General features: G+C 53.1%; 2 protein-coding genes across 2 annotated transcripts; both read right to left on the minus strand.

Moving 5' to 3' along the window:
- Positions 1-67,363: 67,363 nt before the first annotated feature.
- Positions 67,364-148,217, minus strand: MYO18B (myosin XVIIIB). Its single transcript, XM_054219740.1, has 43 exons — positions 148,117-148,217; positions 146,858-146,944; positions 145,953-146,108; positions 144,571-145,314; positions 144,249-144,315; positions 143,942-144,054; positions 143,554-143,730; positions 142,423-142,621; positions 141,477-141,619; positions 140,292-140,392; positions 139,661-139,724; positions 137,525-137,669; positions 128,776-128,946; positions 127,888-127,978; positions 124,880-125,072; positions 123,428-123,508; positions 122,871-123,018; positions 122,579-122,738; positions 121,227-121,410; positions 120,320-120,512; positions 119,636-119,745; positions 116,187-116,252; positions 114,145-114,273; positions 113,706-113,849; positions 112,400-112,489; positions 110,737-110,856; positions 110,504-110,612; positions 109,623-109,747; positions 108,469-108,623; positions 107,150-107,273; positions 105,771-105,971; positions 105,551-105,661; positions 103,476-103,580; positions 100,260-100,406; positions 95,824-95,937; positions 95,307-95,423; positions 94,491-94,574; positions 92,801-92,938; positions 91,757-91,942; positions 80,374-80,507; positions 78,393-78,554; positions 69,053-70,350; positions 67,364-68,214 (listed from the first exon to the last, which is right to left on the minus strand). Exons 2-42 carry the CDS (start codon positions 146,894-146,896, stop codon positions 69,054-69,056), a joined length of 7,137 nt encoding a protein of 2,378 aa, XP_054075715.1. The 5' UTR covers positions 146,897-146,944; positions 148,117-148,217; the 3' UTR covers positions 67,364-68,214; position 69,053.
- A 7,113-nt stretch (positions 148,218-155,330) lies between these two features.
- Positions 155,331-228,077, minus strand: GRK3 (G protein-coupled receptor kinase 3). The gene is made up of 21 exons (XM_054219542.1): positions 227,758-228,077; positions 210,388-210,464; positions 190,275-190,348; positions 185,636-185,737; positions 184,361-184,435; positions 182,761-182,822; positions 181,688-181,739; positions 180,927-181,018; positions 178,050-178,149; positions 171,261-171,339; positions 169,895-170,025; positions 168,968-169,062; positions 167,012-167,119; positions 164,236-164,302; positions 163,908-164,008; positions 162,659-162,725; positions 162,106-162,201; positions 159,574-159,736; positions 158,789-158,925; positions 157,722-157,835; positions 155,331-157,186 (listed from the first exon to the last, which is right to left on the minus strand). The coding sequence occupies exons 1-21, from the start codon at positions 227,868-227,870 to the stop codon at positions 157,025-157,027; spliced, it is 2,067 nt and encodes a 688-aa protein (XP_054075517.1). The 5' UTR covers positions 227,871-228,077; the 3' UTR covers positions 155,331-157,024.
- Between the last annotated feature and the right edge of the window lie 13,395 nt (positions 228,078-241,472).

The following is a 241,472-nucleotide window of genomic DNA, read 5'->3' on the forward strand; positions in this document are numbered from 1 at the left end:
TTCCAGCCCCCTCAGCTCCCCTGGGAGGGTTTGAAGCCCCCAAAACGTGGGGTCCCTGCCCTCGGCATGGGCAAGCGCCCGGCTGGGCTCGGGGGGTCTGCGAGCCCCCGGCTCCGGGGCTGCCCGGGCACGTGCTCCCCTTCGCCACTGCAAATGACGGCTCCGACCTGCTCCAAAAAGCGGTTCGAGCTGCGGTGACATGGCCACAGGGGCAGCTGGGACACATGCCCGCCACCGCGCCAGGTCCCTGTGGGACGGGCCACCGGAGTGGCAGCCAGGGTTTCTTTCCCGAGCAGACTCCAACAAAGCACGATAAACCTCTGGCTCACCCTGGGCACTTCATTGCAATTAGCGGTACCCATACTTTAAGCAAAAGCACAACGCTGACGTTACACTTAACTTGTTTTTTTTGCATTTCAGATTCTACTAATTAAGGTAAGACCGGATGGAAAAGGAAGAAAGGAGCTTTTGGATGTGAAACTGGAAACAAAGCGACACTGCCGAGTGATTGCTGCGGGGGAGTGCGGTTCCCCGTGCGTCCAACTGCCGTTTACATCACCCTGTGATTTTAATGCCTTTAAACTTGAGTTTCTGACGCCTCAGCATCAGTTTTGGTGCCGGTGAGCGCCGTGCTGGGCATGCTGCGGCGCAGCATCGCTCCGGCACGGCAGTGGGTTTACAAGGTTTCCGCTGGTCCAGGCGGCTTCGGCTCCTCAGCCCTAAGCACAGAACGGTAATCTCGTTGCAGCTAATTGCCTGGGCGGCGGGGCTGAGCTGGGCAGAGGATGGGGAAGCGGGCGACCGTCGGTGAGCTCGCCTGGCTTTGCTCCAGGCTGGGGGAGCCCCTGCTCCTCCTGCCCCGTGTTGGGCACACAAACGCCGCCATCAGCCACTCTTCATAGAGTCACAGAATCACGGAATTGTCTCGGTCGGAAGGGACCTTTCAGATCACCCAATCCAACCATCAGCCTATCAGTGACAAAAACCACCACTACCCCACGTCCCTCAGCACCGCGTCTGCCCGGCTTTTAAATCCCTCCAGGGATGACGATTCCACCACTGCCCTGGGCAGCCTGGTCTGATGCTTGACGACCCTTTCAGTGAAGAAATTTTTCCTAATATCTAATCTAAACCTCCCCTGGTGCAACTTGAGGCTGTTTCCTCTTGTCCCATCGCCTGTTCCTTGGGAGCAGAGACCGACCCCCCCCGGCTGCCCCCACCTTTCAGGGGGTTGTAGGGAGCGAGAAGGTCTCCCCTCAACCCCCTTTTCTCCAGGCTGAACACCCCCAGCTCCCTCAGCCGCTCCTCACCAGACTTGTGCTCCAGACCCCTCACCAGCTCCGTCACCCTTCCCTGGACCCGCTCCAGCCCCTCAGTGTCTTTCCTGTAGTGAGATGTCTCCCCCCTGCCCTGCCCAAGTATTTCGCACGGAGGTTTCCTGACGGAGAAGAAAGTTGTAGGGGACCTTAGACCCTCCTCGGCAGTGACGCCGCAGAGCATGGCTGCTTGTGATGCTGCTCATGATCCCCGGCCGTGCTGCGGCTCCCCCGGCGTGTTTGTGCCATCCAGCTATTGCCTCTCATTACACACTGAAGTGCGGATCCCGGGAATCACTCGGGTACCCGCGCTGCCTTCTGCAGAGGTGCACGCTCCTGCGGAGGTGACTTGCATGCACAACGCTCAGCTCCTGCGTTATTCAGATATGCAGGATCTGGGGCTTTACAGGACTCGGGCTCCTACACTGTAAGGTGTGAGCACCCACCCGGGTGGACCAGGGACCCCGGCACTGTCACCTCCATATGTGCCATGGAGAAAAGGGACGCACAGCACCACTGGGGTGGCAGAGTCTGGCCTTGCATGCCCCAGTGGTCCCTGCCAGCTCCCTTTATAACCAGGCAGTTATTCTTCTTGCTGCAGCTCGTGCAGGGATAAGCAGCCGTCACTGCTCCAAATGGTGGCTCTGCAGCAAACGCAGCCAGGGGTCGCCCCAAACGCACCGTGGGACGGGGGATATCCCTGGCCATTAACAGGGTGGCCAGTGCCTGCAGGGCAGGAGGGATGGGCACGAACAGCCTGCGCAGAGGGAAACAAGCAGCCTGTTGGAAGTTGACTTTGCTCCGTCTTCTGGGGAGTCAGAGGGGTTTCTGGCAAGAACTGAAGGGAACAGAACGGCAAAAGGCAATGGCTGGGAGAGTTAGCCTGAAGGATGGAGTTTCCAAAATCTGCTTGTCCAAGGCTGGAGATGTATTTTTGTCCAGGTCTGTGCAGGGAGGGCACTGCGGGAGCGCGGGAGCCTTCGCGGGGGCTGCAGGCAGGCTCCCCTCTCCCCTCGCTGAGTGGCTCCTGCTCCTCCGTCCCAGAGAGCCCATGTATGGGCTCTTCCTCAGCCCTGGCTCCCTGGGACAGCCGGGGACGTGCCCGTCCTCACCCCAAGCCGCTGCGTCCTGCTGTCAGCTGGCCAAGCCATGGACCAGCTGCAGGCAAGCCTGTCCCGGCTACTGGGGGCTTCCTGGCCTCTTCCATTATATTCCCCATGACTTAAAAAATTAATTCTTTAATTAGCAGTGGTTCAGCAAATTCATTAGCCGATTCCCTTAGCACATTAGGAGACATTTCACACATGTCGTCTGCAACCACCGACTTGTGTCAGCTCTGAATAATCTCCCCGGTTCCCCCTGGGGAGGCTGGGTGCCTCGGTGTCCCCTCACCCACTGCTGGTGGGGCACCCCGTGAGCCCCCACACCCTCTGCTCGTTTCTGAGTGTCTCTTCTTCCCTCTCCATCCCAGCCCCGGGCTGAGCCTGGCCTCCTTGGGCATCCTGCCACGGGGTGATGATGGGCATCCTGCCATGGGGTGATGATGGGCATCCTGCCATGGGGTGATGGGGGAAAATCGGTCCCCAAGGCAGTGCCAGCGCCAGCTCTCCTTCCCTGACAAGTTTTGCATGTCTCTCACATGCTTTAGGTTTCCTCTCCCAGCCCAAGCCCGGGATGGGCGGCCGGCGGCTGCTCTCCCACTGCCGCTGGTCTGGCCGCGGCTCAACTCATCGGTTTTAGTGCTCTGCAGCAAAACGGTTTCTCGCTTACAGGAGAAGATGGGGCTGTCAGACAAGGAGGAGGCGGCACAGCCCCGGGAGGGGAGGGGAGGGGACTCGCTGGCTGGTGGGACACAGTGGGACACGGTGGGACACTGGCTGACAGTGGGACAGTCAGAGTACTCCTACAGGAACTCGAGTCCTTAAAATCGCTGTGTTACCAGAAACAGCAAAACAGCATCCCCGGGTTATTTGTCATGTGAACTCTAATTCTTAACGGATGTTGCCGTTAAACCATATTTTATGCTTTCAGAAAGTTGACTAATTTCTTATTAGATCCTTTGCCAGGATGCATTTAAACGATTCTGTCCTTAACAAAGCATGAAATAAAACACTCTGTATAGCGACTCTGTAATGAGCTACTTAACATGCTTTAGTTTGTAAAGGGCAAATGTGTATTTCAGGGAAGCGAAGGCAGCCAGGCTGGAGCGGGGAGATGGAGGCACAGGGGGGCCCCGGCATCGGTGATTAATAAGGGCATATTCCATGATACCAGAAAGAGAAGTGATTAATGAGCTTAACTCCAGATTGCATCGCCACCCCCAAACCGGCGCTGTGCTCCAGCATGTCGCGGAGGTGCCAGCCCCGCTGCTGCCTCCCCGGAGCTACCAGACCCCTGTCCCACCCCACGCCTGTTGGTGCGGCACCGGGATCCCCCCGTGGCCCCAGCACAGCCCTGTGCCTGCTCCCCCCCAGGTCGATGGATCTCCTCCACTCGCTCCTGTCCGTCTTGGGAAGGGAATCACCAGCTCTTCCCTGTCGGGGGGCAGAGACCCCCACATACGGAGGGGGTGTCGTTGCCCACAGAGGGGCATTCCCCCACCCACAGCCTCTCCGGGATGAGCGAGGCTTTAGGAAAAGCAAAGAGCAGGTGAAGCAGGCCGGAATATCCTCATCCGTAAGGAAGGATTGCAGTAGGTTTCCATATTTGATATTAGGATAAGGGTGGACTTTGGTAGGAAAGAAACTTTCCATGCCCATCTGAACGCAAACAGCTGTCCTCCCATCTCCAAGGACTATGGGGTAATCACGGCGAGAGGTGAGGTTTGAAATGGCCCAGGCACCTTTGGTGCGTTTCTATCCAGGAGCCAGCCCAGGAGCACGGGGGTTTGTGGCTCGCACTCGTGGCTGGAAGGCATGCAGCCCCTCTGCCCTCCCAGACGCGCAGCGATGCAGCCTGGCCGGCTAATGCCAGCGGAGTGTATAACGAAACCACCAGAGGTTTATCGTAATGGCAGGGACTGCCTGACAAAAGCAGGGAATGTTGTCAGCATGGGACGATTTCCCGGGGTGCTCTCATAGCCGGGCTCTCACTCTCTGCTGCCCGCTCCCAGCACGGGACGAGGCTGTTTAACACCACCCAGCGCTGCAGGATGCCCATGCTCCCCGCCACTGCCCTGGCCCCATGGGATGCTCCACTGGGGACCAGGGCAGGCGGAGCAGGATGCTTCCCAGCTGCCAAAATCCATCCTGTTCTGCACAAGCGATGGATTTGGAGACACTGAGCTGGTGGAACAGAAATGATTGCTTTTGACCTTGATCTAATCTGCTAAACCAGCTCCGGAGGAAGTAAATGCTATCAAGATGTACAAGGGGTTTATCTTGTATCTTGATCGGGAGCGCTCCGCAGGTGGTTGGAGACTGGAAAGGCTTCTCTAAATCCAGGAAAGCCTCTGCAAGCGGCCCCCGCAGCCCCTGCTCCCCCCCGGGCACGGCGCGGCACTCGGGCCACTGCGCTCTGCAGAGCGGCGCTGGCACAGGCGGCTGCTCCCGCGAGATGGGACACAAACGTCCGGGACAATTTGGAGCACAAGTGACCTTAATGCATAACGACAGCTCATCTTCAGGTCTATTCTGGGATCTGCCTAGATACCGGTGTGTAAGCACCGAGGAAGGAAGCTCAGCTCCAGGGAGGGCGTCTCCAACCAGCTTGCACTCCCCCAGGATTTATACTTAGCCGCCGTCGGAAGCGCTTGCTCCTCTGCAGGGCAGGGGTGGCCGAGCACGCCGTGCTGCGCGTGGGAGCGTGTGGGCCGCGCGCCGGCCGGGGCTGGCAGCGGGCGCATGGCCCCGGTGCCCGGGGATGGGGCGATGGCAGGGTGCTCTCCGGGGGCAGCGGGGCAGGAAGGGCGCAGGCAGGGCAGGCAGGGCAGGCAGGGCAGGGGCTGCCAAAGCATCTCCCCTCGCCCAGCCCCAGCACTGACCTGGGCGCTTGCAGGGCACCAGCCACCCGCCCAAGCAGCGTCAGCCACTCACGGAGGCGCTGAATGCAGACTTATACATATATAAACGCGTACAAATGCCTCTTTGAAACTTGCTATCATGAGAAAAATTAACGACCTCCAAGGCCAACGTAACTGGGGTCTGTGCTCTGCTACCCATGCAATCCTGCCCGCACAAAGAGCAGTTACTTGCTCCGACAATATCTTCTCAGGTGCAAACAGCCTGTTTTTTACCCTTTAGGGTAGTTTTACCTCGCTCTTCTGAAGAATTTTGTTTTCCCGCTACTCAGAAATAAATCTGCTTATTGCCCATCGCGCGGCGACAGATTTCGGGTGGTGGCCTGGAATTTGCCGCGACGGCCCAGGCGCATTAACGGAGCGAACTGCCATGTATTAAGCAAAGCAGTGAATGAGATTGCGAGGCCAGGCGGACGAAAGAAAACTAATTAAGTGTGAGCCCAGGCTCTCCCCTTTGCCACAGTTTCCTACGCTATCAGCTCTTGCTCTCTGTGAAAGCGAAATAGGCTTTTCGGCGGTCCCTCGCAGAAAGCAGTGTGGCTGTGTTTTTGTGTTTCGCGCAGGAGGGACAGGGTGCGTTCCGGCAGTTTTTCACTGCCCGGTGTCTGCAGTGCCAGCGTCCCCGCGTCCCCGCCGAGGGGGTCCCGGCTGCGCTCCTGGGCGTGGGGCACCCCCAGACTCTGCCTTTGATCCAGCGCAGCCTGGTGGCAAGATGAAGGTTTCAGCTTCTGGATCTTGAATCAGCAGACAAAACCCACGCTGAAACCCGCCGGGCTGTCAGACCTTCCCTGCGGCCCCGCCGGTGCCTGTGCTTCCCCCCCCTGCAGCAGGGAGCCCCTGGCAATCAAGGGACTTTCAATTAAGGGCACAGCGAATTGCTTGTTCCAGCCCCGAAGGCCTTTGCGCAGCAGCAGGGGATGGCAAGCACAGCGTTCAAAGCGCCGGGAGAAGCTGGCAGCAAAATGCCTTGCCCACACCACTGTGGTCCCTGCCCACGCTCCAGCTCCTGGGGACCCCCAGTGTCACCTGGAACGGGTCATCTGGGAACCCCCGTGGGGCTGCACTGGGTCGGAAGGGCTGGCGTTGGGATGGTGGCACACCGGGGTCCGGTGGGACCTCGGCTGTGGGATACCTGTATCCCAAAGGGATGCGCTCAGCGCAGGGCAGAAGCCGCTGCCCGTTAACTCAGCTCCTGGGGATGGTGCCCGGGGCAGCAGCCGCCTCCTCAGAAACAACCCCGGCGACTGCGATCTCTGCAACCACAGCCCCCGCCCGCAGGAAAATCAGCCGCTCTCACCACAGCCACCCTGCCGGCAGAGCAGAAGGTGTCTGGGCAGCTCCTGGAGCACGCTGAGTCCCCATGTCCCTTCCCAGGACCACGCTGCACAGCCATGTCATTCCCATGGGAGGCTCAGCCCTGGGGTCCCACCAGGCAGGGACCCACTCGCTGCGGCCTCCCCAGCCCCAAAGCTTCATCCCCATGAGAGAGGGTCCCCCGGGACCCCTGCAGCCCCATCCAGGGAGACAGGACCGTGTCCTGCGGCCGCAGCCGGCGATGGCAGAGGCGCGTGTGCTGCTCCAGAGGTGCCGTGGCTGGAGAGAGCCCATCAAATCTGATTGCCTCCGATATCTCAGCCAGAGGGGCTTAAAGGAATTAGGGAACTGCAAATGCTTGATAAAAGGATGCTGAAATAATCATAAAGCACTCATTTTGCTGCTGTGCTGCTGAAAGAGCTAAACCATGAGTAGCTGTATAGCCGGGTTCCCATTACTAATGCCGATGCTATCGCTGCCTCGCTGGGAGCGCACGTTCCCAGGCTGCCGGAGGATGGTGGCTTGATTGCTCAAGTTCAGTAGTTACCATCCTGAAGGTTTTAGCGATCTGATTATACCAAAAACCCTGAGAAGCTTATATGGATGCTATTAATGGCGGCGTTCAGCCCCCGTGCTCTGCCTGTGTGACGGGGTTTAGGCGGATTGACGGTGTGCTGGGATCAGCTAATCCTGCCCGGAGCGGCTTCTGCCGCAGACGTCTCACCCGAGTGCTGGGATTGATCCTGCACCTCCCTTCCCGCACCCCAGCCTCTGCACCCCCCCCGGCCCCGTGCCAGTTCAGGGGATGCTCTGCTTGGGGGATGCCTTGCCCTGGGGGTGCTCTCCCTGGGGAGGTGCCCTGCTCCGGGGTGCCCTCCCCGGGGGATGCCCTGCCTGGGGGGATGCCCTCCCCTGGGGGTGCTCTGCTCAGGGGGTGCTCTGCTCGGGGTGAGGGGATGTCCTGCCCTGGGGGTGCCCTCCCTGGGAGTTGTCCTGCCTGAGGGGTGCCATGCCCTGGGGGGGTGCCCTGCTCATGGGGTGCCCTGCCCTGGGGATGCTCTGCTTGGGGGATGCCCTGCTTGGGGGGTGCCCTGTCCAGGGGATGCTCTGCCTGGGGGGGTGCCCTGCTCGGGGGGTGCCCTGCCCTGGGGATGCTCTGCTTGGGGAGGTGCCCTGCTCAGGGGATGCCCTGTTCGGGGGGTGCCCTGCTCTCGGGAACAAGCCCCATTTAAGGGGTCCATGGGAGCAGCTGGCCCTGCTCTGCCATAAAGCCAGGCCCAGGTGGATCGGCTCGGCTTGGGCATAGGGCTGCCCAGGGGCAGGGCTGCAGGCTCAGCCAGGATTTCTCTAAGTCAGGGGATGCTGCTGAGATTTGCTGTGCCGTGCCACTCTGGGGTGGGCTGCCTGCAGCACAGCCCCCCCCTTACCCTGGCTAGGCACTGCCGGAGGGATGTGCCGGCTGCCCCGGAGCCGGGAGGCATTGCAGTGCCTGCCACGGGGATGACTGTGAAGACCGCGAGTTCTCATGTGTCTTGATGTCAGGTGAGGGGGGTGGCTGACGAGGGGGCTCTCTATGGGGTGGGTGCCTGGGAATGGCACGTGGCACTGCCCTGGTATGGAGAACTCAGGGACGCTTTCTGCTGGCAGAACTACTCCACCAAATGCAATAAGCTTTCCTTTAAAAAGATGCTGCCTTGATTTATTTGCAGAGTATAGTTCAATCTTTTCTTGTGTTCTCTGCCTTGAATGAGGTCCTCTGACGGGTGAGATGGATGGCGCAGTGGGGACTGAGGCAGCGAGGAGAGGGGACTGAGCAGAGCGATGAACCCCGGCAGATGGTTCATCTCAGCCTTGTCGCAGGCTCCATCGGCAGGTGAAACGGGGCGATCAATAGCCGTAATGAGCATAACTGCCTCCGCGCCCGCCGGCACCGCTCGGGCGATGTGAAGGATGTGCTCTGGAGTGGAGGGAGCTGAGCTCGGGCAGGTCTCCCGGAGCCATGCCTTCCCTCGGGATGACCCGGGCTTGGGTCTTGCCTCCCCCCTCGCCCCAGGGCTCCCTGCAATACAGCCGCCCACCAAGGCTGCCCCCATGGATGCACCGATTCTGCCATTAACGAAGGAGCCCGGCAGCCTCCTCTGTGGCCAGGGCTACTGGGATGCCGCAGCCACTTTAATTAATCCAAATCTGCCTTCCCAAAGATAGAGGCTTCTTCCTCAAAGCTCTGCGTGTGCACAGAGAGGTAATCTAGAGCCCGTGGCGGCATGCGAGCAGGAGAAGGAGCAGGCTGAACCCCCGGAATCACCAATTACTGCCAGGACGATGAAGGAGAGCCAGTGGGTGCTGCCATTTACCGCAACGGGAAGAACCGGATCACACATCCATGGGATAAATGTTGCCCTCCAACCCAGCCCTCTGCACACCACAGCAGCTCAGGACGGCGTGCTAATTAAATCAGGAATTGCTAATTAAATCCAAAACGTCCTTCTGCGAGTTCATACAGGGCTGATCCAGATCTTGGATAAGAGAGGGGTGCGGAGGCTGGTCTCTGGCACAAACCCGCGCCGATGAAGGGCTGCGGGGGGTGGGAAGGGACAGCGAGGGCCCTGCAGACACTGTGTTCTCCCGGGACCTCCGTCCCACCCCGATCTCCAGCACGTGCCGTATGAACTTCACCATCAGGGAGGAAAAAAAGAGAGAGGGTTTGAGTGTGAATCGGAGAGATGAAAAATAGCAGGTTGGGTCCGTCAAAACACTCCGGTGTGATGGATTGGAAATGCTTTGGTTTGGTTTCAGATTTTAAAAGATTTTTGCCTTAAATCTTGAAGAGTAGAAAAACCTGAATCAAAACAGCTTTTCGTTTTCAAAATGTCAAAACAGACTGATAGAGCCTAGATAGCCGCGTGTCTCCAAACAGGAGATTTGAAACCTGCTCTTTCCTGCGGTTACAATTTCAGCGAATTAAGTTTTTTTTCCAATGGACAAAAAAAAGTTTTCCTCAAGAGCATCCTGACAGTCCAACCTGTAAGCAAATAAAATAGTAGCAATCTGATCATCGGTGAGTCATCCGTGTGGGAGCGCAGACAAACGCAGCCGGAGCGGTATCTGCCCATCGCATCGGGCGTTTCTGAGCCGCTTTCCTGCGGAAAGGCTATTTTGTGCCACCTGCAGCCGACGAGGCAGGAGCTCACGGATGGCTTTCATCCAAACATTTGTATTGCAGGCAGAGGAAAATGGAAAATAATTCTCCTACGGTTTGGTGCCCAGCGTGGCACAAGGGATGCGGGAGCGGTGCCCATCCTCAGGTCCTTCTGCTCTGTGAGGATGACAGACCAGCAGTCAGGGAGCCCCAAGACTCCAGCGCTCTGTCCGACTCACTGGGAGGACGTGGATGTTGCATATTCAAGGGCATTAAGAGTGTTCTGAGCAATTCCCGGTGCTTGTGCGAAGCAGGTGGCTCTTAAAAATCAGCGCTGGGGTGCAGTGGGGTGTGCAGGGCTCCACAGCTGGCTGCGGTGGATGGAGCTGGCCAGCCTGTCTTCACCAGCTGTCCCAAAGAGCAATTAATAGGCAGGTAATTTGGAAGAAGAGGGGTGGCCAGGCTTTGCTTGGGAGCAGACTGCAGCAGAGGTCAAGGAGCTTCAGGACCCGTCTGTGTTCCTGTGGGTGTCTGGACGTCCCTCCTGTGCAGTCCCCAAGAGCCGCATCTTCAGCATCTTTCCTTGCTGGTTTGGTCCTGCCTTGGCACTTGGGGCTGAGCTGGGCTCGAGCCAGGCACCCGACTGGTTATTGGGGCCACTAGGGTGGGATGGGGTCAGGGCGCTTTTCCTGCTGTTTTCATGAGTTTCCTGATGCTAGAAACTCCCGGGGCCCTGGGGAGTTTCCCAACTGCTTTAAAATGCTGTTAAATTGGCCATGTGCAGGGGTTTATTTATGCTCACAGGACTGTGGTCTGAATATTTCATTTTAAAATTTACATCTGTGTCGCTAGCAATGCTCAAATAAGGTTGCCATGGAAACCCCTCATTACCCGCACAGATGCTGGCAGCGGTGCCCAGCCCCAGGACCCGTGGCCGGGAAGGACTGGGCTCTCCTCCCCGACACCCGCCCGGCCGCGGCTCCTCCACCCAGCGGGAAACATGCCTTTGTCAGTAAAGCAAGCAAGAGGAAAGGCATTTTATCGGCAACTGGTGCCTGTGGTCAGAGCGGGGTTGGCAAGATGCTCAGGGACCTGCTGCGTTGGCAGGGGACAACAGGCTGGGACACGGTCCTGGGTGGCAGCAGAATCCCATGTCCACGCTCGGCCCCAGTTCTGGGCCGAGATAGGTGGAAAAACTCCGAGGACTGGCTGTGGGTGATGGGGTTTCTGGTCATGGGTGGGATTGGCGGGTTTGGGCTCCGCGGCAGGGTTGGCTTGCAGGCGGGGGGGATATTTCCACAACGAAATGCTCTGTAAAAACCCGCTTTAGCAGCGAATCCGTACTGCTTGTGCCTGACTCGCTTCGCTGGGGAGCAAGGACACCGCCAGGAATATGGGAATTAAACTTGCAGACCTCTCCCCCTCCGCACTCCGGAGAAGCTCGTAACTGCTCTAATGATCCACAGCGGCCTGACGGATGCCTGGAAATTACACACTTCTCCAAGCTACAAGGAAAATGGATTTTCTTCCCCAGTGCTGCTTCGCGGAGCTGGAATCAATGAGACTTTGACTCTCAGGCATTTGTTTCGGCAACACCAGCTCGGTGTGGGCACCTGCAGCTCCTGTGGCTTCGGAGGAACCTGCCGATGCTTTCCCATGCTCCAGGAGTCCTGGATGCTCCATGCCTGTGTGTCCCCATGTCCCCATGATGCCCCAGCCCCACTGTGCCTTGAGCATCAGCACCCTGGTACCCCTCTCCCACCGGCAGCATCCCTGGCATGGAGCATCCCTGGCAGAGCTGTCCCAAGGTCCCCAGGGATGTACCATCCCGCAATGGGAAATGCCCAGCTCCTTCCCAAAGGGATGCAAGTGCCCACGAGCCAGGTCGCTGCTCGGCTGCGGGAGGAGCAGCAGCAGCAGCTAACGAGGAAGAGGAATTAAAGAGGCTCATCCAATTACGGAGGAATCAAGAGATTTGCAGCGTGGAAACGATACGACCTGTCGTGTGCTGACTCGTCCCGGCTCGGTACCACCGCCACTGCCTCCCCAGCTGATGGGTGTGATTAATTATCCTGATATTTCAGCAGAGATAGACAAGATGGTGGGCACCACGGAGCAGGGGAGCAGAGCCATTAGAGATAGCGGCACTTCTTTGATGCAGACGTTAATTTAAGTTCACTGCAGTTTTTTATAATTTCAGAATGTAAGAAAGAAATGGACTCTGTCTTGTTATGGGCAAATAGGCCTGTCTGAAGTGAATTATCAGGGTGGTTTCAAGGAGTAATTCAATTTTTTGAAAGCTGAGCCTCGCTAGGTGCAAATAGAAAGTTTCCTGTGGAGTTTTCTAGTCTTCCTGGTAAATCCCCAGTGCCAAATCGGCCAGATGCACCCCCAGGCTGGTCCCAGCCAGGGACAAACACAGACACCCCGGGGACGGGGAGACCTGCCGTGCCCCTGTTCCCTCTCGTCCTCTGCTGTTGTGTCCCCCTTGATGTCCTTGCTCGGGGGGGGGGTTGTCACAAGGATGAAGGAGCAAAGGCAAATCGATCCTGTGGCTCTCCTGGGCTCTGCGGCTGGGATGCTCATTCCTCAGTGCCCGCCTAGGGAGAGGAAATGGAGTATTTTGGCAGTTTTTCAGGATACAAATTGAACAAGGGGAAGAGAAGCTCCTTCTTTCTCAACCAATCATCCAGCCTAGTCGTCTATATCAGGGTATAAAATTAAATGGGTTCCTAAAGAGAGAGTATATTTAGATACAAAAAGCCCATTCTAGTCAGCTATCTGAGACTAAAATAATTAATCTCCCATCACTGTTAAAATGCAATGGAGCAGATCTTGAGAAGCAAGTGCTGTGATTAACTCTTTGGGAGCAGGTCAGCCCCGGGAAACGCAGCTCGTGCTGCGCTCTGGGCCATGATGCCACAGGAGCTCCTGCCCTGGCTGGGCTGGGCTTGGCTTTCTCCCTTCCACACCATGCCAGCGCCTCTCGATGCTTGTGCTGCACGAGCCAACACGTTGGCAGGGCTGCTCTGCCCTGACACTGCCTCTTGGATGATGGAGGGGATGCAGGATCCATGGCAGGGATGCAGGAGCTGCAGCAGGGATACAGGAGCCCTGGCAAGGATGTAGCATCATCAGCAGGGATGCAGCAGCCCTGGCAGAGATGCAAGAGCTGCAGCAGGGATGCAGCAGCCCTGGCAGGGATGCAAGAGCTGCAGCAGGGATGCAACAGCCCTGGCAGGGACGCAGGAGCTGCAGCAGGGATACAGGAGCCCCAGCAGGGATGCAGGAGCTGCAGCAGGGATACAGGAGCACCGGCAGGGATGCAGGAGCTGCAGCAGAGATGCAGCAGCCCCGGCAGGGATGCAGGAGATGCAGCAGGGATGCAGGAGCTGCAGCAGGGATACAGGAGCCCCGGCAGGGATGCAGGAGCTGCAGCAGGGATACAGGAGCGCTGGCAGGGACGCATGAGCTGCAGCAGAGATGCAGCAGCCCTGGCAGGGACGCAGGAGCTGCAGCAGGGACTCAGGAGCCCCGGCAGGGATGCAGGAGCTGCAGCAGGGATGCAGGAGCCCCGGCAGGGACTCAGGAGCCCTGGCAGGGATGCAGCAGACCCAGCAGGACTCCAGTCCAGGCTTCAGCAGCTCTGCTATAAGGCAGGACGTTGCTTGCAGGGAGCGAGCCAGGAGTCTGCAGCCCTGACCACAGTGCCATGGTGATCCCTACTGCCTGGGACCCCCCCTGGGCTGCTGACAGGCTGGGGAGGTCGGTGTGACGTGGCCAGAAGGGCTTTCCCCCTGAGAGCTCCTCTCCCCGAGGCACTGATGTCCCCAGGCGCCGGGAGTGTCCCTTGCCGCGCCAGCCAGGGGCTCTGCGGGAGCACCGCGGGCTCTGAACGGGTCTCTGTCCTGAGCACCCATCCTGCTGGGCTGCAACCCAGCAGGGCACCGCGCTCGTGTCCCTGCCGTCACTACCTTGGCCAAGACAGGGGCCAGGCAAGGGCATCCCGCCACGCACACCAGACCGCACCAGCTGTCATCCACGGGGTTTAGTTAAAACTCCCTGCATCTGAGGATGGCTGGGAAACAATTGCGAGATACACAGTTGTAAAACGTCTGGAGAGACAAAGTTTAGTCTAATTATAACAGATGACTATTTCTCTGCCTGGCTATAAATCATTCATGCTCTCACTTCCAGGCAGTCACATCCATGGATTATCTGACTATTCAAAACCTCCTCCTGTTTTTCTACCTGTCTGGAGTGTGTTCACGGCTTGGTTTGATTTGATTTCCACTCCAGAACTGGAAACAGGAGATGACAATATAACGTTAGAGATCCAGGTGACCGGCACAGCCCTGTTCTCGCACTGCAGCATCACTGCCCTGCGCTCCTCGGGCTGGGGGAGCTGCAAGATTCAATTTCTGCCCGAGTTAACAGCGCAGCTTCTGCATCGACTGGAAGGCATGGGGTAGAGCTCAGCTGCCTTTTGCCAAATCTGCTTGGCAAGGCTTTATATTTCTTTCACAAGATGTAACAGGAATCACAGAGTGGCTCCAGTCCAAGCTCCCGACAGAAGAACAGATAGAGGCAGCCTCCTCAGGGTCAGATCGCTGCTTTTCCCCCCGTAGCAGCAGGGGAGGACGCAGCCAGCACCGCTACTGCCTGTGGCTCCCGTCCTCCTGTGGGTGTTTCCAGGGCTACCCCAAAAGCATGGGGTTTTGTGGGTTTTTTTTTGGAGTACCCCAAAAGATGCCCTGGGGCATCTCAGGGTGGGATCCAAAGCCCACCAGGTCCTGGCCATCTTCCCGGGGTGCGGAGGTGCCTCAGAGCAATGAGGGGGGCGCAGGTGAAGCCTGGCACAGCGGTACAGGAGATTTTCTGCTCTCCCCGCCGGAGGAACTGGGCTTTTCCCACCACGGGGACGCAGCGCCCAGCACCATGCACTGGGGAGAGGCGGGCAGAGCCAGCAGAGCTGGAGACGCTGAGGGTGAGGGATGGGGGACCGGGCTGGGGTTTCCTTGTACCCCATGCTGTGCCTTCACCCCCCCAGCCCCCGTGCACGGCCCGTTTCTCCCTCCCCAGCAACAAAGTGGGCTTTCAGCTCTGCCTGCTCGGTCAGTTTGTCTGGCCAGGCGTCGGGGTCAGTACGTCCCACCGACGGTTGCAGCCCGTATCTCCCCGAAGGAGCTGCCCTGGGAGGGGGGGACACGACTTTTTTCCAAGCGCTGTTTTTCTTTGCATTTTCTCCCCTCGTGGAGGCCAGGCAGAAGCCTGCCCGCCTGCTGCCTGCCGCGGCGTAGTGCCCTTGAAAAGACCCCTGTTGTACTCCTCTGAAATTATGTAGCTCTGGCATCTAATGATTCCTGACAGATTGCGAACAGTCCCGCTGCTAGCAATCAGGAAGGCAGGAGAAGTGTTGGGTTACTGATGTTTGTGGTTATTACAGTTATTGGACTCCATCGATTACGGGGACGGTCTGCGCGACGGAGGCTGTTAGTAACTAGGGCAAAGCCCGGCGCATCCCGTTCCCGTGCCGGCTGCCAGCCCCGCACACCCCGGCAAAGCAGAATGATCCCAGCTTAAAAACACGCGGCCGAGGGACAGGGCACATTCTGCTCCAAAATGCTATTTAACAGCCCGGAACAGTGCCAGGCAGTCGTGATGCAGTTTGTCAGCCAGTCACCTCCTCCGTTACTTAGGTTTTTTTCCCCCCTCTAAAGAAAGTAATGAACTGCATTTCGGCTGCCGGATCCTCATTATGTCAAAACAATTTCGGGTTTGGCAGCACGGCAGGTCCCCGTGTCACAGCCCGCTGCTCAGCTCCGTACGCAGCGCCTGGCACGGCACCGCACGTCCAGCCTCGCCGTGCTGCGGGATGCACCGACGCCCTGGCTCGCATTTTTAGAAATAAGCCTGGTTTTAGACAAGACTTGGATGAAGAAATACAAAATTCAACGCTTTAATTTTTATTTTTATTTTTTTTTTAATTTTTTCTCAATAAAATCAGAGTTGTTCTGCTGGGGGCAGAGCAGCAGCTTCACCACCCTGTCCTGCCCTGCCCCGGACCCCGCTATGGGTACCCAACCCACCCCGGGTCCATCATTGCAGGGCAGCCGGGCTGCTGCTACTGCCTCTCTCAGCCCTCGTTTCCTTTTCGGAGCCACTGTTTTCTATATAATTAATTGTCAGCTGTATCAGTCATTGGTGATTTGTGTTTTAAAGATGGCCTGGCAGAACTAATTCCATTTCTGCACTGTGTCGTGCTGGATGATGATAACCTATGTACGGCTTCTCCCACAGAGCCTAATGATGAGCCACTGCACTTTATTTTAATTAATACAGATAGCAAATATATTTTCATTAGCCATCGGGATGACAGGAGAGAAGCACGGTCCTCCTGCATGGCGAGCAGCAGCGGCACCTTCATTCCCGGGGCAGGGTGCAGCCCCCGGTCCCCTCCGTGGTCCCCCGCTCAGCTCCAGCCACCTCCGCATCCCTCCATGTGCACCTGTATGGCATCAGCTGGGCAGGCACAGGGAAAAGAGTTTCCTACCAGCCCGGTGTCGGTGGGATGACCCATGGGACCCTGGAAAAAGCTGCTTTAGCTGTTTTGCCCCGTGGCAGCAGCCCCCAGGGCTGGGGGTGATGGGGGGGGAACGCAGAGCCTGCAGGGCAAGAGCTCTCTGCAGGGCCAGGCAGCGTGCTCCCAGACAAAGCCTCCCTCCTCCCTCCAGTGCGCAAGGACGTGCAATTATAACACACGTTCCTAATTTCTGAAATTTAGAACAATTAAGCCGGCTCCCTGGTATTTCTGACGAAAGCAGCCCCTTGTTCCCCGAGGAAGTAACAGCCTTCCTTGACCTCTGCTCTATTATTCCATTTGATTGATCTTAATTATATCAGAAAAGATAATGATAGTCTTTGTGGGGGTGCAAGTACATTGGGAACAAGATGACAGCCTCTTTGTTGAGAGCGCACGAGGGCTGCTGGGGTGGCGATGGCGGGCACGGCCGCTGCGCCCAGCTAACGAGCCTGACGAGGCACCCGGCCCTCCGCTCCCAGGGCACCACCAACGCCCAGGAAACTCCCGTCTTCCCCCAAAACGGAGAAGCAGAAGGCTAAAAGGGTATCGTAAACAAGCAAAGAGGACTTGGTCCTCCGCCTGGACCCGTCTCTGCCTCTCCCGTCGTGCCTCGCAGCAGATGCTCGCTGCAGGAAACTCCCCGCTGCGCTCCTGTGCCACCCCCGCCAGGGCATCCTGCTCTGCCTGGAGATGCCACCCTGTCCCCAGCGCCCACGCAGAGGCTCCAGCTGGCTCCCACCAGGCTTGGGGCACTCTCACCTCTCCCTCCCCATCCAGGGTGAGACCTGCTGTGTCCCCTCTGGGGGGTTCCCTGCCCCTCTGCACGTATAGGGATGCTGAAGGAGGGCACGGAAACACATCTCCCTTTTAAGCAACTTGGCAACATCTGCTTTGCCCACCCCCAAGAATTCCTTAAATAGAAAAATCAGAAAACACTAATATGTAAACGACCGCCTGTGTTGTTCATTAATCACAGCTGGATTCAGTTAAACGAGAAAGCCCTTAAATGCCGGCCCTTGAGGATCATCCTACCACGAGCCCTGTCTCGGGGGGGTGCCTTGGGAAACAGGGTGTGCCGGGTGCGGGGCTGCACCCGGCTGAGCAGCGGGAGCATTGCGGGGGGCCTCCTCTTCGGTTTGCAGCTTTTCTGCTCCCATCAAAGAGGCTCTGGCAGCGTGTGACACCCCAGCCACCGCTCTGCTCCGGCTCGGGGAGGAGCGGCACTCGACAAGCCTCTCCAGAAGAGCTTTGATATTCGAATCGGTGTGCGGAGCCGGGGGGGGGGGGGCTTTGTCAGATGTTCCTCATATATATTCTTGTAAAACCTGTGTGTCACATCGCTGGTGCCTGCGTGTGCTTCCTGGTGATACTATTATTTTTGACACACCCCGCTGATTGGGAAACGCGGTGAGAAAGTACCTGACTCTGTTCTTCCCGGTAGGTAACGAATCAGAAAATTATAAAAAACAGTGTGTTGTCCAGCTTGGATAAGTTTTTTTTCCTACTGCTTCTATTCTTTATGTTCCTACAGGGTAGTCGTAATTTTAAATGTACTTTTGATAGCAGTGTAATATGATTAAAATAGGCACGTCTGAGAAATAAATCTGTTTTTTAAGGATTGCCTTCTTGACGTGCAGTATTAAATGCTCAGGGAAGGACCAGCTGCTGCTGAAGGGGACCTGGGCTGTCCCCGTGTGGGGATGGTCCCCCAGGTCCCGCTGAGAGCTGGCAGGGAGGGATGCCAAGGCTCTGCCCCTCGCAAACCACCCCATGGCTCTCCCTGGGCATTGTTCCACCCCAAAATGACGGTCACATCCTGCGCCTGTTGCTGCGGGTGCTCGGGAGGAGCCCGCAAGGTGCCGTGTAGTCCATAGCAGCATTTTGGGAGCAGCATTTCGGGAGCAGCATCTGGAGTCGGGAGGCTGTCGGTTAGATCTGTTTGCTCACGAGAAACACATCAGCCGACTTCATGGGAGCAGGGAGAGCAGCAGCAGGTTCAGCATAAACTTGTAATGTGTATTTTCCATCAGTGACTATTCCAGACTGTAGCTGGGAATTGTGCTGGGGGGGCTCAGGGAGGAATTTTTCAGAGGCGAATGCCTTTTTCAGAGTTGACTCCCTCTCTGGGGTCCTAGTCCTGAATGTAAGCAGCCTGTTGCCTTTGCTATGCGTTCAGGCTTCTTGTTTTGATCAAAGATGCAATGCTGTATAATTAAAGACTTTTCTTGCGAGGCCAGTTCGATGCGTGCGGAGCAGAAACGTGGAAAATTACAGCCCTTGCCCATGGAAGCCAGCGCAGATCATCTGAGTCACTGGAGAAGCCGTTATTTGCCATGACTCAATTCAATTTGTGCGGCTGGGTGACAACGTACCAATGAGCGATAGCGAGTTGCGGTGGCCCTGCATTGCATCCTGCCAGCGGAGCCGGCCGCTCCGCACCGCGCAGCATCTCCCCAGCCCCTTCCACCACCAGCTGGTCCCCCGGAGCTGCCTGCAGCCCAGCATCACCCTCTTCTCATCGGTGTGCCCGCCTTTCTGCTGGTTTTATATATTTTTTTTTTTTTTTTTTTTGCAAGGGGCTGGCTTCTCATGGCATGCATAGCCAGCCAAACAGGCACTCCAGCAGGTTCCTGAGGCTGGGATATTTTTCCCGGATCCAGATGTGGTGCCTGAGCCTGCAGGAAAGGCTGGGTCGCCGACGGGCAGAATGAGCTGTTGGTTCTGCCATGGCTTGGCTCCCGGGCGCTCACCGTTGCTGAGGGCAATGGAGCAGCAGCGATGCCGTTGTCGGAGCAGGCAGGGTGCCCGCACGCCTTTGCCAGCGGTGCTGAGCCTGTGCCACGCGCTGCCCGGTCCTTTGCCGTGCGGCTAACACCTCAAAACGGCTCTGCCCGCGGTGACGGCTGGTGGGCACATGGAGCCTCAAAACTCTTCTCTATGCGAGTTTGAGGTATAGGCAAGACTAGCGAAAGCCAGCAGAAGATGGGCGCAGATGTTGACATCTGGCAGAGACCTTCTTGCTCCACCAGACGGGTCCTAGCGAGGAGACAGATCTGGGGCTGCTGGAGAGCAAGCTGGTGGGCTACCGGTGGTGCAGCCTCTTTCACTCCAGGTAAGCCCCAGCTAGAGGAACGGAAAACGCTTTCAAATGTCAGGTGTTGTAGAAGACACTTTGCAGCGTTAAAACGAAAAAGATTTTCCCCTGGGGCAGCAGGCTGATCGTCGTCCCCCCCCCTCCAGCGGCTGTCAGGAGGGCGTCCGGCTGCAGCTGCAAGGGCTCTTGTTTTGCTGCACCCTTCCCTCCCCACCTTTCCTAATGAATTCCAAGAAAGACTCAATGCATCCCTAAATGGGAACACAGCCTGTGTCCTTCACAGTCATCTACACAACAAAGACAGCCATTTCACCGCTGGCAGGCATGGGCTCCTCTGTGTACTGGAAACAAAAGCTGAAAAGAAGCCTTTATATTTTTTGATTAGGTAGCTTGAAAAGTTTGCTTTTAATTGAAATTGCCGCACTGATTTCATCTGAGTGTCAGCTCTAAAGCCCCTTACGGGAGAGCAGTCCCCGCTCCTGACAGAGGCGATGGCTGCCCGCGTCCCGCACCGCCTCTCGCAGATGTGGTCCAAGGGGCTCAGGAGAAGCAGGCATCTTTGTGCCTTCAGGATGCTGCGCTGGCTTGGGAGACCAAAAGCTGTTTTCTCTCTTTATGCAAGGAGCTATTGCCCAGCGAACACCAAAATGCTCGGCTCCCCCCAGGACAGCAGCGGTGGTACCAGGCTGGGACCAAGGCAGGGGACGTGGGCCATGGACCATCCCCTGAACCCGAGAAAACCCCTGAGCCCTGCACCCATCAGCGCAGGAACGGCCCCAGCCAGTGCCAGCTGCATCCCCAAAGCCACAACCATCCACCAACACCACCCGACCCCAGGGGCACCCCCAGACCTCTCTGTGCCCCCCATGACACGCTGGCGCTGGTGCTGCTCCAAGCAGTTGAGGGGGTGTGCGGAGAAACTACGTTTAATTTTTTTTTTTTTTTTTTTAAGAAAATGAATGAGGAGAAAAGATTATTGGGGAAATTTTCTTTTGGGGAAATTCTGGCACAAAGACAAATTGAAATATTTCAACGCAGGCTGGGGACTGAGTCTTGGATAAAAATAAAGCGGGAGGCGGCAGCACCTTCCCAATGACATTAGCTCCATTCATCTCCCCCATGACGCTGCAGCCGTTCCGCTGGCAGCGTACAAAGGCATTAGAAGTTACATTTTCCTTCACTATTTCTCAAATATATTTATGCTGGGAGATGTTTGTGGAGGTACATTGTGTGCCTCGGGCAGAGGATTAATTCCAAACTGTCACCTCGCTTTTTGATGGGTTTGTAAATTCTGCTGTGTTGATTTGTACTCTCAGTAAATTGATAAAATCCTCTTTCCAAAACCTAATACACCATTTAGAGCTCACCAGGGTTTTAGACCTCATTGGCTCACATATTTATGTAAATATAGTGTCCAACAGCAACTTAAAAACTGCTGCATGAATAATCTGGATGGATGATAAGGGGTGAAAGGAACCAAGTTGTCTGATGGAGGCTGTGTGCTCCCTAAAGAGAATTTTCCACATCTCGGGGTGCCGGGTTTTGGGGTGGCTTTGCAGGCGGGTGATGCTTTGGGCAGCGTTGCCCCAGGATCCGTCCCCTCTGATGGAATTGGGAATAGTCTGGTGCCTCTAAGGATGCTCTCGGGGCTGGAATGCATCATTGCATCCCTCCCCAGGCACCCCGGGTACCAGGCTGGCACAGCCACGCGCCCCCTCACCCCGCTAACAGCAAAGCAACGCTTGGATCGTGTTTTTAACGTTGTTAGCACCATCTACCTTTCTTATTTTAAATCCTTCCCTCGTTTGCATCCCGCGCAATGGGGGAAAGGACGGCTGATGTGTCCAGGCGGACATCTGCTCTGTGTTTGCAGAGCTCCTCGCTGTGGGCGGCGATGCTGCTGGTGTGCTGGGAGCACTGGGAGGCCGTTAGGGCTCACGCAGGAGTAGTCTTCCAATTTAGGGACTTGGTATCTTTGCAAATGGAAGTTTAGGACTGTCCGGGATTGCCTGAGTTTTGCTGAAATTGCATTTAAATCATCACCAGCAAATGTGAGCCGCAGGGCTGCGGGGAGGTGGCGCAGAGGGTACCAGAAGTGATGTCCCCCGGTATTGTCCCCCAGCCACCCATCGACCCAAGATGAAGGATCTCTTCCACAAAATGTTGACATGCCCCATTAATCCACCCGAAAAAAAGTCAGATGGAGATTCTCTCTTGAATTTTAAATATTTTCAGCCGTCCTGACTAGCTCTGAAACCACCACGAATTGACCAGTTTCCAGAACGTTCCCTCACTTCCCCTACGTTATTCCTGTTTCATTCGTGCTTGGATGCTTGGACTAATTTAATCTCTTCCCCAGTTTCTTGCTTTGCTCACAGAACTGCACCGAGCTCAACGAGAGCCCGGGGGAGACCCCTCCAGCCGGCTCCACCATCCCCTCTCCTTCCCTACCCGGAGGGGACCCGCAGCAGAACTGCTCCCACTGGTGCCTGCCTGCCTACTCCTGCCTGCTCCTGCCCTCTCCTGCCCTCTCCAGCCCGCTCCTGCCGGCTCCTGCCTGCTCCTGGACCACGTTTGCTGTCCCTTCTCCAGGGTTGCCCCTGCAGAACCGCCTCTCCCGAGCACGACTCCCAGCACCTCGGATCCCTGCTTTGGCACGTAACACACAAGTGTGCAAGACGGTGAGACAGACAGAGACGTGAAAATCCTTCTTGCCGAGCAGATTAAGCTGCTCTGGGATCAGCCCCACAGATACTCCTTCTGTCACACTAGAATTTTTTGGATGCCTTTGCAGTTGGCACCAAATTTTCCATTCCAGACTAAAGCTTTGCATTTGGAATCGCACCTCCAGAGCTGGGTTTGGTGGCCAAGCTGCTCATACGTTCCCTCCCCGCCGCCGGGAGCTTGGCTTTCAGTTGTATGAAGTTTCCTTGTACCTTCCCGCTGCAGCCATCTGTCCTGGGCTGCTAATGCCCTTTTCCTTTCTGCACCCCTCGCTCCTGCCAGAGGGGACGCGGAGCCAAGCCCTGCCCTTGGCGGGGGGGTCACTCGGGATCTCCACCTTCTACTGGAGGCAATGGGATCCTGGGAAAAGGGAGAAAGGTCTGGACAAATCTCTGCTTGTCCCTGCACAGCGCAGACCTGGGGAATCCAGGCAGACCTTCCTTGGTTTGGCAGCAGGAAAGATCCAGGTTCAGCCGGCACCGGGGTCCCTTTTGGTCAGCTGTTTTTCTGGCATCTCCCCGGGGAAAGGAAAAGGAGGAAAAAGAAGGGGAAAAAAACCCCAACGGTGGTTAAATCAGGGCTGTGCGTTCTGCTCACACTGGGAGCAGGTCACCTCAGCTGCACCACAGCAAATAGAAGAAGGAACGGGGAGGGGGTGAAGCAGCTTCTCAGCATCCCGGGAACAAAGTCCACCCTGAGCAAGGGCAGGTCCCCAGGTGGGGGATGGCGTTACCTCTATGTGCCCACAGCCCTGACCCCCCCAGCCACTGCGGGGACAGCGCGCTGCAGCGGAGGGTCCCCCATGCCACGGGGTTGTCACCCCCCTCAGCACCCTTGCACCCACCAGCCTGGGACGGCTGCTCACACGGGGGGACCAGGGGGGCAAATTCAGGCTCCCCCTGCTCGCTGCCCCCCCCAGGCTCTGGCTGCAGACAGGGCTTGGGCCACTCAGCCGGGTCCCTGCTTTTACAAATCAGTGCGACTCCAGCGGCTTTAACGGCGTGACGCTAACTCACTGCAACACGCTTCAAAGGGCTCGTTATTCCGCATCCATGTCATCTAAGAAAGACGTTGGGCCAGAAATAGTGTCTTCTCGAAAGCGCAGGAGGAGTGCTGCCTTTCTGCGCCAGCTGCACCCCCCCCAACTTTTAAATTTCCCGATTTCCTTGTTAATAACCCACACCTCTGTTTCTCAGGGGTCCTGGGGCTACCAGGGCACACTGAGCTGCATCGGGACAGAGGCACCGGCTGCGACTGCCCAAGCATCACCCCAACCATAGAGACCACGGCCACAGATTCGGGTTGAAGATAAGCAACGCTTGCACTTGCTTATCAAGCCTATGCCATAGGCTCTGCTAGAAATCCACAACGCTTGGCTCTCCGCTGTGAAAACTGAGCCTCCTTTCCTCCAGCTGTTTCCCAGCTTTGCCTCTTCCACCCCAGGCTCTGGTAGGCTCCCCCAGCCCCCAAGCCCGGTAGATCTCTGATTTCTAAAATCCTTACGGATGAAGCCCGGGAGATAACCGAGCTGAGTGACAAGGGGGTCGCTGTGACTATCACAAGTTCATTTATTCCTCTTCTTCTTCTTCCCAGCGGTGCAGTTGCTGCAGCAGTTGCCACGGGGGATGGCAGCGGGTGAGCAGAGCAGCTCCGGTCTCTTCAGGAGAGCCACTGAAAGGTACGGGCTCAGGGCTGGAGTGCAGAAGATCCCTGAGGAGCGTCCGTCTGTCCTGGGATCTTCTCTCCTGCCCGGGCAGGGCTGCAGCAGGCAGATCTTCACCTGAGCAGGACGCGGATAGAGCCGACCAGCCCCACGGGGCTGGGCAAGAACATCCTTAACAACTTGTGTTAAGGATCCATAACAACAAGCTGGGAAACCAAACAGACAGACAGACAGGCAGACAGGCAGCTGGCATCCTGTCCTCTGAAATGAAGGACGCCTTCCCTTAGCACCTCAGTGGAAAAAGGCTGCTCTCTGCAAAGCATTTCTCCTTCACGTCATACTGGCTCGTGCAGACTGGGGTACCCGGACTCCCAGTTGGACCCTGGGCTGCAGCAAGAGCAGCTGAGGCACCTGTATCACGCGGGTCTCCTCTGTGCATCCGATCCAGGCATCTCTCACACGCACATCAACATGAAAAATGATCTCGTGAAACAGGTCCTTTTGGGAAGGGCTCTGGAAAGCCATGGAAGACAGTTAGGAGCAGCAGCTGAACTGCAGGAACCTGAGCCAGGGTGACACCAAACCCACCCTCACCCCACCGCAGCCTCCCCAGAGCCTTCCTGACACCCTGCGTTTTGCTCTCCATCTCGGTGTGGCAGCAGCGTGCGGCACAGACCCATGCCCAGAGCCTCACAGCGCTGCTGCACGGCCCGGCCGGAGACATCCCAGGCTTCTGTCGGGATCACAGAGCCCCAGCTCCGCAGCATCCGGTGTTTTTACCTTAGGACATGTTAAAGGTGGTTCTGTCTCTCTTTGAATCGCATCGTTCGCCCAACACCTCTTCCCTTTGTGTCAGCAGCGGGAACACCGAGCCCCCTGCAAGGCAGGTGCTGCCGGGGGGGGGGAGCAGGGGGGCTCCCTGCCCTTCTGTGCCTCTTCGGCAGCAGTCTGATGGCGTTTTCTTGTGGCTGGTTTGGCCGCGTGTGTGTGACCTCCCTCTGGAAGCAGCAGTGGAAAAGCGGCTTCACCGGGCTTTGCCTGCGCCCTCCCCAAGGGACGTGGGTCCTGGCCCAGCACGGCCAACACGACGCACTTTTTGTTTGCAGCCCTGCCTGCTCTGACACCCCCGGTACAGTTAAACCCCCCTGGGACACACGCTCCTCCCCACCACTGCCCCTGAGGCCATGGCTGAAGGGATGGCAGGTCTCCATCCCCATTGCCATGGGTGCTGGCACCGGTGGCACCCCGGGGTTTCTGCTCCCGAGCAACAGTCTGCTGGAAACATCACTAACATCGCTCGGCTAATGAAGGGGAATGGCCAGGTGCCACCAATGGCCCCCGGTGTTGCCCAATGCACTGTGTTCGGTACCGGCGTGGTTCACCCCGGCACTTGCTCTGCTGAAGCCCTGAGGGGGGCCTGGGGGCCGGGCGCTGCTCGGGGTGCCCAGACGGGCAGGGTGATCCCCCTGCAGACCTGCTGGGTCCCTCGTCGCGAAGCGGGGACACAATCCTGCCTTACTGAGCACCCTGTGCCTGCCAAGTCAAGCGGTTAAAGACACAGAGCTATCTCACCGCTGAATTCAGCAATTTCATACCCCTGACAAGAGTGTAAATCCATCCTGATGGACTGGAAAATTGGAAAGCCAGTGCTCATGCTGTATTTTCTATAGACATCTATCTAAACTCCCGAAAGATACATTTATTGGCAGGCTCCAGTTCCAGCCATGTAACTGCACGTTATGCTAATTAAAATATAGCCTGTGTTTTGTAACAGGATTTCCTTGGAGCGTATTTTACTGCTCAGTAACCACTTTCAAATCTTTGAAAAATAAAATCGCATCAAGTAAATAACTTTTGGATTGCTCACGGAAGGTTAGTCTTTTTTTTTTTCCCAAAGCCCACTGGAACTGGCTGTACTCATTGCAGCGACAGAGGATGTAAAATACACTGACTTCTGAAGCAGCTTGTAGTCTAGATCAAAAGCTGCGTGTTATTTAGTCATACAGAGCCCATTTCATTTAAAAAAAAAAAAAACAACAAAAAACACAACTGTTTGTACAAAATGGGATGACAAAGCGCTCAGCTCTGACCCCGAATACCCGCAGGAATAACCCTGCCCACTGGCAGGACGTGCCATTCCCACACCAGTCACTTCTAACGCCCACGCTGCTGCCCTGCCACACCTCGGCGCGTGGTGCCCCCCCATCTCTGACTTACTACCTATTCATTTCAGAACCCAGCAGAAGCTGACTCGAAGCTACGAGGGATGGATTATACGCCGAACACGTTCTGTGCTTCCCTTTTTACACGGTCTGCTTTTTTAAGACCTCTGTGTGGCACGCTGGATGCCAAGTGAGCACGTTTACTGCCTCTTCAGCCCCAGACACTCGCGTCAAATTCCTCGCTGACAGAGAAGTTAAAAATGTATAGAAGGAAGCATTTGTGACGCTGTAACATCCACAAAACATACACTTTAAATAGCATCTTTTTATGCTCATAATGGCAAAAATGCAGGAGAAGGAGAGGGCTAAGAGGTATTATTTTCATTTTATTGCTCCTGATCCAGACTTTCCTCATTCTTTCTGCCAAGAGGAGAGGAGGAAGAGGAGACATTTATTATGGCCTCTGATACCTCCCCATCAGACAAATTCCATTCCCCATTATCTCCGGCCGCGCAGCCCGCTGGCAGCCCGACTGTGTGCTATTATTGTTGCTCGAGCCGATACCGCTCGGGGTGCTGCGACTGCAGCGAGAGCGCACTGCTCACTTGTTGCAGCCCTCGCTGAGTTCACCCTCTGTTTTCCATCCTGCCGGACACACCTGATTTTCTGGAAAAATTCTCCCGTGGTGCTGCGCTCACCGCCAAGCCGGGTGAACCTCTGTGGCTCGCTATTCCGCCGTGACAACTAGCCTGGAGATGTCCCGACGCCTTGAAGAAAAGACGGGGGAGGGCAGGTGTCGGGGCGACGGAGGAGCCCGGTGCTCAGCACCCCCCCGGGCTGCATTTCTGCTCGCAGCACCGCAGCCTCGAGGATTTGTTGGTCTCATCACAACCTCTAGTGGACGCAGGTCCGCATCGCCACCACCTCACCCAGCGGGGTCTGTTTAGGAACCCTGGATCTCCCGGGGGTCCGGCCGTCCCCAGCCACCGGGCTTTGCCCAGCGCGGGCAGAAAACGGGCAGCACAGGCAGCGCTGCCCAAATCCTCTGCCTGCAGATGCCAGCCTGGACACCGCCTGCCCGCACACCCCGTGTTCGCATGCTGCATTCAACACGATGCTAAATAAATATCTATGGCGATGACCACGCCGCTGCCCGGAGCCTCCTGGACCAAACCCTGGTGAAGGGACGTGCCACTGCTGCCTGCTCCGTGCTGGTGGGTGGGTGGAAGCGGATGCCGAGAGGAGAGGCTTTCACACCTCCTCTCCATTGATCTAAATGGCTTTACAAGTGCAAAGCACCAAAAAGCCACCAGCTGAGCAACTGATCAGTGTTAAGTCATGTGAAATTAGTTGTTTCTTGAAAGAACGAACCGAACAAGTGGGCAGATGGAGCACAGCAAACCGTCTCTCTGCAGGGTCTGATCCTGCTCCCCCTCACAGTTTGAGAACAGCAGGGTTTGCTAATCTGGGCCCTGGCTGTGACCTCCTGCAAACAGACTGACAAACCTCCCCCCGGGAACAGGGAGAGCTGCCACGTCGCCGCCGGCTCCAGGGCTGCCTGTGCAGGAGTTTGGGATTTTACAGCAATAATTCACCAAACCTTGTAAAGGGTCAACTATTTATCAGCTCCCTCTCTGCCGAGGAAAGAGGAGTTCAGTACGCTGTGTTCTTCTACCCTGAGATTTATGACAGATCGTGCTTGCCACAAGGGCCAAATCCTGTTCCTGAGGAGCTGAGCTGCCTGCTGGTGCTCCCAACAGGTGCTTGGGACTGGGGCAGCCCTCCTGCCTCCAGGACATGAGGCAGCGGCTGAGCTGTAAGCCCCGTACTGGGCCCTGCACTCGCTCGGTTTGCTTGCCCAGCTCCCCCAGACCCCCCCATGTCAGCACGGGGACTATCGCTGTGCACACACATCTCCCGCAGCAGCTCACCAGCGGCCTGGACAAGACCGTTTGTGTAACACGATGGAGAAGAGGGTCTTTCTGTTTGTTCTGATGCTGAAACAGGATGCCAACAATTCTGGATAGAGACTCCAGATCCGATTCCTTCATGTGTACGTGCATATCCATACACAAAACACAGACCCATGCAGGTGAAAGAAGAAATACCACAATCTACACCCATTTCTGTTTTGTTATCCATAAAGGATAGATTCTGTAATATAATCTCTGTATGGAGAGCCAGGCTTAAAACCAAAAAGTCAAAATCTTTCAATGCAATCTCAACACAAGAACAGAAACCGAAGCCGGGCAGACAGCACTGCACAGCACTCCTGACACCAGGAGCTGTTAATCTTTGCTAAAAACACACCATCGGCCCTGGAGGTCAGCATCCCAGGCCCTGCACAAACACTGCAGCACAGGCAAACGCTGGCCTCTCCCGTTCTCCCTCTGACCAATCCGCATTGGTAACCACAGCCAGCAGCTCACCAAAACCCACTGCCTTGTCCCCGCAGCCTTCCAGTTATGAGAAACCAGGAGCAGGCACCAGTTCCACGATCTTTAAGCACCACGCTAGTTTGCAACGACTTTGTCAAGTCACCCGCAACCGGGTCCCGATGCCTATTCTTAGGTCTGTCATCGCGGCGGTGGGGAAGGGAGAGGGAGCGGATTTGCGTGGAAACGTGAAACACGTGGAATGAACATGCAGCCCCTGGCAAAACACTCGCCGCCCTCCTGCCACCCCAAAGCCCGTGGGATGGGAACACCGGCGGCGACCTGGCACCGGGGGCTGGGGACACCGGGGGCTGGGGACACGGAGGGGGGGAAGGGACATGGGGCTGCTCTCCCTGCGGGAGGGAGGCGGAGGGTCCGGCACGGCTCCCCGGGGGGACGCGGCCGCCGTTAGCCCTCGGGTCCCCGTTAGGACGCGGCTCCCGGGAGCGGCGCCGGCCGGAGCGGCCCCGGCGGCGGCGGGAGCTGTCCGCCCCGCGGTGCTGAGCCGCCGCCGTCCTGCCGGGCCCCGCCGCCGCTCCCGGCGCCGCTCCCGCTCCCGGTGCCCGTGCCGGCGCCGTCCTTTCCCAGCAATGCCAGAAGTTTCAGCCCGGCCCGAGGAGCAGCAGAAGCGCGGGGTCCCCGGTCGGGGGTGACACGGCCGATTCCAGCAGCCCCTCCCGAGCCGGCTGCCCCCTCCCCGCTCCGACTCCCCCCTCCCCGGTCACGGCTGCATCCACACCTCCCCCCACCCCGGCCCCGGCCGGTGCTCCCTCCCCGGCAGCGCTCGCACCCCCCCCGGCCGGGATGCGCAGGGCCCCGGCGGTGTCGGCGGCCGTGCCCGGGGAGCCCCGCTCCTCTCCGCGCCGCAGCCCCGGCCCGCTCCGCCCCGCTCCGCCCCGCTTACCTGGGCGCGGGGCCGCGGGGCTGCCCAGCAGCAGGGCGAGCAGGCAGAGCCCGCGGGGCCCCGGCATGGTGCGGCGGCGGCGGCGGGCGCGGCGGAGCCTCCGCGCTGCTGCCAGCCGAGCCGAGCCGAGCCGAGCCGAGCGGGGCCGGGCCGGGGGCGGGGGCTGGGGCTGCCGCCGGAGCCGGAGCCGGCGCGGCGGAGGGCGGAGAGGAGCGGCGCGGCTGGGCGCGGAGCGGGCGCGGAGAGGAGCGGAGCGAGCGGCGGGGGAGGGCGCCGGCGGCCGCCCCGGCCCCCGCGCAGCGCCGTGAGCTGCGGCCCCGCCCGCGGCTCCCCCGGCTTCCCCCCCCCCACGGATCGCCCCAGCCCCACCGACCCGTTGTTCTTCTCCATCTCGGGGCTCCCGCGGCCCCTACGACTTCCCTCAGCCTCCCCAGAACCCGGCTCCCCCCGGCTCCAGGAGCCCCAGTGACCCCCAGCCTGGGCAGCGCTCCCCACTGCAGGCCACTGCCCAGCCTGTGCCCAGTCTCTTGTATCGTCTCACTGCCCCTTGTCCCCACACCCGCCATAGCACCCCAAGCCCCTCTTAGCATCCCAAACTCACCCTCAGCACCCCAAGCCCCTCTCGGCATTCCAGCTCCCCCTGCCTCAGCACCCCAAACCCCTCTCGGCATCCAAAGCCCCCCTCGGCATCCAAAGCCCCTCTCAGCACCCCAAGCCCCTCTGGCCTCCATGCTCCAGCCCAGCCTTCCCTCCCCTCGGGCTCCCCAAATGCAGGCTGTGAATAGGGTAATGGTGCTACTGGGGGGCTGATACAGGCCCCATGCCCCACCTTGGGATCATGGAGGCACCAGGCTCTGGTCCTGCTGCTGGAGCCAGAGAAGCCGGGCTGGGATGGAGCTGCAAGCTGCGACCTAACCAGCCATGGTGGGGTGATAGGCGCTGGGCACATGAGAGTTCACAATTTGTGGAGGCTGAGCAGGGCCCCCCCCCATAACATGTGGCTGGCACCATGGCCATGGGTGGCCATTAGAGTCTCCTCAGCCCTGCAGCAAAAGAAGCAGCACACAAGCAATCCCCGCTCAGCACCCCAGCCCCAGTCCTGGAGCTCCACAACCCCCTCGCCTATGGGTAGGACCAGGGGCCTGATGGCTCCCAGGAGCTCCCTGCCCGGTCTGGTCCTGCCCGTCCCCCCTGCCCAGGCCACCGCAGCTGCAGTAAGCTGAGAGCTTCCAACAGGCCCTCCTGAGCCCGTCAGAGCACATGGTGTAATTACACTGCCTTTGATAAGAACAGGAACGGAGGCTTCATTCTTTTGAAATCCCAAATCCTACCCTGAAATGTTTACTGTAAGTCACCTCCTGGGGAGAGTTGCCTGGTCCTCCCAGCCACTCTGCCTGTCAAGTCAAATAGCCAGAACAATGTCACGAAGCACGACACGAGTGTCAAACACCACAAGACGGAGGCCGGCCTTTCCCTCAAATAGCCAGTTTGTTGATGCTGCCATCTGAGAAGTCCCTGCTACCTTTGAGACAGCAATTACACTGATTTGGTTACCTCAGCAACAATAATCACATACTGGTATCACTACAAATGCCACCACGCAGAACACATCAAGTCAAGAAACCGTCCAAACACGGGGACTGATCCTGCTGCCTTTTTCCCTGCTGGGCTCTGCAGACTTCCTCCACCCGACACCGGTGCAAGCAGGAGAAGCAGCAGCCGGGGGATTTTGAGGAGCGTGAAGCAGGCTGTGCAGGCAGCCGGGTCATTTGCATTCCCTGTGTCACTCCTAGCTGCTGCCAGCTGGGAGCAGTTGGGCAGCAGGCGAGAGAAGGACAAAATAAGAAAGGGAGAGAAATCACCGAGAGGTGCAGTATATTATTTAACACCGTCATTTTCATATACAAAGTGGGATTCGCTTGCTCAGAGGTTTAATTTGGTCTAACAAAGCTATCTGCGGCAGAGCGAGCGCAGCCTGCTCTGGTCCCTCCTCTGCTCCATCCCCGGCTTCCCTCCCAACCTGCCGTTATTAAAGATAAAAGTTGTCTCTCATTTAGCAGTTTTCCTTGAGTGGTTTTTATTGTGTTCATCTGCATTGTAGTAAACTCCTAAGATAGCCAGATAATAACACCAGTGCCATGGTAACAGGCAGGAAAAAAGAACAAGTGCTGTATTTGTAATGCAGAAATGCTCACTAAGTGGCAAAAGTTGTTAGTGATGGAGAGGGAACGGTTAAGCTCAAGCCTCGGCTCATCAGCCGGGATTAGGGAATGCAACATCCCACGAGCCTGGGACACGACGCCTGGTACCCGGGGCCTGGCATGGTGTTTGCCGTTGCTCTGCCGAGAGCCAGCAGGGCTCTTGGGGTGCATTTCCCGATTCCCCATGGCCCCTGCGCCCAAGGAGGTGTCAGCGGCTGCTGGGGACGGCGCTGCTCAGTGAGCCCGGGGGTCTCGCAGAGGTGCTGGGGTCCCCCTGTGCCTCCAGCAGCTTCGCTGGGGTCTTGGGCAAGCTGGGAGGCAGTGGGGAGGAGGGAGCACATCGAGGGGGATGCACTGCAGGATGCGCTCCCCATAGCTGGTGTGTAACAGGGTGATTTGAATAATTTTCCTCCTGCAGCCTCCCCGCACAGCCAGCGCCGAGGCCTAATGGCCTGTGAAATTTCAGGCTGAGAAACAAGGGCGATGTGCACGGCAGGCGAGCCGGCAGCCTCAGCCCTCCTCACGGCACCGTGCTCTGGCTGCCCCCGCCGAAACATCAGGGTCCTCCTGCCTGCAGCCGGGACACGCCGCCCTCAGCCCCCTCCAGCCGGACCGGCTCCCTCAGTACCGTGCATCACCGTGCGTCGCCGCACATCGCCGTGCATCGCTGTGCATCAGTGTGCATCACCGTGCGTTGCCGCACATCACCGTGCATCGCCGTGCATCACTGCACATCACCATGCATCGCCGTGCATCGCCAGGAGCGCAGTCCGGCTGCGTACAGGGAGCGCTGCCGACAGGAGCGGGCGAGACGGTGGCTGCGGGAGCAGGCAGGACAGGCAGCCACAGGGGTGCACGTAAGAAAAGGAGAAATTGTTATTGCTCCTCCAGCAGCGCTTGAGGGAGCGCGTCAGGGATGGAGATGTTTGCGTGGTCAGAAAGCTGGGCTATTCGAAAGGAAATAGAGAAGCGTCTCCTGAGGCCACTTTAGTGGGCATTGCTCTAATTAGCATCATGTACATCGGCAGTTACCTCAGACCTTTGATTAACAGTGAAGAAAATCAATAAGCACACTAAAAATTCAGATAACTTTCACAGCTAATTTTAATTTCACATTTTAATCTTGTATTAACGTCAATCTTAATTACCATAATTAAGTCAGATGTGACTTAGCGAGAGAAGCTTGAAGATAAGACATTACAAGAAAGACGGTGCCTTTCTGGTGAGCAGACAAGCGCAGCTCACCACGGTTTGGGCTGCGGCTGATGCTGGCGTCGCGTCGGGCTGCGGCGGCCACGTGCCGGTGAGCCGGGGGCTCCCGTGGGGGAGCAGGGGGTGCCACGCTTCCCCATCCCTCCCGTTGTCCCCAGCCTCGCCGGATTCCCCACTCGGGGTCTGTCCCCTGCAATGCCAGCGAGAACCTGAAGCCCCTCAGACCTGCTTTGCCCCTCTTTCAGGGTCCCCGTGTCTCCAGCCGCTTCGCAGCTGCCCCCCTCTCCTTGGTGCACAGGAGCACAGGCAGGTGTCAGCCCCGCCGTGCCGGCCATGCCTGCGCTCCACTTGTCACAGCTGGTGAGATCTATGGGATCCAAACCGCCTGGAAAATCAATCTCTCATTTATTTTCATGATGGTGATGCAGCAGCCCAGCGCTGCTGCATTTGCTCTGCAGTTACACCTATCGATCGCCATACGCTCTCAGCTCCCTGCGCTTCGCGGGGCAGGAGTGGCGCTGGACGGGGTCTCCATCCAGCCTGGCATCGCCCAAGGAGCGCTCGGACACATCTGCCTTGCGGGAAACATCCCACAGCCTGGCAGCACCTGGGACCGACGCCTGCAGCCACCGGAGCCCACCAGCACCTCCCAGGCGGCCGCTGCCACGTCGGTGGGCAGAGACTGGGCTGGCACTTGGCACAGCACGGGCACAGCCGCCGAGAGGGGTCGTTCACCGTGCAGAAACCTGCGAGTGCAAGAGCAAGGACGACACAAGACACTGTCTGTGTGTCCGCACACCCAGGGATGGCTGCCTCCATCCGGGCAGGGGGGGTGCAGGGGTTTCACCCATGGTGTTTGCTGTGCTGCCAGCAAGGAAGCCACCATCGTTGCAGGTTTTACTCTTCCCCCACCATAACATGAACCTCCCCGAGTGCCCAGCCTGCAGAAGCGCTGACAAGCTGCCTCCCCTGGTCAGCTGAGAGGCTGGCAACCCTTGGCTGCACCTGGTGATTTTATGGACCGTGACACATCCCTGGGTCCTCGTCCCCAGCCCTGAGGGTGTCCCCTGCAGGGACAGCCAGGTCCTCCCTGCGCCCAGGCCGGAGCATCACTGCTGGCTGCCGGTCAGCGGTGCCGGGCGGGTGGGGATGCAGCAGCTGCGGCCCAGCAGGGATGCAGAGAGCAAACCTGCAGCAGCCATGCTCCAGCAGCATGTCCCAGGCGTGGGTGGCCACGGTGGTACCTCCAGTGCTGCAGGAAGGAGCTTTCCCAGTCTGGGCACAGCAGTTTCTCCTGATGAGCTGAGACCTCCACCCTGAGCTACCAGAAACCTGGTTGAAGAGCATCTCATGGCTTAAAAGCGAGTTGGGTGCCGGTCCCTTTCCCCAGTGCCTGTGTAAAGAGGGCAGAGGCTCAGAGCAGAGATGCCATCGGTCAGCAGCAAGGTGGGTTTCCCCTGGTGCTTGTGGGGTGCAGGGCAGCCCCGGGTGGGAGAGGGGGACAGAGGTGCTGGGAGGACAGACCCCAACCAGGGTACCTCTGGGGCTCCTGGCTCCAGACCTGCACCAAGCTGCCCCACAGCTCGCCAAGGCTCCTGTTTAGGGCCCAGCCCAGTGCAGCTGCTCCGTGGTGTGAAGGGGGGAGTCCTGTGAGGGGGGCACAGGGGCAGGCGTGTGGTGCCAGGCTCCTGCCCCCCTACCCCCAGGCTCTTGGGGCAGATACAGGGCCAGCCTCCTGCCTGTAGCTTTCTTGCAAGCTTCCCCCCGTGCCTCCTCTGCGGTGCCCAGAGGAGCTTCAATGGCAGGAGGAAGCAGAAAAATAACCTCGTCTTTAGATTTGGAAGCTGAGGTCTCCTGCAGCGAAGCTGAATGGTGGCTCTGAGGAGCGGTCTCCAGGCTGCGCTGGCTGGGGGGCATCGCTGGTGAGTGGCAATATTGTCCCAGGGCAGAAAAGGCCTTTGTCCCTCTGAGATGGCAGAGCCACTCCAGCCTTTGGCTTTGGGAGCGGGCTGCCTCCCTGCTCTGCCTTACAAACGCCAGCGCTGAATGGGGGGTTTGAGGCCAAAGGCAGGCTCGGTTCCAGCCCCTTTGAGCGAGTGCCCGCGGGCACAGCTGGGGGCCCTTTCAGGAGGGAAGTCCTTGTTCCTTGTCAACAGGAGAAGACTTTGCACGGCTCAAAAATAGGCTTTCTATTGCCCATTGGGGTTTGGAGGGAGCTGAGGGAAACAAACCCGCTGCGGGGATGGCAGGCAGCGGCGTCCCCGCAGAGCGGGAGGGAAGGGACCCCGCGGGCACCCTGCCTGGGGTGCTGGGTGACCTGGCCCCGGGGCTGCTCCTCGGCCGAGCAGGGGGGCTGTGACCCACAGCACCCCCTCTGCACCCCACCTCAGCATCCCTCCGCGATGCAATGCCCCTGCGTGGGCCATCGGTCGCGGCACAGCTTTGCAGGGACGAGTCCCCACGGCACATCCCAGGGAGCCATCCCGTCATCGGAGCAAGGGCTTTCATCGCGCAGCAGGGATGAAGCCTGGGAGCACCTACCTGCGCCCGTGGCACCTTAATTCCCCAGCCATAAAACAGGACATTGTTTTATCCTCTATGCATAATTCATGTCTCAATTAACCAAAGCTCCTCACGGCAGCACCCAGAGAGGCTCCCACCAGCTTCAGGCACTGCAGCTCTTCCAACCCCCTCCCATCCATGGATAACAGGCTCTTTACCAAGGCAATATTGCTGTTCTAATTGCCATATCCATAGCTCACTGCTGCGCTGTGCTGGCCAAAAGTTTTTTAAAGACTTTTCAGTTGTGATTTTCAGTTTTGTTTTGTTCTGGCAGGATTTGCATCAGGCAAAGCAGGCAGGGGGAGTTGGTGCCTGACCTCCATGTCCGAGCTCCGTGGCCAGCCCATACAGCCAGCCCATCATGTCCACAAGTGCCCGGAGAAAACTGCCTTCTGCACACTGCCAGCTGCCAAAAAATACCTGCTCTGTTGAGGCTTTCCTACCTGGGCCTCCCTTCCCCGTATGCCTTTCAGCATTGGTATTCGCGCCAGGACACTGCTGGTATTTACTCACTACGTCCCATACAAATTGCAAGTTACTCTGCATCAGATACTGTTACTGATACGAAAAACCGAATTTGTAAATTCATGAGCGCACAGAGTTATGTTGCCCTCGCTAGCAATTTTTCCTTGACGAATAAAAAGAAATTTCGTTAGAGCTTCTTTTTTTTTTTTTTTAAGTCAGGCAAAGCGCAGCGTGACTTTAGTGCTATCCTACCAGCATCTAGAAAAAGTGGTTTCTTTGCCTCTGCATTATTGTGCGCTTACCATAACCTATTAATTGCCTCTGGGAAGATGTTCTGCAGTTCTCACACCAGTGTCTCCTCATGCTTTTTGGAGTCCCTGGGTGCTCAGCACCTGGAGGTGAGCAGGAATGTCCCAGGGAGGGCTGGAGGTGTCTGTGGGACAGGCTGGGCGCAGACCTTGGCCCTCAGCGCTGACCACACATAAATATTTTTAATCCAGCTGGTCCAAGCAATTTCCCCACAGGAGGCGATGCAATCAGCATCTCTCAGTGATGCTGATTGTGAATAACCCCTGAGACGCTGGAGAGGCTGGAGAGAGCCAGCGAGCCCTGCCATGGCACCAATGCAGCACAGACTGGTGATGGGTAAAGAGAAAGGGACAGTGAAATAAGGGAAAGAGGGGAAAAGAAAGAAAGAACAGATTACTATTAACACCAGTAACCATGGCATTATGAAAACCAGATTTTGTCAAACAGCTGATTGCAATCTTTGAAGAGATTATGCATTTGATGGAAGAAGGTATCTGAATTGCTGTTATAGGTTGTTGTAATGTATTTGATGTGGTATCAAGCAGTATTCTCATGAAAAGCAGCATGATGCAGTATCAGTGCAGTGCATCTTAAGTGGGCTAAGAACCAGCTCATTGACAGATCCCGGAGAACAGCGATGAGGAGTCGTCTTCAAATGGAGGAATTATTAATGAGCCCGTTAAGAACTGGTGCTTAGCTCTGTCACCGCTTCACGTTCTCACTTATGATCTGCAGGTAAATATGAAATCACTAGTCATTAGATTTACAAGCGGGAGATTAGCAGGCTGGTTAACTTGTGCGGAGACGTGCGGTCTTACGGCGCAACCCGGATCACAGCGCGGGATGAATTATTAAACCAGATGTAGTCTAGCCAGTCAAAAGCTGATTTCTGTGCCATGAAACAGAGGGCCTTGGGGCGGGGGAAGCTGTGCTCTCGGCAGCGGTGGAACGGACTCGGAGATTTGAGGGACTGGAGGGTCCCTCTGCAGTGGGAAAAGCGGTTGGCATCACCCAGGTCAGAGAAAGCCCCTGTTGTGAGGGCAGCTCCTGCAGCTGGAGCAAGGAGCAGGGCTTTACTTAACCCAGGCATTGCAGAGGGGCGGCGGCAGCCCTCCCGCATGGCAAATTCCTGATGGGCTCTGTGCCTCGGCCAGCAGCGCGGCCACGGGCCAGCAGGGACATACCGTGCTTTGGGCATCACCCAGGGTGCCAGCACCCATGGACCGGGTGGCAGAGGGAGCAGGACAAGGGCAGTGAGTGGTTGTGCCTTGCCAGGAAGGCAGCAGTCCCCCCCCAAGCCCACCCGCGGGCACTCTGCGGTGCCCCGGGGCTGGTTTTCTCTGCAGGGGCTGGTTGCTCTTTTTGTGGGGGAAAAGGGGATTTGTTCTAAAGCTCTTCTAATGAAAAAAGAAAATCCATACTGTGCTGCTTTGCTCTGACCCGTCTTCCAAGCTGTGATGCTTTAATTGATTAGCTTGTAAGAGCTTGGCAGCAGAGCCCGTGCTTTGTTGGTAGCGTTTCTGCAGCTCCCGCAGGTGGAAAGCCATTAACTGCCTCCGGACTTGTCCCTCCGCCCGCAAAGTGCCTTTGGGCGGGTGATTTTCAGTGGTTTTAAGAGAAACGCCCCTAAGACACGCAGTCCCTGCGACTGTGGCTGGGTCAGCTCTTGCACTCTGCCTCGAGCGGGGAGGTCCGTGGGGGTCCCCTGCCCTTTGCCACCCCCACCCAGGGTGCGGGCACGCGTCCCGTCCTGTGGCACCGGCTGCGAGGTTACGCGGGTACAGGCCTATTCATTCCCAGGGATCTTAGCAAAAAATAATAACGTTTCGCTTGCACAGAGCTATTATCGAGGCTTGCTCTAACTTCACACTGCTGAGTGTGTCAGTATGATGAGGGGTTGGTAATAAACCTACCAGCAGTCACTAAGTGCTGCTATATAAATGCGTCCTCTGAAATAACAGTACTTTGGCTCCCAGCACCTGCTCAGAGTCCTGTGCACAGGGATTTGCCGAGGCCGGAAGGTCCAGTGTTGGTTCCCGGTGCTTCATACAGCTGGTTATGGGATCCGGCAGCTCTTCCCTCAGCGCCAGCCCTGTGGTTCTGTGCTCCAGGATCCGTCCGTGGCTCTGTGCTCCCGGATCCATCCACGGCTCTGTGCAGGGCTTTGCTCTGAGTGATTCGGAAGGGTGGGCGGCGAGCCCGGCTCTGCCATACCGCCAGCTCCGGCACCGTGCCACGGCAGCCGGCGTGCGAAGGCATGGGGACCCCAGCCCCGTGGTCCTTCCCTGTTTGCGGAGGCATCAGCGCCTGGGGGACTCCGTGGGGATCCAGGCACGACTCGGAAAGGGAGGTTGGGGAGGAGGGAGGAGCAGGCAGAGTGGAAACAACATGTGTGGGGCCCTGGCAGGGCTTCAGCATCGCAGTGTGTGTGTGTGCGCGAGTGCATTCGCACGGTGGGAGATGTAGCGCAAGCTGAAATGAGATTAGCTAATGTACTGCAAACACAAACCATCTAGTAAGGAAATCTCTCTCGCCAACAAATGCAAATCTTTCTGCCTAGTTTGCTGTGTAATGGTGCCCATTAACCCCCCTGCCCTGCCTGCTGGGGAGGGGAGGGGCGGCAGGGGGCTTTTGATAAATGCTTGTGCAGCGAATAGCCCCTCGTCTGAAAGCCCCCGGCGTTATTCCCTGTGGCTCCGGCATGTCGCAAGCGGCGCCTGTGCCCCTCCGAAAGGACCGGCTCTCGCCACCTCTTCGTGGCACACGCTCCACAGGGCCAAGGAGCTGCCAGCCACGGTCCTGCCCATCTGCCGCCTGCAGCCCGTACCCGGGGGCTAGTGCCCGCACGGACGGATGGGAGCAGGCGCTGCTTTGCTAGCCACGTCGAGCGGGGCTGAGATGCCACGCAGGATGGCAGCCATCCGTCCAGGAGGGAGAGCCGAAGGGCACTTGGGCCGGTGTGCAGCCACCGATAACCAGTTACGTCCCCCAGTGCCTCCGTTACAATCAGCACGAAGCCGCGTGTGTTCAGATGACGCTCTTGGCCGGGTGTTGAGATGCTTGGCAGAGAGAAGCAGTTGTCATGGAAGGGGCTTTGGCGGGCTGCAGGCTTGCTTTTAACCCTCGGTACGTACAAGCCCCAGAGCAGAAAGGTCTCTTGAGACACGTAGCTGCACTTGTACCGTTGATGACGGTGACAACTGCAACAGAAGAGATTATTTTTCCTTCTCTCCCTTATATGCACGTGTCCCGCAAGAGGACAAGCTCTTTGCAGAGAGCAGAGCAAGGGCTCCGTGCCGGTGTTAAACTCCTCTGTGCCTACATCGCTCCTCCTGGGAAGAGAGCAGTCGTTGCCCCGAAGCTGTATACTTGCAGGAGCAGCTGGATTCCTCCTGGCTTAACTTCAGGGCTCCCTCCTTGGCCCACCCTGTGGCCAAGTCTCTCCAGCCAGCTCAGAGAAACCACGCGCGGGGTTTCTGTGCGTGGCCTTGCTGTAGACACCCCACTCCCGGGGCTGTCACTGCTGCCTGGGGCACCCGGCGATCGACACTGCCTCCGCCGCAGGTCGCGCTCTGCCGTCCTCAAACCTCACGTAGCTGCGGGAGGAAAACGCTTCCACCTCGGAGGCAGCTCCGGGTGACGGCTGCCCAAAACCCAGCGCTGCTCTTGCTGGCTGCATCGCACCTGGAAAGGGCTCGGGGCTCTCCAGGGGTGTCTGCAGCAGCACCGCTCATAAAACCCTGCAGCTCTACTCACGTGCAGCTTTATTACAGACGTATTTCAAGGCAAAGGGTCAGGGAAACGCCGCAGAGGAAGGATGCTAGCTGGGCACACGTCCACTGCCCACTCGCTGTGAGTCACCTCGTCTCATCAGACACGGACTGAGGCACCTCCCCGGGGTGGCTCCAGCTGAGGTTTCCAATCAGGCGAAGCCAGCCCCGGTACGGCAGCGAGAGCTGGGGGTCCCAGAGCCCCCGAGCGAGCGGCAGGATGGAGATGAGGGTGTGAGGGCACGGGCAGGCCCTGCGAAGGGACAGTCCCCAGCAGTGGCATCCCTCCCCGCCAAGGAAGACAAGCGCAGCGGTGCAGCAGGGATCACAGCTCCGGCCGCCTGCCAGCTCAGCAAGTTTAGTTGCCCATCAGGGAAACACAACGGCACTAAGTGACATTTTCAAGTCGTTCTGCGATGCGTTGCCCAAAGAGCTCGGCACCGCCGCGCAGCTCCTACCCTCCCGCGGGTGGTAAAACGCTGCGGAAGCCCTTTTGCAGTTGCAGCTAATTGCCGTGCAAAGCAACGAGCCTGCTGTGACTGTCAGCGGAATGACACGAGTGCATTCGATGGCAGCTCAGCTCTTTTTGGCCCCTGGGGAGATGTCCTGCCCTGGCCTCTCGCCCCGAGATTGCACCAAAGCACGTAGCTGCGGCTTGGGCAGGGCTGGGGACGGGCTGTGCGCTGGCGAGAGGCTGGGAGAGCGGGGAAGGAGCGGTGTCTGCGGGTTAAAGGGAGGTCACGTTATTGCAGACATGATGGCTGGGCTCCCTGGAGCAGCCATAGGGTTAATAGAATAAACCAGTGAAATTTGTAAAACTTTCCCGAGCACCCAAGAGAGGTTTTTTGCTTTGTGTTCACCAGCAGAAGCAAATACTGTTCCTCTTTCCCCTGCCCTGGCTGTTAGGATGGCTTAGTGAGGAGTATTTTTGACTCCCAAGAGGTTTTTATACCCCTGGGCAAAGCTCCGTGGGGTAAGGCATGCTGCATGCAGCCCGGGCTCCCCGCACGCTCGCTGCCTCCCGAGCCCGGCGTGTCCTGGTGTTGGCGATGCCCCTTCATATAAAATACCCACAGCGTTTGTTGTACGCTTTTATACTGTTACCAGCTGGGACTGAAGAGGTGAAGCTGAGGATACATCTCTGGAAACCTTAATGTCATCCCACATGGACCTGTCTTAGTATCCTCGCACAGGAATCGTGGGAAGTGGAATTCGGGGGGAATAACTGGCTGCAGCAGCTTCAGCTGCAAAAAGATTGTCCTGGGGCTGCGTCTGCCCTCGGGCTTCAGCCAAGCTTGGGGCAGCTGCCCTTGAAGTGGGGAATGGTGTTGCTTTTACCAGTGCGGTCAATGGTGGTGCTCTTACTGGTGCTGGGAACGGTGATGCTCTTACCAGTGCGGTGAATGGGGATGCTCTTACCAGTGCTGGGAATGGTGATGCTCTTAGTGCTGGGAATGGTGACGCTGTTACTGGTGTGGTGAATGGGGATGCTCTTACCGGTGCTGGGAATGGTGACGCTCTTACCAGTGCGGTGAATGGGGATGCTCTTACCAGTGCTGGGAATGGTGACGCTCTTACCAGTGCGGTGAATGGGGATGCTCTTACCAGTGCTGGGAATGGTGACGCTCTTACCAGTGCGGTGAATGGGGATGCTCTTACCAGCGCTGGGAATGGTGACGCTCTTACCAGTGTGGTGAATGGGGATGCTCTTACTGGTGCTGGGCATGCTGGTGCTGTTACCAGTGCGGTGAATGGGGATGCTCTTACCGGTGCTGGGAATGGTGATGCTGTTACCAGTGTGGTGAATGGGGATGCTCTTACCGGTGCTGGGAATGGTGATGCTGTTACCAGTGTGGTGAATGGGGATGCTCTTACTGGTGCTGCTGCTTGGCCAGGGCACAGCTTTCTCTCCAGCACTGGGGTGTCCCCAGCCGCTTTTCTTCCCTGTGTTTCAGGTAACAGCACCCACTGACTGTGCAGAACCAGCTCTGCTCTGGGGCAACCCAGCAGTGGATGTCTATCCCAAATATCTCCAGGAACAACGGCATCCTGCTGATACCATTTTGGCATCCCCACCTCTCCTCCAAAGCACAGCTCTCATTTTCAGGATACCACCCCAAGCTTTCCCTCTCCCTGCAGGTGTGTTTGTCCCCCTGTGAGCCCGGTGTGGTCACAGGGGGACACGGCTCCAGCCCCACACGCCTTGTGGGGGGCAGAGCACAGGGGCATGGCTGGAGGGACGTGGTCCACACGGCCCAGCTGAGTGCAACGAGTTAACAACATTGTGGGGGATTTAAAATGTAAGAAAGCCTCCTGACAGCCCACATGTAGGTCTAATAATTTACTATAACAGCTTTTATAGCAGACCGTAAAAATCTAAAATAAGGCTGGGAATTGTCAGAGAAACCCACATGGAGATGAATTTCTGCATAACCACCATTTTTTTAGGCTCCAGCGCCTTCCTCTGGAAAACCGCGGTCCCCAGGTCCCTGGGGCATGCTGGGGACCAGCCCTGCCAAGGGCTTCCCCGCAGGAGAGTCCTTTCGCTTGTGCGAGAGCAGTTTCACATCAGCGCTGCTGCCCAAACCCCGAGATGTTCAATGGGCTTCCTCGGTCCTGGTGATGGGTGGTTGATTGATGGGGTTACTGACGGGGCTGGACCAGGAGATCTCAGGTGATCCTGTCCAACCTGAACGATTCCGTGGTCCGAAAGGTCCCCACTTCGAGTCTGGAGGCTGAAGAGCAGCTCCTCAGCATTTCCTTGAGCACCAGCATCCTGGGGATGGGATTTTCCAGACCCAAGCTCTCCAGTCCCTTCTGTACAGCACAGGGAGAATATCGTTTGTCCCTGGAGGGTGACATTAAACACAGAGGTAATTCTGCCTCTGAAAGCTAACCCCGAGCAGTAGTTACTGCAATTACTCTGAGTGCCACCAGATGATACTCGGTAATTACGTGGCTCTTTCATCTGGGGATCTCTGGGCACTTACTGATCAATTAATTAAACTTTGCAGCAGGCTTTCGCCAGAGTGCAGGATGCTGGCGGATCAATAATCCCTCTCCTGAGACGCGTCCGGCCCTGAACAGTGTGGCCACGCCAGCGCAGGGCTCGATCCCAGAGCCGGAGGGCAGGAGAGGGATGGGGATCCAGGGGAGCTGGAGTGCCTGGGGTCCGGGGGAGCTGGGGTGCCCAGGGTCCCGAAAGAAGGTGGAGGATGAGGTCATAAAAAGCTCATGGGTGAGAAGTACCCGAGAAAGCAGTTTGAGTCCCTGGCTTTTCTCGCAGGAAGGAAAGAAAAAGTTGGGAATTTAATTGGCTTTTTTGTTCGTTTGCAACGAACTTTCGTTTGCAGTTTTTTTAAGCGTTTGCAGCCCGCTAGACGAGCTGCAGGTTGGACCATCCCCAGCTCATCGCTGAAAATTGCCAGTTGCAGGTGGAGAAACATGTCCCCCGCCGCAGAAGCCCCCACGGCTCAGCCGAGCTGCTCTCATTCCCCTCCCGCTATGGCCGAAGTTGCATCACTTCTCAGCCTGGCATCCTTTTCCTGGCTGCCCTCAGCGGCGGCGTCCTCTCCCCTGCCATACCTGGATAGCAGAGCCGTGGCGCGGTGCCTTCCCACCGAGCCCGTGGCTCCCAGCCCCTCTTCCCAGCACCGGTGGGGAACGGTGACATGGGATATGGAGGGAAGGGATGCAGAGCCATGTCGGGGGGACTGGGCTGGAAGCGGGACAGGTTTTGCTCGCCCTGGTACGGCGCCCTGTGCACTTGGCTGTCCTTCCTTCCAGGCAACCTTTCAGCCCAGATGGAGAGCGCCATAAGGAGTTTTGTTTCCTTCCCAAAACACGCGGCACGTTCTCTGCCTGTCTAACAAGGTGTCTGCGCAGGGCTGCGTGAGGAGGTGCAAGGCGCGGTTGGCTCTGCAGGAATCATTCATGCTCCTTCCCCCAGACTGGGGAGCGATGGGGAGATCTCTGCCCCCGCGTGCCTCCTGTCCAGCTGGAGCAGAGCCACGCGTCTTGCGCTCGAGGACGTTTGGTGGATGCATGACATGCTGTGCCCAGAAGGCAGCGTGCATCTGCCCCGCAGCAGACGTGGTGCCAGCGCTGCGCAGAGCATGTAGGGGGGTAACTCAGCTACACCAGCGATAGCCGCGGGGCTGACGCAGACGTGCATGGTGAAGGGTTGTGGGGAAATGCAGCGGAATACTGTGTCCAGCTTTGGAGACCTCAGCGCAGGAAGGACATGGAGCTGTTGGAGCGGGGCCAGAGAAGGCCACAGAGATGCTGGGAGGGCTGGAGCCCCTCTGCTGTGGGGACAGGCTGAGAGAGCTGGGGGGGTTCAGCCTGGAGAAGAGAAGGCTCCGGGGAGACCTTCCAGGCCCTAAAGGGGCTCCAGGAAAGCTGGGGAGGGACTCTGGAGCAGGGAGGGGAGCCATGGGATGAGGGGTAACGGCTTCAAACTGAAAGAGGGGAGATTTAGATGAGATCTGAGGAAGAAATTCTTTGCTGTGAGGGGGGTGAGCCCCTGGCCCAGGTGGCCCAGAGAAGCTGTGGCTGCCCCATCCCTGGAGGGGTTCAAGGCCAGGTTGGACGGGGCTTGGAGCAACCTGGTCTGATGGGAGGTGTCCCTGCCCAGGGCAGGGGGTGGCACTGGATGAGCTTTAGGGTCCCTTCCAACCCAAACCATTCTGTGATTCTATGCAAGGGCAGCTGGGCCAGGCTGTGACTGCCCCAGATCCCCTGCAGGGTGGCCACCACCTGGCCACCTGCTCCTTGCCACCGTCACAGCACAGAGGAGGTTTTGGTGCTGAGAAGCAGTTCCAGGACACAGCCCAGCTGGAGATGATCGTTTCCACCTGGGGCTTGTTACCAAGAGCCATTCAAAAGGGCTGGGGCTGCCCTTCCCAAGGAGGCTGCTGGCGTGGAGGGGGCTGAGGATGGCAGGGGCTGAGGATGGCTGGACTGACGCTGTGCAAATGGTGCGTAGCTGTGTGCTCGCAGGGCTGGCTTGCGAGAGTATTTCTCGCTAACAGCAGATAGCCCAGCTCAGGGCTCGATAACCTGCGTGCGCTTCCGATAGTGCCGAAGCCCAGCTTCCCTGCTCAGGGCAGGGTGGGGAGTGAAGGAGAGCTTCACCAGCAGAGCCGGGCTTCCCAACCCTGTTTTGCAGCAATGCCCTCACCTGCTGGCTGGAGTCCTGCTCCCTTGGCGGATGAGGGAGGGAATGCAGCACGCTGGGCTCCCCAGGGACGGCGTGGCAGGGTGGGAGCCCTGGCCGTGTCCCGTGCGTGAGGGCTGAGCATGGATGGGGAAACACCCTGGGGCAAACTCAGGCTGCTCCCTCTGCTATAACCAGTCCTCGGGGCAATGTGGGACCGTCCCCAGCGAGTGCTCGGCTTCCCACGGGGACATCGTGGGCTTATGCCAGGCTGGGGGTGCCCCAGGGCCGGGTTCTGCATGGGGTGCTCTCCTGCCCACCCCTGAGCCATGGGGTTTCAGTTAGGTCCTGTCTCCCTGAGGCGATCCCTCCCCATAGGCAAGTCTGCAAACGGCTTGTTATAAAACACAGCTGCAAATGTCTTAAACCTTTCTTTTATTTCTAAAAATAGCCCTGCTCGGCCCTTGGGAGGTTCAGCTCTTACAGCTCCCATCTTCTCCCCGCGGTGGGTGTGACAGGAGCTGGAGGATCGGCTGCCACCTGCCCGTGTCCTGGCTGTTCCCTGCTGCTCTCACCAGCCCAAGGAGGACAAGGCAGCGCCTTTCCAAGGTCAGATTTATCCCATGGGAGAAGCGCGTGCTTTTGGGAGGAGGGTGGTTTCTGATCCCAACGACCTGCCTGTCCCATCCCTGTGCAAAAGGACTGATTTGAGACCCGGCGAAAGGCTAGTGAAGGCTCAGGACAGAAGCAGCACTGTGCTGTTTAAGCCCCCTGCCACAAAGGCGCAGTTTTGCACCAACATCTTCAATATATTTGTTGCTTTTGCTGCGCCAGAGCCCCTGTGCTGCCCCGGCCTTGGTCAGGGCTCAGCGACGATTGCACACACGGTCCCAGGTGAACGCAAAGCACGCGATGAATGACTGCCCAGAGTCATTCATCTTTCCGCCTGCGTGCTGAGATCGTCCCCGAGCGTATCCCTGCGTGCCCCGCTGTGGGTGCTGCTGTCTTGGCAAAAGCCTGAGGGATTGGGATGGGGAAGAGCGTCTGAGCCCAGTGGGAGCAGGCATGGGGAGGGGGTGGCTGCGGGGACACTGGGGCGAGCTGGTGCCGGTGGAGGGATGGAGGGAGAAGCCCCCAGTCAGGATTTCTCCAGCGCTTAAAAGCCGACTTCACGTCCTCTGCCATGAAACACAGCCATGATTTTTGCTTTACAAGTGTGATTGCCTATAACAGCATGAAATTACAGCCAGAACTGATCAGCCTGGCAGCAGATAAGGGAAGCTGTCAAGTGTGGCAGTGTGTTATTACACAGGGGGATCGGGAGGAGGGAGGATGGCAGCACCCAGACAAGCTGGGTCCAGGATGAGTCACCTCTCCGGGCTATCCCAGAGGGATGGTGGTTGTGCTCCCGGGGGCTCCACTCACTGCTGCAGGATTAGACCTGGCAGTGATGGAGATGAAGGGGTGGGCAGAGAGAATTAGGTAAGATGGGCGTTCAGAGAGGCTCAAATTGGGAATAAACATGTGGTGTGCCCAGTCCAAAGCATACTCAGTCTCTCATTTGGGGAGGTCCAGCTCTGCATGCCCTGATTGTAATGATTTTGTTTTAATTAGCATTGTCCCCTCGGCAGTGCTGGTGCATGCCCTTGTCCCAGGCTGAAAGATGCTTCCATGCGACCTCCTCTCAGGCTCTCAAGCTCTCGTTTTGAGCAAGTAATGAATTACTTGCTCAGCAACTCAGGCCCTCAGATGAGCCATAGAGCTGCTGGGGGCTCTGCATGGGGGTGTGAGGCGGGGGGCAATCACAGAAATGCCCCTTCCAGCCCCACGGCGTTGGGACCTGCGCCTCTGATTGTGGCTGTGGCCTGTAACTAGGGATAGTTACAAATTGATCTGGCTTCTGCTGACATCCACTGGGAAAACTGTGGGTCTGGGGATGAAGTCATCGCGGTTTCAAGTAAAGTGCTAATTCTGCAAGAGTTAGATGTAATCACCATTTCCATAATTACCTGGGGAGGGGGAGCTGTGAGCCTGCCGTGTAAAGCTACGCATGGAGGCACAGTTCCAACGCAGGGGAACCCAGAATAGCCGAGCTTGAACACGTGCGTGTATGGATGTATATATACTGTATGTGTGAGCACAGAGACACCTGCGAGTGTCCCCATCACGTATGAACTTGTGCGATGTGTCCTGACTGCGCACAGGGATCATCCTGTGTTGCGCTGGCTGCACGTGATGGTGTGATGGGGCAATTATCGGGCATGATGACACCCAGCCCTGAGTCACAGAGACTTTCCCCAGCCACATGCGTGGCTTCTTGGGTCTGAGGAGGTTGAGAAGACGAGCTGTATAAGCCTTCACACCTGGAGCCAAGGGCTTGAGCGTGTGACACCGATAATGTAACGCCTGTAACCATGGGCAGTGATGTTTCTCTTATGGTTCTCCAAAAATTAAGACTTTTTGTAAATCCTTTGCATTTGCTTCCTTTTCTGTACATGTGGTGGCAGATTTGTGCAGTGCACATGCCCCTACTTAGTGCCGTCTCTGCTCTGTGTCTGCAAAGCCCGCCGTGATCATCAAAAGCTGCCCTGGGCGTGCGAGCCCAGGTAGGGTGTCTCCAACACCCTCAAAGAGTCTTTCTGCCCAAGGCAGGGGCTGCCTCTTGGATTAGCTCCAAGGTCTTGTTCCCTTTCTTCCCAGAGCCGATAAAAGCCCCGATGGCAGGAGAAGGCTGAAGGGGACGTCAGTGCATGGGGGTCACTGCCCCAAACACCTTCAGCTCTGGGCAGGCACAGAGTGGGGTCTGTCCCCACTTCCAGCTCCTGCTGGGCCCTCTCCTGCTCTCCCTCTTGGAGCGCCTCTCCTGTGCAAAGGCCGCTGTGTGCCCCAGCACCTTGAGGAACATCTCGGTGGCCATTGCAAAGCCTGACTGTCAGCAAAACAGGCTGCGCAGGACCCCCGAACCTCCTCGAGGAACGCGCTGGCTTGGCATGGTCCATTGCTCTGCCCTGCAGCCGGTTCTTTGGGCTGGTCCTGCCATCATCGTCTGCTGGACTGGGACGTGCCCAGGGTCTTGTTCTCCAGTCCCGCTGTACCAGTGCGAATACTGGTGAGCTGATCTAAGCTCTGCTCCCTGCATGCCGGGGCACTGCTGATGATGCGAGGGCTGGAGGAGGTCAGGGATGCGGTTTCTCATGCGATGCCAGCCGTGCCGCATAGCAGCTTAACCGGCTTTTCCAAGCAAAGGATGGCACCGGGAGGGGGGGCAGGAGTTCCCCGTGCCCTGGACAAGGCGGCTCCTCCACTCTGCAAAACTCAGCACTCGTTGAACAAATCTCCTCGGGGATCGCTGAGCCTGTGCTTTAAGGGTGTTACGGGGCGATGCTTGTGTGCCGTCACAGATTGCTATTTATACATGAACTCGCAATGCTGTGTGGTCCCTGTGGCCGTTGTCTTCAGGGTGCGGTGCCAGGCTCCACACCGGGGAGCCGTGTTGCTACCAGTGCTGCTCTGTGCAAGCTCCCTCTCGGCTCGCAGCTCCTTAAAAAAACCAGTCATTCCTGGCATTTTCTCACTTTCATAAGCTCTTTTCCACTCCGAAAAAAAGGTCTCAATTTACTCATCGCTGCTCTAATTCCATTTGCAAACTGTGGGTGTTGATCAGAGGTGGGTTAGCGAGCCCCAGGAAGGATTCCTGGCGGAACGAACAGTGGTTTCCAGCAGAACTGCCTGTGTGTGCTGGGCGGGATTGATTTCATGGTGCAGAAGCCACCATCAGGCAGCCCCTGCCCGTCCTCCTGTGGTGCAAAGCACTGTGGAAAATGCACTTATTCGCATATTAGACCGATTCCCTGCAGTTCAAGCCTACCGGGTATTTCTGGTCCCTTCCCATCTTGCCATCTGCTTTCATCCCCTTTCATCCCACTGCCCTCGCGCCTCCCCGTTTGCGAGCTGCTCCGCTTCCCTTCCCCCGGTGTTTTTCAAAAGAGAAAATAAACAAGCGGAGGGATGGCACGGGGCTGGGGGATCATTTACCGAGAGACTGCACTGTGTCAGCCTGACCTTTTCAGTATTCAGCCTTTAACGGCCCTGGCAGAGGCTGCTCTTCGCTGCACGCGGTTTTCCCCGCGCCGCAGCGCTGGCACTGCCAGAAAGGGGGGCACGGTTGGAAAGGTGGCCCATTCCTGGGGGCCGGGTTGATGGTCTCTGCTCAGAAAGTCTTGAGCATCGTGGAACAGCAGCAGACGCCTTTCTGGGACCGACTGTACCGTTGGTGGGAGGAGGCACCGTGCTGCACCCCAAATGGCAGAGGCGGGGGGCTCGGGGGGGCTCAGTGCGATGCTGCTCTGGGCCCTGTGAAGCAGCCGGTGCTTCTGCCTTCGCCTTCAGACACTGACGGATCCCCGTGACTGATGGCTGAGTCTTTCACCCTGAACCATGCTGATAGCTTAAAAAAAAAAAAAAAACCACCCCATTGATGGATAGTCTCATTAAAGAGGGGTGCGCTGCGAGGGAGAGGAGCCGATGACTTATTGCCTTTGCTTTAGGTTTTGCTGGCAGCGCGAGGCACGGTTCATTCCTTCTTCCCCAAAGCTGGGGGAAATAGCGGGTGTATTCAACCCCCCCCTCAACACTGGTGTCTTGCTCCCGTGGGGTCCCCGGGGCGGCAGGAGGAGATGGCAGGCAGGGGCTGGGGTGTCACGCAGGGCTGAGCTGCCTCTTGCGGGCAGGTCGCTGTCTCCCGATGGCTGAGCACGGCATTTCATTTCCAGCTCTGCCCAGCAGGAGCTGGTGAGATGATCCGAAGCAGGATGATCCCGGCTGATCCATGACCCTGCTCACGAGGCAAGTGAAAGGTCTTGACTTAGGGCAGCGGCAAGTGGGAAAACACAAGCCAGTGCTGCCCTCCCGGCCTCCCGCGATGCAGAACAGCTTCAGCGCATGCAGGTGGCATCGGCGCTGGGCTCGGGGGCTATATATCCACTCACCAGCTGGCCACACAACATGTGCTGGCGGTGGCTGCTGCTGCAGACCCACCTGCCACAAGTGTCTGGGCTGCACGGGGGCTGTCACGGGGCTGGATGCGCCCACGGCCGGGGACGTCACAGGGCTGGAAGCATGTCTGCAGCCGGGGATGTCACAGGGCTGGAAACGTGCCTGCAGCCAGGGATGACACCTTGTTGTGCTGGAGAGCCATCTCCGTGCTCGAACACTCATGGTTATTTCATACCCATGTGCTCACAGCGTGGATATCTGACAAGGTGATGATCCAACCCATGAGTGGGAGGTATTTTGATTTTTCTTTCTGGGATCGTGTCTATTTTCTTGGCGCGCTTCAAGAATTTCTGTGGCAGGGTGCAGAGGATGAGCAGGCTGTCCCCAGGGGTGCCTGGGTGCAGGTTTTGGCAGGGGATTTGGGCTACGGAGACTCAGTGTGAGCAGCCCCTGAGCAGAGATTGACTCTGCCCTTCATCACTGCCAGGCGCTTGCCTGCCTGTCTCCGGGATGCTCTGGGGCTCTTGACCTTGGCGGACCAGAGACATCATTTTGATTTACGCAAGTTTGCTTCGTCTCGAAATAAAAAGTTACAGGGAAAGTGAGATCTTGAGCAGGGAAAGGCTCTTGGCCATATTAGGAAGAAGATTTTTCAGTCTCCCGCTGGCTGTGGCATCGAGGACTGCATTAGTATTGACCTCAGGTATGGCGAGCAGCAGAAATTTCCTAACTCAGCACAAGGCCATGCTCGACTCTAAATCTCGCCTAACGCCGCGTGCGTCGATAACACCTGCCTTGCAGGAGTGTTTAGGGGCTTGATTAATCAATGTCTGCAAAAACACATTCGTACCCAGAGATGAACGATGCTCCGTCAGTGTGAAGCGCTATTATGGCTGTTAATTGTGCATTGTGCACAAACGTGGCATCTGTAATCATCTTGTGCAAAACAAATGTTCTGCTGAGCAGGATGCCGGCTCCTCGGCTCTGATCTCGGGGTGGGTGGCGAGAGGGGCTGCCCCTGAGCTGGGCTGGGGAAAATAAAGCTCCCCTGGCCCCTCAGCTCGGTCAGCAGGCTTTGGGCATGGGGGAAAGCAGCAGCAAGGGAGGTTCCCTGGGAGGGTTATTGCAGCAGCATGGCAGAAGAATGGCTGGAGCACACCAGCGCCGGTGCAGAGTATCCATGACTGGTTTTTAGCTGCATTTCCCAGTTTTCCGCAGCCGCGAGGTCCGTACGCTGCAGTTTTGCCCTGGCACAGCAACTCGGCCCCGTGCTGGGCTTCAGTCAGAAAGAACAGGAGGCGGGTTGTAAAGTCTCGTGCTGCTTGAGGGAATGAATTATCCAGGAAAAATGCAGTTCCCGAACTGCTTCGGCTCCGAGATGCTTTTTCTGCAAGTGAACAGAGCCAAAGCGAATGTGAAATCAGCGCCGTCTTCCCCCGGGAGTTCTTCCTCTTTAGGCTTCACTTGGTGTTGTAAAGATCCAATCAATCTCAGGAGGCTCCCGATACTTATTAATTAATGCAATGATTGGGTGATTTGGCCGTCATTGCAGCTGTCTTTCACAGGGAGAAAGAAAAGCATATTCTTTTCTTATTTTTTTCCTAATGCCTGGCTTTCTGACGGCATGCCGCTCTGCCGCCGCAGAACACAATGTAAAAGCAGGGTGACTCACAGTCAAGGATTTGTATTCAATATCGGTTCAGATTACATTAGCTTTGCCTAATGCCTTAGCAATAAAGTGCCTCTTCATTGTATAGCTGCAATTTATTTCGGCTCCTGGGTTGGTACGGAACAAACATCAGTCATGCTGCAACACGTGTGCCCTGCGCCGGGAGCGAGCGGTGGATGCTCGCGGGGCTGGGAGGCGGTGGAGGATGCAGGCTGCGCTCTGGATGCCTCCCATCCCGCTCCCGGCAGGATCCGTGCTGCCTGCTGCCCGGCTCGCTCTGGTGGCAGACGGGCTCTTTAAGAAGAGCAGGTTTTTAAAGGCATCACTTGGAAGCCAGGAGGGAGATGGCTGTGGAGGAGACTGGCCAGGCAGGGTCACATTGGGGATGCACTGGTGGCCGGACCCCTCGTTATCCATTTGTACAGCAGTAAAACCTGCCCGGGGCTGCAGGCCGGCTATTTCGAACAGGAGGCCAGCCGAAAGCGGTGGCCCATTCCCCAGGCGTGGTGTGTTACTCAAGCTCAACCCTGGTGCTGGGCACTTCTCTCCAGCAGCAGCAGTTTCTTTAATCCCCTTGTGACACGCCGTGGGTCCTGGAGCAGCGTTTCAGCCCCTGCGGCCCCCGGAGCCCCATGCTCCCCGGGATGCACAGGCTGCAGCGAACGAGGGCTTTTGCTGGGGTTTGAAGCCATAGAATCATAGGGTTGGAAGGGACCTCTGGAGATCATCTAGTCCAACCCCCGTGCCAGAGCAGGGTCATCTGAGTCCCCAGAGCCCCGCTCGGTGGCGTGGGCTGCGCAGGAGAGCAGCAGGTCCCCGAGCCGATGGCGCTCGGGTCACATCCCTGCCTCTAGTGCTGTTTTCTCCCCTCCGGCCAGCCTGGCCTCGGCTCGAGGTGCCTTTCCCACTTCTGCTTCTCCCCTGTCTCAAGTGCCTTTGCAGAATAAAAGGCATGCAGGAGGGAAAAAAGAAAAAAAGCAGCAGAGACTGCTGAAAGTACAGTTAATTCTGGGTTTCTGCACCGGCTGCAGATGCTTGGCGAAGGTTTCTTGTGCTGGGGCTTTGGCAGCTCAGCACTGCCGGCAGAGCCGAGAGCAAGGGCGAGGGGACAGCCAGGCTCGCTTTTTTTAGTGGGCATGCAGAGGTCCAGGGAAATGGAGCGTTTTCCTTTGATGCCCTTGTGGGACCCAACCATGATTCATGTGGGCAGCAGTGAGTAAGAGTCTTATCTTTATTTTCTTGATGACTTCTTGATGCTGGTGTGGAATACCTCCGAGGAGGAGCAGGTCCACGGAGACCTTCCTGGAGCACTTCCACAAGGACCTGGCTCTGGTGAGGGGAGGGCTGAGCAAGTCACCCGTGATTTGTGAACCTCCCCGCGCGGGGCGGGTGTCCCCAGCCTGCCTGACGCAGAGGCACTGGTCTTGTCGAAGGAGGAAACTGGCCTCTGTCTCCCTCAAAGAAACTCCCAGAGATCTTCCTTATTGCTGAAGAAACACCCCTCTGCGCATCCTCCCGTGTTGTGGTAGGTGTTGCGTGGTCTCATCTTGTTTGCTTGTCACCCAGCCGGCAAGCAGGAGTGATGCCACTTGCACAAACGCAAGCAGCAAGCCGTGAGTAATCCCAGTTGAGTTCTCTGCGGGCGTCCCCTGACCTGGAAATCAGCCCCGGCTGCCGTCTGGTGAATGCCCACAAACGACAAAGCCACCCCCAGAATGGGGAGCCCAGCGCTGAGCACTCCCCAAAGCGGTCACACAAAATCCCACACAATATGGGGATGGCTCTGGGGGTGGGCTGGGCTGGATGGCCCTGGGATGAGGTCTGTAAGGCCTGTGCTAAGGTGAGTGACGTGGGCTGTTAATTGGGCTATGCAGCCCTAACACCGCGATGCTCGCACTAACGGTGTCCCTGGGGTTGGATCCCTAGACGAACCGCTGGTGTCGGCAGGCAGGGAACAGAGGTGTCCTGCTCGCAACGTCGCGCTCAGCTGCTAATGACGCTGCAGCTGACGGCAGACATCGTTAGGGATGACATGTAATTGCTGAGAACACCTCGGGCTTGCAGCCCTGTGATTGCCAGCAAGGCTGGATTAATGCCAGCGCCGGGCGCTGCGGCGGCAGCCGGCGCATGCCCAGGCTGGGATGGGGATGCTTTTCACTGGTCTGCCAAGCCGGAGCCAGGGGGGATGCATTCTCGCCCCCACATGCATCTCTGCCTTCCCTCGGAGGGGGTTTTGGCCACCCCTCGCACGCTGACGTGTGCCGGTGGGGCAGCGGGGCCAGCAGCCGTGGGGAGAGCCACAAGGACCGAGCGGGGCAGGGAGCTCCCCGGTGCTTCCCGGGCTGCCTTTCCTGATGGGGACGGGAGTGGGGACCCCTGAGCAGCAGCATCGCCCTGATCTCCCTGCGAAACGTAGCGTTACTCCCGCTAAAGAGCTTAAACCATGGAGGCCGATGCTAAACCTATTAGCAATGGCAGCAGCGCCCGGGAGCCCAGCAGCTTGTTCCCGGAGGTGCCGGTGCTGAGGGTGCTTCTGCGGGATGAAGAAACACCTCGAGCTCTCGGACGCGGTTGCTTCCCTGCAAGGGTTGGATGCCGCTGGAAAGCCAGTGTCCCATCGGAGCAGGGGGATCTGGGTTACTTGGTAAAATTAACTGCCATCCAAGAAAAAAAAATACATTTTAATACAATTCGAGGCGACGCTGCAATCTAGAGACAGAAAATATAGGCCGTGCTCACAAACTGGGAGGCTGCGTCCCAGAAAACATCCAATGTGACAATAATTTGGAGGCTGGAGGGGAAAAAAGCAACTCAACAGGCACTTTTAGGGCTGCGCCTTGTGATACACTTATAACGCACACACTGTGCTGGAGTCACCAGCCTCGGCGTGTGGCCGGGGGGGGGTTACCATGGTCCTGCCACGCGTGTGGGACCAAGGGGAATATTCCAGGCAGGTCTGGGAGCTGTGGTTAACTGAAGAGGGGTTTGGGCAAACGGGAGAGGGTGGATAAAAGAGGTAGGAAAATTCTTTGAGGTCTGGAAAAATGCCTCTGAAAGGCGAGGGGGGAGCGCGGTCCGCGTGGTTTAGCAAAAAGAGGATCCAGAGGTGCCTCGAATCCACCGTGCAAAAACCTTCCCCGGGATAAAGCGGGCTCTGAAAGGGCCCTTTAATCTACAGGGAAAGCATAACAAGAACTAATGACTGGGAGCCGGAGCCAGACATATTTAAATTAGAACAAAGGACACATTTCTAAGAGTGAGGGTAATTAAGCACTGGAACAAATTATCAAGGGGACGTGGTGCTTTCTCCATCTCTTGAAGTTTTCAAATTAAGACGGGATGGTTTTTTTCCAAGAAGAAGCTTCACGGGAACACAAATGACTGGGCTCCGTCCAGCAGCAACTGGAGGAATTTAACTGCCCATGCTCGAACGTCAGCCCAGACCTCGCAAAATCCCTCTGGCCTTAAAATCACCGTAACCACGTTTGGATGAGGCTGGTGGAAGCTTTAAGGCTTCAAGGTTCAAGTCACCGCCGTGGGCTGGGGGGCAGGAGGTGTTTCCCTGCACTGTCCCCGTCCCCAGTGAAGCCGGGGCTGCTGGTCCCGCCTGTGTCCCTGCTTTTACACCAGCCACCCATGGGCCGTTTTCCTTTGCCTTTTGTAAAATGGTGCTGCCCTGTACAAAATCCGAAGTTAGAGAGTGGTCTGGATGCAGCCCCAGGGTCTCCCTGGGATTTTGGGCTGAGCTGGGCGGGGAAGTCAATCACCGCCACTCCGTAGAGCTGCGGTCCTGTAATTACTCCGTGGTTAAATAAAAATATAATTCCTTCAACACCTCCGCACTCCCGCTTTATTATTGCAGGGGAGCCCACACAAGGAATTAATGTTTAAATAATGGCTTTCCTCCCCAGGAGCAGACTCCAAAATAGGCAGGAATATATTAATGCTCTGCTCCTGCGTATGGGAAAGAGCGGCTCCGTGCTGTGGGGCTGGGCTGGGCTGCGGCGGCTGCGGGGCAGCATTCACCAGGACTTCCCCGGTGACCTGTATCTCCGTGTCTTCTGCCCCTTCTGGACACGGCCGAGGGGTCCCACGGGGTGGGTGCAGCCTTTTAAACCCCGGCCCGGGCTTCCTCGGCGCCATGCCAGCTCATGCCGGCTTGGAAACAGCCCGGTATTTTTTACAATTCAGATGTAAGTTTTCTGACTGGAGGAGCGCAGAGAATTTCAGCCGCTGGCTGCACTGATTTTCAAAGTTGTTCATCTTTTTATATCAGCACGCGCCAGCTGAGCGTGCCTTGTGAAGAATAGTCTCTCCCTGCAAAGGGCTACGCCGTTTCCAACCTCTTTATTAAAGCGAGCACAATTCTGTGCAATAGCAGAGATGAAGAAAAGCCCCTGATAAGCAGGACTAGCCGTTTCCCCGAGTTTCCAATCTCCTTGGTTACAGTAACTCCACACAACACGCGCTACGAATGTGGTTTGGGAGACGAGGCTGTTAGCGGCAGCTCCTCAGCTAGAGAGTTTGAATCCCAGATTCGAGAGATCCAGGATTTGAGAGATTCCCCATCTCCCTGCCTCGTACCACTGCGCGGGGACCTCGGGGAATTGGTGATGGCGCTGGAAGGATGCTCTGCAGAGGAAGGCATCGTCCGGGTGCTCACGCTCGTTTTGGGGAGGTCGCTGAGCACCGCAGTCGGAGCGGAGACGGTGGAACCTGTGCAATCCCAATTATCGCCAGCTGCCGTTGCAGGGGTCAGTTTTTGGTCAAACTCATCCATGTCAGGGAAGAGGATCGCTTTGGACAAACGCAGCGCTCCCTGCGTGTCTCTGCAGAGTCTGCTCTTCTCTGGCCACGGCAGGAAAGCTGCGATGGGCCATGGGCTCAGCCCTTCCCACGGGGGTGGGAGCCGCGTTTTCCCCAGCATGGGGCAGGAACTGCACGTCCGGCAGCAGCACCGTGTCCGTGCGGTGCCACTGGAGTCACTCCCGCAGAGCCCCTGCACCCAAATGTGTGAGGATTTGGTCTGAATTGACCTCATCCATCCTTGCTGCTCCTCAAGCTTTGCCCAGAGACCACGGGTCTCCAGTGCTGGCTCGGCTGCATCCCTGTGCCATGCACAGGCTGCAGGCAGTACTTGCCATAGGAGGCGATATTTTGGAATCTGTTTGTTTAATGTCTCTTAAAGGTGATTTTGTTTATTTTTACCATTGGAAGTACTACAGCAAAGCCCAGCCTAAAGCCAAGGCCAGGAGATAGTGTGGGAGAGGGATCCGATGAGTGTGTGAAGCCAGAAAGGCTGGGCTGCGGCTGTAGTGCAGGACATCGCTCAGCTGCATCTCTCAGTTTTCCCCCAGCACAACCTGCTCTGGTTTCCAGGAGCCACACACACACCCCTTACCCCTGGGCTGGGGCAGGGAGAGGACCTGCGGCCTCCCACTTGGCACACATTGGGAGGGATTTCGGTGACGAAGCCCAAAGCTGGTGGCTCCTTCCCAGCATCTTTACTGCTGGGCAGGGATTTAGACTAAGCCCAGCAGCAGAAGGAGCCAAAAGCTGCCCTGTAACAAGTTTTCCGAGGCCTCGAGAGCAGCAGGAGGACCTGGACCTGCAAAGTCAAAGTGGTCACCCCTGCCCAGCTGCCGCTAATGCTCCTAATCTGCCTGAAATCCCTGGGGATTTGCTCGCCCTGCCAAGGGGAACAGCCTGTGTCGTGCCCTGTGTGGGCTGGGGGGAGCCCGGCCAGAGGGTTACTGGTCCCCCTAGCCCCACTCTGTGCGTGCCGGCCATCGGTCACCGTTACAGCGCCGTGGCACCGCGGAGCCATCGCGCTGCAGGGAGGGCAGGAGGCCACGGCTGCCGGGGGATGGCTCTGCGTGTTTCTCAGTTAATCTCTATAAAAGTGAAAGCCAGGACTTCTCCTCCTCCTGCCCGCCTGCTCTCTTGCTGCATTAATTTGGCAGTGATAGCACAGGTTATGGAATCGGCTCTGGGATGTGGAAGTGCAGTCCCAGCGGCTCCCGCAGCACCTGCACAGGGATCCCTCCGGAGCCGGGATCTCTTGGACCCCTGGGACCGTCCCCATGACCGTGCCCGTCCCTGTGACCATGCCTGTCCCACAGCCGTGCCCTGGCAGGGAGAGACCCCGCTCTGGGAGGCTCAGCACAGCCCAAGGAGCAGACGGGGCGTTTTCCAGGTAGGAGCATTAGAGGAGGCAGCAAAGTCCTGTGCAGGGTGTCCAGGGCTTCTGCTATCAGGCAGCTGAAGGAAGAAGAAGAGGTTTCTGGCAGGAAACCCCCCGGTAGCATCACTGCAGGGACAGGCAGAAGCAGTTCCTCCAGCGTTAATGGCCTCGTCCTTGACGAGGAGCCGGGTGCTATTAATAGGCAGCAGCGTTCACCGTGGATGCACCAGCCTCGCTGGCTCCATCCTCCTGCCCCACTGCCGGAGAACATCCCCTCCATGCCCCACATTTCCACTTGCCACACTAATTATAATCACCGCATAATTCCTGAGCAACCTCCCCGCTGTGCTGTATTATTCATCGGCAAGCAGACAGGCTCACGCAGCCCCGACAAGCTGCTCCGAGGTATTAACAAGACAAAGGATTAATTGGCTGCTGGGAGCTGCCGAACAGAGGATGCGCAGCCGGTTATACCTGGCGTGGGACTACAACCCACCGGGCACAGGGCTCAGTTTGCCTCAGCCCTCGTCCAGCATCTCCCGGGAAGCACAGGAGGGTGCTGCACCCAGCTCCGGGGAGGTGGAGGTTTTGTGCTGCTGTCGAGGAGACACAGCTCCAGGACGGCATTGTTGTGCTGATGCTCCATAAGGAAATGCTTTCTCAGGTCCTGCATCCCCCCCGAGGCTCTGCAGGGCTGGGCATGGCCCCGCTGCCCCATCCAACAGCTCCTTGCCCCTTTTTCACGGTTCCTCGCTGCAGCCACGGCAGCACCTTCCAGCTGGGTAATGAGTGGAGATCCCAGGGCTCCCCAGTCCCTTCCTAAAAACACCCCCTATAAGAGCGAATCATGCCAGGCTGGTGCAAAGTGTGAAACAGAAGGTGCTTAGATGCCCTTCTCCCTCTCCAGTCCAGCGCTGGGTGCAGGGTCCACCCTGGGACTGCCCCGGGACCCCGGACCCTGGTGACCGGCAGCCCCCTTCGTTAGCCAGGTTCATCACACAGCTGATCCGAGCGGCTTAAACAGAAGCAGGGGCTATTTCCCGCGTTGCCCCTGCGTCCGTGATGTGCCCACGGTGTCCGGTGCAGCTGGTGGCGGCTCGGCGGTGTCACGCAGGGCACGGCAGCCCCGCGAGCGTGCGGGGGATGACCGTCATGCCAAGAGAGGCACCGCCAACCTGTGACAGCCATTAGTAATGCGATCCACTAGCTGGTCAGAGCCTTCTGTAGCTATGGTAATGAACTAACATAATTCACAATTATAATGTCAAATTTAAACCGAGGGCTTGTGCAAAAAGATAAAAATATCTCTTTGCTCATGGGATCTCAGTATTATTTGCTTAGCTATATTGGAAGCTAAATGCACTCACTAACATCAAGCGATCGCTCTGAGATTAAACACTTTTCCTCCGTTTATGCACGTTTCACCCTTTTATAGTTTTATTAAAATGCTGGCTGCGCTTCCAATTAAGTGAATCCCTTTTGCAATTGTAAGCACATTTCATCTGAATAAATAATTGAATTTGCAGGGTGTTTGGGGCTCAAAAAAAACCCGCAATTGGCAACATCAATGCAAAGATGCTTGAAGGGTGCGGGGCTGGGAGCCCCCCCTGCGCCGCCTTCGTGGCAGGGGGGGAGCCGGGCATTGCTGCTGCCGGGGCTGCTGGCCACCAGCTCGCCACCCGGCTTCTTGGTCAGTGGGCAACAAGGTCAGAGCAAAGCCTTCGAGATCTTTACTGGATGCACCTTTATACGTCTGGTCTGTCCCACCAGCTCTGCCAGCCGCCCTCCAAACTGGGGAGCCCCGGGGTGGGGGGTGGGTGGGAGGGAACCTCGTCGGCACAGCCCGCAGCCCCCCTGCCTCCCCCGCTTCATCATCGGCCATCTATCACGGTAACTCCACTCGACACCTTTCATCTGAGGATCCCAAAGCCCTCAAAGCAAATATTAATTAATTATCAAAGCGGCACAGCTTGTGCTCCGTGAAACTCGCCGTCATCGTTTCGCTGAATTCCACACGAAAAAAAAAGATGATAATAATAACCTCTCTGTTTTCTGCCATTTCTTAACCTCCAAATGTTGCTTTCTTGGCGCTTTCCGTCAAGCACACGTTCACGTTTTCAGCGCGGAGCCCCGTCTCCCTGGATCCCTGCCCGCGCTCCCCAGGTCCCCACGCTCGGATGAGCCCCTGCGGACCCGATGCCGGTGCCCCCTATGCCTGGGGCACCCCGACCTGCCCCAGGAGCCACGGGAGCAAACCCTCCTCCTCCTCCTCGCCAGTACCGACAGGAGCCCCGGAGGGGGCTGTCGGTCTGTCCTGCACCCGGCTGTTTTTCGTACAGCGCTGTGCGTGCGGGTTCCCTGCGAAATCCCGCTTTTGCTGGGAAACTTTGTCAAAGCAGGACAGTTTTATCCTCTAGGATGGCAGCTGACAAAGGTCGTGCTGTTCGAAAGTAATTAAAACGGACAGGTAGCAAACACCCTGACCTTAAAAAAAATAACAGGCCAAGACTTTGAGCTATTTTTTTAACACGTCGGCAAAAATCGGCAGCAGCGCGATTGCTGCCGCTCACAACCCCGGGATTACAGCCATCCCCGGGGGGGCCCATTTCCCAAGGCACGGCCGTTGTGCCTGGGCCCCTCCAACCAGCAGGTGAGAACATTAATATGCATTTTGAAAAGCGTTTTCAGCATCAACAGTTCGCCCCAGTTTGGGATTTTGCAGTCGTTCCTGGCAGTGATGTCTGGGTGGGTTGAATTTGTATTGCCAATGCTGGAGCTCTGCAACAGGAATGCAAATGAACCTCAGACTAGTGATTTCCTTCTGATGTTGTTTTTTTTTTTATTTCCTTTAAAACCCTCCCTCTACCCCAGGTCCCCCAATGCCAGCACGTCACTCTGGAAAGGCTCCTATTGTAGAAACTTTTCTCCCCAGCTGGTTCACGATGTGCTGCAGGAGCACGAGGACCTTTCACTGTAATTAAGCTCTCGCTGTTCTTTCGGGACTTCAATTCAAAGAAATTCATCACTTTTAAGGCAGATGAGCAGCTTGACTGTAAGTCATGGAGAAACAAGCCTTTTCTTCCAGATCCATGGCCAAGGTGTGGAGATCAGCATCCCCGGGGCCCTGGTTTGGGTGCCTCCCCCCAGCAAGGTGCTCAGCATCGCCCACCTCCTCCAGCCCACGGTCCCAGCGGTGTCCCTGCTCCCTCTCCATCACCCGGAGGAGGGACCGTCGCCCGCTCTCAGTCCTCCCGTGACATAAATTTCTTAGCCCGATAGAAATTATTAGAAACCATCACTACCTGTCCAGCGGAACGTAATTGTATCAGGTTCATTTTGCAGCAACTTAGCTTAACGTCAGCGAGCGTGTGGTAGAAATCCTCTCTCTAGATACATGGGGGAAAGACCTGCATGGAACAACGCGCAGAAAAAAAAAAACCCAACCAAAAAACGAACCAAAAATTAATTATAAAAATTCTCACAGTTCCAACGAAAGTCCCTTTAGGGAGAAATGGAAAATAGAATGATAATAATGGAAAATAGAATGATAATTGTACTGTTTTTTCCTAGTGCACTAATCATGTGATGATGTATCAAACTCCTTTATAATGCATATATATATATGTAAAGTACATAATATATATAATAAATAATATAAATATATGATATATGATATATGCATTTATATATAATATAATGCATATAATACACATTCTAGACCTTTTGAGTTGAGAGAGAGAGCAGGAGCCACACAAGAGGGACACAAGTGTCCAGAGCGGAGAGCCCTGCTCCTGCTCACGACCCACCGGAGCCCGAAACACACTTTGGGGGTCACTGAAACACACCTTTGGCTCTTAATTTGTTCTCTGCAGTCCTCTCACGTCCTCTGTTAATTTGCTATTTGGATATCAGCTTCAAACCCAGGAGCTCCGGCGGGGACAAGCGCCAGCCCAAGCCCAGCCCAGCCTCAGCCCAAAGACCCGGTCCTCGTCCCGACTTTGGGGAATTGTCCCCCTGGATCGCTGCCCACTCTGCGTGCACGAGGTGACGGCACGTGCCTGCAAGGTGGAGTTAAATATTCACCAGATTAGTTGGCGCACTCTCGGCTCCGCCGGGATTGCCAGGAGCCTCGTCGGAGCACGGCACGCAGCGGTCACCAGCGCGGCAGGAGGGGGCAGGCTTGCTGGTGCGGATGTAGGAAACCTAGCGGGACTTCCAAAGGGATCAAATTCAGCCTGGTAAAACAACCCCCCAAATCTGACAGATGGCCTTGAATGGGCAGTCACTCAGCCCTGAGCTGGGGAGAAAAGCGGGCAGCGGGGAGCCGGGCAGGGGGCACAAACCCTGCTGCCGTCCTGCAGCTCGAGGTGACGCCTCCCGGCAGGGACTGTCACTGAGGAGCGCAGGCACATGGGCAGCCTTCCTCCCTGCTGGTCCCCACGCCGGGTCAGGGGTAGGGGGTGGCATTGCTGGTCCCGATCCTGGTGGAGACCCAGGGCTGGGGGTGAGCCTCAGTGGTCCTGCACCATCCCTGCTCTCCATCCGTGTGGGGAGGAGGGAGGTTGGCCAAGGCTTTGTCAAGTCCAAGCTATTTTCCTTTCCCGGCCAGCTCTGCCATGTCAGCAGGGACTGGGCTCACCTCTTTGCACAGCAAATTCCCCAGCCCAAGCCCATTTGAAGGTCAGCAGTAAATCCCTGTGGTGGAGGTGGGCTGAGCTGCTGGGACACGAGCCCCTGCAGCACAAGACCAGCCACAATGGCAAACGTTGAGGAAGAGCAAGAGGAGGCTCCCACGCCTGGTGAACCTCCCGCAGGAAGAATAATTTCAATTATATCTCCCTTTTGGAAGGGACACATTTAAGTGGCAGAGAGGCTCCATGCGTGGCAGCGATCGGGTATTAACTCCCTGCGTCCAATGGGCGTGAAATTGAATCCTGTCACACGCGGGGTGGGAGCCGAGCGCTGCCCGGCCCTGCCTGCGCAGGCAGGGGGGAGGCTCCTCGCTCCCCCCCTCTGGCTGCCAGAGCCACCAGCCCACAGGAGAAACCCCAGTGGCTCTGGCAGGTCCCATCCCCAGGAGGGACACGGTGGGGACGTGCACGGCCCCCTGCTTGCCATCCCACTGAGCAGAGCTACGAATCAAAGCGGAACGTTTCCAGCCACAGGCGCTGGGAAAAAGGGCTTATTTGGTTTTTGGGGCTTACATACCCAGCTAATAAACTTAGGAGTATACTAAATGGAGTTCCCTGGCTTCCCTGAGAGCATTGGAGGGGACCACAGAGCATCTCCCCAACACCTAGCTCCTGCAAAGGCATCCGGGGGGATGATGGGGAGCCCAGGGGGTCACCAGCCCCGGTCCCCCCGGCAGCGGGGACCGTGCATGGCCTGGCCTGGTGACGTGCACTGGGCAGCACGCAAGCTTGCCTTCTCCGGGGGGTTGAGTATCCATCGGTTACGGATGTGACGTGCCAAAGAAAGTGTCCACCAGCAGGAGAAGAGTCGGGTCCGGGCCCCACAAACGCTGCACCCAGCGGCAGGACGGCTTTGGGCACTCTCGATCCTGACTGATGAGCATCTTGGAATGCAAGGAGCTCTTTACAGAGATCGTTTCTCTGATGAAGGCTCTCCGAAGGCACATCCATTGGAAGAGAAGAGCATGCTTTAATTATGCTAATTGGAAACTTGGCAGCCTCGGTTGCTCGGTGCTCGTCCATCTGATGTGGAGACACTTCCCCTTACCCGTGTCTGCCTTTCTCGGAGAGGTTCAGAGGCAGCCGGCTGCTGCGGGAACAGGGCTGCGGGGGGCCTGGGGGTGCACTCGGGTGAAGGATGACCACCGGCTGTGGGGCTCTGGGCTGGCAACGTTTGCATCTCGGCAACGAAACTCACCCCACAGGCACAGCGGCTTTCCCAAAGTCGTGCTTTCCTTCCCGCGGGGACCATCCGTCACAGCAGCAAACGGCAAGGCTCTGGCGCTGAAAGCAGGTAAATGTGGCTACAATACAGGGGCGAAGAGAATAACTCTTGTCCTCCTACTCCAGGCTATAAACCGCCGCGGTCCTAAATTTGACGGACCTGGCCATCGGTTACTTGTCTCCTGTGCTTTCGGCAGCGGGCAGGGAACAGGCGTTTTTACACCCCGCACCGGACGCGCAGAGTATTTATTGCCGGCCAACACTGATGGATGGCTCATTCTCGCCGCCCATGAGCATTGCTCTCCTCCTGCTCCGGCTGCTTCAAGGGCAAACAATTCTCTGGACTCAGCCGGAAAAGCTCCAGCCCAAGCACCATTTTTTCCCCTGGTTTGTTGTTAAAGGATGTGCAAAGCCATTTCAAGTGACAGAGCAATTTCCTTTGTGTCCTGCAAAGCAAAAAGGGAAATAAAGAAGTCGGTGTATTACACACAAATCTGCTTTTCTTTTGCAAGTTTAACTAGTAACAGCTTAATGTTCAGCAAACCCACCGCTGTCGTGATTCCAAATCAAAGGCTCAGTGTCAAAGGAATCATTTTGCTACGGCCACCAAATACTGAGCAATTTTTGTAGCGTTTTTGAGATGCGATTAAAAAATGAAATGCAAAGTGACACCTCGGCCAGCCGGCGTTTGGAGGTCAGGCTTCAGAGGCCGAAGGTGGTGACGATGCTCAGCAGGGCTGGGCTCCTGGCAGGGGCGCTGGGTGCCCTTCAGGGTGTCCCTCCCTCCCTCTCCAACGGTGTCCCTCTCCGATGGTGCCGCCGGCCGGCTCCGCAATGGGTGAGCCGGGGTGTCCTTACCTGCAGACCCCACACCCTCAGGGGTGCTGCAGGGAGGGAGCAGAGAGGCGACCAAGCTGCAATGCTCTTCCTGCCCATCCGTCTGCCTTCACCCCCGGATCCGCGTCCTGCTCGCTGTCTTACAGCCCGGTACCCATCTCCCATCCCTCCCACGGCCGGGACCCGCTCTGCCTCCCCTGCTGCCTGTGCCGCCGGAGCCGCCTGCCCAGGGCCGCGGGATCCCGGCGTTCCCACCCCGTCAGTGCTGCCACCGTGCTAGAGTTTAATCAGATTATATCACCTTGCCCAGCTCGTTCGGACAACTAATGAATCCTAGCAATGGCACACGCGTATGGAAATTCCTCGCAGTGAGCGGCTCCGTGGCTGCTTTCCCCCATGCTGTGCACTGGACCCCGTGTGCCACGTCCCCCCGCTGCAGCCCCTGCCCTGGCCACCCCACCACCACCCACCGTGGCCTTGGCAGGGGGTCCCCAGCCTTCACCCACACCCGTGAGCATCCGCCGCCGCAGTGATTCGTTTGCATTTGCGCTGCATCTTTTTTTTTCCAGCCGTTTTATTTCTCTGGAGGCTCCAAGAGCATCGCCCGACTCCGGAGCCGCTGGTCCCAGTCTGTGCAATTGCTGGCGAGGCCAGCACTCGGGATCAGATTCAATATGCCATCAGCGCTTGATGTAATTAAACATTTTTTTTTTCAGCACACACAAGAGCTCGTTAGAGCTGCAGCAGTGTCCAGGTGCTGGTGGTTTCCTCCTCGACCCGTGTTTGAAGCTGGGTCTTGCTGATGGCCCCCAGCACAACCAGCACCAATCCTGCTCCACCAGCGTCCCACACCACGGCGGGAGTCCTGCAGAACCTCCTGCCCTTCCCACAGTGTCCCCCCGCCAAGCTCGGGGTTTAGGGGGGACCAGGGCAGGTTCAGCATCACTAAGGACAAGAAATTCCGTGGGGAAAAAGTTCCCGTTCCCGCCCAGCTCGGCCGGTGCCGCTTTGTAAGATTTCTCCCTGAACTGTTTGTTCGAATGTATTATTAAAATATTCCAGACAAGTTGGAAGGACAGACCATGAAGATATCTTTTCCAAACGGCACAATCTGTGATTTTTCTTTTTTCATCTGAAAGCACAGAAGGGAGTACAGGATTTTTCGTAAAGTCTTTTTTTTTTTTTTTTTCCCTTTGAGTTCTCCACTTTATGCAGAGAGAACCGGGGAGAAGATGCCTTTCACTTAATTTGTGAAATTGCAGGCACCGCCGTGACAGCACAGCACGCTGCTGTTTGCCAGTTTCAAGGAGGGGGGGAAAGAAAGAAAGAAAGAAAAAGCTTTTTAAAGCCCCGAGCCATACACAGACTTTCTTATTGGGGTTGCACCGGGATCTGGGAGAACCAAACGTGCTCACAGAAAGCATCGCTAACAGCCAGCTCCGCAGGGCCCCTGCGAACGCGGTGGTGAAAGCTGCCCCCTCGCTTCCCAAAGCCAAGTGTGTGTCCGGATAAATATCTGAAATAAATCATCTGTGTTGTACGTGCAATGACACCCGCGGGGAAGGTTTGGGTGAAGCAAGTCCCCGCGGCGGGGCCACGCTGGGGTTTGGCGTGCGGTGCTTTTCTCGCTGTTGAGGTCTGAATCCCACCCCAGGAGGTGCCCGTCTCTGCCCGAAGGAGCACGAAATCCATCCCGGGAGCAAGACTCGCCGCAAAGAGCAAAGCAAGGGGTGTCCCAGCCCCGTGGCGATGCATGGCCCCGGGGCCACCCGCCCACCCTGGTCCTCCTCAAATGCCGCGTCACCTCCCCAGCACCATCACGGTGCTGGTGCAGGCAGGACACCACCGAGGATGCCCAACGGCAGCTTTGCCGGCCAGGATGGGGCAGGATCCCCCCACCCACCAAACGCACGTACCCGGCTGCGCTGCGCAGCCAGGCGTGTGCCGGGACGGTGGCGCCCAGACACGTAACACCTACAAAATGCATTGATCGTTTTGTTTCCAGAAATACCCGAATCACTAGAAAAAAAACAATTTAAAGCTAATTAGAGGTAATTTCTTCATTCGCTGTCTTCTCCCATCTTGTAAAAAGGAGATGTGGAAACGAGGGGAATGTCACCTTGCGCAGAGCTGCCTCCCGCCTGCCAGGCTGCCGGCAGCGCGGCGCTGGCTGGGAGCGAGGAATTGCTGGGAATTGCTGACAGCCTCCGGGCGGCCGAGCAAACTGCTGATGTGAACCCACATCCGGAGGTTTTTGCATTCATCTGTGACAAGGAAAATGCCTCTTGCTGCAAGGCTTTGGTTTAAATTAGAAATGGATGGGCAGAATCCAAAAGGCAAAAAAAACCCCCACAACCCAAAACGCGGAAAACTGCCCAGTTTGCCTTTTCCAGCTGCTGCTGCATTTGCGGCTGCTCCGGGGGGTCCAACGAGGTTGATGTGAATGTCCCAGTTGAGAAAATTACTTGGAAATCTCTCATGGAACAGAGAGATCTGTTCTTGTACCTGTATAATTTTGCCACAAACCTCTGATAAATCAGTAAGTTTGGAGCTCTTCTAGGAAAGAGGGTTGAAGCTGAAAAAAGAGCTTTTTGTGAGTGCCGAGAGATGAGGAGGCTGGAGGGTCCCGGGCGAGAAGCCCCCAGCCGGGTAGGGGGGCACTCGGCTCTGCACCGCGCTGCTTCCACGGACCTGCGCTCGCTGCGGGGAAAGGAAAGACAAGAAGAGGCTCGTGTCAAAGAAGCAAATATTTTATTGTGTAAAAACCAAGCAGCCATCAGACTACAGCCTCCCATTGCCACACGGGCCGCGGCGCTGCGCAAGGGGGATGTTCCCACGTGTCCCAAACAGGCAGGAGCCACGAAAGCACATACGGATCTGCCTTCAAATATCGACAGAATTATAGAAGCTTCAGAGAAAGTCTCAGCCTCTGGAAACTAAATAAAAATAAAAGCACATGAAGGGAGAGGTTCTGCAAATGTGTGGCTCGGTTTGACTGACCCTCCGGCTCCGCTGTCGCTGGGTGTCACGCCGAGACCCGAAAGCATCCTTCGGCCACTCAGCTGATTTTTGGGCAGCGCTAGGTGGGGTGAGACACGTGGGATACACCTTCGGGGTTAAAAAGGTGTGATGTTCCTCCAGCTCTTTACAGCGTGGCCTCCTCCCGGTCAGCGTGGCGCATTATCAGGCATCTATGGCAGCCGCTGGGTTTTTAATTACAGCACCAACTCCTGAGTCAAACGACGGCAGGAGAACAAGAAAGTCTCTCATTCCCCGCGGCTGGCCCTGAGCAAAGCTGCGGCGACGGGAAACGAGGCAGGAGCATAAAGAAACCAGGGTATGTTTAAAAACAAAACAAAACAAAAAAAGTCTCGTCATCTGTAAAACCGTCCCGAGACTTTCGAGGAGCCGCTTTCAGTCGCTGTTTAAATTACGGGTTTCCTATCAGGAGTTCTTCCAAAGGAGCGGGGGAGCGGATTGCCCGGTGGCGGCCCCTCTCCCGCTGCAGCGCCCAGGCCAGTTGCTGCAGTTCATTGAAACAAAGTCTGGAGAAAGTGGGACGTTTCATTATGCAAATTGTGCTTCCTGGAAAGAAATGTTTTATTAACACGCGCTCCCTTCTTGTGTCGGCTTAGTCAATTTGGTCACAGCTTGACACCCAATAAGTTAGTCTAAAGGCAATGGTTTTCCAAAATGTTTTTCTAATCTATTTTAAACGCTTAATTACAGTTGTGGCGCATTCATTAGGGACTTTGCTTTCAAACCTGGATTGCGGTAATAAATCCTAATTCTCGACGTGTCAGTCGCAATACAGAAACTGGAGCCAAGTGGTTGTCAGAGGCAGTTGCTAACTGGGGGAAGCACACCCCTGATCCCGGTGGGACCCCCTTCCTCGGGAGAGGGGTGACCTCCAGCATCCAGCCAAAGCCAATTTCAAATTAAGCGAAATAAGCAGGAGCACCAGGATGAGCGCTCAGCAGGGCTCGGGAGGATGTGGCTGTTGGGTGGCATGATAGGAGCTGGGGGACACGATTTTTGGGAAACCTGGAGGCCAGGAGACCTGGGAGCTGGTGTCCTGCCCAGCTCTGGGGCTGTCCCCATTGCCCACCCCCCTGCAGCTCCGAAGGGAGCAGGGAGAGGGCAAGTGGGGTGCCATCCCTGGTGCCACACGTCCCATGGGACATCCCTGGCACCATCCCGGCTGCTGGAGAGCCGGGAGCACAGGCAGGCATCGGGGATGGAGCCGGGCCAGTGCCTCCCCTGCCCTGGGCTGCTCCAGGGGGAGCGTGGGCCACCTGCTATCCCGGGCCACCCCATCCCCACACACCCCGTGGCATGGGCACAGGCAGCAGCTCGGGGCCAGCACCGCAAACCTGCCAGCGCTGCTCGGAGCTCGTGCCGGTGAGCGGCTCAGCACGGTTACCTTAGTCTTTTCCCAGATACTTCTTCATGATGCTGCTGACATCGTCTTCCTTCCCTTCTGCCTCCGCCCGGCGGCTTGTCCCGCTGCTCTGGGAGCCGGCTTTGCCGCTGCAGCCCTCCCCGTCCCCCCGCTGGGGCTGCGGCCGGCGCTTGATGCTGTCAGCACTCCGGGAGGAGAGGAGGGAGCTAGAGGATGAGGAGGAGTCGGAGAGGTCCCCGAGGTCCTCCCGGGAGGCCATGCTGCGTTTGGCCGTGCCCTTCGTCTCGGAGGACGCCGAGCCGCCTGCTACGGCCTCATCCTGGAAGCGGACGGTGAGGGGCCGGTGGCCGTCCTTTCTGTCCCTCCCAGGCTTGGCCAGGCTGCTGGTGGAGCGGGATTTGCGGATGGCCGGGAGGAAGTCGTCGAAGTCGACGTTGGTTCTCCTCTCGTAGTTGAGGGTGGGTATTCGCCAGCTGAAGGGGTCGCTGCCCTTCCCCTCACCCGGCCCGTCGCTGGATGCTGAGCTCAGGACCCCCCCTGAGCCCCATCCCACCTCCGCGTCTTCCAGCGACGGCTCCAGGAAGCTTCTCCAGGAGCTGGGCTGCAGCGTGCCCAGGACCTCCATGCCCACAGCCGGAGAGCTCGGCTGGCGGCCGGAGCCGCCGAGGCTTTGCAGGAGGGAGTCGTAGGAGCCAAACTTTGAGGCTCGTTTGAGTGCCGGTGAGCGTGGCGGCTCGGCCGGCTCTGTGGCCATGCTCCGCAGGCTGGAGGAGCGTGCCAGGCCGGTGCCTGCTCCTTCGCCTTCCCCCAGCTGATCCCCCTCCAGCTTCCCCGGGGAATCCTCTGCCGCTGGCAAAGCCCTGCAGCGCCGCAGGGCCGCGGCGCCCGTGGTGCGGTAAATGGGGAGGGGAGAGGTGTCGCCCAGCGCCGGCCGCCCTTGATCCCGCTCCGCTCCCCGCTGCCGCCGCAGCTCCTCCACGTACTCAGAGAGGGCGGCCGACGAGCTGGGCACCGTCCCTGCTGCCGGAGAGAGCCCTCTCCTCCTCGGCACCGTCGGAGACAGCGGGCTGGGGAACCTCCCATCCGGGGCAGGGGAGCCCCCTCGCCGCAGCACTGATGGGGATGTCTCTCCTATCCTGTCCGCAGGCTTTTTAGGGCTCTCCAGCTCTTCGTCTGCCCGAGTTTTTCCGTATTCCCGTCGTCTAGCACCGAGCAAGGGACTCGCCGTCCTCCCCATATCAGCAGCATCGACGGACCTGGCAGGGCTGCGGGAAGAAGCCGGCCGGCTCGCTGCTGGTTCCTTGGTGTCTCTGCTCACCCTGAAGAAGAGATATTGGCGTTAGTCTAAGCTGCGCCATCTCCAGCATCCGTAATGTCACTCAGCAAGGGCAAGCGGCTGAGCAGCGAAAAGCCCGTGTTTACGTAGCAGTCTCAGAATAAACTCCCGCTGCTGCACCTAGCAGTTGGGCAATGCCCAAAGATTTTATCTTAACTCACTCTAAGTCAGCCAACCTGACGAAATCCCCGGCACAGAGTGCGTGACGTGCCTGCCTTTAGCTCTGCCAAACCAACGCATACCTCCAAACGTCCTTTTGTCTTGACAGATTAGGGCAACATGTAGGATTTCTTTTATTGCTGTCAAAGCCAAAGATTATTCGCTAAAATTTTAGGAAGCCAGCTCACAGAGCACCACCGAATGCATCTTAATGTTACCGTGGGGCACGTTTCACCCAGGCTGCTGCCAGGGAGGACAAACAATTGTGAACTGCAAGAGCCAAATGGCCGGGGCTGAGCAGGAGCAGCAGGTCCTAAAGGATAAACTGCTTTCCCGTGGGGATTTCCTTTGGCAAAGCCGGGTTTTGAGGAGGGAGACAGGCCAGGAAGAGGGGGGGCAGAGCCTGCTGCCGCCGGTGCAGCCAGCGGTTGGAGGGCTCTCCCCACCCGACGGCACTGATCTCCTCGCCAAGCAAATGCACTTTGGGGAAAAATCTGCTCATTACAGAGCCATTGACAGAAGCGATGTGTGGGGATGGGATGGGGATGGGGAATGGACCTCGCCCTGCACGTGGGGGCTGCTGAGAAGGCAGGAACTGTGTGGGCTCCACCTCCGCTCGCCAAAGAGGAGCCGCACCGGACACCGTCAGAGCAGGACAGCATCCCCGGAGCAGGACAGCATCCCCAGGGCAAGCTGACAGCCAGGGTCTAGGGGTGGTTTAGCCAGAACACGGTGCCGAACTGGGGATGGCACCAGCTCGGCACCGGCAGCCGTGGCTCTTGCTGCTGGGATTGCAGCTTGTGCAGATGTGAAACAGCAGAAAGGGCAATAATGACGATGACAACGACAATGACAACGACAACGACAACAACAATAACAATAATAATAATAATAATAATAATAATAATAATAATACGGCATGCTCCTCTGTGCTGAGAGCAGAGCAGCACGCAGCAGGTCTGTGGCTGGGACCGGCACAAGGTGCCAGCCCTCCGAAGGATGATGCCCAGGAGGAGCCTTGCCGGCCAGCTGGTATTCTGGATTTAACACCCGCTCCTCACCGTGGAGCTGCAAGAGCTGCTCTGGGACCGCTACGGCGACACCGTTCCCACCCCTGCACCAGCCACTTGCTGAGCGGGACAGGGATGGGGCAGCAGCATGGCAGGAGCAGGGGATGGTCCTGCCTTCCCCCAAATCCTGCCTGTCCCTTCCCAAAGCGTTCAACGGCACTGAGCACCCGCTCTGCCAGGACAGGAGCTTGGGAGCATCTCCTCAGGCACCACAGGACGCTGATGTGATGCCTGTTCAGCTGCCGAAGGCCCTGCCAAGCGGCCGGATCCTGGCACACGCAGGCTGCAGAAGGGGCTCCTCTGCACCAAGCCTGTCCCCTTCCTTGTGCAGCTGGTGCACGGAGATGGGGAGGGGGCCGCGGTCACCACTGGGCTCGGTGTCACTGCTGACACTAAGCTCCCACGTTTACATCCCCCACCCCCACCCCAGCATCTATGTGGACTTGAAGGGCTGAAAAAATGTTTTTTTCTGCCCATCTCACTGCAGGGAAAGGCAAAGGGCCTCTTTGCCAGGACACATCTGAAACAAAGCAGGCGCTCTGCAGAGCTGCGCCGTGCCTCTCCTCGGCACATCGCTTTAGATCAATGATAGCCAGTTACTATCTATAGGCTGCTCGCGCGCAGCCGCCTGCCGATGTGACGGGGAGCGTAGGCGCCTGCGAGCGACGTGTTTTGACAAAGGCTGTGCCCAGTGCTGGCAGCTGCCAGTGGATTATCCCCACTCACGGATACCCCCGGCATCACTCAGCCAAGGACCTGGAATTGGCCTTAAGGAGAAGGCTGCCGGGATGTGAATTTGTCTGAGACAGAAAGGAGAAGGGGAAAAGAGAGCGAAGGGTGGAGTAAAGCAGCAGAACCTAAAAATAAATACATCTCTGGGAGGCCAGCAGGCTTCGAGGTGTGGGAGCGGTGGTCAAGTTTTACATCGCCACTAATGAAGCATCCTGCCCCGGGAATGCTGGGGTTGCCATGGGAACGGGGGTGAGAGCGGATAATCCAGCCACCGCGCTGGACCCGTTCGGACCAGGCTCCACTGACCCGTGAAATAATTTACATGCCGAGACGGGTCGAAGACAAACTCCACGGCTGGGAAACGCAGGCGATTGCAGAAGCGATGGGGTAATGGAGCGGCTTCAGGCCCCCGGCGCCTGCTGGCACAGCCCAGGGCACGGAGATGCCCGCCTGGTCCCGGTGCTCGCCACCGTGCCATGCGCCCGCAGCTCATTAAACGGGCCCAAACCATGTGATTATCCAATGCAAAATGAATTAACCAGAGACTTAATCTCTCTGGAACACAGCAACCTCCAGGGCAACCCCGCACCGCTGCACCCGACGTTGCTGAAGCCTCACAGCTGATTAATAGTTTGAGACATTTCGATAATGCTGGGGTTTAGGAGCCTAAATTGCATCTTACCTAAATAGCTGGTGTAATCCTTCCATGAGAATTTGTACGGAAATTGCTCCAATCGCTCTTTAACGTTTCTAAATAATATTGTAAACTGACTGCTGCACGACCGGCTTTCATAAATTAAACGGCCAGCTTCAATATTTTTCCTTAGTTTTTAAGACTGAGATAAAAGTGAGCTGGAGAGGTAAGAAACACTAATGGGCTGTGAACGTGGATGGTTCACACGCTGCTATTTATTGTCCTGTTCAGCCTGATGGACAGTTACCATTTTTATGAAAACCTTTAGAGCCTGAAATGGAGTGAAAACGGCAAACGCGGCGTTGTTCCTCCAGCTCCCACGGCTCATACAAACCTGGCCGCCGAGGCCCCGCAGCCCCCAGGGTCCCAGCAGGGACCTCTGTGTACTGCAGCATCTCCTGCCCGTGCTCTCCGTGCCCTGCTTTTCAGTAGAAGAGGTGAAGCCCAAGACTCCCCCATCCATCCCTGTCTCTCCCAATGATTCCTATTAGCCGCATTCGTTAAGCAAAACCCAAGGAAAGGGCTGGTTTTCCCAGGGAAGCCATATCTCTCCGGGCATGGCTCATCACCCCGTGGTCGGCGCCGGTGGTGGGTGCCAGGGTCGTGGCGTGTTACCTTTGAGCAACATCAGCTGCCTGGCGAGCGCACGCGGGGCCTGACCGGATTTTAAATGAAAATGCAAATACTCCTCGGGGTTTACACTAGCAGCAAAAAGGCACCGCGCCGTGGGGAAACACTGCTGGGATTTCTCTGCTTTTGATGCTTTTCCTCTTGCTCTCCAGCATCTAAAATGCTCGGATCCTTCCAGCAAAACCTGTCATCGCTTCCCCTCACAGAAAGCCAAAACCTGCTTCGTCCACCTCCGGAGACTCCCCCTGCGGTGGCCACCCAACCCGGAGCACCAGCCACCGCCACGGCGTGTCCCTGCATCACGGGGAAATCACACCCCCCCTTTCAATTAATTGTTTCTGCAAAAGGAGCCTGAGGACCACAAGGTAATTTCTCCCATGCAACAGGTTTCTGACGGAACAAGCCCAGAGGCTGGTGCCGGTGCTGCCGCAGCCTGGGAAAGCTGGGCTGCCAGCCCCCATTGCTGGTCAAACCATGCAACCATGGCTGGACCCCACGCTACTGTACCAGCACCCCATCCTTATCTTTTGTTCCTTTAACCCCACCCTGATGGCTACCAAAGGAGCCACCCCAAGATCACAGAATCATAGAATGGTTAGAGTTAGAAGCAACCTTAAAGCTCATCCAGCTCTAACCCCCCTGCCCTGGGCAGGGACACCTCCCACCAGCCCAGGTTGCTCCAAGCCCCGTCCAACCTGGCCTTGAACCCCTCCAGGGATGGGGCAGCCACAGCTTCTCTGGGCCACCTGGGCCAGGGGCTCACCGCCCTCACAGCAAACAATTTCTTCCTGATATCCAATCTAAATCTCCCCTCTTTCAGTTTAAAAGCGTTACGCCTCACCTAATCTGTCTACTCTCTCATAAAGAGTCCCTTCCAATCAGGAGTAATCTTCTCTTGGCCATACTCAAGCCAGGACACAAGTGCGAGATGGTCCTGTCCCGTCTTGCAGCACCCTCTGCTCATCCATAAACCCCAGACTGAGACACCGTCAGTAACTCCCAGGGCTTGGAATAACCCGAGGAGCCCCCGGCAGCCCCGGCGGTGGGTGATGCTGCAGGAGCAGGACCGCGAGGACGCTACGGCCGCCCAGCAAAACTCCGCTCCTCCTCTCAGCTTCAGCGAGGGTTTTCCCCAGCCAAAGGCAAAAGCAGGGCCTGATGCACAACTCGGAAGGCATCTGTAAGCCAAACGGAGTTCTGCAATATGCCATTCACACCAGAGCAAATGACATACAACAATAATTAGTGAAGATTACATAGCAATTAACATGATTACAATTATGCTAGTTGAAATAATTTATACAATAAAATCCACACATGCATTGCAACACATGACCAGGGATGAAAGTGTGGCTCGGATGCTTTTCCTGGTAGCTCATAAATAAAGCCAAGACAACTCCATATCGGGGAGAAAAAAAGAGACTGGCCTAATTTCAGTCAGAAGAGGATTTTCTTGTCACGCCGTCATCTGCAGAAGAGCTCCCAGTTCCTCACATAATGATCTGCTTTTGACACAATAATGTTTAAAAATAGACGTGTCGGATCCCCACCAGCCCTGGGACGCGGGCTCCTGCTTTCACCTACCGAAGCAGAAGGGGAAAGGATGCCGGGGCGATGCCGGGGCTGCGGATGCTGCCATGCCATGGGATGCAGGAACCGAGAGGCAGGACCATTCCCTCCCGCACCTCAGCATCAGCCCCTCTATCGCAATGCAACCCCGACCTGCCTGGCGAGGGGCAGAATAAATACATAAAGTTTTGAATTGGCTTCCTAAGAAAAAAAAAACCTGACAGTTTATTCCAACTCTGCAATGTGTCATATTTATGGAGGCTTAGCCCTGCTGGCCAACATTTTGTACAAGCACTTAAATAGCAGAGAATTAAAGAAAATGTTAATCAAATCTCTCATTCCTGTACACTACACTGACGATAACAGCCTTCTATGCTTTCCTCTGGCTTTTGGCAGCTGTTTGTTCAGGAAATATCCCATATGCAGTGCTGAGAAGCGAATGCTAGGAAGATTCATTTTTCATTACTGGGTGCTTGTGTAAGACAAAGGAATCTTAATAAGGAAGAGCTCGTTTCGCTGATCTCGTTTTTATTACCTTACCAGTCTCATTGTCTGTTTGTTTGCATTTCATATAGCCTCCTCTCTAATATTTCCATCTTAGATTAGCCGAAGCCAAACACAGCTACGGCACCAGGATTTGCAATTCGCCTCTTCGTGACCCCCCGGATGGAGGCAGACCGTCACACTATTTCCAAGCCTAGGTACAAATTGCCTCTCACGATGGCCACGGTCATTCCAGTAAGTTATTTTTATTAATCCCCAAGCCTACATACCTGCCCTTTTATTATAAATCCAGTGTGTTTCAGCTCAGAAATGTGATATTAGCCATACCTCCTGATCTGCTGCCATTCATTTATGATCAGAGCTGGGTTATTGGGACCAAAGACCCGTACACAGCACGGAGGAATTACTTTCCTGATGGGTGCTGCGGTGGGGTGCAGGGTCTCAGCCAGCTTGGATGGCTGCTCTCAGGGCTCCCAGCCATCACCTCCCCGCAGGTCCCTGCCCTTCCCGACCGCCCTTAAATTCTGCCTTGTATCAGCCATGGACCGCTTCAAACATGCTCGAGGCGTCCGCCGCCGGGGGATTTGCTCTTCAGAAAATTAATTCTGGCAATAGTTATTTTGCCGTACAAAGCAGGTGAATGCAGCGGGGACTGATCTTGCCGGAATCAGAGCCAGGAGCTTAATACCAATGTCTTGAATGAAACAGCAGCCTGCAAACCCTATCCAACCCCATCGGCTCGGAGCATCTCTCTAGGGACCTGCACAAGAACAGGGAGCAGGCGGGTGCCGCAGCGAGCTGTGCCTGGCCCCCATCCTGGTTCGGGGGGGGAAAAGATGGGAAAATAGGTATGTGTGCCCTGACACGCCCCCCCCAGGAAAGCAGTGCCCCGAGTCCGGGGCTGCAGATGGGGGTACGGCGGGGCTGCAGGCAGGGGTACCGCCAGCCCTACCCACCGTGAATTCGGCTGGTCGGGTTTGCCACCCGCGTGCACGGCCGGCTGCCACCTCGTCCCATGGCAATCAATGCTACAGATCACGCATTATGTAAAAAAGCTTCCTTTTTTTTTCGTTATAAAGCTATCGTTTTGCAAATCTTGGCATGCAAAGCAGAGAAACCCCTTTCCCCAGGTAGGGGTGCTGCTCTCCGGAGTTGCTTTGGCCCGTGCAGCTCCGACCCCAGGACTCGGAGCTCCATCTCTGCTCACCTACAGCTCTCCCAAGCCTCCGAGGAGACCCGACGCCCTTCCCTGTCCCCACCACCTCCATCTCTGCTCACCCACAGCTCTCCCAAGCCTCCAAGGAGACCTGACGTCCCTTCCCTGTCCCCACCACCTCCCTTCTGAGATGCAGCCGCCAGACCCTGACTTACAGGGCTTTCCAAAACTCAACCCATGCAATCGCTTCACAGGTGAAATGCAAAGAACTGGTTTGTCTGCGACCCTGCAGTGCCGGGGAGGGCTGTAAGACCCTGGGTTTGTCTCTGGGCTGGAGGGTCCCTCCGATGGGCACCCAGGCGAGGTGGCCTCCATTGGGGCTGGGTGCCTGGGCACTCACCGAGCCCCGGGCAGCGGGAGCTGAGCCGAGGCAGTTTGGCCACGCGAGTGCTTGGGCCGCTCTCCAACTCCCTCACAGCCCATTAGCATTACCGTCAAAAATTAACATATTTTATATTAGAACTGTATAAATGCATACTGTTTCCTCAGCAGCAAAAGGCGAGCATATGGCATACAAATCCTCAAATAGGCTGCATCGCCTCTTTAAATTATCTCTAGAGAATACATCAAGGGATATTATACCGCTTGAAGCATGTTTTTGATGTAGCGACTTTCATCTAGCGTTTCACTGATCCTGGCGTGGCAGCGACTACCTTCCTTGATTTGATGTTTTGACCTTAAATACCACGGGTGCCCCCGAGCTCCTTTCTGCACGTCCTGGAAGGAGCGCAGCCGAAGTGCCCGCCGTCCCCGGGCCAGCATCAGCAGCCCCCGCTCCATGAGCCGCGGGGGCTTCCCTGTCCCCGAGCAGCTGCCGCCGCTGCAGCGGTGCCACCGCGGTGCTCCTCGCTGCACCCTGCGGTCCACCACACATAAAGGGTGACTTTATTTTTTCCGGGGGAAAATAAAAGCCAAAGAGAGCAGGTGGGAGCCCCCAAGGATACGCAGCGGTTTGGGATGCTCGGCTCTGCGGAGGGAGTTACCGGCTGCACCCACTGCATGTATCCCCCCAGTTCGAGGTGCCGCGAGCAGCCACAGCCCCCGGCGGAGCAAGCAGGAGCCAGGGGAGTGGGGTCAGGCCATGCAGACACCCGTGATGGGAGAGCACCCGGGGCTGACGGCTCTCCCTGCTGTCCTTGTCACCCTGACAGGACAGGATGCCCGCAGCCACCTCTCTGCACCTGAACGCTGGGAAACCAGCGCTGCGTGCAGCCCATTCCTGCTTCTCACACTGTTGGGTTTTTTTGAAATAAAAATACGGGAGGGTTTAAAATACCTCTGTGATGGCTTGCTGCTGCAAGATACTTTTCTACCCTCTGTGCATCTGCAAGATGCTGGAGCTGGTACCAAGCACCCGCGGGTTCCCCAGACGAAGGCTGTGGTGGGCACCCGCTGCGGGGGCTGTCACCGCCGGCGGTGGCCATGCCCAGGACGGGCTGGGGGTCCCTTACCTCGGTCCCTGGGTGCTGCGGCTGCCAACGGACTGCACGGAGAGGCTCCCGGCCAAGCTGGGACTTGTCGGGGAAGACCAGCCCGCGGATGACCCCAGCCAGGACTTGATGCTCTCTGCAGGCTCCAGACTGAGCACGGAGCCGACGCTGGAGCAGGCATCCCTGCGGGGAGAGACGAGACCTCGTTAGTCCCGCAAGCACAGACAAGAGGGCCGGTGGCACTGGGAAGGTCCTGGAGCATCTGTGAGGGTGAGGCCAGGCACAGACCGGGGGTTTCTTCACAGCTCCAGATGCTGGGGTCTGCGCTGGCTGTTTTGTAGCACCAGCACAGATCGGACAAACCAAACCTTTCCAGGCAACCTGGCCTTTGTGCCATTGCTGCTGCCATTAACTATTTCCCTCATGCTTTTGTAAGTGCCCTGTAGCCTGTAGACCATGGGCAGGAAAACCCCACTGCTGCCTGCAGTGCCCCAGGAGCAGTGCTGCCCTGGCAGAGCCAGTGTGTCCCCAGGCACCCACTGTGCCCTACGCACCCCTGGGGTCCCCCGGGGCCGGAGTCACCCCTGCCCACCCTCTGGGACCCCACATTCCAGCTGCAGCAGATGAAATCCTTTAGGATCTCGGTTTTTCGTCAAAGCCACAGATCAGCTTCATATTCCCGAAATGCAGCCCGGAGGAGCGAGAGCGTCCCGCGGGTTTGACAGACAAAGCTCGAAGGGAAAGCGAGCAGGTCGCCAGGCATGGGGGCACACAGAGCCATCCCAAAGCCCACCAGCGCCCTTGCCCTGGGCAAGCTGCGGGCAGCTGGTGGTCCACAACCCATCGCCCAGCCCGGTGCAGGCTCCTGCCCTTCGGCCGGCAGCTCCCCGGGGCTCACTCACGTCTCCCTCCTGGAGCAGAGCGATTCCCGCGCCGTCTGCACGCTGCAACCGAGGGACAAAAGAGAGAGTCAGCCCCGGCGCTGCCCGTGGCTCACACGGCCTCCCCGAAGCCACTGCACGAGTCGGATGAGATGAAAACCTCCCCAGGCAACATCCTCCAGGGCAGCAGCGGGGACGTTCCCAGCACGCTGCGTGGCCAAAGACCTCGCCCGCCCTGGGCTGGAAAAGGGATGCCGGTGCATGCATCCCTGTCGCGGGGACAGGTGCTGCTGCAACGTACGTTGCATTTACACTCGCAGAACACCTCCACCGCGCTGGAGAAGGGCAGGGAGCAAAATCCACCGCTTTTCCTGCACCCAGCAGCTGCGGAGGTCCCTGCCGGGAAGCACTTCTCACCTCCCGCTAATGTGTCAATTGTATTGGAAATCACTTCTGTTTTACCAAGGAGCGAATTTCTGAGCTCACGGTTTCTATCTCACCCTTCCCGGGTTTAATCACTACACAAAGGAAATCTCACGGTGCGGTGACAAGGACATCTCTGCTTTCTTTTTTTAAATGCATTTATCTATTCTGTCTCCATTTGTCACGATGCCCCTTTAGCGGCGTAGCAGAGAGGAAAATCGGAGGGCTGTAGAAATACCACCTGAAAAATTCACCAGAATTTTTTCCCCATTTTTTCCTAGCAAAATCTGCCCAGCTTCACTGGTTCCTCCAAACCCCAGCGCCTGTGGCTGATCGAAGTGCGGGATTTTCAATCCATAAATCCAGTGCTGGGGCACACGCTGCCGCCTGGCAGCACGCCACGCTGCTAGGGACGAGGGCTTGCTCTGCGAACGGGGCTATTTGCGTCCTTTTTGCCTACTTTAAGCTGGTCCACACAGTATGATTTTCAGGGCGAGACTTTTTCATGAAGTTTTCGTTAACGTGAAATTTCTTGTGCATAAACACGTGCTGCTGCAGCACAAAAGCCCGAGGATGCAGACGTGCAGGTACGGCCAGCCTAGCATCGCTCTTGCACGGTGGAGCATCTTTCCCCACCTCAAAGCACCTGCGCCTGCCTCCCTGCAGCCCCCACAGCCCCCCGGCGCTCCTCGCCTCACCTCTCGGCATCGCTCTCGTCGCTGGACCGCAGCTCCTCCAGGGCCACCTGCAGATCGGCGATGCGCCGGATGGAGGTCCCCAGGTCAGCCTGCAGGACCTGCCGCACCGCCGCCAGCTCCGCCAGCTGCTGCTCCTGCGCGGAGGGCACGGGGTTAGTGACGGCACCCCGACACGGCACCCCAAAACATGGAGGAGACAAGTGAGACATCTGCTAAAGCTTCCCCCCGGCTGCCGCCCCCACGGTGCTCTCCGTGCCCTGACAGGGCTTGCACCCTGCTGCCATGCCATACCTTGTAAAACGTAATCTTCACCACACACAAGAAGAGGAGCAAAAGAAGCTGAACCCTCTCCATGACCAACGAGCATCCCCCACAGTGGAAAAAGGCTCAGAGGAGATGGGCCAAAAAATCCCAAGCGCTGGGCAGAAAATAAGGAGCCGTCAGCAGCTGCCGTGTGGAAACGGAATTTAGCTCCAGGGAGGGGATGGCGGCCTTGGTTTTAGGCACAGGGCTACACCAGGGCACCATCAGGTCGTACAAACAGCCTTCCTGCAGGTAATTAGTAGAGATTAATGTCTTCTTCAGCCAGACAGACCAGTGTGGGGGTAAGCATGTAAGTTGGCTCAGCCCAGTATAGAGTATAAAACCTGGACAAGTAATAAAAACAAAGTTTGAGGAGAGCAACGGGCTCGAGCTGGCTTCAACCCACCCGTCCCTCCCTGCAGCTGGGGCTGCCCAGCGCCGTGGCCGTGAGCATACGGAGGCTGGGGATGCCATCACGGCTGAACAAGGACTCAGGAATATATCGCAATCGCTGTATTGTGCCTGTGCCGTGACTTCGCTGCATCGCTGTATCGTTCTGCTGAATCAAAATGTAACACCAACATACCAAATGACTAAATCTGATATTAAAATTAATGCACACCCCCCCACCCCCTGTGGAACATGTAAAAGCAGCCGGTGTGAGAGCACCATGTCCCTGCTGGGGACAGAGCGGGGCACAGACCATGGGGCTGCTCCTGGGTCTGCCCTTCCACTCACACACTCCACAAACGAAGCCCGTTTCAGAGATGCCGGAGCTGATAAGAAAAACCAGAAACTCAATTCATAATTTAAACTACAGGGAGGAAAAGCCGGCCGAGCAGCACGACCGGGATGGCACCATGGACCCAGCATCGCCGGCGGCCGGGCGTCCTCATGGCACACCGAGGATGCCGACCCAGCACCACCCGCCCGCCGCGCTCATCGCATTCCAAGTCCTTTCAGCTGGGAAGGAAACCTTGGCCATGTTTTCTAAACCATCACACGGCAGAGAGGGAAGGAAGAGGGAGCGCGCGCGCTGCAAATCCACCCCGATTGGAGCTGCCAGCAGTAAAATTGCCATCTCGGCGGTGACAAGGTGAGAGATGATTTGCAGCGCGGGCTGCGACAGGCCACGGCGCAGGAGCCGGCAGACTGTCAGAGTAAATAATGAAAGCCCCGGGATCACCGGGCGGCCGGGCCCGAGGGGAAGAGCATTTCAGTTCATAAAAACATGCAAAGAAATATCCCAGTTTGGGTTGCGCAGCGTCACAGTTCCTGCTGGAAACACGCCGGTCTTGGTAAAAAACCTGAACACTGCCAAGAAGCTTTCGGAAACTCAGCACTTCCGAGCCTTTTGCTTCCCTCCCGGCTCAGGCAAACGCGGAGGGTGGAAGGGACCTGTTTTATCATGGAAATGGCTCTGAGTGCGTGGGGATGGCCACTGCCCAGGCAGAGGAGCTGCTCCCCACACCGGGGTTGGCCCCACAAACGGTCGGGGGCTCAGGAGGGGGCACGCAGAGAAACTCGTGACCCCGGAGAGGAGAAAAGCCCGAGGGGAGAGAGCCCCAGGCTTCGGCTGGCTTCGTGCCTGTATTCAGCTATTTGCAACTGCAAGACCAGGCAGTAAAACAACCGCCAGATAAAAAGCTCAACCCTTCAAACAGGCTGATAAGAGTCTCTATTGAACTAGTTCCTCAGCTCCAGGATACGGCGCAAATTAAATATAGTTCAGTGGCTGCATTTAGTTCCTTTCCTCTGTTCTGCTATTATTAACCTGACAGTGACTGGCAGGGAGGCAGCGGGGCACACGGCGCCGCGCGCCCCAACCCCACCGACCAACGAAATCCCCCGGGTTCAGCTGCCAAAGCAGCAAACACCACGTCCCAGCGACTGGCGGGGTCCCCCCGGCTGGTGGGGTTCCCCCCCCCGTCCCCGACCCCCTCTGCCTTCTGCGTGACAGCCACAGGTGTGCCGAAAAGAAACGGGAGCCGCAGCGCGGGGCTGATGCTGCTGAGCCGGGGCTGCAGCCTGGCTCTCCCCGGGGATGCCCCTCTCCCTGGGCACCCACGATCGTGGCAAAGAGCCAGCGGCCTCAGGAGGGGGCTGCACAGGGCAGCGGGGGGGACAAAGGCGGGACAAACCGTGGGTGACCGTGGGGTCCCCCGCACACACGCCGCCTGAGCGGCAATTTGAATGTAAGGCTGGAAATACCCGTTTCTTCACAAGAGTTGACAGTGCTCAAGCACAGCGATGCTGCTAAAACAGCCTCCGTCCAGCGGAGGTACTCTCACCACTGCCATCGCCCCAGGTGCCCGGCTGGATTAAACGCGGAGGGAAGCGCCAGTCGCATCCAGAGAACAACCAGGGCTGCTCCACGCTCGCTCTCTGCTGAGAGCGTGCACGAGCCCGTGCCCAAAGTGAGTTTTAGCTCTCGGGGCTCAGTCGACACCGTAAAGTGAATTCTGGCGATATAAATCTGCAGCAAGAGGACGTGGGGGAGAGAAACGGCGCCACTCAGTTTCTGTGCCCTGCCTTGCGGCATGCGCTCAGCGCATCCGCAGCCCCCGAGGATGCTGCAGCCAGCGAGGGGAAGGAGGAAGAGGAGGAGGAGGAGGAGGAAGAGGCTGGCAGAGGCATAGCCTGGCCAGGGACACAGAGAGAGGAAAAATGCTCCGCGTAAATGTGCTGATGAGCGTTTTGGGCTCAAATCAGCGCAAAAGAGAAAGGCTCCGGAGCCACGGAGCAGCTAGGTTGACCAGCTCATAAGGACGGCACTGCGGTGGGGAGGAGGCTGCAAACCCACCATCCCACCCGTCCCAGTGCTCGATCCCGGATCTCACGCACGGAGGGACTTTATGTTTTACTCCGTACCATACAATTGTCTCAAGGGAGGGAATAGTTATAGCAATATAATTAAATTTCAAACGCAAAAACTGCTACCTTCGTCATGTAAACTGGCAAGAATGGTCCCAGCATCAGGCCACCGCCATCCCAGGGAGCGATTACACACTTTTCACACTTTTTGTTTTGATCTAAATGCAAATGCAAGAAGCGTTTCCCTTTTAACACAGCAACCGGTCTGAGCATTTACATCCTCGCTCAGGATGAACCGCCAAGTGTTGCTAGCTTTTTGCTTCCTGTAAGCAGGAAAGGGGGGGGGGGCGGGAGAAAAAAGGGGGGAATATATTTATTGAGAAAAACTCATAACCCGCCTGTTCCCGTGGCTCTGCTGAAGTGCAGGCACCGCCTGGGAGAGAAGCGCTGCACGGAGCGGAGCGAGCGGTGCTGCACCCATGGCTGTGCCCTCTCCCCGTCCCGACAGACCCCGGGGATGAGCCCGTCTTCCCCGACCTGGGGCACCAGCCGGGATCCGAGGAAATCACCCATCCGCAGAGGCGCTGGGGGACAGCACTGCTGCACCCCGCCGCTGCCTGCAGCCTCGGCAGCGCCCCATCTCGCCCGTGCACGAAGGGACCTGCTCCCCCCATTCCCGGCGTCCCTGCACGTTTGGACTCGGTGGCCATAGCCGGAACCAGCCGGCCACTGGCCTGCACCACGTGCGAGAAGACACACGTGACCCCGATCGAGGGGCTGCCGGGGACCGGAGTGATACGCCGCACTGCGGCTGGACCTGGAGGATGAAAGGTGACTTGCGCGTCATCCTGCCTGCTTTATTCATCCTTAATCCCTTATCAGAGGCCCCCGTGCTCCTGCTGGCACTGATGATGATGGGGAACCCAGGCGGCTGCTGGGGGCCGGGGTGAGCCGGGGGGGGCTGCAATCAGAGGAGCCGCGCTGATGAACGGGGCTTATAACGCCACGGCTGCCGGGGGGAATCAGTCCTTTCTGCCTAATCAGGGAGAGGGCGAAGGTGGGAGCAGTTGCCCTCACGCTGCACAGTGCCGGGGGAGTAAAGCAGCAATTTTCCAACTGTTATGAGATTTCTTCTTCCGCTACTCTTTAACCTCCGTAGGGATATATGCGTTGCATGGCAAACTGATCCGTGGGGGGATTTCAACCCCGACTATACACACACCCCGTAGCCGGGCGGCTCTTGCCAGCCCATGGCCCAGCGGGAGCAGTGCCGGGGGTGCCCCGTGGGAGCCCAGCACCTCCCCAAAAGGCGTACCGCAGATGGGGGGGCTCCTTGCTCAGGGTGGGAACCCCACAGCCGCTCACATCAGCCCTCGGAAGCACACTCCCTCCATCTCCCACGGAGAAGCACGGATCACTGCCTTCTCCCTTGCAAAGCAGCAGATCTCAGACTTGGAAAAAGCCCCAGAAAGGGGCTACAGCTACTGCCACAAACCGGAGCTGGTGAAGCAGAACTGACGGTCCTTTACTTCGCGTCTGTGTTGATTTTTCATTGAAAAGCTCCACTGATTTCTCTCCTGCCTTGCAGCGGTTTGGAGCAGCCCTACTCTATCCATCCTCCTGGCCAGCGAGGAACCTGCCCACACACCCGGCCGTGGCACGGGGACCATGGGGAGAGATGGGGATGTGGCACCAGCTGTGAGCCCAGGCAAAGGTGCTCCGGCTTCCCAGATGGGGATCTGAGAGTGTTTCTGCTACACGAGCTCAGGAGCATCCCATGCCAGTAAACCCCAGTCCCTGTTGGCACCAGCAGATCCGGCTCCTTCCACCAAACCAGTCAGTCACGCGCAGCAGAAACCAGCCCGACCAGCTTAGAAACCCCGGCTGAGGTATATTTTATAATCAATAAATAAAATATACGTTCCACCTGGGTTTGCCTACGTTTCCAAATTAGACTCTCCCATTCACAGCGTATCGGCGGACAGATCGCCCCAGAGCACAGCACTCCCCAAACCCGACGGCACCAGTCCGCGGGCAGGTGAGAAGCATTTGTTTTAGAAAGCTGAGGTTAATTTTTGCTGACAGAGAGCCTGAATTAAAGGCTCTCTCAAGATAAGAGGAACAGGAGCTCGTTTGACCACGGTCAGCACATGGCAAACCCACACTGAGATGCTGGTGCTCGCAGCCCAGACTCCTGGGGGGGCTCACGGGAGGATGCTGCTGCACATCCATGCTGGAAAGACCCTGACAACATGAGTTACACTGCAAAAAAAAATTAATTCCTACTATGAGTGTCACAGCCGAGTGCTCAACAGTGGCCTGCCGGCCACCTTTCCCTGCATTTCATATGGCCCCCCCCAACCCGTCCTGTCCGTAGCCCCTGCAGCCCCCAGACCACCCGTCCCTCTCACGGCACCACCCGCTCTCACTGCGAGGACAGGTTGGAAAGGAAGGGGTTTGCTGCAAAGAGGAAATATCGCTGCCATTTGTGGGTACGCAGAGAAGAGAGAGACAAGGGGGAGGGGAGGGCGGTGAGGGCGCAGCCCCCGGCACCGCGGCACCCCGGGCTGTCACCCAGCAGGCAGCCAGCGCCGTGGCAGAAGAAAACAAGACAAGCGCGAGCTGCCGGCAAGGACAGGAGGAGACGTGGGCTGGCAGCTCCTGGGGGGGGTCCCCTTTCCTTGGGGGGAGCTGCCACCCCGCTGTGTCCCTGTGCAGACAGCAGGAGAGACCCCGCTGCCCATCATCTCCCCCAGCATCGCTGGGGCATCACAGAATCATGGAATTGTCTCAGTTGGAAGGGACCTTTCAGATTATCGAGTCCAACCATCAACCTAACTCTGACAAAAACCATCGCTAAACCGTATCTCTAAGCACTGTGTCTACATGTCTTTTAAATCCCCCCCTGGGATGGTGCCTCAACCACTGCCCTGGGCAGCCTGTTCCAATGCTTGACATCCCTTTCAGTGTAAAAATTTTCCCTAATATCCATCCTAAACCTCCCCTGGCGCAACTTGAGGCCGTTTCCTCTTGTCCCATCACCTGTTCCTTGGGAGCAGAGACCGACCCCCCCGGCTGCCCCCTCCTTTCAGGGGGTTGTAGGGAGTGAGAAGGTCCCCCCTCAGCCCCCTTTTCTCCAGGCTGACCACCCCCAGCTCCCTCAGCCGCTCCTCACCAGACTTGTGCTCCAGACCCCTCACCAGCTCCGTCGCCCTTCCCTGGACCCGCTCCAGCCCCTCAGTGTCTTTCCTGTAGTGAGGGGCCCAAAACCGCCAACAGACTTTTCCAACAGCCAGAAAAAGATGCCCCAGCCCGTGGCATGGGGGGCACCAGCAGGCAGCCAGGGGCTCTCAGCCCACCTGGAAACAGGGGGAGAGGGGACACCTCAGCTGGCAGCTCCCCACCTCCTACCCCTGGTACCCCGCGTCTCTCCACAGCCTGGCTCTGCTTTCATTGCTTCGCTGGAAAAGGATTTACAAAACCTTTTTCTTAAGAGTTTCTTTTTCATCTAATTTTGTCTCAGAAGCATTTGAAGACAAGTTAAAAAGAGCTAAGCAAAAACAGTAGTGAAATAATTTATGGGACTATAAAGGATGCCACGGCAGGCACTGCAGAGCACCCAGCGCCACGGCCTCGTCGCCGTGTTTTATTTCTGTTTGTGGTTCTGCTGTCACAACATAACCTTTGCGAGCTCCCATCCACCTGAAGTGAAGTGTAATCTAATTAGCCCAGTTTGGATTGCCTCTATTTGAATAATTTAGCGTACACCTGCAGTATTCATCAATCATTATTATTTTTAATTGAGTAATTAACTCGCGGGTTTTCCGAAAGTTTGAAGTGACAAAATTCCCGCGGTTGAAGTCTCAAGTGAGACGGGGCCGAGCGGCTCTTTCTGCGCTGGCAAACACCAGTGTCACCAGTAACTGGTGTGAGCAGCCACCAGTGCCGATGCTTTCCTGAAGAACTGACTTCTTCAATGGCAAACCAGAAACCACACGCCTGCTCTCCAACAGGCCTAATTAGCACATATATACGGGCGAGTTTTCACTCCTGGCTCCTCCATCACCCAACCTCACCTCTAAGGACTGGCTCCCTTTGATGGTAATTGTCCTTACGCTTAGCCAAAGTCATTAGTTTTTAAAGAAAGGCTCAGGAGCAGGCGGTGCTGGGGCCGGGGGGCTGCGGAGACATCAGAGGGTTTGGCTGGGACCCTGCTGGGAGCTGTGGATTTGCCTGGGTGGGAGCGCGGCATTCCCAGCTGGAGGCACAAACAGCTCCCGCTTCGCTTCTCAAGTTCACTGAAAGCACCAAAAAAAAAAAAAAAAATCTTTAAAGCTTGCAAAAGAAAAAAAAAATAAAATAAAAATATCATAGCCATCAGGCTGTAATGTGCTACAACGCGCTGGATCGCGTGGCGATAACAGGGCTGCGTTACAAAGGAGATTTGCCATCAGAAAAAAAGGGTTATTTACACCATGACTCTCATCTTTTTTTTTCTAAAAAAAAAAAAAAAAGTGTGAAGAATATCTTCACACCTGCACTTCAGTTGTCAGTAAAAATAGTTAATTATTATGCTGATGAATTTCACAGCTTCTTTAAAGAAACCTGATTTTAAGACAGCGCCCGCACGCCCCCCACGGCGTGCCACAGCGGCGGGGGACTTGGTGGGGGGTGTTGGTGGAGCTGCCTGTTGGTGCAGGGGGGCTGGAGGAGACGCAGCGAGCCTGGCTGGCTCCCCAGCACGCGTCCCTGCCGGCTGGGCCTTCATCCCAGCAGGATCAGCCCCTGCTTTTCCCTGGGCATCCCAGCAAAGAGCCGGCGCAGCCCAGGCGGGTGGGAAGCACCCGGCTCTGCAGGGCAGGAGGGACCCCAGAGCCCCCATCCCAGCTTTCTCCCATGAAATCCAAGCTGTACAGGCAGTTCAGTCATCGGCAGCACAGCCGTAGGTACCCCTCTTACAGAAACGTGAGCTTCTTTAGGCTTTTTAGTTATTGCTTGGCACATACTGGAAGAATTACTGCCTAAAAAGTGAATTAGTCCATCCTGGCTTGTTAGTAGCTTGCATCTCCCCCCTCTGCCGCAGCAAATCCACAGGTAAGGAGGGAGATACTCTGCCAGAAGCTCTGTGAAAACAGCTCCATAAAAGCAAGGCACGGGACAGGGTTCTCATACAGCATCCCTGCCCTCGCTCCTGCCCAGTGCTTCCAGTGATGGCTGTGGGCACCCAAAGCAGCTGAGACCAAGCCTCTTGCAAACACACCTTAGTCTCCCCTGATGCTCGTGGTGGACCACCGACCCATATCCAGCATCATCTCCAGAGCACCGAAGCCCGGAGCTGTGCCCAGCGCCATCCTGCCCTAACAGCAGCCTCAGGAGTCCCAGCCGCAGCGACGGCAGCTCATTTCCCTACACATCCCGGTTCCCTCCTTCCCTGTACCACCCCGGGGGACTCTCACATCAGGACAAGCACAAACGTGCATGCATACACGATGAACGAAGACACCAGGGCTTCTTTTTAAGCTCCCCGGGATGGCCACTCAGTTGGAAATCCATCTCTCGCTTCTCGCTATGACTCAGTTTCTGCCGTGGCCCGAGGAGACCAGGCGGCCGGGTCTTGCCTGTCAAGCTCTGGGTGTCAGCACAGCAGCTGCGAAACACGGAGCTGTTGCCGGCTGGGATCCAGGTTTTATTGGAAGAGGAACTACAGCTCCATGGAGGAAATCCAGCACATGCAACCGGAGCAAAGACAAAGACAACCAGGGCCAGGCACTAACCCCACCGTTAGAAAACATGCCTCCCTCGCTGTGATGGCGCCGGGCCTGGAAAGCGTTCAAACCCCATTCTTCTTATAAAATTCATAAGGCAGAGCCATCTGCCTGGCAGCCAGCTCTCCAGCTCCCATCCCTGCTTCTCGATGGATTTTCCCTGCTGCCTGTGCATGGCATGAGTCTGCTTCCGAGGGAGGGATGAAAATAGCTGTCCTGAGCCTGGCTGAAGGTGTGGGGACAGCGGGACGGGCTTTTCAAATTTCTTCACCACTGACAAATACAAGCTGCGAGAATAAAATAACTTATATACAGGCAGCAGCTCGTGGGACCCCAGGAAACAAGACGGGATTTCTAACCCAATCTGTACAATGAAGTTGTCCCTTCAACGCATCGCTTAAACCCTGACGGTGCGTGGCAAGTCCACAACCCCGCGACTGTTTATTTGAATAAATTAAAAAAAATTTTTTTAGGTGCAGACCATGACTTAAGTAATGTTAAGTGAATAATTCATGCAGTATTTATAATTGATGGGGGATTTAACAGGAGCAGAGCTGTAAGTGGCTTTCTATTAACTATTGATGCTCTCCGCCAGCCGCTCGACAAGCGCGGCTGGGCTCTGCGATCACAGCTCTCCCGTGATGTTTTATTTAAGCGCTGTTAAGAGAACACACAGTCTGGGAGGACGCCTCTGCTCCCGGGGAACACCGCCGCAGCCCCTGGCTCCCAAGGCGGCCGCCCCACGGTGGGCTCAGGGACCCCCGGTTCCCACGGGGAACCGGCCTCCGTGTGCCGGCGGGAAGAAACCGGGGGCTGGTGGGATGTCCCCGGGGGGAGCTCACCCACCGCGGGGCTTGCCTGGCTCCTTCCTCCTGCCCCCGCTGCCAGATAACCCCAAATATTTGGGGGTCTGGATAAATCTAGACCCTTAGGTATTGTCTTAGGAGTTTGTCTGTTTATGGGGTTTTGTGTCTTATTCCAGGGAGGCGCCTCTAAAATGCCTTCCAGACTTCTGTGCAAACTTCATTTGTGAGAACGGAAGACGACCAAGTGTCTTGCTACACCCATCATTCACATCCCCATATGAAACATTCAAAAAGCTTCTAAAAATATAGGCACCAATACAAAAATACAGCCAAAAGAACCCACCCGTATCCTAACAGACAGCGCATCTGTGCTCCAAAACATCGCGTTTCTAACAAAGCTGCAATAAATACACAGTTATCATAGCAAATGAAGCTGTGTCTCGCTCGGCACCCGCAGGGAAAACAGCAGGATCCGGCCCCGAGGTGGGCTGCTGCTAGCCCAGTGGGCAACGCGGGGAGCCGCCCGGCATGCCCGGGGCTGGCGGGCACACAGGGTGCGACCAGCAAAGCATCTGGGTTTAAAATCTCATTATTCCGATGAGCATTGATGGCTGCACGACTCGTTTTGTGCCCGGGGAAGGGTGTCCCGGCTGCCAGAGCTGTACGTGGGCATGTAGGATTCGGGCCGGCAGAGCAAGGACAAAGCCTGTTCACGGCACAGGCAGGGGCTGGGGAATAATTCACACCAAAGCACCATTCCCTTCAGAAAGGCTGGCAGCCTCAGGGCGAAATAAACGCTGAAATCTCCTTGATTGTTAAATAAAAGATTATTGATAAAATAACTGCTTCTAATGTGGCTGTGCTGCCAGCAGAAATGCAATATCTTTCAATTACTGCTGGGAAGCAAGGCTTGCCTTTTGTTTACTGGGGAAAAAAAAACAAACCCAAACATGAAAAGAGATGCTCGCAGAGGACTGTGAAACGAAGGTGAATCTATTTTTGTCGTACTCCAAATCCGGTTGGGGCTTTGGGCGCGCAGAGCGGGTTGGATGCTTGTCGGTGCCATCCGACACGTCGCCGTGCCACGGAGGGGGTTATTTGGCAAAGCCGGGAGCACCGCGAGGAGCTGGCGCTTGGGCTGAGCCCCGGCACCCCGAGCCATGCGTCTGGCATTTGGCACATGGTGGGGCTGGCAGGGGGACGGGGGCATATTCCCCTGTGCCTCAGTCCTGCTGCGGTTCTGCCCGACCCTAGGAAACCCAGCACAAGGAGGTGCTGGAATGACCTGAGCAACTTCTCAGCGTTTCTTAGAGATCTTAGATCTCCTTCCTGGACCAAAATGCCCAGGCTCCCAGCCCAGCTACGGAGAAACAAAACGCGAGGTGCCTCCGTAATGGCTTCGGTTCAATGGTTTGGGGGTGTGGAGGGATGCGAAGCAATTCACGGCCCCTCCAAGTGCTCCCCGGCTCCACTCGCCAAAGCCGAGCCCGACACCCCGACATTAGGAAGACCCAGGGCAGCTGTGGGGAACAAGCCCGGGAAACATGGCTTACCCGTGTGGGGGCGAGCTAACAGCAAATTGGCCACCTCCACCTCCAAACACAGAGCACAACGCAGAAAAGTACTTTTCCAGGACCCTCAGACCAATAAAACCCACAGCAAACTGCCCTCCCCATGCCCCTGGGGGCCCCTTACCAGTTCCACGCGCCGGCGGCTGGACTCCAGCTCCCTCTGCACCAGCTCGTCCATGTCCGCCTTCATCTCCTCCATCCTCCTCTGGTAGTACCTGGTGCTCTCCTTCTCCCGCGCCTCCGACTCGGCTGCCTTCTCCAGCTCCTCGCCCATCTTTATGATGCTGTCTCGCAGGCGCAGCACCAGCACCTGGGGAGGAGGGTGGGAGGTGAAGCCAGGGAGGTGGAGGTGAGGAGTCGCGAAGGTCTCCACGAGCATCAAGCCACGTGGAGAGCCCTCCCTCCCCAACACAGGAATGGTCACTATTATCATTATCGAGCATCGCCCTAGATTAACGGTTGGACTTGATGATCTTAATGGCCTTTTCCAACTTAAAAATTCTCTAAGTGGCAGCCGCTGTCTGCAGCGGGTGCGGACCCCAGTGATCCCAGTCCACCCCTGTGCCCAGCTCTGCTCCCACCACCGCAGGCGGTGCCATCCCTTATGGTCATGCCGCGTCCCCCAGGGCTCCCACAGAGCCGGTGACTGCTTTGGGGGCACAAGAGCATTTTCCTTTACCCCTGGACTGGGCTCGTTCAGGCAGCACTACTTCGGGAAGAAGTGACAGGAAAAACATATTCCAGGGCCGCCAGCAGACATGCTGATTAATGGGGACCGTGAAATATTGCGATCGAGCCTGCTGTCCTGGCTTCTGGATGATGCCAGACCAGAGGGATTCCCGTCGGAGAGGTGCTGTGATGGATGTGCTGAGCTGTCAGCACACGCCGTGCTCTGTGCCCAGGGGCACGGACCGTATATTCCTCCAGGTGTTTATAGCACTGGGCCCAATCAACACCGCAGGGAAGGGTGTAGAGATAACGGCAGTGGCATGAACCCTATGGACTGTCCACAAGCACAGGAGAGGTGGCCAAAGACCCCACCTGTCCCTCCCCACCCCTTCCCGGGTGCTTCTCCCCCCAGGAAGGCATCGCTGCGCCCGCCTTTTGCAGACAAGCTGCATCTCCCCGGGGCTCCGCGTCCCCTCTGCGAGAGGGGAAGAGCTGGTACCTCAAAGCGCTTCATCTGCACGGCCTGGAAGTCCAGCTGGCTCTCCAGGTCGCGGATGCGGGCTTCCTGCCGGCTGACGATGGAGCGCTCGGGCGGGCACTGCTCCAGGCGGGCTGCTCTCGCCTGCGCTGCCTGCAGCTGGGCGAGGACGAGCTGCATTAGCACCTCCCCGGCCCCCAACCCAGGCAAACACCTCCCGGTCCCTTTCCCAGATCCCCCACCAGTCCCTCGCCTTGGTGTGACGGGCACCGAGGACCTTTCATGGCTCCTGAGGTGACAGGACACCCGGGAAAAGCATGGCTTTCTGCTTCCTGAAGGATTCCCTGCTGTTAATACCCCACTGTAAATGCATGACACAAACATGTGTTTTTTTGAACGAAAAACATGCTGACAAGACAACACGTGTCTGGGTCTCTTTTGCTTTTCTCCTTCTCACAAACTCTTTGAGGACAGCAGGCGCAAAAATTCACGATTTACCCCTGTGTGGAAAGCTGCCTGGACTAAGTTTTCCTTCAGCCATTACACCGAGATCTCCAAAGCGAACTGCCCTTTTAGTGATCCCAGTACAAGTTTGGTTCAGATTTTGTATTTGACCTAGAACTACGGGAATTTGTCTTCTTTTTATCTGGCCTATCTCTAAAGCACCACCCGCTCCGCCCCAGAGGGAGCGAGTCCTGCTTCTGATTCCTGGGCAGCTTAGCTACGCTCCAATAAAGCACTTAAGTTAATGGGATTACTCATGTGTTTAAAATGAAATCCATGCACTCCAGGAGGGTCGGTGCAGCCGCAGAGGCGAGACGATGCAGAACCTACCGGTACCCACCCCAGGGTCAGCCCCATCCCAGCCGCCGCACCAGCAGCTCGGGAAGGGAGGAGGGAGAAGTGGGACTCTCCATCCCAAGATTCTGGCCAGGGAAAGCCTTCTCGAGCCCCAGGCAGAGCCCACAGCCCACCCTGGCCCCACCCTGCCCATAGGGTGAGGGCTGTGGGCACGGAGCAGGCAAACAGTGGCTTCTGCACTGTGCTGCTCTGGGAGGCAGGCGCAGCCCATGAGGAAGAGGAGAGGAACCTGCACAGAGCCATGCTGGGAGGGCTGGAGCCCCTCTGCTGTGGGACAGGCTGAGAGAGCTGGGGGGGTTCAGCCTGGAGAAGAGAAGGCTCCGGGGAGACCTTCCAGCCCCTTCCAGTCCCTAAAGGGGCTCCAGGAAAGCTGGGGGGGGGGACTCTGGAGCAGGGAGGGGAGCCATGGGACAAGGGGGGAACGGTTTCAAACTGAAAGAGGGGAGATTTAGATGAGATCTCAGGAAGAAATTTTTTACTCTGAGGGTGGCGAGCCCCTGGCCCAGGTGGCCCAGAGAAGCTGTGGCTGCCCCATCCCTGGAGGGGTTCAAGGCCAGGTTGGACGGGGCTTGGAGCAACCTGGGCTGGTGGGAGGTGTCCCTGCCCAGGGCAGGGGGTGGCACTGGGTGGTCTCTAAGGTCCCTTCCCACACAAACCATTCTGTGATTCCATGAACACATTAAAAAGGAGAAATGGTTTTGTACCACCAAGTATAGGGACTTGATCTGATTTTAGACAAGAACATGGCACCCATGACCGGCACCGGCGACGCGCCGGGCACAGATGTCAGAGGACCCCTGGGTGGCTCTCGCTCCTCTGCTCTGGGTGCTACGGGCTGGGGAGGAATTACCTTCTCCTGAAGGCTCTGCTTTTCTTTCTTCACATCCTCCACCTGCGTCTGCAGGTCCCGGATCTGAGCGATGTCTGTTGCCGACTGCGGATAGAGAAAGCGCAGCCATGGGAGCAGACCCGAGGGCTCGGAGCAGAGGGCACATGCCGTGAGGAGCGTGGTGCCAAAGGCTGGCTCATGCCCCCATCTCCTACCACCGAAACAGCGAGCCACTCCTGCACGGGACTGAAGGAGCTTATTTCTCCTGACTGCACGCAACTTTCCTAATTTTCAAAACAAATATTTGCGGATCGGGACAGAAACCATGTCAAGGTCATTTCTGTCCTCAGGGTCATTCCAGACACAGATTCCTCGTTCTGTAAGGGGCACCAGACTGAGAATTGTCAGTCTCGCCAGCCTACCCCTGCTCCACCGGGAGCCTTGGCGTCCCTCAGCTCCAGGTACGATCCTTTGGGAGAGCTTGCCTTAGTCTGGATATTGCGCAGAAAGCCCCAGGGCTGTCTGTCAGCACTTTTTAAGCTCTGCTTGACAAAACAGTGAAAGAAAGAATGGAAAAGGATCCTGCCAGGGATGCTATAGGATTTCCCAACTATTGAAACTAAAGCCAAGACACCTCTTGAAACATGACTCTGAACTCTGGGTGAGAGGAACTGGAGCTGTGAGCCCTTCCTCCCATCACAGCATCTGCTTCCTGGGGTCCCCAGGCTGCTGTGCACCGATGGGGACTGCCGTTTGCCCCCAGCCAGGCTGCAGGGTGTTCCAAGCACCCTCAAGGGAAGGGGGATGCTCCCCAGCCTCCACTGCCCCGGCTCCTACCTGGGCAATCAGAGCCTTGTGCTTCGCCATGAGCTCGTTCAGGTCTTCCTGGTCCTCGTCGATGCGTTTCAGGAGGTCGGCTCTCTCGTGCTGCAGCTGGTACAGCTGCTCGTCCACCTGCGGGAGGACCCACGGGGACACTGGCTCACGCATCCCACGGGGGACCCGTGGCACAGCACCGCCTGCACCGCAGCATCCTTGGGGACACACTGCCACCAGCCTCCGACCCCGCTCTTGCACCAGGAGAGGCAAAGGGAGCTCCCGTGTATCCACAGAGGGAGACTACGGGATGCTGCACCCTTTGACTATCCATTGCTGCCCCCTTATCCATCCATTACGCCACCCGGGGGCTGTTGTTCCCAAAGAGCCCGGGGTGGTTTACTAAATATGCTGTGTGATTTAGTAAACATGCTGCTTATTGCTGAACTAGTAAAAAAGGTGATTATTGCCACCAAACACCAGGAGGTAAGACCGCGCTGCTGCCCTCCCACCCCCAGCCCCGGCTGTGTCTCCGCACCAGGGTCTTGTTTCTGCTGAGGGTCTCCAGCTCTGTGTGCAAGTTCTCCAGCTCCAGGGCCGCCGTCTGCTGGGACCTCTGGGCCTCTGCGCACTTTGCTTCACTCTCTTCCAACTGGGAAAAATTGAGGGAGATGATAATTAAAGGAGCGGCTGGGTGCCTGCGGAAACCACGTGCTGGTTACGCCGTTGCCCGCGTTGCACAGCCGCGGCTACTTACACTTCACCCCCGGAGCGTTTTCCCCTGCTAATGCACAGGGAAAGTCAACTTTTTAAAATCCGTGCTGCTCTCCAGCCCGTCTGCTCCTGGTTTGCAGTGAAAAGGGCTTTCGTGGCAGCTCCTGGCACTCCTTACCATGGATCCTAATGCCACCGACCGTCCTGCTGAGAGCTGAAGCAGCCGCCTCGAGCTGCACATCCACCCTTGGCACTGCCGTGGTGAGGCAGAGCCGGGATCATTAATTTGCAAAATTATGTGAATTACATGTAATTCCTGATTAGAGCAATTCATGATTCGGAGTTTGCAAATGGGCTTTTCATGTGGCATAAATTGCATTTGCAAATACACATGAAATACCACATTTATAAATGCTGATCTGCTCTGGGTTTTTATAGCTCAGCCGTTAAGACGACAATGATCTTAAATGGGCTGCAAACATCTGGAAGATGCAGCGTCATCCCGAAACCTCACACCGCCAGGACGGAGGAGTTTACGTAGGCTGTACCTGAACATCCAGTTCCTTCCCTTCCTCTCTCGGGTTTCTTTCTTTTCTTGACGAAAAAGAAAACTAACCCTCTCCGCTTGCTGCTCATTTCCTCTGCCCGGTGCCCGGTCCCCTGCAGAGGATGGGGACCCACGGGATGGGGAGCTGCACACCATGGTGAGAGTTTGAGCAGTTTAGGCGATTTTCTCAGGGTGTGCTCATCTTTTTTTTTACTCTCTCCCTCAAAAAAAAAGGGGGGATTACAAAGTACTGTAACCGGAGCAATCCTCGGCTCATTTCCCTCAACCGGTTGGGGTGATTGAGACCTATTTTGGAAAAGCTGAGCAGGTAAAAGGGTGCCTACACGAAAGCCGGGGAGGGACCTTTTACAAGGGCATGTAGTGACAGGACGAGGGGTAATGGCTTCAAACTGGAAGAGGGGAGATTTAGATGAGATCTCAGGAAGAAATTCTCTGCTGTGAGGGTGGTGAGCCCCTGGCCCAGGCTGCCCAGAGAAGCTGTGGCTGCCCCATCCCTGGAGGGGTTCAAGGCCAGGTTGGACGGGGCTTGGAGCAACCTGGGCTGGTGGGAGGTGTCCCTGCCCAGGGCAGGGGGTGGCACTGGGTGACCTTTAAGGTCCCTTCAACCCAAACCGTTCTGTGATTCTATGATTCACAGAGGGCGACCAAACGCTGCCACTGCAGCCAGCAGCAATGGAAACCTTTTCCCCCTCCATCCCAGGGCCAGAGCAATGGCCTTTCTGGTGCACATGGAAACGCCTGAGGGTTGTGATCTTCAGCCTCCACCTTCCTTCCTAAATTGCATCCCCCATTTTTAACTACTTCGGTGAGAAAATCAGACAGAGAACATGTCCTCCATTGCCACGAGGCGCAACGCCAACGGTTCCCAACGCCAACGGCTCCCACCAGCAACTTCAGCAAAAACTCTGGAAGCAAACACGCATCTGCTCTGAGACACCGACATCTCACCACCGAGGATGGGACGATGGCTGGTCTCTGCCTCCTGGGACCACCATTTCCATCTCTGAGCCCTTCTGCCACCTCTTCACAAACCAAGAAACGGATGGGAAGAAATAGCCCTGAACATCACTGGGCGTCCAGCTACAGTGTCAGCCAGAAGCTGCTCACCATGGGAAATATAAAGGGCTGGCATGGAGACATTTAGCAGTTTGATTCCTGCAAAACTGTTATTTAAAATCCCGTTCCTGTCTCCAGACTCAGCCTGTGTTGATGGATTGTCTGGCCGGTCTATTCATACATCTGCAGAGCCGCTCTCACAGCCATACGCGCCGTGTTCCTCTTTCTTCCACCAGCTGAAAAATAGCCTTTGTGTTTCGCATAAAGCTGGGGCAGCCGTTACTGAAATGACCCGAGCGATAGCTGCTGAGAGACGTTAGAGATACCAGTATCTTAAGGGGGCCTACAAGAAAGCTGGGGAGGGACTTTTTAGGATGTCGGGTAATGGTAGGACTAGAGGGAATGGATTAAAACTAGAGATGGGTCGATTCAGACTGGACGTTAGGAAGAAGTTCTTCACCATGAGGGTGGTGAGACACTGGAACAGGTTGCCCAGAGAGGTGGTGGAAGCCCCATCCCTGGAAGTTTTTAAGGCCAGGCTGGACGGGGCTCTGAGCAGCCTCATCTAGCAGGGGGTGTCCCTGCCCATGGCAGGGGGGTTGGAACTAGATGATCCTTGAGGTCCCCTCCAACCCTAACGATTCTATGATTCTATGAAAGATGCCAATCGGTCCGACTGCTGGGTTTATGGCCGAGGGCTTTTCCACCTGCCCAGCTTTGGGCTCCTCCAGAAGCAACCCCATCCACGACCAACCCCTGGAACTGGCCTTTCCCCTGCCATAATTATGCTAAAACTCCATAGTTTAATGAGAGAGAAAGACACCTCCAGGTCCTCTCATTAAACACCAGCTTCCATTTCACTTCACGTAATGGAATTTTCCCACTTGGGAAGAATAAATTGAAATCCCCCCCCAAAATGCATAATGTATGAACTTCTGAACAACGTTAGTTTGCTGCGCTACACCATCTGTTAAATACCTGCGTAAAATGGATGCTTCAGCCTTATTAAGAAACAATGCTATATTTCTAGCCATATGGATTTTGATTAACGGAAATGTAGCATTTTAGCATAGTTTTTATTCTTGTGGAGGTTTGTGGGCTGGTGGTAGGATGTATTGACTTTTGAGAAAGTCGTCACGAATGCCATTAGAAATCGTTTACATTTAAAGGACGGCATAATCATGAGGCATTTTTAACGCACGCAGAGTCTCGGTGTTGGGGGTGCAGCAAAAACTCAATATCCCCAATATTAAGGCTTTCTGCTCTCCTTTCTCCAAAGTGTGAAGCAGCCGGGCAGAGGCCACCCAGCGATGGAGCCAGGGATGGACCCTATGGCACTGCAGCCACAGGCAAGACAAAGCGACCTCCTGCACGATCCTGCCTCTCTGCGGGGACTGAGCGGCTCGGGGAACAAGGTGCTATTCCCCTAGCAAGACGTGGCTGGATGCCATGGGGACAGCCACGCTCCCCGGGCAGAGCGAGTGTCCCGGCATCGCCACTCGGTCCCTGGGAGCAGGACGTGGAAGGGATCCCTCAGCATCAGCAGCGAGCTCTGGCGCAAGGAGGATGATGCAAGGCAGGGGCTGTGCATCATCAGCCCCAAAGTGGGATTCAGGGAATACCAAGGGATTAATTGTTAGATGTGGCATTACAGCATTAGCCTAAAAATGCTTAAGAAAGAACTCACGAGTGTGAAAAATGGCCATTCCTGCTGCCTGCCCTGGCCATGGCCATGCCCTGGCTGTCCAGGTGAGTGGCACATGAGCACGGACATGAGTATGGGCACGGGGATGGGCACGGACACTCCATCGGCCACGTCAGGCCCAGCTCACCTTCCCCTTCTCCCTCGGCGCAGGTGGGAACAGCTGCTGCTCACAGATGTTATTTATGCAGAACTATTATCTCAATTATATCTCTATGTCGTTGGAATCGCTCATGCCTCCCCATTAGTTTGTTTCCAGGGGAAATGTACAGTACAGATTAATTACTGAGGGGTTTCGGAGGACCGGCATTGTTAGCATAAACCCGGCGCTCAGCATGGCGGGATGCAGGTGCACGGCCAGCCTTGGGGACAGACTGGTCCGTGCCACCCCTGTCCCATGGTGGGACACCCCGAGCTCACCCCGGGGGCAGAGGCCACCCCTGGCCAGCGGCACGGTGGCCACGTACATGCAGCCGCTCGCTGGGTCGCTCAGTGCCGGCTGCGAACACAGCACGTCTGCGCTAAAACTATGACAAACCCACTGCGATCTCTGCCCCTGCCTTACAGCATCCCTACGACAACGCCTCCCGCACCCAGCGCCACTGGAGCTCCTTATTAGACAGAGAGAAAACGCGCCGAACAGAAGGTAATTAACAGGGCTACGGAGAAAAAAAAAAGGGAGGGGGGAAATACTTAACCACTGTTGGCTTAATTACAGAGAAGTGCTCCTGACGAGGAGACCCTCATCAGAGCAAGAGGCGCTTCTCACCCTGGCCTGGGCAGCACGATGCTTGCCCAGCGCAGGGTCACCGCTTGCCCCGCGTACAACTAAAACCAGGAGATCTGCAAATATTCCTCGCCGCTTCCCCTCGGCCGAGGCAGAGGGTGATTCTCCGCGAGGGAGGGAGATGCCTGCTCGTCCCAAGGCACCCACCTGCTTGCGCAGCCGCTCCAGCTCCTGGGCGCTGGCGCCGGGCTCTCCGGGGGTGGCCAGCAGCAGCTGCAGGTCGGCGAGCAGGGCACGCGTCCGCCGCAGGTCCCGCCGCAGACGCTTCTCCACGTCGAAGTCACGGTGGCCGATCTGGGGAGGGGAGAAGGGAAGGGGGGTGGTCCTGAGCCCTGCCGCCCCGCAAAACCTCCCTGCGACCTTCTCGTCCCACCCCAAGGCATTCCCCACAAAATGAAACCTCTAAAACCCACCAATTCGGACACATTTTGGTAATGCTGAAGTCATGAATCAAGAAGATATTAAATATGTATGTATCGATACTGCAATTTTCCCTCTTTGTTGAAGAAAAATAATTTAACAGTTAAATAAAAGGGAGAAAATAAATTGCATTAACATCAAAACTGGCAGATCCCACCAAAACACCACATTTTTTCCCCACCAGAAAGCTGTTCCTCTGAAAACACTAGCCCACCCCTGGTCCCACCAGCCACGTGCCTGCCCAGCGAGCCACCCCTGTGGCCAGAGGGAGAGCGTGGGCACACGAGCCCGGGGCAGAGGCTGGCAGTGCAGGTCCCCAGGGCCACAGCAGCCTGTCCTTGAGGCCACCAGGCATCGTCACCCCCCTGGGAAACCATCCTGGCCGAGGGGTCGGGGCAGAGAAGGGCAGACCCAGAAGATGCGAGTCCAGTGCCTGTGCTGAGAGCTGGCACAGAAAATGTAAAAATCATTGCATGAAAGAAAAAAAAAAAAAAAAAAAAGCCAGAAAAACCCTCTGCCCCCCTGGGGAAAAGGAGTGACGAAGGCAGGAGAAAGTCAGCCCAAAGGCGAAAGAGAAAAAAAACGCGAAAGGCTGATGAGGAAAGCTTCATTAGGAGTTATTTACACATCTCTAATGCAAAGCATCTGGAGTCCCCGTCAGCCGCGGAGGGACGTAACCGATGCTGCCGCCTTTGGTGGGGGAAGCAGCGATCCCTGGTATCTCAACCCCCAGCAGCGCTGGCGGAAAATAACTGCCGGGTGACTTTGGAGGCTCGTCCCCAGGCAGTGTGGTGTCACCTCACCCCCCTGAAGCCTTTCAAAGAAGGCCAAGGTGCTAAGGAAGCACCCTAAAAACCCACCCGTCCACGCTTCCCCCTCAAGCTGAGAGCAACCATGGTTACGAGGATAAAAGCATTAGAGAAACGCCAAATAAACAGGGACATGGTTTCAGTGCTTGATTTCAGACTAATTGAAGCATAAGAGCATTTTTCCATTTAGTCTGTTTTCCACGGCTCTTCTTGTTTCAAACCCGGCCTCCGATTCTCTGTTCACTGGCTAAAATTAATTGTGCAGATTTGACCTTGTAACCTGTTTTAGAGCTGGCCGGCATTCGCTGGAACCAGAAATGGTTGGCATCTCCATTTCCTTAATTAGTTTTCTGGGTTGGCTTTTTTTTTTCCCCCCCCCTTTTTTTAATAAACTGCTGTGAAGCACACTGCCCGCTGTAAATCAGACAGCGCTTATAACAGCGCTGCAGCGCGGCAGATTTGCTGCTGTCCCTGCCGTCCCTACGGACTGGATCTTGGACGCCCGTCAGCATCATTTTTCCCGTAGCTCGGGGTCTGCCCGCCACCACCGAGGATGGGTTTTGTACCGTAACTGGAAGCAGCGGGTGCGGCAGCCACCGCCGCCTCCTCCCACCATTGCTTTTTAAGTGACAAAGCCAGGATTTAATTTAATAACCGGTTTCAAGGTTGTATTTTGCATACGCTACAGCAATACCCGGGCACGCTATGCCATCTCCCCTTCCTCTCTTGGCAGGGGACAGGGGCAGCACGGGCAGCGCCTGGGGACAGCCCAGAGAAGGAGAAGGTGCCCTTCCTCAAGAGCGCCCCGAGCTTTGCTCCGTGCATCTTCTGCCTCCTCATCCATCTTAGTTCTCCTCCACCGAACAAGAGGGACGCGTTGGACTGAGTGGCAGTTATAACAATACCCTGCTTTTATACAGCAAGATTTATTCTGACAGTTCCCAAAACATTTTACAAGCCAGGAGCTGGGGGGCCATTATGGATAAGCCTCGTCAGACCATTTTGTGTCTACTTGAAATATCCCCACCATTTCAGTGTTGCAACACTCCCAGATTCATCCCGTTTAATGACCACTTGCAATTGCCAGGGCCGGCGAAATGGTGAAATCCAGCCAGCTTGTGCCAATGGCTGGAGGATGCGCTGCTTAATTACCGCAGCTCCAGATCATCAGCTTCTCCTCTCCTGTGCGTGTAAGGTGAGTTGCAACGCGACAGGGGCTGGGCAAGGGCGGTTGGGAGGCATCGGCACAAACCCAGCTTTGCTGCGCTCCAGGGAGCCCGGGGATGGAGCCCGGGGATGGAGCCTGGGGATGCAGCAGCACCGAGATGGCAGCTCTGAACATGCCAGGCTGATACCGTCCCTCAGCCCTGGCAGCACCGTGGCCCCAGGCAAAGACGAGGAAGGACCTTTCTTTGTCACCAGAGCTCCTCCAGCAGGAGCTGGTGCATGAGGCAGCTCTGGGCCTGGCCGCTCGGCGATGCTAAGTGATGCCCGAGACGATAAATGCCATTCAATGAGGCTGCGTTCAGCCCCTCGCCTTCTAATTTAACAGGGAGCAGCTGTGTGTGCTTTTCCCATTACGTGCGCTTCAATCACTGCCACAGACACATTAGAGAGCGAAAAAGGATTTGTTCAACAAATGTGTCTGGGACAGAATTCCTCTGCAAAGAGCAGAATCAGATAAACTGCTGTTCTGGGCAGTTGGAGCCACTCCAGCATTAGTCCTGATTTGTTTGACTCATGAAAACACCAGCAGAAAGCGGATCCCTCCCCCTGCTTGGATAATTCTCCTGTAGGAAAGCGAACAGTTCCCCTCTGTGGGTCCTTAGTGGGACTGGCCGTCTCGTACGCGATGCCCGCGGTCCCGACACCCTGCTGGCACCCAGTGCCTGCTGTGGCGCACGCCGCTGCTCTGACGGGTGCTGTTTGGAAGAGGCGAGGGATGGAGGGCATCACAGCACGTGCGTGAAGAACCAAGCTGCTGCCCCGTCCGCACGCGTGCATGCATTCCCGCTCCTGTTTTGAGCCGGGGCATGGCCAGCGAAGCGGCTTGGCTGGCCAGGAGGTAGCAGCAAGGAGAGCGGAGCATGCTTCTCCCCGCTGGAAGCCCCCGGGGCGGGCACCGTCCTCTTACCTGCTCGCACAAGGTGCCGATGAGCCCTTCCAGGTCCTGCTTCTCGTGCAGCACCATCTGCTTCTCCTCGTACTCCTGTTCCAGCTGCATCTCCAGCTGCCGGAGCTGTGTGCGGGAGACAACCCCAGCCACGCTCAGAGCCTGGCCACCCCTTGCCAAAGCCCCACACCCCAGCGGGGCACGGCCACCACCGCCGTGGGGACCTGCGTGGCCGGGCAGCCCCTGGGAGAGGGCACACACCAAAGCCTCCCATCACCGCAGCCGGTGCTGGGGACCGGCACCGGGCCACGTCCCCCAGAGCCCCTGGTACCCCTCAGGCAGTGCAACTGCTCTGGGCACCGCTCCAGAGGAGCGAGGGTTAGCAGTCTGGGGGTCTGCAGGATTTTTTGGGACACGAGGGGCTGTTTGAGCCACCCTGCCTGCAAGGCACGCTCAGATGTCCCCAAGGGCTGTCCCTGCAGCTCTGGAGCAGTAACACAGGGCCTTCAGCCGAGCTAAAAGAGGGGTTGGCTCTAATCCCTCCAGGTTTCCTCAAGGCATCCCATGACCACAAGCCAGGCAGGTAGCACACTTCTCACTCCAGCTCCCCACCAGCGAGGAGGCCGCAGTGGCCTCGCAGGGCAGAGCGTGCCGTAAAGGCAGGATTTGTGCTGTTCCTGGGAGCAAGCAGAGCCTCGGAGCCAGCACTGAGAGCAGGAGCCTGCATCCCTCTGCCTGTGCCTCTGCTCAAGCATCGCCACCCCGCAGCGCTGCAGCAACGGCGAGTGCTTTGCAGGAGGGAGCCGGGCCCGGGGCAGCATTGCAGAGCTCGGCCGTGCAGCTGTGAGAGGTCCAGCGAGTCCAGCTGGGGGTGGCCGTGGTGGAAACGCATTAACAAAGCAAACCAGCCCATTTCACGGCCCGCTCCTCCCCTTGCAAGCAGCTGCGTGGCTGTGCCCGCAGGAGCGGACGTGCCAGGCTGTGACCTTGGCACAGCTCCCCGGAGCCCTCCCTGCCCCTGCCGCCTCCTGCATCACCAGCCGCTGCTCAGAAACAGGGTTTAAAAAGGGAACGGGAGCAGGCTGCTAAATATCGATTGCTCTCCAGAGTGTCTCTGCCATTTACTCATTTGGAAAATAATACTCGGGCCACACCGGGTGAGGGAGAGAAAGGATGAACGACACCCCGTCAGCCGAGAGTGGCCACAAGGCACTGCGTCTCCTTTAGCGATGCTGGCAGTACCTCGCTCGCTGCGCAGGGCAATTAAAGAGAGAGACAGGTTCCGAAGGGCGGGGAGGACCCCGGGTGGAGCCCTGAGCCATGTGTCCTTGCGACCAGCCTGGAGCTTTGGCAAAAAATAGCTGGTGGGGAGGGGGAGAGAGCAGCACTGAGCTGCTGCTGCACCATCCATCAGAAGGGCAGCACCCCGGTGGGAAACAACGGTGTTTGCGCCCGGCGGCAGCCCCCTGAGGCACACAGTCCCTTGCGGCTTAGGGCACGACTACGTGCCGACAGGAGCAGGAGCAGAGATTGCCTTGTTTGCCTTTCCACTTGTCCCGCCTTCCTAAAATAGCACATGCAAAGCCCCACCAACCGCTTCATTAAGCCTCAGCAATGTTAATTCACTATCGACAGCCAGGTATGCCCCGGGCTTAATAGGAACTGGCTGCTACCACGCGGCCCCGCAGCCCTGAATCCAACACTCTGAGGATTTCAAAGAAATTGGAATTTGTGTTCGCATGTCGCCGATCTCACAGCCTTGTTGAAAGGCTATTTTCTGTTCATTATCATTGAGTACAAAGCCCTGGCTGGCTGGCGATGGTGCCCTTGGCGTGATGCTCGTGTTATCGGGAGCACCGTGCCCATGTGCGGCGTCACACATGGCTCTCACACGCCATCAACAGCCTCTCCAGGGACTCGTGACTGACCCAGACCCTGATTTTGCACCCCAGGGCTGTGACCGGGGCTCATGCTGGGCTGGTGGTGGGGAAGCAGCGCTTCCCAGGGAGGAAGGTCCCCCAGGAACGCATCCTCCTCCTCTGCACTGTGGACAGAGGGAGCACCCAGCCTCATCCCTCCACTCAGCGCCAACCTACCCTCTTCTGGCAGGACTGCCGCACGTCCTCCAGCTCCTCGTCCTTGTCCTCCAGCTCCTTCTGGTGGATCTGCTTCATCCGCTCTATCTCCAGCTCCAGCCTCTGGTGGAGCTGCAAGACAAATGCACGGCGGTTACATACAACCCCGGTGGGACAATGAAGGGACAGGGATGAACATCCCCGGCACCCCCGGCCCCAGCACCGGTCGGGGCTGCGTTACCTGCTCCAGGTGATCGACGGCGGCCGTTTGCCGCTCCAGCTCTTTCCGCTGCTCGGCAGCGCTGGCCTCCAGGTCCCAGAGCTGCTTCCTGAGCGCGGGCACGGCGCGGGCGTCCAGGGCGCTGGGGGTGCTCAGCTCCTGCACCCGGCCGGCCAGCAGAGACGCCCGCTGCCCCAGGCTGGCCACCTCCGCCTCCTTCTGCTGCTCGGCAGAGACAGAGCGGCGGGTCAGCAGCCGAACCCCAGACCAGGGAGAGGGGGCTCGTACAAGCACCCTGCACTTAAAACCCCAACTGTTTCCAACAGCATCATCAGAAACACCCCAGAGCAGCAGCAGGCAGCGGTCAGCCCTCTCCCTGCACCAGCTGCCCCGTCCCCACCATGAGCCCCGGGCAATCCTTTCCCTTTCGGTTTCCATAGAATCACAGAATGGTTTTGGGTAGGAAGGGACCTTAAAGCCCACCCAGTGCCACCCCCTGCCCTGGGCAGGGACACCTCCCACCAGCCCAGGTTGCTCCAAGCCCCGTCCAACCTGGCCTTGAACCCCTCCAGGGATGGGGCAGCCACAGCTTCTCTGGGCAACCTGGCCCAGGGGCTCACCGCCCTCACAGCAAAGAATTTCTTCCTGAGATCTCATCTAAATCTCCCCTCTTCCAGTTTAAAACCGTTCCCCCCTCGTCTCATGGCTCCCCTCCCTGCTTCAGAGTCCCTCCCCAGCTTTCCTGGAGCCCCTTTAGGGACTGGAAGGGGCTCTAAGGTCCCCCCGGAGCCTTCTCTTCTCCAGGCTGAACCCCCCCAGCTCTCTCAGCCTGTCCCACAGCAGAGGGGCTCCAGCCCTCCCAGCATCTCCATGGTTTCCTCTGGACCCACTCCAACAGGTCACTCACTCCTGACCTCATCTTCTTCTCCCCATGGGCTGTCCCCCCGCAGGGGTTCCCCGCAGCCCCTGTTGCCTGGGGGGGGGCTGGTAGCAACCTTTTGGCTTCCCCCCAGCCCCAGCACGCCGTGCCCGGCCGCTGGGGTGGGTCTGCAGGCACCCAGTGCAGCGGCATCATCCCACAGGGACACATCCCTGCGCTTTCTTGCGGGTAGAGGCGTGAAGAAGAGCACGAGTGACTCCAGTGAAAGTGACAGTGGGCCTAATTCGCTAAGCCATGGGCCGGGTATCACCCGTAAAAAGTGACAGCCTTCCTTCTGGCAGAGGATAATTCTATTTAAACACATCAGGCATATCCTAGAACTGCGCTAAAAGAAATTGGAATCAAGTTGCCGGGTTTGTGCCTGATTTCCTCCGCTATAATTGCAAAGATAATGGCTTGGCTCGGAGAGCTGCTCCCGAAACTGGATATAATGCAGCGAAGTGGGATGTTTTCCTCGTACCTCTAAGCTCTGCCGAAGTTTACCCATCTCCCATCGGATGCTGGTGTTCTCCTGCGATACTTTTTCACGGAGGCTCTTCTCAAAGGCAGACTCCCCCAGCGCCTGGGCTAACTGCAGGTCAAACCTGGAGGGGGAAACCACCGTTACCCCCTCCCGAGCAGGGCTGCGAGGGCGGCGCGGCTGCCTCCCGGCCGGCAGGGACACAGCAAGCCGCTTCTCCAGGCACTGGACTTGCCCAAGTGCTTTTGAGAGGACAAAAAAAAACCCAAACCCCGAAGCCTCTAATCTGCAAAGTGCTGCCATCATTTTGTGAATCCCTAATTACTCGGCACGAGTGCCAGCCGCAGACGGCGGGGAGCAGCAGCAATGTGCACACAGGCGATCGCCAAAAGCAGGGTGCAAAAAAACTGCTGCGAAAGGCTGCTACAGACCCAAAATACTCCCAAAATGTGCCTGTGCGTGGGCAGCAGCCCTCTGCCCCCCATCACGGCAGGCAGCAGCCCTCTGCCCCTGCCACCACAGGCAGCCCTGTCCCCGGGGCTGGCCACGACCAAAACCTGAGGGTTTGGTTTCAGCTCAGGAAGCGTCGTCGCTTCGAAGCAATAATCCTGGGAGCTTCTCAGCATCTTCATATCTCCGGGCGAGACCAAGCCCCAGCCCACAGTCAGCGTCTCGGCACAGGCAAGCAGGGAACACCGGCAACGAAGTGTAAATTAAAAGAAATTATAAAGAAAGGGGTTGATTTCCCAGGTTTTCTGTGCCTGCTTAGTCTTGGTATCCTATTTTGGGGCAGAAAACCTATTTCCTTCACCAAACAGTAGCGTTAAAATATTTTCTTCATGGGTGCCAAGAGCAGCGTTAAAACACTGGGGATCATTTCTCAGCTACAGGGCTCCTCTCCTCCCCAGCAGGTGCCTGGTTTGCCAGCAGCGCTCCCAGCGCGGGCACGTCTGTGCCGAGGGCACGCCGAAGCCTGGGACACGCCAGCACGAGGGTGCCCTCGCGCCCAGCGACGCGGGAGCCAGCATGCTATCCCGGTCCCCACCGTGCCACCGAGCATTGCACTGGGAATGGTTTCTACTATGGCAGCGTGTTACAGTCACGCAGCGACGGGATGTAAAAATAACCTCCCGGCTCGGTGCAACCTCCGGCAGTGGAAGTCGATGAAAATAGCAGCCCTTCCAGGAACTCCTCACCCAAAGCCACCTCAAGCATCCCTGTGCCCTGCCCTCCCGCTCCCAGGCGCATCCCCCAGCCCTCCCAGGAGCATCCCCCGGCCCTCCCAGGAGCATCCCCCAGCCCTCTCCCGCCAGCCTTACTTCTTCTGCCTCTTCTCCAGCTCATGGCTGCGGCTCTGCTGGCTCTCGGCGAGCACCCGCGCGTCCTCCAGCTCGCAGGCCAGCCGCCTGCACCGCCGCCGCAGCTGCTGGGACGCCTTCTTGGCTGCCTCGCAGGCTGCCTGCACCTCGCTGAGCTGCGGGCAGAGGCGACGGTGAGGGGCCGGGGGGGACCCTACAGCACCCTGCAGCTGCTCCTTGCCCACTGCTCAGCCCCACTCTTCTTCCCAGGGATGCTCCACCCAGAGATCTTTCACCAAACAAGGATAAATATTAGATGCCCTGACTCCTCACGCTCTGGGTACCCTCCTGGGTGCCCGCAGCATCCCAGCCCTCCTGCCGAGCCAGTGGAGCTGCCCTGGGAAGGGGGAATCCTGATCCCATTCCTCTGCTAAAGGCAGCACCTGGACCCAGGGGCTGCATCCCCCAGGGAGCTGCGTCGTGTTCGGGGCAAAGAGGCAATGCAGAGCTCTTGCCAGCCAGCGAATGGAGTCATTAAGGAATGACTTTAAATAAGCAAAACTTTGCATTAATGAAGCCTGTAATTCCAGACTAAGTATCTGAAAGCAAACGGGCTGTTTTGCTTTACCCAAGCTCCTACGGCTGGGCTGCTTTTCTTATTACTTTCTAATGTACCATGAATAATATTCATTTCTTTATTTTATCCTTATGGGAAGTAACCTGACTCCCTAACTGGCTTTTTCCCTCCTCATGGCAAAGCTCAGGAACTGCCGGCTCTTTACATTAGCAGCCCTTTGTGGGACAGATGGTGCAAGCACAACCCCGTCCAGTACCCAAAAGCCAGATCAACACCAAGACCCACCACTGGGCCCCTCTCCACCCCGCAGCTTCCCACCCCCTTCTCACGCTCACGCTTGACCAATGTTCAACTTTGCCATGCAAAAGTGGCTTTTTAAGCCTGTAGGAAGTTTTGGGGTATTTATTCTTAAACCAGCAAAAACCAGTTGGTTTCTCCTGGTCAATGGGAGCATCAGCAGCAAGCGGCTGCATTTCCGAGTCTCAGTCCTTTGCCTGTCCTGGGAGCGAGGAGAGGACAACTGGCTCCAGTGGCATCCCCACTCCTCAGCATGACCCTGAGGAGTCCCTGTCCCCTCCCTTGGGCCAGCAGTGCTCACCTTCTGCTCGAGCCCCGTCCTGGCACCCAGCTCGGACTCCAGCCGCTCCTCCAGCTGCACCAGCCGCTTCCGCAGGAAGGCGATCTCCGTCTGCGCGCAGTCGAAGCGCACTTGCCACTCGTCCTCTGCGAACGGAGAGACCCGGGGGCACTGGGTGGGTGCTCAGGCCTGACCAGCCCGAGTGGCCGAGCTGGGGTCAGATGGGCAGGTGCACAACGGCACCGCAGCTCCCATATGGCGTGAATGCCAGCTCCGAGCTCGGAGGGCGCAGATCTGCTTTGTGCACCCAGGGTGCCCCAGCTCGCACAGCACATGTGCCTTAGGCAAAGCGTGCATGCTCATCCCATCCCAGACCACCCCGTCCCACCCCATCCCATCCCAAACTACCTCAGCCCATCCCATCCCATCCCATCCCACCTCATCCCATCCTATTCCACCTCATCCCATCCTATCCCAAACCACCTCATCCCATCCCATCCCTCCCCATCCCATCCCATCCCACTTGTGTCCAAGCAGCCCCCTCATCACGCCAAAACATGCTTCAAACACACTCGGAGCTGCCGGGAGCGCCAGGCAGTGCCACCAAGTGCCACCAAGTGCCAGCAGCGCCCTTAGGCAGAATCCCTGCCTGCATCCCCAGCCTCCTGCGAGAGCCAGAGCCGTGTGCGACCGAGCCGTCGCTGCCAGCTCCCGCCGGGTGAGCAATGCAGAATGGCGGGGTGCCAAAAACACCCTGGGGTGGCCAGGGGCTGGGGGAGCAGCACTGCTTAAGGGGGGCAAAGCTTGCCCATTGCAAGAGGCTTTGCTGGGACAGTCATGCTGGTCCCACAGGTCAGGCTGGATGCCCAGAACATGCATCGCCCCCGAAGGGACGCCCCTACCTCCTCCAGAGCCGCTGATCTTCATCTCACGCAACTGAACCAGCTGCTGTGCCTCTTCCAGCTGCTTTTCTACCGACTCCAGTTTCTTCTGCACTTGGTCGTGTTTGCTCTGGGGAAACCCGGGGACAGAAAGCAGCAGCTCTACCTGGCTCCATGGCACTCGGGTCCAGCACAGTTGTGCCGAGAGCATGGCATTGCCACCGGCACGGCCCGACAGCTCAGGGCTCTCCTACCTGCAGCTCCTGCAGCTCGCGGGCACCCCGCAGCCTCTCTGCCCGCTCCCCGTCCAGGACCTGGCAGGCGACGTCGCCCTTGTACCGCTCATCCGACAGCTCCGTCGTCAGGTCAATGATCTGGCAGGGGGGCAACAGGGAGTCAGGCTGGGCATCACCGCGCATGGCAGCTTGGGACCCAGCCATCCCGCATTGACCTGAGTGTCCTGACTGCTCTCCTTTGGCACCTGCCTGTGCTTAGGGGATGCGGTAAGCGCACGCCGCCACCGACCGGTGTCACCAGTGGGAACCCAGGCTCCCACTGGCAGTGCCCAGCAAAGAGCAACCGCTGCAGGGTCCCCTGGCTGCACCCCTCGCACGGCTGCCTGTGCGCCGCAGGCAGGGCTCATCAGGCTTCTGCACCCTTCTACATGATTAGCATTAAGTTTCATTTGAAACGACAGGCAGGTGAATGAAGGGGGGAACTATTAATCCAGAGAATTAATTCCACTTTGCACAAAGCAGAGGCTGAGCGAGGGGCTGCAGAGGCGGCAGGGCCAGCAGGAACCCGCAGGCTTCCAGTGCTGCTTTTCCTCTGCCTGACAGCATTTTAAAGCACTTCCCATCTTGTGGGTGCCCTCCACAAGGTCTTCCGGAGGTCCAACAAGTTTGACTCCATAGGTTTTCTTTCCCTGGAGAGTTGGCATTTTTCCTGGGTCTGTCCTGAGGCTTTAGCCTCGCTCAGCTGTCCCAGCCTCGCGGGTGCGATTTCATTTTCAACACGGAGCTTCAGCTAAATCATCTTTAACTGCTTCCCATGGAGAAGGGGGTCACCGGCCCTCGGGGCTGTTGGTACCGTTAACCAGAGGTGCAGCGTTTCACCTAGACCACAGCTCCGCAGCCTGGTGAGCCACGAAAACCCAGGGTAATTATAGCAAACTTGGGAGCTCCTTCTCCTCCCGGTGCTTAACAAAACCCAGCCGCAATCGCTGCATCCGAGGGGGGACCCCATACGGGACCGACGTCCAACCAGGGATGCGCGTGGTCCCCAACACGCCTCCAAGTCCCTGCCAACACGGGGCTGAGTTGCTGCCCCGGCAGCTGCTACTCCCCGGGCACTGCGGGGACGTGCTTGGAGCCAGGGGACAGGCAGGACGCTTCCGTGCGCTCTCTCCCCAGTATTAGCATTCGTCCCATTAAACTAAGTCACTTCTGGTGTCTGCAGAGGTCGGCGAGCCTGCTGCCCTGAGAGCGTAATGAGAACATGATACATCTGTCTGTAATTTCCCATTCTAATTACACCCTTTTGTCAGCGGAAAGGATGACATTCGCTTTTCAGCCTCGTACGCTGCGCCAGTGGCAGCACGAGGTGACATCTGTCCTTGCCGGAGGGGACATGAGGCTTTCCCTGGGGACACCCCCCGCCAGGAACAGCCCATTCCCAGGGTGTCTGGGCTGGGTGCAGACCCCGGGGGGTCCCATTGCTCTGGCCGGCGGGATCCCACCCAGCGGGGAACCTGCAGCGATGCTGGCCCTGGGTGCTGCAGCCCCTCTGGGTCCCGCAGAGAGACCCACCTCTGGTTCTGGTCACCTACTCCCGCTCTAATGTACTCGGTGGTCATGTTTATCCCGATATGGCTTAATTTCCAACTCCGCCAAGCGGGGCTTTTCTGGGGGGCTCTACCTTGCTCTCCAGCTTCTCTGCGGTCTGCCTGAGCTCGCTGCACGCCTGCTCGGATTTTTCCAGCTTCCTTCTCAGCGCCGCCAGCTCCTCCTAGGGAAGATTGCACAACAACACACACGGAGAGCTCCAGCATCCTCAGTTTATTTATGAAAATCTCATTTTCTGTTAAAAATAAGCGGGAGAGACATAGCTGCCTTATTAATAAAATTTACTGGGCAACTTTGAAGGCTGCTCACCGCAAATTGCCGGGACTACCACTCCTGACATGAATTTCATCGGAGGGAATGTCAGCTTTGGTGTACGTACAGAGCACATTTTATGAGAAAGAAGCAAAGCTCAAAAGCCCGGGATGAACAGCCAAACGTCTGAATTTTGCTCATGGAGCGTTCCCGGGGCCCTGGCAGGCTATCACAGAGCGGTGGCAAAGGCACGTTGTTTTCTGTGATTCTCTTTCAGGCAGCCTGACTGGAACCGCAGAAAGCGCTGCTCGGTGCAGCCTTGTCCTGCTTTGATGTCCAACGCTGAACAGAAGCAGAACGTGCCGAGTTGTGATAAAAACAGAGGTTAACGGGTGATGGGGCCTGATGGATCCCAGGCGGGTTTGGAGAGAGAAACAGAGGCTTGGGCAGCTTTTATTTCATCTGAACCAGCCTGAAAACATCTTGTTAAAACCTCACTAAGGCAAGAGGAGGAGCAGGAACACCAAGGAAGATGGGCTAAGAATTTAGTGCAGACCTCCGACGGTGCAGAGGGGCAAAAGGTGCCTTTCCCGGGTCAGCGAATGCCCATTAACGTCTCCCATCACCAGCGGCAGCTCAGGTGGAAGGTGGTATGGTACAGCTCTGCTGACAGCACAGAGCAGAGTCCCCTGTGTCAAGGATGTGTTTGGCTGCTCGTCACCCATTGTCCCACAGACTGATGTGGGGCATCCATCCCCAAGGGGCTCAGCTCAGCCTACCCAGCCCCAGCAAGCTCATGGGGGGCATGGGGAGAGCAGTGGGGCTGCCACGGCCTGGGGATGGGGCTTCGGCTTCGGCTGTGGGGACGTGGTGCATTTGCTACCGTCCTTCTAAGGAAGGAGAGTTATTTCTCCCTCCACAGCTCTGCAAAACACATCACTTGGGGGAAAAAAATGCAGTGCTAAGAAGAGACGATGACTTCTGGATGGTCAGCAAAACATCTCTGCCCTGGCAGAAGTGACTTCCAATTTGACCGACCCACCAGGCAGAGCCCCTAAAGCATCCTGTCCTGTCCCGTCCCGTCCCGTCCCTTCCCATCCCATCCCGACCCATCGCTTGGCACATACTTCTTTTGCATGGAGCTGCTCCTCTGCGAGGTTAACGCTGAGCAAGGGCCGCACGCGGCTCAGCAGCTGCCACCAGGGCCAGTGCCTGACCGCCTGGAAGACCACCAGGTTCTTCTGGATGCAGTGGATGGCAAGGCGCTGGATCTGTGGGGAGACACAGCCGGCAGTGCCCCGAGCCCAGCCACGACCGAGCCCCTCGGGAAGGACCAGGCTGGGGCACCAGGATGGAGAGGGATGAGCTGGTGGAGGAGCTCTGCACCACAGGGGTCAGCAGCATGGCACCTTATGGCTGCCCACGGGGCAGGGCAGAGTGGGTACCCTCCAAAGGAGCAACCTGTTCTGCTCAAAGAGGTAATTTGGATGCTCTGGGCTGTATCACAGCAGCATCAAGCCTGTGCTTTGGTGGGCACAGGGTATCCACGACACGCAGGATGGATACCTTCAACCTCTTGAACTTCTGACGGCTGAGGAAGCCCTTGCAAGCAGCCTGGAGCAGGATCATCTTCTGGGCTACCAGCTTGTCACGCTGCTTCTCCAGTCTCGAGATGACCCCCGGCTTCAGGAAAACCTGACAGCAAACAATGGTGGTTACACCCCCCCAGGATGGTGTCTGAAACCTGCCCGCAGCCAACGGGACGTATTTCTGGCTAAGACCTGGCAGCTTCTCCCGAGACCTGCAGGAGACTGAAGGTCCTTGGACCGGCTGGGAGCAGCGAGTGCAACCACTGCACCAGCCCAAAACACTGGACTCCAGCCCCGCCTGGCCAAACCCTCAACATGTCTGTCTGCCCTGTGCCACCACGGGGCCTGAGATGGCCCTGGGACACTCATGGGACAGCAAGAGGGAGCTGTGTCCCAGCTCCATCTCATCCCCAACCCTGGCACCGCGATGGCTGCACATCCCGGAGAGCTCCTTCCACCCGCCCCTCCGTCTCCTGCTCCTGGGCATCCCTGAAACTGGGCGTACGGGGCTGCCCAGGTCCCACTGACTCCCTGGGGACTGGGCTGCTGAGTGCCCTTTGGGGTCTGGCACTCTGCGCTGGCATTTGCTCTCCGGCCCTGCCTCTTCTCGCTCCTCTTTTTTGACCTTGGCATCAACCATCACAAGAAGCTGCAAGTCCTTGAACCTCTTCCCTTAGGGCGCTGCCCATTTCCCACCCGCTGCCTGGATGGCAGCGCTGCCTCTGCTGGAAACAGCATTTTTGACAGCGTACACACGGATAACAGCAAAGATGCTAGTTTACAATAGGAAAAACAGAATTAACCACATCATTTTCTTTCACTGAACTTATCAGAAACACCTCATAAATGATACAGATCTGCTGATGCCATCAAATTTAGCCCGGTATCGATCTCTCGGAGTGCAAGACATCTCCCAGCCATCGCCGGGTGAAGCTCTCGGGATATGGGACCCATCAATTCTGAATATTGCACGCCATTTGCATAATACAGCTTTAATAAAAACTGAATTACACTTGTGAAGCCGGTGGCGTACTTAAAGAGCTGCGTTTTAAAGATGCCAAATTGAATCAAAGAACAATTCCAAGGAAACTCACTTTCTTGAGATAATGCTATGATTGCTCCACCACCTATTTGATTGTCTCATTAATGTCTGTATTAACTTCACAAGCCAGCGAGTTTTAGAAGCTAGTACAAAATCAATGCTCAAAGCGATGGCAAAACTAACTCCTCTATAACAAGATGTGACTGGAGCTGCTATCGCGCTATTGATTAAGTACAAGGGTTTCATAGAAGAGATAATTGCAAACTGCACTGTGCAGGATAAAAGAAAGTTATTTTGCTCCACAGAACCGTTTCATGAATTCTTTCTTTATAGACTCGGAGAGCTGAAGGCAAGCACACACGCAAAATTAATTTTTCTTTGAGATTATCGCATTTAAGTTCAAATGTTGTTGTTACAACAACTCTTGCACCTGCAGCTCCCAGCTCAGCGGTGTTAACTCCAGCCCACCGAAACCATGAGCCGCCCACACCCCATTTACTCCCATGAGACATCAAAGGTAATTAGGAATTTAAATGCCATTAGGGGCTGGATTTCGATAATTAGGTACACAGTTTAGGGCCAGGCACAGGGCTGCACAAGACCATCCCATCCCATCCCATCCCATCCCTACTGAGGCCAGGCACAGGGCTGCACGAGACCATCCCATCCCATCCCATCCCATCCCATCCCATCCCTACTGAGGCCAGGCAGAGGGCTGCACAAGACCATCCCATCCCATCCCATCCCATCCCATCCCATCCCATCCCGACTGGCTAATGCTTTCAAATGTGAATTAGGAGCCTTCTGCTTCGGTTTTCAGAGAGGCTTGGTTTCCCAGCCCACCTGGGCGCCACAAGGAGTGGCAGAAGAGAGTTTTTCTCTCCAGTTTGGGAAGTTTTGGGAAGTGCCCGGCACGGGGCTGGCTGTGCCCGTACGCACCAAGAGCAACAGGGAAGCAGAAACCGGAGCCGCCGTACCTGGCTGCGTCCTACGGCCACGCTCTTCTTCTCCAGATCCAGCGCCTGGAAGAGCTCCTCTATAGCCTGTGGAGAAGGAGCACATCGCGGGATTGCTCAGAAAATATTCACACCCTGGTATGAACCTGCTGAAATGGGGTGCAGAGACCCCCACTCCTTATGGGCATTGGGTCCTTATGGGATGCACCAGTAAGGGTGCATCCAGCTCTGCTCACCCTTCCTCCTCCCCATGCAAAAGCCCACCCGCCCGGCCCGCGAGCGGCCTCCGGAAGGGCTGCTCCAGCCCCAAGTCCTGGAGCTAGAAGGGCTTTCTGCCCCGGAGGCTTTCGGCAGGATGGGGAGCGGAGATCTGCAGCTGCACGCGAGATTTTCCCCCTTTTTGCTGCCATCCCTGGTGTGGAAGGACCCCGATCCACAGGTGGCCGCGGAAGGAGGCTGCTCCGGGGGAAGCGAGAGCCCAAGCCGGCACCATCCAACCGGGGTCCAACTGCGCTGCTCAGCCACGAGCCCCCACACCCCCCTCCTGCCCAGCTTGTCACCAGCTCGTCCCCTGGAGCTGAGAGCAGAGGATAAAGCACCGAGCTCCCCCCCGAGCCCCCCCTTGAGCCCGCCGGCTCAGGGCCGAGCCCCCGCGGGGAGGCAAGCAGGAGTTTAGTCACCAGAGGTAGGAGAATTCCTGAACTCAATTACTCTGAGCTTTGGACTGACACGCAAACGTAACAGCCAGAAATACCGTACATTTTCCCAAGGTAGCAATCACTATCTGGACGAATGGATGATTTGAAAACCCCAGAGCTACAGAAACTGTGACAAAAACCCTCCACTAATACTTCACTCCATACAACAACCTCTGGCAGCCTCGCGCATCTCCTCCACAAAGGACAAACCCATGTCAGAAATATTTTGGCACGGCCCCAGGAGCACCTTGCTGCAGCAGAACCGCACCCCGAGCCCTCGCCAGCAGCTGTGCATGCACCGGGGCGAAGTGGGGACGGAGCACACCAGTGCACGGGGGGGACAGACCACCACGGTGCCCAAAAATTTGTGCTGGAGGTGAGGAAGCACCAGCGCCGTGGCCATGCCCCACTCCCACGGCACTGCTGGGACTGGGGCCAGGCACAGGGCTGCGTGGGACCATCCCATCCCATCTCATCCCATCCCATCCCTACTGGCACCCAGCGCAGGACTGCATGGGACCATCCTATCCCATCCCATCCCATCCCATCCCTACTGAGGCCAGACACAGGGTTGCACGGGACCATCCCATCCCATTCCAATGTGACAGGGGCCAGGCACAGGGCTGCACGGGATCATCCCATCCCATCCCATCTCATCCCATCCTGACAGGGGCCAGGCACAGGGCTGCACGGGACCATCCCATCCCATCCCATCCCATCCTGACAGAGGCCAGGCACAGGGCTGCCTGGGACCATCCCATCCCGTCCCATCCCATCCCATCGCATCCTAACTGGGGTCAGACACAAGGCTGCATGGGACCACCCCATTCCCATCCCAACCCATCCCATCCCTACTGAGGCCAGGCACAGGGCTGTGTGGAACCATCCCACCCCATCCCATCCCGACTGGGGCCAGGCACAGGGCTGCATGGGACCATCCCATCCCGTCCCTTCCTATCCCATCCCATTCTCAAAAGCCAGGTCTGACATGAGCATGGGGTCGGTTACCGCAGCACCATCACCCTCACTACAGACAAGCATCTCTTGTGCTCCAGCGGCCGAGCTACCGCAGCTCCCCGGGAAGCAGCCTCCAGCTAACAAAACCACGTGGCAACAAGCTCCGGGGAAGACGGGATTTTTCAAATCCCCTGCTTACACGCTGCTGACGAGGCACCCTCTGCCTCCTTACAGCTTTTAATAACAATATTGACCTTTTCCTACTGTCAAACTTGTCTTATTAAATCCCGAGGTCTTAACTGAATTTGCACACGCTGGCTGGCAGTTTGCACAACAGAGCACGTGCCCATGTTTAACTCATCCCCTCGCGGCTCTTCCCGGCTCTCGGTGCTTCTCGGCTCGCTCATAAGCCTCTTCGGGGGGCAGGGGTGGTCCTCCCCACTTTTTGCTACAAATTTATTATGAAACAAATAAAACTGGCAAATCTCCGCCTTCAATCCTGAGCTCTTTTTGACTTTCAGGCTTCATGGGACGGGGCGAGGAGCCACCCTGGGCTGAAGGAGCCACCCTGAAGGCAGACGATGCCCGGTCCCTGGGGAACCTCCACGTGCTCCCCGCTCTGCTGGGTCCCTGGGAATGCTGCCTGGCTTGTCCTCAGCCAGTTGGTTTTTGGGGGAGCTGGGGTGAAGGATAGGATGCTGCCATGCCAGACCAAAGCAACGCATGGATCCTGCCCTCCGCATGCCCCTCCGGTCCCCCAGGTTGTTCCCTGTCCTGCAAAACGAGACCTGCCAGGCACACACACCGGAGGACCGAGGCACAGCCCTCAGCAACCAGGATTTTCAAAGCCATTTCCTCTTGAGTATTAAAAAGAAGCAATAACAGGCTTCATTTCCAGGCTGATTTCTCCAAGTCCTCTCCACGGTGCAATAACGTTGGCAAACGCAGCCCACGCCAGGCATGTTTACTGCCTTTGCAAAAACCGTCCTCGGGGGGAGAACCTACGGGATGAAGAGCTGAGCTCGGCTGCTCTGCCAGGTTGCTGGAGGACCCACGTCCATCCGTGCTCAGGCACGCGCGGGGAAGGGTGAAGAGCGGCAGGATGCAAAGCCACCCCCTGCAACCCTGCGCTGCGGGACGCGGGACCCAGCCCCAGCGCCAGATGGCTGCTGATCACGGCCAGGGAGCTCCGACCACCCGGAGCCCAGACATACGGACTGACCCCGCAGGCTCCCAAACCCAATCGCCGTTTCCCAGCAGCGCTGCGAACGCTGGTGAGCTGCCCTCAGCCTTCCCGAACGTGGATTTTTTTTCTCCTTCATCCCTAGTTCCTGTGGACGGCCTCACGTTTAAGAAACCCCCAGACCCGCAGTGACAACCCGGCTACTAAAGCTCCTCAACAGCTGTCCAGATGTGCGCTCCCACCCATGGCAGAGCAAAGGAGCATCACACACAGCTGTCGGGAGATACCGGAGCTCGGCAGCCCAAAGACCTGCGGGTAACGACCCTACAGCAGTCAAAGGAATAATATTGGCAGACACCGAACGCCTGGGTGAGGCAGGGACTCGGAGGCAGCTCCTGTCCCAGGGCCGGGAGATGCTGGTATGACCCAGCTCGCTGGGAAAGGGGAATGCCAGGCTCACACACAGAGTACAGGCAATGCCGGCCTGGGGCTGCCTGCAGGGAACTCCGGGAATTGCTTCTCACCACAAAGAAAGCCCCCACCGCGTTGGGAAGGGCTGGGAGAACTCCGACACCGGTAGAGTCCCAAGTGGGGCTCTCAGCCCGTGCTCCCCACACCATCCCGGCACACACCTTGCTCTCATCTGGCACCTCGTAGGCAGAGGTGAACTTCTTCATGACATCCGGAGCGAGGATCTGGAAGCGTCGTCGGAACTGGGTCAGGAGGAGGCGATCCGCGTACCCTGGGGACAGACAGACACCGCTGGGGGTCACGCCAGCCCAGGGGCACCTGGATTGCACTGAAGCGCTGGGGAGGGAGCCACGGTGGGTGTTGCTGCAAAGGGTGGCAGGTCCTGTACACAGCAAAAGGTGTCGCGGGTGGCGGGGATGGGAGGAGCTGCCCTCAGCGGAGAGAAAACCCTGCAGTGAGGGCAGGGCGGAGGGAGCGGAGAAGTAGCAGAGATGCGCTCGAGGTGGCCAGATGCCATCCCTGTGCCTCGTGTTCGTGCAAGAGATCCCCCCGGGCCTCCTGCACGGGTCCCTCTCCCCCTGGCACGGACTGTGACTGCGGTCGGTGCAGGTACAGCCTGATGCACGGATGCTCCAAGGGGAGCATCCCACCAGAGCTGCAGCCACCCGCGCTCAGGCTGTGGGCAGGAGAGGGACTGGGAACCCCTGCAAAGAGCAGCGATAAAAACTCAGGGGCTTTCTGAAGTGGGGCTGACAAGAAGGAGATGATGAGCAAAGCGTGGAAGGGCTGAGCACCGGCAGGTGGGACCGGCATGGCACGCGGCAGCGACGGAGGGCCGGGCGTACCGATGCGGTGGAGGCGCAGGGCGTCCAGGAGCTGGGTCCCCTCCAGCTGGGCTCGCAGGGTTGGCACGTCCAGCCGCAGGGCTGCGTCGGGCGGCGCGGGGGGACGAGGGACCGGCCCCTCTGTCCCCATTCCCGGCAGGAGGCAGTGGACAAAGTGCAGCTGGGACCGTCGGAGCAGGTTCGTGAGCGCGTCCTGCCAGGCAAGCAGAGGTCAGCAGTGGGAAACGCTACCCATTCACCCTCCACCAGGTGTCTGGGCAGGTAAAGGAATCATCCCCAGGGCCCTCAAAGTGCATGTTAGGAACAACAGCTTCGGCCAGAGAGGGGAGCCTGAAGAGAAGGTCTTAGGTGCTGAGCAGGACCCTTCCTCCTAATGTCCCACGTTTTCGGTTGATGGGCTACAAAAAGTTACCTGGGTTGAGGGCTGGTGGGCAGCATTTACCAGGGACAGCCAGGACCACAAAGTGGGCTGGCTGGGGAGTCTGTGGAGGCTGAGCCTCGTCTCCTCGAGAGAGTTTAGGTGCCTTATTATGGCTGAGATCAGCAGGAGCTTGGCATGTGCCCAGCACAGAGGGCTAGTCCACTCGTCTGAGTGCTTAAGAGGATTAAGCGGCGGCCCAGCAAGGTGTGTGTGTAATCTGCTTTATGATTTGTTTGCCTGGGATGCTTCCCCTGAGTGACAGCGGTGCTGGGGGAGGCTTGTGGCCACCTGCAGCCAAAGCAGCATCCTGGGCCAAGAGCCCTGCAGGACACAGAGCCGCGCTGGTGACCCCAGTGGAAGGTACCTGCCGGGGGGTTGGGGCTCCCCGCTAAGGAGGAGTGTGTCTAAAGCAGGGTCTCAGTGTGGGGTCAGGACACCACAAACACCCCGACCCGCAGCCAGGAGGGTCCCGGCGCCCGCACTCACCGCCTGCAGTTTGAGCTGAGCGCACACCGACCTCTTCTTCACGGCTGCGAAGCTGCTGGCGAAGGTCTTCCTGACGCAGGCGTTGCGGTGCAGGACGGCTTGGGAGCGTCCCTCCAGCCCCGCCACGGCGCGGCAGGCCAGCAGTGCCCGCGAGCGCGGCGCCACCAGCTCCTTCACGGCATCTCTGTCGGGGAGAGCAGCAAAACGGGGCGGTGGGGCCACAGGGGTGCCGGGGAACCTCTGCTTCCCAGCCCCTTACAGGGATGGAATGCCCTGCACCTCAAACTCGGCATTGGTGCTGCCATGGGGTACCCAGCCGTGGAGCAGAGCAGGACACCCCCAACCCCTTCTGTTGCTCTCGTTTGGGCACCAAACCATTCACCGCTACTAAAACTTTCCTGCATCAAAGCCCGATACAAAACGAGCGGGGCGTGATGAAGCAGAAGGTGAAAATCATCCCGTGTGCGGAGGAGACATCTGCGGCAGCTCGGTTACATTTCATTTCCAATTTAGTTTACAAGGTTCCTCCAAGTGGTGGGGAAAACCTGCGCGGTCGCTGCACGGGGAGCTGCCCTCGGCCGGTGACGTCTTGTGACCCCGACCCGCACCGGATGCCCAACCCCGCGGCACTGTAGAGCCGAGGACTTTGCGGGGTCCCCCTGTACCCCTCACCCCGCCACTGCAGGAGGGGACCCCCACAGAAACATCAATGGCAGCGATCTGCTGACTCGCAGCACTCAGCCAGCTTTGATGGAAAGCTGTTCACTGCGGCATAATTCACCAGCTCGGTCTGTAGCGTCTACTGCCATCACAACACGTACATCTGGCTGTCAGTCAGCCCGCGGGCTTGAAAGCTGTAAGTCAAATCACTTGACATCTGCTCCCCCCACCTTAACAAAACTCTCAAGATTCCCACAAAGCTGGGCTGAAAGCTGGGGTTTTTTCTTCTGGTTTCCGTACAGTTTTTCCCCCGGGTGGAGCTGGACTCCGACAATGCAACGCCGGTGTTGGCAGCACCTCGGGCTGCCCCGCAGATGGGATCTGCTCAAGACCCCATCCCCTCTGAGGCCACCCGAGGCCAGATCAGCTCCGTCCCCTGGGCTGTGCATTGGGCAGGAGGTGAGGGGACAGGCAGGGACCCCTCGCAGACAGTGCCAAGGCCATTGCCCACTGCCAGGCTGTGGGTCCTCTCCTCCCCATCGGGACGCCTCACAACCCTCCACCTTCCCCACCACAAACCACCTCTGGGAGCTGGGGCAGGTTTGCAATTTCCAGCCCCGACTCATGATGGGAATCACACCAAACCTCTCTTACGGGCACAGGGATGACCATGGCACCCGCCTCGGACTTACACCTTGGACCGCTGCAGCACCTGGATGGCGTTTTCTGCCGAGAGGTTGAGTTTGGCCTTGCTGACCCAGCCCGTGAGGTCGTAGCGCACGGGGTCCGTGCCCAGCTGGTGGGAGATCTCGAAGTGCAGCGCCTGCTCGCACCTGCGCATGCAGCCATCCCCTGCGACGGCACCCCAGGATCGCCCCAAGATGAAAAGGACGGTGAGATATTCAAGTTGCTGCATGCTTTCTTAAGTTTCCAAAGCTAAATGGCAATGCCAAAGGATGGGCAGCCGAGCTGACCCGCACTTACCCTCCTGTTCGGGTCCCTTTGTGGCGAAGTAGGAGCACAGGCGGTCGAAGGCAGCGCCGTCCCCGGAGCCTGGGATCAGCACCTCCTCGTCCAGGATCCACAGCAGCCCCCGGCGATCGGCCCCCGGGCTGCCGGGCAGCACCTGCGGCTGCCGAAGGGAGATGGCGCTTGGTGCCAGGGAAGGAGCAGGAGGGCAGCCACAGCCATGTCACCCTGCTCCCCACCTTACTCCCACCCGGCTCCCCACCACCTCTGCTCAACCGTGTCCCCTGCTCCAGGCCAGCCAGACCAGGATCAGGAAACCACCCTGGCCTGATCCAGCTCTGGACATCACCCATGAGACCTCCACAGTATCCTGGAGGAACAAGTCATCCCAGCTCTGCAGCCAAGCCGGGAGGGGTGCCCGGCGCGCAGGGCTTCACCAGGAAAGGTGCTTGCATTTTAAAAAGCCAAAAAAGTCTTGGTTGATGCTGTACGCTCCCTTGCAACAGCCTGGACTGCTCAAGGATGCTTCAAGCACGGAACCAACTCCCACCACGGCCATGGGGACAGGTTACCTGTGAGGAGCTCAGGTCGATGATGGACAGCGTGGCCAGTGGCGAGCGCTCTGGAAGATCAAAAGACACCTCAACATTTTCCTGGAAAACATTATTTAAAAGCTTGCTTCAGTCATGGTCTGGCATCTGAAAGCCAAGACGAGATATGTTTGCACGGAGCAGGAGGAGGGTGGTGCGGGCCAAGCTCCCGCCCAGCTTTGCAGGGATGCAACCACCGGAGACGTCTCTGCCATGACGCGGAGGCACGGCCACATCTGTCCCCGCGGGCAGGGCTGTCGGGACCACCGCACCCAACAGGCTCCTGCAGTGCTTTGTGGATGTCAGCCAAGCTGCATAAATCAAGGATATAACAATAACTGAAGACTTAATGAGAAAGCGCCAAGAAAACAACCCATTATTTAATTTGCAGCTTGCAGGCATCGTTGCCCTTTCTCAACCGAGGGCTTCAGGCTGCAAGCCCGGGGCTGCAGGGCTCACCCACCACCCGCCGCTGCAGCACCCACCCCTGACGCCCCCCACGCCAAGCCCTGGAGGGCAGGGACCCCCCCGGGAAGGGCAGGGCAAGCACGGCTTGCTCTTGCTCATGTGTGAACCAGGGATGTTCAGCAAGAACTGTAGCTTTAACGTCTCTCCATGGTAACACGCTGAGATTTTGCTCAGGGATTCAGGTTTGCAGCCCGAGCGCGCAGGTGGAGCATAAAGCAGCAGCCGAACCCCAGGGGCACGTGCCACCATCAGCCCCACGCGTGACCCAGCTCTGGGAGTCACCGGGTCGCAGTCGCAGTCCCACGGCTCACAGGAAAATGTCTTGCACCGGAGCAGCCGTCCTCAGCCAGCAGCAAAGCCAAGGCAAGGCGAGCCTGCTGAGCACGCTGCCGTCTCAAGCTCGGTCAGTAACTACACATCCATCACTAGTAAAGAGCACACGGATACTCACTTGGCGCAAGTGATGTGTGAATATTAAGCCATGGGAATTCAACTATTTTCCCAAGGCTAGAGGTAATAAAGAAACTTCTGTGAGACTGATAAGTTCATCTCTGCTTGTAGATTTATCAGCAGCTTATTTCTGCAATAATTTATCATTTTCCTTTCTATTCTCCATTATTCATCACCTGAGGAAAAACTCAGCTGCACCAACAGAAGGGCATGAAGCCTCCTGAGCTGGAACAAGCCTGCCCAAAGAGGTGCCCAGACAGCCTGGCATCTCTGGCACCTCAGAAATACCCAAGACGATCCATCAGTGGGGCAGTGGGGGCACAAGAGACCCACCTCAAGGCTACCGCTCTGTACAGACCCCTCATTTCTGCAACACCCCTCCCATCGAAGCTGCTGAAGTGTGTTATTCGGTCACACCATGGCAGGGCACAGGGATCCGATGGGTCAAATGCAGCCCCGTCCCCGGGTGCTGGGAAGCTGGTCCCTGGGATGCTGCTCCCAGCCCTCACGTCTCACCTCTCTGTACCTCTCCATTTCCGAAACAAAGGTTTTCTCGTAGAAAAGGGCCTGCAGCCGCTCGTGCACGTAGTTGTGGCAGAGCTCTTCAAAAGTCGCCGCTCGCTCACCCCGCTGGTGCCGCGGGTTGTGAAAGCCAGGAGTGTCCACCACCGCGATGGAGGCCATGGAAAGGTGCTGGGAGGAGAAAGACCTGGGGAAAGAGTCCCACACACCATGAGGTTTTACCCATGACATGCCTCAGCTCTGCCTTCCGAGGTGACACTGCTCCTGCCCCCAACATACACATCCCAAGGTGGGCACCATCCCACCAGTGACCAGCCCAGCGCTTCCCACCTCCCCCTCTCCCAGTGTCTCCAGTCAGGGAGCACTTGCAAGAGTGCAAGCTTGTTTGCTTCTCTCTTATGCTTCACCTGCCTCTTAGAATCATAGAATTGCCTAGGTTGGAAGGGACCTTTCAGATCATCTAGTCCAACCATCAACCTAACTCTGACAAAAACCATCACCAACCATATCTCGAAGTGCTATGTCTACCCGTCTTTTAATCTTCTTTGATCTACTCAAGCCAGCGCCTCCGTCCAGCCTGGATGGAGACACATGGCATGGGCTGCTCCCAACCTGGTGGCCTAACGAACACTTAACGGTGGGGTGGGATGAGGTGCCGCCCTTCCCACGCTTGGCTTCATCCTGCCACTCTAGTTATTTAAGTAAAGTACTACATCTTCATCCAAATGTGTTAAGTTTGATGGACCAGTTGATTTGAAAAGCTGCTAAGCTGGCACGTGACGCCAACACTGAGGGCAACGCAAGTGTCCAAAGCCCCAGCTGCTGCACCATGCCATGACGCCTGCGGTGTTACTACAGGGGAAGCTGCCGATGTTCAGCTCCTGATGAAATCTCTGACTGGAACCGCAGCCCGTAACACACGTGATCTGAGAAGCAGACATCAAGGGGGTCCTCGGGAGAAACAGAGATGTTGTTTACTTCTTCAAATGTTGCTTGCACCCATTCCCGGTATTTCAGATAAGGACAGCAGGGGAGTCCGACCCTGAGAAATCTCCGAGATTTTTTTTAATGTGTATTTCTGAAACAGCCATCGCGTTGTGCTGCTTTGCCGGCTACAGCGATGCCCCTTCCCCGGCTGCCCCATTGGCAGGGCCGCCCATCGGAGATGCCTTTCTCCGCCGCAGCAAGGCACCGAGGATGCCAGCACCTCCATGAAAGCACAAGGCTGAACAAAGAAACGAAAGCGTATTTCCGAATGGCTTGCAGGATTTCACACCAGCACCCCCCTGCAGCCAGAGCTGAAAAGATTCGCGTTCGCCATCAACTCGCTGAGGAAAACGGCATTTTCACAGCTGCGCTTCAACATGCCTCTTCTCCTGGATCATTGCTGCAATGGCTTCAGAGGCTTTGGTGGGCTGGTGTGGACGCTACCTTTAAAGGGAAGAGGGGACCCGGGACACATCCCGAGCTAATGCTGTTATTTAGGAGAATCAGCAACATTTTGCTCTTCCGTCAGCCCTTTGAGTACCATCAGCAGTTTCCCCTCGGAGTGCGGTTGCCAGGAATTACAATAAAAATATTCTGCAGGGTAAATAACCGCAGGTTAAAATAAACCTGCAGCAACAACACAGAGTATTTTGGGCACCAGCTTCTGGGTGGATGCTGACTTCAACAAACTGAGTTGCGCATCGGAACTGAGAAAATGGAAAGGTTTGTGGGCCTGATCCTTAACTTATTCCATTTATCCGAGTAGATCATTTTGGATTTACACCACCTGAAGAAAAAGACACATCAGGCCGCAGAGGATGTGCTTCCCTTCCCATCCTGGCTCTCCCGATGGAAATGAGCAGAGGGAGGATGAGGAAGAGGAAGGTGCCGCCTGCGTGGCCGCACCAGCACCGGGCAGCAGGACGAGCCGCAGCCTCCAGGGCACCTCAGCGGCTCCTCTGGTGCCGGACCGCTCTTGACACCTCGATCCTCTCCCGTGATCAAGCTTTTACCATGAAGCGACTCCTCCCACGGGTGTTCAGGGCTCGCTGTGGGATTCCCCGACTGATTTACTGCTCTGCCCGTACCGCTAACCTTGATTTCAGACTGCAAAGTCACATCTATTATTAACGGCAGCCGGGCTGCTCCTCTCGGCGCTGCGATGCCCCGCTCGCCGCTGCTCGGGGTTGGCCAGCAGCAGCACGTCCCCCGGCCGCAGCAGAAGCGGTGCCAGTGCCACCGGTGCCAGGTCGCTGTGCCAGGCTGCCCGTGCCGGCAGGGAACCGCTGGAGAGAGTCCAGCAGAGGCTACGAAGATGCTCAGGGACTGGAGCACCTCTCTGCTGAGGGAAGGCTGAGAGCCCTGGGGCTGTTCAGCTGGAGAAGAGCAGACTGAGAGGGGACATCATCAATGCTCAGCAATATCTAAAGGGCGGGCGGAAAGAGGATGGGGCCAGACCCTTCTCAGTGGTGCCCAGTGGCAGGACAAGGGGTAACGGGCACAAACTTGACCGTGGGAAGTTCCACCTAAACATGAGGAGGAACTTCTTTACCCTGAGGGTGGCAGAGCCCTGGCACAGGCTGCCCAGAGAGGTGGGGGAGTCCCCATCTCTGGAGACATCCCAAACCTGCCTGGACGCGTTCCTGTGCCACCTGCTCTGGGTGACCCTGCTCTGGCAGGGGGTTGGACAGGATGATCTCCAGAGGTCCCTTCCAACCCCTACGATCCCGTGATTCTGTGACACGTGCTGCCCCGTCCACCACCCGGAGGCACAGACACTGCAGCTTCATGGGGTCCCTTCATCCTCAGTGCCGGCTACATGGGACCAACAGCCTGAGGAAGGTCCCAACTGCCAGCGTGCTCTCCCAGACAGAGATTTCCATATAACCTCCTTTTTTCAGCAGGCGGCGGCTGCCTGCTCCACGTCCCCCTCCAGAGAGCCCCCAGCAAAGGCTCCTCCGCAGCAGCCCCAGCAGAAGGAGCCATTGCCCACGGACCCCCCCAGCCCTCCGTACCTGTTGATCAGTGAGACGACGGCGGCAAAGAGCTCTTCGTAGAGACCCGAAGCCATCCCTTCCACACACTCCACACCCGTCATCTTCGGCCCTGGCAGAGAGAAGGGCAGACGAAGCCACATCATTTATTTCCAGCCGAGTTCAGCCCACCCGCAGCCGAGTCGGTAGCAGGGCAGGAGAACCCGCACGCCTGCCATCGCTGCAGCGCATCTCCTCCCGCCTGCCTTCAGCTCCTCTAGTGCCTCCTGCCCACCGCCTATTTAAGAAATACAACTATCGCCATGTTAAAGTCAGTTCTGCAAGTTCTTGCTTTTATCAGAATAACAGGCCGTAATTCTGCCGCCGCGGATGAGTCGGGCGTGGAAAGGCTGACCTTAAAGCCGGGCGGTATCTCACACCCCCTGCCACGCGCATGCTGGATCTGCCTCCGCAAATTACAGCCATTTATTAATTTGAGGTTTACAGTGGCTCGGCAGCAGTTTGTCCAGCAGGAGCACAACGCCCCGACGTGTCCGTGTCTCCCCGCAGGACACGGGTCTCCACAGCACAACACCAGCGCGGCTGCATTGGTGGGCACGGGGAAGGATGCCCACCCCCCTGGTTTGGGGGGGGTTTCCCCAATTTTCTTGGGAGAGCTCTCACAGCATTTAAGCCACGTCACCTGTCTGCCAGGGGCGTTATCTGAATTCACCCGATTTTCAGGTGTCCCTAAGGAGTGACAGGCAGGGTTGGCTTTCAGGTATCTACATGACAAAGCAGTTAATAATTTAATTAATATGAACATACTTAAATGGACCTCACCGCCTGAAAAGTCCGAAGCAGTGCAGAGCCCAGCATTTCCCGATCACCCATAAATGAAGGAAAACAAGGGATGCAGCATCCCGGTACCTGCCGGGCTCTCCTCCGCCGGGGGCAGCCGGCTGCCTCGTGCCGTCACCTGCACCAGGATCTGCTTCAGGTGGTGTTTGAAGACGGCGGTGGTGAACTCCTCCAGGTCGCAGCCCAGCACCTCAGCGGCATTGCTCGCACACTCGAACTTCATGAACTGCTTCCTGCCAACTGGGGAGGGGGACGCGGGGGAGCAAGGAAGGGCTCAGGCAGAGCCAGCCCCAGCGGAGCCGGCCGCGGGCTCGGCCCCCTCCGGCAAACCGCCCTGCTCACTCCCACGTGCAACCCCCCAAAACCAAAATCAAATAAAACAAAAAAGGACTGGTGCTTGTAGGGATGGGGAGGCGGGTGGGGATGCTGTACCAGTGCACCCCAGCTTCCTTCGATCCCCCCCCCACCAAAGACTGCTGGGTCAGCCCTTCCCTCGCATCCCGAACGGGCAGGTTCACGCCAGGCGCTGCCCTTGCCGACCTGCTCGGAGCAACATGACAACCCTGAGGACCACAGCCTGGAAATGCCCTCTGGGCACCGAGCTAGCCCGGGGAAAGCGGGCAGGAGCCCCACCGGTGGGCAGGGAGGGGGCCTCTGCCCCCCAGCAGTGCTTGGACGAGGATGCAAACCAGCTAGCAATCAACCCACATCAAATGACGGTTTCCACCTCGAAGACAATGGCTGCTAGGGAGAGATTTAGCGTTAACGTCCGATTCAGACTGGACGTTAGGAAGAAGTTCTTCACCATGAGGGTGGTGAGACACTGGAACAGGTTGCCCAGAGAGGTGGTGGAAGCCCCATCCCTGGAAGTTTTTAAGGCCAGGCTGGATGGGGCTCTGAGCAGCCTCATCTAGCAGGGGGTGTCCCTGCCCATGGCAGGGGGGTTGGAACTAGATGATCTTTAAGGTCCCTTCCAACCCTGACAATTCTGTGATTCTACGATTCCACCTTACCGCCCATCTGCGTAACATCACTAACTGAACCGAAAAGCTTCTTCCTCCTTAAAGTCCACTCGCCCCCTCCTGCAACCCCTCCTCCTTCAGGGACAACTCCCGTATGTCTCTCTAGGCACTGGACCCGGTCTCGTGGCCCTCGTGGCCCCCGCAGTGCGCAGTACGTGGGGCTGCCCTCCCTACGCACACGCTTCTGCTCACAACAGCTGTAAGGATTTCCTCAGCTTTGCAAGTTACTTGTCATATTAAAGCCTGGCTGACTCCAGCAAGGTTGACAGATTTGTCCCTCTGGGCAATCATTTTGCACAAGAGGACCTTTTTTCTCTTGGTCTGAAGTTAGTTGAAAACTTGAAGGATCTCACACCAATGCTTTGGAACTTATTTTTCCCCACGATAGTGCCCCCCAGGTGCTCAGAACATCCCACCTGCCCAGCGAGACTGGGCTGTTTTGAGGAGGAGGAGGAGGAGATGTTTTGAGAAGGAGGAGGAGATGTTTTGAGGCAATTCAGAGCAAGTCAGGAACCGGGTGGACCACGCGACCTCCCCAGGCTGCTGCTGCCAGCACGGCGTAGGTAACGCTGTGCATTTGAAGAGCTTCAGTGGAGCAAAATAGCAGATATATTTATGGAAACTGATGGGATTACGAACCCAATCCTTCAATAATCCCAGATCACCTTCCCCAGCCCCAGCGGCGTTCGCCGTCCCCGACAGCCCGAGGGCAGCGCTCCTCCCAGCGCCCTCAGCAAACACAGCTGCCACGCGTTACTTGCATCCAGCAACAGCAATTCCAGCTTAATGATTAAAATCAGTGTCTGCAGGATAAACCCTTTTACAAATCCAGGTGCTGCAGAGGCAGCCAGCCGGCACACGCTCAGGAACACGGGGGGACGAGCAGAAACGGGAGCGGATCAGCACTTTTAGATGGTGACGGATGAGGAGCCAGCCCGGAGGCTCATGGCTAAGAAGTGCCCTTAAAATACAGCAGGCGGCTGGTGGCCGAGGAGAGGATTTGGGATGGAGAGCGGGAGATGGCCACATCTGGCCAGCCCCATGGGGGACCGGGGTCCTCTGCTCCTGGCCGAGGAGATGTATAACGCAGCAAAAAGCCAATTTCCTTGGGGCCAGGGGCTGGGGGGCTGCTTCACAAGAGTCGTCCCCCCCTTTCTCTTCCCCTTTGATCTTTTCCCATTATTTTTCATTCTCCCTGAAGGACTCCAACATCAAGGGTTGTGCTGGAGCAGACAGAGGAATTGCCTCAACAATCCGGGCTTTGATTTATTTTTGTTTTCACTTGTTTTCATCTGAGCTGGCTGGACAGAGGCTGATCCCCATCAGACAGAAGATCTCCGCCTGCCGCTGCGTGCCGGGGAGCAGAGCGGCTGCGGAGCCAGGGCTGCACAGACCTGCCCCACCGGCCGGGCTCCGCAGCCAGCATCCTACTCCGGCCATTCCAGCATTCCTTGCCGGCCACTCCGCATCCCACACTGGCCTCTCCAGCATCCCATGCCAGCCACTCCGCATCCCACACTGGCCTCTCCAGCATCCCATGCCAGCTGCTCTGGCATCCCATGCCGGCCACTCCAGCATCCCACACTGGCCACTCCAGCATCTCACACTGGCCACTCCGCATCCCATTCCGGCCACTACGGCATCCCACTCTGGCCACTCCGGTATCCCACACTGGCCGCTCCAGCATACCACACCGGCTGCTCCAGCATCCCACACTGGCCACTCCGCATCCCACGCTGGCCACTCCGCATCCCACACCGGCCATTCCAGCACCCCACACCGGCCGCTCCAGCATCCCATGCCAGCCACTCCGGCATCCCACACTGGCCGCTCCAGCATCTCACACGGGCCACTCCAGCATCCCATGCCAGCCACTCCAGCATCCCACTCCAGCCGCTCTGGCATCCCACACTGGCCATTCCAGCATCCCATGCTAGCCACTCCGGCATCCCATGCTAGCTACTCCAGCATCCCATGCCGACCGTGCCAGCATCCCACGCTGTCCACTCCAGCAACCCCAGGACGAGCAAGCCAGCCCAGCCTGCCATAGTACAAACATTCCCGACGGAGCAGCTACAACTTGGGAAACCAGTCGCCCCCACCATGCTGCTCCAGCGTGGCAGAGGTCCTGCTGCTCCGAGCAGGGGGATGCAATTCCATGTTTCCCACCTCCACAAAACCAAACAATCGCTGTCTGACCGGCATGCAGTGTTGGAGGCTGGTGTGATGCTGCCCAGTGTGTTGGTGCCCCCCGGACACGCTCCCCACATCGCACCCTCGCTGTAAGCAGCCAACGTGTGCCTTGGCAGCAGGTCTGGGGGCACGGCCGCTGCTGCAAACCCCGCTGTGCCCGCAGCTTGCCCAGCTGCGGATCTGCCCAGCCCATAGCCGCTGGCCCGCCGGCAACCTGCCCCGGGAGAGGCCGGGCACCATTTCGCACTTCATAAAATATAAAGAGCGGCAGCGGCGCGCAGCCCTCCTGGGCGTAATGTGACCATTGTAAAACACGCCAGCTTTAACACCTAAAAGGAAATTACCTCGGCCCATTTAATATTTAAGAGAAGCAGTAGGAAAATACCAGGTCAGCACCAGCTTCGTCGCCCTCGCGCGCCCACGCAGCCAGAAGCCCAGCAGCTGGGTTTCTATTTTGTATTTCAATTCGGGAAGCGTGGGGAGCAGCGGGGAAGCCCAGAGGGGCTGGACCCCGTCCCCCCCCCGCCATCCCCATCCGCGCCTCCGCCTGGGCTGGTACCCGTGAGCCGAGGGCAGCGGTGCCCGGGAGCGAAGGGGACATGCACGGTGGGCTCGCTGCTGGGATGGGGCAGCTCAGCATCACCTCGAGCCCCCGTCCCCTGCCAGCCGTGCAGGTCGGCAGCCCCATTCACCTTCCTCCCTGAGCACCCCCCTCCTCAGCCGCTCCGGGCACACCTTGTCAGCACCGCCCTTTTTCTTCTACTTGTTTTGTCATTAAAACATTTGCACTGCTAATGGGACAAATGAAAAAGCTCATTTGTTCCTCGTTTTTAGCCTGGGTGGGGACAGGGAGAGAGAGGAGGCTCCTCCTGGCTTGAATGGTTAATTTATTTGTCCTGCACTAAATTCTCCAGTCTATTCTCTGTTGACCCATTGCCTGATGTATGACATATTAAAGCCTATATATAACAAAGGGAAGAGCTGTGTAATAGCATGATTAAAGAAATCTGCCATTCTGGCTGCATTTCCCCGACTGTTTGTAATAAAGATGTCAGAGCGCTGAACAGATAGTGCCATAACTCGGCGTGTGGGGAGACAGCCCGCCCGGACCAGGAGCCGCGGTGGTGATCGTAAAAACCTCCACGAAGGAGAGGCAACGTCAGCAGGAACCGACCCCCCCGGTCCCCCCCAGGCCCCCAACAAGCCGGCAGCAGAGCTGGGCTCCAGCCAGGACTCCAGCTATTCCCAGTGTTTTCTGCTCCTGCTCCCCTGGCTCTGAATCCCGGACCACGGCCAGGACACGGAGGAAAACCGGCCCCCACGCTGAGCTGGGATGTGCCGGGGGTGCAGACCCCCCTGACACCCTGCTGCCCGCAGGGCTGGATCTCCTCCCCGCTCCCTGCCCAAAGCACAATTTCCAGCAAACCTCCCATTTTTGCAGACCTGAGCAGCGGATCGTACAGCTCTGCCGAATTTGTGCTCCAAACTAGTGTCCCCAGGAGGGGGACGCATCCTCCTGCCTAAATCCTCTTGCCTGGGGAAAAGAAACCCTACAGACGTCCTCCAGCGTACTTTGTGGCTGGATGGTCACCGCGCTAAGATCCAGCCCCTGGAGACCGTGTCACCTTGGTTTAGGTCTTTCCCTTGGGCAAAACTGTTTCTCCTGAGGGTCGCAACTCATGAAGCACAGAGAGGCATCGTCCCACCAAAACAAAACAGGCAAAACCAGCTGCGCTTCCCTTTATGGCAGGAAAACCCAGGCCCCAAAAAGCAAAAGGCTTTATCAGAGAGAGAGAGAAAAAAAACCTGGCAACATCGAGAGAGCAGCCCTAATGCAATCCTTTCCAAGAATCATTTTGATGAACGACGCAGGGAAGCAAAGGGGCCTTTCCCGGCAGGAGCGAGGTGGCCTTTCGCTCACCCGCAGCACAGAGCACAGGCAAAGCCGGGGATTTAATGACACCCAAGGCCACCGTTGGGCGCCCGCCCCGGCACAACGGCTCGGAAAACCAAAAGCAAAGCCAAAGCAGGGGGCAGAGGCTGCCTGCCCTGGGTCCTGCTCTCTCCTCTTCACCTCCGATGCCGGCATGGCCATCACAGACCGTGCCAGGGACCATACAACGATGCCGGAGCTTTCCTTGTAAACCTGTGTTCCCTGCGCTTACAGGAATCCCGGGAAAAGGAGGGGCTGCAGCCGGCTCCCCCCGCACAGAGCAAACCGCAAAGGCTTAAACTCCGCAGGTGTGTATCCAAAAGCATCGCGAGGTGGAGTTGCTGGGAGAGGACGGATCTGCACACGGCTTCACGATGTTGCTTTATGCAATTTATTGCCCGGCTCCTCTCCCGATGGCAGCCCAAGCGGCGCCGGAGCACCGGTATCCCAGCTCCATCCCACCCACCGCCCCGGAGCCACTGGCACATTTTTCCCTCTGCAAAAGTGACCACCCGAGAGACGGATATATTTGTCACAAAAGGGAAACTCTGGCACAGTGGTAATTACGGATACGCTGTTCCCTCCTCCTTTTAGCAACAGGCAGCAATAAAAAATTAGGGTAAATGTGGGCATTGAGCTTGAGTGGGACTAAGAACAAAGTGTCATTTCCACATCAATTAAGGAAAGGTCACTACATCTCGGAGGTTGTAAAACAGCAGCGATAATGCAGTTTAAGGCTTTTTTTCTCAGCTCTGGTGGGAAAGCAATAAGTCATCCAAGTCCCCTCCTGACTGACATCCACGCTCAGGAAGCTGCATAATTAATGCCCGTCGGATCCTGCCAGGTGCTCTCCCTCTTACGTTTTGATGGACGTCCCCATTACTGTACTTGGCTAAATGGCTTCCAGCCCTTCTGGAAACTTTCCATTTCGGAGAGCTAAAAGGCTGTTCAAGGGGTTTTTTTCATCCCTGCTGCTCCTGCCAGCCCCATCCGCCTGCAGACCCCGGAGAGACGCAGCAGGGCACTGTGTGGGACCCCGGGCTCAGCCCTTCCTTCTGCTCCAGCCCTGGCCCATCTCACAAACCGCTTGGTGTCTCGGCTTCTGAAACAGGGATGCTCCTTCTCCTGCCTTCCGAGGACACCATGCTGCGGCGGTGGGGCTGTGCGGGACCCAGCCCAGCCCACGGCAGCTCACGGCTGCCGGCAGCTCGGGCACCGACACCGTGCTACTTGCTGGGGGTGTCCCTCACCGGACCCCAAAATCCTCCCCCCAGGTGCTTGGGTGCTCCCATCCCTCCGCCGTCGGGGCTGCTGCTGCAGGGAACCAGCCCCATCCATGGAGCGGTGCGGGAGGGCGGCAGATGCAGGGTGCTGCCCCGGACGCTGCCGACCTCCGCAGGGTTTGGGGGGCTCGGAGCATCCCCTGCCTGAGCCGCGGCTCCAGCCCCTCCCTGTCCTGCATTTCTGCCCTTGTGGTTTTCCTCCATCCAAGGGGTTCAGGCCGCTGGGTTTGCAGCAGCTTCTGGACTGGGGGGGTGCGGGGGGAGCCACGCTTGGCTCCCATCCACGGCGTGCACCCCCCTGCAGCGCCGGGAGGACTTCGGCGACTCGCAGCCGCTGGAAACCCAGTCGCCTCTGTTAAAGGCGTGTGGTGGGAAGCCCGCAGAAAGCAGGGAGCCGCGATGCTGTATTTTTATAACAGCCAGCAAAACGGGCAGCTTGAGAGCGAGCTGAATGCCGACCCCCAGCTGCGCCCAAAACCTCCTTCCCCGTTAAAGAGGGAATGAATAAATGAAAATACGTAACATTCTGCAGCCCACAAAGGGGACTGGAAGCACTTAGGTGAATGGGTACCTAGGATGCCCCGCTGGCCTCTGCCTGTCAGGCTGCCTCTCACAAAAAGAGCTGCTCTAACATGTTTCAAAGGCAATGGGAAACGCTGACACCAGGACGGGGCAGGCTTTTGAAATTCAACCTTTTCTTGTCAGTGTTTTTCTAGGCGCAAACGTATTTTCCACTCTCAGTCAGAGAGAGGCGATGCTATTCCCTTCTATTTTATTATTCCTGGTCAAAGTGAATTTGTGACAAGACGACAGCCATCAGCAGAAGGGAAAAAGAAAAATGTATTTAGGGTGCGCCGGGGCCCTGCAGCCGGAGCAGGGCACGTGCCGGGGCCGCCGGGGCAGGGATGGCGGCGGCGGGGGCTGCAGCGCCTGGCTGCACTCCTGACCGCGAGTGAAAAAGCAGCCACGAGGCTCCCTTTGGTGAGATTTCAAGGAGAGGATTTTTGAATACACGACTTCAAAGGGCATGAAAGGGGAAGGGAAGAGATGGCTATCAGGAGACAGGTTTAACCACATTAAAAGAGTCATCGCCCCCACTGAGACTTCTGCTCCATCCAGCTTTGATCCATTTTTTATCCATACTTCCTTTCATTTCTCCCCTTTTGTTGACGCATGATCAGGGAATCGATACCAGAGTGAGCCATGCTGAGACATGCTCTGGTTGTTAATCCTGTACCCGAACCTGCTCCGAAGCCACCAGCCCTGCCTGGGCCCGCTATTAACATTCCTATTCATGCTGAAATAATTGCGGCAAGATTTGTAGAATATAGCCCCCGATCCCCTCCTAGACTGACTTAGGGGACGCTTGGGAGAGAATGTTCAACAAGTTTGAGCAACGCAGCTCAGCTCACCCAGCAAACCCTCCCTGGCCAACACCGTCACCGTCCCTCCATCTGCCTTCGAGCTGGTCACTCTTAAAATGAGCCGCGTCTCCAAAATCTGCCCTCCTGGAAACTCTTGAGGCAGAAAGACTTTTTTTTTTCTTTGCCAAGAGCCTCATCACACACTTCAGCCTGAGACAGCGGGGTCATTCTTTTAAAAGTTGGAAGGGCATTAGGGGAGATGGAGATGGGGAAAGAGAACACCGGAGAGAAGGGGAAAGAGAACTCGCTGTAAGTGACGACAGCATTCACCCTTTTAAAATAATTAATAAATGATTAATGGCATAAATTACCATAAGATGTGTTATGACGAGTTGCAGAGACATTTATAAATGTCTACGGCTTAGTTTATAGCAGCCTTTATGCAGCCCTCATAAATTGAAGTGTGTAAATCAATGTGGCTGTCTCTAAAATAGGTTAGAGCACATCTTAAAATAATTTATAAGGGATAAGGCAATTTCTATATGCCTGTATTAACAAAGTCTTTATAAATACAATCTTCATCCAGACTCATCCTATTATAATTCAGTTACTGTGTTCGGCACTCAAGAGATGATAAAATTATTGCCATCCGAAGCTGTCCCTTCGCAGTGACGTTGGGGACAATGTGCCAACAAACGAGCCACCCACCTGGCTGCCCCCCAGAGAGCGGGTAGAAGGTGACGCCTCGCAGCCCCCGTCCTCTCCGCACGTGGCCGCAGGACAGACCCGCTCCAGAAGCCCCCGCGGGGCAGGACGCCAGCATCGCCCTGCTCCTCCGTGGCCAACCGAGGGCTCAGAGCAACCTCTGGGGCAGCAGCCTCCGGGTGAGCATCGCTCCCGAACGCCTCGTGGTGTGCAACGCGCCCAAGCGCTAAACACCGCTGGGACGTGCTCCCCTGTCCTCCTCCAACCCCCGGCACCGAGACGAGGTATAAGAAAAGGAGAGGCAGGAGCCCCCCTTACCTTTACAGGCGCCGGCGGCTCCCAGGTGGTAGATGCCGGCCAAGACGCGCCAGATGGCTGCCTGCTCCTCCGCCGTGATGCCCAGCGTGCCCATGGCAGCCTGGAGCTGGGCGAAGGCGGCCGAGGCTTTCTGCTTCTCCTCGGGCTGCAACAGGGAAGAGACGGGAATGGAAACGTCACTGCCTCTGCCAGAGCATCGCCGGCGCGGGGGACAGGGGATACAGGGATAGACATGGGGGGAACGCAGAAGGGCTTACAAAAACCATACGGCCAGCAAGGAAAGGACAATAAGGGGACCTTAGGAACAGTCTGGACAGCAATGGGGGAAGCCCCTGGCAGGTTCCTCAAGTGCCTGGTGTTAGGAGCAAGCCTGGGTGCGTCTTCTCATCATACAACTACACATAATTCCCACTGCAGGAGTGTCTACAGAGGCGTTCAGCAGCAGCTGGGGACAGACGTTTTATATCTTCTCACTTCTCGCTAAATACAGCCGCCCACAGGTGTGCTGGGGCCAGCTGCACGGCTCCCAGCCACCAGCAGGACCTCACCTGCCCCCTTCCAACACTGCGGCCCCAGCCACGACTCCTGCAATATTTATTTATTTTTTTTTAATAAATGCAGCCCCACCGCAAAATTAAGGCTTTTTTTCCCCTAAACTGAAGATTTTCAATGCAGACACATGCAGCCCAGGGGCCAGACACTACACACACGCTCTGGCTGGCAGCGTCCCTGTCTTGGCAAGGACCAGCACGCCTGGTCTAAAGGATTTCGGCTCCTGCAGAGGCCTACGGGGTGGCTACTAATGAGAAAATAACAGCTGAGATCTGTGATTTCTCCAGACTCAAAAAAATACCCCAAATACTTGTGACACCGGTGTCGCGGCAGGGGTTATCCATCCCCACCGGCTGCGGGGACGAACACTGGGAAGCCGCCAATTAAAATGTTCAGTCTCGGCATCCAGAGCGCTGCTCGGAAAGGAAAATCTGACAAATTTCCCCAAACCCCAACCCAAAGCAAGCGCAGCACGCCACCGCCTTGGTTTCCTCCTGGGCTGGTTCCAGAGCAGGCGCACAAAGCACTACCAAAAACCCGCCCCGGGGAGCTTCTGGGGGGTTCATCCTTCCATGCCCCCACCCCCAGCATCCTGGGTGCTCCTCGGACAACCACGCCGTGCCGAACTGAACAGCCTTTCCAGGGACACACGTGCGCTGCAGGGAACATCGCTGGGAAGGAGGAGAAGCGGTGGCGGGGACAGTGCTTGTCCCCTTTGCAGAGCTCACACGCCCCGGACTGAAGAGGTGATGCCCGGCTCCTGCTGACCCTCTCCATCCCAGTGGGAAAACCCTTCAGGACGGGATGGGGAACCCACAGGAGTTGCGGGCTGCAAAAGGAAGGTTAAAAACCCCATCTCTGAACCCAAATCTGCTGCTGCACCCGCAGAACCAGGACCCGCGGTACCTCACTGTCCCCTCCACGAGATCCGCTGCTCAAACAGCCGATTCCTTTTGGCTGCCGGACCGGAGCCAGAGCTCCCTAATGAAGATTGAATATTGAATTCATCAGTAGATGATGTAACTGCAAATTGCTGCGATTCATCCCAGCGCTTTGGCTCGCAGGCAATCCGCCCAATCTTTGCAAACGGCCCAGGCTAACGAGGAGCTGGTGCTGGAAATCGACTGCAGCACTTTGAGCCCCTAAAAATCCCATCCCGGGCTCTCCAAAGGATGCGCTCGCCCCCTCAGGAGCTGTCGCAGGGAAACCCTGGGGGTTGTTGACCCCGGAGCAGCAGGATCCGTCCCCGGGGCGGCCGGGGGTGGCTGAAATGTCAGTGTAGACACCAAGCAGCATCTGCCCCGGTCCTGGCAGCTCCCCCGCCCCCGTGGGGCTGTAGAGGGGTGGTGGAGGCTGTTTGGGCAGACCCTTCCTCGCACCCTGGTATTTGCTCTCTCCCTCCATGCGCTGGTACAGCAGCACCATCCTGAGTCTCCCAGCAGCCAAGGATCCCAACACATCCTCTAACCGGGGGTGATCCCAGCAGCCAAGGACCCCAACACGTCCCCTAACCGGGGCTGACGGAGGACGTGCACCGCAGCATCCCGCTGCAGGCAGCCGCGTGGCACCGGCATTTCTCCCTACCTTTGAGAACGGCCTGATCCCGAAGGAGTTGCTCTCAGCCACCTGGTGCAAGTGCAGCATCGTCCTGTTACAGAAAGCGAGACTCAAGCTCCCTCCTCGCCTGCCCCCAGCACTCCCCAAACCCCTGCCCTCTCCTCGGGGAGCGTCCCTGAGCCCCTCTCCCAGCCCGGTGCCCACAGAGCCCCTTTGCCTTCACAGCCACGGTCCCTTGTTGGGAAAGGCTCCCGTGGCTCTGCCCTGCGCAGGGGGATGGATCCGGCACCAGACGCGCCAGGACCCTTTGCCCGGGGATGTGCAGCTTGTGGGGAAAGGTAAAAGCCAGCAGGGAAAGGGACCCCCATCGCATTTGATCAGTCCGGTTTCAGTTTTAGTGATGGGGCAAACAAAGCACCAGGAAATGCCCCCGTTTCCTAGAAAATCTCTAATACATAAGTGTATAAAAATCCCTGCAGCATCACCATTGTGATCACCCTCACGATCTCTTTCTTATCAGAGAGGTCTCAAAAAGCATGTTGCTGGAGCAAACTTTGTATAAATCACAGGGGAGCCCCTCGGCGATGGGGGGTACCCATCGGCTGAGCAGCCGGGGGAGGAGCGGAGCCGCCTGGTGCCCTGGGACCCCCTTACCCACCTGTGTGCCGCATCCAGCCCCGCCAGCATCAGGGGGAAGACGTTGAAGCTGGTCTCTCCGGGGGGCTGCTGGGCGACGCGGCCCCTCTCCAGCAGCATGGTCTGGGAAGGGAGTGGAGGCAGGAGTGAGCGGCAGCCCCCAGCGTGCAGGCAGGGACAGCCCCTCGGCACGGGCAGGGTGGCCGGTGGGCATCCAGGCACGCAGGGAAAAGAGGGGAGAGTGGTACCCAGAGAGATGCTGCTGGGGGCTGCCAAGGAGGGACTGGATTTCTCCTTGCAGGGACACGGCTGGCTTTGGAGGATGCTCCTCCTGCCCAGGGCAAGCAAGAGTCAAATCGTACCCCAGGTGTGCGTCAAGGGGCAACACTTCAGCACATGGGTGCAACACCCACGCTTTCTCCCCACCCCTGGAGGTCTGGGCAACCCAATGGCCTCAACAGAGATGCTACAGCTTCTGGATAAGCCATTGCCCGGGCTTGAGGCCAGCCTAGACCAGCCTCCAGCCTCATCGAGGCTGTTCAATGCCGGCATTGACATCGGGAATGAGTCCCTGCAGGGCTGGGATCCCCGGTTGTCCTGTCCTCCCAGGAGGGTACCAGGAGGGTACCAGTGGTCCGGAGGGCGAATGCTCCCGGGAGCACATTCCCACTCCTGCGCAAGGATGGCCACGCTGGGCCATCAGCCCCCTGCCGGTGGCCGGGGCAGAGGAGGGGCAGCAGTGGGGCAGCAAAGAGAAACCCCTGGTGCTCCCCACAAGCAGACACCGGCTCAAGCCCCCTCCTCCATCGGACGAGGCCTGGGGGCACCGGCAGCGCTGATTAAAGTGCCTTTGCATAACAGTGATGGTGATAAAAGCTGCCAGATGCTTCTGCTCGAGGCTGATGTCTAAGGTGCTGCTAATGAAATGCTGAATTATACATTCCCTCATAAACATTTCATGCCAGCGCTGCAGGGGAGGGGGTGATGGGCCATGGGGACCACCCCCCCAACGCTGCTGACAGAGATCCTGCCCAGCTGCGATTCGGGGCACCTTTGGTCCAGGAGGAGATGCAGAGCGGAGCATCTCTCCTCTCGTGCCCAGCCTGGATGGGAAGCACGGCACAGGGGTTGTTTGCCCCCATCCCAAGGACCCTCGGTTTCAGCCACAGCCCCCCCGTATCACCCGGCGACAGGGCCCGCGGGGTACCTGGAGGTGAGCAGCGGTTATCCGGCCGGTTGCACTGAAATCCAGCGACAGGACCATGGAGAAGCGCGTGGAGCTGCTGCTGCGGCCGGTGGTCACTGACCCAAAGGCTCCCAGGACCGTGAACATCGCCTGGATCTTCTCCACTGCAAAACCAGCATCGGCAGCCCCCTGAGGCGCCCTGCGATGGCTGCAGCCCTGCATCGCTCCGCGGTTGGCCAGGAGAGAGCCAGACCCGGCCACCACCGCACCAGCGCAACCTCAGGGCTGCAAACAGGCACCAGAGGAGGCTTCTCCTCCCGGCTGCACCTCCGCCTGCTCCTCCCGGGGGTCTGTCCCAGCGCACGGGGACCCGGGTACCGGCTGGGCGTGGGGTTAGCATCCTGCACCGCAAGAGTATCTGTGCACTGGTGGGACGGGGACATGCCAACCTGCCCGCACCTCCACCCAGCTCCAGGCCATTTGTCAGCGCTTTGCAAGAGCACGGTGTACCCGGAGCTCGCCCAGACCTCCGAAATCCAAACCTAAAGCCACCGATTGCCTAACAGCGCTTCCTCCCGCGTCACCAGTAACTCGATCAGAGGGGAACAGCGCTGCCCCAAGCACGCAAGTAACTCCCTTCTGGTGCTTACTCGGGTGTTTATCAAAACAGCAAATCTGTTGGGTCTGGGATGGGTGAGCACTCGCAGCCTGGCCGTTCGCCTGCCGCCTGGGCTGCACTTGCACAGCCACACCGGGCCCTCGGGAGCCACCCCAAAGGGGCACGAATCAGACCAGGAATGGGTCAAATGGAGACCATCAGGTGGAAACAGCATCACCTTCGCGTTTGCATGCACTCCCCACCCTGCACGGACAGTCTCTGTGCGCTGCCTCTGCCCAGCACCGAGCATCCCACAGCCGGGGCTCGTTGCCGGGGCTCCGAGCTCGCAGCGGCCGCCCAGTCCCATACCTGAGACCCTGCCGTCCACGCTGCCCGCCGTGCCCACCAGGTACTCCAGGGCACCCTGGCAGCAGGCGGTCCTCCCAGCCCCGCTGCGCCCCAGGGGCACGATGGCCTGATCCTGCCGCTGCATCAGCAGGTTCCTGTAGGCTCTCTGCGCCACCGAGCAGATGTGCGGGGGCATGTTGTCTCGCTTCCCCTTGAACGCCTGCGAGCAGGGAGAGAGTGGGAGAGCACACCCCAAAACAGGATTCTTGTAGAGAAAATCCCGAAGACGTTCACCCTCAGGGCGATGGCTTCTCCCCAGGGTGTAGAACCCCCTGAGGTTCACAGGGGAAGGGGAAACGCCACCCAGCCTGGCCTCGCTCCCCCAGTGCCAGAGAGACGGTTGGGGACCGACGCAGGGAACCCACAGCAGGACCCGCTCCAGCCTGCCTGTGAGCAAGAGCTCTGCCAGGCACCACCCTGGGCACCAAACCCCCGGCACGTTCCCTCCCTGGCCCCGGCACCCCCAGAGTGCTCAGGGAGTGCGTTCACAACAACACAGAGATTGTCTCCTGGAAACGAGAAAAACTTCTGTGCTGGAAGCGGTGCCCAGCTGCAAGCATCCCTGGTCCCCAGTGTCCCCATCCCCGAGCATCCTCAGTCGTGAGCATCCCCAGCCCCAAGTGTCCTCAGCCCTGAGCATCCTCAGAACATCCCCAGCTCCGAGCATCCTCCAGAGTGTCCCCAGCGCCAAGCGTCCCCAGCCCTGAGCATTCTCAGTCCTGAGTATCCCCAGCCCTGAGTGTCCTCAGCCCTGAGTATCCTCAGAACATCCCCAGCTCTGAGCATCCTCTAGAGTGTCCCTGTCCCCAAACATCCTCAGTCCTGAGTGTCCCCAGCCCCGAGTATCCTCCAGAGTGTCCCCAGTGCCAAGCATCCCCGGCCCTCAGTGTCCTCAGAGCCTCCCCAGCCCCAAGCATCCCTGGTCCTGAGCGTCCTCAGAGCATCCCCGCCCGGAGCATCCCGGCCACCCTGTGACGGTCCCACGGTGCCATCTGCCGGCACCACAGTGCCCGGCGCCCTCCGCCACTGTCCCCAAGGGGGTCGGTGATCGCTTCCCACGGGAGATCCTCCCCCCCCCGGCTCCCCGCTCACCTTCCCCGAGCTGCTGCTGGCCGCGAAGCTGGGCCTGATGGCCACCAGGCTGGGCCCGGCGTAGGTGTAGGGCAGGCGGGCCTGGTAGCGCTGCTGCAGCGTGTTCATGGCGCTGCACTCGTTGAGGCTGACGAGCGCGGCCAGGTCCTCGGCGTAATCCAGGCTGGGGGGGTTGGTCTGCAGGAGGAAAGCCAGAGCCTCCCTCGAGCTCTGCCACCACGGCACGGGCTGTGCCGGACCCCACCGGCACCCCGGCATCTTGGACCCATCCAGCTGGGGACGGGTGGCCCGAGCAACAGGGCTGCCCCGGGTCTAATCCTGCCTGGGCACTGCCATGCACCAGGTGCTGCGGGCAGGGCTCCCAGCCAAAACCCAGGAGGGGGCTCACCCGCTGCACGCTGTCCTCGTCCACCTCGGTGACGCTGCCGTCCGCCTCCCGGCGCACCCTCACCCTCCCCGCCGGCAGCTCGGGCGTCCCCACGTCCGGCTTCAGCTGCGTGGCTGCAAGGAGAGACCGATGAGTCCCTCCGGTGTGGCATGGCCAAGGCATCCCCGGGCAGAGCCGGCTGCGGCATGGGGAGATGCCGAGGGGCCACCTCCAACCCGGCGCCCACCCTGCTCCCAACCCACAGCCAGGCTGGAGACAGCTCGTATCTTCCCGTTCTGGATAGCGAGATTAGAGGAAGGCAAGTTACCGAGTGTGAATCCATCCTGCTGGACGAGCCAGACCTTCTCCGCTTCGTACCAAACATCCCTCGGAGCCTGCAGGGAGGAGAGAGGGGAATCGTGCAGGAACCGGCGGAAAACTGAGCTGGACAAACTGCATTCGCCCCACGGACGGCAAAACCCCCAGCCAGAACCCCTGCCCTCCTCTGCCCTCCTGGCCGGTCCCGCGGGGCACCTTCCCCCAGCCCCCCGCTGAGCCCGTGGGAACGGGAAAAGCTGCACGAGACCGGAAAACGGCATCGGTGCCCCAAGACATGGGGTAAGAGCCGGGTAGGTTTGCGGACACATTACCTGGTCCTTCTCCGTGCTTTCTCCTGTCTCTTTGCTCTCTCCCGGTGCCTCTTTACCCTCTCCCGGCTCTTCCTTCACTTTCGCCTTCTCTGCCTCCTTTACCGCATCTTCAGACTTTTCTTGGATCCCTCCCGGCTCCTCCTTGAGCCCCTCTGACTTGTTTGTAGTTTTTCCAGGCTTTTTGTTTTCCTTTGGCTCCTTCTTGCCACCTCCAACATCTTTCTTCATCTTCTCTGGCTCTTTCCTGGCCGGCCCTGGCTCCCTCTTGGCTCTCGTCTTGGCTGGGGGCTGCTCGTGGCTGGGGGGTGCCCCCTTCTCCTTCTTGGTGCTCTCAGGGCCCGTCTCCTTCGGCGCGTCCCCCTCCTTCGCTGGGGCTTTGCTGCAGCGCTGGGGGCCCTTGCTGGATGCGGGGGCTGGATCTGGGGGGCTGCCCCCCGGGCTGGGGTCCTTGGGGCTCTTCTCCGGGCAAAACGGCTTCGCTGCCTTGGGAGCCTCCGGGCAAGGGGTCTCCACTGGTTTGGGGGCAGCCGCTGCCAGGGCAGGCGCGGGGGACGGGGCTTTGCTGGGGATGGCCCCTGGTGCAGCCTTCCCGGGTGGCAGGTCCTTGCGTGGGGGAGCCGGGACCCCCTCGCCCCCCTGCCCCTCTGCGTGCAGCCCGTTCTGCAGCGCCTGCCCCGTGCTGGCCACCTCTCCCCTGGCAGCGGGGGCGTCCCCGGCTCGGGCCTCGCCGTCCTCCCCCGCGGGCTGCCAAGCAAAGGAGAGGAGCCGGGTCTGACAGGGACAGGGCGAAGGACCCGACCCCGACCCCAGCCCCACGCGGGATGCCCGTGCTAAGCACAGCCCGGCAGGACACGCAGCTCCAGCCCTGACCCGTTCGCTCCGGGTACGGCCAATGGCCGCAGGTGGCTGCCCGGACCTGGCTGCATGGCTGCAGGCGGTGGTGGCACCCTCCTCCTCCTCCTCCTCCCTCCGCTCGGCCACATCCCGTCCCTCCACCCGCCACGTCCTGGGTGCCGTGCCCAGGGATGCTCCATGCACTCCCCTTCCTGCGCTCAGTGAGCCGAACCGGAGAGCCTCATGCTCTGCTTAATTACTCGCCTTCCAATTAAGCAAGTCAGGAACGGCAAGCTACATTAATGAAGTCTCCAGCATTAATTGCTCAAGGCTGGCAGCTGGCCAGGGCCACAGCTTGCTGCAGCCCATGGCGTGCTGCGAGCCTGGGCCTCGCTGTACGACCCACCTCGTGCAAAAAACCTGCTTTTTGGGGTCCTAGTGCCTTGGGATTGCTTTGGGCTGGGGACAGATGGGGACACCCAGCCAGCGGACACACGTTCGGCCAAGGCAGGATGCCCCGGCGCTGCGTGGGGTTCATCACCACTCACCTCCTCCTTCACGCTCGCCTTGGTTTCCTTCTTCAGCTTCGCCGCCTTGGCCTCCTTCTCCGTCTCCCGCACGAGCTGCTTGATGAACCCCCCGGGGATGACCGACAGGAGCAGCGGGGGGGCAGACGGGGGCGGCCCCCGGTCCTCGTCCCGTATCTGCAGGAGCAGAGGCTGGGTTACGGGGCACGGCGCGGCAACGGGACCCCCGGCAAAGCCAGCCCCACGGGCACGTTAGCGGCACGAGCAGCTGAGCATCAGCACCCCGCGCTGCCGGCGGGGCCAGCCGTGGGCATCTTGCAGGTAGCCGTGGGCCACCCGTGAGCACCAGGCTGGTTTGGGGATGCTGCGGTGAGCAGGAGGACAAGCAACGACAAGAGAAGCCCCGCAGAGAAGCGCCGAGGTTTCCGCACGCCACCAAGGGCCGGGCGCTGCGGGGAGCCCCCAGGCACCGCCAGCTTTGTCCGATGCCCACGGTGGGGAACCGTCCCGGCTGCGGCAAGTCAAGAAGCCATTCCCGGCATCACCGTGGCCACATGCAGGCCTGCTGTGTGCTGGGCTCCAAGATGAAATCCATCCCCGCATCCCGCAGCTCCCCCAGCAAAGGGCTTTCCCAGCCGTGCCACCACGCATCAGCGCCAAGCCCTGCAGACCCCCGCGAGGCTCGGCCCTGCGGGGAACCGCGTGCCCCGAACGGCGGCAAAATCGCTCAAACCAGAACAATGAGGCTGCAAAGACGCCCGGAGCCGGCAGGGTGGGACACAGCGGGAGCAACGTGTGCAGGGAGGCGAGGGGACGCGCACCCCAGGCGGCTGCAGTGCGTCCCCCCACCTGGCACCGAGCCCCCGGGCAGCCCGCGAGCATCCAGCCCCGAAACACCACTGGTGCCAGCCTGGACCGAGACTTTCCTTCTGCTCCCAGAGCGCGAGGCGCGAGGAGATGGCCATGCCGGCGGTGAGGTGGGACGGTGCCGTACGGAGAGCCGCGGGGCCACGCTGGGTGCACGAGGCGGAGAGAGAGGAGAGAGTTAGCCAAGGACTCCCACGAGCCCCAGGGCCAGCAGCACCACCATCTTGCTGGGCATCGTCCCAGTCTGAGCTCATGGCACTGGCTGGAGCGCGGCAGCCCGGGCACGGAGGGGACAGGTCGTTTGGCAGTGCTGGGGAGGGCACAGCCACGTGCAGCCACCTCCAGCCCCCGGCATGGCACGACGAGGGACCAGGCGGTGTGCGGACGTGGGGGCACGGGGTGGCGGTAGCATGGGGGTGGTGCTGGGACCCCGCTGCCCTGGGCCGGGTGGCACAGGGTGCCCTCAGGAGCCCGCCCGTCCCCCATTTCAGGCTGACCCCAGCTTCACCTGTCGAGATCATTCATGCACCGAGCGGGTCGGGGCTCGTCTGGCCCTGCCACGCGCACCAGCAGCCGTATCTCCTTGTACAGTAAAGGGCAGGAGCACCGGGAGCAGCCAGGAGCCGGCTGAGGAATGTCACTTGCCTTCTGAGGCGGCAGCCCCGGCTGCCACGTGCCCTCGCTCACGTCAGGGACCGGCGCTGCCCCCACGCTGTCCCCCCAGCCAGGGCTCTGTAGCCACTGGAGAGAGCCGGCCCCAAATGGCACAGGCCTGCATCAGGGGACCCTGCGCCCTCCAGATAGAGCTGGATCCTCAGTCCCTGCTCTGCACATGGGGAAACTGAGGCACGGAGGGGGACATGCCTTGACCAAGCACGCTGCACGGCAGGAACAAGGGGCTGTGGACCACCATCGACATCCCTCCAGCCCCCCACCCAGGGAGCAGGATGCGGCCCCATTTGGGTCTGGTCCCCACGCAGGGGCCGGCGGGGTCTCGCTCCTGCTGCCACCCGGGACCCGCTGCCGCCCGGGTGGGTGCCAAGGGCCGAGGCCACCGAGGGGTCCCTGGCCACCCCCCCCGCACAGTGCAGGGGGCACCCACCATCCCCGCTCCCCTCGCAGCCCTCCCGGGCGCACACCGGTGCCTGGAAGCCGCCCCCGAAGCCGGGGGTGCCGCTATGGCCATCCACCCCCACCTAAAAATAGCCCTCCCCGCCGAGGGGCCCCCGGCCGGCTGCCAGCACACCCAAAACCCTCCCTTCGGACCCTCCCCCGGCCCCCCCACCTCCCCGAACCGCATCCTCCGGAGCGCCCGTACCTGGGTGGGGGGCTGCGGGCGCCGGGGGGTGACGGCCCGGGCCGGTTCCGGGCTCTGCCGGCGGTGCGGGTCCCCAGCGAGGCGGAGAGGGCGGGCGGGGGGCGGGCGAGCGGCGGCGGGGCGGTGTGTGCCTCCCCCCCCCGCCCCCCCCCCCCGGCGGCAGCTGAGGTGACACATGTCGCTGCTAAAAATACCCGCGGCGGTGGCACCGGGGCCTCGGCTGGGGAGGGGGAAGCGGTGGCACGGCAGGTTCCTCCCTTTCCCCCGGCCCCCCCTGCACCGACACCCCCCCCCCCCCCCCCGCCCCCCGCCACGCGTGTTCGTGCCCCCCCCCCTTGGGTGCGCGGCTGCCCCCCCCCAGAGCCGCTGTGGGTTGACATGAGGCTGCCCAGGGCTGGTGCAAGACGGGGCGGGGGGGGGGGGGGGGGACCCCGGGCAGCCCCCCGAGACTTGCGGGTCGGAGCTCCATCACGGGGGCAACCCCCGGAGCACCCCGCTTCCCCCCGCCAGCCCCAGCCCTGGGATATTGGGGGGGGGGCGCTGAGCTGGGGAGGGACCCCTGAGCAGGGCCCAAAATAGCCTCCCGTGTCGGTGGAAAGAAAAAGTCACCGCCGCGCTAACGCCAACGTGGTGAGCAGCCGGGCAGGGGTGGGTGGGGGGGAGCGGGCAGCCATGGCTGTTGGGGGGCCCTGCCTGCCCCCAGGGGTCACCTGGCACCGCCATCCCCAGCAGAGCTCTGCTGGGGACACAGCACATGGAGGGGCCATGGGTGTCGTCCCCCCCAGGGACCAGCAGGACCCACGTCCCACTCGCCCCGGCACCCAGGCAGGGGTGGGGGACGCGGGACGCAGGATGGGGCCCAGCCCGGCCCGTGAAGGTGAAACCCACCCTCCGCCGCTCCCCCAAAGAGCTCCGCGGACGTGCCCAGGGCATCAGCACGGGCAGCTGGAAAAGCTCCGTTAATGAGAAAGGAAAGAGGATTGTTAGCCTGTAGTTGCCCCCAACGAGAGCAAGGGCTGCCCCAAGCGTCTCACCAACAGCGGTTAAAACGCACCCCATTTTCCAGCCAGGAATGGCACAAGAACACGCGGTTTCGGGTGATCTTTCGCACGGTCGCCGCGGGCTCCGCAGCCTCGGGGGAGCCTGGCTGCGCGTGGGTCTCGCCGCTGGGGCACCCTGCGGCTCCCAGCATCGGGGTCCCTCCTGTCCTTTCAGAAAGCCACTGTCTGTCACCCCCAAGACACCTCGCAGTCCCTGCCAGGGCCATGTTGTGGTGCTGCCCCAGCACAGCGGGATGAGGGTCACCCCCAGGGCCCTCCTCGCCGCCGCGGCACCGTCCCATCCGCAGGACGCAGCCACCCACGGAAAAAACATGAATAAACACCGTGCGCATGAAAAACGGCTTCTCCGGCGAGCGAAGGGACTTACCTCTGACAGAGCAGCCGGGGGGCGATGGGGGTGCGGGGCTTCGTCCAGCAGAGCCCCCCAAGTCCCGGCAGAGCCTCGCCATCCGCGCGGGAAGGGGCAGGCGAGACCGAAAAGAAACCAGGCGGCAGCACACACGCAAAGGACGGCTTTTATTGGGGTTCTCGTCGTACGAGAGCAGTTGTACTGACCAACACACAGAAGCAGCTTAGCTTGTGCCAAAATAACCCTTTTATAAAAAAAAAAACAAAAAACAAAAAAAACCCCAACGAAACAACAACAAAAAAAAAACGAAAACCAAAATAAAATAAAATAAAATGGCGGAATTAACTAAGTGTGGTACATCAGTCACAAATCGCCGAGGACTGTAAACTCCGAAGATAAAGTCTCTGGGAGAAGTACCACTGGGACGTGCAGCAGCACACACCGGCACGGGGCACCCCCTCCTCCGCACAATAAATATGAAAAGAGCCAAGTACAGAAAACAAAGAATGATTCTCATAGATACAATATCTAAAGTTATTTACAGATACTGGCTTTTCTTACCATTAAATTACACATTGAAAACAGGTTCTCTTTCAATATATTTCTTTAAATCACTAGTAGCTATTCATGTGAATCTGCTCCTTTTTTTTTTCTTTTTTTTTTTTTTCTTTTTTTAAGGACCGAATGTCGTCACTGAAACAGTGCTCATAAAAACGCCTCTCCTAGGATGCTCTCGCTTTATTCTGTTTTTCAGACTCATTTTTATTCGCCTGCTCTCTGATTTCTCCCTTTCCTTAAGGAAAAGATGCTTGCTACTGCCGGGAAGGCCTCTTCCCACCCCGCACCCAGGCAATCCCAGTGCTACACCCCACCCGCCTCCTTCCCCAGTCTGGAAATACATCAAGTTACACAAACCCGGATAAATCCTCGCCCTGGATGAACAACCAGCATTGTCCCCAGGTTTTCTAAGGAAGCCCTGCTTGGGCACGGGTCAGGTTTGTGGCGCCGGGCTCGGCGCTACCCCGATCTCCGCGCATTTCTGGTGGGTGATGCCAAAAAAACAAGATCCCACGGGCACCCGTGCGGTTTTACACCCCACCACCGGCCTCTCCCACCCTGCGGGAGCTCTCTCAACGCTACAGCTCGCTCTCAGCCACAGAAATACAACAGGATCAGACGGGGAAAATGTAAAACCAGGCCAGAAGTACTACGGGGGGAAGTGTGAGAAGAGGCGGCTTCGGCCGCTTCTCTCCCTGTGAGAAGAGGCGGCTTCGGCCCCACGGCCGGCAAAAGCCACATTTCACCCTCGAGACACCACTCGGTTAAACCCTGAAGGGTACGTGCTTCGAGCTCCACCACAGTGGCAATTACAAGCATGTGCTTTAATACCTTGAGCATTCCTCAAACTGCGGGGGCCAGGACTGCAACTGGCCTTATTTTTAGCAAATGAGTTATCTGATGAATTTTGCGCTATTTTTGTACCTGGCTGGGGAAGGAGGTGCCCGGTTGGGTTATGGACAGATGTGCCCAGCGGTAGCAGAGCTCCAGCAAACACTTTGCTGCGAGGGGCTGGCTGCCTGGGCAGGTGGAGCTCGGGGAGCGCGGGCTCTGAGTCCCGACACCCCCGGAGGGACGGTCCCCGCGGCGTCACGGGGGTGCCCGCTCCCCTCCTCGCCTGCGGCGCGGGCAGAGTCCTGCGCCACGGCCTGGCCCCTGCCCCGGCTGCCCGGCTCCGCAGGACACCCCTCCTGCCTTCATGGGCTCTAAACCTATTTTTAAGGACCAAATAATCCCCCTGAAACAGCAACACATACAATTTTTGCCACCTCCGATGCTGGTTTGGCCCGTCTCTGCCCTACGCCCGACACAAGGCACTGCTGCGAGCCGGCCCCCGCGCTCAAACCCCGCAGCCCCTCCGGGCTCTCCCTTCCACTCCCTCATTAACCTTGGAATTAAAGGAGCTTCGCAAATACCTGAGCCCATGCCTGACCTTTTTCAAATATCAAGCCGATTCCTCGCCCCGATTTAAGGTCATTAATTCTCGTTAACCCAGCACGGGCTCATGTGAATAAACGCTCGCTCTCCGGAACGCCGAGGAATAAAAGGGGGAATTTAGAAATACCAAACCCAGGGGTTTATTTGCAAGTTTGTCAGATGTTTCTGCATTCACGAGCCACTGCACTTCGAGATGGTCCTGACAGCGCCTGGAAGCCACTACGCTCGTAACAGAAGGGTCAGCTGGACAGACTGCCGGCAACTATTTCGACTTTATTATGAAAAACAGAATAAAGCTGACTGATCCTGCTTGAAAGGAACTGCCATTTCTATACATATACGGAGCAGAAATTCTGTGGAATGTCAGAAGTTGGAGACACATGTATTTAATAAATAATATATAAAATGCTTTTTTGTTAAAATAGAATTCTTGGTTTTATACCTACATAGCATAGCAACCTTTACATAAACAAAATAAAGCTGAGTCTGTGATGATTAGTTTAACACAAAATAAAAATACAATTTAACAATAGTATTAAAACAGCCAATGTTCAATCCACACAATATGTACACCATGGAATAGAAATCAACAGAAAACAAAAGTAGATTATCTTGAAATCTCTCAGACATTTGGATATACATATGTTCTCTGTATATTTTAGATATTTTCCTTTTCTTTTTTACAATATTAAAATTAATACTATGCTTTTTTCAAAATACGCTTTTCAGATTTTTTTTTTTTGATTTGTAGAATTGACTCATTCCTTATATTAATCAACGCAACTAGAACTATTTACTTTTCTACTGTACACTTCAAAATAGTCCTTCCTCCATATATATTTAGAGTGTGAGCATTTCAGAGTTAAATTAACTGTGTCCTTGCCATCTGCCGCGTGGGGAACAGCGAAACCAGTGTGCGATGGCCAGCGTCCGCAGTACGGAGATATGTACGGGCTATTGAAGAATCTAGTCCTAAAACTGACCAGCTGCCAGGAAAAGAGCAACACACGGAGCTCCGGGTATTTCACTGTTCATGAGCTAATTTACCATCGGCGGAGACGGTAAATGTAGGAAATGTTACTGCGCAAGTCGTCACACGCGTCGGGGGCCCGAGCCTGCTCGCGGTGCCAGGGCTGCTGTGTCAACCAGCAGCCCGAGCAGCTCTACCGGACATCGACAGCATCCCCTTGTACGGGATCACAACTGGGATAAACAGGTTTGGTTTTAGCACCAAATACACGACATTTCCTATTATCTGTCCACTGGGCTGCAAACACCAGCAAATACCAATTAAAACCGAAACCAATCTGATGACCCTAATTCCTTTCCCCCCACCGCCAGCTCGAGACAAGAGGGAGAAGAAAAATTTCCGCGGCGTTTCTAAAGGAGAGTTGTTGAAATTAAGGAAAACTGGAAGGCGACTAAGCTGAGGTCTATCACCGTCACCCTCGCGCAGCGCTGTCCCTGCCTGCCAGGTTTCCCACCCGCACATCCAACTACTATTAGCCTTAACTACTATTAGGCTACTATTAGCGTGCTCGGAGCCTTTGTTTTCGAAGCCTAACAGGGAGGGTAACAAACCGGGAACGCCGGTGCAAGTTGGCTCAGCTCCAGCATTTCCACCAGCAGGGCTTATCTCCCAGCAGCGCTTGGAGCAGTAACGCGGGAGACTGCAGCCCTAGACTTTGCTGGCCCGGTGACAAGACGTTAACGCTCAAACATAACTAACACCAAGAAGCTGTTAGACTTAGAAAACTGGACAGCTGACACTTAGATGAAGGATTTCTTTTTTTAAAAAAGACAGTAAATATTCTTTTAACAGTTTCGTTCATTTGCAAAAAAATTAGCGAACAAATTTGAATAATAAAAAGTGCCTAATTGATACCTGCAATGATGGGACATCTCAGTTGACACGGTGTCCAGGGAACACGTTACAGCACCGGCCAAGCTTGTGCCCAGCTCCACACGGTTCCTCAGTCACACTCTGCCCGCAGCAGGAGTAAGTGGAGCTTTGCTTCCCCTGCACTTCAATTTCACCTCATAAAAGCTTGATTTTGCCTAGAATTTGATGTACCTCGGTCCTCGAAGCAAGACATGAATTCACAGCAACTCCCACGTATCAAAAATGCCGCCCTGCCCCAGAGCAGAAGGAAATGGGAAGGGGAAAGGGAAGGGGAAGGCGAAGAACACAGACCAGAGCTGCAGCTCTCCTAAAAGCCACTGCGACCCCCCCCCGAGCCCAGCTCCTGCAGAAATTACACATCTTTCTACCACCACGTCACTCCCGCGCTCGCTTTCCAGGATCTGGTCTTATTGCCTTTGTCAGCTTGTACGTCAGAGACAAAGAATAATTAGAAAATAATCCCTGCAGCACTGAAGGCATGTGGATGTGTCAGGGGAGTGTTTAACAAGGCTCTATCTGGCATGTAATTCTCTGTTTTGAAGCGTAAGAAACAATACCCACACATGCTTAATTCTTCAGTAGGGCTGATTTTGCTTTAAAGGGCTTTCAGCTAATTTGTTTAAAAATACGCGTTTAATCATTCACTCAGCAATGTTGATGCCCAAAGCTCTAATTTCTTTTATCTTTACTTCCCTGAACATTAAAAAAAAAAAAAATAGAAGAAGGAAAATCCTACAAACGTGGTCAAAATGCATAAAAGACAACACCATGCCTTACGTTCTCTGCGTTCAACAAGATTTTGTCCACATACAGCTAAAGACCCTCATGTAAAATAACACCATCAAGAACCTTTGTCCAAGAAAAAACTTCAGAGAATTTGGTACCTAAACCAGGAACGATCAGTTGGAGCTGTATCTTATCTCACATGTTGCTTTGCAGCTCTCTCTCCACACCAGCAGATCCAGTCCCTTCCACGCAGAACCCAACTTGTCACTGGGATCCCAACTTCCCCCACGCGTACACAAGTTTTCCACTACAGTCATCTCTCCTTCTCTCCTAACAGCACAGTCACGTGTGAGCCACAAATATAAACCTTTTATAAATTGTTGATAAATCAGTTGACTAAAGAAAAACAAATATTTTACTATTCCGCTCCTGCCGTGTACCCGGACAAGGCAATAAGGACCACACTAACGAGCACGTTCTAGGGACACCCCAACTCTGTTACACTTCAAAATATGCATACTTCCGTAAGTCAATACACAGCCTTTGTTTCATATAAAATCTATGGTTTTGAGGCGCAATGTCCCAATCGCAGATCTGTCCCTCCCCTCCTCACAGACACCAGCGCCTGGAACCGATGGGATCGCTGCATCAGGAACCGCAAAACTCTGCCAGCAAGCGTTCAGCGTAAAAAGCAACCGCGGAAAGCAACTAGAGAGAAGAATGGAACCGATAACGAACTAAGAAAGCACAAACCAGTCACACGAGAACTAAGAGTTTTTCTCACAATCTGAGGTGTTTTTTTCCAAATCAAGAAGAAAAAAAATAAGAGCGTGGCATGGTATTGTAGGAAAAGCTCAACAGCACCCAGTGCTCCGTCAGTGCCAGTAAGACGAGACGTTTTCTGTGCCACCCCTCGGTAAATACCACAACGACTCCTTACAGAGGATGCTGAGATGGTAAACATCCCTCACCAGTAAGAATGACAGAGAAGCTGGTACTCTTCTTACAGAGTAATTAAAAAAAAAAAAAGTGAAAAAAACCCCCAAACTCATTAAAAGATATCACCCGACTCACACGGGGTATCTTCCAAAATGCATTTTTCCTTTTCTGCTGCAGCGGGTGATAAGACAGTTCGCACAGGTGTGAAAACACGTGCTATGCAGAGTTAAGTCACTCCCACTTCTAGAAGCAAATACATCCAATTTTATTACAAGTGTGTTCTGGATAAACAAATACTTTCAAAAGAACTCTCCTGTTTTTGCCAATTTGTTCTCTTCTACGAGGAGACGGGTCTCGAACTCTGCGGTTATCTGTTAGCAGCACTAGCGAAACAAACCGTGCACACCAGGGGAAGCTGCCGGGGCAACTTCTGCTCCCATTTATGGAGATGCAATTCCCATCGTCTTTAGGGATGACGGGAATTGTATCACCATGATCAGGGAGAAAATGTTCTTGAAGGCGTTCACTGAAACAGAAAAAAGCTTAAATTAAGCCCTGACCTATGTCTTAGAAAACATCCCAATGACCAGGGAAAGGCTGACTTCCCATGCTTCAAGTTGTCTAACAGTTAAGAAGTTATATCTTTACTTTAGCAAGAGTTTCCACGTGACATGACTGATGTCTCAAGTAGAATTAATATAAATCTGACATTGGGTCAGCTCGTTTTGTCAGTTCCATCCTCGGTATTCTCAGACTGTTTTCAACGTGGACAGTTTGAATTCCCTAGAAAAGAAAATTGAAAATCCTTTTGCAAGCCGAGCCATGTGATGTGTGCACGAACCTCCTGAGCTGAACTACAGCGAAAGGCTGGGATATCTACGCTATGAGAACACACTTGCTTAATGGTTTTGTGTACAACAGAGAAGGATCCACAAGTCCCGTAACTGAAGAGTGATCCAAAATACGTACCGAGGTACCCAGACACTTTAACCCAGTACATGCACTAGAATGCATTGGATTTGAATAATTTCTTTTTAATTTTTAAAAAGTGCAGTTGACCTGAAATGGAAAAGAACTGTCTTTATGTTCACTGTAAACTTGTCAAAAGGAATCTGCTCTTTAAAAACTGTGCTAAAATAGTCAATTTATACAACAGAGCACTAGATGAAGCTACCATAAATTCCTCTTCACCAATTATTACTCTATTGTGTCAGTTATAGTACTGCATATACGTAGAAGAAGCAAACCGGTGGTAGCTACTATTAGTGAGTACAACAAACCAAGTGAATAATCTGAGTTCAATGTTTCCATGAAGTAGCAATAACATTTAAACCACAGGACAGTTAGAATTCAGTACTTTGAAGTGCATAAGAGTCACACTGTTGATCATCAGCAGTATGGAGAAAGGTTACTACAAAGTCAGCAGTAATGGTCGGAAAGAACATGGCAACACGACAGATTAAAGGTTATCCAACATGGCAAGTCTGCAGCTCCTTCCGCAGTTGAGGGGTTTGTCGGTATCGCACACCGAAGTGTCATCCCAGCCAGCAGTAACCATTTCAGTCTCCAGGCTCGGTACGCACCAAACGAGGGTATTGCAGAGAAAACAGTATCTTCCTTCCATCAGTAGTTCTAGAGTAACGGACCACGTTTTTAGACACCGCCAGGGTGCAGGAATGCATGGGAGCAACATCCAGCCTCTACGCTTGGTAATTTCCACCGCTGCTAGGAGCATGAATTCACTTGCCATTGTTCCAGTCTTCACAACCTCCAGAGACAGAGTTCTGACATTATCCCATGCTGTAAACATCTAATTTTTCCTCTTCTAAGCATATCCCATGTGCAGGATTGCACAAAGTCATTCATAAGGATTCTGTGAAACTCAACAAGTTCACAAAGTAGCTTTCCCTAAGTGAACTTTGTTCTCTGTTTCTCCTACAGCCCATTGCTATTCCTGTGGCTGAGCGGTGGTTTTGAAAGCTCTACAACTGTGGAGCGAGATTTATTGAGAAACTTTGGAGCCCGACGCAGCAACCTCTGTGCCTCAGTAAAAGCTTCCGTCAGCTCTTTTTTCCACTGAACAAATTCTGGGTCGCTCTGAAAGAGATACAGAAGTAGTTTGGCACTTCACAGTAAACGGCCAACAGCGTCTTCTCTCTTAGATAGCACTAAGCAACTTATTTTAATTTTGTGATGGAATGAGTAACTTTGGATATTGAAAATGCGCAGACCTTTGCTTCCAGCAGCAACTACAGTCAGTCAAGACGTTTTGAGGACTTGCGTACTTCCTCCCTCGCAAACACATTACCTACCATGAACTAACTGCCAGCATGCCAACAAGGCCTTCGAAGCCCACGTGGGTTGAGAGGTTTTAAAGTTTTTAGCTATTCATTAAACCGAACTCATTTTGGCCCAAATACCATTGAAATCCATGGCAGAAACTGGCACAGCTGCAGGTTTCCTGCATTCAAAATTCAAGCGTGTTAAAAACTTCCCAGTTTTGCTTAGGTTCAGCTTTGCTTCATAAAGTACACTTAGTCACTACATAATGGGAGGACCTGAGAAACTTTTCAATCGTTTTATCATACGCCAAACAATCTGATTAACAGCTATTGAAAAACAAGCGTCTCACCTCACATTGTAGGACAAACTGTTTTCCTCCTTTAATTCTCAGTAAAATGCACTTCTTATCTTTAATTTGTGTTTCTTCAACAGATACTATTTGTTCCATTGTCAGTAGGTTTTGCTGTAGCATTTGCAAAAAGAAAACACAAAGATGATTCGAAAAAAGCTGTTGCCCATCAAATAAAGCTGCTACCTAATTTTTCTGGACTACCCACAGAAATCAAGTTATGAACATTAACAGTCATTACACAAACTTTTCTTTGTTTCTGATGACTGGGTCATGAACTAAAGACAGATTATAAGGTAAGAGAGAGATCTAGCACGGGGCTTGGTTGCTTCAACAGAGAAAACGAAATATAAGCTAAGAAAGCCAGTAATGACAGCATGAAATAAGAATCTACAAATAGGTGTGTCTACAAACAAAATATTCACTATTTTCCCTCACGAGAGTTGCATATAATTTTTTTTTTTCCAAGTATTACTGCTGTTAAAAAAAAGGACAATCTTACTGACTATCTCAAAGAGCTGAAAGGGAATGTTTAAGCACTATATACTTACAGAGAAGCAAACACACAACAAGAGTTTGCAGAAAAGCTTTCCCTATAGACTAAGAGGAGAACAATGTTTTCAAATTCCAAAACCTTATTTAACTAAATATACAAATGCTCTGCCTAGCACATGATCACAGCTGGACTAAACTAAAGTTACTATAGCATTTTCTTTGAAATAAAATGCTATAGCGTTTACGACCTTACCAGTTTATGTTTTTTTGTATAAATAGTCCAGAGGTCCTAAATGAAAAACAACACCATGAACTACCAAATTCCTTTAAAAACATAACAAAACAAAGTAAACAGGTTTCTCAAGACAACTTTATGTTTCCTCAGTGCAGTGTAGCTACCCATTAACTAAAGCGATACTCCAGATAAGTTTCTCAAATCCACTGGTTGTTTACTCAGACAAATCTCTGCTTCCACGAGAGGTCTGCCTGAGCACGAGTTCTCAGATTTCCCTCCAAATCCACCTGCCTTTCACACCCCTGGAAGCCGCTGCTCCCTGGATAACCTCACTTACCCGTGATTCTCCTTCTCCTCGCCATTCAAGTCGGTTTGGGAAGAGGTAAAAGTAACGACGTTGCCACTGAGTCAAGAACGGGTTCCCCAGTTTCAGCATGTACCCATGCATAATACAATCCTTCCCGAGTGCATAATCTAGAAGGAGAGGACACCTTAGTGTGCAGAACAAGATACTGCCTAAAAGCATTCTGCCAATGTGCTATGTTGAGAAAGGACCGAGTCCTGAACGCGATGGGGCTCAATGTGCCCTCACTGGGCGTGCAACAGCGCTCCTGCGTGCACAGGCACGCACACAGCCAGTTCTGCCTTAATTACACCATGCGGCTGCAGGGGACTAACCAAGAACAGAATTTGGTTCTTAAAAAAGTATCTTATTAACTATTAAAAGAATTGTATATTGCTATCCAAAGTTCAGCGTTTGCGATGCATGATCCTTGGGCAAACAAGTGATGTGTGCTGTAAAGGACTTCCCATTTTCCTTCCCTTTCTTTTGCGTGAAATCAATCCCACATACTCTTTTCTGAGCACACACCATAAACAAACACGACGAAAGGCTGTACATGATAATCTTTAAAAGAGAGCACAAAAGATTTTCCAAAACATTATGTCATCATACAGCATTTCAAAACATTAAAAACGTCTCAAGAAACGCGATACTGACTAAATGAATTCTAACAATTACTGGTGAATGACAGTAATATGAGAGTCTGTCGTGTGAAACTTCGAACACACGAATTATTATCTAGCGGCAAAAGATGGAGAGAAGTGTATTTGACAGATTACCTTCCTCGTGGCCAAGCTGCTTATTTTTAGCCCTTTTTCTGGCCTCAATTTTATCTGTGTCTGCATTTACTGCGTCATAAACAGTTTCTGCTACTTCTTGCTGCCAGCGCTCCGATATTACCAGAGGGAAGTTCTTGTATAATTCCTGGTCACTATCAAGCAACTTGCAAGAGAAAAACAACATAAAACCCCAACACTTTAATAACGTTTACTATTCTTACAGCCAATACTTAATAGTTACCCATATAACAGTACTATTTTAAAAGATGTATTGAGCTCTAACCTTACCAGAACAAATGGGTGCAAACAAGAGAAAACAGATAGTAATTTAAGCAAAAATATTCATTTATATACAGAGAACAGGCCACCTGTTCAAAACTCATTTGCTCTGATAGTTCTAAAAGCCTTATTCAACATTGTCCCATAATGTTCTCTAGACTGTACATTTAAATAATTACGTAAATGCAAGCAACGGTACTCTTAACTTTATCGCATAATCAATGTTAACAATATGTCCTGATTGCATTAAACACTTTCTCAGCACAAAAATTCCATCAATAAATGAAAAGATACCTTTTACACAAGGATGCCTTCCACAGCTTAATCTTACCTTCTTAACCTTCAAAATTCAGCAGTGCATGCTGCAGACCTCAATCTTCCTGTTATATAGATTCTTTTCTCTCTTAATCCTTAACTACAGTACTTAAATTGAATTGCACTGAAGGAAACCAAAATTACTGGATTTTCAGGAAGGACTGTTTGTTGCTTGACACAGCCACGTTCTGGGTTTAGCCACAAGGCACTTTGATGCAGTACAAAAAGCGATCAATGTTTTCCCTATAAAATTATTAGAGGTGCTCAATATTTTCCCTATAAAATTATTAGAGGTCTTAATTAATTAATTTAAAGCCTTGTTCAGTTCTCCTTCTGCAGCCAGGCCAGACACTCCCAGAGTGGATATTCTCCATTTCAGAGATCCATAGCCATATCACAGCAGGAAAACACACCCTAGATCTGCAGCCAGAAGACTCCCCTGCAAATCTGCTAAGTGGCTTCCAGGGACTCCTGACGGCATATGAGTAACAGGGGAAAGCCATGGGCACCCACTGGTGGCTCTCCAGTTTGTAACCTCAAAGAACATGTGCTCTTCTCGGTGTCACAGGACACTCTGCAATATAAATATAATCCGCAGGGGCAACGGAGGAGAGCAAGGCACTCCAAACTGGCATCCTCACGGGCAGAGGCGGCTCCCGACACCTTAATGGAAGCTCCGGCTGCAGCTGACTCAGAGGCACGAATTATTCAGTCCCTTCTAAAAGACCGTGACATCCCCGCGAAAGTGCAGAGCGAAGCTGTACATGATATCCCTCACTGACTCAGGACTAAGAATAAATTTATCTTATAGGCAGCCTGAAGGAAGATTACCCAGAGGTGATCTGGCTATAGGATTTATAGGCCTTGCTAAGAATATCTGATCCCCTCAATAAATAAAAAGACCACCTGGTTTCTCCTTGCAAAATGTTCCTCCAAATTATGGCATTCCAGAATTGCAGGTACCTGGAATCCTGTTAGACTAACACTGATGCTGAAGATCTGTAGTTTTCTGGGGTAAAGAACATTTTGGGTTCTCTGCATTTCTCTTTAAACACGTAAAATCTTTTCTGTGCCAACTTCTGTAATTACAGCAGGTGACACTGACAGGCAAGTTCCTTTTTAGGCACAGTGAGTACTTAACATGTTTTTTTGCTTATAAAGTTTAGAGCAATTAGTTTTTATCCTGACTCACTTCTGTGATAACAAGAATAAAGTTTGATCTACCGAAGAAGTGTATGATAAAAATACTGAACGGGACAGACCCAAGATGAGCGCTGATTCACCCGCTGTCTCACAGTACCAGGGAGGCTTCAGGAGAGGGGAGGAACACGCAGGGTACGCCACACCACCTCCATGCAAGTCAGAAATAGGCCAGCAGCTTCAACTTCTCATTTTTTCCTCTACATTGTTTTCATTAGATTTTGGAAAATATCAGAACCCAAAAGCTTCTTTTATCACTTTTCTAACTTATAAAGTTGCTACCATTAATATAGAGTTCATCATTTGTAAGAGTTTTCCATTGCACTCTCTGACCATGAGGTAACACTACTAAAATAAGGTTTAGTCCAATTTATCCAAGCTACCAGAAACGAATCACAACTTCTAAAACTACAAACCATTAAGTATTCTTGAAAATCTGAGGATTTCCCAAAAGTTATCTGAGCCTTTGAAATATTTGCTTTATCTTATGAAACTTTCGATAGGAAGGTAGATTTCAGTCAATCTAAAAAATAAAACAGAAGGACTTGGCAAACAACAACAAACCAGACAACCAGCCCAAGCTACCTCTTTCGGAGCAGCATGGATTTAGTTGCCAAACTTGAGAGCAATTCCTTGCACATTCAGTAGCCCCTGAAGCAAAGGAACGGCACGTACGCAGGAAAAGCTGAGCACAGCAATCACAGCGCCATTCTCTATCTATCATTTCAAGTTGTGTACCTTAATGCCTTTAGTGTCCTCTTCATCAAATGACCCAATATCGAAAGCATCTGCCGCGTTTACTTCTCCCCTGGGAGGAATCAATGGTGGAGGGTACTAGAAATTAAAAGCAGCGTAATTAAAGACAAATTAATGGACATTATTTAAATCCATTCTGTAGATATATACAGCCTTTTTATTTTTTGCACAAATTACACATGACTGTGCAAAATATGTGCCTTGAAATTAAACTTCAGTGCAAAGTTCTCCACTCCTTTAATAAAGAAGTCCTCCAAAAATTTGGGGGAAAAACCCTACAGCTTAGAGACAGCTAAGCAGAAGAAACCATGAAGTCATTGGACCCTGAAAAAATAATAATTCATTACTAACAATTAGTAAGACTTGCAGTCATGAATATACAGTGGTTTTCATCACCAGTCCTCCACGTATCCATGCAAATGAGTACACGTGCTGGGGAGTGGAACCCTGAAGTTTTCTGTCCGTTCCCTGTTCAGAGTTATTTTCTTTTTACTGCTTTACCAAGTAAGCTAAGGTTACTGTCTTAATCCTTTACCTTTTGTAAATAGACTTGCTGCCAATCAATGCCTTTGAAGAAAGGATGTTCTTTTACTTCTTGTGCACTGCAAAATAAAAGTAACTGAAGTCAACAAAATGAAGGGGCTTTTCAAATGTATTTGAGAAATAGAAAGCCTTTAAAGGTCACATTTCTATCACTTGAAAACATCGGTAAAATGCTCTTTTTTTCAAGAAAAAAAAAGTCTTCCTAAGTAAACAACAGAAGAGACTTTCACGTGGAAATACTGGAAATAGCGCTGTAGGTCTGGCAAGGAATCGCTCTTGTTTTGCTACGGTATTCCATCATTTCAAACAACAAACAATACTCATCTGTTGTCAGATCCCAGTCGCTACTTCCAAGTAACAAGCTTCCTCCACTCCATTTGCTGTTATACATATTTTAAGGCAAACTAAGCAACTACTCTTGATAGGCCCAAGGTTGAAAAGCGATGTTGGGTCATTATCATACAAGGCTCCATGATAAAAAACCCTCTGGATATCTCACTGGAGTTACAGCCACCCCCAGTCTCAAGTGTGACCATCAATTAACTGTTGCCACACATTGTTAATGGTTTCTCAACACTTATTTACTCGTTTCCTAGTTTTCTCTCCTAGTCTCACACAAGGCACACGCTGGCTTTTTAAATAGGTGATAACAATAACTTCAGTTAACGGCTACAGGCAAGGTAAGCTTGGCAGGAGCAACTAGTGTTTTGCAGTCAATAAACAAACAAAAAAATGACCTTTTTCTTAGAATCATGTAATGAAACAGGTACATCTGGCAATAGAGGCAACCCAAAAAGAAGCAAGCGTTCACAGCTTTCTGTGCTTGGTGGTTTTGGGGTTGGGTTTTTTTATATGTATCATTACAGCTACAACATAAGCAATAAATTTTAGCCATCAATATGTCTGAATCAAGTAAGATGACTTCATGCCAAAACAGATCAGGCAAAACCACAATGCCACCACAGGGATGAAAAGTAGGAACACCATCCAATGTAAGCATGACCGCAGAGAACACGGAGGAAGCCTTTAATGACAGAAATTGTCCAAAAATTTGACCAAACCAAAGGAAGATGAAATATAATTCCATGCAACAACACATGCAAAACAACATTTTTAATGTTCTCTTTCCAAAATTAAAGTCATCACAACAGGAAGCAGATTTTCACTTGAGATGAATTAATTCATTTACAGAGCAGTGGAAATTTTTAAAGGCAGTGGTCCAAGGAGAAGACAACACCTACCTTCTTCCTTGGCATCCAAGTCTCTTGCTAACATCCCGTTGCAGGAGCCCTTCCAAAAGGGACTTCAGTTCAGGAGAAAATGAATCTGGTAGCTCCACATTCTATGAAAAAAGAAACACAAAAAGAGGCCTTTAGTTATAGAAGTAGCGTGATCTGCTTTCCCCACACAGGAGAGTAGCTTTTCTTTGATAGTGTCTGTAAACAACTCTTCCATGTGTAAATACAGCTTTCTCATAAAGAATGCTATATATATAGTTCCAGTTTTTAGAGGAAATGGGAGTTTACTAAACAAGAGGAATGTAACTGCATCTGTCGCTAGGGTCCTTACCACGGTGAGCGTCATCCGGTCGATCTCATGCTTGTCTTTGGTTTTGTGCTGTCTGAAAGGACTGTGACTGTAGAAATAAGAAAATGCACTATTAAGCGTCAAGCCATAACATATCAGTTTATTTCAGCTGTGGCAACCCCAACATAGTGTTCTTTTAGTCCCATTATTCCACCTCATCAAGCCTGCCCTGCAGAACAATAAAACAAGTAGTAAAATATTTAGCATTTAAAATGAAAAATGAGACTTTACACACTAGCATACTGCAGCTACTAGCTACCTCAAAAATACCAATGCTTGATCTCTTACCACTTTGTTTTCTTGTCTTACTACAGAGAGCTGCACCATTTTGCAAGAAACTTTATCCTTTTTGTTTTCCAGTACAATTGCATGCGGTGGACATCAAAATCAAATTCAGAGAAAAGCAACCGTTCGATTTCTTTAAAGACTGCGCCGAGCATTAGCAAACTGAGGGAAATCTGATCTAGTTACTCCAGTTACAGGCACGTAGCGGGTTAGTTTAGTCTTAAATGCACTGATCCATCCTTAAAGACAGTGTTTCAAACGCCTTACCAGTTACAGCTGTGTGTCCCCAAAACCAGAACAGTTTATCTAAGAAGAAAACCCTGAACAGCTATCACAACGCTCATATTTAAAAACATTGATCTATATACGGAAACTGAGTATGACCTACAGAACTTACCACTCATCTATATGGGCAGGATGAAGCAAGATCTTAAAGTAGATGAAACAGAAGATAATCACAGACACCACAACATTAGTGACTGGGAAAGTATTTGATGGTATCTGGTAAATCATCATCTTTATCCCTTTCCTGCTTCATAATTCTGAGTTTGAATTTTTCCTTTTAGTTACAGAGGGCCTTAGAATATTACAGATTGACCATGAAGTACTTAAACAACAGCATGAAAGAAAGCAGAGACATTTTAGTATGAGATTTTTTTAATTAGATTTAGGATATGTTCCCTGCTTCTTAGTTTTCTTCAAAACCTTGAGGGAATGATTTTTTTCAAAATTAAAATGTTACTTGCTTATCAATGCATTAATTAGCTATTATAAAACATTTTGTCTTGCCACATGGCAGCGTGTACTAGCTTGTTTCAACTGGGCACCTGCTACTCAAGAGTTATTTCCCTTTTATCCCCAAAAAACTTTTCCGATGAATGGATCTGAAGGACAGAGCAGGACTTTAATTTTCCTGTTTTTAAGCATGATAGGTAAAAAGACACGAGTGAATGGCAAATGTGCAGCTTCATATACTTTGACCACAAAGCTCTGCGTAGATCAGGGAAGCAAATGATTCACTGGGGACTTATGGGCAGGTTTTTATGCCAGACTAAATTTACTAAACACCAAGAAATGGCACCATGTGCTCAACCCTTGTTTTGGGATGCGAGTTGTTTAATTGGCTTCAGAACAGATGAGGAAGGATAGTTCACAATGAATAATGCTTTGGCTTCTGGCCCACCACCGATACCACCCTGCACATCTCCGTCAGGAGGAATCACAGCCCACAAAGACTGAGATCTCCCTGCCCTGCAAATCCAAGTTTCCATGGTAAATAGGACCATTTGCCCCTAGGTGCTAGTTCTTTCAACACACAACTTCAACTCTATGAAGGAAAAACCATGCCAGTCAGTCGGATGACCTAATCTTCTGTGCCCAAGTGACTCAAAAGGAAAAAGGCTCAAAAGGAAAGACGAGGAGTCCACAGTGGTCCTGTGTGTGAACAACGCTCTCCTCTCTCCTCCCAGCAAACCCAAACCATTGTGTGTCTTGCTACCTACAGCACAATGCTGTCCGCGCTTAGGAATAGTTTACTTTTTTTTGCAATTTAAACACCCTTTCTCTCTTTATTTGCACACTTATATTTCATCTACTTGGTGAGAAATTAATGTTAAACTGGTACAGCTTATACTTCAATTCAGAAGACACACACTTACCTTCCTTTGTACTGTGTCTGGGATGGAGATAAGAGCTTATAACTAATTACATGCAAGGACACAGGATGATCTAACTAATGATCCATCTTTACTCTGAAAAGCTTAAAAAGATTTTTTCTGTTTTGCCATTAACACTGAGGATGCTATTTTCAACAAACACTTGCCAATCAGTGCTTATTGACTGTTCAGATAAATCCTCTAGCCTTAATAAATTCTACGCAGCCATATAAGTTTACTGAGAAGGTAACAGTTGACAAAGCTGTAAGTATCATATACTTTTGTACATCAATACAGTCACAGGCCTGATTCAGCAAATGGAAGCATCCACACTTTATGACTTACCCAAACACTACAGAAGGGAAGGCTGAGTATCATGTAAAAAAGGAAACAGTGCAACAAAGAGTTTCACCCTAACAGCAGATCTTAAGCATTAAAATGAAGCCCATAATTTAACAGGGCTGCTTGTGTATTTAAGCAACGAATAACATCATATCATTTAAAATACTAACAATTGCCAAGAGATGAGTAAATTGACCAGCAGTAGAATCAAAGGAGTGGACAGAGCATCTGCCTCCCTCACCGCCCCACACGTGTACCTACTGAAGGAAGCAGGGCTTGTGGTTTGTTTGTTTTGGGAGAAGAAAAAGCCTGTTTTAGTCTCACGTGCAGACGTGGTCTAAGTTGCAGAGACAGCAGTCAGATACCATTTTAGATAATATGTAATACGTTACGTATTAGTATTTCAAGGGACAGACAATGACAAGGCCCAGGGTAAAAAGAAAAAAAAAGCACACGGGACATCAAACTTCACTCACCCTCTCAGAAGTTTGAAAAGCATGCAGCCTAACGAGAACCAGTCCGCACTGCTATCGTATGCTGTTCCCTTCTGGAGCACCTCTGGAGCCATGTATCCATGGGTACCTCTGAGAAGCAGAAAGGGACAAAATCTTGATTACAATCGAAACTATCATTGTAAAAAAAGATAAATAAGAAACCAGTGTTTTCTCTATAAGATAGCCTAATTTAGAGAGAATTAATTTTAAAGATGATCTTATTTTGCTTTTTCTTTGGCCATACATAGATAACACGTTTTCTGTTTGTATATATCCAATGAGGAAATACCTTAAAACATAAAAACCAGAAATGATTAGGCAGACTGAAGTGGCTACAGCGAGTTTAGCAGCATAGAATCATAGAATCATTTAGGTTGGAAAAGACCCTTGGAATCATCGAGTCCAACCATCATCTCCACTCTACAAAGTTCTCCCTTACACCATATCCCTTAACACCACATCTAAACGAGTCTTAAACACATCCAGGGATGGTGACTCCAGTGTCTAACCACTCCTTCTGTGAAGAACTTTTTCCTTATGTCCAGCCTAAACCTACCCTGTTGCAGCTTGAAGCCATTCCCTCTTGTTCTATCACTAATTACCTGTGAGAAGAGACCAGCACCAACCTCTCTACAATGGCCTTTCAAGTAGTTGTAGAGAGCAATGAGGTCTCCCCTCAGCCTCCTCTTCCTCAAACTAAACAGTCCCAGCTCCTTCAATCGCTCCTCATAAGATTTATGCTCCAGGCCCTTCACCAGCTTCGTTGCCCTCCTCTGCACTCGCTCCAGCACCTCGAGATCTCTCTCGTATTGAGGTGCCCAAAACTGGACACAATACTCAAGGTGTGGCCTCGCCAGTGCTGAGTACAGGGGGACGATCACCTCCCTCCTTCTGCTGGTCACACTATTTCTAATACAAGCCAGGATGCCATTGGCCCTCTTGGCCACCTGGGCACACTGCTGGCTCATGTTCAGCCGCTTGTCAATTAGAACCCTCAGTACAGGGGTCAGTAGGTAGCCTTCTGTCTAAGAGTGGAACAGAAAACAGAGGTGGAAAAGCTGCACACTCTGTCCACCCAGTTTACAGGACAGACAGACATCAGGACACAGTCGGGGCTCCTGGTATTTCAGGCCAGATGGCTCCAGCCCTGAGACCTGCCCTCACCCACAGCCCCAAAACCAGGGTGAGCAGAGCTGGACCGTGCTCTCTCGATGTGCTCCACGTGTCTCCCTCCAGCTGACACCCGTGTGCGAGATTTAACACCAGGGCACCTCCTCCAGGAGTCGTCGCTGGTCACCACGTACCAGTTTTACCCTTGACGTAATTGGAACGTATAAACTTTTTCAACAAGCTACTGAATTGCAAATCTTTTAAGATATGACAGGATGCAGCTTTCCTTTTTGCATAAATTCTGAGACTAAATCAGGGCAAAGGAGGACCTAAGAATAAAACGTGCCAGATAAGATGTGGAATCCACGCACAATCCAAGAAATTCAGATCCTAGTTATGACCTGATGCCAAGAGGCAGAAAGAAACACAATTTGCCTCCAGTTCTACAAAGATCCAGAAAGAGAAAGACACAATAAATCCTGTTTTTCAGTCAGTTTCAGAATACTTAATTATCCATTTAGGACAATTAAAACAATCTGGTACTTTAACTCAGTCAGGTTCTTATCTTCTCTGAACAGTGAATCATCTCGAAATAATGTGTCATCTTCCAGCCATGCCTACACATCAGCTGCTACAACTGTGCAGGAAAACAGAAAGAGGAGACTAAAAAACCTTATTAGAGTATCCATCTTTCCTGTGTTATAAAGCAAGCCTATGCCACACAAGTGTTATTTTTTTCCTTTAGGCAAAGTTAAATTATAAAGACACATAAAGGACTTATTTAGCAATTATTGTATGTGCAGCAAAGCTCCCATACACAGTACTTACACGCTAGCGTGTGGCTTCTTTTTGGAAAAATCACAAGCCAGCCCAAGGTCTGATATCCTCACGTGCCCATGTTCATCCAACAAGATATTTGCAGGCTAGAAATCCAGAGATACAGAAAGGTTACTGCTTGGTATTTTTCAGTTGACAGAACTACAAATTCTCGGCACACAGAACTAATTCTCGAAAACCACTACTCTCTGGTAATTGGTAATTGCCTTTTTTTTTTTTTACATCAACATAAAAGACACTTTCTAGATAAAATCTACATTCTAATGGAGCACTACCATCAGCTCCAGAGGAGATGATGAAATACTGACGAATAACAGAAGAGAAAAACAGGCAAGGTTTGAAATGGAAAGCATATTAAAGAATAAATCCGTTTTGGCCTCAAGTCCACATTGTTTCTGGTTCTTTCATAGAAGGGTCCGTGTGGGGCTCTTACATCCTTTACCAGAGACTACACTCTGCGCTCTCTGTGCAGACTTTCCCCCCGCTTTTATTGTCACTTGGCTCATGGACACCTCTCTCGGAGCACTCCTCAACTTCCCCACTGTCAGTGAAACAACCCCGAACAACTGTCTTCCTCTTAGTCTCCCATCACACACGCTCCTCTTTCAGGGCTCTCAGAAATATAGTACACTCTCTAAATTAATAGCATCATTAACATGGTGAGATGAATAACACTGCACAGGATTTATTTTGCCCCTGAGGAAGCATCTCCCAGGCCTGTTAAACTGGATAATAGCACAGATTAGAACTATGTTGAAGAATTATTAGAAAATTCAGCCAAAGATAAACAAATAATCTGTATTCTTCCCAAGAAAAGGTTTCAGGTAAGAGACTTCATTTAAATTATCAGTATCTCTGGATTGTTTGCTGCTATCTAACAACCACCTGTGTGAATGCAGTCACTACATTAATGATTACCTTTAGGTCTCTGTACACAACAAAGCGATTGTGCATGTGTTCTAAACCCAGGATGATTTCAGTAGCATAAAACCTCATTTCTTTTTCAGAAAACACTCCGTGCTGGGAGAGGTGGTAGTGCAAGTCTCCTCCTAAAATTAGAAGAATTGAATTTAAAGAACAGTAAAATCTTGCCTCACAAGCAGACAGAATGATATGGGGGGGGAACAGCATAGCATTTCTATGTTCTTATAACCTGTGGAGCATCCATGAAACTGGACATACACTCTGCAATGGTAACAAAATACCAGAGAATGTTAATAAATAAATTTGATCAATCTGAAACTCCATGTAAAAATACATTTACTTTATACACAACTGCATTCAGTGACTAATCCAGCAACTGAGTCGCCATGATAAGGATTTACAGCAAGTCAAATGCATTCATATATATAGGTTTTTGGAGAACTGAATAAATTAGCACATAGAACAGCCCAGGTTGGAAGGGACCTTCAAAGGTCATCTGGGCCAAAATATTCAAATATTCATGCTGGGGATGTTTTCACACCTTCCTAATCAAAGCACAGGCACAATACAATGTCACTGTGTGAGCTAATCCACACCATCAACACATCAAATAGCGACTATTCCTGGGAAACTATTTCTGATCAAGCTACAGATTCAAAATAATCAACCAGTTGCTTGCATCTGACCTACAGCTTAGATTTTAATGAGAATCTTCGCTTGCAAACACCAAAGCCAGTCTCTATTACTTAGAGGATACGAGATTTATTTCTCAATTCAATTTCTAGCTTTGCAACGCGGTACGTGCAGATGTGTCCAACATCTGTAGGTGCTTACCGCGGGACCACAGTCAGGGTTCGAGTCTAACACTGCATTTCTAACATTAGCATCGAACATCTAATATTAGCATCTTCAGCACATAAAGGCACTGCAGTATCTTCTCTCCCTGTGTGTTCTCACAAGAATTATGCTAAGGCTTCTAGGTATAATTTCTTTCCTTTGAGGAATGCTTCCCCCATTTATTTTCTTTGCAGAGCTCTTCATAGTAGCCCTTTTATTTTTATTCTGAAAGCTGCATTCCTGATCTCCTCATACATTTCTCCACATGACCATCATTTTCTTGAGCTGCCAGCCTAGTAGGTTCTTTGATATCTTTATTTAAATACGTTACTGTTATAAGGTATCAGAGATTTTTCAGTCTATTCTGTACGTTCCCCGCTTGAGATCAATTTACCCCTCTTGCTCTCAGGCCGATGCTTCACACCTCAGTTTATTTTTCCCGTCATTCTCTCCTCATGATCTCAGCAAGTCCTCCTGCCAATATTTCTGTAATGCTATCATCATCTGCATGAGTCTTGCTTACCATTCATCAGGTCCAGAATGAAACAGAGTTTGTCAGGGGTGTGGAAGGCATAGGTCATACACACTATAAAAGGACAGTCCTAGAAAGAAAGGAGCAAAGAGTTCATCTCGGGCAATAAGCAAAATACTGCTTAGAGAAGCTAAAAATACATGCGACGTTTTTCCTTTGATACTCACCGATATTCATAATAATTTTCGAAAGCAATTTGTGTACTCATCCACATACTCTGATGTTTCACTTACGGTTTAGAGATCTTCAATTTCGCTATCTCATTTCAATACAAAAATAAAAAAAAAGCTATGAGGAGCCAAAGGCTTAAAAAACGCAGGCAGCATCACCATCTTCTAAAGACTTGCAACTACAGCAGCTAGAAATAGTCTAAAAATATTTACCTGAGTTTGCACTAGATTTACATGACAGATGCGTTAAAGCTAACAAGCTTTAGGCCAGCTCAGAAAAAAAATAAAGCTGTTCTCGTGAAGTGTGAAGGACACGCACTATTTCCGACGATTGCACGGCGAACATTCAGCTGCCAGAGCATTGACCGAGAACCTGAGTCGAACCCGAGTGGCATCACGTACAAAATCCCGGAGGACAGAAAGTTTTCTCCTCAACTCTATGCTAAAGGCAGCTACGGTGGTGACACCCTGTGCGCGCCGCTGAGCTCCCGGGCAGAGCTGCAGCAGGGTGACAGTCAGGTGTCCTGCCACCCCCTGCCACCCTTCAGCCCTCCAGCAGCATTTGCGAGAGACAATTAAAAGGAACATAACTATACGGGGAAGGAAGTCACAACTCTGATGCATATCCGATGCACGGGAAGCAAGAACAGCACGGTCCGGATTATGCAAAACCCAGAGAACAAGCACGGGGGGTGCGGATTCATGAGCGTCGAGCAGCTGGGCGCAGGGCTGGGTTACATGGATTTCATTCCCACTTTATCCTGAATTCACACCGACGTTTAAGACAAGCAGCCTTAAAAAAAAAAAAATTACAGCGGAAAACCACCTCTTTAGCGCACATGATCTGTTCGGTGCGCTGCTACCTCTGCAACGCACTCAAAGACGCCATGGCAGGAAGTTGGCAGACCCACCTCTCTTCATTAGACCTATAAGTGGTTAATTAGTAGGGGGTGGCTATTACCTCACCGACCCCTTCTCCAAAGCCATATGAACCCCGTGTTGTTTGGTTAGTCTACAAGGGAAGCCGAAGGAAGGGCTGCGCTGTGGAAGCCGACTGGCCTGCATGGCAACCCTGACCGACCAGGGCCTGCACCCAATGGCGGCCGCCAGCAGGGAGATGAGCGGAGACAAACTGAACTGCTGAGGAGCCAGGACACCACGCAGGAAGCACAAACGTGACCTAACATGACTTATACACTGTGTTGATTGTTGCAGTGCTGATAGTGAAAGCTGTGGGAATCTCTAACAGGAACTTGCTTCCTTCCCAGTTCAGGAGCAGCAAGACAGGGCGGCCTTGGGCAAAGCGGGACCCACGTGGGGGGACAGGGAGGGGACGGCGGCGCCATCTCACCGGCCGGCACAGGTCAAGTCGGCTCAGCCTTCCACAAAACTACCTAACGTTGAAATATAAAGCTTTAGATACTCGACTGTAATCCCCAGGGACTCCCCACAGCACCTGGACTGTGCGCGAATGTCCAACAAACATCCCGCACGAACGTCCAGCCCTACCTGTGTGTTATCGCTTACTGCACACAATTCCACACGCGCCTCTGCGGAAGGTAGGCACCCGTCTGGAACACCCTGGAGAAACAGGCGTGAAAAATGCCGAAATGGTCCTAGAAATAAGGGGGCTATGGGCAAGGCAGCTCCTGAAAGGAGGGTGTAGAGAGGTGGGGGTCGGTCTCTTCCCCCAAGTAACGGGCGATAGGAAAAGAGGAAACGGCCTCAAATCGTGCCAGGGCAGGTTTAGGTTGGATATTAGGAAAAATTTCTTCACTGAAAGGGTTGTCAAGCATTGGAACAGGCTGCCCAGGGCAGTGGTGGAATCACCATCCCTGGAGGGATTTAAAAGCCGGGCAGACGCGGTGCTGAGGGACGTGGGTTAGTGGGGGTTTTTGTCACTGTTAGGTTAATGGTTGGACTCGATGATCTGAAAGGTGCCTTCCAACCGAGACATTTCCATGATTCTACAAAAGATACTACCTCTCGTTATAAACTTTGTATGCCTCAGAACTGCGGACTATCATATTACCACTTAACTTCAGAACAAAAGCTTTAGTAGAATTATTAACTTAATTTTCTGAATCGACTGGATAATTCAAAAGCATCCCCAGGCAGGCTTCCTAAAACCTTAGAGCAATCTATTTACCCAGAAGGATCTAGCGTTAGAATTTAAACACCATACACAGAAAAATAAAAGGGTGTTTTTATAGCAGAACATAGTATGCCTACATTTTTATGGATCTCATTTTTTACAAGATAACTGCAAGTGTAAATGTGATGCATAACTCATTTTTGTGTAAGCCTCCCTAATTTAATCACTACCCTCTCACTGTTTAACAGAGAGAAGAAATTGTAGTACTGTAATACCCTTCTGACAAGAAAACCACTGCAAGAGTATTTTCCAGTATAAAAACAAACAAAATAAAACCTTATAGTTTTTTTAAAACATGAAACATAAAGCAATAAGGCAAATTTCCCAAGAGAGTAATAATTTGTTGCAGTCAAGCTTCTGCTCTGAAAAAAAATAAGCAACAGTATGACAACAATGTGTGAATTAAGAACAGTTTAAAAACAGTTCCTTACATCCAAACAATCCTGGATTAAGTCCAAAAAACTGTAGGAGACAAATTTCTGGTAATAAATAACGTGGAAGGAAAAAAAACATTAGAATAACTATAAAAAAATTGTAGGAATGTAATATTTTAAAGACACTAGCACCCTAACAGTTACTTCAGAAGGAAAATGTTGCTTCTGACTCTTTCCTGCAACCCAAGCACCTGGCTTTAGAGCACGACTGTAGAAATGAGAGCAAAAAGGTAAAAAATGTGTTCGGAGAGTAGAGCGGCTGTGTGGCACGTTTAACTGGAGAGTAGCTCTGTCCTGACAGGTCTGGCTCAGAACGATGTGCAGGTCAACGCCTGGAACACCGAGCTGTTACCTGCCATTCCCCAGATGTTCCTTCAAGAGACCACCAAGATTTGGGAATAAATTCAATTTTTTGAGCAAAATCAAGACTCCTAAAAATCCTGGTACACATGAAAACAAAGTAGCTGTTCTTCTCAGAAAAAAACCAAAACAACTCAATTACTGATCTCAGAGGTTTTACCTGTCCACTTCTGCTGTACCTTATATTTATCATGCCTTGAGGGAAATCTTGAATCCAGTATTTAGTCAAATTATCTCAAAAAGAGCTAAGTAAAACAGCTAAACTGCCTAGTTTTTTTGGAAAGAGAGAACTAGAAGACACAGCAGAGCAGAGCCACAGCCCTGCGAAGCCACTGGTCTTGAAAGAGACAGCGGGAATGACCATGGCCTACCAGCCAGGAAAAGATTTATTAAATAACCACTTCCTGCCACAAACAGCAACTTTTGGCAAATTGTGTTTATACAGTACATCAGCAGTGACAGTCTTGGTGATTTCAACGCTACAGTTTTTGAACGCTAGGCAAATACGGCTATCACAGAAAATAATGTATTTTTTTGCTTTTAACATAAAGTAAAATATTTTCCCTACTATGCTATTTTCTAAGAATTTCAAAATGCGGTTCCAGCCTCCAGACTGAACATCACCATGGGAGAAGACAGGGAGGAGGACATCTTGCAGAAGGGGAAACACAAACCTCAGCAACAGTTTGTCCGTGTGACACCAACAGCCGGTGACAAAGCAAACACACCAATAGAGAATCCAAATAACGCAGAGCCCAATCCAAGAAGTGTCTTGTCGTACTTCTGAGCTCTGCTGATTCGAAACGTTACCATGAAAAGCTATTCTCACAACACAGCCACCATGTACTCAAATTTGGGAGCTCCCTATTCAAGAAGTAGTTGTGAATGCCAAAATTTTAGGTGGATTAACAAAAATGATTACACAAACATGTGTGTAATCTGCACAGCTGTTATTATGTATTTTGCAGAGACATCTGGATTCCCAGTTAACTGACTAATTGTACTATGATGAACTTCCCAGTTCCATTTTGTTCCGGGCAGCGCATAAATCCCGTCATTGGGGAAGGCACGCGCCATTCAAACCTAATGGCTTGTATTCAGGAATGAAATGAATCACCTTATTCTACCGCTTTCAAACCTATTTCATTCTGCATATTCAAAACACCCCAGCATCTCTTGCACAGGCAGGTGTACCTAACCTGAATGGGTAGCATTTTGTACAACATCTCTCTTTTCAAAACTCTTTTTCAAATTTCTGAGAATCTTAAAGGAGTTACACTCTAATGAGCCGATAAACCGTAATGAAAAAAAACAAATGGTTCGTCTTGCTTTTTCTGTTGCTAAATAACTAGCTGTGTGCTGTCATGTAAGTAAACTAGACCCACCATTAGCAGCCTTGTGAACAATTTTCTTCTTGAATCGCTAGACATGAAAATTCACTTTGAGTACCGGAGCAACAGAATCACAAATTAAAGTTAATCGGACAATTATTACTAATTTACCTAGATTTCTTGTTTAGTCTCCACTACAGAACTTCACCCCACTGGCTCTCAAGACTCCTGACGCTTCTGGACAAGCTACAACTTATCTTTAGTGAAAAGAGTTAACTCCATAAAAAAGTCTAACCAATAAATCCCAATTGTTAATTTCACAGATAAAAGAACAAAGAAATACTTTCCAATCAGTTTTCTATCTTCATGCTGAAGCCAAACGTGAACACAATTCTGTGTTAAAGGAAACGCTCTGACTTTTTATTTCAGTGCATTTCTCCAGAGAAAGGCTGAAGCAGGGGAGGAGTTTCCAATGAAGGAACTACCTCGTCCTGCCGTCAGAGCTCTTCAGTAAGAAAGAAGTTCAACGTTATGATGACACCTTGATGTGTAGCTTCCCTGGTTTCTAGTTTAGGATCTGCCTTACCAGGGTATTTCTTACGGCAGAGGAAAATGATCTGATGGGCAGCAAGAAAAGTTCGAAAGCTCATCTTCTAGGGACAAAATTGTAATCAGCTTTGCCGTTCTGTCAGTCTGCACAAGAGAGCATCTCACATGCCTTTTGTGAGGCTGAAAAGTACCAAGTCTTATCTGATTCATAATGTTTTCGCTTGACAATAAAAGGGCACTGTTTAGCAATTATAATTCTGCATTTATATCTAAGTCCTGAAAAACACATCTACATTTTTTAAAGCCAAGTTTGCAGACGACAAAGGGCAGCACAGCACGGGCAGCTCTCCTGCGCCTGCGCCTACGAGCAATGCAGTGCGAAGTCCCAGACCCGCTGTGGGCGGAAGACAGCCCATCTTGAAGCCCGACCAGACGGATGGTGCCCTGGTTTGGGGCGCAGGATGCCACAGCCGGAGGAGGTGGTGGAAAGGAGAGAGGTTAAAGAGAGCATCTGGCGTTCATTTGGTGGCCAGCCCAGCCCAAACCACGACAGATGGGTTTTCCCTGAAGCAGAAGACAGGAAGGATGCTGTGCATGCGCTTAAAGGAAAAAATGATGCTAAATGCATCACAAGAGGATTTTTTAAAAAAGAAATCGGTATTTACTAACCCGCCTGGGTAATGCAGAACCAAACCCAGGATTTACTCGGTCTCTGCAAGATACAGAACTTGTCTCAGAGCAGAGCACAGTATTTGCTCTCTGCCAGCCTGGGAGCAGCAATCCTCCTGCACTGCAGACGTTCTGCCATTTGCGCCCCTGTCGTACAAGCCCAGAACAAAACCACACGCAGCTCCTTCTCATGCTTTAACTGCGCTGGGAAAAGGGATGCGTTAACACTGAGCTGCAAACTGAACGTTTAAGTCATACGCCACAACAGTCATGAGGAAAACTAACCTTTTTACCAGCATCACATGTAACCATGGCGACACGAGCCGATTTCAAGTTTTGTTTAATGAGGCCAGTGTACTCAGAAGGCTCTGGCACTTCAAAGCCTGCTCCGAAGCCGCCTGAGCACGACATACTGCTGTGGCCACGGCCGAACTGCTCTTCTGCAGGTAACGAGACCCGATCTGGTCAAACCAACACCAGTTGGGGTTGCTTTTTGTGCACATTAGTGATATTTCTAATTTTAAGTAGACGTGTATGCTAGATGGGCAGACTTACTTGGTACACCTGGATAGGTACTCAGCTAAAGTACGTGAAAAAAAAAATGTGGAAAACTTGGCTAAGCTAATATGAAAGTCACAGGAAAGGAAGGAACAAGAGGTAACTGAAGCTTTTTTCTGAAATAGTATCTTATATTCTACAAAAGTATTATGTTACTACAGCAGAAAAGGAAATCCCTATGCAAGACAGATTAATGTTTTAGAAAAGTATCAACTATAAATATTTGAAAAAGGAATATTTACAAAAATCAGAAGGGGAGGGGGAAAAAGAAAGGAAGAGGGGTGGGGGGGAGAGAGAATGAATTATCTAAGAAATGGGAACGTCCTCAAGCCTCTTTAGCTGAGATGCTGATTTCTGTAAGCACCCAAACTGAAAAGCAAGCTTTCTTTTCCATTCGTATTTCAGACACATCGTTAGAATCAGGGGGAAGGTTCCAGAGGGGTTTAACATTTGCATGTCACACAACCAAATTGATGGAGCATGTATTATACATGTAACAGATTTTATATAATATGAAAAAAAAATAAAAAGAATAATAAATCAATGATACTTACTCCTGTACTGACAAGAGACAGCATAATTCTTTCATTTAAGGCTAATGTTTCTCCTTGCTTCATCTTGATTCTCTTCTTATCTAAACATTTCATTGCATACCTGAAAATATTAACTGTTCAGAAAAAGCAGCAGAAAAAATGTCCTCCTATACTCAGTATTATTCACTAGCAGTTATGCCATGCATATTTACAGTATCCTCCTGTAAGCAAGCTCTTTAAAGACTTAAACCCAGTACTAAAGACATCATGACACGACTAAACAAGAAAACCTCCAAAATCTCAGAATGAAACCATTTTCAAGAGAAGCCTCCTGACAAATAAATGTGCTTTAATAAATAATTCTGCGTCCCAACAACCACAGTGATACAGGAATTACATATCATACACTCATTTTTTAATACCTACAAGCAAGGATTTGCAGTATGAATTAAATAACAGAGACTCTGATACGGTTCCATTTAATTCTAACAGTTTCAGCTCTACCAGGAAAGTAATATCTTGAACACACGCTGAGTTTTATATATAAATTTTTTAAAAATTTTCTTTCTACTCAAAAAAAAGGTCAGATATACACCAGAAAGCTTTTTTAATCTTCTACCATCTGTATAACACAAATTAATAAAATTTCGCTCAAAAAAGAATGTTACCCTAACAACCATCAAACAAGAGTAGGATAGAATACAGTCTGGATATTTTTTCAAGACGTTAGGTCAGCCTACGATTAGACAACAGCTGAGAAGGACACGTGTGTTCCTCCATAGAAGACTTCTAGACATGGGCAACCATGGGGTTTTGGGCCACTGGTTTTAAAATACGCTCAGGAAAACACCGTGTTCCAGCACTGCATCGATGCTCATCAACTGCCTACACCGTGACAGCTCCGCACAGAAACAGGGCCTCGTGTAACCTTCGCTCCCTAAAAAAGCCACGTCATTCCTTGCCATGCATGTGGTGCAAGTGGGGGAAGAGTGAGCGTGAACATACTGGAATTTTACATTTCCAAAATGTGGAATATATTCACAGCACGTGCTTTTGCTGAGGAGTCCATAAACGATGACCATAAATACCATTTCACATGCTACCCTTTGTTTCCGCCTGGACATCACTGATGCAAGTGAATGACTGGGGCCGTTTAAGGCTGATGGAAATCAAGTATCTCGGGTCTTATATCGAGTCGCGTGCTCCAAAAGCACTGCAATCCCTCCCCCTTCGGCCTGCTTTCTGCATGGTACTTCTGGCCCCTATTTAGATGTCCTTGAAGGAGGTGACGTGAAAGAAGCCTCAGGTGTGTCTTTGTGGGTTAGTGAAACACCGATGGCATTTACCTTGGAGGGGTGGCTTCCCAAGCTCCTTGCAGGCAGTAAGTGCAGCAGAGGCAGCCATCTAGAGTGGACGGGATCTGGATTAGGGATGGGTAAACAGGTTTGGATTAAGAAAGAACTAAGCCAAACCTCTACCCAGAACCTGAACCTAATCTAAAGTTTTCCTTTAAGTTTGGAAAAGGTTGGTTTTCCCACGTTTCACTTCCCTTTACTCTATTTATATCTGATAAAAACTGTCCTTTGCTTCCCTCGCTACTCCCAAGGTTTATCCAGAGCAAAACTCAGACATGAAAATGGCTGGGAATCTGAGAACTACCACTTCAGGGCGGAAACTTACTTAGTGTGGCTCAAGCTAAATAAAATGTTTCTTTTTGTACATGGACAAATTAATGAATTGTACATGGACAAAAAAAGTACCAAAGCAAGGATAAAGACAGCATTGTTAGTAAAGGATTAATATAAATACTTAAGGTCACTGCAAAATACTGAGCGTGATAGCAACATTAAGATGTCTTCCACTTGTTAATAGCTAAGAAGTTTATTATTATCAAGGATGCCAAGCACACACAATTGCCAGTGAAGCCAACTGTAACTGCAGAGACGTGGCACTCCAAACATGTCATGCTTACTCAGAAGAGAAATGTTCAAGGATGGTCCCTGGACTAAAATTGTCAGGAGAAAAGCAAGATGAAAGGGAGGAGGTGGGGTGTAAATAAATACACAAACTGATAGATATTGAGAACAATTTGTTAAATCAATGCCCAGATGTTCAAAACAGGATATAATGGGACAATTATGCCTAGAGATTGAAATCTGTTGATTAGGAGAAGTGTGCAAATGGTAAGACCAGAAAAAAGAAAAAAAGCCACTCAGGGTTGATCCTGGACTTCCCACCGAGAGCTCTGTTAAACACAAGCTCAACACTGGAACTATATTCTTCCCAACGTAAGCAAGGATCCCAGCTTTTGCCAGTGAAACGTGCTCATCAGGGCAGACACTCATGCAATTGCACAAATCTAGAAGACCATAGTCAGCATCTGCCCAGGCACGACCCTGCAGATAGAAGAGCACCAAGGTGGTATTCCTGGGTCCATCCTCCATCCCTACGTCAGCGCCAGCTGCGGGATGCGCTTTGCTGCGAGAAGAACAACCTTCAGCAGACGAGAGGTAACACCTCGCACAGCCACCACCGTTTCCACAAGAACATTGTTCTGCGCTGTCAGGCTCTGATCCAGGAAATCATTTAAGCACATACTTAATTTTAAACACATGTGCAGTCTCCATTAATTCTGACAAGACCATTTAAACGAAGGATGTGCTGCTTAAGAGCTCTGCTAGGCTGAAGCCCCACTGCATGGCACATAACGGGATCAAATATCGAGCTAAGCTCAAAGACGATCCAGCAATCAGAACCTCTTGGGATAAAATTTCATTATAAAGAACTATACAGTAATGCGATGCTGCTTCCAGTGATTTTGTAAGAAATGACTGGAAGCGTTTCCTTACTAGTTCAGAGTTTACAATTACCTCTAAAACAAAGTGTGTATATACTCACATTTTTCCAGTGTCTGCTTTTCTGCAACCATACACTTCACCAAATCCCCCTCTTCCTATTATTCTATGTACACTAAAATCATTCATGGTCAGCTGTAAATACAAAAAAAAATAGAAAAAAAAAAAGAAAAAACAAAACCAGACTTGATTTTTCAGTATTAAAAAACTTCCTGTAAAGACATCTAAATAATCTATTAACGTGTTAAGATATTTAATTATTGTAATTCATACAACATTTATTGTTTTGGAAAAAGGAGCCCCTTATTGTTTATATTTCAACATACTTGCAAGCACTACAGCCTGAAGCACGAGCAAGACGAATGAGACTGTTGTTGCCAAGGCCTGACGGTCTCATTCATAACGCCGCCTGCGGAAGAGGAGGGCTATTTTTCACAGGCAAAGTCGTACGAAAAGCGGTGCCGAGGGCCAAAAGCAGCGGCCGAGGTACGGGGTGCTGGGGACAACGTCAGAACCGCCGTGGGAAAAAGGAGACAGAGGGTGTCTGGGGCTGTTATAGAGACGCGATTCTGGCAGTTTGGTTTCTTTCAGCTACTATAAAAATCAAAAAGCTATTAACTCCAGACAGGCAGAAAGGGATGTCCAGAAAGGAATCGTTAGGACTGTTCGCCTAAGAATAGCAGAGCAGATCAGTAACGTTCACCGTGCTCTTTAATAAGGCCTTTTCAGAAGCAGTACTCAAAACCGAACATTTTCTTTCCTGTATCAGCCTTTGACAAGATAAATATACTTGTAAGTACTTACATGAATATTTAGTTCTACGTTTTTCCATTGACAGAATCTAGTAAACTTGTCACTGTAGGAAAAAAAAAGTTTAAAAGTTGTCTGAGACTACTGTGTAAAGTGTCATAGAAAACGTCAAGACTCTGATATTTAAAATAAAGTTTGCGCTAGGGCGTGTTGTGATATTTATTAAATGATAGCCTTCCTTTCAAACAATTGTAATGTTGCCCCCACCGAGAAAAACAATTACTAGGCAGCGCACACTTAATATTTTACATCCTTGTAAGAGAAAGATATCCGATAACCTTTATCCCTGTAATTGTAAGTGCTGAGTATGTCCTCACATCTCTCAGATGGTTTTTAATTTTTAAAAACAACCAGCTGACTTTGGAACTAACAAACATTTAAATTACATAAAGAGAAAGATAATTATAAGAAAACAGAAGCAGCTCAACTTATGTTAATGAACCTCCGTATACCCCAAGGAACGTTTTAAACTCATTTTATCTTAAAATAGGAAAAACATCAGTAATACCGCAAGCTGTAGCAAAAAAAATAAACAGTTTCTCATTTCTACGTAAATAATTCAGTATTTCTTTTCAGAGTAAGAAACAGCGGTTCTGTGGAGGCATTGCTGCACCCGTTTCAGTCTGAGTGCGAAATACCATTTCATACAGTGGATTTGGCTGTCGTGGGACGAGAGCCGGACTTTGCAGGCCCTGCCTTGAATTCCTCACTACACCTTTTCTGCTTAATTGCCAGGTGTCCAGATCCAAACCAGTCTGGCTCTCTGAGTCACTCAGGAGAACATCCCACGAGACCGTAATTCCACGTTTTTAAACCTCTACGATCCAACCGCCATCTATTATTCTGCTATGCAGAAAAATCGATCATCTTTCCAATTTTTTCACTGATACATCCTGACATTAATCATGATACGCAAACAAAGCTAGTCATTTGCTGAAGCTTGATGATAATACATTACTAATTAAATGAAGTTTATTCAACATTTTCAGCCTTATTTTACAGCAATTCTTAAGGGATCTGGCTTCCTGCTACATTAGGTAGAAAGTTTGGATATGTCACGTTCATACCTTTCCATAAATTTCTGAAATATTTTTCCTCGGAGACTATCACAGATTTCTTCTATATATGGCTAAAAAAGGGTTAAGGAACGCAATTAGTATTTAAGCGTACAATAAACTGATGATGCAGTACCACCCATTCCACAGAACTCATCTCGGCCCTATATAACCACAGCATTTACTGTGTTTTCCTTGCAGAAGGCTCAATGAAGCATTTAAGCTTTGCGCAGAGCTTTTGGAATCTGAGCAGGTCCCCTGAAATCAAACATAAAATATTTTCACGAGCTGGAAAACCTTAAATGCTTGCCTGGGGGGTGGGGGGGGCTGTACAAAACCTGCGCGTGGCACCTCTCTATGGCCAACAAGTCTCACAAAACAATCACAGCACACTTCTATTTTCAAATATATTTAAATACACTACGCGGAGCGCGGAGTCTCCACTTCCCAGAGCCGCTGCCGCGCTTCAGGTTTTTTGGTGTTTCTTGCCTCTCTGTCTGCCCTTCCTAAGACACTGGCACCTTCAATCCACAAGTGACTTTTTTTTTTTTTTTTTTAGAGAAATACTTTGTCTTGACGTGCGATGGCACGCAGCGATCTCAAATCCCAACCCAATTAGCGGTGAGATGTAACTCCAGCAACGCAGTTAGCAATTTGTCAGTTCACCTAATTGCAACATTAAAAACAGTTCACTGAGCAGGAAGAAAAATCAAGCAGGGGCAATCTCCACATTTTTGCAGTATATAAAAATACGTGAGATTTACATGAAAGGCATTTAAGTTTATAAACACTCCCATGATTGATGAGGTTCATTTTATGCAAAACCACACTGATTTAACGCACCTCGCTACAAAACTTAGCACGTATCTGAATTTCTTGTATCAATGCACATTAAAGCTGTAACAATACAAGAAATATTTCCCTTCTAATTATTTTCTAAAGTAAACAGCAACACAAAGGATGTGTAATTTTGCAAATGAGCCAGGATACCATTTATTTTTATATTCAAATGGAGGATCTGCAAATCCCACACTTCCTTTTAGCAATTCAAAATTTTAGAAAGTTTAAAAAAAAAACAACACCACAATTTTAATGGTGCAGAAACTCCTCTTTAGAAAGGTAAGTTTTGATTGGGTTTTGTCTCATGGAAAGAGAAAAACGTGTGAGACGGTACAAATCCTTAATTCCACACCATCATCAACTGGAATCAATATACCTTAAAGAAAAAGAAAAACGTTTTCAAAGATTTCACATTACTGAAACAATAAGGCAATTTCTCCACTCTGCAGTTTGGTTTATCTTGACAAGATGTGTATCGTCCTGATGTAAAGTGATTTACTCTGAATTATTTAATGGCTTAAATTACATAAATTTAAAAACTATTCTGCTCATATACCAAGGTACAGTTTGCCTTCGTATACGTGCTTGAAAATATTTTGGGTAAGAATAGTAATTTGTCATTTTTATTTGACTTAGAAAAGCATTCTAATATCGCTAGTACAGCAAAGAATACGTCCCAGTACCATTTTATTCCGCCTCCTTAAATAACATGTACAAAGTCACTTACTGTCAAATAAGTGAAGAAAATGTGAACATTCAGACGTAACCTCACCTGAAAAAGGCTGGCTGGCACTTGTTTCTTGGCTAAATGCGTTTGTACATGATCTACAGCTTGTTTTGAGAAAGGCTTTTGAAAGAGAAAAAGAAAGATTTCAAACAGTTGGAAAGGTAAGAAGCTTCATTTAAGATCTACAGCACTGTTGTTCTTTTAAAAAAATAGATATGAAAAATACACATTTTTGAGAATGAATGCAACGCAGCTTCCCCTAAGTCTATTATTGTGAAACATGCAGAAATGATGTGGTAAAACAGTAAAATAACAGTAAAAAAAAATATTTTAAAGCGGGAAGGTAGGAGAGGGGAAGATGAGGACGAGAAAGGGGAAGATAAACGGGCTAATGGTACTCCTTTAGCAGATTAACGAAAAATTCCATACACAGGGACAGCTCCAGAGTCAGAAGCAGAGACGGACTTTTTACCGCCACAAAGCCAATAACGCATGCTTAAAAAATTCCTTAAGCCCTTCATCCGCACAACCCTACCGCTAGGGTAAAACCCACTGCAAATTCTTCTTTAAAATAGGAGCAAACGAAACTTAACCACAGACCAACGGGCCAAAACTTCAGCTGGAGGAAACGTGTGTTTGCAGTGACTTGAACGAAGCTGCATCTGCCACAACGCGGCCCCGCGCCTCCAACTTACCATATTGCAGCTAAAACGTGTATTGTCACTAGTATGGTATGAAAGATTGCTTTACGACCGAACAAATAATAATTAATAATAAAATCCTTGTGAGATCAGTTTTAGACAAAATCTCCAATTTTACCGAAGTTCAACATCCAAACTGTCCCGCAGAGGCCCCAGCGACTCACATTTCTTTGAGTTTTTGGGGGCAGGGATGTTGCTGGGTTGGTTAACGGATGTTTATTTGTGTGTGTACACAGACACACCAACTGCACTCATCCTATTTTTAAAATAGAGATTTGAAAAAATAGAAACCAGCTAAATCTCCAAATATTTCCTTTGCATACCACCAAGTTCCATAAAAAGTGGCACACGCCACCAATCTGTACATCTCATTGCTGTAAAAAAAAAAAAAAAAGGAAAACAAACTCAAAAAAACCCAAAACATGCTGAATTCAGCCAAACCCAGTCCCACAGACTTCAAAGGGAAATCCACAGCACTACAAGTATTTGTAGCAACAATTCCTTCAGCGATAGGTTTTTAATTGCTCTCTGAATGAAACAGCAGTGATTTTGGAACTATCGCTGCTGTCAAGCTACTGGAGTAAGGCAAAGAGCGGTGTGAAATCTGGACGATACACACATGTGAACAGGAGAGAAGCTCCTTCATTATGTACGTGTCATAAATCTGGCGACTTCGGGTCATACGCTCCTCCTCAGAATCCAGCTTCTCATATTCTTTTATCTGCAACACAAGAGAGAAGGGTCCATGAGGTGAGCACATTTCTAACGATTTTGCACTCGCTTGGGAAAAACAAGACTTTGGCCGAAGTTTTATTTGACTTTATTATTTTCTTAATTAAGTTGGAGAAAAACCACCTGCAATACCAGAGTTACAGTTGACCTTAGATTTCCCTCCTATGCAAGGAAACGGATTCGCTTAAAATTGCTGCAAACACGCCCAGGGATGTCAATGAAGGTTTTCTTCCCTTTTCTCAGCTCACGGACGGAGAGCACCAACCTCGCTCCTCTACCGCTTGAGAGCATTGACCCCTTTCTCACATTATTTCACTCGATGCTCTGGCCCATCCGCAGCACCGTTTCCAGGTTCCCGGGGCCAGCAGAGGAGCTGGATGTAATGTTATACCGGCAGCAGAAGCATCGCGCAGTGACAGCCCTCGGCCCAAGCGTCCCGCTCCAGGGCGATTACAGCACGTCACGTACCCGTGTCCAAGCAAGAATGTAAAGCATATTTCAAAATGTTCACACGGTCCAGCTGCCAGTTGAATTTGAATCCCAAAGACAGTCAGAAAGACGGTTTCACAAAACGTATCAGGTTTCTGTAGACGCGATACAGGAGGTCAGTGTGTTCCAGCAACGGCAATCCCATGTGGTTCATTTACAGAACGAAACCTGACAACCGGTTCCAGAAAAATACAAAACCTCACCAAGTTTAAGGGTTCTTTGGAGTGTATGTAGGGCAAGAGCTCTTACAGGATTGACAGAATGTAAAAATCACACAAGATCTTTAGGGACAAGTCTCAGCTCTCATTGCTGGACCTTCCCGGCATCAGCCTGTGAGGTCCCAGGCTCCAAAGTAAGTGTGCAGGCTTGCTCTGGACCGTACACCGACTCCGGAAAACCCAAGTGGAATAAGAGCCAGCTGGATTTCATTCCGTGCCTGTCTGAGAAGGAAGAGGCCATGTCCCAGCTGTCTGTACTTTCAGCCTCCGCAAACGATGTGCCAGAGCATCCCTCCTGCAGCGGGGAGAACGCACTGCCTGCGCCTCCAGGGACAAAAAGCACCGCTCCGCTCTCCCGCCAGCCACGCTTTCACAGCCAGAGCAGCACCAGGGTTAACAGAAAACACATTGTTGAGGACTTTTAAAAGTAAGGATTAAAAAAAAAAAAAAGTGTTTTGCCTCCATGTCACCACAATATACTTTTTTTTCGCCCTTCATTCAGAGGCTGCTCCTTTTACAGGACGAGCTGGACTTCACAGCCCTCAAACAGGTCTCCGCGGGACAAACCCAGACCAATCTCTCTCTGAAGGTGGAACACCGTAATTAAACTCGCTATTTTTCTAGCTGTAGTCCTCTTGTTTGCTGACTATGATAAAGCAACAGTTCCACCATGATTTGCCATCTGTGACTACTTCCCCCTTGGTACCAATATATAATTAAAATGATTCAAAACGTCTTTGCCAAAGAAACATTTTTTAATTAATGCAATGCCGCAAAATAATTAGAAGTACAGGAGAAAGCCTGGTGCATATCATATTGTCTTACTCGAATGCAACCTCCTGCCCTTCCCTATCTATTTTATTAAACCATCTCACTGCACCCGAAGCAGAGGGGTCTCTTGCAACAGCCCCCCACGGCCACGCTGGCGCCAGCTCAGTGTCTCTCCCACCTGCCCTGACAGTGGGCTTTTTAACCAAAGTCCCTTGGTTTTGTAAAGCTTTGGAGAAAAGGACAGCAGGTGACAAAAGTCCCCATCGGTGATATATTCCCGGGCAGCTCAGTCCCAGCAACACCCTCCTGACCACGCTGCCCGACGCCGCTCATCACACAGGTGATGCTGTGAGACACCTCTGCTGGGATGGCATTTAACATGCACGCCTGACATATTCACAAGCTAATTTTACATGTTTATTTAATGGAACATTACTGTACCACGCCAAAAAAATTCAGCACCGGGCAGAGCTGAGAGTGTCACCATTTATAAATGTAGCCCGGCTCTGGCAGCAGCAGCTTCCGCAGTGTCGCTCCCGACCCCGAGATCACGTCCCGTGTCACCGTGAATTTCGCCGCTTCCCTGGCAAACTTCAGCTCACCTCAAGAAAAGTGTCTGACAAAGTATCTTTTCAAAAATTGAAACCAGAAGGCATTAGTTTTCAAGCACCTAGAAGTTCTTTTTCTTTTTTTTTTTTTCCTCTCTTTTTTGAAACCGATCTGGATGAATCACTCACCCAGTTAAATGCTTGATCGTGACTTAAGCTGCAGTAATATGAAATCCCTGGAGTACGGAGCCCTTCTACATCAAGCGATTTTTAATGTAGCAATGTACTCAAATTATACTGCATGTAATAAATGCAGTAAGTAAACCAAATATACATATTTAAAAAAAAAAAAAAAGCTTCTGAATCCAGGATGTCACAGAAGAAAACGCAACGAACCTCTCTTTAAATATCTTTAATGGGGTTTTTCGAAAAGTACATGACAAAGCACTTAAAATTCTTTTTAGGCAACACTTTGCTAATAAGCTAAAAATACAATTTCAAATTGTTTCAGAGATAAAGAGGCAGCTAAAAATATCTTGCTAAACAATCTGCTACAACATGCCTTTTTGATTACTTATGACAGCGATATCTTCGGTATATAAAAGATGAAAATGATAGAAAAACATTCTTCCATTACTGACAGCGAGTATCTAATTTGAGGGAGGGAACTGTGTATCGCTGAGGATTTACCTCCAAACTGATAACCAGCTTAGCCTGTTTTGTGCTGTTAGCCCACTAGCAAGAAAAATTTTAAATCACCAGCTTAAGAGTAATCCAGACAAAAGGTTATCTCGGGCTGCGTTTCTAATTAATACTGAGCAATACAGGCTGCATTTTCAGAGCACGTGCGCACGTTTTAACTGAAAGCAGCACCTATGATAGGATTAACTACAGTTTTATATTTAGAGCGTCACAAATCTGACAAGGAATGAACGGAGCGGTGAGACTCCAAGTTTCCCGAGCGGAGGGCGCAGACGTGCTGGGGGGGGGGGGGGTTCCCTCTGGGCACGGGAGGGCTGGGGAAGGACATGACGCACTCCCCCAAAACAGCGACGCTATTAGCCAGCCTTGGGCATGGCGTCTGTGAGCTGCTTCCTTCATTATCTGGTGACGACGGAGTACAACGCACCTTAGCGATCTAAAGCCACCTCTCGCACCACCCTCCGCAGGCTCCTCTTGCTCTGCAGCACTCCCAGGGCTGTTCTGCAGCCCTGCCACCGCCACTCCCCAGAGATCTCAGAAGCCAGCGCCAGCCCCGGCTGTCCCTGCGTCCCTCGTGCAGCGCCACGGGCAGCCGCGCTCTGCTCTACAGGCAAAAGGATGCTAGAGAAGGGCAAGAAGCATTTGGGAGTGTGATCCGAACGCCGGTACCTCCAGCCACATGTCCTTTTCCATAAGGCCAGGCAACTGCCCGAAATCAGCTACGGACACCGGGGCGTCGCTCTCAGTCTGGGTGGGTGCTACAGGGAACGAGGTGCCTGGGACTGCAGGCACGGTGCTTGGGCATCTCACCTCGGCACAGGGAAAGCCTCCGGGATGCGGAGGACCAGACGCGCCGCTTCCTCCGGTGGAGGACACGGAGCCAAGGCAGAAGAGCTGGCAAATGTTACTGACTTTAATTTCACCTCTGGTTTGTGGCAGAACTAAGATTCTGAAGCGCAAAACAAAAGCTTCTCCCATTTCTCAAGAACGTACTTGGCTTAACTTAAGGTATCGGGGATATTTAACAAGTAGAAGCTGAGATGAACCCAATTTCAGCTCACTTCTTCTGAATAATTCAAAGGAACCATAGTGAAAGAGTGTACCTTATGACAGAAAACATTAATAAACCTGTAAATATTTTAACCTCTGTTGGCACTCTTCCCCTTTCCGTCATTCTCTCAGTATTTTCCAAGTTATCTTTTGGCACATGGATGTAGTGAATGAACATCTGGTTAAGTGGCTGCTCAGGTAACTTTCTTCCATTGTTTTGTTTTCAACACATCATGCCTTAAAACTGAACATACTTAGCTCTTGAAGGACAAACATAGTAACAATAACTTCCAAAATACTTTTAGCTTATGTTTAATAAAGACACAGTTCAGTATATGCAAATAAAAGCACGGTTAGAAGTTGAGCTATTTTTCCTGCAAATATTCCATTTTCTAAATCTTAAGTATTTGCCCAGCAAGAGGGCAAAAAAAATTATCTACACTACTCTCACAAAATATGCTGGAAGAGTACTGTACCAAAGTACCAACTTGATTAAATAGTCACATCGCTATTTTTAAAAGCCTCTTCAACTTGTTTAAAATGTCGGTTTTGTCCCTTTGAGATGCAATCGTTACTGTATAAAATATTGTCATCTTAGGAACCATTCCACCACGAAGCCGAAAGGACTGCGGACAACACGCACTCCCCACACCCCTCTCAGCACCCCCTGCCCGAGGGCTCGCGGGGCAGGACAGCCTTTCCCCCGCCCCCGACGCGCTCTCCCAAACCTCCAGCAACCGCCGCTTACCTCTTCGTAAAACTTCAGCTGAGGGACGGCTTCATCGATCTCATTCATGCAATAGTCTTTAAAAAGCAAAAATCCTGGAAAGAAAAAAGAAAAAGAAAAAAATCAGAAAAAAACAACATACCGTTACTATGATAACTTGTAAGAAGGGACACGAAGATAGCCAGGTATCACCACGGATTGTATACACCGGTGTACGTATCCCCAGCTGCCACGGCTTGGCAATACTGATTCTCAACAGAAAAGGATCATACACCTCACTCACCTCCCGTAGCTATATTAAGCATATTCCAATTTCTACCTGCTGAGAATTTTATGAGATGTTTACATAATGCACCAAAATATCCCATTCCTCTTCATGGATCAGGTTTTGTTTCTTTTTCCAGAGTAAGAACTAGATACTCTTCACACGGTTTGGGGTTTTTTGGAAATAAATTTACCTACTTTTTATTGATAAAAAACGACCTCTTCTGCATTCCAATTCTAGAATTACTGGTTAATGTTACCTCTAGTAGGTTTTATAGCACAATATATTACATGAGCATCTTTACAGTTCCTTCGCAAGTAACTTAAAGCACGACCTCGGCAGCCTGCTGACGAGTGTTTTCCATTATAAGCATTTTAATGCTTCACCTCATGGAATCAGGGTCTTTACGTCTGGCTGAGCTGGTACCTGCTTCCCTTTTACTGCACATGGCTATCTGCTGTCACGGCTAACTGTCTGGGTTATCTGCAAGCCCCTCAGAGCTGTAAACGGACGTGCTTTCAGTCCACTGCAGTGGGTAATACCTTTCCTTATTTAGAATTAAGGCCTTCTCACTGAAATCACACCCAGCTTTGGGAGGGAAGACCACAAAAGTTCCAACTAAAACAACAAATCCATCCCGCTCCACTCCTCTCCCAACAGGGCAGCACGTCAAGATACAAACCACGCCTTTTCAGCTTTAAAAAATAAATATATACATACAGGAGACGTATATTTTTTAATTAAAATGTAAGTGTGAGTTGAAGTTATAGCAAAATTACATTACCAAAAAAAAGTAGCACGTCAATGTATGCTCAACTGAGAAATAATACAACTACCTACGACCCCTCATGCTTTCCAGACTACGCTATCCCTAAAAAAAAATGCAAAACCCACTTCATGTGCTATGTAGTAATTTCCCTGCAGCGTGTACAGGAGAGCATTTCACTGTCCGTTACGAACACCGTGTCCTTTCAACTCACTATCATCTAATTTTAGCACAGAGCTGAATAAGAAAAACCCCACCAACTACTCGGAAGCAAAACCATTAGCGGCAGAGGACAAAGCAATGCTAATCAGGCAAACAAAAGCTTTCATTTATGTATAACGAAAACATTTCTCAGCTTCTCGGTGGCCCCTCTAGAGCTGTAAGCAGATCCCAAGTTAGATGTCCGATCGGAAGAGCTTGTTTTCCTGGGGTCCCCTAGATTTATTGGGTCACCATCAGAACACCAGAAAAGGGATTATGACCAGACGACAACTATACTTCCCTTGACTCATTTAGCTGATTAGGATGGTGTTTTGAAGATTATACAAACTATTTCTCTAAAATAAGGGCAGAAATCTAATTACAAGATTCTCCAAACTTTACAATTATTCTCAACAAAAAGAATCGTTCTTGAAATGGCAACAACTGTGCTTTTTTGAAAGCAAAAAAGCCAACTGACCCCAAGTTTTCTATTCCTTAAAAGCAATTTGCAATCCGAGTGCTTTTTTTCTTTCACTTTTTTTTTTTTTAAGGGCTTGTCTTAGTTCCTGTTCTAATGGAAATACTCTTAGTAAGTTATCTTCCCGTATCGCAGAGGAGACGGGAGCGGAGCAGCCCCAGTGATCCCCATGCCCCGTATGGAGCTCCCAGCCACCCACCGAACCCCGGGTCACCCTGTCACAGCGAGGGACACGGACCGTCCCTGCTGCCGCCAAAACCCAGCCAAAGCCACCCAAAACCCCTCATCTCCAGAGAGGGAGAATCCGCCCCTCCGGAGAGCACACCTCTGCTTGCCTTCCCCCGCCGTCAAAGTGGCACGAACCCGGTTTTCGGAACAAAATCTGCCACTTACGGAACGGAACCCGATTGATGAACTTTTATTTTACACAGGATGGAAACGGCAGCAGCACCGAGCGGAATAACGCTGAATGGACTGAACTTTTATTTGGACAATGAAGCAAAGAAGATTACAGTCGCATAATTAAGAGACTAAAGAGTGGCACAAAGAGCGATGAATGCAGTGAAAGAAAAATCCCTGGCGTGGTCCCAGCTCCTGGCTGTTCACCAAAAAAACCCACAAACAACAACAAAAAAAAACCACACAACAAAACCCACAAAGACAACTGTGGGAGGAGTGTGAAAATATACCAACACAAATTTTCAACAATCATGCCAAACATTTCAGCTCTGTTTAATGTTTTCCAAACTTTTTCAATTTAATTATTGCAGAGAAAGCCAAGGTTGAGAAGAGAACACGGAACAATCGCAGGGTTACGCTGCCTGTGGGATACAGCCCTCCTCCGAACCGCATCGCTGCGCAAAAATCTACAGACATCCCGAAACAAGAAGTTAGACATTTTTAATATAGTCATAATAATAAGTTATAGCTGTATGAAGCAATACTGAGAAAACGCTGTTCATCAGGTTTCAGTGAAGACGAGCAGAATTATTACAGCAGCATTTTAAAACCTACGATTAAAAAAATAAATTATTAAGAAATACTGCAGTAAAATAATTTATAGTGCGAAACATCGCTTCTCCACCAAGGTACCAACGTTGTAATTATTCACTAGGAGGACACCCAAGGCATCTGCGAGCCTGGCGTAGACAAAGCTGTGGGTGGTTCTTCCAACTCCGCAGCAGGCAGTGGGGACAGGACGGTGGCGGGGACGGGGTGTCCCCTCGGCCCCGGCGGTGGCACCGCGCACGGGGGCTGATCCCACTCCTCATCCCGGGCACGGCTGCCTCTGGTACAGCAGGAGGTCACGCAGAAATTCTCTTGTAGCCAGAAAAATGGCTAAGATTTTTTTTTTTATTGTAATTTTTACAAGTTGCAACAGGGAAAAAAAAATAAAATCCACTTACGAAGGTCAGTAGCAGCCAAGAAGAATATTATTCTAACTCTTGGGGAGTGTTTAACACAAATTAGAGCATCAGCTTTCTTTAACTGTTCACCACTGTCTCTTCAGAAAAAAAAAAACACCACCACATTCCTGTTAAGAAATGCTGTTTGATACCAGCTGAGTTGAAATAATAAAAATACATATTTCAAGTTTCCTTTGAAGAACCTATGGACTGGGAGCCTCTATGTACGTACATTAAGGTGTACTGCGTACATACACGCAGCTTATATAGTCATCAAAACATCGGGATTTCACATGGAACGACTGCCCTGGATGGAAACATTCCTAGTATTATTTTTTAAAAGATACACTCCAACCAAACCATAGGACGGATTATGTACCACGAGCTTTCCAAGCAACAGTTTAGAAAGTTAAGCCACACGCGCTGCTCTGCAAATAAGCACCAGGTTATGTCGTCCTACAAGTTTTCCACGTGGCTGTTAGTTCAGATCCATCCCTTACAACTGGAACCTACGTATTTTGAATACCTCCAAGAATACATCTCTAAGGACGAAGTGACAGTGCCTGCACCAGTCACTGAAACACCATCTGGTGGCTTCAGCGCTGGAAAAATACTCTAGAACTGGGAGGGGACAGCCAGCTGCAGAATTCATCACCGCTTCATTTCTGCGGTGGCGACAGACGAAGCCATTTCCAGGCCCCCGGCAAAAGGATGCCGGCGCCGCGGCATCCCGCTCCCCACGCCGCGCTGGGGAAACAAGCTTCCTCCCCACCACCACGTCCCACATCTGATCGGCCAGAATCACATCCTTGCGGAGCGCTGAAGTACGTCCTAACGCTTGGCTAGCATTAGGCAACCCTGCGCGCTGCTCTCAACATTATTAGCCACACAGACGTCAGAGAAAAAACTGTGGGCATCCAGCACAATCTTGTAGCTCGGGAAAGATAAACCGAGCGATGGAGAACTTTTTAATTAATTGGGAATGTCTTGATCAATGAGATTTTTTTTTCCACTTGCCTCGTGAAAACAGAGGGGAAAGGTGTCAACTCAGGCATTTTCTCTGTCCAAACGACAGTAACGTCAGACAGGCAGCAAAACGCATCCCTCCGCGCCCTGTCTGGACAGATGCTCTTCTGCGCAGGGAAATGCCAGCGGGATGAAGGGCAGCTGCGTCCCAGGGCTGGGCTGGGGAGCGGCGGGAGGAGGCGGATCGCTGCCACGGAGCCGGGAGGTCTGCAGGAAAACTGTATTTCCAGGGATGATTGATCTGAGGCTGATGGTTAAGGACAAAGAATGAAGACGGATCTGGGGACTGTAAGAGACTCTCGCGGAGCCTGGAAGACAGAGATGTTAAGGAAAAAAAAAATCTTTGGGGAAGCCAAGAAACAAAACCAGATTGCCAAGCTGTGAGAGCGGCTTTTAGTCACTCGTAATTACTCCTCTAAAGATTTACGACAGAGGAAAACAGAATCAGAGTCTCCACTACCAGTCGAGAGTATTGCTCGAAACGACCTAAAACTCCTACGTATTAAGAAAGATTTTGTGGGTAAACTCTTCATTTTAAGAAGTTATGTTCCCTGATTTTTATCTTTTTTTCTTTTTTTTGAACAACTGGCCTTAAACAATTAGCTCTTTTACAGCACAAATGCAGACGCGCTGCTCCTCTCCCAGCCTGTCTGACCATGGCAATCCACGTCCCCAGGTATCAGCACAACTGAAATCTTTCCACTGTCCTGAATTCAAACAAATCCAATTACAGCTTAATGTTCTCCGTACTAGAAGCGTTTCTGTTTCGCCCTCCCGTTGGATCAACGCATCCTGCGCTTCCACTGCAGCACAAAGGAAATCTTCTTTTACCGATGTTCTCAGATTGAGTGAAAAATTATTAGCCAGAAACCGCAGCTCTCAGATAATAGCAAAACTAATTGACAGACGCTGCATTGAATAAGTGACAGTAGTTTGAAGAAGTTCAAGGAGAACTGCTGAAAGGCACAATAAGCACAGTTAACTACACACAGGCAAATAAGACCAAGAACAGAAAGCAGGAATTAAAAAAATGATAGTGTTAAGTAACAGATAAAAGGAACCAGCAATTATTTATGAAATAAAGATGCTGACAGCTTTCGCTTTAAAGATTTCTTCTTCCATATTATATAATTTCTGCAACAACCAGATCACTAGTTGTTAAGGGGAAAAAAAATATAATTTTAAAAGCTTTTTCTGGTAACACCAGAGTGATGGATGATATCAATAACACATACGTGCGAGTGCGAGACAGCACCTAGCTCCAAGCCTCTGCTTTCCCAGTCTTTGGACAATAATTTTTTCCCGTTACCTTTTTATGGACAATCCTGTACAGCTAAGTTTGCCAAACGCCATTAACTGCAATTCCAATTACCAAGGCAAAACGTCTGTCAAGGAGGGATAAAGACGACCCTGGAGGTCTGCAGGCCCTTAACTGGCCACTCGCGACCAGGCGGGGATGGGGAGATGCGGAGAGCAGCCGAGCTCCAGGGGTCTCCGGTGAGAAAACCTGCACCCGCTGGAATGATCGGACCATTCCCAGAGCTCATCCTGAACCGGACAAGGTCCGCTCCACAAGCTTGGAGGCGACAAGGCGAGGGAATTAAGTTAACCCATCTCTTTTTAAAAAGAACATACTTTCTACTTCTATATTTATTTCAAGTTATGTTTTCCTAGCATGATTTCAGAAAATTTGCATGAAACCCTGACTCTTAAGTCAACAGCAAGCCCCCACCTCACCCCTGAATGAATAAGGTCTGCCTTTTATTCCCCAAATTCAGCACTTCTCAGGGCCAGGCCGGGCAGAGAGCAGAAACGCAGGCGGTGACCAGCCTACACGCTTCAGCCAAGCCTGGCTTGGCCACTGACGCCACGTTCACAAGCTGATTATGGATTACACTATTTTATTACCCCAAGCAGCCTCCTGTGCCACTTCTCACTCCCACGCGAGGTTTCCCCACAGCCCACACCACCCTTCTCTCACCATGTGGATGGCGGGTACCCCTGGCTACGTGCTCATCCCCCACGAGCCCACAGCTCCTCCCAGGCTATCCCGGGCTGGCACGTTTATCCATTTAACACACTCCATCTATGAGATTCTGAATTCCCACCTCTGCGGTTGCCCTGCTGTGATGGAAGCCCAGCGTCTCGTTGCAGCCACCCTCGGCTCCGCAGCGAGACCGATGTCCGCGGGCTGTATCCCTCCAGGTTCAACCCAAACCGCCCCCCAAAACGTCCTCCCCTCCCAGCATGGGACTGCACAGCGCTATTGGGACCAACAGAACCGGGCAGTGCTTTGCAATACACAGCACTGTTAAAAGCCATCTGTTTGTTAGCAGAGTCTTTTTTTTTTTAAAAAAAAAAAAAAAAAAAAAAAAAAAAAAAGAAAAGAAATAAAACCTGCAATGTAGAACCCTTCTCTTGCGGTTTGAATAAAGAAATGCTGCCCTTTCCACTTGTAGGGATTAAAGCTGCCTTCTCATTTTACAACTGGTTACTTGCAATTCTCCTGCCGTGCTGTCAGTGTTTCGAAAGCGGGACGCTCAGGCGGGACGGCTCTGCCGCGCTCAGCGAGGGGACGGCGGCTGGGGGCAGGCTGCCAGCCGGGCAGAGGGACGCGCGCCGGCCCGCTGCCTTCTCCTGCCGTCTAAAGGTCACCTCCGCTGTCGCAACGCCCTATCTTGATCTTCACGAGAATGTCAATTAACTGAGAGCACGGGATAATAATGAAAAGAAAAAAAATTAATGAGGAACTCCGTAATAAAACAAACCTTGGCAAAAACTACTTCTCTAATTCCAACTGGAATTTTATTAGTATCTGATTCAAATACCTTTTGAACAGGAGTAAATAAAAATCTTATTAAAACAAACAGAAGCGACTAGGTAAGACAACAGAGCTAAAAATAGACACATTTAGCCCCGATATAAGTATTCACAATGTCACTGATTGAAAGGAAGCTGCATCTATTTACAGCAGATCTGAACGTGGTCCAAAATGCTGATGTAGCCTCTTTCTAGTAGGCAAAATAGCAAATTAGAAGACAAAAATATCAAGCTGTTTCCAAATCCTAACTAAACGTGCTGTGTATAAATACGGAATAATGAAAAACAAATAAGTGGCGACATCTGCACCAGAATCGGTCCAGGCTCGTTTCCCGTCGGCTGCGGTGAATGGCTCCAGCTCCCGGCAGACGAAGCTTTGGCCAAGCTTCCCCATACCCGGCTGCTCGGGAATGCGCTCTGCTGCTCTGCAAACCATGCAAACACAAAGATTTGTCCTCATTTAGGGCACTTCAAGGTCTCTATGCTAAGTCCCTCCAAGGCCTTTCCTGATCTTTCTTATTTGGCTGAAGTCGGACAACAGCAGAAAGAAGTCGGAGGAGCACGGCCAGAGGGGCATCTGCACGCGGGAGACCTCATCCCTGGAGAAGCCTCTTGTGTAGAAAACCCGAGGAAAGTGGAGGACAGCATGGAGGAACAGCAAAACTCAACTCTCACACCGCAGTGAAACCATTGTATGTTTATGTTTAAACCTGTTTATTGGGTTTTTTAACCATCTGCAAGGGCCCTCACCCGGAGGTAAGGCTTTGGTACCTCTGAATCACAGAATGGTTTGGGTTGGAAGGGACCTTAAAGGCCACCCAGTGCCACCCCCTGCCCTGGGCAGGGACACCTCCCACCAGCCCAGGTTGCTCCAAGCCCCGTCCAACCTGGCCTTGAACCCCTCCAGGGATGGGGCAGCCACAGCTTCTCTGGGCCACCTGGGCCAGGGGCTCACCACCCCCACAGCCAAGAATTTCTTCCTGAGATCTCATCTAAATCTCCCCTCTTCCAGTTTAAAACCATTTCCCCTCCTCCTATGGCTCCCCTCCCTGATCCAGAGTCCCTCCCCAGCTTTCCTGGAGCCCTTTTAGGGACTGGAAGGCCGCTATAACATCTCCCTGGAGCCTTCTCTTCTCCAGACCGAACAACCCGAATTCTCTCAGCGATGAAGGTCCACTGTGCGACAGCCCTGAGCTCTTCCCCAACGTGGTCTGTGGCCTCTGAACAACAGGGAGCCAGGACCAGAAACACAGAACCACGCTTGGCTTTTCTGCTGGAAAACCACCATTCCTCCCAATACGCCATCTCGTGTTTTATCCCTTTTTATTTTATTTGCCTCCAGTAATGTAACGAGCCCACCATGGGTACCAGTAACAGATCTGGGTCTTAGACACAAAACATAGGGGTAGAGGTCTATTATTAAACCATGTAAAAATTGTAATTCAAACCAGCCTGCAGTTGTTATAGAATATCCAGTCAAGTTCAAAATCTTGTTCTGTATGGTATACGCAGGCAGTTGCCATAGCAGAGGATAATTAAGACCACCTAAGAGCTCCAGAACTCAGAGAACCACCAATTTCCTCGTTCAGGAACAAAGAGACTTTGCTACTACCCGGGAAAACTCATCTGCGTAGGAATCACAGCGTCGGGTAGGTACAAAGCCACAAAAATCCTCCCAGCCCAGAAGGCACCACAGATTTCACTACTTTTCTTGCCAATTCCGAGCTATTTGTCCTTAACCTATTTTTCCTAATAGAGCCTAATATACATTCACTTTTCATTAAAAAACAATACATCATAACAAATTAAAACATATCTCTGTGCATAAAAAGCAGTGTAAAAGAACAAATTGTATTTTACAAGACAGGACTTGCACACAATGGTGAGGAGTGCAGAACAATTTCCCTACAACAGAATCAAACTGAGCTCAAAATTAGTCTGTAAGTTGCCAGGTAGCTCGTTTAATGACGTCTATAAATCATTATATTAAAATAAACTTTGGCTAAAAGGTTTCAAGTGTCTTCAAAGAAAACCCTTATTTGCAGGCATATTTTCCATGAGCTTTTCACCCAGTGGAACCACTAAACACGTGTTAAATCTTGGTCAGCCGGGGAGCAGGAGCTGTGCCGCTCCTCCAGCACACGCGTCTTAGGGAGAGCAATCAATTATTATCCTGCTTCGAGCCCAGAAGAGCATTTTGGAGTAAAATACTCGAGGTGGGTTACGGAGTCTGCGTTTCAGAGGAGAAGGCACAGAGTAAACACCTTCCCACCCCCCCGACAGGAGCCAGGGCTTCGGCGCTTTCAAAGGGTAGGACCAGCAGCTTGTCAAGATGTCAAGTGGTGGCACACCAGTTCAAAGGATAGAAGGATTTCTCAGGAAAAGAAGAATGTGCTCTATTTTTAACACACAGCGGTAAATCATTAAAAAAAAAATAATGTGATGTCTGTGCTTCACCCGCAGCAAGTGCCACTGGATCTCTGCCTCAAAAAAAAAAAACCAAACAAACAAAAAATCCACCGTGTATCTTAAGACCCTCATGAAACGTGCCTCTGAATATTGAACACATAATAAATAATTTTTTAAAGCCACGGAAAGAAAAGAAGGGGGAAAACTTATATCTGAAACGCATTTCGTAGATATGTTTCACACTCTGGTCTCTCTTAACACGCAGAATGCCAGTCCACTAAAGGAGATCAGTACGTACGTCGAAAGTGGATAATCGAAGGCATTCAGGATATCAAAGGTGAACAAAAAAAAAAGGCTGTACATAAGAAAAAGTAACTCTAAAAGACCGAGGACTAATATCACTAAACAGAGAGATGTAAAAATACTCTGATTTTTAAAAGAACGTCCATCGGAAGAAGTGAAGCCAATTTGAAGCCAACTAAACACACATTTGAAGCATTCCATTTCAATCAGTTATTGCAAGGAACGTGATTAAATTCCTTCACTAAAGCTCGTCAAGAAATAAACAGCATTTGAGGTTTTGTTCTTTTTTTACTCGTAAATAGAAGAAACTCCCACCACTTTTGCAAGTGGTATTAGCAGCTACTAGCAAGCTATTAGCAAGCTAGCAAGTATTAGCAGCTTAAAAATGTCATGATGGTTGTTTGTTATTTGTTGTATGGGCTCTTTCCCCACGTCACAAGAATATTCAGTCCCTATGAATGACGTGACAGTTGTTATTTTCTCGGTCGGTATTTTTCCACTACACAACTTTTTAAAATTACTTACATAATGCAAGCCGCTATCCCTTCATTATTGAAAAGCACACTACTTCTTTTGACGTGCTCCAAGCTATGACCCATTCACTGTTATGAATTATTTAACACACGAAATACACTGGGAGGTGTATTTCTACTTCTTGACAGGGCCTAGACCTCTGTGTGTGTTTTCCTGGGGGAGAGGGAGGTGATGGGATCGTTTAATGAAGACACGGAATAATTTCACAACGGCAGGGTATTCTCAAGTCTCTGGTGCCAGTATTCACCTTAGCCAGTACCGTTCAGTATCTTAACCACAGAAAAGAATCACACTCTTCTGCGACAGCATCTAGGAAGGCTGTTGTACTGTGGTTAAAAATCAAAACACCAAGCCAGTAGTATTCAGTTAGTAAATACACAACAGCAGTTAGTCAGGTAAAGAGGAGCAAAACCACTAAAACAACAGCGACAGAGCACAGATGATTCTCCTACGTGAATTTTAAAGCCTTCCTCTGCTTCACTCCGTGCACTCCAAGAAGAAAGCTGCCGAGAGCTGGAGGTTCACAAACAGATGGCTCTACTTCTCTTCAGATTCCTTCCCCTTCTAATCAAAGAAATCATTGACAGAAGTATCTAGAAACATTAAGAAACTATTTTGCATGTTTCTGAACCTACTTATCCCACCACCAGAGCCAAGCACACATTCAAGAGCAGGATGTTAGAGAGGCAGTAGCTGGACATAAAGCCGTCAGTGGAAAGAGGCCAGGAAAGAGAGAAGCAACTTCCCTGCAAGGTGACTGCTCTGCTCCCCTCCAGGCTTTGAGGATTCGGAGGTCTGATGGTGTCGTTTCCATTACTCACCTCCTGACAGCGCACCGAGGGACGTCCTACAGCACGAACCTCGCAAATCCGGACCAGTTCTCCGGGGGCTTTACAAGTTATATTATGCATCATACTTTTATAGATATTGGTATAGAACAATAAAAGCATTTGAAAGGCTTACAGTAAATATCCATGCTGTTCTCTGCTCTAGAAACAAATTCATGAGATAATTGATAGCCAGAGCTCTCCAGCTCTTTCTGCTTTATCTCTTAAAAGCACTGCAGAAAGTTAGAAGACTTAACAGCTTCAGTAATTTAGATTCTACTTACTCTTCTCCTGGTTTCTGAGCTTTCCTCCTGTTACTAATGAGTTATCCCACTGAGATGAATGAGTAGCACTGGCAGGACCAGAGAATCCGCTTTATTGTTAGTACAGAGCTATGCAGGTAAATCTCATTAAAGTTGTTATTATGCCACGTTACAGACATGGAAAACTAATATTTACCTATTTCACAGTGGTGTTCAGAGGCTTAATTGGTCTGTGAATTGTTACACTTTGATAAAAACTCCACGGGAGCGCAACTGTTTTGGATTGACTGAGAAATTGGCTGTAGGGGGGGGCGGGGAAATCAAGCTTGTACACCATCACTGTTTATGCACAAGTAGAGCGTTCCGTCAGAAATGGGCTAAGAAAGCTCGAGCAAGTACAAGCAGATAGAAATCACTGGAAGGGGCTGGAAGGTCTCCGCGGAGCCTTCTCTTCTCCAGGCTGAACCCCCCCAGCTCTCTCAGCCTGTCCTCCCAGCAGAGGGGCTCCAGCCCTCCCAGCATCTCCGGGGCCTCCTCTGGCCCCGCTCCAACAGCTCCGTGTCCTTCTGCTGTTGGTGCCCCAGAGCTGGAGGCAGCACTGCAGGGGGGTCTCACAGAGCAGAGCAGAGGGGCAGAATCCCCCCCTCGCCCTGCTGCCCACGCTGCTGGGGATGCAGCCCAGGCGGCGGGGGGTTTCTGGGCTGCCAGCGCACACTGATGGCTCATGTTGAGCTTCTCATCCACCAACACCCCCAAGTCCTTCTCCTCAGGGCTGCTCTTCATCCATTCTCCACCCAGCCTGGATTTGTGCTCAGGATTGCCCCGACCCACATGCAGGACCCTGCACTTGGCCTGGTTGAACTTCATGAGGTTGTCATGGGCCCACCTCTCAAGCCTGTCCAGGTCCCTCTGGATGGCTCCCCTTCCCTCCAGCATGTCGATCACATCACAGAGCTGGGTGTTGTCAGCAAACTTGCTGAGGGTGCCCTCAATCCCACCCTCCGTATCGCTAACAAAGATGTTAAACAGCGCCAGTCCCATACCGACCCCTGAGGAACCCCAGTCATCACTGGTCTCTACTTGGACATCAAGCCACTGACCGCAACTCTTCGAGTTGCGACCATCCAGCCAATTCCTTATCCGCTGAGTGGGCACGGAAAAGCCCATCCCTCACCAGGACCCACGCAGAGAGCCTTAGGGCGGTTGCCCTCTCCTCCTCCTTGGCTCCCCACGCCTCACCCGCACGCAGCCAGATGCCATCTCCCCCACACGCCAGCAAAGCCACTGCGAACGGAGCTGGAAGGAAAGGCAGGAGATGCCGCTGCAGGAGGCTGCTGCCGGAGCCTCAGGTGTGCAGCTGCAGGATGGCTGAACAAATCACTGAGGGCCCATCTAATCTGAAAGGAATGAGTTTACGTACATGCTTCCTGGGGAAAAAACAAACAAACCTATGAAATGTACACAACAAAGTCGCTGCGGGCTGTGTACCACACGCTTGGGCTTTACAGTCTGTTGTGGATGTTTGCTGAAAGCTTAAACGTGGAAACATGCAAGTGAAATTTCATTCAAATAATTTATCATTCGTTATCTCTATATATTCGTTATCTATCTTGCTTATCTTCTCTCCTACAATACTATTTCTGGAGTTCAAAATTTTCAGTCTGGCTGGAATTCTTGATAATCTAACCCAAAAACTGTATAATTACACTGCTCTGCTGAGACAAAGACTATTTTCCCCATGACTTAAGTCTTCCAAGAACTATACTGTATATAAATGCTAACATATATCAGCATGTGTACATTATCCATTATGTGAAGTTCCAGATGATAAGATACATATTTTTCCTATTTTAAAGCTCAGACTTAATCTGCCAGTCCACTGGGAAATCACACCACCGAGTACCTTCAACCCCTTCACAAAGAAGGGCACGGGAGCATATCAGGCTGCATCTCAACAAAGAGATGCTCAATTATTTATGATCAGAAGAAAAATCAAAATGAATACATACTACTTTTTTTTCTTTTTTTTTTTTTTTTTTTTTTAACAGTGACACACAAGATAGACACCTCCTGAAAACTGCCTGCAGGTAAAAGGCACAGAAAATCTGCAGTGGGAAACTTCGTCAGCACCTCTCTAAATGATCTTCAATGTAATTCGTGCAAGTATCCCATTTATTTTACCACAAAATGTAAGTATGTTGAAAGAAATGTAGCTTCTAGTAACATTTAAATTATGACATAAAAACTAGATCTTAAATCTAACACTAGTTTGGTGAAAAAAACTGCATGCAGCGGAACAGTCTGAGTTTTATAAAAAGGCTCCGAGAGTGTCTTTTCTCTCTCTCACTGCCCACACCCCGGTTTAATACAAGTGGAGAATTGCTGTAAAGGAACAGCTCCACTGTGAAATGTCTTACATATAATAGTTTCTGTTTCGGTTTACAATTACACAGTTTCCGACATCTACTTGCGGTTTGGTTTTGGTGTTGTTTTTAACTGATCATCCGAACCGTGCAAGGAAGGCATGGCTCCAACAGATTCACGCCAGCCTCCTGCAGACTATCCACAATCCAAGTTTTAGTCTAAACTTGAATTGAAAATAAGAAGTAACACGAGAAAGAAGAAGATTAGTCTTCAAGCAGTATTTTAAATATAATTTTTTGTTCCCATAGTTACTTCCTAATTTTGACGGTGTCTACTTCTGTATGGTGGCTGTCTTCCCCAGGTCCAAAAAGGAAGCACAGAATAAAAACACTTGAACAAACAACCTGCCTTCTTGCTCTTACAGAAAACCCGCCAAGCAAGTCACTCTTTTCCCTGTCATACGGCTGCACATTATTTAACATCCATAAACCAGAACTCATGAACTTAAGAAAGAAGTCCAAGGCTGTGACACTTTCAATCATCCAAGTCATAGATCAGTAGCTAACATGTGCCCTTGGGTGACTTTGGCTCTAAAAATACTCTGGTTTTAAAGAGGCTTTAGCACAGGTTTTCGTGCAGCCCCTCCTACTCACACCGTCCTGCCCTGGGAAGGCTGGAGGACCTGGATCCATCCCTGCGGGGACTCACACACGTCGGCCGATGCAGCTCCTCCATCCTCCCCTGCGCCGCCGGCCACCGTCAGCCCCGCAGCCTCCCAGGGCTCAGCCAGACCATGGCGGGGGGGAAACACCGCTGGCACGACCCCCCTGCGCTCACACCTCCTTCCTTCCCTGACGGCACGGACAAGCCTCCAGCTTCAGCATCGGCACGAGTGGCTAGAAATGCCCAGAACCAAGATCTGCTAATAATTTTGTCATCCCCTCCTCATTTAATAGCCAAAAACCCAGGTGCTTTTCTTTACTCCCAACCAAGTTTTATTGCTTTCATCATTATTTCCTCAGAGGACTATTTAATTAGTTCAGAATGCCAACGGCACATAGATCTTATGCTTAAATTAAACAATAGCTTAAATAATGCTTCTAGGGAGGTGCTTTTCCCAGCCTGTTATTTTTAGGTATCTCGGGGAGCGCAGTGCACTGCGCTACCACACTGGCAGCAGAAAGAGGAAGAGCAAGAATGTTTTTCTCGACAGATTTTAACTCAAGATCCATCTAATGATTAGCATCAAAATTCTGAAATAATGAAATATGATGGGTCCATAACCAGAGAAACAAGCAGCAGAAAGCATGATTCATTGCCCTAAAAAAAAACCCAACCACCTCTTTAGCCTTTCTCACCCTAGTTTGTTGGTTGGTTTTGTGTTTTGGGGTTGTTCTTTTTCAACAGAAGGTTGTCACTGACAAAGCTGGAGGAAGCAGCAACCAGAGCGGTCAAGAGCACGTTTCCCTCTAACTGCAAAGGGCAGGCAGAAAAGTCCCTCCCCACAGTTGTAGGTTGCCTGTGCAGAAGGAACTACAAAATAGACCAAATGCTCATCTGCTCTGGAAACTCAGCTAAAAAAGCTAGCAGAACATACATTAGCTATACTTAGCTGCGGCAGTATAAAGGGAGCAGATAAGAAGCGAGAGAGCCCCTCACAAGACATGCGTGTGTAGGAAGAAGCGCTGATACAGATGGCAAAATGCTCCCCCTGGCTGGGAAGACCTCCAACTTGGAGCCTGCTGATTTAAGAGGATATAAAAGACAAGTTACATGAATCACCCCCGAAAGATCATTCCTCACTATACAAAAAGTAGATGGTAAATAGGCAAAAAAAAAAACCCACGTTTGTAACTTGTTACACCAACGACAAGGTTTTTTAATTGGTTCTTTTTACAAGTGTTAAATTTCAAGAAAATGAAAAAGAAATCAGATTCAGCTTCAGGGGGAAAAAAAAAAAGCAAGTTACGCACTAGGCAAGGTGAAAAGCTTATATTGCAGGATGACCAGCTGCTGAAACAGCTAAAATATATTCTGTTCTCATCTTTCCCCAAGACCCAAACCCGACGGCTCTGGGGAACAGATGAGAAACGGAGAAGGGTGTTGACAACCTGCCATGTCCCACCAGCTTCCAAGCAGTCACCAAGGCTGAACCTAAGCCAGGACCCACCGTCGTAGGATGCTTTACTGTCACATCCCCAAATTTCTAAGCCAACTTTATTCTCTGCCTACCAGGTAGACGCAATTTGTCAGAAAGTCCAGTGTCAGACATAAGAGTCACCGAACTATAACTGGCAACAAGTTTGCTCCAAAGCATTTAACTTTAATAACCAAGATAATCCTGTTCTAAAGCAATATTATGACCTAATTCACTCCCTTGAACACTTGGCAGTGTCACGGGCTGCCGCAGACCCCGATCCGCCCAGCAGCAACGCACGTTACAGCTCATTTCCAAACTGCCCTCGGAAAGCGGCGCTGTGACAAACGCGCCCACCCCGCCGCGCCAGGCAGCACCCGAAGGGCTCCGCGTGCAATCCTAACGTGGTCGCGAAGCGGAGTGGGTTCCGTGCGTAAATTATAGATATCGGGATATACTAGAAAATGTCTCTTTTTCTAAAGCAAACACATAATCTGGTGGTGTAGCAAACAGGATGTGGTAAAAAGAAAACTAGCTAAAGGTGGTTACGCACTCGGCTCCGAGACATGCTGTACTTCCCCATGAAGCTTCTGCTGTGGAGGAAGCAGCTTCTGCAGGAACAGCCGGCTGCTGGGCTATTAAGGGCTGCCAGAGCATTTTTCTGGGTGGCTCTATTATCTTCATGTCCTCTGACTCATTAGGCGATTCTTAGAGAGTTCAAGATCATTCTGGAGCATCGCTCCTGCAAACAGTTGTGCCATCTTCAAGAGATGAGAGGAACCTATTTGCTTTCACAAAGAAAAAGGTACAAATAGAGGACAGACACTTGTTTATGCAAATCTTACGAAGTCTCCAGGCCCTTTTCATCCCCAGAAGGGCTGCTGACGGAGTTTCCTGCTTTTATTTTGATCCTAAAAGGGCAGAGCAAAGGTTTTGGTTTCCAAGCCCAAGCTGCCTGTGCAAATCCCTGCAGTTGCACACCTGGGGGAGGTGGCAGGGAGCGAATCTGGGCCAATCTTTTACAGTGGGACCTGCAAAACACTGATTCTAAAAGGATTTAAGGGCTCCTTAAGGATAAACACTTGCAGGTAATAAGACCAGCACCATAATTAGAGCTGCTCATAGGAGAACATCCAACAGGAACGACTCCATATAAGGCACCAGAAAGACTTATATGTATATATATATCATACATACATATATGTATCAGACAACTGATCAAAGCCCTGGTTTTTAGATTTGAAAGAAGGATACTGAAAAACAGGAAAAAGCAATGACCTGGAGCTGCAAGAAAGAATTGTTGTCTGGAAAAAGAAAAAAAAGCTTAACAGTCCTCATCTACATCACTTGCCCAAGGAAAAAATAAGTAGCTCGATGAAGTTTTAGAGTTAGGACATAAGGATAAAGCACTGTACACTAGACGGCTCTTTAACTGAGAAAATAAAGGCACAGGAAGAGCCATCAGCAGGGGGATGAAGCAGCAGAATTACAGCTCACCATCAGAGACTCGTTTGACTCGGGTTGGTTTACGCTCCTCCGAGCAGGAGCTGCCTCCCGCGGGGCACCTGCCCCACACCTGCACCCACGGGTCCAGCCTCAGCTGCTGCCGCCCCGCGTCCCCGCCATACAAAGAGTAAAAAGGGGATTAGGCTTTGAATTACCTCGCCATATTTATTTTCACAGCCTTTTGCAAAATGCTTGCCTAAAATTGAAGGTACTTTACCACAAGCAATTATGCATTAGGCTGGAAACAGAACTAATTTAATGGCAAAGAACAAGCTAGAAAACGCAATAAAATCTAAATGAACAACCACAGTAAGGAAATACAATATTTTCCAGTGCAATGCAAAGTCTTCTGTTAAAAACAGTCGTGTTTATCTTTCATCTTCTTTTCCTTCCATTCTAAACCCTACTTCAGAAGAAACCAGCTTCAGAAGTAACCGAAACTCCAGCAAAGCGGTCAGAGAAGCCCTCCTCATTTCCAGGTAACAGAGGGCAAGTACCGCTATGACTGTGCCAAGGGGAGAGGAGGAGAAAACCGCTCCGCACATCTGTGAACTCTGCAGCTCAAGATCGCGGCGAGAAACTAATACGTTAATGGAAATCTGGGCTCTAAAATTCCAGGCTCAACAGCTACCAACATGGGGGAAAAAAGAAAGATATAATCCTTCCAAGGTTACAGTCACCTAACTATAATTACTATAACTTATCAGAATAACTGCAACATTCTTCACTGTTCTGTGGAAGCAACTGTTAATGAAAAGTATCCAATTACATAAATAAAAATATCCATTACATAGAAGCTGTTCTGTTTGATGACTTTTTTTTTAAGGAGAAAAAAAATACCCCCACTTCTTAATTTCATTGACGAATGGAATCAAGCTAGAGCAAAATATTAATGATCCAGCACAGACAACTAAACTGAGCACACACTGAGAGATGTCACTACAAGCAAACGAGGTATCTACGCATTTACAGTGCACAATTTTTGGCCAGAATAAAAAGTCATAGTTTTTATGCACAAAGATACAGAGTACACTTCAATTACCGTAACACAATGGAAAGCTCCATGAGACTTCTACGAAGGCGTATTTCAGACTGGAGTTTCCACAACCCTCTTTGTACAAAGCTATGAAATCCACCACTGACGATCTGGGATACTACACGAGAATACTATTTATTTTAATCTGGCAATGCTTAAAACTCCCACTCCAGAATATTCTCATACCTACTGAGCCGCACCTTTCCAGGCAAGCAGGAAGGCTGGACGCTTCTTCCCCAGCCAGGAAGGGAGACCAGCTAAAGCTCAACCAGCCCGAAGATGCTCCTGCTGCACCACCTTCCCTGGGAAACAAGGCCCAGGGGCACTTTGTTCTTGGGCATTTGCTTCCACTGTTAATCACAGTCTCGGTGTATTTCAGACAGGAATTGATCTCCTCAAGTCTTCCCAGCCCGTTTTATGGTTTTGTCCCCATTCTGCGAGACAAGAGCAGCTGTACTATCCCAGCAGACATCTGCCAACCCACTCCTCAAACCTACCGGACAAAGTTTCCACAACCCCTCGTGAAATCCCTTCCCCTGCTTTGCTACCCATCCTACTATTAAAATAGTTTTATTCCTATCCAGATTTTTTTCTTTCAATTCACGTGTCAAGCCTCTGGAAAATTGACTAACCTCATCGTTTCTGCAACACAGCTTTTCTGGTTTGGAAGATTGTTCAACCTCATTTCTCTCATAGCCTACATAACACCCTGCTTCAATACTTCCTCGGAGGTCAAATTTAGCAGACTACTAAGCAAGGTCTGCTCATTCCCACTGCTCTTTCCTGGACTCTTTCCAGCAGGGCCATGTATATTCCGTAGTCCAATGCCAGGATGGACACAATATTCTGCCAAAAGAGGATTACTTCACATGCCTCACTGGCTACAATCCTGATTTTATATTTAATCGTGTGATGTAGCCGAGACAACACAACCTACGGATCACTACAACAGCCAAGTCAATTAAAAACATCTCCCTGATCAGTGGTTCTCCACCCTGTATTTCTGTAATTACTCCAGCACAGGTGTAGAAGACACTGCTTGTTTTGACGGAGAAGCACGGCATTTTTCCCCCTCCTCTGGTTTATGGAGAGCTTTTGTAATTCAGTCCTTGTCCTCGGTGTGGTTACAGTCTTTCTCAGCACGCAAGCAGAATACAGAGGTTCTTCACTCCAGCATTCACACCGGTAACTAAATCGCTGCATAGTAACTGATCTCTGATGCTCTTGCGCAAACTTCCTGGATACATCCTTCCACGGTCACACAGAAACACTGATAACGGTTCATCAAGTCAATTTTCCCAATAGTTCCGCCCCCTGCACTCAGCAGTTTCACCCAGGCCACATCTCCCTGTGTTACTAGCAAGAACACGATGTCAGACAGCCAAGACAACATGTATGGTATCTTTCCTACTACTGCTCCCTTTATCAACAAGGCTTATTACCCCTGCAGAGAAAAAAAAACTTTAACTGATGTGACACATTATATTGTTGACAAGCCCATACCAAGTAATACAATTTTCTCTTCGATGTTTCCAAATAATTTAATTATTTTTCCAGTAGTTTTCCAGAACATGAAGTTAAGTTGACAGATTGCCTTGCTTCATCTCTTCTTTCCTTTCACAACGTTTCATTTCATTGAAGACCTTTGTTTTACTAAGGTCCATATCCCTGTCCATATTCCAGTGTTCATCAGACCATCTACAACAGTGATTTTTCCGCAGTCATTGCAAAGAAGTGGCAGGCAAGGCAATCTTAAAGATATCTATGCAACATTTTATTGAACTATGACTTACCAATTTTCTGATGAAAGATCTTGTCGAAGGTTAATTCACCCCTTTCCTCAAGGTATTTCTGCATAACACTGCGGATACTGGAAGAAAAAAAGAAGAGTTATTTGAAACTGCTTATTTCAAACCAGATCTTTAACATACTTTGGAGAAAAGGATCACTACAACGAAGCACCAACGTAAACGACTCATGCCAAATGAGATACCACTGCCCATCTACTGCATCAGCTCACAGCAGGACAGGCAGCCTGCTGCTCTCTCTAAAGACCACGAGAGTTCATTGCACTACAACCATTAACGTCAACTGGCCTGCAGAGTGACTGCTGATTTCATAGAATCCAACATTGCAAATTGTTTTATGAAAATTCAGTCTTCACCTATGAATACCTTTCCAGGCATCCCCTTACTAGCCTATAATTAGCCTTGCAGTCTCGATACTGTGATTTTGAAGGGGTTTTTTTTGGAGTTCTTGGAGTTTGAAGTACAAAATAAAAATCACTTTTCCCCACTGTAAAAATGAATACTATCCAGTGTAGAATATTAGGAATATCAGTACTTATTCAGTGTAGAAGAGACATAGCTTCTACATTTCAAGCTTAACATATCAATAGCCTACACCACACAGCGTGATGTTGCTAGAACTGCCCTTCAAGAATCTATACTTATTAGATAAGGTTTGAAAATACTGCAAACGAGCACAAATTGGAGAAAAAAAAGCCATGGGTGACTGCACATAGTTCCGTTCACTGTGTGCCACAACAGAAGCGACAGCACAACAGTTTAAAGGAGAGCCCCCAAGCTTCGCCCAGTGGTTTTTATCCCAGTTTGATATTTGCGGAGGGTAGTACGGGGCTGCCACTAGGAGCTGGAGCACCAAAGGCTGGTTGTTTTTCCCCAAAACCAGGAGCACACTGACAATTCCCGGTGGAGCCTTGGGCTGGCCCTGCCTCGGGCAAGCTGAGCCCTGGGGTCACAGCCCTCCCCAGGGAACACTCTGGCCATCGCTTCCTTTCTTTATTCTTCTGTCAGGTTTTAGCTTGCACCTTGTAAAATAAACGTACAAGTCAATCAAAGCTACAGCGGGCTGTTAACACTGCAGTTGCCATATATCATTTAGAAAGTGAGCCAACATAAGCTCCATTAGGCCCCTAGCTTGGCTGCAGCGCACTTAACATCTACTTTGCCTAATTTATAATGTCACAATCACTCATTTAAACCACATTAACAAAGATTTCCTTTATTCGTCAAGTAACCTCAATATTCATTTTAATATAATGCCTATAAAAATTTCATACGGGCAACAATACAAGCACATAAATTTCAAAATCAATGCAGCCCAGCAGTACTGTGCCTTGGTAGAACAACTATATTGTCCAAGTATTAAGTCAAAATTCCACTAGATGTTTTCTGTCTCCCATTTTAAAATTGATATTTTCATACATACCATTTACTTTTATTAAAATAACCACAAATACCCTGTACAAAGTACTCATGCCCTAAACAAGATGGTTAAATATCGCTCACGTTGCTGCAGAAGGAAGACTGGGCACCCAACCCTTGTGAAATGCTCCTGGAAAACCTCACCAACATCAACAAGCATCTCTTCCATCGTCTTTGAGGGAGGAAAGTATTTGTGCTCCTCCTCAAATGAGGACCCAAGGCATGAAGTCTGAATGACTCGACCAGAAAAAAGTCTGTAATAAAAGCCACGAAATTAACTCGAAGGGCCTGAACTCCAATCTGGGAAATTATTCTATGAATAGTTTTTATGTCTATCTCAAAGCCCCATATGGAACACAGATCTATGAACACCGTGATCCAAAGCAAGAACTCCGGAGGCTAAACCACCACATCAAGCTAAACAAGAATTGGGAGGGCTAAACGTTGTTAATCGGGTTCCAGACTATAAATTATTCAGTGACGAACTTGCTAGTCTTTTTTATTTGTTCATTAAAAACTAGGTCTGCTCTCTGTGTATTTTTACAACCTGAACAAAATACTGATTTCAGATGAAGAGGAAGCAGTAATTAGAGATCACGTTCCGTACTCGGGAAAAGCAAGGTAGTAAAATAAAATTTATCATATAATTGACAGAATTGCAAAACTTGGCTGGTTTATGGGTAGATTTTTAAAAAATATACGTCCTAGCTTAGCATGTTTAAAATGGTGACTGTAAAACCTAATTCTTTGCTTAAATCCATGAATGTTAGCACATCAATGGCAAAATACCTCTCATTGTACTGAGACCTTGGACACAGCAACCCTGGGCCATGGAGCAGAGCGGTGGGGCTGGCAGGAGCCCGGGGACAATCAGAGGCTCAGGGCAACCTTCAGCCCAGGAAGGTTGGGGAGATGCCTTCGGCTGTGCCCGCTCCTTCCCTCCGCATCCCTCTTCTCCCAACCACACCTTCCCCTCGCCTCTCCGGGCTTTCAGGAGGACCACTTAGAGATGAACACGGTGTGCGTCACCAAAGACCGCAAATGTCCCTCTCCTCGGCCTCCTGGTCGCCCCGAGCCCATCAGCGCTGCCCATCCCAGCGCCTGCACTCGGAGCGCTCTTCGGCAACGTCCCGTTCCCACTGACCGCCAGACCATTAGTAACATAATAAGCCTTTTTAATAATAACGACATCAAGAAAGCTTTCCTCTGCTCGAACAAGTGCACTGCAAGAAATTACATAAACGCATCCCAGTCTAGACAAGGGGAGAAGATAATGAAAAATTTAACGTATGACTGAAGTGTCCAGGAAAACACTCCAATTGTGTAACGAACAAATCTCTCCAACGCTTCGGCTCCTCTCCCTTGACATCTAGTACTTCTGGTCTGATGGATAACATGTCAAAGGAACAAAACGTTTTTGCAGCTACAGAATCTGAACAAATCTGTAAAATGATCACAGGCTACGGAGCCCACACTGCATTCCAGCTTCTAAACAACAGACTTTCACCCTTTCAAAATCATTGTTCCTTATCCATATACGAATAAATAGGAATAAATTACATGGCGTGGATTATGACTACCCAGAATAATCAACTTCTAATTCTCACACGGAAGTTAAAGGTAAAAATCCTACTGAGTTCGAAAGAAACGTAGCAGAATCCATGTATCCTTCAGAAGGATGGAAAATTTTAAAATGCAGCCTAGCGCATTCCACAAACAGGAAGGAAGGTTCCCTCTCCGCCTTTTTATATCGCATCATTAGTTGCCCTTCACGTAAACAATCTGGGATTAAAAGCTGCGTTTCACAGAAAAGCAGCCATTTTTAAAAAGCTTTCCACATCCAAAGATGCTTTCAGCGCAAACAATGCGCTAATGCGAGAAGTGGACTTTTTGCATAAGTCCATCTCAGTTCACAGCACGATCTACCTTAGCAGTAACACTCAAAGAAAGCCGAAACAAAAGCTGGCTGAAAACGAAATCCAGGGAGACTTCAGCGACAAAAGCATATCCGACTCTACTGTAGCAAAACCTTTTGTCCATAGATTTCTTTCAGAGAGGAAGAAAACAGCAAACAACAAAAATGCCAGAAACGCGCCGTTTGCTGTCCACACGCCACAAGTAGACAGAAATAACAGGACAAGTATATTTAGGGGGAAATCAAAAGTCAGGTTTAAAATTTTATGGAGAAATGCATTTTGGGCTCTGGATACCTCTTTGCTGGTTTAACTGGGACCACATTTAAGCGCGTACCCAGGAGCAGGGCACAGCCCAGGGCACCCCAGCACCCGGGCCCAGGTCAGCCGGAGAGAACTAACGCAGCGGTGAGACGGTAAAGAAGTTTTGGGAGAGGTTTTTAATTGCAAATAAGACGAGCACCTCGATCCCTGGCAATGCAAAGAGCACCCACGCAGGGTCTCGCAGGTGCGCAGGACTCCTGCAGCCCCACGGGAAAAGCTGCCCTTAAAGAAAGGGCTGAACAAAAACCCTGGGTTTGTCAAGCTGCTCAGAGCGCGCTGCCTGCCCAGAAGCGGGAGGAAAGATGACTATCTGTGTCGGCATCAACCATAAACTCTGTGAAGAGCGCAGGTCGCTCTAACCTGGCCAGCTCCTCCACCGCCCCACAGAAGGGGTTTATTACAAGCCTCAGCTCATAAACTCCGTTAAAAGGAGCTTTAAGCTGCCCCTTGAAGCTCTAGTTACTATCGCCAGCATCCTGGTCTTCCAGATTTGACCAAAGAAATCCACTGAAAAGCAGCCTTCAAGGTTAAAATGCGTTCTGTAATTAAAAGGTTCTCGCTGCCTCCGAGCGCGCGTGGTGGCAGGCAGTCTGGCAGGGCACGGGCAGCAGTCGTGGCGCCAAGGTCGGTACAGGCAGACAACGCTGACTTGAAAACACGTCTTCTGAAAAACTAAGGAAGAAAACATATTATGTTCTTTTTAACGCAGAAGAGGACATGTGCATCGCTCATCCGCAACCCTCCCTCTCGGGCAAGCTACGCCAGCAGCAGCAAACCAGGAGGTGCCTTGGAGAGGGAGCTCACCCCAGTGCCAGCATCTGCCCTCGGAACCACATGCCACGGCCGACGGCGATAGTTTCTTCCTGCTGCACCCCTGCCCAGAACATCAGTAATATCCCGTGACTCCAAGGGTACGCAGAAATTAAACTTTGGCGGGTGTATGACTGCATCCGCGCCCATGGGACGGCCACCGGAGCCCCAGGAACAGCCCATGAGGCACCCGGACCACGACCACAAGAGATGCGGGCGTATGCAGAAACTAGAAGTTACGGAGGAGAATAAAATAAACAGCATTTGCTTTGACGTTTCCTAAAAGTTCTGCTATTCATTTCCAAGATGCACGGATTTTGTCCCCGCGGGTCTGTTATACTCCATTATGCAGGAGTTCTTTAGAAAGCATCTCGCACCTAGGAAATGGGAAGGGTATAAAGAAAGATGCAACGACATGTGTCCATATACACACTCTTACTACTGGAACTAGATCAAGAAGCTACTTGCTACTAGCCTTCTCACTACTGTATCTTAAAGAAACTTTTAATTATTTATCATAAAAGCACATTATTTTCTCTTATAAATCAATAAGAGTTCAGATTTGTGTGATATTATCTATCGTAGAGATGCACACATGCACACCACGGTTGAAAAAAAAAAAAAATATTTGGCCTTATCCCAAGCATTAAGGAATCATACCTACATTAAGAAAGCGCAGTTACACTCACTAATATATTCACCTATAAGCTGAAACAGAAAAAGGAGAACAGAAAAACAAAACAAGAATGAAATGGCAGCTTCACAGAGGCTGGCCTGAGGGGAGCAGAGTTCAGTATTTAACTCTACCAACATTTCCTGTGTCATCTTGAGCAAGTCATAAACATTATCTGCCTCAGATTCCCAGTCTGTAAAATAAAGTGGTATTTCTTTTTTTCCTCCTCTTTGTCGTACGGACAGGTATCATCCTTCTGCCATGAGCCTGGACCCAGCACACTAAGCTCCTGATGGCTCTTGGCACGTCCAAAAACTACTCAAATGCTAGTAATTATTTCAAGAAAATGCTAGATATTCAGCAATTGAATTACCGCTGCCTTTGACTGCCAACCTCCTGCACTGCCCCGCTCTCTGCGCTTCGAGCATCCCGCTCCCACACTGGACCTTCCATTTATTCTTGTCTGCTTTCTCCTCTTCCTTCTTGTTATCACTCCTTATCTCCCCTTCTCAAATCTCTCTCTCAACCTGTTCTCACCTTGCTTTCCGCACCGTATTTATCACGGCGCCTCATCCCATCCAGCTTTCATCTCCGCTTTCTCCTCCACTTTCTCTTTCTGCACAACGGCCCGCGCATGGGGAAGCCTCACAAAGCCAACAAAGACCTGAGCTTGCCCGCAGTCAGAAAATAACTAAGCTTGCTTAGACCCAATTTCAAACGAGAAGAAAGTCTGAAAAAGTCTGAGGCATAATACTACCCATGCGTCATTAGTAATACAGTTTCTCCTTGGAAGTATTTTTACTGAGGTTTTGCAGAGCAGGAAAAAAAACCAAAACAAGTCACACAACAGAAGACGAGCGGGAGAAGGAAAGAAACACCTCAAAGAGTGAATTCTGTGTGACTGATTACTAATGATGCTATTATTTTCTTGGAATATGTTCACCACTGGCATGAAGTACCTCTCCAGCTGAACAGAAAACTCCCCGGGAACGAGACTGGAAACTGGAATGAGTCACTGCACCACAGCCCCCAGGTCAGCTTAACACACCACTTTCAGGGGGAAAGCGAAGGGCAGACGCTTGGTGCAACCAGTCAAAAAAGAATTAGCATCCCTCCTAGACGAGGGGTAAAAAAATAGCGAACATATCACAAACCATTCAATCCGTTTATTTTTGCTTCCTCTCAGACTTGTACCCAGTTCAAAGTTCAGCAGAAGTCAATACTTCTCCAAACGATTTTGTTCTCAAACGCTGTAAAAGGCACTTTACACCCTGCAACTTCTGCTCAAGCAATTAATGGGGCAACGTGAATTCCCAGCATATAAAGCCAGAAAGGGCCGTTAGAGCACCTAATCTCATATATTTATCTATGACTTGTAAAATTCCACAGTTGAAGAGGAAACAAATCATTAGAAGACTGTGAAAAAACATTTTTGGACAACAATGAAATAGCATGGAAAAAAACATGTTCCTGTTATTCTTTTACTTTCGAGCATCCTATAATGTTACTAGAACATCCCTGACAGCAATGCAACATCCAATTCGTTTCATTATTTAATAGAGAACTAAAAGTGACCGTTGGTGTTACGTTAATTAGCGCACATGCTTGTTCTAATATTAGTCTCACCAGCTGACAAATCCAGTAGCCCAGCCCAGCCAGGCGCATGCCCCCGGGGGTGGGGGGGCACACACCGACACACACATCACCACCAACCCAACCCAGCCAGCCTCGTGCTAGGTGGCCCACCGGGCAAGAACAGGGCTCTGCCACCTTCTGTCCCAGTTTCACCCGCTTCTATCCCATTTTCCGTCTCTAAAGTTTAAGTCTAAACCCACTGCCAAGTCGTTTCACTACACTGAACTAACGCTCTTATAATTGTCAAGGATGATTAATAGCATATTGCACCCCAGAAGCCTGTTTGCGATGGAAGGGATTAATTCCCCACACAACCCCCTCTCCGGTGCGTGCAGCTCATCCAGGAGACAAAGCAGCTTCACTTATGCAAATTGTATTAATGGAGAAAGTTTACAACAAGGCAGCCAAATGCAATAGCTATGCAGCTACAATTTAGAAAAACGCACTTAGCCTCCTGTTCCTTGAGGATCATTTGCATTATCATTGCTGAAATCTGAAACTAATATAAAAGCTTCTAAGTACATGAATTTTTCAGGAATAATTACACTGAATTGTAATGTCAAGGACTTGCCCCTCCACCAGAATGCTGCTACTGAGAAATTACAAGACAGAGAAATCGGAGCAAAATCACATCTTCCCGTTCCTACTGCAATTAAGTAATTTGTCAATCATAATTTTTTTTTTAAAACAAATAAAAAATTACTGAAGGCGTGCCAGTTTTTTTTCATCTTCCCATGTCTCCAAAATGTTTAGAGCCTTCTTTAAAAGTAGCGTGCAAGTATAAACATTAACTGAGTTACCAAAAACTACGGCCAACGTTGATTGAAACACACTGCATTCGCCCGTGATTTATTTATTCATTTATAGTCTCAGGATGCACTTTTACAGAGACTTAAATGTTTATTCGCACTATCCAAATCCATCAAAAAGTTGCTAAAATTGGACCAAAGATCCTGCCTCAGAGGCCTCTGAACTCAAAGCGTGATGGGGTCAACAAGTACAATTCAGAGCAGCGGCAGAACGGCACACAGCCATTACAGCCAAGATATTTATTTTTTTGCCCTTTATAAGAGCGCATTTAGAAGGTTTAGTGATGCAAGACCGATCAAAAGTGAAACTTTTTGGAAATACTGGGCCTAAGAATCTCTTAGATTCTTAGATCTAGATTCCTAGATTCCAGATTCCTAGAACTTCTCAGGACTCTTTCAAACAAGTTAAAACTAAAAAATACTTCCCGTATTTCCCCCCCCTCCCCCCGGAAGAAACACCCCCCTTTGAAGAGGTGAGCATCCCCCAGAGCCTGCATCCCAAACACCACAGCAGCACCTCTCCTAAAGCAGAACAAAAACAGAAGCGTAAAGTCATCTTCAGTGATTTTTTTTTTTTTTTTTGCTCCTCATCATGCGTTTTAACCTGGCAGTTATTTTGAGGTCCCAGAAATATGGAGGAGATGTGAAGGAAGTAACCGTAATCATTAGATCAATTTAGAAAGAAGACTGGGCATACCTGGGGTAAAAAAAAAAAAAAAACAAAACTCAAGAGGACTGATACACAGAGACATGGACTTGCTTAAATGTGCCGATGAACAGAATGCGATGGGAAAGACAGAGGGCTGCCATGCTTCAGAAAAATAGCAGATGATGAGAAGACTCGGAAAGGAATGTCACCTGCGAGGCACTGCCTGGGCTGTCCTTACAGCTCGCCAAGGATGGGAATCCAAGCCAGGAAAGCCAAAACGCTCCAGGGCAGTCGGCAAAATGCCGTCCGACCCGACTCCCTCCAGATCCTCTCTGCTCCCGGGACAGCCAGGCTTATCCTGCCAGACACTTGACGCCTCAAGAGTAAAATGCCAACCCACATTTTGTCTTATTTTCATTTCAAGTTCCATTTATTCACCGAGCTTGCTTTACCTTCAGCAATTAAGACAGAGATGTAATAAACAGAACATCAGCCAGAGCTGGCACACGGAGGGTGCATTCTGCACCCTGCCCTTGGGAGAAAAGCTCTTCCTCCCAGGTCGGAAGAATTTATTGGGTTCCCCCGTGCTTTTTAATTTTCTGGGAGGGTACGTAAGCTACTGGGAGCTCTTTTCTCATCTAAACGCTACGCAGAGGTAGCAATTCCTCCTGGGCGAGGAGCACCCATCCGTCGCCAGCTCCATCCCACATCCCCACCGTGTCCCCAGGCTGCAGGGAAGTGCTGGGAGGTCAGGGTGCAGCCGATGCTCGTCAGGTGCATCCCAAACCCTCTGCCGCAGCTGGCCTGAATTCCTCTTGGCCTTTAGTGAAGGCTTTGATTTGCACAGCTCTACCAGATCCTGAGAAATCTGCCCTTTCCCCGGTTCCCCTCTCAACAGGACATGACACATGCTGACAGGACAAATTCCTGGCGCACTGGAAGAGGACTGGGGGGGGTCCTATATAGAAGCAATTTCTCCTAAGACTCTCAAAAATTTTACCTATTTATGCAAGGCACGTTTATATAGGTGTTTATTCAGTATCAGAACGACTTTCTTGGAAAAAGTAGTAAGCATGGGGTGAAGCTCTTTACGTGGAAAACAGCTGTATTTTCTAAAGCTAGAAACTGCTGCTTTTACCTCAATTTAGTTCAATTAAATTATGTGAATCAGTTTATGCACCTGGACCTGACGGCTCCTGATAGGTTTTTTTCTAATTCTATTAATTACCCCCAAAAAATGCTATTATTGATAAGAAGATTAAACCAGGCCATTCCACATGATTTCACCAGAACACAAACTAAGAGCTGCAGACGTTCATCTCCTGATGTTGCAGTTCCAGCATTTTGCTGAAAACATTCCAGAGGAGAAGGTCCAAGCACTGAAAAGCCATCCTACCTATAAAAGGAGTAACAGCTATAAAGTTTATTAAATTTACTGGGAAGACAAACCCGCCTGTAGGTATCTCCCACCAGAGACACCAAGCGTGCTCCGCGTGCCACAGCTCTGCTCAGCTCTCTCCAGAGGACGCTCCAGCCGCGGCTCCAGGCTGGTCCCGGCATCGGCACCCACAGCCCGTCCGCATCAGGCACTAGCTCCACATGGGATCACACAGATGCGTTATACCTAGAACGCAACATCACACGATGGAAGCTTTCCCCAGAAATGTCCCTAGAAACATCCCTCTGTTTTTAGCACAGAAGTCTGCACGCTGATCTCTTCCCAGATCACCCTCATTTACCTTTTTTCTTAATTAAGGTAATGACACCCAAGGGAAAGTCTATATTTCAAAACATAAGCTTCAGCCTTACAGCAACCCCACAGGAGAACTAATCGGAACATCTCTCTTAAGGCCAGATCTCTTTCATAGAATCACAGAATGGTTTGGGTTGGAAGGGACCTTAAAGCCCATCCCGTTCCACTCCCTGCCCTGGGCAGGGACACCTCCCACCAGACCAGGTTGCTCCAAGCCCCGTCCAACCTGGCCTTGAACCCCTCCAGGGATGGGGCAGCCACAGCTTCTCTGGGCAACCTGGGCCAGGGGCTCACCACCCTCACAGCAAAGAATTTCTTTCCTCGGCCCCAAGACACTCCAAGTACCCTATGCCCAGGAGCTGGGACAGTCTCAGGCCTCCACCGCTTATCTGAAGCTCCAAAAATCCAACTTCAAACCCCGCATCTGCCAAACGTTCCTATGCATTCCTATAAGTGTGTACATCACTTATTTTCTACTTGGCTTAGCTGCTGATCTGTACAATGTAGGTAACGACAGAGCCCTTCTTCCAAACTCTCATTTCTCATCTGTTAAAGCTGCAAGGGCTTTGCAACAGGACCTTCGTCTCCCCATGCGCTTCTGCATAGGCCTGTCTTTTATTAAGGTATCAGACACTGCAGTCACACAAATAAGGACCTGAATTCCCAAGGGAGACAGCACCCAACCCATGCGGAGAGCAGCATCCGCAGCAAGCGGGAGCCCTCCTACACAGGCTCCTACACTGTGATGGTCCATTCCCATCCCTAAAACACATATTTTTCCTGCTAAGAAAGTACTGTAGTACAAAGCTAATGAGATCACAAGCAAGTATGCTTTGTTAGCAGCCCTGGCTTTCCCTATGTATACTAAACGATATTGAGAAAGCCATCTTTTTACTACCTTCTCACCAAACACCTACTGACAGCAAAGTTAGGAGGCTGAATTTCTAAACAAAACTGAGTTTTTAACTACTCTGCCACCTCTACTCACCCTGAGCAGGACAAACCGAAATGAGAGACATTCGTCACCTCAGAAACAGCAGTCACGCTAACTAGATGGCGATGCTGTAGGAAGCAGAGTAACATGGAACAACCCCATTCAAATCATTTACTACCCGCTTCAAGAAAGTGTCCGGTGAACCATGAGATGCTCCATTTCACAGGAACACTCTGACCTTTGAGAAGTTCCAATCCACGGTGCTTGCCTCCGACGCTTACCTACTTCAGGTTCACCTACAGAACCCTGGTTCTCAGAACACTTGCCTGGTGTACACCACATTCAGCCATCTTTAGCTCTCACCAAGCTTTACTTCCTTTACTCTTTGCTCAAACGTTCAACTCAAACAGCAGGACAGAGCATAGCTCCAAAATAATAAATCAGTTTATAAAACCATTTCATTTAGAATCCTTTTTCCTTCTGTAGCTTCACAAATTACAGGTCGATGAAACCACTTCGAACAGTTTGAGTGTCCTGCAGGCCGGTTTTAAGTTCTTACTTCAAATTTTTCAAATCAGTTTTTCGTAAATACTGGAAACAGTATAAAAATACCAGGAAACAATCCTGCTTGATGCTAAAAAAAAAAATTGTAAATGTCAAACAAAAACCTAAACTGTTTTGAAATTTTAGACAGTGAAGCTTAAGAAGTTCTACTAAAATGATTTACAGTCATTATTGCCACAAGCAGATGGAACAAGCTTCAATAAAGTACCACCACCTTACGGAGCTAAAGTTACTGTGACACAAATTTGTCTGAATTAACTGTTAGATCCTTAATCCTCCACATCATCTCCTATTTAATTCTGCACTCATTGGCACCATTTCTGTGCAAAGCCCGGTAAAAGCATAAGCCTCTGCAAAACCGGGACCTACTTTTTTCTGGAAACAGGAAAACAGCACTTTTAAAGATTTCTACCATTTGCATTCAGTGAGAAAGGAGCATAATATAGCACAAGGCTTCCTGGAGCTATGACATTCTCCAAACGACCCGCACATAAAGGAGGAATTTGGGGTATCAACATCATTGATGAGACCCTGTTAGACCCTGCTGTGCCGTGCCAGGGACCAACACCACGAAAAGGCATTCCAGATCCCACACTTGCCATGGGAGACAAGGGAATCATCATGGAACGGTTTGGGTTGGAAGGGGCCTTAAAGGCCACCCAGTGCCACCCCCTGCCCTGGGCAGGGACACCTCCCACCAGACCAGGTTGCTCCAAGCCCCGTCCAACCTGGCCTTGAACCCCTCCAGGGATGGGGCAGCCACAGCTTCTCTGGGCAACCTGGGCCAGGGGCTCACCACCCTCACAGCAGAGAATTTCTTCCCGAGATCTCATCTAAATCTCCCCTCCTTCAGTTTAAAACCGTTACCCAAATGGATGGAAGGAGGCAGACAGGAAACACCACTGGTAAACACGGCAAATGCTCCATCAACACCGCAAGCCCTAGCAAATTAATCACAGTCAAACTTCATAAGCTTCACAACGGAAGAGCGTTTTAATGAGGGATTCAGAGGAGGCATTTTGTGGACCCGATGGCAAGGAACAGCATGGAGCAAAACAGGCAGTGGCTCTCAGCTCATGGAGGGGAACACCGGGAGACGGCAGCACTGGCAGCTTTCAAAACCATGACACTGAGATGTCATTGAAGAGATGCTCAGCAAACTAAATGCCACCTGCAGAAGCCCAACACTGAACAGTAAGCGGGAAGCAACAAAGAAGCACCTAGAAACATGCAAAGGGATGACATGAGCAGAATAGCAACAAATATGAAAATTACATGAACAATTGTCAGGAAAATTTTCTTAGAGACAGCACTCTAAATGAGTAAGCACAACAAGAAGGCGTTAAACAAAGCCAGAGAAAATACCGTCGAAGTAACTGAGACTGACAGCAGAGACAGAGGAGTTTCAGCCTGTAACTGAGAGATATTACAGAAGTTTCAAGAGGTACAAGAACACGCTGAAGGACATATCAAAGAAACAAATGAAATTCAGAGAAAGAGGATAGTAATGCCAAGAGAACAAAATTGAAAAAGCAACAGAGGAGAGAGTAATGATGCTTAACTCCTAGAGGGACATGTCGCTTGGGTTTCGCCAATATTCAGCGCTGTAACAGGAAGAAGGCGAATCACAAATAGCTCAGGATGGAATTGGAAAAGAAAAAAGCAACCTCCATGCATTCGGTGAACCTCAATTAGAGTTGCAAACGAGTTAGTTTGAATACTAGGTAAGAAAGCAAAGGGCACGTCACAGACTAAACCGCCCCAGCAAGAAGCACCTGGGGCACCAGCATGTTGGCCTTCACTTCCAGAGGTAAAGCGAAGATGGGATGGTAACTTATTAAAAATGTAACGTTAAACGTGTGATTTTTAAGAAAAAAGGGACTGAAACATGCCCTTTTTTGCCCCCCAAAAGGGACAGAATTCAGAGGAAGACAGGAGACCAAAGAAAAAGGTTGAGAGAAAAACATGAATTAACTTGAAAGCAAGGGAATTACTAAAATAAGCAGGTTAGAAAAGGTAAGATGAGATAAGAAACACCTACGACTGCAGCGAGAGAAGCGGGAGAGACGCCTGGGCAGATGCATGCTATGTTTTGTTACCATGCCCTTGGTATTTGTACACCGAAAGCACCCTAAGCTTACGTGATGTTTATAGCAAGGAAGCTTTAATGTCAACTTTCCTGGCGAGGCCGGCCGCCGGCAGCGTGAGGACAGACAACAGTGCCATATGCAAGCCCTGCACCCTCTTTGATTCCAGTTATCTGATTTCCTGGACCATTTTTTCCTCAACTTCACGTTATGCAAATCCTTTACTCAAAACAGAAGGAGCTGTTGGCAAATAAAAACAGCTGTTAGATAATGTTCTTCCACTCCCTTTGACCAAAATAAGGGAAATCTAAAATTGAAACGGAAAAGGAAAAAAACTTCAGAAGTCTGCCGAATAAACCTAAAAAATTCGGAGTGTGGTTCATTTGCTCCGCTCCCCCCAAACTTAAAACAATACTGTAGAAAAAGATTAAGGTTTCAGATTTGCTCATATTTCAATACCTATGTCTTCTTTCCCATTTTAGGTTCTATTTCTGCAGGTCACTCTGCCTTTGACAGCCCTTCTGTCCACCCATGCAAATCTACCCCCAAACCAGGCTTTTAAGAAGCAATGTAAAAGTGAAAGATATCGCAGCTTTCCCAGTTCTTGGCAAGGCTCTTAGGAACGAAAGGAGGAAACGCAAAAGGGAAGGAAAAGCAGATGACAGAGGATGGAAAAAGGGTTGTTTTGTTTTGGTGTTTTAACAAAACAAAAACACACTGAGCTTCTTCCTTAGGCAGTCTGGTCTCGTTAGCATTTTCTGTCCGCTTTCTTCCCAACCTGTGATATTGAACGATTTGGGTACAAAAACAGTCTGAGGATGCTTCACGTAAACTCAGCAATAATCAGCCCCACGGCCAATAAACTCTTCACTCTCGTAGTTTATTTGCTGCTAAGCCTTGGCCTGCAGCCTTGGAATTTATTCTGCCTGCACTACAGCTATTTCCTTGTAAACAGGAAGCCCCCTCAAATTTGCATTACAGTAAACTCATTTACTTCATTTAGTGTCAGCCTTATCTCAGAAAGATAAAACAGTGCCGACAGGTGTACCAGGCTCCCGCAAAGAGACAAATCCTAATAGAGGGGTAAAACCTTTGTAATATTTCTTGAGGAGATAACGCCAGCAGCACAGGACGCAGTGGTTGTCCGACAGAGATAAACCGACACCAAATGCATTCCTGCGGGAAGAGCGCTGCAATAAGGCCGAGATATTTATTTTCAAGCGTGGATGTGATATTCCAGTGACCTTCCCGCTATCTGTCCCAATGACAGCCAGGAGCCGGACGCGAGGACACCCAGCATTACTGAGCTGTGCTCACGCTCCTCCAAGGAGCTGCTCTCACACACGTGCAGAGAAATAAAAAAATTATTTGGAAAAATTGTTTGATTTCAAATTCATGTAAGAGAGGACTTTGTGTGTTGTATTTTTTTTACTGTTACTATATCAACCCGCATTTAAGCAGCCGATTTATGTAATTTTAAATGAATCACTTTGCCAGTGATGCAGAATATTTAAGTATACCCAACACACCATGTCTGCTTTAATGAGAGGGATCAAAAAAAACCCAACCAGAAACCAGCATGAAGACATCTGACACCAGAATAACGGTCACAATTTCCTACTGCATGAGGAAATCCCTGGTTTCAGTTAGAAGCTGAGAAGTTCAGTCATTTCAAGCGACCTAGAGCCGTTTGTGGTCCCAGGCTTAGCTAAGTCTCTGTTCTCATTTATGTCCCCGCTTCCTCTCATTCATCTGCTGAGCTGTCTTACATGTCCCCCGTCCCATGGCACCCTGGCATCGCTTACAGCTGCAAACCTCTCCCTCCCTTAAGGCTTCTCACCTTCTTCACAGCACGACAGTCCGGGGGGGAAGGCAAACAAGCTTTTTCCTTTAATATTTCACGCAATCTGCAAACAGGTTCTTCCACATGCAGCTCTGGGAGCGAGGAGGCATTTCAGCCACCTAACCCTTTACCTTTCCTCCTACTCTGCTGAACTTCCTCCTGCACCCGGCTGCCGCTTCCCACCCTGCGGAGCCCCACGCGGGGGAACACAACCTCTCCCAACCTGGGGAAACCACCAAACATTGACACCACGCAAATCCTGGAGAAGGAGAGCAGAACGCCGCAGGTCCTTCAGGCCTCCTGCCGTGCTGCGAGGCTTCCGCCATGCTTTGCACAAGGGACATCGGTCCTGGCAGCAGATTTCCAGCCTCCCCAGAAGCGCCGAGGGTGCTGGTATCGCTCACGGTGAGGGTGCTGGTATTTCTCACGGCACTGGAAGGACTCCTCCTCTGCACCCTCTCCGCATCTCCACCTTCCACCTCCCCAGAGGGCTCGTGTCCCTGTTGCAAACGGGAGCACCATGGCACATTCCCGAGACTAAGGACACCAACAGAAATAACGAAAGCACTGATAAACGTAAAGCTACCAGCACTCCCAGTAAAGCATACTGTACCTCAAGCTAACAGCACAGGCTAAATTTTATAGATACTCATTATTTTTACAAGCATTTACCCGTACCAGGAGAAAAACAGGCACCTTCATCTGTCCAGCAAGCCATCCTCAACCAGACCATCAAAACAACGGCCAAACTTCTCCATCGGGGGTTTCACCACCTCTGCAAGGGGGGGTGAAGGTGGGGTGGGCACCCCCCATGCCCCCTACCTTCCCCCTGCTCTGCAGCCTCCCTGCGCTACCCAGAATTCAGGCACAAAGGCAGAAAAAAAAAAAACACCTGAGTGAACAAGTGGGAAGAGGGCTTCGGTGCTCTCTCGTTCACGGCAGACAGCTTGGCTAGGCCACCAGCAGGCTTGCAAACTGCCGCCACATTTTACAGTCAATTTTGGTTTAGATCTTTTTTTCTGTTGCAATATTTTATTTGCTGGCTAAATCTTCTTTATATATATATACATAAATATATATATATATATACACATACACACACAGGGAGCCATGAAAGGGAGGGAAAGCTTACTTTTAATTTCAGCAATAAACAAGTAAGCAACACTCAGGTGATTTTATAATGCGTGCATAACCAGGGACTGTCGTTCAGAAGAAAAGCTGCTTTTTCCCATCGAACCCCAAGAAAAGGAACCTCAGCGGTGTCCAGACACCCGTCCGCTCACCCAGCCAGACCCGTGGAAGCCCAGGGCAACAGAGCCGGCTGCTGGACTCAGACCTGCACCAGTTCATTGCTGTACGGCACCTCTGCTCCAGGAGCTGCTTGCTAAGAGAAAAACCTCTCTCCTGAGCCCGTCCTCCCTCCCTGCACCGGTGTCAAACCTCACGAAGCATCACCCAGAAAAAAAAAAAAAAATTAAAAAATTATATATAATTTTTAAAAAAATAATAGCTTTGCAGAATAAAACAGTGAGAGAATGATTCAGTTTGGGTTTACTGTTTTATTCAGCTCGCCACTTAAAGAATTTCTCACCCTCTGGATGAAGCATCAAGTTTAGGATGAAATAAACACCCGAAGAGCGGGGTGGGTTTGGGGGGGAGGGGGGGATTCCCCCCCCCGGGAGAAGCCGGCTTCTCCACATCTTCACCCACCTATAGACCCCCCCCCCTCCCAGAAGTTGTTCCACATAAAGGCACCCAACCCGTCCCCGCTGCTCGCCCCAGAGGCCGCGGGGTGCCCGGGAACGGCGGGGAGGGCCGGTGGCCACCGGACCGTTATGTTCGGCACCGCGGGATGGCGGGGGGGTGGACAACGGACGGACGGGCCGGGGAGGCCGCCGGGCCGGGGCCGGTCAGGGTCCCCGGGGGCCGGTGCGGGCGGTACCTGGGCTCGGGCAGGGTGATCTTCTTGCTGGCCCTGGCCGCCGGGGTGCTCTTGCTCTTCTCCATCGCCATCAGGTAGCTGACATCGGCCAGCACCGCCTCCAGGTCCGCCATGTTCCCGCTCCCGCCGCCGGGCTGCAGATGGAGGCTCCGCCGGGGGCAGCCGCCCCCGAGGCGGCAGAGGCGGGGAGGCGGGGGGGGAGGCTGGCGGCAGGAGAGCGGGCAGCTGAGGCGGGTGGCGGCGGCGGCTCCCCCTCCGCCGGTGCCGCCGAGCGCCTCCCGGGTGCGCCTGTGTGTGCGTGTGTGTGTGTGTGTGTGTGTGTGTGTGTGTGTGTGAAGGCGGCGGGGCGGGGGGGGGCAGCGGCCGCCTCCCCGCCCTCCGCGCCCGGGGCTCGCCGCCGGCCCTGCGCGCCCTCAGCCCGCGGCCGCCGCGGCGGGCGGGCGAGCGGGAAACCCCCCCCCACCCCCGCCGGGCCGGGCTGGGACGGGGCCCCCCCGCCCCGCGCGGCTCCTCAGCGCTCGCCCGCCCCCGCCGGGCCCATGGCGGCGGCAGGGCAGCCCGGCTCGGCCCCCGCGGCGCCGGGCGGGCAGGTCGGAGTGCGGCGGCGGGGCTGGGCGGCCATGGGCGGGCGGCGCGGCCGCAGGGGCTGCCCGCCGGCGGCGGCGTGAGGGGCTGCGGCGCGGCGGCGCCTGCGAAAATCCGGACCTGGATTCCTCGGCGGCGGGCGCCGGAGCGGGGGCGGGAGTTGGGGGGGGGGACGGGGACCGGAGCGGGGGGAGCCGCCCGCGGGGATCCCGGGGAGGGGGACCGCGGCCCGGTGGGTCCCGCATCGCCCGCCCCACCGCAGGTGAGGGCCCGCTGCCCCCGCCCCGGGAAGCGGGGAGGAGGGGGCCGGCTCCCGGTGCTGCAACCGGGGGGCAAAGCCCCCGCCAGTGTGGGTTTATATATCTTAAGTAACCATGGAGGGGGGAGCCTCGTTTATTGGCCTTAGACACGCCGTGGGCGCTCCCCCGGGATCCCCACGCCTCAGCCCCCGCCGGCATGAGGGTATCAGCAGGTTGGCCGCGTGTCCTTGCAATTAATTTCCTCATCGTTTATCGAAATGCGTAAGAAAAACTGGATGCAAATAAACAACGTCTGTGTGAAATGCCGTCGTTGAAACTCCTTTGCTGGCGAATCATGGCGCAAGATGAGTCCGGGCGCTGGCACCCAACGCCTGGGGTCCCCGGCCGTCCCCGGGCGCGGGGGGCTCCCGGCAGAGCCCCTCGCTCCCGTCCCCCGCTATCACTGTAGTAGTAGCTCTGCCGCAGCCAAGCAGATATGCAGATTGCAGCTTCTCTCTTCCCTGAATTTCGTCAAATATGTCATAAATAATTGGCTCAATGAAAGGCTAAGTCAATGACAAGTCTGAAGTTTAAAACTCAGCTTGTTTTGAGCTCTTTTCAAGTGCCGCCACTCCTCCTTCCTACATCTTTGTGGAAGTTAATGATCTGATTAAAGGTAGGTAGAGTATACAGCTGGGAGGATTTCACCGTGCGGCTCATTATGAACCGTCTGAGAACCCGCTTTTTGTTGAAAATGTTAATTTAAACCAACGCCCGTTGCTGTCTGTGGAGCCAAACCGGCACATACAGCTGTGCACCCTCATCAATGCTCGCAGAATTATTGCCTGATTAGTTGTAAATACATAAGTGTAGACGGTGCCCCGTGCTGTAGCACGCTCATTTACCAACCAAGGCAAAACCCATGGTCTGCACCTCATTTTGAAGTTTTAAAATGTTTGAGTTTTGATGAGAAAGGCTGGCGTTGCCTCATGACGGGTCCAAAACTGCTTGGCTCCACTCTTAAAAGGGATATTTTAATTTGTTTAACCAGGAGTAAACATTTGTCAGCCTGGCCGCATCCTTGGCCTGGTTGCGTGAGCAGACACGTGCGTTTTGCCGGCTCCTCCGAGGTGACAGCCGAGTTGCGGCTCCCGCAGCCCCACCGTCCCTCACCACTCACAGGTATTTCCATGGAGAGAGCGGGTTTTCGTTTCCCGGAATGTGAAGGTGCAAAAAGAAGGAACGGCGCTGCAGGGAGCTTGTGGGCGCTGACCTGATAGTGATGCTGAGCACCACCATCACGGTGCCGCCGCACCACGGGGAGGAGAAAGCACAGAGAAACCCAGGGCTGGCCACCGAGCAGCTCGTTATGAACCATCTGAGAACCCGCTTTTTGTTGAAAATGTTGATTTAAACCAGCGCCCGTTGCTGTCTGTGGAACCGAACCGGCACATACAGGCGTGCACTGCCTTGCCGAAGAAGGCCCTTTCGTTTCCTAAAATATTTAAATGACTTCACAGTGATGGTGATAATAATAACGGCCCCAAAAATGCCACTTAGGATTCATAATGCTCTCCTTTTTACTCCGTGTAACGTACGCTTCAGAGGCATTCTTGGTGGCAATTCCTAGGTGATGGCTAAGAGAAAAACCCGGTTAAGAAACAACTTCTTTCTGCCCTTGCGTTTCCATTGGTGCTGGCCGGTGTGGCACCAGCAGCTGGAACCAAAACAGCGGTGGGTTGTAACAAAAGGTGTTCTCTTCACCATTTATTGAAAAAAACCGTATTTGCAGTGCGACGGGAGGTGGTGGCACAACCCTGCAGCCGCCCCTGCGCATCCCTTTGCAGAAAAGTCCCATTCCCCGAGTTACCATTCGGCTGTATCCCAGGATTAGTGTTTGTGTGTGTTCCAGGTGGGGGTTGCTTTTTTTTTTGTGTGTGTGTGTTGTTTTATGCAGTGTGTGTTGGTTTCAGTGTTTGTGTGTAGTATTTGTGGGTGTTTATAAACAGTGCTCTCTGTGTGTGTATTCCCCTAGGTAAAGAAAACCCTGAATTAATCGATGCCGGGGTTAGCAGAGGTCAGAATATGATCCACTCACGCACGCTCTGAATGCACTTAAGTATCTCCTGACATTTCAGTGGATGCTGACTGATACCGTTCAATCAATTTAAACGTGTCTCGAGGCCTGTCTGGGCTGGAGCGCAGGGTTTTGCCTGCATCCATCGCAGCGCCAAGAAACCCTGCCTCCTCTCTTGCTGCTCCTTCCTTCTGAGGAGCGAGTTTCTCCTACCATCTGTGTAAGATTTAAATGTTTAATTTTGCACCGCTCTGCTTCGCGGGATGACAGATGATACCACAGAGAGCAGCGAGTCTGAAGTAGATTTATTGGTGTGCGCCCTATACTAACGCCATCCCATCAAATGGTGCAAAAATAATGGTGCAAAAATAACGGTGCAAAACGGCACACCAGGACGGAGACATGTTCGTCCTGCTGCCCTCGAACCTTTGGCAGGTTACTTGACAACAAATTTATTTGTCATCTGACAACAAATAAGATCTCTGCTGCTATGCATGGCTAAACGCTAGCAATATACCTCTTGAGGGGAATGTTCACATAGAAGATTATTAAATGCTGTTTTTTTAAAAATATGTCTGATATACTACCAGAAATGCACATAGTTTGAGATTAAGAGCATGAAGCAGTGTTTACCTCAGTTCCCTCCACGGGACGCTGCTGTCTACAGAGCGAGCGAACCCAACAGCCAAAAATCTGCTGCGTTCCTTGCTCCTCCTCAGCAGCGCTGGGAGAGGATGATGTATTTATTGGTGACAGATCCCCCTGGGATCCCACTCTCCCTGGCTTGTTTGTGTAGTAGCCAAGCAGAGAGGTTAATTCTGCTGCTTCCCTGACTTTTGGCAGTATTACCTGGGGTGCGACGGCGCGCTTGGCTAAAGGGAGAGGGCAGAAATCCCATCCCCACGCCGCCTCCACTGAGCGCCACAGGGTTTGAAATCAGCTTCCGACCGCAGGGTTACCTGGAGGTAAAGCACCGGAGCAGCGGCTTCTGCTTAACGAGGTTGTGTGAGGATTCATTAGTAAGCAACGGTAAAGTGCCCAGAGGAAAGAAAGAGATAAATAAATGCAAACTATTCTTAGTAAAAATTAGGCAGTCTGCTGTGTTTTTCCCAATCTTGCCCTCCAGCAGAGACAAGAAGGTGCAGAGTCACCGCTCCTGTGCTCAGCCGTGCGGGACATGGCGGAGAAGGATGTTTTTAGTCCCAAGGAAACAGGCTGTTGCGCTTCTGGGATACGCGGGGTGGCTTTGTCCCCTCTGCCCACCCGCGGCGTGCGGAGCGGGGCAGGAGGCACATCCAGACCCCGCACACGGGCATTCCTCTGCAGCGCCCGCAGCGGGACTGAAGCCGCGGCCCGTCTCCTTAACGCTACGCTAATAAGCAGCGAGAGGCAATGTGGAAAACAAATAGAGTAATTAATGGCCATTTCTGCTGCTGCGTTTATTCACTGACTATTCCAGAAGGGGCAATTTTTGCAGAAGACAGCCTCCGCCTTCGCAGTGCCGTTGCATTAGGCACGCTGGATCTCAGGAGGGGAACGAGTGCTGCAGCTCTGGCCTCCTGGAGAAATGCTCTACAAATTCATCCAGCTTTCTCCTGGATCCTCGTAACGAAGGTACTTCGACCACCTCTGATGGGTAAAGCACTCAATGTAGTTTTTCGTACATTCCTGTTTGGAACTAGCTGACACGACGAGGCTAAGTTTTAATTAGGAAACAAATGGCAATTAAATTCTCGAAAAATATTATTTGCCATCAAACATTTGTATTTGAACAGTCTGACTAGTAATAATAATGTCCTCTGGGGACAGAGATAAGAGCAGAGTTGGAAGTCATGCAACGTCTTAAATCTCGCATGAGAAAACACAGGCATGAGAGGTACGGGTCCTTCCGTTTGCAATTGTTTCACACCATTTCTCTCACCACTATAATAAAAATATTTTTCAGACTTTTTCCTCTCCACATTTGCTTAAACTGACGTGCCACATAGAAATGTCCTGTTTGCTGTCTCTCTCCTTCCTCAGCCCGTGCCTTGCCAGGCTGCCGGTTCCCTATCCCAGGCTGCTGTTTTCTCCACGGCTGCCCGACAGCCGGGCAGATGTGCCCCAGGTGCGCTCACGGAGTCTCCTGCGATTTTTTAAACTTCGTCCCGCGGGCGCAATTTCGAAGAGTCTCAAGGTCCGTCGCGGGGGCAGCGGGTCGCGGAGGCTGCGCTGAGGACGGCAGGAAATCTCCTCTCTGCTCTGCACGGTGGCAGCGCCTGGCTGGGCTCCTGGCTTGGCTTAATCCTCCAGGAGGAAATATGTGTCCCTTTGAAATTGAGTGAAATGATTTCAGCAGTTTGTTTTGTTTTGTTTTGTTTTTTTATCAAAATAAATTGTGAAGAAATAGGCGAATCTAATTCAGACGATGGCAACATCAGAATGCATTCTTCTGGCCCCTCGCTAATTCGATTGCCAGCCACGCAGGACATTCTCCAGTACAGATATCTCATAAAAACCGGGGCCCGAATCCTGGGCAGATGTTGATTTATGTGACTACATTGGCTTTGGTGGGGCCAATACTGATGGCACCCCAGATACCTGGACCTCCTGCTGCTCTGGTTTAACCGGGCTCGCTCCCCAAAGGCGAAGAACACCCTGGTCCAGGAGATGATGGCTTATGATCGGTTTACTGGCTTGATCCAACGCATGGATTTACTGGCTTGATCCAACTCATCTTGGCATCCGTGGGAGCCTCCAGCCTGATTCTCGTGCGATTGCCATCAGCCTGTGTGTTCAATGAGCAATGCAGGGACCCATCCTGCCCATGCTCCACCCCAGGGGGCTTTCAATTCTTGCAAGTGGCTTCTGGGCAACACTGGACTGGAAAAACAAACACGTGGTGCTTGCCCAAATTATGAAGTGAGGCTGCAGGAAGAAAAAAGTATCTTCCGAAACGGCAGCGCCCGTCTCTGGTGCCGCCAAGCAGAACGCACCGATCCGAGCACCCAGCACGGCACGAATCCTGCTGGGGGTTCAGCAGCGCCCTTACCCCAGGGCACAGCTGGACACTGGTGACAACCACTCTGATTTGTTGTGCTGGCCATTCAGTGGGGAACTACAAGAAGCCAGAAAGGATCCTCTGCAAATTCCTTATTTTTTTCCCTCCCCAGAAGAACGGTCCATGTACATCAGCACTAATTCTAGTAATAACCCTCTTCTGTAGCAGGCGAACAGCTACTAATGTCATGCACCGTCTGGGCTGCAAGACAATATTCCAGTCTACATCTGTCGTAAATGGGGATCCTGGCTTTTGCACCAGAAAAGGACAACTGCAAAATGCCACAATGGGGATCCTGCTGGCGTGCCACCCACCACGACCCCGGGTGCTTTTTTCCTGGTAGTGCATTTGTAGCACATTTGTGTTCTGTATTCCCAGCCTGCCCGGTCCCAGTGAGCTGGTGCCTTTACCCATCAGCTGGGCTGACACTTTGGCAGTTTCGCTCTCTTTAATAGCCATTAATGGTCATTAATAGCGATAGTAAACCTCTATTTTGTGACTGAGTCCAAATGCCCCATTGCAGAGGGGCTGCTGCTCCGATGGTTTATGTACCAGCCTGTATCACAAGCTGGGGAGGCCCATCATGTACCTGGAGCCCTACAAATCTTTTAACACACTATGGATGTCAGGCAAGGTCATAAAGCAACCCAAAACCAAGAGGCATCCCAGTCAGTTCCACCCTCTCTCCCAGTTTAATGGAAGCCAGCTGAAATCCTGCCTGCTCTTCGCAGGAGCTATTAGGAGCCAGAAGCCCCCGAGGGGCACCTTGGCCTGTTGGTTTGGGGGTGGCTGGCCAAAGGAAGAATTTTACTTCGGGGTTTACTCACAGAAATGGTGTTTTCAGGCCTGCTCATACAGATGACATTTCTCTTCCACATCATTGCACGCTGAGCCCTTCCTCTGGACATTTGGCTGAGGCTATCGGATCGAATCACCTACACCTTACAGCTCGAGTGTCAACTGTTGAAACCTTAAACAATTAATTTCACAAAGTTAATCTGCAGGTCTAAAGTTATGTACATGACTGATTTCTTCATTTTGGATAATAAAAATATTCCAATCCCACTGTCAGCTAGTGGGCAACTCAGGGCTGGGGAGAGCTAAGAGACACGAGTTGTTTTCAGCCCTCTTTTACTCTACACAGTGATTTAAAAATGAACTTTCTATAAATCATAGAATTGTCAGGGTTGGAAGGGACCTCAAAGATCATCTAGTTCCAACCCCCCTGCCATGGGCAGGGACACCCCCCGCTAGATCAGGCTGCTCAGAGCCCCGTCCAGCCTGGCCTTAAAAACTTCCAGGGATGGGGCTTCCACCACCTCTCTGGGCAACCTGTTCCAGTGTCTCACCACCCTCATGGTGAAGAACTTCTTCCTAACGTCCAGTCTGAATCGTCCCATCTCTAGTTTTAATCCATTCCCTCTAGTCCTACCATTACCCGACATCCTAAAAAGTCCCTCCCCAGCTTTCTTGTAGGCCCCCTTAAGATACTGGTAGGCCACTATAAGGTCTCCTCAGAGCCTTCTTTTCTCCAGACTGAACAACCCCAACTCCCTCAGTCTGTCCTCATAGGAGAGGTGCTCCAGCCCTCTGATCATCCTTGTGGCCCTTCTCTGGACGCGTTCCAGCACATCCATATCTTTCTTGCAGTAGGGGCTCCAGAACTGGATGCAGTACTCCACGTGGGGTCTCACGAGAGTGGAGTAGAGGGGGAGAATCACCTCCCTCGACCTGCTGGCCATGCTTCTCCTGATGCAGCCCAGGATACGACTGGCTTTTGGGGCTGCTAAAGCATGAATAAATCGTCACATGCAGGAATTCCTGCATTATTGAAATATTTTGAAAAGGCTGAACACAAAGTGGTCAAATGTAAGCAGTTCCAACTCATGAAGAGACTTTCCTCCCCACCATGCCCACGTCTAAAAAAAAGCCAGCATGCCCCTGACCTGGCCAGTGCAAGCTTAAAAAGCTCAGGAGCAGCATCCCCTGGGCAGCGTTGCTGAAACCAGCCCAGCCCAGGGTAACCAGCTGAGGCACAGGAACGACACTGGTGGTACTGAACCTCCTGCATCGGGAGGAAGGCTGACCCAGGGATCTGGATTAATCCCCAGCCCTGATTTCTGCTCCTTAAGCAGCATCACCTGGTGCCACTCGCACCCACCCTGTGCTCCTCTGCAAGAGCATCTCGCTCAGATCTTGCTGGAGAGGCTCCTTGCAGCCCTGTCCCTGGGGTTACAGGTGGGGCAGTGACCCCCACAGACACCCGCCCCCTTCATCCTGGGGTCGTAGAAGACCCCTGGTCCTTGGGTTCCTCCACTCCTGCCATCCTTTGCCCAGCTCAGAACTGACCCCTCTTCAAGATCTCCCTGATTTAAAAAACAACGGAGCATGTTGCTACAGTTTAAAGCAAATAAACCCAAGGAGGACTGTAACAGCAAATATCTTAAAGCCCCAAAAAGAGTCCCCCTTCAGCACTCTACGGGAGAGCTAATATCAGCTGGCATTAAAGAAGCATTTTCCCTGTACAGACTGATTAGACAAACAGATGTCAAGAGGGAACCATTGAGCATTCGCTGTTCCACGGTCTGGCTTGAATGTAACTTGATAAAGGAAAACGCACAAAAAAAATAATCAATAATTGACTCATTTAGCTATAAATTTTGAGGGATGGAAGGAGGAAAACCGACAACTGTGCAGATATTGAAATGGCACAAGGTAATTCGGATTCTGTCACAACATCTTGTGGAAGGTAAATGGCGTAGTGCTGAAGATAAAAAAAGCCCCCAGCACCAGGGCGGTTTTGCTGCCGGAGTCTATCGGAGGGACAGCGTTACCTCCGGCAGGCGTGGGAGGGCGTGGGGCTCGCTGGGGCCAGCGGTAGCCCCGCGGCGATGCCGAACGCAGCAGCGCGGCGGGAGCAGGTTGGGAGCCGGAGGGCGCGGGGCTGGTTCCCGAAATTCCCCCGGAGTGCCAGCGAGGCTGCCTGCAACGAGCCAGCCAAGGCAGCCTGCTAGAAAACCTTCAAAATATGCTCCTTGGAAACAATTCTAGTTATGTGGGAAACGCTTTCTAGTTATTACTCTTCCCTGGCTTTTTGTACCCAGAGTCTATTTGCACACAAATTGGCATTTGCTGCCCTGGCTGATCATTCACCCGAATCCAATATTACACGTCTGGTCTCCAAGCTGCCCTTGGGCACCTGATGTCACCGCGGACGACAGCGGTGTCGGGTGGAAGGTTCGCGGTGGCAGAAGCCGACGTCGCGGTTCCCTGTGGACAAGCCACCCCCGTGCCGGCGCGTCCCCCGGTGCTGGGGGGGCTCTGCCAGGCTGTGACACCAGGAGCTGCATGGCACCGAGAGCCAGGCGTCAGCGTCTCGCCCAGGAGCGGGGTGTGGAGCTGCGGTGCCAGCACGCGTGCGCGGCAGTCGGGATGTCCCCTTTCCCCCAGCCTGGCACCTCGGGTTTGGTCTGGGCAGAGCGGAGCCGAGGCGTGGGGCTCAGCGTCTCCCTGCTGCTTGGCCCTGCTCGGCTTCTGCCCTTGCTGCTCGCCCACTGACGTCTTGCTGGAGGCAGGAGCCTCCTGGCCAGCGGGAAAGGGATGCCTTCTGCCTGCAGCACCAGCTGTCATGCCCACAAATTAAAGAGGCGTGAAAGGAGGGTCATCTCCATCAGAAAGGAGGGTCATCTCCATCAGCCACCGACAGAGGAAGCAAGACATGGGGGAAAGCCAGGCTGCCCCAGCCTCCTCCTCCTCCTCACTGCCTGTGTCCCAGCCCTCCTTTCCTCTTACCTGGGCATTGTGTTTAAAACCTACATGGGAAAAGTCCTTCCTCTGAGGCTGCTCAGGAAACCAGAAGGGAAATCGCGCTGTTCTGCCTAAGCCAGCCATTACACTGTTAATTTTTCTACTTGGCTGCATCGCTCTCTATTTCAGCGAGAGAAAACAATTCTCTTTGCAAAACAGAACCAACCTGGTGCTTCCCGTGTCCCGTGACAGCACAGCGATGCCATGGGCTGCTCCTCCACCTCAGCCACCCAGCTCCAGGGCATCCCGGGTGCTGCGGATCCAGCCCTCGCGCAGGCAAACCCCACCAAAAACTGGGGGTGAAGGGGCAGGAATGCACTGCCAGCTTGGGAACAAAATGGCATGGAGTTTGTTTGCACTTCCATCACATCAAAGGGGCCCTTGTTTGAATTCTTCTCCCTTTAGCCTGGAGGAGAAGAAGGGGAAAGATTGGTTCCTATTAATAGCCCTCGCATCCCACAAGATCCAAGCCTCGCAAGAAGCCATGAAAGACTGCGGCATCTGATTCTCTGAATAAATGAGGTAATTTTGGAAGAAGTGTGTGCTCAGCAGCCTTAATTACTGCCTTCTCCGGTTTGGTAGGAGATGGCAGTGACAACTTACTTGGGTGTTGGTAGCGCCCAGGTCCCAGAGGAGCCTCACAGTCCCACTGTGACCCGAGAGCCACCAGCACGGGCAAGTGTGCCGCCTTGCCCCCAGACTTACTGATTTTGCAGCAAATATCCCCAGGACTGGCCCGGAGCGAGGGGAAGGAGTGCCCCAGCAAGCCGATGGGCCAGCAAAGAGGGGGCACAGCTCATCACAGGGATGGCGAGGGACTGGTGCTGGCGGCAGGGCAAGGGGATGCTCGGGAAATCATCCATACTGGGAAGGAGCCAGCGGGGAGCAAGACTGCGGTGTGGCTCCAGTCCCGCACCCCAGGGACTAACGGGGCGAAGCGACTGGGGACGTCCCTGCTGCGGGGAATGACCGGGGGCTGTGGGCACGCTGGCCATTTTGGGGACATCCACTGCGCATCTGCAGGCACCTGATGTCGTCCCGTAAGAGGGTTTTTCTCTCGTCGGCTGTGGGACGGTGCGAAGGGGTGTCCCGCTGTATCAGCTGTGGGTAAAGCACCGTCCACAGGCACTTGCCTGGGATTAGCAGGAGAGGATGGAGGGATCTGTCCCCGATCCGCAGCGCGCGTCCTGGCAGCACAGAGAATTATGTCAGCTTTCCCCTAAGCAGATTTTCAGGCTCTAGGTACCAGGTTTAATCCAGACACCGAAGGTACGTGCGGCAGCCGGTGCCTCCAGTAGGCAGCGATTGCTGCACCATCACCCCATGCATGGATGCTGGAGACCAGGTTGCCCTTTGCGTGCCAGCCATGAGGCCCCCAGAGCCACCAGCCCTGCTGGCCCCAGGACGCTGGTTCTGCCCTCGTGCCGGCACCCGAGTCCATGGACGCCCGGTCGGGAGCGACACCGCGGGCAAAGTCCAGGATGGCTGCGGAGCGAAGCTGGCTCCCGCTGCACTGTGCATGACAACGGTGCAGAAGGATTTGCAGGATCATAACCCATCCTATCTGCCGTCCCCATATGCCAAACAATTAGTCTGCCCTCCCCATGCCCTTGTAAAGCACACCAGCAAATTACCTTCATTTCACAGCTGAGGAAACATGGTTCCACCGAGGCCACCTTGCCCAGGGGTGCACGGGAGCCGGCGGCAGGACTGCCCGGGGGTGGGGACCATCAGGACATCCAGGCAGATAACTGTAGCATCCCAAAAACAGCCTGCCCAGGAAAAAAGGGACATTTCACAGAGACATTTGCGTGTCAAAAAAGCGCAGTGAATAAACTGTCGGTGACCTCAAAAGCATGTTTCTGCTAAGACGCATTCCCGTGGATTTAGCATCTTTAGCTCAGCTTGGCCCATGGCACCAGTAAAAAGCACCTCTCCTACAGGACAATTTAGTTTGTCCTCTGAACGTCGCAGTCATTACCGTGCACTGTGCTAAGAGCAATCCAAACCACCACGGGATGTAGAAAAGACACTTGGTTCAATTAAACACTAAAAGCAACAAGCTCCTTTCTGCTTGGGTTGGGCAGAGAAGGACTAAATGCCTCTAAACCACACTCAGGAAAAAGGCGAGCTATTAATTAGAGCTGTTGTGTAGGCGCATGCATCGCAAACTCAGCAAGTAACACCTTTCGTGCTGCTTTCAGGGGGTGAGAGCCACAGCGCGGCAGGCACGTTGCGCTCAACAGGTACAGAGCACTTCAAGCAAGCGCTGCAGTCACGTATGCTCACGTTTCTCATGCGGCCAGGCCGTTATAAGAGAATCGGGGCTAATTCGGGTACCAAAATGCCATTGCAGGGGCAAGGGAAAGGCAGCGCGTGGACCTGTTGTGGTCCTTGTGTCGGCATCCTTCCATCAGGCAGGAGATGCCACTGTCCTTCAGATACCAGATCTGCGTCAAAAGGGACTTCAACAGTTAAAAGGTTCAGTCCCGGTTCAGCACAGCCTCTTCCTTCAGAGTTCATCTCGGCAGATAATGGACTTTGCCTTCTGACTTAATCTTCTGTAAATCTCTCTCCCTTAATTGCTTATCATCCGGAAACCTCGGAGTGAGCCAGGACAGACACTCCCCGCCATGTGATACAGCTGTCCTCTCTCTCCCTGCCGCCGTCCTGCTGCCGGCGTGCGCCCAGCGCATCCAGAGCACCCAGTACATCCAGAGAACCCAGAGCACCCAGAGCACCCAGTACATCCAGAGAACCCAGAGCACCCAGGGCACCCAGCACATCCAGCACATCCAGTGCACCCAGAGCACCCAGTACATCCAGAGAACCCAGACCACCCAGTACACCCCATACACCCAGTACATCCAGAGCACCCAGAGCACCCAGAGCACACAGCACACCCAGCACATCCCGTGCACCAAGAGCACCCAGCACATCCAGAGCACCCAGTGCACCCAGCACACCCGTGCACCCAGCGCACCCAGAGCACCATCACATCCAGTGCACCCAGAGCACCCAGCGCACCCCTGCGCCCGCTCACGTCCCCGCGTGGCACATGGCAGCCAAAATCCGCGGTGGCACGAGCAGCGCCGGCAGACAGAGACCAGGGGCTGGTTTTCAACCTGCTTCTCCGAAGCTGCTCGTCACGAACAAAATGTCAGGAGGGTTTTACAGCTGCGCTTCCCCGAAGCAAAGCTGCTGCCTTTGCTGCCAGCCATCGCAGCGCTCGGCAGCTCTGGGTGGGAACTGAAATCGCAGCTCTCTCGTGCAGTCCCCGAAAGAAAAGGGCTCCATTCCCCTCCCCACCATACCCCGGCTTCTTTCCACCCACGGAAGAGCAGAGGAAGCCATCGAGAAGGCAGCACACCAATGTCCTGGCGTAAATCAGAGCTCACAGGACGCAAACTGCCCCTTGTAGCACAAAGCCTGCCTGGGGTCTAACTCGGGGCGCAAGCCTGCATCAAGGACTTGATGTTAATGGGAGCTGGTGTGTCTTTCAATTAAGAAATGCCTCTTACGGCAGCTGCGAGCAGCATTTTGCTCTCCTGGCTGTCGAAGGAGCAATCCCGTCCTGCAGAGGGAAGACGTCATGCGATGGGAAGGTTGCTAAGCGAGCGGTTCCCTCCTTATGATGCACGACTTCATTACTCGGCTCCCTAAATGGATGTTACATGTAAATGACATTTGCCTTAGAGCATATGAGCATCCCAAAATAGTGTGTGCGCCTTTCTGTGTTATTTGTATGGTTTTCTGAAGAATGTCCCTATTGTCTGCCGCGTTTGCAGCGTCTGATGGCTGGAAATCGCTGCTCGGTGCTGCGCAAAACCCTTTGGTGGTGGGTCGGCCGCGGTGCGGGAGGGATGGGGAGCCCCGAACCACGCGAGCTGCGTGCGGGGGTCCCAGTGATGGGGGAGCCCCGTGTGCAGGATGAGGCGGGTGGGCTGGCTGCTGCGAGCTGGGGGGC

The sequence above is a fragment of the Rissa tridactyla genome, chromosome 13, assembly GCF_028500815.1.
Source record: "Rissa tridactyla isolate bRisTri1 chromosome 13, bRisTri1.patW.cur.20221130, whole genome shotgun sequence".
Classification (NCBI taxonomy): domain Eukaryota; kingdom Metazoa; phylum Chordata; class Aves; order Charadriiformes; family Laridae; genus Rissa; species Rissa tridactyla.

Excerpts from the sequence above, each read along its gene's own strand:
- GRK3 (XM_054219542.1), bottom strand. The coding sequence starts at position 227,870 with ATGGCGGACCTGGAGGCGGTGCTGGCCGATGTCAGCTACCTGATGGCG. Across the intron at positions 210,465-227,757 it reads ATCACCCTGCCCGAGCCCAG|TATCCGCAGTGTTATGCAGA; the intron begins GTACCGCCCGCA and ends TTTTTCTTCCAG. Across the intron at positions 185,738-190,274 it reads AGCTGAAGTTTTACGAAGAG|ATAAAAGAATATGAGAAGCT; the intron begins GTAAGCGGCGGT and ends CTTGTGTTGCAG.
- MYO18B (XM_054219740.1), bottom strand. The coding sequence starts at position 146,896 with ATGGCCATCTCCTCGCGCCTCGCGCTCTGGGAGCAGAAG. Across the intron at positions 91,943-92,800 it reads TGCAGATGAAGCGCTTTGAG|GTGCTGGTGCTGCGCCTGCG; the intron begins GTACCAGCTCTT and ends CCTCCTCCCCAG. Across the intron at positions 80,508-91,756 it reads GCCGCCGGCGCGTGGAACTG|GAGCAGCAGCTGGCGGAGCT; the intron begins GTAAGGGGCCCC and ends CCCTCCGCGCAG.